At 39.7% G+C, this 288,358-nt stretch overlaps 16 protein-coding genes and 2 long non-coding RNA genes across 29 annotated transcripts; 9 read left to right on the forward strand and 9 right to left on the reverse strand.

Moving 5' to 3' along the window:
• Positions 1–7,505: 7,505 nt before the first annotated feature.
• LOC122981087 (bactericidal permeability-increasing protein-like) lies at positions 7,506–15,205 on the forward strand. Its single transcript, XM_044349610.1, has 16 exons — positions 7,506–8,020; positions 9,215–9,322; positions 9,411–9,525; positions 9,606–9,737; positions 9,820–9,975; positions 10,165–10,228; positions 11,437–11,497; positions 11,586–11,677; positions 11,798–11,974; positions 12,062–12,121; positions 12,212–12,379; positions 12,475–12,542; positions 12,644–12,686; positions 12,768–12,831; positions 14,100–14,176; positions 14,334–15,205. Exons 2-16 carry the CDS (start codon positions 9,220–9,222, stop codon positions 14,373–14,375), a joined length of 1,422 nt encoding a protein of 473 aa, XP_044205545.1. The 5' UTR covers positions 7,506–8,020; positions 9,215–9,219; the 3' UTR covers positions 14,376–15,205.
• cdk5rap1 (CDK5 regulatory subunit associated protein 1) lies at positions 14,990–19,114 on the reverse strand. Its single transcript, XM_044349609.1, has 13 exons — positions 18,625–19,114; positions 18,435–18,538; positions 18,315–18,349; positions 18,081–18,181; positions 17,790–18,000; positions 17,547–17,667; positions 17,027–17,257; positions 16,773–16,870; positions 16,600–16,655; positions 16,380–16,510; positions 16,068–16,217; positions 15,659–15,799; positions 14,990–15,400 (listed from the first exon to the last, which is right to left on the reverse strand). Exons 1-13 carry the CDS (start codon positions 18,908–18,910, stop codon positions 15,251–15,253), a joined length of 1,815 nt encoding a protein of 604 aa, XP_044205544.1. The 5' UTR covers positions 18,911–19,114; the 3' UTR covers positions 14,990–15,250.
• A 140-nt stretch (positions 19,115–19,254) lies between these two features.
• ghrh (growth hormone releasing hormone) lies at positions 19,255–23,330 on the forward strand. Of its 2 annotated transcripts, none has more exons than XM_044349612.1 (6): positions 19,255–20,789; positions 21,020–21,128; positions 21,785–21,889; positions 22,381–22,485; positions 22,617–22,742; positions 22,861–23,330. In XM_044349612.1, the coding sequence occupies exons 2-6, from the start codon at positions 21,049–21,051 to the stop codon at positions 22,871–22,873; spliced, it is 429 nt and encodes a 142-aa protein (XP_044205547.1). In that variant the 5' UTR covers positions 19,255–20,789; positions 21,020–21,048; the 3' UTR covers positions 22,874–23,330. The 2 variants fall into 2 exon arrangements, with proteins under 2 accessions (XP_044205547.1, XP_044205546.1); XM_044349611.1 differs by having other exon boundaries at positions 21,038–21,128.
• A 1,019-nt stretch (positions 23,331–24,349) lies between these two features.
• On the reverse strand, positions 24,350–32,784 carry rpn2 (ribophorin II). Of its 2 annotated transcripts, XM_044349306.1 has the most exons (18): positions 32,674–32,784; positions 32,151–32,341; positions 31,891–31,986; positions 31,405–31,580; positions 31,225–31,300; positions 30,955–31,089; positions 30,698–30,874; positions 30,489–30,607; positions 30,026–30,131; positions 29,775–29,866; positions 29,571–29,685; positions 29,154–29,348; positions 28,960–29,046; positions 28,768–28,863; positions 28,225–28,300; positions 26,233–26,362; positions 25,572–25,671; positions 24,350–25,068 (listed from the first exon to the last, which is right to left on the reverse strand). In XM_044349306.1, the coding sequence occupies exons 1-17, from the start codon at positions 32,684–32,686 to the stop codon at positions 25,620–25,622; spliced, it is 1,932 nt and encodes a 643-aa protein (XP_044205241.1). In that variant the 5' UTR covers positions 32,687–32,784; the 3' UTR covers positions 24,350–25,068; positions 25,572–25,619. The 2 variants fall into 2 exon arrangements, with proteins under 2 accessions (XP_044205241.1, XP_044205242.1); XM_044349307.1 differs by lacking the exon at positions 25,572–25,671.
• An 800-nt stretch (positions 32,785–33,584) lies between these two features.
• Positions 33,585–40,549, reverse strand: mybl2b (v-myb avian myeloblastosis viral oncogene homolog-like 2b). The gene is made up of 15 exons (XM_044349304.1): positions 40,230–40,549; positions 39,689–39,785; positions 39,493–39,564; positions 39,280–39,372; positions 38,931–39,151; positions 38,679–38,811; positions 38,534–38,593; positions 37,716–37,928; positions 36,673–36,945; positions 36,436–36,578; positions 36,250–36,349; positions 36,060–36,170; positions 34,844–34,957; positions 34,623–34,754; positions 33,585–34,515 (listed from the first exon to the last, which is right to left on the reverse strand). Exons 1-15 carry the CDS (start codon positions 40,532–40,534, stop codon positions 34,387–34,389), a joined length of 2,196 nt encoding a protein of 731 aa, XP_044205239.1. The 5' UTR covers positions 40,535–40,549; the 3' UTR covers positions 33,585–34,386.
• Positions 40,550–41,076: 527 nt separating this feature from the next.
• Positions 41,077–41,875, forward strand: LOC122981379. Its single transcript, XR_006403224.1, has 2 exons — positions 41,077–41,339; positions 41,435–41,875. It is a non-coding gene; the product is annotated as an uncharacterized LOC122981379 (long non-coding RNA).
• A 303-nt stretch (positions 41,876–42,178) lies between these two features.
• On the reverse strand, positions 42,179–45,666 carry ift52 (intraflagellar transport 52 homolog (Chlamydomonas)). Of its 2 annotated transcripts, none has more exons than XM_044350078.1 (14): positions 45,533–45,666; positions 45,044–45,212; positions 44,831–44,918; positions 44,482–44,611; positions 44,307–44,382; positions 44,055–44,126; positions 43,826–43,952; positions 43,638–43,721; positions 43,462–43,530; positions 43,212–43,366; positions 43,025–43,112; positions 42,789–42,897; positions 42,540–42,685; positions 42,179–42,460 (listed from the first exon to the last, which is right to left on the reverse strand). In XM_044350078.1, exons 2-14 carry the CDS (start codon positions 45,160–45,162, stop codon positions 42,416–42,418), a joined length of 1,308 nt encoding a protein of 435 aa, XP_044206013.1. In that variant the 5' UTR covers positions 45,163–45,212; positions 45,533–45,666; the 3' UTR covers positions 42,179–42,415. The 2 variants fall into 2 exon arrangements, with proteins under 2 accessions (XP_044206013.1, XP_044206014.1); XM_044350079.1 differs by having other exon boundaries at positions 45,609–45,654.
• Positions 45,667–45,775: 109 nt separating this feature from the next.
• Positions 45,776–48,137, forward strand: LOC122981380. Its single transcript, XR_006403225.1, has 5 exons — positions 45,776–46,308; positions 46,405–46,704; positions 46,856–46,913; positions 47,003–47,097; positions 47,209–48,137. It is a non-coding gene; the product is annotated as an uncharacterized LOC122981380 (long non-coding RNA).
• A 3,660-nt stretch (positions 48,138–51,797) lies between these two features.
• On the reverse strand, positions 51,798–56,628 carry acot8 (acyl-CoA thioesterase 8). Its single transcript, XM_044349223.1, has 6 exons — positions 56,274–56,628; positions 55,007–55,143; positions 54,445–54,670; positions 53,630–53,787; positions 52,671–52,862; positions 51,798–52,092 (listed from the first exon to the last, which is right to left on the reverse strand). Exons 1-6 carry the CDS (start codon positions 56,477–56,479, stop codon positions 51,974–51,976), a joined length of 1,038 nt encoding a protein of 345 aa, XP_044205158.1. The 5' UTR covers positions 56,480–56,628; the 3' UTR covers positions 51,798–51,973.
• A 5,295-nt stretch (positions 56,629–61,923) lies between these two features.
• Positions 61,924–121,453, forward strand: phactr3b (phosphatase and actin regulator 3b). Of its 4 annotated transcripts, XM_044348931.1 has the most exons (14): positions 82,701–83,028; positions 86,134–86,201; positions 86,492–86,650; positions 86,801–86,875; positions 87,006–87,146; positions 88,441–88,671; positions 88,751–88,958; positions 90,064–90,254; positions 92,185–92,338; positions 114,916–114,971; positions 116,864–116,925; positions 117,147–117,287; positions 117,653–117,729; positions 118,207–121,453. In XM_044348931.1, exons 3-14 carry the CDS (start codon positions 86,497–86,499, stop codon positions 118,220–118,222), a joined length of 1,506 nt encoding a protein of 501 aa, XP_044204866.1. In that variant the 5' UTR covers positions 82,701–83,028; positions 86,134–86,201; positions 86,492–86,496; the 3' UTR covers positions 118,223–121,453. The 4 variants fall into 4 exon arrangements, with proteins under 4 accessions (XP_044204864.1, XP_044204866.1, XP_044204865.1 ...); XM_044348929.1 differs by lacking the exons at positions 82,701–83,028; positions 86,134–86,201 and adding an exon at positions 61,924–62,719; XM_044348930.1 differs by lacking the exon at positions 86,134–86,201.
• A 478-nt stretch (positions 121,454–121,931) lies between these two features.
• On the reverse strand, positions 121,932–125,545 carry ppp1r3db (protein phosphatase 1, regulatory subunit 3Db). Its single transcript, XM_044348933.1, has 3 exons — positions 125,457–125,545; positions 125,212–125,300; positions 121,932–125,043 (listed from the first exon to the last, which is right to left on the reverse strand). The coding sequence occupies exon 3, from the start codon at positions 125,022–125,024 to the stop codon at positions 123,966–123,968; it is 1,059 nt and encodes a 352-aa protein (XP_044204868.1). The 5' UTR covers positions 125,025–125,043; positions 125,212–125,300; positions 125,457–125,545; the 3' UTR covers positions 121,932–123,965.
• A 5,613-nt stretch (positions 125,546–131,158) lies between these two features.
• LOC122980691 (solute carrier family 41 member 1-like) lies at positions 131,159–141,211 on the forward strand. 2 transcript variants are annotated; one of them, XM_044348955.1, is made up of 10 exons: positions 131,159–132,509; positions 133,547–133,654; positions 134,022–134,093; positions 135,395–135,539; positions 135,677–135,823; positions 136,337–136,481; positions 136,644–136,723; positions 139,247–139,381; positions 139,926–140,074; positions 140,208–141,211. In XM_044348955.1, exons 1-10 carry the CDS (start codon positions 132,315–132,317, stop codon positions 140,385–140,387), a joined length of 1,356 nt encoding a protein of 451 aa, XP_044204890.1. In that variant the 5' UTR covers positions 131,159–132,314; the 3' UTR covers positions 140,388–141,211. The 2 variants fall into 2 exon arrangements, with proteins under 2 accessions (XP_044204890.1, XP_044204891.1); XM_044348956.1 differs by lacking the exon at positions 131,159–132,509 and adding an exon at positions 132,721–132,742.
• Positions 141,212–141,316: 105 nt separating this feature from the next.
• LOC122980692 (carbohydrate sulfotransferase 11-like) lies at positions 141,317–163,620 on the reverse strand. Its single transcript, XM_044348957.1, has 3 exons — positions 162,857–163,620; positions 150,089–150,168; positions 141,317–142,846 (listed from the first exon to the last, which is right to left on the reverse strand). Exons 1-3 carry the CDS (start codon positions 162,948–162,950, stop codon positions 142,001–142,003), a joined length of 1,020 nt encoding a protein of 339 aa, XP_044204892.1. The 5' UTR covers positions 162,951–163,620; the 3' UTR covers positions 141,317–142,000.
• An 11,882-nt stretch (positions 163,621–175,502) lies between these two features.
• Positions 175,503–191,133, reverse strand: txnrd3 (thioredoxin reductase 3). 2 transcript variants are annotated; one of them, XM_044349029.1, is made up of 16 exons: positions 190,747–191,133; positions 190,014–190,074; positions 188,434–188,543; positions 186,906–187,013; positions 185,484–185,556; positions 185,172–185,354; positions 184,947–185,089; positions 184,454–184,569; positions 183,752–183,977; positions 183,335–183,427; positions 182,906–182,982; positions 181,603–181,759; positions 179,421–179,528; positions 178,446–178,541; positions 178,165–178,299; positions 175,503–176,776 (listed from the first exon to the last, which is right to left on the reverse strand). In XM_044349029.1, exons 1-16 carry the CDS (start codon positions 190,861–190,863, stop codon positions 176,714–176,716), a joined length of 1,866 nt encoding a protein of 621 aa, XP_044204964.1. In that variant the 5' UTR covers positions 190,864–191,133; the 3' UTR covers positions 175,503–176,713. The 2 variants fall into 2 exon arrangements, with proteins under 2 accessions (XP_044204964.1, XP_044204965.1); XM_044349030.1 differs by having other exon boundaries at positions 185,235–185,354; positions 190,747–191,127.
• Positions 191,134–193,526: 2,393 nt separating this feature from the next.
• On the forward strand, positions 193,527–205,277 carry bin2b (bridging integrator 2b). 3 transcript variants are annotated; one of them, XM_044350087.1, is made up of 13 exons: positions 193,527–193,631; positions 193,938–194,123; positions 196,208–196,288; positions 197,099–197,153; positions 197,611–197,705; positions 199,210–199,305; positions 199,500–199,607; positions 199,719–199,804; positions 200,581–200,656; positions 200,828–200,910; positions 202,033–202,708; positions 204,201–204,293; positions 204,789–205,277. In XM_044350087.1, exons 2-13 carry the CDS (start codon positions 194,031–194,033, stop codon positions 204,900–204,902), a joined length of 1,656 nt encoding a protein of 551 aa, XP_044206022.1. In that variant the 5' UTR covers positions 193,527–193,631; positions 193,938–194,030; the 3' UTR covers positions 204,903–205,277. The 3 variants fall into 3 exon arrangements, with proteins under 3 accessions (XP_044206022.1, XP_044206020.1, XP_044206021.1); XM_044350085.1 differs by lacking the exon at positions 193,527–193,631 and adding an exon at positions 193,643–193,787; XM_044350086.1 differs by lacking the exon at positions 193,527–193,631 and adding an exon at positions 193,643–193,787 and having other exon boundaries at positions 204,792–205,277.
• Positions 205,278–218,442: 13,165 nt separating this feature from the next.
• On the forward strand, positions 218,443–266,403 carry LOC122981018 (integrin alpha-5-like). The gene is made up of 30 exons (XM_044349502.1): positions 218,443–218,830; positions 226,426–226,550; positions 228,614–228,714; positions 229,854–229,977; positions 231,013–231,074; positions 231,264–231,309; positions 231,517–231,642; positions 234,342–234,386; positions 234,709–234,752; positions 234,975–235,031; positions 237,984–238,036; positions 239,515–239,723; positions 240,550–240,741; positions 240,826–240,871; positions 240,959–241,072; positions 241,964–242,019; positions 242,578–242,735; positions 245,606–245,743; positions 251,249–251,316; positions 255,809–255,959; positions 256,539–256,631; positions 257,175–257,254; positions 257,623–257,703; positions 257,814–257,919; positions 258,818–258,976; positions 259,100–259,207; positions 261,712–261,825; positions 262,761–262,862; positions 262,995–263,117; positions 264,227–266,403. Exons 1-30 carry the CDS (start codon positions 218,628–218,630, stop codon positions 264,308–264,310), a joined length of 3,168 nt encoding a protein of 1,055 aa, XP_044205437.1. The 5' UTR covers positions 218,443–218,627; the 3' UTR covers positions 264,311–266,403.
• A 175-nt stretch (positions 266,404–266,578) lies between these two features.
• On the forward strand, positions 266,579–270,160 carry fbxo2 (F-box protein 2). Of its 2 annotated transcripts, XM_044349793.1 has the most exons (6): positions 266,579–266,696; positions 267,822–267,887; positions 268,670–268,796; positions 269,034–269,126; positions 269,210–269,348; positions 269,605–270,160. In XM_044349793.1, exons 2-6 carry the CDS (start codon positions 267,851–267,853, stop codon positions 269,737–269,739), a joined length of 531 nt encoding a protein of 176 aa, XP_044205728.1. In that variant the 5' UTR covers positions 266,579–266,696; positions 267,822–267,850; the 3' UTR covers positions 269,740–270,160. The 2 variants fall into 2 exon arrangements, with proteins under 2 accessions (XP_044205728.1, XP_044205731.1); XM_044349796.1 differs by lacking the exon at positions 266,579–266,696 and having other exon boundaries at positions 268,675–268,796.
• Positions 270,161–270,692: 532 nt separating this feature from the next.
• LOC122981185 (small vasohibin binding protein) lies at positions 270,693–273,186 on the reverse strand. The gene is made up of 3 exons (XM_044349797.1): positions 273,037–273,186; positions 272,505–272,644; positions 270,693–272,372 (listed from the first exon to the last, which is right to left on the reverse strand). The coding sequence occupies exons 2-3, from the start codon at positions 272,616–272,618 to the stop codon at positions 272,286–272,288; spliced, it is 201 nt and encodes a 66-aa protein (XP_044205732.1). The 5' UTR covers positions 272,619–272,644; positions 273,037–273,186; the 3' UTR covers positions 270,693–272,285.
• Positions 273,187–288,358: the final 15,172 nt, after the last annotated feature.

The following is a 288,358-nucleotide window of genomic DNA, read 5'->3' on the forward strand; positions in this document are numbered from 1 at the left end:
GTCATGAGTGATTTTCACCTCATGAACTTCAGACGTCCACACATTGAAGATATGCTGCACATCAGTGATGCATCCTACATATTGATTTTCCCTTTCAGAGTATGAAAAGAAAAATAGGATAGACTCAATGATGGCAGAGTATTATTAGTATCATCACTGACTTTTGCAGGTTGAACTTCTTCAGCAGCCGTAGGAAGTACATCCTCTGCTGAGCCTTCTTGGTGAGGCTGTTGATGTTCTGCCCCCACTTGAGGTCCTGGGTGATGATGGTGCCCAGGAAGCAGAAGGATTCCACAGTGTCGACTGGGGAGTCACATAGGGTGATGGGGGCCGGTGGGGCTGTGTTTTTTCTGAAGTGCACAACCATCTCCATTGTCTTTGGAGTGCTGAGTTCCAAGTTGGAGGTACAGCTGTTGGTATAAAGGGAGAAGAGAAGTAGAGAAAGGATGCAACCTTGAGGGGAGCCAGCGCCCTTCAACACCTCCCCACTCCACCCCCAGAAAAGAAAAATGGTTATCATTTAAAACAGATTCTAAACTACCAACTGACCAAACTACATCCACTGATGATGATGATTTAACATTTTTCTTTTTTCTTTTTTCTATGAGTTCTGTAAGTCTGTACACTTCCACACAGTCCTGAGAGGTCTAATCAGCAGACATAAGTGAAACCTGTGTGGGTTTACATCTTCATTCAAATTGTTTTAGTCAAAGAGCAGGTTTGAATATAACAGACATAGCAACAGTTGCCTGGCAATTAGCCAACATTCAGCTCGCCCCTTAAACTTGAATACAGTAATTAAGCTAATTAATTTCACAAAAACTAAAAAGAATGACTCACTTTGACAGAAACACTTTTTTTGCACAACAGAGCACGAAGCATGTGTGATTGCTTCTTCTGTGAATTCTGGAGCAAGACCTTGAAGCATCCCCCTGCTGGTTGTAAATTAGCCTACATTTGCCTCCCAGGTTAACACAGCATCATATCACACACAGTCCCCACAAAGAATTAACTTCCTCTTGTGAAACATGAAAACATCGTCATAGTGCACTGTTAGTTATTTGTTTGTATCTGGCTGCACATTGGACCTGCCAGCAGCTCTATGAGAAGCAATTAAATTAGTAGAAGTAGTAGTTAGTATAATATGTAAACACAAAAGCAATTAACAGTGGATGCTGTCAAAATAGTATCAAAATCCCAGTCAGAGTGCAGTAGATTTCTATATAGAGAAACTCAACCTTTTGTGTATTAATAGCATGTGACAGTGCAACTGATTATCAGGATGGTTTTTCTTACACCCTTAGGCAAGGCAATGCAGGTTTATTTGTTTAGCACTTTTCAACAACAAAGCATTCAAAGTGCTCTACATAAAACATAAAAGGCATCAAGACAGAATGTAAAAGCAACATAAAGCAATATAAAAAGACATTCAATACAATTAAAAAACGTTAAAGTGGAAATAAAAATAAGTTAAAATAGAGTAAGACAGATAAAACAGGAGAGTAAAAGTTACAGTGCAGTGTAAGATATTAATCAAAAGCCTCAAATTTGATTTAATAAAGGCAGCAGCAAACAGAAAAGTCTTTAGCCTTGATTTAAAAGAACTGAGAGTTGTAGCAGACCTGCAGTTTTCTGGGAGTTTTTTCCAGATATGTGGAGCATAAAAACTGAAAGCTGCCTCTCCATGTTTAGTAGTTAGTAGTTTTGACTCTGGAGACAGAAAGCAGACCTGTCTCAGACGACCTGAGAGGTCTGGATGGTTCATAACGTAGCAGAAATGTATTTTGGCCCTAAACCATTCAGTGCTTTATAAACTAACAGCAGTATTTTTAAATCAATTGTTTAACAGACAGGCAGCCAGTGTAAAGATCTGAGAACTGGAGTGATATGATCCACTTTCTTGGTCTTAGTGAGGACTCGAGCAGCAGGGTTCTTAATCAACTGCAGCTGTCTGATCGATTTTTTAGGGAGCCCTGTGAAGACAACATTACAGTAGTTGAGTCCACTGAAGATAAATGCTTGGACACGTTTTCCCAAAATCCTGCTGAGACATAAGTCCTTTAATCCTTGATATATTCTTCAGGTGATAGTAGGCTGACTTTGTAATTATCTTAATGTGGCTGTTGAAATTCAGGTCTGAGACCATGACTACACCAAGATTTCTGGCTTGGTTTTTATCGATTGACGCTGAGTGCTGACTTTTAATTGTTCTTCCTTGGCTCCAAAAATAATTACCTCAGTTTTATATTTGTTTTATTGAAGAAAATTCTGGCACATCCATATCATTGATTTGTTCAATGCACTTACTCAGCACTTGTATGGGATTATAGTCCCTTGGTGATATAGTTAAATAAAATACATTTTTAAATTTGTGTGTTATCTGCATAATTATACATAATTTGTTGTTTTCCATAATCTGTGCCAGTGGAAGCATGTAGATGTTGAACAGAAGAGGCCCCAGAATGGAGCCTTGGGGAATGCCACACCATTTTTGTCACTCAGACCTATAGACACAAAGTAATCCCTGTCCTTTAAGTGGGATTCAGTTGAGTTTAGTACTGTGCCAGAAAGTCCCACCCAGTTTTCCAGTTGGTCTAATAATATGTTGAATGCAGCTCTGAGATCCAATAATAATAAGACTGAAATTCTGCCGCTGACTGTGTTTAAATGGATGATGACCCTTAGACTCCCCGGTACCCTGGACCTTACTTTAAGAACCACTATTGACAAATTATGAAAACCAATGTTCTCTCAGGTCATTAGAAGTTGTGGATAAAATGTTTTGTGTACTTAAGGCCACTAGATGTCACTAGATTTCATTAAGTCTTGGTAACAGCTACATCAAACTGTCTTTTAAGCCCCCTCACATCTCTTTTAAAACTTTCTCTTTAATGCTTTTCCATTGCCGTCACACAAAATGTGTTCATGATGACCTGATCACACTCACATGCATTCTCCAGTACAGCCACAGTCTGACCTGCTGAGTGGCTTTACTTGAGCAGTTGGGGGTTAGGGGCCTTGTTCTAGGGTACCTCAGTGGTGGTAATGAGGAAGTAGCAAGCACCGTTCTTTCACTTCCCCCCACTCAGATTTAGCCTGCCGGTCCAGGTATTCAACCAGCAACTTTCAGTCACAAGCCTGTTTTTCAATTTAGTGACTCCTCACAGAAAAAAATGGAATTTGAATTGAACTTGAATTGCAAGATGCCAAAATGAAATCAAATACTTATGACTCTAAAAGGTCATAAAACACATATTTCATTGCATTTCTCACAATGAAAGTCATGGGAAAATAGTAAGTCAGTGGATGTAACTTTTTAATATAATTCCATTTTAGACAGAATAAGTTCATAGGAGCATAATTTGTAGTATGAGTTGAAAGACTATCATGTGAACTCTAATGATATTCTATGTAGTATGGATGTCTCTAGCTTATACCCCAGTATACCTCCCAAAGATGGTTCAGAAACTTTGAGCTAAGTTTTGATTAAAGAAACTGAATAGCATCCCCCTACTAAGTTTTTGTTATCTTTAAGCAGGGAAGTATTGACAATTATTTGAAGTATACTATCTCCAACATCAGGGCTCAGCTATGGGCTAACTGGTGCCTTTGAATTATTATTTGTGGGGAAATGTTAGTTAAATTTTATTTACAATCGCAGGTTTAAAAGTTATTGGAGGTGTATAGATGATGTATTTTTTTATCTGGAGCAGTAATGCTAAAGATTTAAAATAATTCTATGCTTTCATAAATTCAAGAGAGGAATCCATCAAATTCATATTGTGTTGTAATCTGGACATATTTCTTTTTTGGATGTTTTTGGTGTAAAAAGTGGGAGCCTCTTTACATACTGAAGGATATAAAAAGGAAACTGATTACAATTTAGCAGTTATCATTCACCTGCATTAAAAAGAAGTCTACTGTATAATCAGTTACTGAGGATTAAACACATTTGTAATTCTGATGATTCTTTTGAGTCACATGTTAAAGATCTTTGTGATAGTTTTAAAGTGAGGGGATATGGAGATGCATTATTAACCAAGCCAAATTCAGCAATCTGATCTACTCAAACCTAGTTCTAGAGATACCTCCCTTCATGGTCTTGCATTGGTATCTACCTATAGTCAGTTAAACAAGCAATGAGTAAATATTGGCACATATTGGAAAGTGACCCAAATTGCAAGTACATTTCAAACTCCACCTAGATATTTTTGTAACAACTTACGGGATCTCCTGGTGAAGTCAGATTTGCCTAAGAGGCCCACTCACAATTATATACACTGTTATTCTATGATTAAAGGTAATCAATTCACCCATCTGAAGTCTGGTGTTGACATCAAGGTTAGGGGCAGAATCATATGTAACACTAAATATGTGGTTTACCTGTTAAAATGTCCATGTAATTTATATTATGTTGGAAAAACAAAAGGCGAGTTAAAAACCAAGAACTGTGAACATAATTGCTCCATTCGTAATCATGATGATAAATCATTAATCATTAATAGCCATAACCATAATTTGAGTGAACTACATTACATGGGCATTAAGACAGTGAATATGGCACGGGGAGGTGGTAACAGGGAAAGAATCCATCTTCAGAGGGAGGCGTGTTGGATACACGCCCTTGGTATCCTCATTCCCAATTGGTTGAATGAGGAGATTTAATTTGCTTGTTTTTTATGAATTGAACACAATTTGTGTTATCTTTTGTTTTGTTTTGTTTATATTTTTTATAAATAGTTTTGTGTTTAAGTGACCTACATCATGTGATTGTGGCTCCCCCTGCTGGGATAGACCTGTTGTGCCAGTTGTGGACATCTATTACCTCACCTGTGTCTGTTGATTGTGAAATTGCAGGAAGGGTGTCTTGCCTGAAACGTCTGTTTGGCAATTAAAAAGTCAGTTTTAACTACTTTAAGGATCCAGCACCCATGTTTCATGATATTATTGTGAGCTGAGTGTGATATATCTTATTTATTTGTTTTTATCTTTTTTATAAAAGAATATGGCAAATGATGAAAATTATCCTGAAAATGAATATGTTCTTATTTTAGTATTTTGAATTTTCAGTATTTTGAATTTGTTCCTCTCAATTATGGTTGACAGATAACTTCTAACATTTCCAAACGGGCCTGAGGATGCAGACACAATTTACATTAGTACTTTTTTATTTTGTGATTGGTACTTGATTAGAACATTCACTGAATGAAAAATTGTACAATGACATCACTCAGTCTCACTGCTTTGAAGCCATACAGGAGTCAGCTAGTAGCTGTAAACTACAACTACAATCTTTCTGTAAACTTCCTTCTGAAAGTTGAAGTGGTGTTGACTGAGCAGCAAAAATGAAAACTGCAAAGACAGCAAATGGTTTTATGGTTTCCCATAAAAAGTTGGTTCACTTGAATGAAAACAAAAAGGGTTATAGTATAAACTAAATAGTCTAACAGGATTATACTATCAACAAACATTTATAATCCTCCTTGCCCAAATCCAGCTCAGAGGTCATATATAATATCAGGCAGTCTTTCCATCCATAGACAGTCAGTCATTTCAGTTAGACTGTATCTCTGTAAAAGTCCGAGTCAGGGCCAATCTGTTGTATTTTGACCCTGAGCTACAAGTTTAAAGATGAAAATCAATAAATCTAGTCTGTGGGTCAACATGTCAGCTATTTACTCATTTATAGCTCTGACAATAAAACATTCCGATAATGCTCTATGAATGACAGAGTACACCATTTTTTACGACGAGTTACACGCCTGGACCAAACTGTGATGACATTTACATTTGCTTTCACACAAAAAGCATTCAATGACTACATCCTTCAAATTCCATGAGTACTTTGCTCACTCCAACACAAACAACCAACAAAACTCTGTGGATCTGAAACCCATTTTACAACATACTCACTTCAAAACACTTCAGTTTATGTTCAGAAACTAACACATGGACAGCAATCTGTCAAATCATAACCACACTGAAAAACATCTATATTCAACCAAAAACAAGACAAGCTGTCAGAAATAAAGCCTTTCCTGCTGCATTTCTATAACTCGTTCCTGTAGATACACTGTAGTATGTTCTATAGAGAGCTACTAATTTGACTGTATTTTGTAATGAAACAACATGTACACAATAAAAACTAGAGATCACAAAGTGATTTACTACTTCAAAGGCAGAAAAAGATCATTTCATCATTTTTTGCCTGTTGTTAGTGTTTTTATCTCAGTATGTTCTGATTGAACATGAGTTGTTGTGTTAGTGTCTGCTGGAAGGATTTGCTTTTGTGTGTAAAATGAACTGCTGTGCCCAGCAGTGTTTTTTTGGAAAAGTTGACTGTGTGAAGAGTTTTGAAGATGTGGACTCAGTATTGAAGTATGCATGTAACCAATTGTAAAAAAAAAAACAAAAAACACAGTAATATCCATGCTGTTTTTTATGTTTAATTTACAAAACAGAAGATCATTTACTGCACTACATGTAGCACATTCAAATCAAAATCAACTGATGGAAAAAAATATAAATATAATAATGACAACAAATGTACCCAAGAATCACTATGACATGAGTACACTCTGTTCTGTCCCTGTTGAGAGGAGGAGGGAGAGTGTAATCTTATTTTCCGTTACCACTTTTCTTTGTGTGTTGTAATGGCAAACACTGAAAGACAAAAATAATAAAGCTATAAAACACTGCATGGGCTCATTTTATTCTGCTACACAGTTAAATAGAAGTGGAATAGTCTGATAAACACACAAACCAATAGAATTACTCTTCAAGAAAGCTATGAAAGTTTTTGATTAAAAAAAATAAACTCATTCCATCATTATAACATTCTGGAAAAATATAATTTATTGAGCTTAGAGAACTTTTAAAAAATTAAATATACTTGTATTATGTATAAGGCTTTGCATGGGCTTGCCAAACCTCCTTTAAATGAATTCATTAAACAGAGGGCAGACAGCGGCAATAGCACCAGGGGCATGTGGACACACCACATTTGTACCGACGGTGCTGTCAGTAAAGGGAAGTAAATACTGGAATGGCCCACCACTTGCAATACGGGAGTGCCCCACATATCCCAAACTCATCTTAGACAATGGCTCAAGGCAAACCACAACTGTGTTCACCTTTAACCGGACAAGGTGTGCAATTTTATTTTGTCCTTTCTTACTTCTGTATTTATATATTTGAATATTTGTATTTGCATATTGTTATTTTTACTCTTTCTGTTTTTGTTACCTGCCTAGGGACTACAGATATAAATTAGCATTTTTGCTTTACATCCTGTATTTTATACTGATGTTCATTAATGTGCTCTGCCCCGATCAGACAAACAAACAAATAAATAAATAAATAATTTACTGCTTCTAGTTCCTCTCACATAATCATGTCTAATATCTAGCAGGGATGGTGTGTCCATATTGGACAAAAATATTTGTACATTTGTGGCTACAAACTGCACATTATTCCACTTTAATATAAGGAGAAGACGTCATCCGATTGCTGTTTTCTAATACCACAAAGTGAATTATAGCAGTACTGATACAAACATATCATTTAAAAGTTGGCATAGGGAATGAACTTTCATGCTTTCCTTAGTGCTAATCTTTTGAAACTGATCCAAGGAAGTAAAGACTTACTGGCACTACCACATACCACAGCACAGGACAAATATGCAAAGGCACGACCTTGTTCAAAACCATGTCATGCTTTTAAAACTTAAAGTCTCTTTTTCATGCAAACACTCAGATATGTAAGCCATTTTCTCCAACCCTGTTGGTCTTTTGTGATTTTGGAGGGACTATAGGAGAGCAGGCCAGCAAGGCATTAAGCAAATATGTATAAGAACATGTTTCTTCATTGTTGCTTTATCAGGGATAGTCCCCGTCACCATGTTCAGTTTCCTGATTGAGTAAGTGAATTATATACCATGTGCCTCCCTTCCTCTTGTACTCAGTCAGACTGACAGACACATCAGGAGAAACCATCTGACACTCACAAGCTTCTGCTTCAGGTAAGAGTAAGTTCTCAAAGTTCTATAATGATGCTCAAACATAAACCTCAAAATATGTATTGAATTGTAATATTTGAAAATGTTCTTTGCAAAAGGTGGACTGCAGGGATAAACTGTAACATGTCCCATTGACTCTGGTTAGTCTGGTGAGGAGGACTGTGCTTCTGTGTATGCAAGAGCTGACCTCAATAAAGCAGATATTTGTACAATGAAAGTGCAAAATATTTGATACATTTAGTCTTTTCATGAAGTGCTTTTACAGGGTTGATCCATGTGCAGGATATACCGGATTGTTGTTGAGAAGCCATTTAGATGTTCAAAATAGTGTTAAGAAAGATGTTACTAGTAAGTGTTTTGGAATTTGTATTTGGTGGTTGGTTTTACAGTGGTGAATTATGGGGTCTCTGTGGTAAGCAGCTCCTTTACGCTGTTTTACACCTAGAATTTGGATGTGAAAATAACACGCTTCTCCGCTCTACTGCACTTCTGCTCCTCATCAAAACATCCTTAAGAGTTTGCACGGTTAGTCACATGTCTCAGATTATGTCAGTTCAGTCTGTGTCCTATTTAGTCTGTTCTTAGATTCTTTCAGAGGTCACATCCAAAAAAAGCACAAGATAGAATTAGTTGGAACGACTGATGGAGCTCCTGATTGGCAGTGATAGTGAAATATTGCAACTGTGTCTTCAAATGCAATGTCTTGACATTGCATTTGAAGGAACAACGCAGTAAAGCATTTTCCATCTTTACTACATGAATTCAAATATCCATATTCAAATGGACAAAAACTGGGTGGACTGGGCCTTTAATCCCTGCCTAATTAAATAAAACTCTGGCTTGCCTGCTGACTTATCAGTGGTCATGTGATTTTATCTACAACACTGACAGTCAGCTCTTTCACAAGTCTGAACTGAAGCAGGAATCCCAAACTCAAGGACTTCACTGTGGCCCTTAAGGTGATCTTCAGTATTTCAAAACGGATTGATTAATTGGAACTGTTGACATTAATTACACAATTCAGACAACGGTTTGAGAGCAATCAACTGACAATAGAGGAAGCTTTTATTTATTGCCGTTTGTTCCTTGCACAACAGCAAACATGTCAAAAAAGCAGAAGATTTGCCTGATTCATGGTGTCACATTCATGAAAGAGAACAAACTGATGATGATCTTGTCCTTTTTATCTCCCAAAAGCCAAGATGTTGCTGTGCTATTGGCTGGCTCTGGTGGCTTTCATCCCTGCGACTTTAAGCGTCAATCCTGGAGTAAAGGTCAAACTCACAAAAAAAGGCCTTGAATATGGTAAGCTTTGCAGCAAATGTTTCCTCTTCCAGTTGAAAACACTGATCTCCCCAGAATTTCTTCATCAAACTTTCTTGCCTTTTGCTAGGGAGACAACTGGGGATGGTTTCCATCCAGCAGAAACTCAAAAGCATCAAAGTCCCAGATGTTTCAGGCAAAAAGAGAGTGTCTCCCATTGGCAAAGTCCGGTACAGCTTGTCAAAGTAAGGCACCCGTTTATTCACCTCTCTTGTAAAAAGTGTTTTTTTAGCAAATGCCTTTACAAGAATGTTGTTTCTTCCAGTATGCGCATAGTGAATGTGGGATTACCAAAGTCTTCAGTGGATCTAGTGCCAGGGACTGGTGTCAGACTGTCTATTGGTAACGCCTTCATCAGTCTGCATGGAAACTGGAGGGTCAAATACCTCAGAATAATGTGAGTGAGAAAAGATATTTCCCTTATACTTTCTTTTTTAAATATATTCTCTGCTGCAGCAGTGACTCCTCTCTCTTAACAGAAAGGACAGAGGCTCTTTTGATTTGAACGTGAATGGAGTCACTATCACCACAACTATTGCCATCAAGAGTGACGAGACGGGCCGACCTGCGGTCAGTAGTGTCAACTGCGCAGCTACTGTCGGCAGTGCAAGCGTCAAATTCCGCGGTGGAGCCAGGTGAAATAAACCCTGCTGTGCACTGCACTCATATATACTCATATGAGAAAATGGATTTAGGCAATATTGAATGTGACTTACCAGTTTTACTTGTCATGCTAGACATCCTGCATACAGTAAGAGAAAGTGTGTCCAAACTTTTGACTGGTACTGTACTTCCCTAATTCTTACGGTTACTGTTTGTTTCAGCTGGCTGTACAATCTCTTCAAAAGATTCGTTGACAAGGCGTTACGCAGTGCGATGCAAAAACAGGTGAGAGCCAGTTTTTGATGATCATATTCACACACTCTTATTTTCCTACATTTTAACCTAAATGGCTCTAAGACTGCTCACATGGTTTCAAATGAATAACTGTTTGAGGCGCAAAGAGGTAAAATTCTGAAATACTTCACAAAAAAGCAAAGATCAGAGAAAATGTGAAAAATTAATCCAGATTTGTGTATCGGAGCTTTGTTTTTTTTTTTCATTCCTGTCCCATTAATCATCTCAGGACCCCTCCGATTTATCTGATGAGCCTTTGGAGGGACCTGACCCCTAGGTTGGGAACCACTAGACTAAACTAGCTAACTGAGTACATGTAGTTGATGATACTTCTGTACTTTAACTTAAGTAGGATTTTAAATACAGGACTTTAACTTGTAATAGAGTTACTTTTACTTAAGTTAAGGAAGAAAGGAAGGCATCAAACACCATCTGCATGTTTATACCTTGATATATTTTCCAATTGACCACATGAAGCGCTAATTCTACATACAGTGTTAAACTGGCTCATCCAGTAGTGGCAATGAAATCAGCTTTATTTACGTATTTATTGCAGTTGGTCATTAATGAACCTTCAAACTACCTGGGTTCTGAAGAGTTCATTTTTGGTATAATGCATACTTCTGACAGACAGCTGCGATATTCCACATTAATCAGCGCTGCAAACTGCATTTTTCCAGTTTTTTCCCCACTGTGCAGAGTAACTGTTATCTCTAGTGTTATTGGATTGTTTCGATTGGTTGGTGAGCTGACTGGATCCTTATCAACTCGCCCACCATCTAAATATGCTTTTAGAAGTTCATTATCATTGTGCTTCTTTAAAATGCAGACACATGAGCCTAATTACCTGCAGCAGCTGAGGAAGTCCAGAAGAAGCCTCTGGACTTCCTCTTACATCTCTCAGACTTAGGAGCTACTTATAGCAGTAAAAAACTCAGAGTCAGTCAGTGTCTTTATTTACTCTTTGGTTGAAATAACATTAAATAAAGTCAGACATCATGGACAAAAAATAGTGGTAGCTGTGGACTTATTACTTTTAGGAAGTCGTTCCCCTGCCATTGGTTCACTGATAACAATTTGATTCTGAAATGTTTTACCCATTTGGACAGTTTGTTTTTGTCCTACTCAGTGATCATTGTCTAACACAGAGTTTCTTTTGCAGTATGGAAATTGAGTCTCTCTGTTGTTTATTGTTGCAGATGTGCCCTCTGGTGGCTTCTGCAGTGTCCGATTTGAACCCTCAATTGAAAACTCTCAATGGTAAAACACTGTGCTTGTGTAAAACATTTGGAGGTTTCATGAATGTTGAATATTGAATATTTATGAGTTACTTTCTATCTGACTACAGTTCTAGCCAAGGTGGACAAGCATGCAGAGATTGAATATTCCATGGTGTCATCGCCCACTCTTTCAAAATCTTCTATTGACTTGAGCTTGAAGGTAAAGAATTTGACTTTTATACATTTATAATATACAACATTTTAGGATCTGAAGGCTTCTTGTGATTATAAAGAAACAGATTGTCATAGTTTTTCTGTCTCTTCTTCTTCTTACCTTTAGGGTGAATTTTACAACATCGGGAAGCATCAGGAGCCTCCGTTCTCCCCTGCAGCCTTTTCCCTGCCGCCCCAGATCGACAACATGTTGTACATCGGCATGTCTGCCTTCACCACCAACTCTGCAGCCTTCGTCTACAACAGAGCTGGAGTCCTCAGTCTGTTCGTTACTGATGACATGGTGGGCGTTCATCCTCCTGACTCTTAATGTGTCTACTTTTACGATTTTGCGCTGATCCACAACCTTTCTCACCTTCTCTCACAACAGATCCCGCAAAGCTCTCCCATCCGACTCAATACCAGAACGTTCGGAGCCCTCATCCCACAGGTGACGGGACTACACACGTCGCACTAATTTTTATTACAAAACATACACCTCCAAGGCCATTTGTCAGCTGATATCTTGGTGCATTTTCAGATCGCCAAACGTTTCCCAGGTCTGATGATGAAGCTGCTGGTGAAGACGGTGAAAAGTCCCACCGTCACTTTTGAACCCAACAACATGACTGTTCAAGCCACTGGCACCGTGACGGCCTACGCTATCCAACGCAACACCACACTTTCCCCTCTCTTTGTCCTGAACTTGGTATGTTGGCATGGTTTTCAGAACAATGAAAATGCCTTTGAGTGGTTTAGAAAAACATTAAGAGGAAACTTTCTGATCATATTGTCTTTCTGCAGGAGACTAGTGTCAGCACCCGAGTGTTTGTCAGTGGAATGAGGGTGGCTGGAGCTGTTTCCCTCAACAAGTGAGTCACTAAAAAACATGGGAACAAAGAAAGAAAGAAAATGGGGACAAAAGGTCCTGTGAGGATGGTCATCACAGTCTAATTTTGCCTTATTTGTACAGGATGTCTCTGACCCTGGGGAAAAGTTATGTGGGAGACTTTCAGGTGAGAGCTGCACTCTAACACCAGTCACAGTATGTACCATCAGTAGCAAGTTAACAAACTAACCCTAACCCTAACCTACAGGTCAGATCCCTGGACAGCATCCTGCAATTGGTCCTGAAAGTGGTAGTGATACCCAGACTGAATGGTGAGTTCTCAAGGAAGTTTTTGTTAGCGGGCTGCTGCTTTCTCATCCTTTCTTATCCTTCAACAATGCAGTAACTAAGACAAGATGGAAAATGTTGTGGTTTGGCTCCAACACCAAACGTGATGAGTTCTCCCTTAAGTTAGGCAATCTAGCTGCACAGATCAAATCCCAAGTAAAGAATTTTGGCATCATTTTTAGACTGACTGAAGTTTCAAACCAAACATCAGCAGCATTACAAAACCATATTTTCCCTTTTAGGACACACTGACAAAATTAAACCCTTCCTGGTCTGTAATTATGCGGAAAAGCTCATTCATGTCATTTCAAGCAGAACAGACCAGTGGTTCACAACCTTTTTTGTCTCATGTACCACCACAGACCTACTGCACTATCAATTATAGAAAAAAATAGACATTGTTATAATATCTTTGTCCTACAAGACACAGTGATGCTGCAGTTGGTCAAGTTTGCATTCATACTGCTACCACTTGGAGTAGCAGAGTCTGGACGTTTAAACCACTTGTCCGTTACTTTTAGCAATTTCAGCTTCTCAGCTTGGTTTCTAACTAGTTTTCACTCATCTTCAATCACAACACATGCTGTTAGGATGTTAACATGGACTCAGATTGGTGGGAGGCAGGTCCTGCGCAATCAGCCATTGTAATTGAACTAGACTACTGTAATGCATTAACAGGCCTTCCTCAACACTCCGATGGACTTCAGTTTTTATGCAAAGCTTCCTTACTGTTTTATGTCACATCACTCTATAATAAAACTCTGCTAGTTTATTAGATGTTCTTACTCCCCAGTCAGAGGAGATTGGGAATGTGACTTTCTTTAAACACACCTCTGTGGATGTTTAATGTGTAAATATGGAACATCTTAACCTCGCACATTACAAAGACAAACTCAGAAGTTCTTTTTAAACAACTTTGTTTTATCAAAGTCATATTTATTTAACCTCCTTGCATATTGCTGAGTGTCTCTGTATGTTTCTATGCCTCCATAATTCTATTTTATTTTAGGTTTTCATTTTCATTGTAATAAAAAAAAGATTGCACAGTTTTTAAATTGACTGATCATCCTGTCAAGGTTTATTTTAATATTGTGTTATATTTACTATGTTATGATTAATCTTTTTTATGTATTGAATGAATTGTTATATAATTAAAATGTATTATAAAACCCCTGCTAATAATATCACTATAACGTTTGCCATGTTGATTTTCGTAACTAGATGATCTAAATTTATGAATTTTACTTCATAGTTCAACTTGCAAAGGGATACCCTCTTCCCGCAATTGGAAAGATGAAGCTTGTGAACACTAAGCTTCAGATCCTGAAGGTCAGAAACATTATATTTTCTACAGAACTGCATGTTTTTGAGCAAGCTGAATGTTTATACCTTGTGCTTGTTACAAACACAGTTGATATCTAATTGATCAACAGAACTCATCATCTCAAACCTGTTATTAAATGCTGCTGTTGTGTTTTATTTTTAGGACTACATGCTGATTGGGACAGATGTGCAGTTTTCAGGTTGAACAGCTTTTTTTGGGAACTCCATGGAGTCATTTCCGCACTGGGGCATGCAGCTATGGAGGCACAACCACAGCAAGAGCGCAACTACCTGCCACATTTCAAAAAGGAATTCAATGATGTACAAATATTAACTTCTCCTACAAGCTTGAGAAACGCAGTCCTCCAGTTTGCATTTGTGCTTTTTTATAGCTTTTTTTTTATATTGTTTCTCTTTTGTTAAATCAGTAAAATATGAATTCAGGTCATGTTATTTTCTCCATCTAAAATGTAGATGAGGGCAGTGAACTTTTCCAACAGGGTTACAGAAGTCCTGTCATAACAGGAGACGGTCTGCGGGACGGGACTTTGCTGTTGTCACCATAATCATCTTTTTCGAAATAACATGCTCCTTCCAAAGCAGATCACAGCACTTTCTGCTGCTGACTTGAGGCAAATTCTTTCTTAAAGTTTTCTGACTTTGTAGCTCGCAGAGTGATTCTAAAAATGTGCTGATCCACGACATTTTTACTGCAGTTTGGGCAATCCAATAAAAAATGCAATGACATCAATAAAGTATCACTGCTAACACCAAAATAAAACAGTTGTAGCATGTATGAAACGAACGGTATGGTTTAAATATGTTTCAGTATCTTAAGCAGTTTAATATGTACATACACATTACACATAGTGAGTACTGACTATATTAATAACACAATGCAGTTTTCATAGCTCATCTATCATCAGATATGAACTTGAGTCCAATGTGACTGTGTCTGAGATGCAAGAATCCCCGTATAAACAGTCTCCACATGTCTTCAAAGTCAGATGAGAAGAAGAGGTGTGCCAGATTTTTTTTTTAAAAATAAGAGTTTATTTCTTGTGGTGTCACCTGTGTCAATCAAGGGCATGTCTTCATCATGGTTGTGTCTGAGGCCACGTGTTCATCAAGTTGGTGGCTAGGTAGAGTCTCATAGTGCATCATGGTGCCTCTCAGGGAGCTGTGACTAAGGGCTTCACCTCTCAGGCTCTGGGAGTTAGCTGACAATATCTACACGAAAGACCAAGAAAACAGACATAATTTATAGAAGTAATTAATACCAGATATCAGATAATGCTTTCACACTCTTGACCGTGTTTAAAACAGAGCAGCCTTTGATCAAAACACAAAAAAACAAATAGAAAAGCCACTTTGAAATATCTTACTCAAAATGATATAGAGTGTAAGTATATTGTATGTAACCAATATCTGTGTTGTAAAATGTGTTGACTGTTTATAGCTGCGCTATCTGTATGAACCAAACCCCACCTTCACCAGCACATAGCCTCCAGCGCTGATGGGTGCAGTGTTAGACTCTGCAGGCTGAACAGCAACATCCTGTTTGGGGAAAATCACTTTCATGTTGCCATCAGTTCTACCACACAGGTCCTTGGCAGATCTTTTACTTTCCTGTGTGAAAATGGAAACCAGAAATGAACAGTTGTGCCTGGTACAGTAACCTGGTACAAAAGGTTCAGATGAAAAAGATCCAACACTGATTTAGGGGAAAATAACAAACTAGTGTTATGTCCTCTGCTCCTGTTTAGGGTGATAAAGTGAGGTATAATATCCATTTATCCATTTTCTAAACTACTTATCCCATGAAAAGTGACAGCAGGATGTTAACAATCCCGAATGTTGAACCCTGTGTGCTATGCATCATGCATGCAGTACTTACTCCCTCCACCAGGACAAGCTGTGTGCTGCCGATGAGAGCAGCGTTGACCCTGGCAGCTTCCTCTCTGAACACACTGATACACTCCTGCAGCCTCCGCTGCTTCACCTCTGCCGGCACGTCATCCTGTAGCCGATGGAAGGCTTGGGTTTTCTGAGCAGGACAACCAGATAAAAGCAGATGAAACAAAATTGTAAAACTAGATCACTTCTGGAAAAAACACTTTGGAAAATAACAGTATAGATTTAATTCTAAAATCTTGATAAGAGAGTATTTCTGTGGTGTAACACACATTAAAATTCCACAAGGACTCACCTTTCTCATACTGTAGGCGAAAAGGAATCCCACATTGTAGCCCACTTCCCTGATCAGAGACAGAGTCTGCTGGTGGTCTTCATCTGTCTCACCACAGAAGCCTGAGATGAAGTCACTGCTGAGACTCACCTCTGACACACAGACAGACACATCATTCCTGGTTAACACAGACCACACTACTTGAGTTTGGGGATAATTGTGGCAGTATTTAGATCCCTACCTGGGATAATTCTCTTAACGTTCTGCACAAGATCAAGGTAGGCCTCTCTTGTGTAGCTGTAAATCGTAAATGAAAATACACTTATTGAACACCAATTGACATTTTAAGAAACTGTTGCAAATAATCACAAACTGAATCACTTGACAGTTTAGAGAAGTCTTGTGGTTTCTTACCCACGGCGCATGGCTTCTAGGACCTGACTGCTACCACTCTGGGCTGGAAGGTGGACCTGCTTACAAATGTTCCCTCGCTCCGCAATTAGATGCAAAACCTGCAGATACAGATACACAAAAAGAGGCACTGCTTTGTTGTAAAATCACACTTGATAATTTTTTTGCAATATGTAATCAAACATCTATATTTGAGTAGGTGTATTCAGAAGCCATGTCCATAACCTGCCGTGTAAGAGTTAACGTGAATCATGTACCTCATCAGGAAAATCTTTGGGATGTGGGGAAGTGAATCTAATCCTCATATCAGGATCGATTTGTGACACTCTGTCCAGCAGGTCAGAGAAGCGCAGACCTCCCCGTTTGGTTCGGTAAACTGTCTTAAAGCCGCGGCTCAGCTTGGTCAGGTCAGCGCTGCAGAACTGTTCTTGTGACGTGTCTCTGTAGCTGTTCACGTTCTGACCCAGCAGTGTCACCTCCTTCACGCCCTGACAAGACACACACAACACACACACATTTGTCAAGGAGTCCGCACACTACTTACTTACTGATATAAATGTTCATTTTCAGTGAACTTAAACTAGCGATTAACCTCACTTTATTTTTGAGGGCAGAATCATCTAAGATTTCTGATATAGCCTTATGAATTTCAAGTAGCAGTTGTGTGTTCCCTAATTAGATAAATATTATTGTGTAATAGCCCTTTATAATAAAACCCTTCAGCTACAACAATGACCTAGCCTGCCTTCCACCTCAAGTATTACTACCATAACTTGCCTGGTCAGAGAGCATACGAACTTCCTCAAGAATGGAGCTGACAGGTCGACTCCTCTCTCTCCCTCGGGTGAAGGGAACAATGCAGTAACTGCACATGTTGTCACAGCCTCGCATGATGGACCTACCAGGGCGAAGGATGCAGAAAATGTGAAGAAAGTGCTGTAGAAAATGAGACTAACAGGAGGTGGTGTGGGGGGCAAATAACTCCTCCAAAAACCATAGTTGCTCAGTAAAACAACTTACACAAAAGCACTGTGTCCCTGAGGAGCATGGTGCACAGGCATGATGTCAGCGTAGGTCTCCTCTAGTGACAGCAGTACATTGCTTGCCTGTTGGCCTCCGTCAGCTACAGTCAAGAGGCGTGGAAGGTCACGGTAGGCGTCAGGACCGGCAAGAACATCTACAAGTTTCTCCCGCTCCAAAAGCTCCGTCTTCAGCCTCTCTGCCATACAACCTGGACAAACACAACCATTCATACATCTTTGTAGCGTCTGTAAGACAGTCCTGTGTGTGTGCAGTAGTGAACTTACTTACCTAAAATCCCAATTTTCATCGGTGTGTGGGTCTTTAAGCGCTTCTTCTTCATGGCTGTCAGTTGTTGTAATCTATTCCAAATAGTTTGTTCAGCTTTTTCTCTGTTAACAGAAGAGTTTATGTGTCTTTGTTAGTTCATTAGTGAGATGTGTTGTACAATAATACAAATGCAACTAAAAAAACAGAGAATGATATTTTGAGGACAATTCTTTGGAGTCTGCAATATTATTTTACCTTATGGAGCATGTTACCAGAAGGACAACATCCGCCTGCATTAATAAAGACATTTTAAGTTAACTGTGTTGACAGATGTGATATTTAAATGGTAAAATATAAATAAGAGCTCAGCTGTACCTCATTTAAGTGGACTGTGCGATGATATCCCTTCCTCTGAAGAATGGACCAGGCTATCTCTGTGTCGTTTACATTCATCTGACATCCATAGGTTTCAAAATACACTGGACCAAGACAAAACACCAGTTTAACTTTTATCCCAAACTATCCAAATTAACTTTGCTGATGGATTTCAGCCATGCAGACTAACCTTTCCTTGAATTCCCCATCTCCAAGTCCTCAGACAGATAACCGTGTTTGTCAGAGTATTCTCCGTCTGCAACATAAGTCTGCTTAACTGAAATTCCTTTGACGAAATCCTGAAAACTTGGACCAGAGGATATCTGAGTCTTGAATTTATCTAGCGTTGCCCTCTTCTCTCCTGAAGTTACACCAGTTTTTGCTAATTTACAGCAATATCTGGGCTGTAAACACCTGACAGGTATCAAGTGTTGGGGAGCAGAAAACAGAGGTTTTAAACTCCTGAGGTGGTCCATGTTTGGTTAGCTAGCTGCACTCATGTCAAGAGCAAACACTTGATAACTGTCGGATTTAGCGCTTATTAACCTCAGCAGCAATACACTGTGGTTAGCTGCTGCTAGCACTCTCTAGCTACCGTGTTGTTTGCTTTTCTTGCTGATTAAATTACTGTTTGAATGCTACTGTAACTACTCCGGGTAGCTTGTTGGTTAAATGTCATTCAAGCACTCATGTCATGTGCCCAAGATGTCTGAATGTCAAGAGGACAATCCTCTCTTTCCAAAGTTACGTCATAAAAACCCGGAATAAAAAAGACTTAACTGTCAAAAACTACAAAGTTGGTAGGTAATAATAAATAGTAATAGTAATGGCGTTGATTTCGGCTTCGATAGAAAGAAAAGGAGCTCTGTAGGAGATAATATAGCAGATAATTCAGCTATCATGAATATTCGTGCTTGACGTCAAACCCAGTTCAACTGCACGTGCATAAAACAAAAGAAAAAAACAACTTTTTTTCTTTTAATATTTTTGAGAAATATCTTTGCTAAATTTACTGAGACATTAAACAAACATTGTATGGTTAAGTTCTGATGGCCATGTCAGAAAAAAAGTTCAGTACGCAAGGACGGAAGTACTCGACAGAGAATCCTCTTGCTTCTCGACTGTCCGTTAGTCAAAAAAGCCCCCCAGTACGTCCAACTTTACGGTCCGTCTATTAAAAAAAAAAATTTCGACTTGAAACATGTGAATACATCTCATCCAGCCCTGAAGACTAACACTTACCGGTTAGAGATACAGATAACGCTTAGTTTTCTTGTTATGGTATAAACGGTGGGATTGGGTGCAACCATAAAATAAAAAATGGTTTAATTTCAGTAACTTCACCTCATAGAGGTTATCACAGTGACAGAACATTAGGCTAACGTCTGTTTTATCCTGAATGCTATTAACCACATTTATGGCACTGAGTGCATGTAGGGTGAACACAACATAACGCCCCCAAACAATGCAGTCTGTAGCCTGCTGCAATAATTAACTGCTAATGAAACATTGTTCATGTTTGTTAAGAATTTGTCAGAGAGTTGTGTATATTCAACTGTATTCTAATTTTTCAAGCCATAGTTTGTAGTCTCATTTCACCCAATGGACAATATCAGACATATATAAATATAATGCTTAATAATATTAGTTTGCGTTTGTTTTTCCTTTTTTCATTCCGTTGAGCACAATCTTGAATGTTGAAATGAGAGTCTAGTATGTCCTTGCATCCCATTTTTGGAAGAATTTGCATAATGGATGTATAAACAGGGTATGGTAATGCCTCTCATTATTTTTTATCTCCACATATATAATATTTTTTTCTGATTTATTTGCAACAAATTGCTTTTCCCCCATTATAATATACTATGTAGCATTGTGCAAATATTGTCTTTTTTTTCTTATATTCTGAATTTTGTGGCTGAGGATCCCCTCGAAAATGAGATGGTGCATCTCAAGGGGTCCATTCTCTAATTAAATTTTGAAATAAATATTGTAAACCTTGTACAACATACTGTACTCATACAGGTACTTTTTATAATGCCAATAGACCAAACCTGGAATTTAAATGTAAATATAAGGAAAAGAGAGAGGGAGACAAAAAGAGAGAGAGCATGCAGAGAGCTCATCTTAAGGAGAGAGAGAGAGAAAGAGAGAGAGAGAGTGATCATGTGTGAGGTGGGAGTGACTGGGAGCTACAGGTTGAGTATAAACTGACCATGGATACAGGGATAACAAACAGTAGTGTTCCAGCGCTGCGTCTGTCCAGTCTTCCCTGACAGTGAGAGATGATGAGAGTGAAAGGCACCGAATAAAGAGGAACTGCAGGGACGCTCAGAGTTCACACACAATATCTAGGTAACTCTGACAACACCGTGTACATGTATTGTGTATATGTGTCTACATTTAACACCTGTGCTTTGATCATTTGGAACATGTTCAGTGAAGTTTGGATATTTTCCATCGCCAGATACATCTCTGTCTGCTGCAACTTCAGACGCTTCTGCAGAGTGATGAGACTGGTTGGAGGGAAACTGTGGTTTCAGCATTTTTTTTAATGTAATTTCTACTCCTGTCATTTATTCTAGCTGTCCATTCTTCTCCAGGACTAGCTGTGATGATGGAGAAAGCTGCACTGCTGCTGTTTTGTTGCCTGGTCATGTCTTTATCAGGCTCCCCGCTATACCCATCCATTAGGTAAGTCCGGACAGATTTACTAAAAATGTTCATGTCTTGTTCATTTCCATTACTGATTTTCAGGAGTGTTAGTGAAGTTATTTAAATGGTTTATGATGGGTTCATTCAGCTGTTCAGATTTGTAGACACTCAGAATACTGAACAAAGTGATTTTTTCCATAGAGAACAGCTGAAATGGTTAGAGAGCCTTATCGGGTGAAATAGAATACATAAAGTTACAACATGTGTAACAAGATACAGAACGTAACACTTACCTGACAGACAATGATTTGCTCTGTCAGGGCTAAAAAAAAAACAGTCACATCCATGTTCGTAGCGTATGATGTTCCAAACCTTTCACTGCTTACTTTGCATGTCATAGCTGTGCCCTCTGCACTTGTTATGCTAAAAAGGGTCACAGTGTCTGGATTAGTCACCGTGTTATATTCATACAGCACCTTAATCACAGTGTCCAGCGCCAGTCATTTCACAAAGACTAGAGCATTTTGCAGTTAGATTGAGGATATTTACTTAATCTTAATCATTAAAACTCTGTGTTACAATGAAATCAGTTTCTGCTCCGGGTGAAAAATGGAATACATTTACATATTGGTATGGTTAAGTGTGCGGAGGTATTTGAATACAAAGTTTATTTAGTTTATTGGGATATTTCTCAGGTTTGGCCAGAGGGACACATCCATCCTGATGACATCTTCTCTAAAGAATCCAGCAGAGCAGCTGGAGGAAGACACGGGTCCTCATAGGGAGCGAGCAGAGTTACGGTCAGCATGTTACTATGCACTAAGTGACTGATGCTTAAAGGGTCACTTCACTCAAATTACACAAAAGACACATCTCATTTACGTCTAGTGGCACAGTATCTACTAATGCAGAGAGTTCTGGTTTTTGAGATTTTTGCCTCCAACCCAGAATCATGGAGGTGAGTGGAGTTTCATTTGTGGTGCTCACAGCTTTGAAAATATATATTTAAAAGTCCTTTCAGAAACATTTCTTTGATAGAAAATCAAAAAGCAAATAAAACTGAAACTGCAGGGTACTGCAAGAGGTAAGTGAGAAATCTTAATTTGGGTGAACTGACCCTTTAATCTGGACAATTGTGAATGGATTGAAGTGGAATGTGCACAAAAAGATAAATATCATATATGCATTTTTTTTTATCTCATTGAGCTGCTGTCCCTTCATCTGTTCAAGAATACTGTTGTATAATAACTAAACTGATATCAATTTGGTTTTGTCCACCGTCCAACTTTAGCTCAGCGCGCCACGCTGATGCCATCTTCACAAACAGTTACAGGAAAGTCCTGGGCCAAATCTCTGCCAGGAAGTTCCTCCAGACAATCATGGGCAAACGTCTTGGGTAGGTAGCACAGGAGGAATGATGTCACTCCAATTGTGTGTAAATCCAGCAGGGGCAACACTGAATGCTCTTAGTGTGCCCAGTGTAACACAATGAATCCTGAATGGCTGGTGTGTGTTTTTTCCCCACAGTGATGAAAGTGAGAGTTACATGAAGCGTCAGTCAGATATCTATGAAGGGACGTATAAAGAAGATGTGACATCCATCCAGAGCAATCAGAGATACAGAGGAGTGCACGGGAATGTCATGAGACCCAGGTAAATAAATACCTTAAAATCCAATGCAGCCTCAGAAAATCAGAGCTCCAATAAAAACATTCCTGAATCCTAATCTGACTTGTAGTATTTCACTAACCTGAGTCTTTATTCTTTACAGACTGCTGAGTTGAGAAGACAAACTGAAGGCAGCCAGTACTCCTCACCACTGCACTTTTCAAAACCATCACTGCTTGTTTTCTTATACCTCCTCCAACCTGTTCTTTACAGATGCAAATGATATTGTCATTTTTTAAAAATTCCCATTAAAGCTGTGAAGAAACCCAACAACCCAGTTCATGACTGTGGAAAAAAATGGTACTGAGGAACTTAAGGATGTGCAGTCTTTTGTTCACAGAAACACTATGTAACTTTTGTTTAAGTAGCCACTGAAATAGCAACATGGAATAATGGTATTAATGAAATCTTGATAAAAATATGAAATATCATTTTTTAAGAGTGGAGACTCAGGCTGGTCTATGCAGTGGTGGAAAGTAACAAAGTACAATGTATGAAAGATTGAAAATTCTGAGGTCATAGTATTTCCATCTTATTCTACTTTATACTTTTCCACATTCTAGAGGAAAATATTGAATTTTTCACCATTATATAGTTACTGTTTATTGGCAGATTAAGATTTTATATACAGAATTTACAGGGCCAGATGAAATTGATTAAATGAGCTGTGGATCCCCGATTCAGTTGCCTAAATACTGATCCAGCCTTGAAAACATATGGTCTTCTCATAAAACATGATGTATTGATATAGATTAAACTACAGCCAATAGTATGTAAAATATTTAAATTTTGCTCCAGATTAACTGCACATAATTTGGCAACAACATAAATAATGGCTGCATTCCATTTAGATTGTTGCACCAGCTGGCTCACTGACCTGGTTTAATGGGATGTTTACATGGACAGAAAGCATAATTAGTTTTATTAATTACAGCTGTTTCCTGCTATGATAATTCTAAATGTCTGCTGTGATAAAGGTGGTGTTGAAGGAAGACTGTGTAACTTTTAAAGAAACAAATGAATAGTTGAACTCATAAACTGTAAAACACACTTTTACTCAGCATAATATACTGAGTGGTTTTGAGACATACTTAGTCTGGTATGACCAGTAGCATATGGTGGCTAATGTTAGCAGATTTAGCTAGATTACTGCATTTAACATTATCCTGTGATTATCACATGTAGCCACAGTTCCATAGTCTTCAGTGACATCACATAATCCCCAGTGTAGCTCCACACAAGTTCAGGCCTAATCAGCCAGGAGAGGTGTGTGCAGACCCTTTAAAGTCTTAATACTCATACCAATATGTGCAAGTTATTGGTCTCTTTAATCCTTCTTGCCTCCCTAATGCGACTAAGAATGTATTTTTACACAGGACTGTTTTCTCTCCATTTCTAAATTGAAGTCTATGATGTATGATATTCTGTCTCTATTATCCCTCCACCACAGCTCAGCAAGGAAACATTTTTAGGGAAACATAATTGTGTACCAAAAAGATCATGATTTTATAACTTTTACTGGTAAACAATCTTCTAAAACTGCACTGTGTTCCTGTTTTTCTCTACATAAGAAAGACAAAAAAACCTCCAGATTCACCTTAATTTCTTTATTTCCTCTTCTTCATTACAAAAACAGCATATCCTCAAATTGCCCGTATTTTATTATTAACAAATTTTCAGGGGGACGCAAACTCAGTATCAAACGGGACACCATAGCTCCTCCTACACATCACATTCACAGGCAAACACACTGGCATAGTGAGTCAAGATGAATGGTTCAGTGCTACCGCCAATGGTTTATTTATTATCAGCCGAAACACGCTGAGCAACAACTTCTGTTACGAGGTGAAGGGCATTGAGTGACAACAAAGAGGAATGTACAAAAAAAAAAAAGAAAGAAAAAAAAAAAAAAAAAACCCAACACACAAATCAACCCAAATTCCATCAAGAAACCACAAATAAAAACCCTCGCTCACTTAGAAAACACTGGCATGTTGGACAATAAGAAAACAAAATCTCACAGGAAGATGAAGTGCAATGATCAGTAGCTTTACAGCCCTCAGTAGAACCATCTGTCAGTGAGCGTTTGTCCAGTCTCTCGGAGACGCCGTGATATCTTAAATTCTTCCTTTTGGCAATACAGACAAACTGCATGTATAAACTGTTGATTAGATTCTTGAACTGCCATGCCATTTTTTTTTTTTTTTTTAAAGTCCGATTTGATGAGTCGTTGAATGACTCCTTGGAAACAAAAAAAATGAGCTTCGTCAGTGTCTTCTTTCAATTTTCTTGCCCTTATTTTTTCTCAATTCTGTGGAAGAGACAAAAAAAAAAAGTGGACGTTAGTTATTTCAAAACACATTCCCCTTCACCAGCACACCACACTCTAGTATTAGTTAACACTTGATCAGTAACAAGTCATGTAAAGGGGGCTGATCATGCATTTTAATATGCGCCCTTCCACAACAAACGATGTCATTTGGCAAGAACACGCAGAAAAATTCCCATGAGGCGTGTCTAAGATCCAAACAATGCACATTTTGGTTCATGAACACCAAACATTTCACTCAAACGCAATGGTACAACCAGAACCATGGGTGTTAGACCACGATGGAGGGATTACCACAGTGCGGGCACGGCTATGGTTGTAATGATCATGGAGGGATGAGTGAGAGGCAAATCAGAGGGGGGGGGGAAAGGGAGGGGAGGGGGAGGGGGGCAAGTACATGTGAGTGAGCACCATCACACAGCCATGCACGCTGCCAGCCATTATGGAGATGCACTTGTGGATGCAATCTATGAGGATGCCCTTACTTCAGCCTGGAAGCACGACCGACTCATTTGTTACAAATGGGGGGGGCTTTATCGTAGGCTCCTATACTTTGCCAACCTACTACTTTGCTCTGCAGCAATCCTGAAAGAGGAGTAAAGAGACAGCGAGGTGTGGATAGATGGGAGGTTAAAAAAGGACACAGAGACTAGCAGGAAAGAAGAAAAACAAAGTCCTCACTGGAAAATATGACATTTGGGATCATCATTAATTGCAGTTTTCTACTCGCTCAAAAAGGGTTAAACGGGCTGTGGTAAGAGCAAGAAGAGTCATCAGTTATTCCGAAGTGAACAATTACAGAGTAATGTCTTGAGTCAGTGTCACAGGCGACAAATTGCTCACTCTGGCCCTCTGAGAGCTCTACATATTGATGGTGTGAAGAAATTGCCCACTCAGATCATCACTCTTGCGGATCTTGCTGGCAGGGTTGTCTCCTGGCAGAGAGCCTGGCATTCAAATCAGCCTCCGGGGACCAGCTGAGGAGCTCGATGTAGAATGGGCACTTTCCTCAGCTTTGGGGCTAAGAACTACCGAGAGGTCTCGAGGCACCAGAGCCCTCGTTGTCTGAAAGGGGCTCGTCTTTCTCTCTCTGGGGTTAAGGACTCTCTAGGAACTATTTGTGCCAGGCACCATCAGGACACGTACCTCTTCACTGCTTTCTGGGCCAGCATGCGGTTCCCGGCGAGGAAAGTGACGCCACCGATAATCGCCAGGTACTTCAGAGTCTGGAACATGTTCAGGTGGGTCCAGTAGACGTACATCAGGCCCAGCAAGGCTGAAAATGAAACAAACATTAATATCCAAACAATACAGCTGCTGGGTAATTACACAATAAGGGTCGCAGGTAACTATTATTTTCATTGTCGATTCATCTGTAGATTATTTACTGGATTCATCGATTAGTTGTTTGGTCCATAAAATGTCAGAAAACGGTGAAAAATGTCGATCACTGTTCCCTCAAATGTCTTGTTTTGTTTCCACCAACAGTCCACAACCCAAAAATATTCAGTTTACTGTCATAGAAGAATAAAGAAACCAGAAAATATTCACATCTGTGAAGCTGGAATCAGAGAATTTGGCTTTTTTTCTTCAAAAATGACTCAAAATGATTAATTGATTATCAAAATAGTTGGCAATTAATTTAATAGTTAGCAACTAATTGTTGTAGCTCTAAAGTCAATTTTGAACAGACTATGAAGATATACATGTTTAATAAAACATGATGTGTGTCAGTTGTTCCTCATGCTTTAAGGACAGGCTAAAGGTGCCGCAAGATACATTTATTTTTTTTTTTTAACGTTTCATTTTTATAAATTGTTTATCTTTATAAACGTCTCACCCCATATAAAAAATGAGGCGACATTTTCATGAAACATTACATTAATATAACATTTACAAACATATTAAAAAGGAAGAAACAGGCAAAAACTGATTGAAATCAACATATTAAAAACTCTTAAATATGCAGTTAAGCAACAGCCAAGACTGGTGACGGCTCACGGTTGCAGGTTGCCATAGTAACACAACACACACTCTGGCATGTGAGTTTTCCAGGTATACAGCAGATAGCGATGGCAACCATCGGAGCAAGCAAATGGATTAAACGGAGCTCAAGGACATGCTGACACGTCTCAGCGCTCAACGCTCCCGGATGAGAAAATCAGACTGTACGATGAAAACGACTCAGCTTACAGTTTTCTATGGAGCAGCGAGGCTAGCTGTCCCAGAATGCCTCATCTGCAGGAAAAACTTTCAAATATGGTAACGGTGCCAAATAAGAAAACACCCTCTTTAGCCAGCAAAGATATAAACAATAAATAAATAAACAATATCAATATCAATATAGAAAGTTCTCTGTTACATCTATTTTATATTCTAAGAGCTGATTTTCCTACATGTATTGGGAATAATGGAGACCAGTTTCTAGAGATATGCTTCCTCAACTCTGAATGATTTCTAATACGAGAACATTTTTCTAAACTATTAGTGTTAAATGATGATTCTTCTTAAAAATCTTTCAATTCAGCAGAGAAGAGTATTACTAACTGGTGTCACAGCTGCAAACTAGATGATGGAAATCACTCACACACACATACGAGGTCATAATTTACTTCTAGATATCATTCATATTGATGGTTTGGTCCTCAGCAGCCTCACAGATGAAATAGTGAATATGACGTGACCTTGGAATCATATTGATATTGTTTTTCAACATGTTGAAACTCTTAGTTGTATGGACTTCACCCTTTTTTTTTTAAATATGTATTAATTTTTCCATGTGAGTATTACAAATGAAATACGCTGCCTGCATTTGTGGAGTTTATTGTGCACATATGACGCCTGTGACATACACACAGCTGACTTCATGTTCTATAGATTGTAGAGGGAGGGGTCAGGCTGTTAGATCATCACTGGGTTGGGAGGACATTTCATATTGAGATTTGTATCTGTGGAATTTCATGAATAATGCATCACTAAAATGAATTATAATTATGCACGATGTCGCCCACGGTCATTAGTGCGATTCATTTATCATCTTGAACAAGAGCAGATGAGTAGTAGATGAAGAGGCTGTTAAAAAAAAAAAAAAACAATCACATCTGGGATAAACATTTGATTTCAAAGACGGAGACTAACCTGCATGTCCTAAATGGAAGAGAATAGTGCTGGGAGAGAAGCTGAAGTTGGAGATGTTGGCTCCGAGCTTAATCCACTACAGAGGAGAGGGGGGGGGGGGGGAATAAAAGACAATGTTATTTTCATCCCCTGCGAGAGCTGCCAACAAAAGGGCTGAAATATTGTTTACCACCTCACAAACAAAGAACTGATCAGAGTCCACTGCAACAATAATTATTACTCAGCACTGCAAATGCCAGGGAAAACAAACACACCATAGCTTTTATGATGTCAAATTAAAACAAGCATTATATTCATGGGTTGCTGGAGCCTCGTTCACTGTGTATGAAGGCTGCTGACTGAAGAGCTGAAGGGCTTTTCTGGGGAAAAAGCTGGAACATTGTGCAACAGTAGTAACAAAGCTGAGGGCTCTCTTACACAGGTTTTTAAATAATGCAGAACGCTTTGTTATTAGGTGTGTCTTAAGATGTTTTGCTGCTTAACTGATGGTAAAAATAAAGAGAACAAAACAGGAAACATTTCACACAAAATGTGCGTTATTACCAGAATGAGCAGAAGCAGGAAGGGGGACAGGATGAGTGCAGTGAAGGTGTTGGAAACCACTGTGGGAGGTTTCTTCTCTGGTTCTCTGAATAAGTGCTGTGGAGATAAGACAAGATTTATGCTGCTGAACTGACAGCTAGTGCATTGTCCTGCAGTGACTGTGATATAAATAAGGAACTACATGAGTATTACCTGGATCTCTGGTTTGGGAATGTAAAGAGTCTTGGGCTGAATGGTAGCTGGAGCCTCCTCGTCGACGAACTTCAGCACAACATCGGCCTTTCAAAAGAATACAACTCAACTTTAGAGCTCGATATCACTGGCTGCTCACTTGTTACATCAGTAAATAATCCTGATTATCACCACCAATCTGAACAGACACTCACCACATTCCACAAGATGGGATTCTCTAAGGTAGCATCGCCAACGATGAGGTGCAGGGAATAGGTACCGGAGATGGAGTCGAACTCGGATTTCCGCTCTGCTGTGTCCAACTCAAACTTGTACAGGTTTTTGCTGTCGGGTTCGGCCACGAACACGACCTCTTGGCCGGTTTTCTGATTGTGCAGCCTCACAAAAGTCTGAGACAGAGACAGAGAGGGTAAATTCATTTTAAACAAGGTTGAGAATTTTTATGCAAACTGGTCACAGCGGCTGGCTTGTTTTTACGATTCTGGCCGACTAGATTTATAACATTACGGTTAGACGGGCGCAAAAGTGATTATAAAAAGATGAAGTCAGCAGCAACAGACACGTTTTGCCCGCAAGCTGACGTGTGTTCATGCCAGACACTGATTACACACCTGGTGAGGGGTAAGTTCAACTCCAGTGTTGACGTCAACCAGCTGGAAGGACATGGCAAAGTTTTGGTGGCTGTCTGCTGTGAAGGGGCTCTTGGCTTTGGAAGGATAGTCCACCCTGGATCATTAGAAAACAACATTTAGTATTCTGCTGCAATGCAACTAGGGTTCAGTAAAAGGGTCTCTCTTATTAAACTTGTGTCTAACCTGGTGGTCTTTGTGCCGATGCTCTGGTCCTTATCCACCACAGAGAGGTCCATGTTAGTAACAGCCACCTCAGTGGACACCTTCACTTTCAGCTACAGGTGACCAGAGGAGGAACAAAAACACAAAGTCACAACAAGTCAGGACATAAGTGCTACATACAAATCCCTAACTACCATCACTGTGATGATGAAGCCAGTGAACTTCTTGTGAATACTTTAAATTATATGTGACCCATTCTACTTAAAACTCACCTCAACGTGATTAGCAACCAGTCGGCTATCTCCAGTTACTGCAACAGTGAACTGGTAATATCCGCTGGCTGGCTGGTTGGACATGAAGTTCAGTTCAAAGACGCCGCTGAAAAAGCAAGAAAAAACAAGAATTATACAACCTGTTCAAACCAAAACCAGACTACTCATTAGGAAACACTGCCTACACAACTCCTCACAATTGATTGACAAATTAATGAATGAATAGACACATCTTGTAAATAAACTGAATGTGTTTAGTTAAACATATTCTACACAGTCAGTGAAATAGATCAATGATTACACAAAGACATATTTGTGCGATTATATTACATATATAATAGGAAAGTTATGTAGGCTGAGCGATGAGGTAATGAATGGTCATTGTTCTTATATTTCCCTATGCTGTTCAGATCATTTTCAAGTTGTGGGTTAAGGCCAGCACTTATTTCTCTATGATACATACTCATTAAGTGTGAAAGGTGCTTGGCTGAGTATGACGCTCTTGGAGGCCACAGCGTACGCAGATTCCACCAGCACGTTGGCTGAGGCCAGAGGTTGAGACATGACATCAGTAACAAGGAGCTGTGAATCAGAGAGAGAGAGACAGTGTCAGTATGAATGAGGGGATCAAAAACACAGTAGAGCGGCTCAGCTGATATCCAACATCTGTACCTGCAGAGTTGGCTGGCTGTGGGACACTGTGGCCGGGCCCTGAGCGCTGACGATGACCGGCACGTGGAAGCGGTTGCTGGAGAGGGCGGCGGCGGCGCTCGCCACGCTGAATGCCTCAGCCAGAGAGTCCCAGGATTTCTTGCTGAAGATGGAGTTCACCAGCTGGATGACTTGGTCCTGTGGGGAGAATATATCTTAGACACACATGTAGAGAAATTCTACAAGCTAGAATACAACCTGACAGATGGGTACCGTACCTCCTTGAGGGGGGGCTCCATATCCACATGATCTGACAGGGAATAAGCAGCAGTCACAAACATGGCAGTCGCCTCGAGTCCCTCTTCAAACTGGAGGTAGATGCCACCAAGATCATCCAAACGAGCTGTCAGATCCTGAGAGGGAAAAAAGCAAACAATGTGAGAAAAAAATTAATCCATTGTGTCTTGCTCTGAGTTGGAAAGAAAACACAGACTTCATATGAAGAGAACAGTGACACAGCACCACCTAGTGGAAATGAAAGAGCTCACCTCAATTTCCTCCAATATTCCTCCAAGTTCTGCCTGCTGGGAGAGGCGTGCTGCAGTCAGCAGAGCTGAGGTGATACTGTCAAAAGAGAACATACATTTGTTGTAAATTAAATTGATGTACTGCAGGACCTCCCTCCCCTGCACAGAATGTTACTGCACCCCGAAACCAACCCAACTTACGCCATAACATTGTCCTCCTTGTTGATACGAGCTGTCAGGGCACCTACAACTTCCTTAGATGCCAGAGGAAGCCCCAAAGAGCCGAGAGCGCTCACAGCCCGCTGAATCTGAGTCATGGTCGAGTCTTCACTAACCGCTGCCAGAAGGATGTCACGGGTTTCATTGGACACGGGGATCTAAAAGTGGAAAAAAAAAATCTCATATTACCTGGTATTCAGGGGTTTGCATTATAGTACATTTTGTCATGTCAGTACAGTGTTAGTGCCAAACTAACCAACTTCTAATATTTCCTTACTATCATTGCAATCAAGTGTAAGATTGTTTAACATGACCAGGATGCATTAATGTGGTTTAATACTCAAATATTGTTATATTTATCAGAAATTGGTCTTCTGATTATTGTAATTTATACTCCTCCAAACAACATTTTTGAATATAAAGAATGAAAGCAGGGCAGATAACAAGAGCAACAGCGCGTGGTCATACCTCACATCCTGATATGGCTTGACTGGTCTCAGCAGCAAAGAAGAGTGAGTCAACACTGGTGGGGTCAAGCTGGGATTTCAGAAACTGGCATACTTCCTAAAAACAAATATATACTTTATTAATTTAAGGAACACTAGTGTAATAATAAAATATAATATACAGATGTAATTCACAGAGGTAATAGAATAATGATCAGGAAGTAAAATGTTCAGTCTTGTCGCAGCATAACCACGTATAACCGAGTCATTTTTTTTTTTTACCTTATGATCGGGAACAGTCGCTCCAAGCTTGGTCAGACCAACAACCGAATAGTATGCAGATTCCAGGTCAGTGAATTGCTGGCTAAGGAGGCTCTGCAGTCGGGCCACATCGGACAGGGAGAGGTAGTGAGCGGGTGTGAGCGCCTGAGCTCCAGAGAGAGCCAGGCTGAGGATGAACAACCCGAGCAGCCCTGCGGACATAACGTACAACGGAGACAAGATGAGCTGCTAGCTGGCTGAATCGTGTTTTTACCACAGTGGGTTGAAAACAACAAAATATATTTTTACACCACACTATCTCTTTCCTGATGATATAACGTTTTATTCATTCATCGAGTTTGCGCTGGCTCGTTCATTAGCTAGGAGGCAAGCTTGCTAACGTCAGTAGGAAGCAGCACACTGCATGAATTTCTTTCCCTAAATTCTACAACAGGGAACTCCCTAATAGCATATACGATGTATAACGCATAAAACACACAGAAAAATAACATTGTATTCACTGTTAATTGAGTAATTCACTTACTAGACCGGTCCATGTCTTGCAGTCTAATGCAGCGTCACCAAAACCGACGTTTGCTTCCGGTGTCTTCTTCTTCTTTGGTTTTACTGGCGGACTACAAGTATGCCGCCACCTACTGTAACGGAGTGTGGAACATCATGACTTTAAACAATAAACACTAACAAACAAACAAAACGAAACCAAATAACGAAAAAAAAAACGTTATAAACGAGATGTATTCTGGATAATAAACCTGTTTCGTTTAAATATTTTAATAAAGCCCTTTGAACCTGTAATTGTTTATCCCCTGTCCCTTGTTCCGGTGTGAGCTGTCATCAGACGTCATCAGAGGATTCATATCCGGCTGTGCATTCTGCATTTCAAAATGAAAGCACGACAGCAGTTATTTCCAAGGTAGCTGTGGTCATAGACACACATGTATATGTATGTAGATGTATATATGTTAATGGCTGTGGTAATCATGGATGTATATAAGATCTTATATCAACATAAGATCTTTTGATACATCCATGGTTGTAATGCACTAATACTGTACATGCAGGCCATGACATGGCCCTTAGTAATGATAAACAAATAATATATTTAATATCCTTTAACAGTGGTTCTTAAACTTTTTCACATCAAGGACCTCTAAACTGACACAAATTAGACCAGAAGGCTACACAACACCTTTCAGTACATTTTCTTCCTTGGCTAAAAAAATGAGCTTATTTATAACCAAAAAAGTAGGCTACAGACAGCGTGTTAATAATAAAACATAGGGTTCCATATAGTTATTTTCTAACTTATCTCCCTGTGCCGACTTATTTAAAAGTACTGAAAAAGCAGGTTAATGGAAAATCTGAAAAAAAAAGAAAGAAAATCTAGCCATAAAAAATTAGCTTTGTACCACAACAGCATGAATTAAATACATATTACACATACAATTCTTTTATTTAAATTCTTAGCAAAAACTTGTATGATGAAGTAAAAACATACAACACCAAATATTTACATACAGTGCCAATAACATGTTATGTACGCCCTTGCCATCAACTGTACACCACCCATTCCTGCAAGCATAACATTTCACCTGTCGGATGTCTACTGTACTCCTGTATGAGGCAGGTCCTCACCCTGCATATCATTACTGTACACACATGCTAAACAGATCATACAAGACAATGTTCACTCAACATTTTAACAACATGGATCCCTCATCCCTAAAGGCATTACTGATCAACTTGTCTGAATTAGTTATACAACTGATTTTTACATATGGAGGTGCAACCTGAGTGTTTGTGCTCTCCACAACTTTAAAATACTGTTTAATTACACAGACACATTATGCAATGTAAAACCATCTCTTTCACCGATAGCAAAAGTAGCCGTGATTTGTTTTCAATTTTACATTAATTGTTCTTTTCAAATATGTTTAAGTGACAATAATACAATGAAATGTAATTTATACTTTGTTTTTCAGGCCTCATGTGAGGACTTTGGAATGAGACTAAATCTAAAAGCACCTTTCTCTCTCAAATTGTCCCTGCTAAAGTTATTAACAGAGCTATACTGTTAAGGTTTTGATTTCTAATGACTTGTTCAAAAAACTGTATTAAATCTACAGGACATGTACTTTTCTTCACCACAAAGTACAACAGCAGAAAGTCAGGAAGAAACAACAACAGCAAGAAAATGTTCCGTGTGTAACATGTTGAAGTAAAGATGAGAGACATCTCAGGACAAAATCAGAGCTCTGTTGGGAGCGTGTGATTTTAGCGAGCGAAGGTAGCGTCTTGCTTTCTCTGTCATTATGAGCTGGTCTTTAGTTTGTCCACACACAACCGTCTCCCATTCTTTTGACATCTGAAGAGAAAAAACATCACAATAGAGTTAGGTCAAAGAAGAGCTATGTGAAATACTTCTCCATTGATGAGGATAATTGCTTTTAGGATTATAAAAGTGGAACTTACAGGAGTTGGGGGCACCGTGCTGGGAAATATGGCACTGTCACTAGGTCCCAAAAGGAAGCCCTGATCCAAAATATTTTCATGCCCCTTACTGTAAAATGACGAGGAGTTCAGAGAAACCATCACAGGTTCTTCCTGTGAGCAAAAAAAGAAGGAAAAAGAGCAGAGAATTATTATGTGTAAAAACTACAGACAGACTAACAGCACATTTATACACTCTTTACCTTGATGCTGTGTTTGGCTTCAGTCTTGGATTTGCGTTTGGATGTAGGCATCACCTGGCAATCCACGACATCTAGGGCCAATGACTTCCGCACTTTCTTCATAGGAGGGCGATGCTGGGAATAAAAACAACAAAAACCATCAGGATGTGAGTAAATAGGTTCAGAAAGATTGTCAGTCAAGTACAATTTCTGTCTGTCTGTGCTAGGGGTTCTAGAGTGGAAGCTAAAACATCAGCCAAAAGCATTGTTGAATGGTGGGAACAGTGGTAGACTTTAAAAATCTGGGTGGGGGAAGTGAATGAACAAGAGATTTCACACTCAGTTGCTCTCACGCAACTGCCTACTGACCAACAGAAGACTGTTGTTGTAATGCCTCGCTCCAAGGTGTGAAGTTGTGAGCGTGAAGTAGTGGGGAGCTCAAGTACTCAATGTTCCCAAGCAGTCTAACTTTCTGAGACACACCTTCTACTGACAACCTGCAGTATTAGTTTAGCAGACATATGCTCAAGTGGCAACAGGCACTTGATCACAAGCACAAACTATCATTTACACATCTAAGAACATTTTGCCTGCTCTTTTTTATATGCCAACACCATACACTAAAATTACACCGTGCTAAAAACATTAGCTTGTATCATTATAGAGCCTGAACCCTGACTTCACATCTGAGCTAGCTGCTGTAATGCTAGCTTTTGTAGTTCAGTACAATGTCTCATTCAGGGTTGCTTTCAGAGGTCAGAGTGTTGTTCCTGAGGTTTACTATCTATACTATATAAGATAAATCAGTATCTATTACAGTATTTGCTATCAGAATAAAATCCTTTGGGATTTATTTGTTAGCATTCAAAAAACTAGAGCTGCCAGTAAGTTTTCTCATGTTGACAGTGTGCAGGTTATACATTGCTGTAACTGTTTCTCCCTTATTGATGATATCCACCCGTAGTCTATTCTAATGTAATAAAAACGTAAGGGAAAAAAGAAGAGGTGCTATTTTACACAGCAAATGCTCTATGTTTAATATGTGTATATTGTTCTTCTTCCTTCCATGGTGTTAATTAAAGGCCACCAAAACAGAAATATTAAATAAAGAACTATTTTACTTTGCTGTTTACTTTGGCTCTCTATGATCTAGTATGTCTAAATGGTAAAGTATACCTTTAACGGGGGTTAAAGGAATAGTTATTAAGTATTATTAGTATTAAAGTTTCATAGTTACCATTGTTTTGCGTCTTTGCTCAGGTGGAGTTGTGCGTACAACAACCAAGTCAATCCCGGCTTCTCTCAGGATGACCTCGTTTATGTCATCTTCAAGGTTAGGAGTCTGAGGCTGTGACGACACATCAGGAGACACTGTTAATGCTGATGACTCATTGCTTTTTACTGACAGTCAAGAGACAGATACTCACCAGAGGTTGCAGAGGTCCATACTTCTCCATGGCATTTTTGAACGGCGTGGGAGTTCGTGGTGTCGTACAGAGCTCCGACTTGTGGTTGGGTGTGACGAATCTGCATGAAAACAAAATGTGAACAATGAGACTCAAAATGATACCGATTGTACGCTAACCATCGGATCTGAGTAAAGGACTACTTACGCTGAGTTTTCCTTCTGAGTGAGTGGGGTCTTGTCTCGCTGTAGAGGTGTTGTAACGATGGCTTTCTGGCTACACACCGGCGTGGACGTGAGGGACGGGTTCTCCAGGTCGTGACTGTCCTGCTTGGTCCACATGTTGAGGAACTGAAACAATGCTTGTTAGTTAAAGTTACTCCTTCATTATAACATTGTGAGCAGTGCCATAGTCAGTGCTACAGAATTCACTGAGAAGACTCACTTGAGATGGAGAAAAGGGCAAGATTTTGACAGGGGTGCTCTTGGGAGTCATTAAGGTATTGGCATCAGGAGACCAGGCGATGCGTCTCTGGCTCCGGCGGTTCAGTATGGAGGGCGGTGTGACCCCTCCAGGAGAGATGGGGATGAGTTCTCCCTTGCTACCTTTGCTTAACTCCTGCAAGGCGCTACCTTCCAGACGGAACTGGTGGCGTTCTGGGCTCGGGCTGTCTTCAGGCAGGTCGAAGGCTGCCAGGTTGCACCAGCCATCGATGTCCTGAGTACATAAGAAACACTTTATTTGTCAGTTATATATCCGGTGTGAAAAAATAAAATAATAATAACAATGATAATAGTAAATTGTTATATATCTGGTCACTTCTCGACAAAGGATCATAAAAGATCAACTAAAAATATACATATTATTGAAATCAATACTAACTAGTCACTAGAGGCTTATTATTCACAATAAGTCACAAGTATTACTCAAAAGTACAATAATGTATCAATATGAAAAACAGCACAAATGATTAATGAAAGCAAAAATATCTGCTGGTGACAAAAATGAGACTAAAGCCAAGTAAGTAGCCTCTGAAAACAAGAACTATGACAAAATGTAACAGTGTCCTCTGCTGCTAAAACTATCTCTTGTTCAGAGTGTAACGTTAACATTACTTTCAAACAACTATCTTGCCTGTTACTATCAGAAATAATGAGTAAATTCCAGGATTATTATCAGCAGTCAACAATCTAAATCTTCCTCTAGATGTTTGTTGAAGAAATATCGAAGGCTATCAGACATTGTAGCTTCTCCTCTCAAGGTAAATCAATACAGAAATGATGGGAAATGGACAGACATAAAGATGAATGAGGCAAAACAAAGATGAGACTACAATGTCACCTGACGAAATGTAAAGAGTCTTCTGTTGACTAAAACAAACAAAAATCAAATGACTAAAATTTGCCTAAAACTACATCAAAATAAGGTGGGGGTACCAGCTACTGGATACACTCTTGAATGTCTTGTTGGCTATTGGGGACACTTACCCCATCCACCATGTCCAGTACTTCCTTCAGTGCTGGACCAGTGGGGGAGAGAAAGCCGGAGCTGTCCACCACCCAGCTGGTACCGTTCATTTCTCCTGAGGTGTCTGCTTCAGTCTTGGGGCTTAAACTGTCCTTTGGAGAGGGGACAGACTGTGAAGGGCCTGGCTTGCTGGGGCTGGCTTTAACACAGGCTGAGACTGGTGTTTCCTGCAACTGGTGGAAAAAGAAGACATCGATAACCAACTGACATTGAAAACATCATTACTGTTGTGCAATACAGATAATCTTTCTGTGGACTTTATTTATAACAAATCAGTTGACAGAGATTAAAATACTATGCAGGAATTTCCTAAAAAACACTAACTAAGACTCAGACAAAAGCAATCTCTCTTAATCATCACTCATGGCCCACTAGAAGTGTGTGAGCTACACACACACACACACACACACACACACAGAGCAGAGACCACAGTGGATAGGATGAAGCTCTGCATTCACACCAAATCCAGCAATGCGGTACTTTCCCGCAGGGTTGTGTGGAGGTGTGTGAAACAATCAGAAAATGACGTTTTATTTATCTGATTCACAGCTTTGTTCAGGCCAGGGTCGCTCGCTCTCTTCATTTACTCTCTAGCTCGCTCAACCACCGCTGCTCTCTCTCTCTCACACACACCCGGGGAGGAGGAGCCAACTTTGAATGCTGTGTGTACAAACACCAACCAACAAATCCTGCATAGTATACCTTTAAAGTATTTAAAACCACCCTGTTTTTAAATCGTGATTATTATTTTTTTAAATCGATGTGATTGGTCACTTACTGAAGGTTGTGTTTTCTGCTCTGGGTCCTTGTCTGCACCATCTTGAGAGCAACTGGGCATCTGTGTCATGAGAAAAGAGAAATTTTATCATACAGTCAATAGTGTATCCATCTTAGAGGAGAACATCACGGGTAGGATAACCCACCTGCATATCTTTGTTTACACGGGCCAACAGCTCTTCCAGTTCATTTGGCTTAAAGACCTCCCCGGCATAGAAGCCCATCTCTAACTTGCGTTTGATGGTCGAATTCCAGTGATTCTTCACTGCATTATCCGTCCTGTGAATAAATATTATCACATGAATCTTTTGGAGGAGGCGAGGCTTTAATTACATACACACACAAAAACATGTTGACAATATCAAACTCATCCTATGAGTTGACCGTTGTGTATTTACCTCCCAGGGAGCAGCTTTGCAATCTCAGCCCATCGGTTTCCGAGCAGGCAGTGAGCCTTGTAGATGATGAGGTCTTCCTCGGCTGTCCATGACGACTTCTTCACATTGGGATTGAGGTGGTTGTGCCAGCGCTCTCTACACTGCTTCCCCAGCCTGCCCTTCAGATGTTTGGCTACCACAGCCCACTGTTTGTTGCCATAGAGATGTACAAGCTCTATAACCTGAGGAATGAGGAGGAAATTTAGCTTGCATGTGAAATACAACTTGTTTTCACTAATAACACTAGATATACTGTACTTAATGAGTCAAATTTCAAACCCTTTGCATCGCTAGCTAACGAGTCGCCTACCTTCTCATCTTCCTCTTTGGTCCAAGGACCTTTAACCAGTTCTGGATCCAGGACCTTAAACCAGCGGTGCTGACACTGATGTTCAGTGTGATTCTAAGCAAAACAAAACAATTGAAGAAACCTCAAAACACTGATGAGATTTCTGCTGTCAACAAATAACCAATGAGGCCCTTACAGTTTACTAAAAACAACAGAAAAGTTAATCAAACTTACTGGTATGAAGCTGGCAATATATTTCCAATCATTCTGCCCCACTTTTTGAACCAAAGCCTTGAGCTTGTCATCCTGTAAGCAAACAAATAAACATGTTTACATTCTGTCTCCCAGAGAGTAGTGATTCCTTTGACTGTGTCAGGAGGCATTCAGACCAGAGGACATGCAAATCACTGGGACAAGTCATGACAATCACCTCTTCTTGTGTCCATTTCACCTTCACTTTCCCACCGTCTCTCTGTTCTGCCACATCAGAGTCAGTGTCTTGATGCATGGCCTCCTCTCCATCCTCACTGAGAAACAAAACAGCACCAATAAAGCTGACAATGAATGCAGAAACTCTACTGGCCCGCCCTTGTAGTGTGCAGAGGACAACTGGATAATCAGGTTTAGCTGTATGGTTAGCTGCTATCTCATAGCCATACACTACTATGTGGCACAGTTAAGATGTTAGTACAGAGTTGGAGTAAATAAATGGTTGACGTGAATGAATGGAAAGAGTGTCTGAAGTGAAATCAAATACTGAACCCAGTTAATTGTGACTGTCCGGAAAAGGGCGGCACAGACGAGAAACCGTGAAGTTCTCAAAAGTTACAGGGTTAGGCCAAAATGTAAATGTAATGTACGTTATTCAACTGAATGTTTTAACTGTGTTCAGTGCTCACATTTAATCTGTTAGTGGTCAAAACAGTACTGCTAATGCTAGTTCATTCAGATAATAAATATCAGCATCTTACCCGCGCGGCCACCAGGACATTTCCCTCTGTTTCTGTTGTTTACGTTCAGACTGTGGTTTGTCCTGCCGTTGCTGCACGTCATATGCGCATATATTCGGTGTTATCTGGTTGTATTCCGCGTGTTTATTGTCTTTGTGAAGAGGTCCGCGGTGGTGGAGGCTCGCTGCTGCTGTGTTGAATGTTAAAAGTCGCAGCCTGTAGCCAGCTACAGCGGGACGGCCGGTCTGTCCGCGCTCCTGGATTTCTATCTCCCGCTCTTCCCCAGCGTACAAACCAGATAGTGACGTATGCGGCGCATTACACATGCGCACAGGGTCATGTAGCGAGATAAAACACTTCCGGCAGGACTTTCAAAGTAAAACGTTTAACGTAGGGCAACCTTCAAATACCAAATTTAGACCAAACTATTCAAACAGGCGTAAGCTTTCATGATATCCCCACTATCAAATAACTAACATACACCTATTCAATATAGTGACAAGCTAAATCCTGTACATTGTCTTGTATACCGCTCTAATTATTATATACATATGAGGGAAATGAAATATATGAGGAAAATGGAAACTAATTAAAGGCCACAAAAAAAACATAAACAGATGATTATAATGTTAACTTACACTATTTATTATTAGACTTCATCTTAATTATTTATAATTGTGAAAACGTAATTATTAAAAAACAATCATGTCCTCATTTTAAGCTTTCACTATTATATGAATGAATGGCGAATTAATCAATATCATGATTAATTAAAAAAACAAACGATAAACTAAACCATAATGAAAATTATTGTAAGTTGAAGGCTTAGGAAATAAAAATTAAAAAGTTCAAATAAATCAACAATAAAAACACCTTTTATTACAACTTCAATTTACATAAAAATAGAAAGAAAGAAAAAAACTACATGTAATTTCAACTAATATGTGTCTGCACCTGATTTCCCTCATAGCTGCAGAGCCTGTATGCTGCCCCACCTCCTCCTGACTGATGACTTGCTGGGCCTCCAGCTGGGTCAATTAACACGCAGCTTCAACAGTTTAAAACCCACCTGGAGTTCAGCTGGCACTCACTGGCTCACAGAAACAATGGAGAACATGTTTGTTGTTAAAGGTAAGAAAACAAGTTTTATTCTGAAGGTAAGTTCATTCATTAAAGCCTGATCTGCTGATGTGATTCAAAGTGCTATGTATCATTTTACTTCCTAGATATGAATAGCTTTGAGTGTTCCTCTCCATCAGAGCTTGACAAGAAGTTTTTTGGTGAACAGAGCTTGCTGTCTGCTTTGTCACTGGAACAACTGTCTACATCAAGAGCATCAAATGACACAGCAGCTGATGGATCTGACGCTAGGCTGTCCATCCTGGCGTCTCTCTGCAAGCCGTCGGACCCGCTTTCTCCCTCACAAGTGTCTTCGTTGAACAGCTTGAACCCTCAAGAGACTGACAGTCATCACTTGGTTGTGCCTTTACAGGGAATGTCCTCCACTCCCCACATCCTCCTTCCCAAGCAAAAGTCTGCTTGTTTTGACCAGTCGTACAGTGATCTCGCAGCCTCTCAAATATCCTGGGATGTGTCTTTGATTAAATCAGAGAGCCCCAAACCCTACATGGAGTTGAGCACTCAGGAGCCAATGTGGAGTCCAAAACTCAAACAGTCTACACAACATTCACCAGCTGAAGTTTCTCCCTGATGTGGTCAAGAATGCCCACCCTACAGGCACACTTGGCATGAAAGTTACACTATCTTGTCTGCCTCTGCACCCATCATGCATCAAGGATGAGTCAAAGAGAAATATTTAAAAGGTAAGATGCTTCATTCATTAGTGTTCTCTGGCAAAATCTGCAAACCATGTTTTAGAGTTAAATTTCTCTTGTCTTTTTACAGGATCCATGTGTGAGGATGCATGCAGTCAGCTCTTTGTCTTGAACAAAATGTTTTTAATATTTGAATATTTAAATAAAAGTGACTTTATTTGCTGGTATATTTACAGTTTTACATATTCTACACAATGGAATACAAAAGTATAAAGACTTAAAAATGTCAATTTACCATATACATTTCAGTCATCACAGTACCCTGTTGATACTATAGTCCAGAACAATGTAACAGTCCTTTTTTACTACAGAATATACTCACATCTGCTTAGTCATGGTACAGTATATTGAAAAGGTAGAGCTGAATAATAATCAGTGACCCGGAGTGAACTGTGCCTCAGTATCGATATCATGCTCCTGCAAGAGAGGAATTTGTTATTAGACAAGGCCTTAAATGCATAATAAACTTACTTGTAGGAGAGCTAAGTTCTCTCACCTGATTGAGTTTCTTGAACTCCACAACCTGGAAGAAAATGTGCTCCAAGATGTGCTTGGCATCCCTCTGATCTTTATCCAACTTGGGAGTCACCCCCAGAATTTCCCCACATTTCCGTACATAGAACTCAAGATCATCATCTGTACCTGGGAGCGGGAGCAGAAGCAGTTTAAAAAAATATATAAATTGTGCCTTATCAAGGGTCTAAACCTAACCACTTAATTTTGCTAAAAACAGTAGTGATCTTACATTTATTTGTGAGCTGAGCTAGGCGCACTTTCTCAGAGGAGAATGTTTCATCTAGATCAAACAGGTCCAGCATGGGTGGAGGCAAATCGCTTAAGGCAGGTGGAAAGACCTAAAAGACAGGAAAGCCCACACTTGTGGATTTAAATTCGTGGAGATAAAAGCAAAATGTTTGTTCCTATAACATTGCAGTTACATATGACTCTAGAAATGTATGTATGGAAAAACACTGGACTTACAGCAGGTTGGAGCTGAGGCAGAGGGGTCTCAAACTGTGGTGTGATCAGCTGAAGCGGCTCGTCTTTGACATTAAGCTGCTTGTAAGCACTGCAGAAAACATTACAACAAATAATTTTTTTTAGCTATGAAGAAAAACAAGAGCAGTGATGTGCAGATAATGTTCTCGGGTATATTTTGCATTCTCACCTGATGACTTGGGGTAAAGTATCGGTTGACAAATTGAACAAAGACATGTCAAAGAGAGAGGTGAAGTCCTTGGGGTTTTCATCACCCTCTTGTAAGCACACTCTGAGATGTTCTGACAGGCACCCTGTGTCTGGCAACATGGTGTAATCTGTGATCTAGGAGACAAAAAAAAAAAGGGACAAGATGGATGTCAGCTAATTTAAAAGACAATATCAATGATGCCATTCTCCTGTGAAGTAAACGTCCTCACCTCTGGGTCTTCTGCATCAATCTGATTCAACTGAATATTATCAGTCATGAGCCACTGGAGCACAACATCCTGGAATGAAAAAGTACGACGAGTGTTGAGCACAAATACTCCACTTCAAATTCCACAAGATAGCAGAGTATACTTTTTAAACATTTTTATATGTCAGCTGTACTCACCATGATTTTACTGTTCTCCTCTTTGTCTATGTATTGGTCACTGAACATGTGGCAGGAACCCAGAACTACCAGTTTTCCAGCCTCCTTAACAAGACATGAGACATCTTTCAACATCACCTCACAAGTATACATGCACAGGTATTGTTGCCTAAGAATAAGTATGAAAAAAACCATCTTGTGCCTCTGACCTTTCCTTGATAGAAAGCCAGGACAGGCCTGTTGAGGGGGAAGCAGACTGAGCCAGTTGAAAGAACAGCAACAGCAGGTTTCATCACACTCAGTGTGGCACCATATGGGTACACAAATGTGAGAGCCCTGCACAAATAAAGACAGAAAATTTTGCATTCAAAACCCCTCCAAAAACACTAAATGTAGCGGTCAATGTAGTAAATAGGAATATAAAACCAAATCATTTACTGTGCATTGTTTCCAACATTTTCATCTTCAGTTATTCCTGTGATCACTTTGCCAGCAGCGCGACTTATCTCTCTAAACAAAAAAGAGGCAGAACATGTTGGCTTTAATGTGCATCAGTGTGTAGGATAATTCATTTTAGAGTGGTAATCCAATACAACTACAGTTGAAATGAATAAATATTTATATATATACAACAAAACCATAAATAAATTATGTGTGAGAGAAATACAATAGATACTGTAACAAACCAACCGGTTTAATACACCATTGGACACAAGTGCCTCCTTTGGATGGAAGTACTTGTAGTACACATTCCTCACAACTGCATCTGTAGTGTTGATGGAGAACATATGATTCTTGAAAACTTCAATACACAACAATTGAATAAATGATGTGAAGTGTCATTTGCACAGATTTCACTACACACCATTGTTAACCATTATTCCAAACTCCTCCAGGAGAAAGTTGATATTGGTGTCATATTTCATTTCCCCTCCTTCACCGAGCATGACAAGCACATTTCCTCCACTGTCCAGGTAGTGCTTCAGTACCTCCAGCTGAAATCAAATGGGACAAAAGTGTGGAAACATGCTTGTGTGAGAACCAGAATGCAGAATTTAAAAGCAATAAAGCACATAGTGGCTGGCAAGCTTGCTATTTCTACCCCCTCCTATGCCAAGAACTGTTACATGGAAATAAACAGATCATAGTTTAAGCATACATACAATGCTATTAATGAATTTGGTGATGTAAAATGATAGCTTTTGATACACTACCTCTGATGCTGTGAACTTCTCCCTTGGGCCCGCAGTTATCCACAACTTGACACCCTTCAGCTTCTCCATAGACAGCTCATCCTTCATACTAGAAGAGGCAGCATTTATTTAGCATCTGAGGTATCTCTCAATATTGCTACGAAATTATGAAAAATATAGTAGTAGCTCTAGACAAAGCGCAGACAGGTCAGTGTTACACCACAAACACATTACCTTTGGATTTTCCATTGAGCCCGGAGTCTCTTCTGCATGGATTTGTATCCATTGTTCGTGGTAAACAGCTCTCTTTTTGAAGCATTGAAGACCACAGTGTTGTGCTGTTCCTTCTCCATACTTTATTAGGTTCACTCACTGCAGTTGGCTTTTAGAAGCATCCGTACACCTGCAAACAGGGTTTAACTCCTAGTTAACGTTAGATCCTATTTGATTAGCTATGAAGTGTCTTTTAGCACATTATTACTATTTTAGCTAGTTGTGAATTATTTTAGCATGGCAATTCACTGCTTGTAACTGAAATTCCAGTCTATACGTAGCCAGTATTAACTTGGAAACGTTGTACTAGTTGGTCACTTAAGTAACAAGTTAAGCATCCATCGTCGTACGTTAGAATCCTGTTAGCAAATATAGCTAAGGAGCTAGCTATAAGTTATTCAGAATGTAATGTTATTGTTAGCCGCGTAGCTAATAGCTGGGTGCCATTACCTCACGTTAGTGTCCGATGCTTGACATTAATGTTTCTGTTCTCTATTAACTGTTCGCCTATAACATAAATTCCCACCTGTGACACTACGTTATTATTGTACATTCACAGATCAGCGTTGCCAGGCTCACAGTGATGCATTATGGGGGAGAGTGGTGACCATGGTAACCGCATAGCAACCGAGTGACGCAGCAGTGGGGTAAAATATAAAATAACCCTAAACATAATATATCCATGGGGTAAACAAAATCCACTAGCAAGCTTTTTTCTGCTTTCAAGATAATCTCACCGTATTCATGGGAAAAATTTACCAAACACATTTCAACAGACTTGTAATGGCTAAATTATTAAATTTGGGAGTAAGCGCGATACAAATAAAAAAATGCTGCATGATTTGACAAAACAACAACAAAAACTTAACTCAAGGACCACCTCCTAGCTTTTTTTGAGAGATCTTTCAACCACATCTCACAGTCTCAACAGGTACACTGTTTGCTGACTGTAAGGTGTCTTCAAAAGTATTATTTTATGCCAATATACATCCACCAACTGTGTGTTTCTTGAAGAAAGTAGCTAGTCTATGGATTTAAACCCTGTCATGATCATTTGAAAGAGTGGTGTTATTGTTGGGGTTTCAAATTTAATATGTAAATGTCTGTTGTTGAAGATAAAATTGTTGTGTTGAAAGTCAAGCTTGTTGCATTTCGAGATGTACGGCAGCAACAAAATACCCTGGGGGTTCATTGAAAGGAGCGGAGGAATGTACAGATCCATCAGGGTATGTGAGAGTTTTTTTTTACTGGAACATTTTCAGATGTAGTTAAAACTCTGAATAACAAACTATATGAGCAATATTATCTTATTTTCTACACAGGTGTTGTTTGACACACCCATATATGAGCGGGGGTCAGCAAGTTGTCTGGCATACCGGCTCTTATAAGTGTCAGCTAAGACCCAATATAATGACCACACTAATATAAAATACTGGGTAAAACCTCATAAATTGTGTCTTGAACTTCAGCATGAAGACATGTGATCTCTTGTATGGTCTTTAGATTGCACTGGTGGCTGAACTGTTGAGACTTCAGCAGAGAAAACAGCTCCCATCTGCAGTGACTGCTGAAGACATGAGTGACCTGCTGGTGGAGGAGAGCAAGAGCACACTGAGAGTGAAGTGAGTTACTGACACAGGCACACACATGCACACATACACACAGTCCAGCAGTACACTTGACCTGAACTCTGCTCCTGTCTCACCAATCTGTCTCTAATGAGGAAGAGAGGAACAGTAATGATGAAGCTTGTGTTTTTCTTTCTGTTTGAAGGCTCTGGGAGTTTGAACTGGAGGATTTTGACTCTGATGTCAAGCCTTTTCTCAGACTGGTAAGACCAGAATCCTGGAAAGAATTCACAGTAGTAGTTTTGAGTTAAATACGTCAAATCTGATCATCATGTCTCATTCCTTATTTCAGGTGTTTGAGGTGAACACCAGCATGAAGATGTGAGATGTTGAGTTTGAAGCCAGAAGGCTCCTCAACTCTACACAGACCATCTCTCCTCAGTTTAAGTGTGTCTTATTTGACACAAATTTATTACCAGTTACAGTACAATGGTTGTGATGTCTCTGTGGTGTTCTGAAGTGTTTTTAAAACAAATGTTGAATGACTGTAACCTACAGACATCCCAAGATCATCAGCCAGGCTAATCAATACGCCAGCAGCCTGACAGAGCAGCAGCAATTGTCTCACAGCTCCAAACTGCTTGGCCTACAGGAGGTGGTGAAGGAGGTGGTCCCAAAAGTCGTACAGGGAAAAAACAAGGGACAACAATAACAAAAGTGGCAGGGGCAGGGTGACTTGTGCCTTTTTTAATGAGCTGGATGGAGTGCTGGGTGATCGTCCCGTGTTTTGCCCTGGTGAAGGGATGAGGAGGATGTGACATTTGGTTGTTTGAGCTGGACAGAGCAATCACATCTTAATCGGATCTCAGTGTGGACACTGGAGACACATATTAATACCTGGTGTAAATGTAATCAGGTTATATCATATCTTGATACAATCTGGATACGAAACGTATTTTAAGGTGTAAAGGGACTCAAACTTAAACCGGTGTTAACAAAAATGCCCTTTTAAATCCAAGTAACCAGAGTCCTTAACAAAAAGTGAAAATTAGGCCATAATCTACGACTCCCATTGAAGCCCTCTTTGGCCCAAGACATAATTGATTGTTTCTGTTTTCCATCCCTTTCAATTATGTTGCAAACAATTTAATGATCAAACCGCCTCGTGTACAAGGCTAACCTTCCAAAGTAATTATTAGAAGTTCTGTCCCCCCTGAAAATAGCTTTGTCAGAGCTGTGAAACTCTTTAATCCCTGGCATCTTCCAGGCCCCCTGTCCAGCTCTGGGCATGCTGAATCATTCAAATTCCCCATTCAGTGCCCCTTGTGGAGATGTACCAGTTAAAAGATCATGTTTCATTTGATTAGCTGTCCAAACACTTATCCTCATAAGCTTTGAATCTGTGGGAGTCCTGGAGTGATTTGGAGCAAAATACATATTTAATTCAATGGTTTTATGTAACAGGCAACAATAAAAGTTAGCTTAACTATTGGTTTTGATTCCATGTGTAATACGGGGGGAGGGGACCTCTGTTATCGTGTCTCTCTTTATTTTACAACCATCATGTGGCAAAATCCCTACTTCATACTCTGTTAAAGGACAATATCAAGTTTTGGGGGGTTTTAGTATTAGGACAAATATGTAAAATATGCTCTATGTAATTTATGGTAAATGAATGCAAAAACATTGCTAAAAGTCATTCATTTATCACTGTGCCTAAACACACATAAAACAGGGCTACTGAGGCAGGTTCAATTGAAAGATCTCTCCTTCAGTGTGGTGCAATGGCAAACTGAAACACCTACACACAACACTCAATATTCATGTGAATATGCTCCTGATCTGTCTGCCAAACTGTTGTTATGTACAAATGAGCATCATCTCTGACTGGCTCTGGTTTCCAGACGCCAGATTGCTGTATCACACAAACAGTCTTGTACTAGACAGATATATCAAGTGTAAGCATTGAAACACACTGAAATGTGACTCGAAGAGTAGGAGACAAAAACAGCTGAAATGTCAGTTTGGCGTGTTAGAACTGGAAGCAGTTGAATTGTCATCTAAAGCATAAGAGATGGAAGCAGTTGAAATGTCATTTGAGGGGTAAGATATGAATGAATATGCATATGAATAAGTGGTAAGAGAAGGTTACAGTGAGCAAGACCTGGAACGGCTGCGAGAAGTCCTACTTCTGCTGCAGCTGCGAGAGCGCTGCCTGCTGCGAGACCTGTGGGTTAAACATAACCTTAAATGTAAGAGCAAATGCACACACAATGTACACAAGTACGTAACATAAGGGTATGAACATTTCAGCCACATCTAGCTGGATCAGCTCCCAGAATAAGAGCAATGTTGCCAATGTTTGTCTTCTACCACACAAATCTTCCTTCCATTAACATCAGTGCCACCCAGCTTCTGCATAAAATCCTATGAAGAAACACATGATTAGTTGTATTCACATCTGTTGACTGATTTGACCAAGAATACTTTACTTTTTGCTGCTGCAGAACTCCTTGGTTGCTTCGGCTGTATGTTTAGGATCACTGTCATGTTGCACGTTGCAGGGCGACTAGTAGATATTTCATTTGGGAAACAATTCCTACACTGTTCACTTGTTTAAAACCACTGGAACGTGTTGGTTTGGAGTCTGTATGCTGATAAATCATGAAGGCAATACATCATCTCTCACATTACAGTCTTGCCAGCTGCACCTGCTGGACAGGTTCTCCACAGCAGGGCAGTGTTCAGTGTGTATAAATGGCCTGTACTTGTCCCTGCCAGAGCGATTCCTGCTGTAGCTGCTACCTTCAAAGAAGATAGGTAGATTCAAATTTAATTTAGAGACAAAGGATTTAAGAAAGAAGAGGACTCCGAACTAGCATTAACAACCTATGAAACCATTACAGGCTGGACCTCTTTATCTATAGGGTTTTTTTAGTGCCTTAACTTTATCTACAGACTGGTGACTACTGTCGAACTCTGTCAAGTTTTGGAGGGGATAAAGGAGTCTGTGATTAAAGATGGCAATTGTTTTCAGTCCAGATCCTCTACACATGGAACCCTGTTGCTTATCATTATAGCTATGCAGTAAGAGATCATTTAAATTGGGCATGTAAGGTGAATGTTCTTTAACACCTGGACAATCAGCAGCACTCTGTGCCCTGTGGACCAGGATTAAAAAACACTTAATTAGGGATTAGACAGCATGTCTTGCTTTAATTTGTGTGTATTAGCGTTTTTTTCCCCCATGTACAGCAACCATAGTAATTTCTGCAACTTTAGCCTTTAAGGAACTTTTAAAGATTTAACTTTGCTAAAATGTAGGAACCAGAAAACCAAGATATTGTTTTGTGTGCTTATGAGACAAAACCTGATGCCTCATTTTCTAGATTTACTGTACAATGTTTGATGTTTTATTATTAAATGAGATATTTTAGATGCAGAGAACTTGTGACTCTCCCTCTTAGAAAAGCTGATTCTCTAACTGTTCAAATGAAAATATGCTTCTTATTCTCCTTTAAAGCAGTATTACCAACATTGTTTCCTTAAATCTAGCTTTGCTTTAGATTTAAGTAATGTTAACTAATATATTCCAAATTGCTGAAAAGCCAGAGGACATCTCCCAATTTAGCAAAATTTGGATTTTGTCTTACTTTTCAGTCAGTGTTCCTTGTTTTGCACACTCTCCATTTGTAACTCATTAAGACAAAGATGACACCTACCAAAAACTCTTTGTTTTACTAAAGAGTACAGGAAGCCAAATCAATGGCTGAAACCGGTGTTGGCTTGGTCCTCTGTGACATGTCTTGCAACAGTAAAACTGTCAGTAAAACTGTTGCAAGACTGTTGACAACTGATGCTGTCATCATGGTTTCTGGTTATGTCAAACAATGGTCAAATGGCAAAAATCACGCACACATTGGGCCAATCAGGTCAGGCAGTCATCTTTACCGTCATTGAACTCCCGACTCTGCCCTCAGTGGACACTTCCAAATTTAAACATCAAGCACTTTGTTAATTTTGACTGAAAGCTTAATACATTGTGACCTCACGTTTGATCTTTTCTTTAATCAATGTTACTAATGGGATTAACACAAATCTTTTTCACAGTATAAAAGCTTTTTTTCTACCTGATGCCAGGCAGAACGTACTTGAATGTCAGATTCAGGCTAGTTGGTTGTGGACATTTTCCATCTTTACAATAATGATTCCCAAAAGGTAAACAATGGCAACAGATGTCCAATAACCACACTGTGAGGTAGGACATGTCACATGAGCACTGGTGTCACTCATTGGAACTTGGAAAAAAAAAAAAAACGTGAATTATCATATTCATCATATCTGATTCAGATGATTAACTTTGAGGGGAAAAAACTGAAGTTAGTTGAGCCCAGTGGAAATTATGCACTTTTCTTTTTTTTCTAAACTACTCTTTTACATGCCAGCCCTCCCCCGCAGCTGCAGTGGCAAAGAGTATAGCTATGGTTAATGTTGCAGGTAGATCTATCTGTACATTTTCATCCTGATCTGCTCCAAAAATTTAATATATTACTTATTTCATTCCCTCCTAGTGGATCAGGCTGTCCTGCTGTAAAATGGTTACAATTACTCCATTTTCTGCTTGTGGATCAGGCTGTTCCATTCTCTGGCTGTCCTGCTCTGTATTTCATTTGTCTGCTTTATTTCTTTTTAACAGGCAGCTCTGTACCTCACATTGAGAAAACCCCTTGTGACATGTCTTAGCAGTTGCATGTGCTAGACAGTCATACACATTTTATGCCATCTTTGTTTCTATTTTGTGGAACTCAAGACATTTACAATTCCATCTTACAGTGCATGGCTTTTTGGTCATGTCTTTTTGCTATTAGCCTACTACTGTCAATTTTGACATTGCATTTGTGTGATGGCTTTCTAAAAATAAAACAAACTTCATATTTTCTTATTTCACCATGATGGTAGGCGGCATGTTAAAACTGTGGCACTATAAAATGAGTTTTTGCAGTGTAATTGGTTTTATCATTATTAGATTTAAAAAATTATCATGAATGAAGTAGTTGTATGCAAAGTTTTTGAAACCATTTTGTGTAATAAGTGGCTATGAGGAACGTGTATGCACATCTCATCTAACAAATGACAAAACAAATGACAACATTTATTACCGCTGTATTATTTATTGTCAGGAAATAAATTAGAAGTTTGCATGTTCATAATAAAACAATCATGAACTCATGTTATATTACTATTTTTGTGTCTTAAAATTAAATATTATCTCTATGATTAGAGTATACACATGATACATCTTAGAAAGAGCTTAGGAATGTGCCTATAGTTTGCTGGGCTCTGGGACTGGTTTCACTCTCAGGACACCCTCCTGGGAACACGAGGCAGCCAGCACCCCGTCTCTTCTCCACAGTCGCCCTTGAACCAGTCCCCTACTGCTCCCTGTAAGACACAATAAACACAACATGTTAGGTTAAAACAGGATGCACCAAAGTGTCATTTGTGTCCAAGCTTTGAAATGGCTCACAGATGATAAGCCACAAAAGTAGTATAGAAAAACACAAAATATTCAGAAATATACAAAGATCTGTCAGTATGAAGCAAATAAAAGTCAAGAGGCACAAAAATATGTTTAAAAGTTAAAACCAATCGCACAAATACAGAGATTTGGGTAATCCAATTTGTAAATTGGAAAAAAGATTTTCATTGTCATTAATATTTCATGATTAATGCATTCACACTAACAATTGAAAATACTCAATATTCTTAAGGTTATTGTCTAGCAAATGATCAAAATTGTATGTTTAATCAAAATTCCAGATGAATCGCCTACATCAAAAATGACAATGAACAACAAACCACTGTGAAAGCATCTGTGGCTGAATTAATCAGCGAACAAAACATTATATAAATAACTGCATGTGCATACAGTATGCGTGACCCCCATTACTTTGTAAGTACTTTCTGTGACAGAGAGAACAATCGAAGTACAGCAGATGGGAAGTGAACGACATACTAACCTGCCCACGGGCTCTCACACTCATACAACATCCACTCATCACTGCGGAAAGTGCTGTGGAACCACATGGCGTGGTCCAGTGAGGCAGCGAACTGGGCTTTGTAGTTGGGAAAAGGCAGCAGTGCAGTGCCCAGAAACGCAAAGTCGGATACATAAGCCGCAACACAGCAATGCAGCTTCATGTTGCCTTCACCTACACAAACACACAAATAAAATGCATCAAATCTTGCTTATACATCTCATATTTTACTTGTGTTGACATTCTCATTTATTTTCATATTGCTATATTTTTATATATGCATGGCACTGAAACTGTTTGCTTACAACCTCCCAATTTGCTCTATTTCTATAGACTGTGTATATATATATATATATATATATATATATATATATATATTATTTGTATTTGTATCTGTATTTGTTGAGGCAGCAAAATTATTTGTATTCAAATGAAAGTGGAAAGAGGCTTAAAAATCCTGTTTTTGTTTTTATTACTCTTTTAATTTTAGAAAATTAAAGTGTTACAATAAGTGTTCATAAATAAACTCCCTTATGAAGGAGGTCCCCACACTGGGTCTTGAATTGGAGTCTCCCAGATCATAGAAGACTGCGCTGACTACTGACCTAAATATTTGTATGAAACAAATATTTGTAAAAAACCCATTATCTGTGCTTTGCCGAATAATGTATTTGTATTTGGACACACCCCTAATATATATATATATATATATATATCATAGTGTTATTTGCAGTATCTGAGTTTTAGCTGCAGCAGTGATACGGCACACTTTAACAATTTGAGCATACCGTTTCATTTGACATCAAGAAAGGGCAAAAAGGTTTTTATAAATCTTGTTATTCATTTTACAGGGATATCCTATGATCACACAGTGTAGCATCAAATGCTATTCAATGTAGTATGTGGACATATGTGCAGAAGTTTCATCAAATGTATTTTACCAATATATCCTCGCGCTCGCACCCAAAACAGCTTCTTCGGCTCAGTTGCAGCAGGCCTGTAAAGTTGTTCTGGGTTGACTGGCTTTATTTCAATGGGGACCTCATTAGCCAGCAGTTTGTTAAGGCCATGTTTTGCATTCTCCTCCACGTCTGGTTTACTGTAAAATAATGAAAAGGAATACAGATCATGAATTTCAAAATAGATATTTACTAAATCAAGTGACACCATTAAAACTTAAGAAATCTCTTATCTAGTAAACACTTAAGTAATGTGTAAATTGGTGTCTCTACATGGCTGTGCTGTAGTAGCTCAATGAAGATCTTAAATGACAAATACACAGTGTAGTAAACCGCACTCTGTATGTATGTTACAGTTATTGTACTTATTCTACATCTTTCCATTTATTTAACTACTTGTGTTTTTGCAATTTTTCCCATTTCTTTGGTAGAAAAAAGTTCCAGTGCACTGTTCAACTAGAACATTATTTCTGGAAAGAAACACTGTGAAGCAAACAAAATTCCATTCACCTCCATTGTATTGGGGTGATGGGAGAAAAGTAAAATGTGGATATCTAAAAAAAAAAAAAAAAACACCTGCAGATAAAACCAAAACTACCCAAGCATGATTTGAATCTCAGAGGCAACTGTGAAAATGTTATTTGTGTGATGGAGGTGAACTGACAAACAATATCAAAATCACTTTCAAATTCTGTAATGGTCCTTTCTTTTTGTGTTACCCCAATGTATTAACCTTTAATCTAACCCACTAAGTATACAAAGCACACAAATGCCTTGTTGTGTTAGTACTTTTGTACCTGAGATAAAGCTGGATAAGCTGTTCTACAGTGAGGAGGTCTTCAGGCTGAGGCACCACTGGCATGGTGAACTGGTGCTGCAGGGGACTTGGCTGCAGCATGTGGAAGGACGCTTGGCAGATCAGTATAGGTTTTCCATGCTGGATGGCCTTCACAGAGCGTACCGTGAAACTGCGACCATCTCTTGTGCGGTCCACCTGGTACAGCACTGGAACCTTAGGATCCCCTGAAAAATAATAAAAACAAAAGACAGCTGTGGGCAAACAGCAACTGGGACACTCTTTGGCCAATTATGGTAGATGATGGACTGTTTATAGTGTCTGTATTTGTGTATTCCTCTTTCAACTGAGATTTTTTTTTCGGTATTCATGATGCAGTTCACAAAAGCTGATAAAGCTAACTGTAAGAAAAACCACAAGGGTCACCATAACTGTAACTACTGTTTTTCTCTAGTTCCATTACTTCAAACAAAGATCATTACATTGCAATAACAATGAGTTTCATTTTTAATATTTGGGTTGCACTAGCTCTGGCCAACACTGGAAATCATGCTTCATCTTACCTGCTCGTACAAAGTAGCAGTGGAGAGAGTGTGCATAGAGATTATCGTCGACAGATTTGGCTGCAGCCACCAGGGCCTGGCCGACTATTTGACCCCCAAACAAACGCTGACTGCGGGGCACCCAGTGGTGAGTCCCTCTGGAGAAACATAGAGACACAACTGAAATACATGTAATGCAGTCTCACTAGATGATGCTCATGTAGCTTTGACAGTGAGGGTCAGCGTATTTGAGTTTATTGGATTCCCCTGCACCCAATTTAATGCTATCAAATACTGGAGCCATACAATGGAGTCTAGCTTTATGAAGTGAATATGGGAGTTGTTTTTTTTTTGAGACAGTAGTTAATGGCACTGATGTTATGACAGGTGTTTTTGATATTCTCTCACCATCATTTGTATAAGTGGCAGTGCACAAAAACTGAAGATTATAGGCTTCACAAATGTCCAGTGTAGCAGCTAATGCTAGCTTCAGCTGAACTTTGGAATGCAATTTTGCATACAAGGAAGGCTTTGGATTTTGTCCTGCATCTCTTACAGTGTAGTCACATTACGAGTTAATAGCTTCAAGGCCAGTTAAGACCAGTTGACAACCCCTCTCCACATTAGGATATGCTTTGGAACATATTTCAACTAAGGAATATAAGGAACTACTGTCGCTTCAGGGACCAGTGTGTAGATGTTGGGGCTTGTACAGCAGGATTTAGTGGTATCTAGCGGTGAGGCTGCATATTCCAACCAACTGAATTGGTTTTACAAAAATATGTGCAGATGCCAGTACTGTTAGTTGGTATAAAGTGGAAATAATCTAGTTCAGTGCCTGAAAATTGTATAGTTGTGTAAATGTTCTTACTTGCCACCACTGGTAATGGACAAAGCAACAGGACAGTGAATCATTTGGTGGACTTCATAGAAGAAATTTACCATTTTCTCCTTGCAAAAACTTGTGTGACAATATGCTAAAACAGTTTGTAGGTGCTGCCAATTTAACAATAGCTTTAATTTATGAGTCTGGCCTTATTTTATATAATTCAAGCACACATTTAAAGGCCTTATTCATTTCTATTAATTTTTAATTTTATTTTGTTGAACCAAAAATAGCAAGCTACCTAACTGACACAAATATTTCCAATAACATTTAACTTAGCCCTCGAAAAGCACCTGTGCAAAAAGATGAACAAAACATTTACAGCATCTGACCTGAGGGAATTAATTCATGAACTGTCACCATTATTAAGCCAAAGTAAAGTGATAGACTTCAGCCAGCTACCTGTACAAGTCTACGTCGAGCTTCTCCAGGTTTAAAACGCTGGTGACCAGGACGCTTCGGAGGTCCTGAGTGTACGTTGGTGCGGGGCTGTCCGAGCCTTCATCTTCAGGAGATTCCGGCGACACTGAACCGCCTGAATGATCATTTATATGTGTTGACTCACTAGCATCACGGCTAGCGTCCACTTCCCTTTCTGCCATGTTCATTTAGCAGCTTCCTCTGTAAACACATGAATACGTAGATACTACATCCGCTTTGTGGGAGTTGTTTCGGTTTAACCAGTGTTTGAATTGGTGACATCCGCGTACATGGGGCTGTGGTTGCGATGGTGATTTGAGGACGCTCGGGGACAGGAAACGGCGGAAGCGATATGAGAAAGTGGGTGACTGTGTCATGCCTGTTCAAAATACTGCAAACGTCGAGTAAAAATGCCATACTTTTTTGCTGCGTTTGGGTGTTGTAATGACAGAAATGCTGAAATTAGGGAACAAGGAATAATATTTCATAGACACTGACACTAACTCTAGTCTATCAAAACTAGATCGGTGTTGCACCTGTAAATAGCTGAAAGTGAAATTTAACAAACCAGATATGTCACTCTCTGTGTTATGGTAGGTAGTTCTAAAATATTTGCGTATGTCTTCGTTTTTATTTAATATTAACGGAAATGGGGTTGTACATTTGCCCAACCAACCAGTCAGTCCTCATCCTGTTTTTTTGTCTTGAAAAACCGAAACGTACAGTTTGAAACACTTCCAATAAACTATAAATCTCACCATAGCGTTGAAACAAACTCGGACAAGCAACAAATTTATGCTTTATCATAAGTGCTTTCAAACAGTACTCTTCGATTTTACAAGAGAAAATACTTTAAAGCCCAAATGAACTTTGAAATAGGTTTTTCTTGCCATAATCATTCCTCTTGTTCATACAGGCCATTATAAGTTCCCCTCATTTTTTTATTCCTTAGTTGGCTCTTTAGAGCATTATTAAGTCTGATTCTTAGAAGTGCTGAAAGTATAAATTTGGACCAAAATGAAAGTTAAAGTAAAAATCCTTCACTTTTACTCCTAAGGTGAGAAAGTGAATGAGGTGAATGAAATCTTATGCTTATTATATTGTGACGCTCACAGATTTGAAAAAATATATATCAGCAAAATGTCTTTCCAGAAACAGCATCCCCATATAGTCTGATAATCCACAGAACACACGATCAAAGGGTTTTCATACAGGAGCTATTTCTTTGGTAGAAAGTGGTTCCAGTTTTGGTTTGGTGTGCTAAAGATAAAGGGGTAAAAGGGAGAATGGGGCTTCCAGCTCTGTGTGTGGGTAGGGAACCATAGAAATGCATAATTCAAGTACACAAATATACTGAGCTGAAAGCCTTAGACTCCCACACGTGTTGTCAGTGCGTGCACTGCTCTTTACTGTGCTGGTGTGCCCCATGTTGCATACCAGCAAGAGCAAGGAACCCCATCTAAATGACGTGCAGGTGGCACAGAAGGTGGCTGGGTCCCTATCAGCTGATGTTCAAACAACAGCAGGTAGTTAGACAGATGCAATTGTAACACCACTATTGATAATGACCTTTACTGAAGTGTACTAGATGGTTATGGTTTTGCCTATGAAGTCTCTGGACTGGGCAGTTTAGGGTTAAGGTACTACATTTTATCACACAACTTTATTTCATTAAGTGAATACTCACACACAACCATGAGAAGTAAAGTAAAGTAAAGCAGTAGCAATAATGGATAGCTCATATGTACTATCAGACAACATACTCACAAATTCTTGTAAGCATTACAGCATTAATGCAGTCTACAGCATGCATCTCTGTGTGCATACAAATGCTCAGCTTAAAACAAAAATATGCATCAATTATGAAAACACTTCACATTTAATATTTCTACCCTCTTAAAAATATAACAGGTTTAGCAGAACGTATATCTAAAGCAGAAAAAAAACATATACATGTCTTTATCAGTAGTAACAGCATTGATCTCTATCCTTAACAAAACTGCAGCATATTCAGAACACCTTGCACAGGCTTCCACTGCATCACCGAATCAATTTCAAAAACTTTCTGCATGTCTATAAATCATTAATTGCTTACCCCGAAGATACATCTCCAACATTCTTTTAAGATGTAAAACCTCTACCTGTTAGGTCATCTGGAACAAATTTGCATCCTTTTCTGAAATAAGATGCATTTAGTTGCTGAGTCATTTCAGAGAAGCTGCTCCGTTGGGACTATAGGATGTAAAGCATGAATCATGCCTCAGAGCAATGAGGAAACGTGTTACAAGCTCAGGCACCAGTTCAGACTGTTGCCTTTTTAATCTCAGATGTTAGAGTTGGTTTTGTTTTACACCATTCAGTCATTTTGACAGGGATTTTCAGATGATTTTTTAGCATTAGTCACAGATTTTTAAATGGTTTTAGTCAGCGCATAGTTCATTAGTTGCTGGTAAAATTTTGCCTCATTCATCTATAGTCATGAACAAGTTTTTTCTCACATTTTCATTGTGTGTGAATACCTTTACACAATTCACTGTATTGTTTGCAAGATCGAAGTCAACACCTTGTCTTCATTTGTGGCATGTCCTCTTGGCGTGTCCTCACCTCAAAGCTCATCATTATAATTATGTTTAATATGATTCAAAATCTCAGCAGGAGAACATTTCACTGCCACCTCATCGATGTGTAATTTTCACAAGTATGAGATGCAGCAGATATTGTACCATAAGTCTTTACCCTGTAATGTCTGACTACAGGAAGGATAAAAAGGATAAATAAAATTAAACAGTTTATGCTATATTTAAGTTTTTAAAAATCTGTTTAAGCTTGTTTACACTTTAAAGAGTATATAGCCATGCAAACAGCTCTGTGAGGCTACTTTGGCAGGGTGGTGCCAGCGTGCTAACATGCTAAGCATGACAATGCTAACATGCTGATGTTTAGCAGATATATTGTTTACCATGTTCACCATCTTAGTTTAGTGTGTTAGCATGCTAACTCAAGCGCATTAGCAAAAAACAAAGTACAGCTGAAGCTAATGGAAATGTCTTTAGACATAAACCAAATTTTGCACCTGAAGGTTAACGGATTATGAAAATTGTTGTTTTTTTTTAATTTTTTTTTACATGTATTTATTTCACTTCATCCAGAGGAGAATGTCTGTACCAAATGTCATAGCAATCCATCCAACAGTTGTAGAGATAATTACAAAAACCCCCCACACATATGTCAATGTATTTACAACATAGAGGTTGTAAATATTGTTTGTTAGCCTGACATTTATTTGAATCAACCACAGCGAAACAGGGAAGCCACTACAGTTAGTGAGTGAAGTACTGAGTTTAGACTTGATTTTAAGGGTTGAAAATGCAAAACACAGTGTGAAATTTGGCTTTACCAATTTTGAACCAATTTTATTCATTCAAAATGGGTGCAACTAACAAACTGACAAGATAAGCAACATTTCCCAATAACATAGAGAACATTTTCAACCACAGTAAATGTGACCAAATGTTTCATATTACCCTGCTAAACAGATGGATTAATGATATGTCCAAAGTCCCCCCTCCACTCAAAAATGTGTTTGACTTGTTGTTACCTTACTTGAATGTTTGAGCTTCACTGTGCACAATGATGTATGTGCAGAGTTTGACACCAGAGGTCTGTTTAAATCTCACTTTAATATGTGCACATCTGAGAACAGTGGCGAATCAAGAAAATATTTCATGGGGTGGCAAGAAGTTTTGGGAGTGTGTTGGTTCAGGGTCCCCAAATAAAAATACATAGCCTACTACTTCTGCAGGTAAATGACCACACAAGATAATAACTAAAAAACTGTTATTGTGAAATGGTAATTTGATATGAACAGAGAACAAACATACAATGGGTCCAGTATTGGGTCATGTGTCTCTCCGTCTTCATCTCTCTCCCCATCAGTTTCTCTTCCTCTCTGTTCATTCTGCTCTTCATCTCTAACATTCTCTATCTCCCTCTTCTGTTTTTCCCATTTCCTGATCCCCTCCCTGCGTTCGTGTGCACAGAATCATTATACTGTATTTGATAATTAAATTAAAAAGAATCGATCTTCTAGCCGGGTGGGAACTATTTAAAATGCATTTAAACCCCACAAAACCTCCAAGAATGAAGTGTTGAACTCAACATTCCCTAAACATTAGTGATTTAAATGTAACATAAACCATTTGTTTAACACGGCAACGACACAACTGCAGTTCTTTCATATTGATTGAGATCAAGACTCAGTAAAGTGCACAGGCTGTTTTGTAAAACTTTTTCAAAGCAAGAGCATGGCTACCATTTTAGAACACGCTACATCTACATACCAAGCATCATTGTGCCCCCTGATCTGCAGCTTCCTCCTCCTCCCAATATATGCCCATTGGACTGAGGTCAGCAGCACTGGCCTGTAGTTTTCTTCTCTAGCTCTGACAAAGCAGTTCTAGTCAACTTTCAAGCACGACCACCTGTCTCACATCTGAAAAAGGTAAGTGACTGATGATGACAGTGATGATAATTCAAGTGTGTCTTAAAACAACAGTCAGGTGTCCATATGAGCAGTGAAAGAGGCTCACTGTAATCATTCCTCCTGTTCATACTGGCTATTAAAAGATCCCCTTTAAATGTGCTTTCAATGTAAGTGATGGGGGCCAAAATCCACAATGTGTCCACACAGTCATTTTGTGCAAAAATGCATTTAAAAGTTCATCTGAAGCTTATATGAGGCTTCAGCATTTGATTATTATTGATTATTACTAAAATTATAAATTATAAATTCCAAAATCGTGGATATAAGTTGGGAAAAGTTCCCACTGGCAGAATTGGCATTTCTTCATAATTGTTTGGGTCATATACCAAATCATAATATACCAGCAGACCGGCACATGTGCACTTCATGGCAACATCTAGAGAACAATGCTGCTCCGCTACAGTTTCACACACACACACACACACACACACACACCAGTGTACAGTAACCAACACAAACACGCTCTCTCTCTCTCTCTCGCTCTCTCTCTCTCTCTAACCGACCCCACCCCTCCATCACGGGCACACTGTCATTCTGTGGGACACACACTGAGCACATCTTGAGCACACACATAATGAACAGCGCAGCTGGCTACGGGAGCTGGTTTAAAAAACGCAATGTTTCAATGGATCACGTTCAACGAACCGTATCGTACGGTTCGTTTGTGCTATGAACGTGATCCGACCTAACAAACCGGACCGAGACCACCTCTTCAACAAGGTCTCGGTCTGGTTGTTTTGGTCTTGCAACCGAGTGCGAAAACGAACTGCACCAAGGGGAGAAATGAACCAACCAAACTAAACGACGCAGTAAAACCAAATAATTGATCTAAAACGCGCCGTACATGCAGAGTCGAGTGATTTGTTGTTAAAATATTATGTTGTGTCGTAATGAGCTATCTCTGTTGTTCTGTAGAAAATATGCTTTGTGATACGTTTGAGAGATGATATTTTACAATATTTTACAAGCCTATGAACACACAATAGGCCTACTAAACAAGTGTGGTGTGAGGGGTCCTTTAGAGGCTCTCTGGTATCTGCACTGAGTGAAATTAAAGTTTCGCTTATTCATTTATAATGTGCATACACTTAAGTAGCTTAATTGATGAATCCCACTTTCACTGTGTTGTGTGTTGATAATTGCCAGCGGTATAAGTTGCACTTTTAAACAAGCTCCATCATATCTGATACATGCCTACATGCTTTATTCAGTAGCCTACACATCTCACAGCTCAGTGGGAAAAAGTCAGAAAGTCCTCAGATTTACCAAACGGCCATGAATCCAACGCTGCCTTCGCGGGCTGCAGGGCATTACACCTAAAAGTTGTCCTCTCATATGAGCCCCGTAAAACCCGTTGAACGGTGCCAGCTTACAGCCTTGTTTGGTCTAAGTTGGTGTGGTATGACGATGATGCGTTAACGGTGGGTGTCTTAATAAGAACTTTTGGAACATTATCTTTGTCTGCTACACAGACATCATACATAGGCAGCTCCTCTCTAATACCGGGTCATTTTAGTTTTATTTATTTAACCCCCCCCCCCAAAAAAAACGTGAAGTGAAGGCGAATTTATATTTTAAAACGGGGCTTTACGAGCAGCACTCGAATGCGGCATGATGCTACGCGCGTAATGGATTTCCCCAGCACCGCTCCTGCAGGAGCTGCAGCAGCAGCAGCAGTCCAGCCACATTAAGTCTGCTCCACCACTTGATGCCGCCGGTGACCTTGGCAGACGGTGGTTACGTCTCTCAGTCTTGCATTGTGCTTTTCTATTCACCATGGCGTCATCGGACGGGCTGGATGAGGACTGCGTGTTGCAGCGGGGAAGATCTCAGAGTGACCCGAGCAGCATCACCGAGGTCCGCTTGGGTGAAGCGCACAGAGCAGGTAAGGAGGAGAGGGGGGCCTGTAAGGCATGTTAGACATCTGTCATCTGCTTATTAGTTTGTGCTCTTGGCAGGTGGTTGGATAGGAAACACATCGCGGTGTCGGGGCTCGCCTGCAGCGCGTCGATCTGATCAGCGGTGATCCCGTTGAATTTGTATGCAACAAACGAAGGTTGTGTTGTAAACGTGCGTCATTTACTACATGTACTCACTGCATTGCTGTGTTGTCGGCCTTATATGTGAAACTGCTTTAATAATAATGTCATTTACATAATGAATCTGGAAAATATGTGTCATGTAACACAGCAGATGTTGTCCAACTGGTGTCATGACTGTAATGACTCGTTTTCCAGTGGTGTATTCATTATAGCATAATAATGGCATGCAGTGATTTGCCGATTTTTAGTCATTTGCATACCCATATGCTTAATAGCCATACTGGCAGCGGTATACAGTATTACCTCCTGTTTTCCCCATCAAGCTGTCACCCACTCATTGCCCAGTTCATTCCTCTCCGTGTCATCAAGCTGTGACTGGCAACCCAAAACAAAACTGTTATCAATTACTTGCAGATGATGCAATCAGTGCAAAGAAAATCACCACACCAAAACTGCAAGTCCTCTTTGTATTTTTTACGATCCAATCTTTGTATGTATGAGTTGAGTTTTTTGCAGCATGGGAAGATGGAGTGTAAAACTTGCCATCACACATGGACTGCAGTATGTTGAGCTGAAGCTGATGAGAGTGCTGGTTGTGTATTTGGCTGTTTCCATGGTGATCCAAATGGCAGAAGGCAGCACTTGGCTCTCCAACTGTGAGCCGACATGGTGTTTGTCTGCTCCACTAACTGGTCGTGTTTTTTGTGTGCATGTGTGTGTGTGTGTTCAATACACTCGGTGATGTACAGCATTCAAAGTGAAATGCCACTTAAACTGTGAATCGTGTTTATATGTGAGATGGGATTCACATTTCCACCGGACAGGCGTTCACTGTTCAATTGCTCCCAAGCAGCGCTCGTAAAATATACTGCTTTGAAAGGTATTGAACGGTGGATCGATATGAAAACATGATAAATCACTCATTTTGACTTGCGGGCCCTTGACGTAACTGTCTGCCAGCCATCATCACCCACGCACTGTAGGTTCAACTGGTTTCACAACAGAGTGGCAGCAGAAAAAGTGATGAGTTGAACAGAGAAGGTGATACTGTAGAACTGTTGGGGCTCAGTTACTGAAACATAGTCTGATGTGTGTGGGGGTTACATTACAATATATGAGACAGTATTCCTCTTCATATTAAAGCACATGTGCTGTACTACACTTTCATTTTCTCTTGTGTGTGATGTTACAGTCTGTTTGAACATCAGGCCGTTTCACAGGGACATCTATCTTTAGATATAAGGGCCACAGTAATACTGCGGAGAGGATCTTCAAGTTCTCTTGCCAACGGCGGATATTGTTGTATCTATGCCCTCAGTTTCGCATCCAGTACTTGTCACGTTGTCATGGTTGTTATGGTTACATAACAGCGTTGGTGTGTGTGTAACTCTTGAGACAGCACAGGCTGGATTGCCCTGTGATATACCATTCATTACCATCTTAAATGAAACGTCAAATTCACCCAGATCCCCCTAGAGCGGCATAGCAGACTTCATCCGGAGCTGACATTTCCTGTGCAGCGTCAGGCAGGCAGGGCTTGGGCAATGCAGCAGTGAAAACCTGCCTGTCCTCCCTCACCCCTCCACCCCTCCACCCCCTCTGCTCAGTGCTAACCCTTTCGTAGCCCTGGCACCCCTACTGCGGCTTTGATGCTGCCACTTGAAGAACCATCTCCATTAAAGGGGAGAAAAGGGGGGGGGGGGGGGTGACGGATCTCTGATGGTGGCATTATCATGGCACCCAGCTGGGCAATGTCAAAGTGAATCAGCTATACAATAGACTGGACTTCGTATACAAATGACTTCTTTTTCCGTTGTGATGCTTTAATGATGAAGTAGGAAAAAATGAAGTAATTCTGGGTACAACCAAAACAGAAGAATCACTTTGTGCTGAGAGTGAGTGTTCACTTAATGCTTTCAAATCAGATTCTCATGCTGCTCATTTTGATGCCATATAAAGCACACAGAGCACTGAGGACATGAATTCATGTTTCGCAGAACTCACCACCTGAGTGCCTGGTTGATAATACTGTGCTCTGCCACCTAATATATAGAGACAGCAGACTGAGCACAAAACACTGTGCTATGGATAAGACTTATATCAGATTCTTTCATTTGGAGCCAGTCATAAGCAGCCGCTTTGCTCAGCATATACAGGTTACATCATTAGCTCGGCTGGAGATGATGCAGAAGAATAAGCGCAGCCAAAACATTGTAGCCCAAAGGTGGAACTCGTGCTGCATTTAAATTTTGGCATATGCAGTAGCCAGCAAACGGGATATTCATTACTTTCATCAGGAGAAAGACGGCACGGGGGCAATGTGACACTTATCGGCCCTGCACACAGAACTTGAAGAAAGAAAGAAAGAAAGAAAGAAAGAAAGAATGACTCCAATTTTTCCAACATTCACAGTCTGCTGGCAGTGAAGACAAGTGTGATTTTGAAAAACGCACCACAAAATGGGTGTATCCATATTAGTTTGTGCACATAGTGCCCAGTTGTTTCATCACGCAATAACTATATGATAATTATACAATATTTAACCATTTAATGGGTTTGGCTTTCAGGTCACTCACAGCTATAATCTACTGTACATCTAATATTTAATATGTCATTTTCAGCAAAGTATAATCTTGGATAAATTAACTTAAAGTAGCACTAATCAATGTTTTTATATTAACAATTGAAAAATGACTATGTGTAATGTGAAAGGGCTGGATTGGTTAGCGAAGAACCAAGAATTTTCACAAAAACTCTGTAGTTCCCCTCAGCTCTATGGAGCATTTTAGCATCATTCAGCTCATTGTTTTGGTTTTTTTACGGCCTGCAGCGTTACTGTTTTAATTCACTGTTCTCTTCAGTGCTGTTTCCAACCACAGCGAGTAGCCGCAACAAACAGCAAACGGACAAAGTTAGTGACTAGCTAGTGACATATATTTTTCTCAGGAGTTGTTGGAGACCAAAATAGGGCTAAAAGGAGAGAGAACGTTGGAATACAATTTGCTGGGTAAACAGAAACTTGAAGTGAATGCTAATGTTGGTTTATGTTACAGCTTGTTGCATTTCCCTTAAGTGGCCGTCAATTAATGCAGGTAAAGGATAATATCAGTTTATTACAACAGGTTGTGATAAGATTGTACTCACCAAGCTAATTGCTAACGGAATGTGGTGACATAGCTAAAAAGAAGTTGAACAGGCGAAGATTTGCATTAAGACAATCTGACAGGTTGTAAACAAAGCCCCATGTTAGATGAACTTATTTGGAAGACAAAGTGAACGGTAAAACTCACTTTCGGTTTCATGTCCAAATAAAGTGGTTAAGATAAACTTGCTAACCTGTTGGCTTGTTTACAGCCGGTATAATCGTCTGACTGTTCGTGTTTTTTGCCCCCGTCAGACTTAGTTGCAGTGATGTCACCATGTTCCAGATCTCAGCAATTAACCAGGTGAATACCAAAGTCTCAACAACAGAAATGATGGTCAAAACAAAACAAAACAAAAAAAACCCAGCGTGAAATATTCAACATGAATAGCACACAAAATGGTTTTGTTTCTTAATTAGCATATTTATCAAATGTACTTTAGCAACAAGAAAGACTCTACAGTAAAGTTGTGAGGCTGACTGACATCCTGATGATGTTGGAGTGCTTCAGTTCAGGCTAAAGTTTGAACACCGCATCAAACTGCGGGTATCTTTTTTGATCTACATATATAGAAATGATTGAGGTGCACTGTCAGTCCCTAGTGTTGCCTCTAGCCTGCAGGAGTCTCTTCTCTTGCTACTCTCATCTCCATTTTTGAGCTGGTGCTGTTGTACTAATCTGACATGCTGCTCAAACATCAAAGGCTTTCTCCCTGGACTCCTCTGCCATCCTCCAACCGCTCCCACCCCCCGCCATCCCCGCCCCACCCGCACCTCTCAGCTACTGATAGGCCTCGGTTTAGTCCTCACATTCGGTCAGAGGAGGTGGAGGGGGCCTGATGAAGAGATTAGGATTCCTTTCATTTGAATCAGAGTTCCCCATGTTTTATTTATCAGAAAGCTTATACATTCAGCAGATTGAATAGAGAGAATGGCAAACCTGGCACCTGGCAGCTCACTCCTACATACATGTTCAGCTCAGCATCGCAGACATGAGTCATTTCACAGCAACTGCAGTTTTAGATGGGATGGGATGAAAGGTGTTCATAGCTGGTAATAGAAAAGCAATAAAGCAACGTCACTTCTATTGTACACAGTTGTCTCTATGGAAATGTCAGCTGTAAAGCATTTGGCTATGTGCCATGTCACAAAGTTTTGTCTCCATAGACTTGGAGCTCACTAAAGATGTATTCTAGTGTCTAATTTTTGTCACTAATACACAAATTTCGCACCCTCACAATGTCTGTTAAAGCACCATGACAGCATTGGCAAGGCTCAGGGTCTTGACATTTTAACCTGGGACATCACCAAAGTACAGATAAGAGCCCATCTGCAGACCTCTATTTTTATGTTTAATTTAACTGAAGAAGGGTTACAGTTTTGAAACTAACAAGACTAAGGCTGTTTTCTCATATGAACTATGCACAATGTCCAGAGAATCAGGTTTGGACATTGTCCGGAGTTGCCCTTCCACACATGTAGCACAGACTGTCCGTGTAAGATGTGCTCTGACCTACTGGAAATACTCTGTTTGGTTTAGCCGAGGGGCGGCACCTGAGTAGAGTGAGCAGGAGGCAGGACATGATGCAAAAAAGTACACTGCGGAAATCACAGTGTTTTGTTTACAGCAAAGATGGTGGACGAGGCTGCTGACTCATCTGTAGTGCTGACTGTTTTTGCGTTGATATTAATACTACATGTATTTGGACATATACAGGCAAGCTCTTTATATTCTTCTGGTTTCGCACCAGTCACATGATAGAAACGCCATCAACACGCCTAGTCGCACGCTGTGAATTCCCCAGACAATGACCTGCTCCATTCACACATGGGCTCAATTGGACATTACACAGACTTTGTACAAGGGAGTTGACAGGGTAAAGTCTGTTTAATGTCTGGTCCAACTAATTCGGACATTTGCATTCTCACATACAGCTCTTCCAGGTAATGTCTAGATAAGTTCAGGGTTGCAGTGCATGTATGAAAGGGACTTAAGGGTCTAGGCTACAGCCTTGCTAACAGCCTTGCTAACAGCCTTGTGAAGCTGTTCTTTGGGACAGTGGTGCTTTGAGCTAAATGCTAATTTTATCATGCTAACATGCTCACAATGACAATGATAACAATGTTAACCATCTTAGTTTAATGTGTTAGCGTGCTAATATTTGCTAATTAGCACAAAACACAGTTGGGTCTCATGGGACTGTCATTAGTTTTTCAGGTATTTGGTCATAAATGATGAATGAAATTTTCACTTGATGGTGGCGCTGGACAAAAAGTCAAGAGAGCACTAGAATTGTTATAATTCATCCTGAGGTTTACATGGCAATGGAAATGCATCTAATACGTGTAAGGTTTTTCAGTCTGGACCAAAGTAGTGGACTGATGGACAGACTGACATTGCAATCCATAAAGCCACACCATTAGCATGACTAAAAATATACTCTAAGTGAACCAACCTGTAAGAAAGCCATAACGAAAGCTGAATGTTCAGTATCACTGGTAAAACATAACTTTATCGTCAGTGTTTTATGAAGTTGTATCTAACATTATCATTTAAACATTAGCGAGGTGTGAAAAGAACAGAGTAGAATCCAACTTAATGCTAACATTTGACGAAAGTTAGCTAATGTGCTGTTAGAGATTAGCTTGTTGTATACGATGATATTGTGTTTGTCTACAAGTATTGGTATAATAAACTTCTTATCCTGAGTGGGAAGTTAGAAATTACTGGAAAATATGTTTTTTAATTTTTGTATTTTATGTACTGTATAAATATTTGAAGGCAGTGAGTTTAGGGACATATGATTCAATTGACGTTTGATGTGGTTATATAATAGGACTAACACAAATATTAGCTTCTCCAAAAAGCTAACATCTAAACATAACCTATGTAATTTAGCATCTGGTTTCCTCAACACCTAACACACTACAAGAACTTATATTTAGCTAGTTTTTTACTTGACAAACTGCATTATGTTAACACAACTTAAAATCCCAAGTGGAGAAACTCTGTAAACTGCTTATGAAAGTGACAGACTTCATGCTTGGGGACCCCTACTCTCTGCCCGTTGGCATGCAGACCTGGGGTCCCAAAATGTCAGGTTTGCAGTTAGACCAAACAGAGATGAGACTGGAGAATACCAAGAATACCAAGCAGAGATGAGACTGGAGAATTGTTAAAAGGCATCTTAAACACCTGAGTCTCTCTCTCTCACACGCACGCGCACACACACACACACACACACACACGCACATACAGCAGCAGAGATCCAAAATGCTGCTAAGTGGGGTTAAGAGCAGTTTAAAGGTGATACAGTTGGTGAAACTGCCACCAGAGGGCTCGACATGGCAGATGCCAAGATGTTGCATAAATGAGCAGTCACTGTCAGGAGAGTCCAGTACTGCAGTCACCTGACCTCTCACAAAGAATAGAGACAAATGGTTTGTCCAAGGTCATGCCGCATATAAAGTGGGAATGGACAGACACCCAGGATTACTCAGCACTACACTATACTGCAAGGTTTAAGATGAATTGGAATTAGACTTGAGTGAGACAAGGATGAACACTGTGCAAGCAGCATTAGAATAAGCTTTGAAATCATTTGAAATTCAATCAAGACTAGGTTAAAACAAAACACTTACATAGAAAACCAAAACATAAACATAAAAACCGAAATATTTTTAGAGCTGATGCAACTCCTTAGATTTTTTTGGGATCTCATGTCTATTTCAAAAGTGGAACATTTGAAAGCAGTAATGAAGGATTAAGCATGGACAGCATGGTAGTGATTAATGTGGAGCATTGCAGAAGTGATGTGACTCTAATCTAAGGCTATAAATGAAAATGTGACTTTGCTGAGACAGTAATAGGTTGTTCCATCAGTGAGTTTTACCCTTGAGTCTTTGGTGCAGCATTGATTCTTTTTTATTAGCTGGCCAAGACTCAGTGGTACGGTGGCTAATTCAGAAGCACCTCATTTTTTTTGTGCCAACTCATCTCTCATGGCATTATGCACTATACAGAGATGTCCCCAGGCCCCACTGACTTCAGGGTCCCCTGAGAGCTGCGCAGCAGGCAGCACAAAACATGACGTCACTGTCCTCCAATGTATTGAAAGGACACAAACACCACTATGTAGGACACTTTCATACTGTAGATACGTACATGGTCGTAGCAAGGATTCAGAAATACTGAGGAGTTCAAATTCTACCAGCAGAAATCCATTGACCAAAAATGTTTAACCACTCCCAACCAAACCAAAAATTTTGAGTACTTTTAAAAAATCACAAAATTCTGTTTTATTTATTAATGTAACTGTTTAATTATATTTTCTAGCCTTCTCTACACTACCATGTATGTAATCCTGGTGCAGAATACTAAACTTTTATTTTAATTTATTTAATTTTGTGCCTAAAAACAATAATGGTTTATGAGTTGATTTATAGTTTATGTCGTTGTTGTTATATTTCAGTCTGGACTAAAGTGGAGAACCAACCGACATTGCCATCCATAGAGCCACAACGATAGCACAGCTAAAAATATCAGAAGTTGCCCTAAAAAATGTAATAAAACAATATTAATTGTTATTATATGTAATTGCAGCCCTGTGTATAAACTAGGCTGTTTTGATTATGAGCAGCAAGAAGAAGGGCTGTGGACTATTGCTTAGTTGCTTATGTATGTATCCAACAGATAAGGAGCAACATTAGCATTCATTTGGAGTCATGTTTTTGGCTACCTGACAAATGTAAGTCCGATATTCACGCTCCTTTTAGCTCTGTTTTTGGTCTCCACCACCTTCCTGAGGGCAACATCTGGCTCTGCATAGTACTTTGCTATGTTCATCAGCTAGTTGTCTGTGTGCTGTTTGGTGCGGTATAGGTAGTGTACTGTGGGTTTTTGGAGCTTTTTCACTAAAAATAACTGCCTTCTGCAGTGGGTTGGTCATAGCAGTGAGAGGGAGCCAAAAAGGTAAACTTGTGAGCCATAAAAACCAAAACAACAAGCTGAAAGATGCTAACGCCTGGAACACACTGGATGCGTGAGCAGCGCATGTGCATTGCGGAACCTCTTGCTTTTCATTTCGGTGCCCATGTTAACAGATTAGAACAGCGTCTCACGCGCATCTAGAGATTCGAGGTCTCGCCTATTTTCTCCGTGTGACACACGCGGTTCTCAGCAGAAATAGACAGGGAACACGATGGAAAGATAGGGCTGCCAGTGGCAGAAGCGCCGCTGCAAACACGCTTCCTGTGTGGACGCTACAAGCGTGTGAGATGCAGCAGTTAAGCGACGCACACGCACTGCTGAGATTCACACATCCAGTGTGTCCCAGGCGTAAGATGCCCCGGAGAATTAAGGCAGTGTTCAAACCAACATTAGCTTTGCATGGAAAAAACAGCCCTCTCAGTCATTTGAATAGGGGACATTGTAAATCCAGTTGAACAGGGCCCAACTTTTGCTGCAACGCAATGTACGTCTTCCAGAAAAGCGCTGCATTGGCACATCCCAAACATGCAAGCACACATTCCTGCTGGATTACTTTGTAATGAGAACAGAATATTTGACTGTTAATGTCATGATCGTAGCGACGAAAGATAAAACATTTGCCACCGTGATAACTTTCCAGAGTTGTAAAATTCTGTTTGTGAGTATTGCAAACAGTTGTGTTTGTGTTGTGGTCAGTGTTTTGGCGTCCATGCTCAAGCCGCTAGCCTGCTATTAACTGTAGGTTCAGTGGGTGTCTTGTGGTGACTGATGGTAGGCTAAACGTTATTTCTGAAGGACTATGAGTAAACAGTTTGAGTCAAGCATAGAGGCTATATTATGTGTAGCTTGGAAATAGTGATATGGGGCACTGACTTTGATGAATTTACTCTTTAGACCACAAATGAGACAAGAATTAGCACAACACACCAACACACTCGCTCTCTTCTCTACCATCTCCCCCGCTGGGGATAAATTAACAGAAACCAGCTTTAGGTTGTTTTAGAGGAGAGGTGGCTGTCTGGGAGCTCAGGGATCCTGTTTTGCCCTTTTCTGTCTTCCTTGTCAAATCTCTTTTCCCGGCATTACTGCTGCCGCTGCACCAAGGAGCCACACTGCCACACGCTGGCCACAGTGCACCGCAGGACAGACAGACTTGTTGCTGAGGTCTGCTGTTTGAAACGCAGTTTCAGGATGTTTTAAAGGATTGCACCATCCACCAGCACCAGCCGCTCTCCCCTCAGCTCCCAGCACTGATTCTTTTTTATTTTTGGACAGTGCAAACCTCCAAAACGTCCTGAAACTGCATTTCAAATGGCGGACCTCGGCAACATGTCTATCCGTTCTGTGGTGCACTTTGGCCAGCGTGCGACGGTGCAGCTCCTCAGTGCAGCCGTTCTAACAAGGAAGAAATAAAAATTCAGTGCCACATATCACTATTTTCCAAGCTACACAAAATACAGCTCCTGTGCTTGACTCAAACTGTTAACTCATAGTCCTTCAGAATTAACGTTTCCCATTACTCAACACCAGACACCCACTGAACATACAGTTAATAGCAGGCTAGTGGCGTGAGCATGGACACTTGGCCAATCCTAGCACTTCAAAAGCAGTGAGATCCATAATAACACTTCATTGTCTCACCGGTACCTTAAACAACACGCCCCCACTAACACTTCCCCTCGCATTGTTCTAATGCAGGTCTGATTTTGAGCTGAACACAGCCTAAGAGGAACTGCAGAGTTGGGTGATAATTGTCACTATGAGCAACTCCTTTCACATTCCACACAGCCATGTGATCCATTTTTAAGATGTCATACATTTTTTTAAGCTTGAAGTGACTTGGCCATCTGCATGAATCAGGAGTGACTTGTCTTATATCATGGGATGTAATTAACATCAGGGGAATAACGTAATAATGTGCTAATTCTGTTTCAAGGCGGGTTTTCCCTTTCAGAGAACAAGATGAATATAGATAGATACTCTTTAGCTACCTTCACACTGCAAGCCTTGGTGCTCGATTCGGATTTATTTCTCAAATCCGATTTCTGAAATGTGGCCAATATCAGATTCCAGTGTGAACTGGTCACGGACCTGAACTGACCCGCATCCACAACAGAGCAATAACAAAGACGTCACATGCAGCACACTGTCATACAGAAGTAAACATGGAGGCCACACAAGTCAGAGTTTACGGTTTCATTTATAAGTCGATGTGCGGTGGAAACCAGCGAATTCATGAGCAGATGATTAAGATGACAAGGAGGATGAAGCTTTTTGTGGAGCGACGGCTGCTACTTTTGTACGGAGGTGTGTGTGGATGCGGAGTCAGTGCCAGTAGAGGTGGGATCACGACATGAATGGCTTCACAGATATAGATTTCATTGAAAAATTTCAGGATGTCAAGGGCTACTTTCCACTACATCTGTCAGCACCTCTCCACAAGACTCTCGTGGCAAGACACTCAGTTCAGGCGAGTGATGTAAAAGTCGTATGAATTCCGATATTCCGACTGTTCAGACTGAGGTTGCATTGCAAAAAATCCCACCTGTATCTGATTCAGGACCACATCTGAAAGTGGCACAAATCAGAATTGAAAAGATCAGATTCCATGTAATTTGTGCCGTTCCCACGGTTATGAAAAAATCAGATCTAAGTACATATGAGCAAAAAAAAAAATCAGATTTGGACCATTTGACTGCAGTCTGAACGGCAGGCAAAAGTGCAGTCTGAACATAGCCATTGTCTCCATGTACAGACTCGATTGAACAGTAGCACAAACAGGAATGGTGAAACTGTGCTACCCCCTCCCCCACCACACACACAAACACACACACACACACCGTCTCCCCTCCCCCCAACAACTAAACAACAAGGATGTCACACATACAGAAGGACTTAAAAAATACTGCTCTGGTGTGTTCAAGTTCAGTACAGGCAAAATTAAAAACAGAGTGGTGGTGAAGCCGTGCCCAATGAGATGAATGGCTTGTGGCTTGTGTGTACAGCTCTGCATGCTATCCACAACCAACTTACTGTTTTCATTCCCAACAGAGCTTTTATGCTCCATTGTGCTTTCTATGCCCATGATTTGTACTATAGCAATACTGCCTGTGTGCATTTAAATGGATGTTGTTGTGCATGTTTACCTCTTTGTTTTGTACCCTTGTTGGATTTAATATGGTGGAATTGCAGTCACATGTTTGTAGTAACAGTGCCTGCTCCTGAGGGTGGATGTGCACATGCCATAATATGCTTTATTTTAAGAAGGAAAAACTGTTAACTATGCGTGTCGAGACAGGAAGCAGAGGCTGAGATCTACCCAGCGACTGGGCTAGGCATGTTGGGGGAAGCTACTTGACTTAAGCTGTCAGCCATTTACACATAATGTATCTTTTATGAATGTTTCATGTGCTGACCTAATTCCTTTCAGAGCCGAGTAAAAGCAATATGTTGCACATGAGAACACACCAGTGCATCCAGCTGATCCATCAGACATCCTCATCCCACAACAAGGGGATAGGAAGGGCCGGACAAATGGAAACAGAGCTGTGATATGATCACTTGGACGCCCTGGGAAGGCAAGAACAGAGGCTCTATAGACCACCCCGGTAGAGTTATTTTGAGTCATTTGTTTTTTACAAAATCTACACCGCATCCCACAGAGATGGGGAATAGAAAAGGCCCAGCGAGGGCTTTATCACAAAAAGAGATACTTTCCTCTCTGTGGCAGATGTAATTAAAGCAAATGCTTAAGCCCAGAGCATTTGACAGACTTGAATCTCTCAGCAGTGTAAAAAGAAGGAGGCGGAGGAGGAGAATGGGTGGGGGCAGCAGCTGCAAAAATTAGTCTGCTGAAACTGGGTGCTGGATTTGAACATGTGTATCTCCCTTCAGAATTAAGACTTAAAAAATAAAAACAAAAGCTACTAATCAGCACCAAACTGCTGTCCTGATATGACTCATGCCTACAACAAGAAAAACACGCAATTGCAAAAATCATCTAAAATCATGCCTGCTCAAAAAGAACAATAAACCCCCCACACACACGCACTGTGTATAGACTGGCAGTGAAACAAACATGTGCCATTTATCTGTTACAAATAATGGCTGTAAATAGACAATTTTTGGCTGGACCACAACGGCAGAGCCAGCCCAACACACGGGAATGTCTGTCCGTCGCTGACTGACTCACAGTGTGATGACCGTTGGATGGCCGGCTAAGTGTTGGGGTTTTCCCATTGGCAATTGCTTTTTCAAAATAAATTGACGTGAACAGTTTTCTGTTACGTCCTAAGGGGGTGTTTACAGCGGTTCCACTGACTGCAGCTCATTCCAAATTTATCGCACTCAAAGAGCGTCCTGCAGCTCAGCCAGCAGATGCCCCACCTCAATCTGCACCTGGACTCCCACGCCATGATTGCAAGACTCTCGGAGGAGCATGCGGAGGTGGAGCGGCTGACCCGGCGCATGAGGTCTGCGGCCTCGGTGCTGGCAGGGAGCGTCATGTCGCTCCTCAGGATAAAGTCAGCTTCAGCTTCGAGCTGAGGTAGTTACTGCTTGGGTTGGACGGGTGGATCAACAAAACATGTGACTTTGACATGGGAAACATCGGTTTCTTTTAACCATGACTGCAGTATTGCAGTCTTTCCCTATCCTTAACTAAGTAGTTCTTATTTTAACTACAACCAGGATTGTTTGCTAATTGTAACTTTTGTTTTTTAACCTAAGCCACAGTCTTTTCCTAAACTTAAAGGAATAGTTCAAAATATGGGGGAATACACTTATTCACTTTCTTGCTGAGAGCTGATGAATAGATCAATACCACTCTCAGGTTGGTACACTAGTAATTTTATGGGGGTTTATATGTTTTACTATCTCCTGGTTGGGCTCCGTTAGCTCACCAGACAACCTAAGCTAAGCTAAAAGTCTAAAAAGTTTAGTGTACCAGTGCAGGAGTTATATCAATCTTTTCATCTAATGGCAGGAAAGTGAAAGTATATTTCCTCATGTTACCAAGTAGTTTTTATTCCTACACCTAAAAAAAACCTTGACAATAGCAGTGGCAGATTAAGAAAAATGCTGATAGTAATTATTTTTGTAAAACCTGGGGTGTGCTTGATATGAAGTAGTCCACTTTGGAGGGGAAAAGTGTTCCAAATGGCAATTGTGGAAGACAGGGTGAAAAGCCAGCTGTAATAGAAAAGGAAGAGACATGATAATTGTTGAAATGGGGATAAAAGTGTATACTTTTGGACAGTCCTTGAATGCAATTATGGTGTTGCATTGGTTTGTGTGGAGAATGAAAAAAAGAGAGCGTGAAAGAGAAATCACACCTCCTTTCTCACCTCAGGACACCTGGCCAGTCACTGTTTGAAGTGGTGTTCTTGTTGAATTGTCAGTTACAAATTAAGTTACAAAAACTGTTGAACACAGCCTGCTTCAATTCCAACGTTGTAAAGCTGTAGAGGTAGAGGGTTTCCAATTCTGTTTGACAATCCAACAAGCACTTTAATGGTTATATGTAATAGGTTTTAAGGCAATGAAAAAGGATACATTTTGTTGTGTAGTTTGGAGGACTCATTGTAAAAGGGATCAGGTTGGTCACCAACAATTTTGATTATCTATGAATTGTTAAAGTCTTTTGTTAGGCAAAAATGCCAAACATTTGCCTGTTCCGGCTACTCAGGTGTGAAATTGCTGCTTGTATCTGTTTTATAAGGTTTAAATTGAATGTCTTTGGGTTTAAATTGCGATTGCCATTTCACTATTCACTACACCTTTTATAGATTAAAGAAGAAAACAATAAGTCAAAAAAAAAAAAAAAATCTGCAGATACTGAAGCTAATTGATCATTTCAGCCCTGAAACAAATCCTTTTTGCTAAGCTCAGTCAGCACCAAGGCCGACCTGAGAAACCTGGCCTCCTCCCAACCTTGAAACATCCCCTTCAGTGGAATCCCAGAGACTATTTAGTTTGCAGCTCACACACTCCACGCAGTCAAGGCTGTGTCTTCCCCACTGCTACAGTCTTCTATCTGTCACTGTGACACCGCATTGGCTCGTAGACTGCGCAGGCTGTAGCTGTACCTGATGAATGATTCAGCAGATTTAAAGGGGAGCAGTACTGGAGTTGAGCAGCAGCAAGGTTTTATGAACGTAAAATTAATGTTTTATATTTTGAAGTGTCGGCATTGGCACATTGAAAGCCTGTTTAGGTGATAAATGTCAGACAAGCATTTTATGGAAACAGTCAGTCTCCCACTTGCTGTCTGTGTAGTGGCTCTGAGTCTGACTTGACATCCTGGGCAATAGTCTGTGGATCGAAGCTTTAATGTTCATTTGAATGTAACCCACAGGGCTGCACATATTAAAATATGATGACAGCTTGATTTCAACTAATATCTACATGACTGTTGTGCATTTTTATTATACAACACAACAGACATTCAACCTATCCATCCATACGTGATGATTTTACATTTGCTGTGTCATGACATTATACCAACATGGAAAACTGAAACCACAGGCAGTAAAGCTAAAAGGATCACAACATGATTATGTCAGCAATGGACAAACATTTTATTTTATTTCTTATTTTATTTAACCAGGAATCTCATTGTCTCCACTAGCCAGGAGTCTCATTGAGATTAAAATTCTCTTTTACAAGAGCGTCCTGGCAAAGACAAGCAGCAGCATAATTAACAGGGTTGCAGACATAAAAAAACATAACAATTTATGATGAAAATGAAGAATAAATTACAGAATCATAAAAAAATACTCATCAGCATTCGTTGCAAGTCATCAACCTCAGGGATCAAACGGGGGCAATATGAGTCAGTCAAAACATCTGCAGCCAGATGTGCGTGGCTTCAAGTCATTTAGAATTACCAGTGAAACCAGCTCCTGAAGATTCGGGTAATTTTGCAATTGATTCCAAGCAGAGGAAGCAGTATACTTAAACATGCAGGTATGACACGCAAGTAAATGAATTCAGAACTGAACAAACAATTAAATAACTTGATGAATCAGAGGATATTTCTTACGAACAGGCGGAACTTTATACAACAACAATCAGTGTGTCCTAATCTTCAAATGTTACTTTAAGCTTCTGTGGTATTTTTCAAAAGGATATGTGGTCACTAAACACAGACATTATACAATGTGTGTGCCAGATGATATTTTGAAATTTAGATGCTCAGTGTCTAGTGAACTACAATTACAAGGAACGTTTTCTTTGGTTCTTGGTGGATGTTACATCAGCTGTATGAACGTTTCAAGTATCTCATCTTTCTTATATTTAATGCATGGTACTGAAATTTAAACCATCACTACAGAACTACCAGTTGTAATCATTGACTGTATATAAATATGGACGACGTGTCTCCACTTCCTACCGCTATGCAAAAGTGAAGCCAAAATACATCCTTTCCGGGAGCAGCCATCTTGCTTGTGTGACGTCATTTGGGGCCAGAGTCTGTGCAGTGGAGTCAAGCGGCCCCCTCAGCTGTCCCGCCGCCTGACGGAGGTTTGAGAGTGGCTGTCATAGCTGTCAATCATAACATCACGCCCCCTTAATATATTGTCAAATAACTAATTAAAAACTTATCAGAAAAATGAGCGCTTGAACAAACATCAACGTGATAAGAACTAACAAAAATGACAGAAACCATCTTTGGGAAAAATGTATATACTTTGATTTTTTAGTTTGGCTCATGTCCTATCCGCTAACATGGAGGGGGCGGGACTTATGACCTATACTGATGTCAGCCACCAGGGGGCGATCGAGATGTTTTGGCTTCACTTATGGGGAGCTGTCACATAGTCCATCTTTATATACAGTAAATGGTTTAATGGTTTAAGGAATTGCGGACTAATATCTCAGATCATTAATATTGTTTTACTGTCAGGCTTTCAATAACTGTCCTCTGATTCAGTTACACAGAAGCTCTTCCATCACTGAGAATGTGACCACTTTGCAGTTGAGGGTTGCAATTAATTGTAAAGTGCTTTACTGCAAATTGTTCCACAAATGGACACTCCATAACTGCAGGTTTGAACTGCTATTCTGCTGATGTAGAGCATGTTTCTCCATTTTCTATCATCTCCCCTGTGACTACACAACACTTATATCCCCCCTTTCCCTCCCCCACAAACACATGCGCACACACATGCAAAAAGCCATACACTCACATGCTGTCACTATCCATCAGTTACAGTATATCACCAGTGAAGGTGTAAAATATGACCTCATATTAAACAGATTTTATAGATTTTTGTAAAGGTTTCCCATTGACTTCATTTGAAGCCCACTCCGGTGCAATTCCCTTGTCAGCTCAGCCAATAGAAACACTGATGCAGTGTTTGGAGATGGGGAATTCATTATTCTTGTTTCATTGCTCTCATACACTTTTATAGTTTGTGACTTCTCTGCGCAATATTTATGTATTACCAACATCTGAACTGTGACATCACATCTTTTTTTTAGAACTGAGTTTGGTTCAGTTTTGTTGAACAGAAGGCAATATGAATATAGTTTTAGAGCTCAACTGACACAGCCAAAGAACACAGTTTTTATTGCTAAGTGACTGAGGCCCAGTAAAGAGTTACTTTACTTTACAGTAACACTCTCATTGCAAAAGCATGATTTATTCAGATGATGTTATCTGAATTAGCTAGTTAGCCCTCATGAATTTCCAGTTTCAAACTATTTGTACAAGACTACAGTTAGCAATGAATGACAGGAAAACAAAATCATGCCACTTCTCTCACAGTTGACTCTGAGTTGCCACACACAGGTGCAATTAAAAACATGAATAGACACTTTTCACGACACACATTTTTGAAAGCAGGAAAAGCACAGGTGAAATTAGTAACATTAACGATGGCAGCGTTTCATTTAGGTGAGTCAGTTCCAGCGCTCTGGTATTGTGCACACTCACTCACTGACATGGCTTACTGGGGCAGTTAATGGAATGGAGTCCTTGTTAATGTTATTATTTACACCTGTGCTTTTCCTGCTTTGATAAGTCAAAATGTCTGCTGTAAAAAAGGGTCTATTATGGCTGCATTTCATTTAGGTGTGTTCAGGTGCAGACACTTTAACTTGTCATGTATCCTGTCATGTACTTGTCATGCATTCAGGCAATGTTGGCAGAATGAGAAGAACAGGAAAGCCTCCCGTTATTCCGACTTGGGAGCATTAACACATTATTCCAAGATGTTTATACCCACTGCGCTGCTTGCCTTTTAGTCACACCATTGAAATTGCTTAGGCTTCTGTTGTGTTATTTAGTTTTTAGCAGTTCTTTAACAAGTGAAACTTGTTATTACAGCTAGGAGGCTGGTGTGAACAGTTTTTCCCAATTGGCTGCACGCAATCAGAGTCTTAACGATGTGACACGAACATGTGTACATGTGTATATGTACAGGTGTAACTAATAACAATGACAAAACGCATAAAACCAGGCTCAGGAACTCACACACCATAGTGGGAGGCAGCCACCATTAGCATTATTAATTACACCTGTGTTTTTCCTGCTATGACAAGAAATGTTTGCTAATAAAATGGTCTATTTAGTTAATGCAAAAAAACTGTCTCTTTGGCTCCACTCATTGAAGCCTTTGATGAATATTTCCGCTCTGTTTATATTATATGAAAACTGCATCACTGCACTCGCTCCAGATTCCTTCATCTTCCACTTGGCAAGCCTGAGGTCATTTGTCAGTTTTTTTTTTATGAACTGATTATAATTTGTGTGCACTACCTTTTGGCACGCCTTCCGTCCTCGACCATATTAAATGAAATCTTGTAAATATTGAATGAGATTCATGTTCACTGAGCATCCTACATCTTTGTTTATATTGTTTGCTTACTGCTTGGGTGTCCCAGAGGAGAAATCCAGCCATTGACTTTTATCATCTCTGATGCAGCTCAGCCCTTCCTACTGTTAATGTTCAAGTGGTCCTCTAGAAAATCGATCTGTAACCGCAAATGCTTTGTTTACACACAAGTGATGTCTGAATAATTAATAATTAGTTTCCCGTGTGGATGGAGTGTATGCAAATAGAGGAAAAATATATTTAATTTTTTTGTTTTTGCTGCTGGAAAAACCAACAATATTGTATGTAATAAAAACTGAAATCCTATTCCTGTATTATTGCAAGGGGATTATGTGCCTGCATTATTAAATAGGGAGTTTGCAATTACCTGAGTGTATAAGTGTATTTCTTCTTCTATCACTTGTGATATTTTCAGTGGTATAATTTTCTGACCCAAAGTAGCTGCCTGATTTGTTCCTGTTATTTTTTTTAGCCATGTTAGCAGCATGGCTTTATGGATGGCAATGATGTGAAACTTGTCTGATACTTTGATTATGTCAAAATAAGCTAAAATGCTATGCTGTCCTATTTTTATTTAGTTTTTTTCCTACGCATCTGATATTATTTATTATTTAGTACCCAGTAGACTGCCCCACGCATAAAATAATACATTCACATACAGTAGACTAAAGGATACAGAGATATGCTTTGAAGTTGGCTTTAAAATAACAAATATGTAGTTTTAAGATAACTTTCATCCATATTAAAAGACTTGAAAACAAGCTTCTTGTCTACATTAAAGTCCTGCATTCAACATCCTACTTAAATAAAAGTACTGTTAGCAAAGTTTTATCAGCAAAATTACTGATAAGTGTAAGTGTCAAAAGTAAAAGTACTGTAATGTTGGTGCTAGTTTGTTTGATAGTTTAATCCAGTGGTTCTCAACCTAGGGGACCCTCCAGTTGGCCAGTTGGATCGAGTGATGATTAATGTGAGAAGAATGAAGAGAACACAAAGTTCTGCTACATAAATATGAATTCATTTTTTGGACTTCTTTATAAACTTTGTTTTTTTTGTGAAACGCTGGATGAATTGACCACAAACAGTTGTTTAAATGAAACCATGTGAGAAGTTTAGAGGGGAAATGGCTGACAACTCTGACAACATCTGAAATGTGACAAGAAGCCAACCAGACACAGATTTTTTGGGTTGGGAACCGCTGGTTTAAACTTTAACAATGTATTGTATTTTATAAGCTTATCATATGTTTTTTATGTAAAATCTTGATCTGAAAAGTAAGTAGAACTGCCAGATACATGCAGTGGAGTAGAAAGTACATTATTTCCATCTGAAATGTAGTGGAGTGGATATAAAGTAACATGAAAGGGAAATGAAACTCAAAATTGTACTTGAGTAAATGTACTGAGTTACTTTCTACCACTGGTATATTCAGCTGTCTACCAAAACTAAAACTAAAACTAAAGCTAAAGCTAAAACTAAAACTAAAGCTAAAGCTAAAACTAAAACTAAAACTAAACTAAAGCAGTCTAATACAACATGCTACCAGTACTGGAGGTGTTGATTCAACTTTATGTTCACTACCACGCACCATTAAATTCTACTGTGTTAACCTACTTGAGGTGTTTCTCATATTTTGTCCACCAGTGTGGGTAGACTCAATACTGGAAACACCTTTCAGTATTCAGGTGAACTTAATAAACTGACAACTCTTTACATATATACAAAAACATTACAGCGATAACTTGCATTGCAGAAGATATTTTAGCTGTCCTCTGTGTGTATGCACTGGACCAGCTGTTAACCCGTGTGTGTGTGTGTGTGTGTGTGTGTAACATTGTATCCCACAGTAGTAGAGGATGAGTGAGTGTGTGCCAGTTTAGTTGCCCTCCTCCTCCCGTCCAGAGGGGCGGGGTCCACATGGTAGCAGCTGCAGATGTAACCCGGTCGCTCATACTTTGTTTGTGCTGACTTCAACCCCTCCGGTCGCCGGAAAAACTAGCTTTTTACACCGTTTGAAACCAGGTATTGTAACACAGAGCACATTCAGTCGTCCGTTTATTTCTTAAAGTACATCACGGCTAGGAAACCATCAGTCTTCGGTCAGTGTGAGCCCGCCGGCTCTTACTATGATGTGAACAGCGAGTGTGGGAGAAGGACGGACAGTTGTGTATCCTGTAATATGTAAGTGTCATAATTTGCTTTACGCTCAATATTACACTGACTTATGGGCAAACTTATGGGAAACATCCCATGTATGTACTCCAAAAATAATATTCGTGTAATCTACGTGTATGGACTTGTAGTTATGGCAGTCAGTGGCGCTATTCCACCTATGATATGACTATAATATTATTATGATATTCCCATAGTGAGTGTACTTCATTTATCTTAAAAGTGTGATATCACTGTGATAAAGCTATAATATTCCTTTATGAGACTTTTAATAAATCATAGTTGTTATATAATGTGCTTAAAACATGAAGAGTTATTATAGTTCTTCTTCATTTTAGTATCTGGTTTGTATTTCACTCTAAAAACACTCAGGAGCACTAAACTCATGACAGTAGGTTATGTGAGTGATGAGGATGTTGTGACACTTCCAGCAGGTGCTCTGTGTTTAGCATCTTCAGCAGGCTCATTATCTGCAGTAGCAAACATTTACTTCAGGCTAATGCAAGCTTTAAAGTATCATTATTTATGACAATTTTATTTATGCGGCACAAAAGGACAAAAAATTTTTTTTCTTTTCCTGCATTTGCAGAAAGACGTGTTATTTTTCACCACCTACTTTATAACCACTTATATGAATATTTCAACATAACTTGCAAATTAAAAATACAGAGGCTGCCTGACTTACATTATGCATCATTACACGCTGGGCCGCGATTGGCTGCAGCTCTCCGTCTTTCTGTGTGGCAACAGCCTTCCCATCCACCCAGCAACTCCCTATTCCTCATGCCGTGGTGATTCTCTGCCTCCGAGGGCCTTTTCTGCAGCATCCAGCGTGGTAACCATGGCAACGGCAGCCTGACCCTGGGTGTGCTGCGACAGTTACTACACGCTTGACCTGAATTCTTCGCCACATCCCAGTCGGGCAGACATGACTTGGGCCGCTGACCTGCTTCTCATTGTCAGCGGTCAAGCAGTTGTGGGTGTCAGTGAGAGCCGAGGCGCCAAATACGCCGCTTGTTCATGGATCAATAAACTCTGTTGTGATTGGCCTTGTCTTGGTAGCGGAGTCTGTATGTTTGTAATGTTATCTCTTGTGCAGCAGTCACAGGTCCGTGGTGGGTGAAAATAATCTGAAGCATCTGTAGGCAGATGAAACAGCTGGAACAGAGTTTCTAGCTTGCATAACTCTGTGAACAGCCTGTGTGAACATTTTGATGTCGAGCAGTTGCTGACATGATGATGGCTTGTATCTGTGCTGGAAATCTGTGTAAATATAGCACCCAATTGAAAGTTTAGATGACATCCCTTGCTGCTAGCTGCATCATTTTGTCGGTTTTTCTGACATCAGTTGGATTTTGACCTTATTTTAATGTCACATTGTGAACATGTTGCACTTTTTCTTGGGTTTCTGTTAAAGTTGGCGGCACCATCGCATCACTGCCAGGCTTATGGTCTGCACCTGTGGAATATTTCCATATAAATCACAATACATTTCATTTTGTCATGTTATGTAACTGGTACTAGTGAGGAAGTGTATGTAATTCATTTCTTAAGGGATAAATGAACAGATGTTGTGGATTTAGACGCCACTGACAGAAAATGAAAGCGTTCATGGAGCGATCCCTGCACAGCCCATGGCTCAGCTGTAGGCTCCCTGAGGTGTCAGCTTGTTGTCGGAGCCAGACTGTGTTGGAGTGCCTATTTCTGTCCTTTCTCCAAGGAACTCTCTCTCTCTCTCTCTCTCTCTCTCTCTCTCTCTTTCTTTCTTTCTCAGTCAGCTCAGTCAGCCTCTGTGGTTTTCTGCCTATCTGTCCGTCACTGTGATCGCTTCTCTACAGCTTCGCCTGCAGACTTAACAGTGCTTCAAGAAGTCAGAGTGACAGCTAAGAGGGATAGCCATTGATTAACAGTCTTTGTCTATGGAGAGGAATCACAGCTTCTGCTCACAGTTGGTTGATTCATCAAGTAGTCGATCAATAAAAAAATGTATCGCAACTACAATTGATTAATCGCTCAAGTCATTTTTAGAGCAAACATTGAAAACAATTTCTAGTGCCAGCACCTGAAATGTGAAGAATTTTAGAATTTATTTGTCCTGTATGTTAGTAAACTGACTATCTTTGTGTTTTAGACTGTTGGTCGGACAAAACAAGTCATGTCAAGATGTCGCATTTGGCTCTGGGCATTTGTCACTATTCTGTGACATTTTATTGACAAAACAGTTTAAGATAATCCACAGATGAATCTCTAATGAAAATAATGGCTAACACTTACTGTAATTCATAGTTGAAGGTACATAAAGGGCTGTAACTAATGATTATCTTTATCATTGATTAATCTGTTGCATGTCCTTCGGATTAATCAATCGATTGTTTGGTCTACAAAATAATGAAAAGAGTTGTAGGTTATATCATCCAATTGCTTGTTGGTCTGACCAACAATCTAAAACCCAAAGCATATTCAATTTACTCTGTCAGGAAAGAGAAAAAAAGAGAACACCAAGTGGTGGAACCAAAGAATGTTTGACATGTACCCTTGCCTTTATAAAGGACTTTATTGCTTAATTGGTTAATTTTTCAAGAAAAAATGTCAGAAAATGAATTAGTTAAAGTCTACAATCTAAAATGTGACTGTTAGTTGGACATAAGAAGCAATTTAGGTATGCCAGCTTGGGCTCTGGGAAGATTAATTGATAAATTGAGAAAATCATCTGGATAAATACTGAAAAACAAAAGTTAGTTGCAGCCCCAAATGAATGGACTTATTGTTTCAGCACTACAACAACACACACAGAACATAGAGTCTTATACTAAGGAGTGATTAGATTACTATAATAGGTATTATGTGTGTGTGTTAATGATTCAAAACACATTTTAAACATATATTATTATATTACAGCAGGGTGTTCAGAAGCAGCACGTAAGATTTGAACAATTCTGTCACTACTGTATGATGTCAAATTGTGCAGCAGATTCCTGTGTACCTCGACAAGATGTGCACAGCCGAAAATAGTGTAAAATCAGCAGGGATTGCAGGCTGCAGATGTCTGCATTGACCTTACAACAGGCAGTTGTACTGACGCTGATTTTATTTATCCTCTGTGTGTCTTTCAAGATGTCTTTTAAAAGCCTTTCATTGTCTGCATGTTTGGGGCCAGGAAGGTCTGGCTGCCCTGGAACCATGTGAGTCACAAACAAACAAAGCAATTCTCTGTCTTCTCCCCACCGCTCGCTTCTTCTCAGAAATTAGACTGGAATCAATACAGCATTTACAGCCAGTGACCCACATTCACTGCTCTCACATGACGGGGTGTCAGTAGTATTCAGCCAATTGTGTTAGAAGTGATTTTAAGAAATTCCCTCAGTCCTCAGCATGCTGGAGCACTGATTGATGTCACTAATGCCTGTGTTCAGGATGGATTTTGTTGTCTGCGGCCTATTTTAAAGCAGCTCTGTCTGTGTTTGTGTTACAGATGTGATGGACCAGCAGAGGACGCTGCATTCGGGTTGCGTGGTCTCAGGGGTCCGTACGCCTCCCGTCAGACGCAACAGCAAGCTGGCCAGCCTGGGACGCATCTTCAAGCCCTGGAAATGGAGGAAAAAGAAAAACGAGAAGCTGAAGCCCTCGGCAAGTGAGTGTGACGTAGAGACTCGTGCTTCCATCAATTCATGAGCGGTGTGGGAGTCTCTCAGGGAACAGAAAATAGACCTATGCTGTTACACATATTTTCATTTTCCATGTTATCACTGGACCTTTTTCCATAAATGTTTGTGTTGTTTAGCGGTGGAGAAGAAGGCAGCTGTACGACAGAAGAGAGATGACCTCGTCAGGAGGAGCCCTGGGGAAACGGAAACAGGTGCAAAATGAGAGATGAAAACACACACACACACGACTCCAGGCTGATTACAGTTCACTTGTTTAGCCACATGATGCCCAAATGCTATGGTGACTCATTCCTGTCCTCTTCCACTGTGCACTGTATGCAGAGTCAGATCTTGCTTGTGGGGGTAACAGTGAAGATCCAGACACCCCGACACACTCAGACGGTGAGGACAGAGATGAGGAGCCCATGGCACCTCTGGCCAGCACCACTGAAGACCTGGGCAGTGATTTAGAAGCCTCGACAGGTAGAATACAGCACTGTGGCTTGCTAGAAAATGTAGGAGTACACAAAACATGTTAGATTTAAGGGTTAAAGCTGCAATATGCAATAACATATTTTAACTGTAGAAAAAGGTAACTGGGTAAACTTAAAGCCGCACTTATCAATATTTTATATATAAACAATAGGTCAAATGACCATGTGTAATGTGAAAGGGGTCACTCATTGTGACCCACAGAGAATCATGACTAAACTCTGTAGCTCCCCTCAGCTCTGCAGGGCATTTTAGCAACTTTTAGCTCATTGCTTTAGTTTTACAGCCAGCAACTTAACAGCTTTGGTTCAGTCTCATCAACCTCATTTCCAGCCATAAAAGGCAGCAGTTTTTAATGAAAAACCTCTAAAAACCCACTGTACACTACCTGCCCATCACCAATGGCAGACAGACAAAGTTAGCAACTAGCTGGCGAACATAGTGGAGCATTTAGCAGCTGACACGACTCCAAATGAATGCTGATGTTGCTCCATGTCTGCTGGATGTGTAAATAGGCTAGCATGTTAGCCATCTTAACTTTATTTGGAGACAATATTTCAATGTTGTATTTACAGCTCGTTGCGCTGCCCCAAAATGACCAAAAAAAATCAATGAATGCAGATTTAACTACCTGAAAGTAATTCAGACTGTGTTCAAAATCATTCACTATGCACTTTAAAGTGTTTGCCATTTTGTAGTGTTGTCCAAACATTCATCCATCTATTATCTATAACCCCTTATCCTGTTCAGTTTCATGATGGCTGGTCTTATCCTACCAACCTACCATTAACACATTCACACCTAAACTACATGTCTTTGGACTGTGAGAGGAAACCCAAGCAGACATGTGGAGAACATGCAAACTCTGCACAGAAATAGCTGATAGATTCAATACAACAGTGCTCACAACTGCACCACTGTGCAGCTAAACGTCTTGTAAGAATTAGTGCAGTGAAAAGTGAATGAAAAAAATCATTTTGGACACAACCTTGTCAGGAAACTGGAAACTTATTTTTTTTCTCTGGTGGTGGCAGAGTAAATGAAGAAGTGTTAGGTTCAGTTTTTACTTTTTTTTAATCAAATTTAGACTGATCAAATGATTGATTTTAAATAATAAAATGGGTGATAAATGGCTGAACTTCTACATGAAAATCTTTCCTGGTGCAGTTTTATTGGCATCAGCTGCAGTTTGTAACAACATGTCTCTGATAGTCCACCAGGTGGAGACAGAGACCTCAGAAACAAACCGAACCTTTGCATTACCATTGCTGTTGCTGCATTTCAGCACAAGATGTGACTGAAGATTCAAAGGCAGCGGGAGATCCCAATCAGAGTGAAGATGGAGAAGACGACCACACCTCACTGAGCGACCCCAGTGACGAGCAGTCGATGGGGAAGGTGGAGGCCGTTGAAGGGAAACAGGAAGTGGCAGTGGTCCAGCCTCAGAGACGGGCTAGCACCCCCCCTCCACCCAACCTGCCTGTCAAACTGCTCACCAGACTGGGCAGCCTTGAAGGTGAGTTTAGCAGGATAAAAGTGATGGTGAGCCTCACTGGTTTGTAGAAGTGTTTCACTTTCATAATTTCCCTTCCCAGGTGCTCCTCCAGTGCCAGTGAAAAAGTCCCCAGCCACCTTACCCAGGAACTTCACACTTCCCAAAGACCCTCATGGCTCTCTGTTGAGAGGCAGGATCTCCACACCTACTGGGTCCCCCCACCTTGGGGCACTACACCCTCAGCTGCCCCCTAGCTGCATCATTGAGGAACTGCACCGCGCCCTGGCCACCAAACACAGACAGGACAGGTCAGACTTGAAATGTTTAGTAATAATGAGTTATTACATTTGCAGGAGATTTTTTTTTACAAACTGGAAAAAAAATAGCACTTCCTTTAATAAATGATTTGGTTTTATCCCTGTTAGACTATTTCCTGTTTGCAGAATATAATCATCAATTCCCAAGAGCTACAAGTGTGCATATTACACACTAAATATGGACAATATGGACCATAAACAGCATATACCCTTCAAACAGCAGCACACACCCAAAATAACACTGCTGACTAGGGCTGCAAATAACATTTTTTTTCATTATCCATTAATCTGTTGATTATTTTTTGGATGAATTATTTTATAAAATATATCTAAATTGTTTTTCTATCAATTGACAAATGAAGAGTTGTTTCAGCTCTACTGCTGACATTTTCTACCTTGTCAGTTAATGTTTTTGTTGTCCAAGACACTGTATAATATTTTCTTAGTCTGTGAATATTCTGAATATACAAGTTTGACAGATCTATTAGAATACATGTAATTTACATTTGTTCAACCCCATCTGTAATTTGCATCTGTATACTAAAATCAATGTAATTACTGTATGTGCCAGAGAACACCTGACATACTAATGATATTTTAGCCATTTTGTCACCATTGTAATCCTACAGATTGTATTCACTTGTTTGTACAGTAAGAAGTGGATTTGCTGACTTTTTTAGAGCTTTTGTAAACTTGCAACAGCAAAGCCAGTGGATTTAGAAGTGCTAACAAACTAAAGAGATAAATATACAGCAAGTAGTTATTTGGTCTTTTTTTTTTGCTGGATTCTGGAAACTGCAGAGAACATGAGCAGACACCAGCTGATGGGCCTTAACTTTTGTAGTATAATGCTAACACTCAGCAAAGATGAATGAAAGTCAGTCGGTTGTTAGTTCAAAAAACCTCACAGAGATTTACATTTTAGACAGCTCTAAACCATCTCTTTACTTACAGCAAGTAAATTAAGATTCAGCATCTTGAAATCATGTCTAAGTTCTTTGAGGCAGTTGTGCTGACCTGAAGGCTGTATTAAACAGGAAAAAAGTCTTTACTTAAGCTGTAATTAACAGTCTGGTCTTGTGATGTGTGACCTCAGTTTCCAGGCAAAGGAGGCGCGCTCATCTCCAAAACGTCGACTGGATGGCCGCCTGTCCCGCACATCCAGCACAGAGAGGGAACCTGCCGGCGAGCCGGAGAGCAAGAAGGAGTCTGATGAGAACAAGGAGAACTGGCGTCTGGACGAATATCTGAGCGACCAGGACAGCTGGAACGAGTCTGTGATCTCTGGTAGGTCTGCTGACAGCGGACATGTGGCTCAAAATTTGTGTTACTATTATCTGCCTCTTAATGTACAAAGCCAACAAAATCTGGGCACCCTGTCAGTGGATAATGAAGCAGCATAATCTCTGCTGTTTGTTTACAGTGAGAGCATGACAGGGAGATTTACAGCTATGACAGATAGCTGACTTACGGGTGTTAAGTTTCAACGGCCCGTCAACATCTGCTGCAGTGGCCTAATTCTTGGCTATTCATGTGGGTCAGTGGTGCTCAGCAGCCTGCGGTTAACATGTCTGTGACTCTGGGGGGGAAAAATGTGAAAAGAGTAGAACGGGGAATTATGACGGACATGACAGATGTGCACGCCACCAGCACAAGGATGACGTGATACAAATATCTGCTGACTGCAGAGACAGTCGTGAAAAAGTGTGGCGAGATGCAGCAGAATGAAACTAATAGATATCCAACATGTTTACATTCTGTTATGGAGATTTATCTTATGAATTTACAGGAATCTATTTCACATTTGAGCATAAATCAATGTTGGTTTTATTTTCAAATTTTTACATTTACAAAATACTTATCAGTTGTGCTAACAAGGCTAATTTACTGTAGCTCCCACTGTCAGGTGTTTTTATTTCTCTTATTAGTTGCTAGCTAAGCCTGCATCACAAATTGCCTCATGTGATAGTAAAGAAAACTTCCAAAAACTGGTCATGTTGATCAAATGAAAGGGGCTGTATGACATCCCTCAGTTTCATTGACAGTTGGAGACACTAATGTGCTGTAATGCAGCACTTTGCCACTAAAGGAGGAGAAGAGTGTCTGTGCTTTAGAGTGTCTGTGTAAGAAAGGAACTAGTGACACTGAATGAGCTGCAGTGTCCTGTGGCTAAGACAGGAGACACAGTGCAGACAATACTGTTACTTCACCTTTTGAAGCTCTGTAGCAGTATGTCACACAGAAAGCTACTGACATCAGAAATTATATGTTGGCTAGCCTGTAGGAAAGTTTGAAACAAAGTGGAAGAAGATTCTATTCTCTGAGTCTCCAATTTACCATCAAACTAAACATCCTCATCATGAAGCATGGCGGTAGCAGCCTTTGAAGGCCTTTGGTGAAGGTGGAGGGCACCAGGAATGCAGCAAAAACAAAGACATCCTGGGGTGAAACTTGCTGCAGTCTGCAAAAGAACTGCAGTTTGGGAGAAGATTTACAGTATTTTCCAGCCAACTAACCCCAAACACGAATACAAAGCTACAAAGGAATGGCTTAAAAACTTCATTGTTAATGTCCTGGAATGGCCAAATCAAAGTCCAGACCTCAATCCAATCCCGAATCTGTGGCTGAACTTGAAAATTGTCGTTTACTGCATGGTCCTTATGCAACTTGACCGAGCTTGAAGAGTTTTGCAAAGAAGAATGAGGGAAAATTGCAGACTTACTGTATCCACGTAGACTCAGGGCTGTAACTGCTGCCAGATGTGCTGCTACTAAATATTAACTTCAGTAAAATATATTCATTGTTGTGTGTTCTATATTTGTGCAATTTATATCTTTGTTCTGAGTATGTTCTGTTGAACGGTATCAAAAAATCGACTCAATTCATCCAGTGTTATTCAAAATTGTACAATAAATATAAAACATGAGAAGGTTGAAGGAGGGTGAACTTTTATATTTATACACAAATAACATTAAACCCATTATATAAAGATAGAAAATTATGTACATATTTGAACATTTTGAAATAAGTATGTAGGTATGTATTTAATTAAAAAGGTGTTATTTAACACAGTTGTATGTCAGGTCTTATGAGAAAGCTGAAAAGCACACTGTGTGGTGATTAGAATCAGTTCAGCGGGCTTAGCTGGAAAACTATGTCTGGCAGCTTGAAAGCCACTGTGTCGTTATTGACCTTAATTTGTGCCCAACAACAACAGGGACCCTCCCACGCCGAATGAGAAAGGAGCTGCTGGCTGTGAAGCTTCGGAACAGACCCAGCAAACAGGAGCTGGAGGACCGCAACATCTTCCCCGTCCGCAGCGACCAGGAGCGGCAGGAAATCCGCCAGCAGATAGAGATGAAGCTGGCCAAGTGAGTCGCTCTGTGTGGACCCAGATCAACCCGCCATCAGCTCCCCCCATCAGCCCCCCCCTCACCCTCCTCTACCCCATGTATGTCTGTTTCATCACTCAACATCACTGTTGTCTGCTTGTCTGTTTTCCCTTCCACCGTCCACTAACAAATGCTGTCCCAAAACATATCACAAAAGCTTGTATTCTTTTATTCTCACTGTGACTCGGACAGAAGGGTAAACCCACCTAAGCTCAGTTTATCTGCCATTTAATTCCGTTTAGCAGCAAAGAGACTTATGGGGAGTTACATGTTGGAGATATGTCTTGCGCTTTTGTGCAGGGGCTCTGGCTATAGTGTTGGTTTCCAGATACAGTCAGTTAGCACCAGACCTGGCAACCTGACTGTGACAACAAGACTCCTGGAAGTCACCGTGCCAGCTGTTGTTCGCCAAGAAATAAACAGTTCCAGCAGGAAACTCCCCCTAAAACCTCAAATGGTCATTTTTATATTTCTGAGATACAACATGGTAATTTGTGAGCTCTAGAGGCATTGGTAGCCTGCATATTTTTCACTTTGGACAGAGCCAGGCCTGCTGTTTTCCCATTTTTCCAGGCTTTATGCTAAGCTAGGCTAACCACTGATTTTAGCTCTGTACTTAAAGCGGCTATAATCAATGTTTTTATAATAACAATGTATCAAATGACACAGTGTAATGTTAGAGGCATTATTCATAGTGATGACCCTACAGAGAATTATCAGCGACTTTGCAGCTCGGCTTTACGGAGCTTCATAGCGAGTTTCAGCTTATTGTTTAGCTGTCCGGCTGCAATTTTACTGTTTTGATTCACTCTTGTTTTTGGCCGGAGCAGGCAGCTGTTTTCAGAGAAAAAACTCTTAAAAGCCACTGTACACTGCCTGCTCAGCACCAAACAGCAAACAGACACAGTTAGCTGTAGACTAGCTGGTGAACATAGTGCAGCATTTAGCAGCTAAATGGTCAGATATTTCCCTCAGAAGATGGTAGAGAGCAAAAACAGAGGTGAAAAAGAATGGATATTGGACTTGCATTCATCAGATGGACAGAAACACGACTCCAAATGAATGATAATGTTGCTCCCTAACTGCTGGATGTGTAAATAAGCAACAGTTTGCCAACAAGTTGCCATATTAACTTAAAAGGTAATGACTGTTTCCGCTGTGGCCAAAAAATCAGTCATTGCCTGTGATTGATAGATTGATATTGATCTTCTCATCTCACACTTGGAAAACTGTAAACACTATGAAGTCGATGTGGCAAACGTGTTAGCAAACAGTTGCCTGTTTACACATCCAGAAGACATGGAGCAACATTAGCATTCATTTGGAGTCATGTTTCTTTCCACCCAGCAAATTTAAGTCCAATATTCACTCTCTTTTTAGCTCTAGTTTGCTTTCCATCATCTCCTAAAGGAAACATCTGGCTCTTTAACTGCTAAATGCTCCAATATGTTCACCAGCAAGTTGCTAACTTTGTCCGTCTGCTGTTTGATGCTCGGAACTATTTTGCTGAAAACAGCTGCCCGCTGTGGCTGGAAACAGGGTTGATGAGAATAGTAACACTGAGCCAAACAGTACGGTACAGGTTTCAAAAACTAAAACAATGGTTTTAAAAGTCCCATCTATGTAGAACGGATATCATTTTAATACATATGCTACCAATTCACATCATAAAGATTCATGTTTGCCTAAAGAAAATCATATAAAGCCTCTTCTGGGTCATGGGTAAAGGCGTTCACTACCACATAATCCGGGCACAGTTGCCTCACATGGTGTTGCCAGGTTATTAGCTACACCTTGCTAAATCCAGTTCAATCCATTACAACAGCACTGCAATTAATCCTGCCTTTGTAAAGTTGATCCATTTATATTGACTTGGAGAGGTGTTGATGGTCATTCTGGAGGCTATATTCTATGGTGCTGTTGAAATGTATTGCATTTTATCGATGCAGGCTAAATATTAGCACACCGTTAAATCACAGTACAGTGCAGTAAGCATTTAGCATGATAAGAAGAAGGGAAAAAGCATTTCTTTACTCCTATCAGTGCATCTCTGTCTCACAGTGCTTCATGTCATCTATAAACCCTTCATGCATGATACATATGATGCTTCCCCTCTTTGTATCTCTCAAACTCAAATTGTGATACATGTTGTTTAAGTTTCGGTCATGTAATTCGCAGTTCATTGCAGAAAATTTTATCATGAATCAGTTTGGCGTTAATAGTCACAACAAATGATTTGTAAATTGTTGTTCCTCTGCTTTCCTTGGATGTGGCTTTTCTGGGTCAAGCGGTCTGATTTTTAGAGTGTGGAACAGGATTTTCTGAAAGGCAGAGGAGGAATGCAACACCGAAAATAATCATATTTGTCGTGTTATGTAACAGGCAATATGCTGTTATTATGGTGACTTTAATAGGATTAACAATCAAATCAGGTTGTTTTTTTAGTGAACAATACAGTGGCAGGGTGTGCTTGGAGGCTTATGTTCAGAGTGGGAGGAGGAGAGTTCAGTCCTCTTAAAATGTAGTCACAACACCAAATGTATTGTTTGGACATACAGTAACTTTATACTAAAGCAAGATGGCTGCCTTCCTCAATAAAACTGATGGGCGTTAGGTGTGGTGCAGGACAGTAAATCAGCAGCTCTCTGCAGCAGTGAATGACCGTTCAACTGTTTTGGACTCTCAGAGAGTTGAAGCTGCTTTGTACTATAGCTGTTAGCACTTTCCCCTCTGTAGACTATTAACACATTTAGTTGTTTTTCATACATTTGCTAAAATGGGCAGCTGTGATAACAGGCTGTTAGCGAGATGTTCACACTTTACTATGTGCTGAATGCAGCTGAGTGCTTTAATTTGCGGTAGACTTGCTTTCTGTTGCCAATTTTGGTGAAACAGAAGTATTCTTCTCAGTGACAAACAAATCTCAAACTTCTAATTAGCGTTTTCAAACGCATTATTACCTTAAACGACTCGCAGCTCAAAATAGCTGGTAGGCCTTTGACTGAATTCAACTTGATTAAGACTCTGGACAAACAGAAATCATCACGTGTGCATCTGGTAACGTTGTTTATGTGTCACTTTTTTAAAGCTGCTCTAATCCACATTTTTGCATCAACGATGGGTAAAATGGGTAATGTGAAATGGGTTGCTTGTAGTGATTAAGACACAGAGAATCCTCACCCAACTCTGCAGTTCCCATTAGCTTTACAGATCATTTTAGCATCTTTCAGCTCATTGTTTTGGTTTTATGGTCGGCAATTTTGCTGTTTTGGTTCACTCTCACCGCTCTCATCAGCATCTGCAGACAGCTGTTTTCAGTGACAAGGCTCTAAAACCTCACTACCTATCCAGCACCAGGTGGTAGACAGACAAAGTTAGTGGTAAGTTGGGGGATATTGATGCATTTATCAGATATTTTCCTCAGGAGTTGGTGGAGACCAAAATAGAGATAAAAGGTGAGTGATATTGGCCAGACACGTATCTCCAAATTTGCTTGCAATTGTTGCTCTGTGTCTGCCACTGTTTGCTAACAAGGTTGCCATGTCAACTTTGAGGTGATAATATATCAGAGTTGTGTTTACATCTGGTTGCACTACCCCCCAAGTAGCCAAAAAATCAATTGCTATAGATTTACGTTGACTGTAGATGGAAAAATACTGGTTAACAATACTTACATGCAGCCTTGTAGGTATGAAAGTGTAAAACCAGTTTAAAAGAAACTTCCCATCTGCTGCTGCCATTGTGTTTGGTAAGTGTAGTCAAGATTTGTTTAGGGGGAAATCACTCTTGTAAGTCAAATAAATGGAGCAGGAGTTGTGTTGTCCTCTAATCTGCCTTTTTGGAGGAACATCAGGTGCATTCAGTTCCCTGTAAAATGCTTGCTTCAGGATGTTGTCTTCCCTCAATTTGAGGAGGAATTCACAAAGTGCACAGATGAAAGATAACTTGGCAGTAATAATATCCTCCCTTGTGCCTTTGTTTTTCTTCCCTTCTGACAAGGTTATAAAATGCTTTCTTCCAGCATGGAATGCAAGTTAAAGTGTAACTATTTTGCTTTAATATCTGTCCGTTTATAGTGCTGCACAGTGGACAGGTTGTGATTAAAAAAGAAAGTCATAAAGTATTTTTTTAATAGTCTTAATTAGATACAGATAACAAATCATCAGACTTGTTGTAATGGTATATAGGTAATATGGAGTGCATCTTGTGAAAACAAAACGGAACACTAAATTATTTTGAATATATAATGTTTTACTGACATTACCAAATCTCCACTGTCCACAAACAATAGATGTCCACTTTTCAGAGATCCATGCTTTCATTCAGTTAAACATTCATTTTGAGGACCGTTAAGTTTGAGCTTCATTTGGTCTGTAGTTCTTTTTCTCTGCTCAGGGACAGAAGGGCTCACTATAAATGTCATCACTAGAGGGCTCACTGAACAGAAATCACAGGGATGACAATGTACTGATGTTTACAATAGAGCCTGCCTGTAAACCACATGCAACCACTGACAATGAATAGGAGACCTTGTAGCACATACCCATGTGATTTTTTTTCCCACAGAGAGTGCCTTAGAGTGGTGCAGAGTTGTCAGACTCATCACTGTTAAATCAAAGTCATTGAATTGTAAGAAGTCAAACAAGCTCAAGTCAGTCTGCCTTTCATCATCCATGGAGCAGCTCCAGAAAGTGACGTAACATCACAGAGGATTTCTTTCATTTGATTGTTCATGCTCACAGATATTGAAAATTTTGGAATAAACAATAAAGTGTTATTTGGGATACATACAGTGATGGAAGAAGTACTCACATCCTTTGCTATAAGCCCTGTATATATAAGTATAAGCCCTGCTTTCAATTACTGGATACAGTTTGGAAGTTTAGCCCAGTGGTTCTCAATTATTGTCTTATCTCTGTTGTTTTTTAACATTGGAGAATTTCTCCTCTTTGGGCCTCAAACAATTATTTAAAGATTACCATTTGAGAAGGTTAGAGGGGGAATGTCTCTTTGGTGGCTCATATATGTTTTTTTTTTGTTGTTGTTGTTTTTGCAAGGGGTCCTAAGCAAGCAGGTAGCTCCAGGTCTGAAAAGTGAAGCCAATGCAGAAATGCCTTAAACCTGCATTCTTTCTAATGGCCATCAGGGGGCGACTCCACCAGCTGCAAAAAGAAGTCGAATTGTATGGAAGTCTGTGATTTAATACCTCAGTTTCCTAATGAGTTTATGGTCTACAGCATGATGTTCATTTTGCAAATTATGGTCCCATTTAGAGTAAAATAGATGATAAAGCAGGGTATGCTTTAGGGCGTGGCTACATTGTGATTGACAAGTCGCTACCATGGTTACAACATTGGTTAGGTAATGTAACCATGGTCTATACTCTATAGGCTTAGCCGTCACTATTTCAGTGTGTTTTCAGTTCATGACAGTTATTTGTAACATTTTGGTCACCTAAAAAAGTCTTGCTCAGTGTTTGGTTGTAGTAAAAGACCCTCTAAGAAGTCAGATGTTCAGTTTTTCCCGTAAGCACATTTTGTTTTGATCTTTTTAAGCCTGTTTTTCGTTAGTGAAAATTTGCATTAGGATTAGCATTGTTACAGTATTATTATCGCTACAGACTGTAAATGCACCATGCTAACCAAACTAGCAGCTAGCGTTAGGGTCAGCTCCACCCTCTCGTCCAAATATGGTCACTTCTCATCACCTCTAGCTCCAAAAATCCAAGACGGCAGTGGTCAAAATGCAAACTCAAGGTTTCAAAAAGGGAGTCCACAAACCAATGGATGACATCACAGTGTTTTGTTACAGTCTATGGTCCTAAACCAAAAATTATTATTATGTTTAATATTAATGGAAAAATTAACCAGTATAGCTGTCAAATAAATGTTCCGGAGTAAAAAGTTGAATTTTTCCCTCTCAAATGTGGTGGAGTAGAAGTATAAAATAGCAGAAAATGGAAATAGTCAAGTAAAGTACTTTTCTTTAGTTATTCCACAATTTCATTTCTTTGTTCCATTTTTAAGTCATTTCAAGTCACAGAATATAAAAATAAAATTATTAATTGATACATGTAAAGTTGTTTTTCTTTACTTTAAAATTTTATATATCATGTAAATGTGATTTTAATTTAATTTTAATTTTGTTTGTTTTTTATTCATTTATTAAGTGATTCATTTGTTAATTCCAATGCCACGCCCCAGGCTCTATAGCATCTTCTTTTTGGATGCATACTGGATTTTTTGCCATTTCTTGTTTAAAATTGTTCAGAATAAGAATATATACCATTTATATTAGTTATAATAGCAGAAGTAAGAACAGTTTGTATTTATCTGAAATAGTATTATACATATAATGTAATAGTCATTACATTATTTCTGCAGCAGAAAGGTCACCATTGGAGTCAGCGAACTGCAGGGAGATTGGATCCCTGGGTGTCCTGGGTGTGGTTTCATTACATTTCCAGTACCATCACAGGTCACAGCAGCTAATTAGAGAGATGAAGACTTTGAGCTGAGAAAGCGAGAGAGAGAGAGATGGTTTCCGTTCCTGTCCGACCACACTGAGAGGGAAACGGGGCAGCAAGTGTTTGATGAGGCCTAATTAATTTACAGCTAAGCCTTTTGCTCTCCGCTTTGTAATTTAACTGTGAGAGATGAGTAAGGCAGGGTAACATTCAGACAGGCTAAATAATACTGCCTGTGAGTTTCTTTGAGCCTGGCATCACGCTTCTCCATGTGCCTTTTTCCTGCATCCTTGCCCAAGGCATTTCACAGCTGCGTGTCAATCTGGAAAGCCGGAGTAGCTGTGTGTGTGCGTGTGATATATGTGATGTTATCATAAACCGAGTCTGTTCCAAACACGCTTTTCTCCATGTGAGCTTCTTCATGTGCACATGGACAAATTCTAGCAAGTAATTGCAGAATAGCAAGAGGCATGACGCATCATGAACTTAATTACTGAACTTACCAGAGAGGATTTCAGAGCACTTTGGCCTGTAGTCTGAAAGGGACATTAAAGTGAGACAAAGCTACACCCTGAACACAACAAACTGCTTATGTAAAGTCAACTGGTTATTCTTGCATAATGAAAACAGGAAATGATCAATTATATGTCATAAGGGGGAATGGTGACAGTGGGATGCTGGGACATGGACAGTGTGTACACAGTGTTGTTTGAGGACAGAGGTCACAGCAGCAGATTTGCTGTGAGCCACATTCCCTGCTGGTCATACAGTTCACTCACTTTGTTACATTACTGTAGTGATTAATTTACTGAGGCATCAATGTCAAACTGCACTTAAATAAAGAGAGATTAACTGAAAATGATTAACAATATTTATTGTGACAGCAACAGAGAAAGACATTGGGACAAATGGTATTCTGTACTTTTTATTGTCAACAAATCCCATAAAATGACCAAAACCAAAACTGAACTGATCCTACTAACAACTGTAGTCTGTTTATCCAAAGCTTGATATATCTTATTCCTCTGTGTTGTTATCAAAAGCTTCATTGTTATCAAAAAATGATTTAAAACCACATCAATGAGCCACATTGTTGCGCTGGGTGACATGTTCATTCATCAATTCATTACATAATTTCGAGTCTGTCCCACATACACCACCGTGCTGCTTTAAATACTCACTAGAATGTGTATTAATCTGTGGCTGAAAGTAGCTCTCAACAAATGCACTCTGTACTCCTGTTTGAGTAGCATTCACTAAAAACGACAGTGCCCAGCTGTTTTAGGACAATACTGAGCCTTTTTTAAAAAATCAACAATGTATACAGTACTGTGCAAAAGTTCTGTACATATTGTTACTTTAAATGTTTGCATTACCATCAGGGAGGCGTCTGATCAGTAACAAATGTATACTGCAGCATAAGAAAAATATAGAATGACGCCAGCTTTATCCTTTAAGAGCAGCATCTAACAACCGATCGGTTCATGAAACATGCAGAAAGATGATTGGCCAAATGATAGAACACAGTGGCAAAGAATTCAAAAGCCAGCTGGAGATTTTTCATTTTCTGTCCTAAACACCGATGTCCAGATGTATAAACAAAACAACATGCATATGCAATGTCACACATATAAACCGGTATTTCTTAAAAAACGTGTATCTGTGTTAAGAATGTGCACACCTCACACATAATTCAGAGGTGTGCATGGTTTTCTAGAGCAATCAGAGAGTGAGAAATAGGGTGAGAGGCAAGATCTAAATAATTACACATTGTTTGTTCAGGTTTTAATCTCATTTCCCTGATTAGCAATTTTTAAAACAGCAAAGGCACAAACATAATTAGCTACATGTTTAATTATGTTTGTGTGATCAAGTTATCGTTTTAATTGACACCAGAGGCATCATGTAATTTATTTGTGTTAATGTTGTTTATAGTGAAGCACTTTGTAAGGACTAGTTAGATAACAGCACTGATGCAGTAAATCATTAATGATCATTCTGATGTTTAATAATGATCAATGAGATATTACTGCCACTGATGGTTTACAGGTACATGTAGGAATAGAAATCAGGTTTGTGCATGTGTGCCCAGTTCCTCAGTGGTATGAGATTTATAAAACAGAACCATGCGTACGCACCACTTTGTAATTGGGATGGAGAGAATAGCTATGCATTTTTTCTGCCTTTGTTAGAGTGATAGTCCAGAATCTACACAGAGTTTTATACATCTGGTCTCTTGTGTTCATGAAAAAAGACACGCAGAAAGTGATTTTTTTTTTATGTTACCAGCAAAAAAAAAGACTATAAACTGCATAGTTAGCATGAGCAGCTATAGCCATCATGGGTGAAAAAGTATGAAAAGAAATACACATTTGTAGAAAAATCCAAGAAAAAGACTTTTCTCTAATGGAGTCACAGTTTTAGAAGTGGGGGGAAGTGCAATGCAACAAAAATCAGAGCAATCAGCACTTAGCACATAAAATAAAGCTAACAAAATGCTATTTATAGCTGCAGTCGGGAATGTTTTTTTAATGTTAAACACTCATCAGCTTCAATAAGACACTAGAAAGTTAGCTTAAAACACAGATTCAGATAGTTGAATCAGTATATGATTCTGTGCAGCAGGTGCCCCATGCAAACACTAAAAACTTTGTGTGGATGTCACCATGGAGTCGGGTCCTGGGCCAGACGCTGTGTTTGCAGCCTGGTGCCGCAGCACTGAGCTCTGACTGTGACTGACAGCAGGACTGGCCGGCCTACAAGACTCATCCACATCAACTGAGTCAGAGCTGTGGACAGCTGAGGCATGCCATTGTCCGGGGTGATGGCTCCATGTGCTCGCCTGCCAGTGTCTCTGTCCTGCTGACCACATGGTCTGCCAGAGGACATGACGAGCCCCTCCTGGCAGCTCGCACAGCAACAACAAAAGCCGAAGGGACCCTCTCCCATGAACACTCTCTAAACATCCATCCTGCACCAGTGATTGTGTACACATTGAATGAATCATAATGAATCTGTCGCACTGAATGAGTCGAGCTGAATTGAACAGAACAGTGTTTGTGGAGGTGGCTTGCACGCCGTGTCCTGTCTGAAGCACTCATGGCAGTGTTTGAGTACTGTGAAGGGCCTTGGGCGGCACAGCTGTTTGTACAACATCAGGAACAGAACAGCCGTTACTGCGGACAGAGAACAATCAGTAATTCTCACCTTGATGCTTGTGCAGAGCAGCAGCTGACATGCCAGGCAACGTGATGCTGAGGCTTTCACCCGAGATACCCTGTGCAGACTCAGCATCGGCTGAAAACGAGGCGATACATTTTGCTTTCACGCGACAGTGAACAGGTAGAATTTTTAAAGCCACCTTAAATGATTCTGATGGAATAAGTTTTTGTTTGTAGTCTGTGTTTCTTTCCTCTCAATTTATCTCCCCGAATCAGATTCATGGGTCGATCGTAGCAGAATGCGTTGCTGTTTGCCACTGTGTCTTTTTTGAAACTTCCACTCTGGGGTGCCAGCAGTGGAAAATTTTAAAACCTACGCATAGGAGCTTTAAAGGATAGGTTCACAATTTTTCAAGTCAGGTGCCCATATGAACAGCGAAAGAGGTTTTCCTCGCTGTAATCATTCCTCCTGTTCATACTGGCTATTAAAAGATCCCCTTAAAATGTGCTTTCAATGTAAGTGATGGAGGCCAAAATCCACTGTTTGTATTTTTTTCACTGTGCAAAAATGCATTTAAAAGTTGATGTGAAGCTTATATGAGGCTTCAGCAGTCTGAGTTAGTCATATCAAGTGGATATCTGACACATTTACAGTCTTTTTAGTATCAAATTCCCTCTTTGTGTTTCCTCAGACAGTGTTTCCCTGTTGAGCTGCTGTGGAAGTATAGTAACAAAAAGAGGGACTTAAAAGACAGTAATAACTTAAGATTCAGATGAACTTTTAAATACATTTTTTGCTCAGGAGGACTGTGGATTTTGGCCCCCATCACTTACATTGTAAGTGCATCATGAAAGGATGTTCTAATGGCAAGTATGAACAGGAGGAATGATTATGGCAAGAAAAACCTGTTTCAATGTTCATTAGGGCTCCTGACTGATGTTTTAAGACAGACTTGAAAAATTGTGAACCTGTCCTTTAAAAGAAAAATAAATGGGACAATGTTGAATTTGTTACATTTAAATAGTAAAGCAGAGTGTTGGAACACGACTGGGACATAGATTTTAATGTGAACACAGTTGATGCATTTTTTATGTACTTCTTTTTCTCTTGCTTTTATGTTGTTTTCAGACGGTATGGTGCAGGATAAAGACTGAAAAGAAAGATGTAACAATGCATCATTTGCCACATACAGGCATATATTGTACATAGTATATAGTGATGCAAACTGACCTGAGATGAACCTCACTATTCACTTTCTCCTTAGCATCTGGTTATTGAAGGGATGCATTATCCTTATAATTTGCAGGAGATCTTGTAAAGAGCCTCACTAAGGGTACGTACATTTCTGCATTACTGCATTGCACTGCAGTTCTGTGATTTCTCTGGAACACAAACGCTGTGTTCTTAAAGTCCATTCAACACAAAAGTACAAAAAGAAACATGGACCTTATATTATAAGTAGAATCAGAGAGTACCTTGTAAGTCAAACTGCAGAGTAAATGATCATTTTAAATACCATACTCTAGTAGTTTTGCTATTTTTGTTAAAATGCTAAAATGCATTAAAGATAAGTCTTTACTGGTATATCTAATCCTCATGAAAACTCACTGTGCACTGCTTTTCATTTGTGCAGTGATGCAACACGTCCACTGATATATACTGAAGAGGATGTGGCATGTTGCATTGATTTACATTACTTTAGCGTGGCACTCTGCAGCAGAATGCAGAGCAGTGGGCTGGCCTGAGATAACAGAAGGGAACCCTCTGCTTCTAAATATAGCTCTCTCTCTGGCGAAATACTGCTGCAGCAAACATAATCAATGTCCTATCTACGTCACAGCTCAGCTTGCCTTCCCCCCTCCCTGTTCCTGGGTGATGGAGAGATTGCCTTTCCTCTCCCCCCTTCCCCTCTGATTGAACCGTCCCCACTCGCCCGCGGGGCTCTTCTAGAGAGCTGGCCACAGTTTACTGCAACGATCCACATCTCCATCCCTGTCCTCTGTTATGTTTTAAAAAGCTTTAATGCAGGCATATTCTGCTGGTGGCCTCATCTGAGGACATCATTATATAAATATGACACCGTAAAGACCTTCCTTTATAACACTGCTGAGATTTTGCTGCAGTCTGCCTGATCCTCTGTGAAGCTGTGAGAAGGTAGTGATCATGCATCTGATGACTTGGTAAAAATCCCTGAAGCGTCAGTGCCTCGAACTCCCAGTAGAAATGTGTGGCTGCTATTGTAGAGGGGCAGCTTTTTTGATCTATTGTTTGTCATCTTCTACTTGCCGTATGATGGCCCTGTGTGGGTGACCATGCAGGAAAGGCTGCAAAGGGAGTGAGGGATGAGAGGAGTTGGAGCTGGCAGCATTGAAATAAAAGAGGGTTTAGTTATAGTGATATTTCTTGGCGGCAGAGCTGCACTGCAGGCAGAAATGATCTTACTCTGTGAATTAAACTTTTTTGAACTGAAACCCCCTGACAAAAGCAGGGTGATAAGGCAAAATGTAACAAATAATATGCACCTATAGCATATTTGCTGCTAATTGAAACACTGACTACATCCGAGACACTGAATCAGCCCATTTTAAGCCATTGGGGAGATTCTTCTAATGTCAATACAACCATAACAGTAATCTTACTGGCAGTCTCTCACTACGTTTTCAACTATCATCCAGACTAGCCACATAAATGTTACACAAAACTTTTGCAATGTCAGCCAATATACAATAGGAAGCAAAATTTTCTAACAAATGATAAAATTGATGTGAAGATTCATGACAGGATGCACAGGTGAGAAGAGGAGTGAGCTTCCCTCACACTCACGATGGTCATTAGTTGAGGGTGCAGCAGTAAAATACTTTTAATGCAGTGTTTGAGAAAACAGAGTACACTTTTCTTCCATCATATTATTACTCTTTAACTCACAGCATTTCTCTCTCTCTCTGCTCTTTGCTTTCTGCTTCCTACCACGTATCAGGTGACAAATATCGCATTAGCATTGTAGCTGTAACAGAAAAGTTTCTGTCATGTCTTAAAGGGGACATATTCTGCAAATTTTGAGGTCTATATTTATATTCTGGGATATCTATGTATGATTTACAATTCAAAAAACTCCTTATTTATCATATACTGGCCCTTTATGCAGCCCCACAGTTCAGCCTCTGTCTGAAACAGGCCATTTTAGCTCCTGTCTCTTTCAGGCCCCCTCCTGATGAGCCTACTCTGTTCTGATTGGCCAAATCTTGGAAGCTGCTCCTCAGCAGACTTCCAGCTACATCTGTGCATGTTTGGGCCAGTATCTGATCCGAAATATGCAAATGGACAACACCAACAACCTGTGGAATTGAAGTAACATTTCAAACAAAGCGTTCAGAGCAGGCTAAAGCCCTGATTTTTGACTTGTAAGAAGCATTTTTACAAATGCTCACCTCAAGTTTTGTAATTTTGGCCATGTAGAATACAGACATCTGACATCATAACAGTATAAAAATAACACAAAATCAAAAAAGCACAATATGTTCCCTTTAATAAAGCTGTAAGGAATTTTTATGCAATGGACATCTACATCTGAGTGAAGAAAAGCCATCACTTAGACAGATGACTTAAGCAATGGATTCTATGTCTGAAAAGGTTTTATTTGACAATTAAGTGTAGCTGTCAACTATAAGCTCTTAATCATGACAACCACTTATAGAACAAGATGCTAAATAAACAGGTATGAGCTATGTAATCCCTGTCAGGCTGCTACCTTCATGGTGCAGACACACTGGATCCGTTGATGGATGTCAAGTGGATGGATCTTATTCTTTTTATCTGGAGAGTGGGAGATCCAGCCGCACAGTGCATGATGGATACGGCATAGCAGGTTGACGGACCAACCATATCTAAATTTGCATAATCACGACTCCACCTCAACTTTATGCAAATGAGGTCCGTCCAGTGCAATGTGGCCAGCTCGTGAAATTCAGGTCAAATTATCAAACTAGCCCATGCTGATAAAATATGAATCAAGATTCTGTTACTGCATTTCCTATTTTACGCCTCAAATGCTGAGACAGTTTGTGACACGGCTGCCATGTTGAAAACGGCGGAGCAAAACCAAGCACCGCCTTTACTCGCTGTACGTCACCCACCACATCACCACCAGCTGGAACGTTCAGTGTCGCTCCATTCACTGTATTCTTTGTGTCTGCACCATTACAGCTGGATTACAGCTACAAAGACAAAGACAGCGTACAAGATAAGCAAGAGTGCCTGAGGTTGTACACACATATAGTGTATATTGGAGTCCAAAGGTTGAAGGACAAAAGCCACAGTTTCACACATATAATTGCACACTGCAGTGTTGGTGGTTTCATTTGTGAAAGAGGTTTAACCAGATTAGCTTGTCTGACCTTCCGAGTTCAGTCTAGACATATAGAATAAAGGTATCAGGTAAACTGTTTACTGTAGCTGAATGATGTAACAAGATTATGACAACCATGTTTATGAATTCATGAATTAGAAGCATATCATTGATATGTTTTTACTTAATTTTTTACTGCACATTCTCTGCAATTCGAATTTGCTGTTAGCTAATTTTGCACAGCAAGAAACCTCTTCAGCCATGCTCATTAAGGTGTAACTCCCAAACAAGATTATTTCTGCTACCAGGTTTTCTTAGTGCAATATCTGTGTAACAGAAACCCAGCATGTCAGCATTCATTTTGGGCTATTACATGGCAGAAAGTGACAGGAGCGATGGTAAAGGAAGAGAAAGGCAGAGGAAGGAAGACACGCAGCACTGATGATGATGATGATGACAGGAGCTTATTCAGTATTTGCCTCAGTCTGTGGAGCCATGGAGGAACCAATAATTGGATATTTGTGGCACATAGACCCATTTCTGCTGACACCTCAAGTCACCGTGTGAATCTGGATGGAGCAGCTAACCGCAGCTGCTGTCCAGGACTGCTATAAATAACCCAGTATTGCATTGGCCATGCAGCAGCTGACTGCAAGACAGCATTATTAGCATTTAGAAATCCCAATCCCACAGAATTGGGAGTCACTCTGAACTCTGAGCAAGTAGAAAAATTAGTGGAAAATATTTTTGTGTCGCAACAGATATCCATTTTTTTGGCCAATGCATGCTCCACAAAATCCTAAAACAAACACAAGTGTCAACTGAGAGGAGGATAAGGCTGTATTGATCATTTCACTTCAAAAGAACTGTCTCCTTAGGCATGATCTTTAATCTCTTTTTCATTCACTCTCCTTTAAAATGATATTACTGTGAACTGCATTCAACACAATAGCAGTTTCCAAGCAACCAAGGCTGTCAGATGGTGGTTGGCTGCTCTTCCATGTGGAGCTGCAGAGAATATTTTCAGTTTCATAATCCTTTTCAAAAGAGATGAAATATTAATGCATGCTCTTCTTGGGCTTCCCTCCCTTTTTTCTCTCTCCTGCGGGCAAGAAAACTCAGCTAGGCAAGAGATCCCTTTCACAAAATCCAGAAATGTCTGAATGCTCAGCTTTCACAACAATGAAGAGCACTGTTATGTTAGTTACAGTTAAGACTTTTCAAAGCTTACTTGGAGCACAAAACTGTATTAATTACAAGGGATGCACAGTGTAATTGATGCAAAAACCAGCTTAGACCAGCAGTCCAAACTGCGCCACCTATGAGCAAGAAAAGTAATTTAAGCATCTGAAGGAAAGTTATAGCTGCTGTCATTTTGACCCTTTCCCCACCTGCAGACAGAACGACACAGTGTTTTTCTTTTATATAACTGCTATGTTCACATTTTTGTGTGTAAGTGTGTGTTTGACTTACAAAATGAAAGGGTTTTGTTAACTGAAGTGTATTTGCTGCAGGAGAGTTCAGAGAGTTTCATTGAGTGTACTCTGACATCCTACTTTCTAAAGAAGGAAGCTATTCCTACCCACGGAAGTACATTACTGCCACCATGACAAAATTAATTTGCTCAGAAAGAAAATGGCCTTGTTTTAACAAAGTCGATTTCATATTATAATAGTATCATTTCCATGTTATTGACTTTTTGTGTTACTGTTATGCACCAAATTATTCTGTTTTAACAAGAAAAAATTCTTGTAATAACAACAAATGACATTATCTTGTTATTGCATAGGCCAACACAAAGTAATAAATGACAATTAGGTTGACAAAGTTTTTCTTTGTCACTGAATATTTGAACTATATATTTGGCTTTTATAAAACTATTTTTGTATGGTTGATCATTTCCCCTTAAAAGCACCTTAAAAATCTTTACTTTAAGCGTCAGGCAAAAATATTGATATAAATTATAAATGGATCCCTATAATAAAACAGTCATCAAAATATTTCTGTTTGATTATTCAGTTTGTCACAGTGATTATAATTTTATTTTATTTTATTTTTGTTTTGATTATTATTCATTCATCTGTATTTATGATTTAATTCTATCTAGTAAGTGTTTTGTATGTAGATTTTGTAGATCATGTAAAACCTCAAACAGACAAAACAAAACAGCAGCTATAAAAGAAAAACTGTAGCTGTAACACTCATTTCCTGAAGGTGGTGCAACTGTTAAAATAGCAGCTATTAGTTTCTTTACCTGCAGGTTGCAACATTAACATGTCTACATCTGCAAGTCTGAACTGCTGCTGCTCACCAAAGTGGCTCTTGTGATGTCCGACTACCTCGGAAATCAAATGTTTTTATATTTATTCCGAACGGTTTCACTCAAAGGCGGAGTGAAAAGCTGACCGCCACAGAGAGGGGAGGGCGACGGGGGAGTTTATCACTATTTTCAGGCAGTCTCTCCTGGACAGCAGACATAGAGTTGCACTCGTTTGTTCACATGAAAAGCGTCATAAATAGCCGTCATGAAAGAAAAAAGGAGAGCTCGAGAGAGGAGTTCAACCCTGCTTAGTTGACCAATCACTGCGATAAGTGGGTGTGAATGTTGGCTCACTGGTGTCAGAAAGTCACGGAAATGGCCCTGCACAGCCCTCCCCCCACTAATCTGCCATTAGAAAGGTGTGGTGGGGGGTTCTGAAGATATCTGACAATACGACAGGCACATCTTAAGGAGTATACCAGCCCCTTTACCTTTCCTATAGGTGGCACAGTTCAGCTGGTGTAGAACTGATCAGAGAATGACTGAACGGCTCCATCATATAGAAAATCTGCAGCCTGTTAAAAGTGGTTTAGTGTGTCTTTAATCATTTAATCATCTTAAATCATTTTTGTTGTGTATGTGTGAAAAGAATATTTTGCAGCAACACAACTGATTATCACCCTTGGTTGTTGGTTACAAATATCAAGCCCATTGCTTTTTCTAACTAATTCTCCAAATAAAGAGCAGTGTTACATTTTGCTCAGTGTATGTATGTTGGCGACTCTCTGACTTCGCCACTTCATTTCTCTACATGAGAACACGTCTACAGTCAGCTGAGGGTTGAAAGAATGAAGACAGTGTGTAGTTTTTGCCTCTGCGGTTTCACACGAGGAACGTTTCTCTCAGGATGTGCCTGTCCGCTTTCTATTTGTGCCTTTACAGCGAGCAGCATCACAGCCGGGCATCAATCCAATTACAGGACATGGAGTTGGCAGATATTGTAAAGCAGTTGGAGAGACGTAAGCACCGGATGACACAGCCTGCACATATATGGCATGAGGCGAAAACCTCAAATTATATGTTGTCACCACAATAGACCATCCCTGTCCCACATGCAGTAATTTACATTATACAATGGCTTTTTTTTCTAGGGATCTCGCTGCACGTACCCTCTAATTGAAATGTCAAAAGTCTCAAAGTCTCTGCACCCACTCAGTGAGCGCTGTTGTTTTTCTCTCCATACCGAACCTTCTCCTCGTGCCAAATTAGGGTTAGATCACCGGTGATCAGAGACGTGACCCGTGACATCTGTGGCTAATTTTGTTGCTTGCCACCCGCTGCTACATTTCTTAGGCTATAAATAAACAGATACAGTAGAGGGTGGAGGTTGGGCCAGTCTGGCCATTGTCCATCTCCTGCATTGATTCTGGCTTCCCAGTTGACTGTAAGAGGGTTCATTATGCAAACAGAATCAGAAATTGATTTTTAAATAGCTTAGATCTGCTATGTTGACTAATGGATGTTGTTTTAGGTAATCAATATTTACCCTGTTACTTCAGGACAGTTGTGATACTTTGATAGGATAATAAGACACTCAACTCAGACTCACATGTTTGAGTATTTGTAGTTATTACTTTAAAATGCTGCATGTATTGGGCATGTAGCTCCACTTACAGTGGACTTACTTGTCCGCTTTTTTGAAAGCTTATGCGTGGTAACCTATAGCGTTTGAGGCGGGACGATGCTATTTGAAGTTGCCTCCTCCACACTGTGCTCCCAGCAGGTTGTTCGAGAGCTAGACATGATCCTCTGCTTGATCTGTGGACCCGTGCTAAAGGGCAAAGCCTCGGAGACAAACAAACGGCTAGATAAAGAATTGATTCTTGGTTTCATGTCTGAGTCTTTGAATGCGTCCCATTCATCTATCATCAATAGCACAGCAGGCCTTTGAGGAGAGGGAGTTATAAAAGGTAGTTTCAAAGCGCTCAGCGATTTACTGAGCATTTCTGTAACCGTTGAGATTTATTAGTGCACGATAGGTGCAGTGGAGTGTCAAGGTGATGCCGGAAATTTCTGGCCAAGCACTGTTTTCCTCAAAGCCACGGTCTTATATATTATATCCATGACCTTATAACAGTGGAAGACATCCAGGTCAACACTTAGAGACAACCAAGTGCTGACATCGAAGTTACATAAACGTTAAGGTTCTGGTAGGCTACGGTTAAAGAGGTTTCCCTTAATTATTCCTGGCAACTACCCGGCAACTGCCCCCTGCACACCCCTGTGCCCAAGGCCGTCCTGGGCTCACTCAGTCTCCACATCCGACCGTGGCGCTCCTGTCCTCGGGCTCTGTCACTGAAGGGAAGGAGCGAGGGATTAGGATACACCTCAGTGGGCAGTAGCAGGCCACCGCCCAGCCCATGGCGCCTGACTCATCCCGTTCTCCTCCACTTTTCATGGGCTGACATTCCCATCAGCCCTTGCTCTTACAGGCAGCTCATTTCTTTGACATGCTGGTGAGCTCTCCAACAAACGAGCAACTTTAAACTCTGATCAAGCACAGTGGGTGAGTACTTGTGAAGCGCAAATCGCTGCAGGAGGCTGTGACTAAAGGCCCATTAGGATTGTTTGGTAAAATAGAAACAGTCTGACTCATTCCTGCTTCTATAGCAGTGTTTTTAGATTTTTGCCCTAAATCCACAACAAGTCTTCTAATATAAAGTATATGTGATACATCTTTTTGTGTTAAAGTGTACAGCTGTACAGACTTGATTCACTCTGAAGTGAGGCAAATGCTATTGACCCGAATGTTTTGTGCTACAGACCACACATCCTACCATGGCTCTGCTCCATTTACTGTAGCACATCGAGTCCCCTCAGCTTTCAATATTGCCATGTCTGTGGTCCTGTTTTATAAGCCCTCAGTGGTCCCAGTCACAGCTGAAGTCATCACAGGACAGCAGGCTTATTTTAGATCTGCACCTAAGGTGCCATCCACCGTGTCATTATTGTCAGGGCTGTGGACAAACTGTTGTGGCTTATAAAAGGTTTTCCATCATTTTATCTTTGACGTACTCTGACTTTATTTGATTTGAAGTCAAATACAAATGAGGTTATTATATATATATGTTAGCAAAATGATGTCTCCATCAGCAGAACAGTTACAAACCACTGTTAATTGGTAAGACTTTTGGAAGAAAGCTAGCTCAGTGTTACTAGCATACCTTTTGTTCTGGTTAGTTCTGTTAGTTTGCGAGCGAGCAATATTTTTATAACCATATCCCAGTTGGGTTTGTATCAGGTGTATGTTTGCCGCCAGTTTCTTGCTATTCTGCTGATCAACAGTTGGTGGCGGTAACGAGCCAAGAGATGTATCAAAGCACCAACAAAGGCAGTGACGAATAAGACTGCAAGTTAGCAAATAATGCGGGTCTTAAAGTATTAAAAAAATCAACTCCTGCAAATGTCTTTTGAGGAAGGAGATGCACTCAACATGTTGGTTAGACATCAAGGATACTTACCGTATTTTTTGGTGAGAAACATTGAATGTAAACAGAACCTTTGTTTGTTTACAAGAAATGTCCACAGGGCACCTTTAATGTTTGTAGCTTTTATTAACCATAGCCATAACCTTTACTTAAACTCAACCACATTTTTCCTGAACTTTAACCATACCGTAGTTTCCATGTGCAGATATTGTAGGAGGTGAGAATTTTAAAAACGTGGGCATTGGTCGTAAAAAAAAAAAGTTTTGCAGAGTCATCTACTATTGCCAGTCTTGTCAGGTGATAGGACTGTATCATATACTGTAAAAATGGTAGCCCTAATTAAAATAGTTCTAATTAAACATAGAAAATAATCATAACATTCTAAAGTGTGTCTGAATTGTTTTGTGGTGTGAAAGATGATACTTAATCTTAAAACTTATGCAAACTTATTGTAAAGTTTAGATGCCTTGATGGCAGAATCCCACTCAGGTTTATTCTAACCAGACTTGTGAAGAGCATTTGCAGGGGACAGTAAGTGCTTCAGGGATCATTTTGACAATTTAAAGATGATGCCAGCTTGCCCTGCTGCGTGACTCAACAATGGTCTGTCCACCTCAATAATTTGGAGGTTGGGGGTTGTCCTGCTCCGAAGAAGACACAGTGTTCCCAGTAAATGTAATGTCCATTACTCGGTCAGCACTTTATGCTACTGAGCTGGTCAGAACAACATCTGATCTAATGTTCTGATCTAGTCTGCTGTACATTGTCCCTGCTGCTGACGTGAATCATACTTTCAGCCCCTAACGGTTAGAGTGCGACTACGTGGTGGTCTGATCATTTTCTAGCTCATTATTAAAGTGGATTTTATGAGCTCTTCACCTTTTTCTCAAGTGAGTCGTGATGAATTATCTTTGTTTAACCTCATTTATTCAGGGAGGGGTTTTCTATGCACACATGCGGTGTTCAGCAACACTTCACATCACATTAATGCATCTGAACGTGGTTACATCAGGGAGCTGCTTGTAAAGCTGCAATTTGTTTTTCCTTTGGCGCTCTGGACAGCTTTAATAAGTTGACAAGTGCCTCGCTTAAGGGCTTAACATTCTTCTACTACTGAGATTTTTCAAGTTGGTCCAGGGACCAGGAAACCTAACTTTAAAAAAAAAAAAGATTAAGCACAATATAATATCCTATAATGCAACAGAAGGCTGACTTTTGGGAATCTGGTGCTTTCTTGACAGCTGTGTGGCAAATTTAGTGGCAGTGAGTCTGGATGGGGGAGGAGTGGAGATTTATCTTGGAAAGTCATGTGTGGAATCCTAAAATTTGGGTGATGTGGAATGCTGAGGAGTGACACAGGCTAAATCTGGTTTTGCCAAACCATCCTGTTAAACACTAACACATAAATACTAGTTTAGAGGACTGAGTATCAGCGACAGTGTCCCCTGTTTGTTTTCAGCTCATGTGTCCGCATGACATTTATACCATCATGTTACATATAACAAGTTACAGTGAGTTGATAAGTCAGAAAGTTTGATCAGTCTCAAAAATGCCAAATATTTGCTGGCTCAAGGTTCTCAAATGTGAATGTGTTTGATTAATCAATTAATTGTCTATAAAAACGTCAGCAAATAGTGAAAAGTGCCCCATCAAATTCTCAGAATGATGCCTTCAGATGTCTGAATAACAATCCAAACCCCAAAGATATTCAGCTTCCTGTAATGTATGACGAAGAAAGCATGAAATCATCTCATTTGAGAATCTGCAGCCAGGATGTTTTTAGCATTTTTCTTCTTCAAAAAATGATAAATTATAAAAAAAAAATATTGGATTTTGAGGCTTTGGAATGTTGACCAGACAAAATAAGCAATGTGAAGACATCAGCTTCTGGGAAATTGTGATTTTTTCTCTCTCAGTATTTTCAGACATTTATAGACTGAATTGAGAAACTGACAGATCATGAACATAATCAGTAGTCGCAGCCCTAGTTTACTGTACAGAAGAGCTATTAAATATTTAGGCCATAGCTGTGCTGCTGTTGCTCTGCTATTATCTGATGCTTTACATCTGTTGCTCAGTGATGCGGACATTATGTTTGTTTTCTCAGAAACCCTCCAGTTTACCACAGCATTATGAATTGTGCTATAAAGATTGATAATGGAAGGAAAAATTGAGTTAGATGGGTTTATCCCGCCTACAAGCCTGCCCACTCTTGTGCTTTCTCCTACCACAGTGTGTGTGTGTGTGTGTGTGTGTGTGTGTGTGTGTGTGTGTGTGTGTGTGTGTGTGTGCGCGCGCGCGCGCGTGTGCGTGTGTGCGTGCATAGGGAATCTCCTCCTCAGTCCCACCCCTTCACATTAGTGTAGTGCATGTGGTAAAAGGAGGCAGGCTGTGCAGCAGCTCTCATTCTCAGCTCAGAGCTCAGCATCCTCCACACCGCCGCTCCGCCGGGACTCCAGCCAACGCTGCTCTCTTAACTTTCCATCCCGGCATCACCGGAACATTCAATCCAAGCTGTTTTCCGGGGAAAGTCTCCCCTCTTTCTTTACTGAACTGGCTTTGACGCGCGATATAAAACGCGCATCCTGACTTCTTTCCCGATGTGGAGCCTTAATTGTTACAAAACAAGCCGCTCTTTGGACTCGAGGTGGGACGCGGTGTTTGCTTTGTGGATGTGCGGATCTTGGCGCTCTGCACACCGGCTCAAGCATCCAAAGTGCTAGTAGAGGTGTTGGACTGAAAAGACTTTGTGCCAAAAGGGGGGGTTGAAGAGAGAAAACCCCGGCAGCGCAGGATCACAATGGTCCAGAACGTAATTTTAGTGTTTTTCCGCAGGAGACTGAGCCAGAGGCCGGCGGTGGAGGAGCTGGAGAGCCGGAACATCCTGAAGCGTGAGTATCTTCACCAGCATGTTTATCTCTGAGGAAAATCTAAAGACAATCTACAGTCTGTGTCATCTAACAGTTAGATAAACATCACTACAGGCTGATCTGTGGCTTTCCTTTGAGAAATCTGTGAAAAATTTGACATATTTCGTAATAATTCATATAATATTCCTGTCAGGCGTTTTCTGAGTTTGTATTGATTTTATAGTTTGTTTGTTTCTAAAGTATATCTTTAATATCTGTGTAGTGACTTCAGACTATTGTGATGGGGGCTAAGTGGGTATTTCAAAATGTTCACACTACTTTGATTACTAGTAAGCCTTTAAAAAAATATATGATTATTATGCTGTTTTGTAAGTAGCCTACTTTTTACTTAAATTAGGCCTATTAGTCTATTAATCAATTAATGGTTGAAAAAAATAGCAACTGTTTTAATTATTTTAATAATCAGTTCAGAGTTTGAGTCATTTTTCAAGCAAAAACTTCAAACATTCTCTCATTCCTTCTCATATGTGAGGATTTTCAGTTTTATATCATTGCAAACTGAATATCTTTGGGCTCGAGACTGTTTATCAGACTAAAAAAGTCATTTGAAGACGTCACTCTGGGCTCGGGAACATTGTGATGGACATTCTTCTCATATTTTATAGACCAAATGAATTGAGAAAATAATTAGAGGATCAATCAATAATAAAAAAAAATCGATAATCAATAGTCGATGCTATATTCTATTAAACATGTTTGCAAGAAAATTCAAATATAGACATCATTGGTCAAATGACTTTTTTTGTTCAAGAAATGATGACCTAAAATCCCCCAAACCATAATATGATATATATGTATTTATATGTATTTATTTATTTACTCACTCAGTCATATTAGGTGCTAAATTGATTACAATCCTATTAGTATCACTTTTAACACTCTTGTATCTCTTTACTCATATTTGAATCCTTACTTTAGTTCATTGTTCAGGCAGTGCCACAGTTTTATCCAGATGAATAGTTCTTGCAGGGAGAAGGCGTCAGACTGTTGCACTTTAAACAATGTAAACTGGTCTGGCTGTCCTGGAAATACCGAACAATTATGAAACGTCTACGTGAGGAATGAAGTCTCACATTTGTCCTGAACTGTGTCTCCCAGTGGAGACGGACCACCTGTGATCCTCTGAGCAGCTGTCTGTTTCATCACAGGCCCCCGTCTCTCCCTGCACAAGAACATGTGTTCACACTAAACACAGGACACTGAACCTGATCCTCAACACATCATTGAAAAAAATATCCATAACCACACATTCAAGTCTCACTAAAAGCCTTTAGTGAAAATGCAAAAAAAAAATAATGAATAAAAATCACGTGTTCCTGTTGCGCTGCGTTCATCCAGAGAGTGAAATGCACTCAGACGGCGACAGGTGCCAGCTTCCTTTTAAGCTGCCGAACTAGTTCAACAGCTCAAATATTTTTTTTTGGGGGGGGGAATGAAGAGAGAGATTAAAAATAAATGAAGTGACATCTAGTGATCTCTCTGCTGCATCTAATAAAGATAAATCCTATTAGTGCTCTAATCTGCTCCTGTCCCACTCCCTAACTCAACGCTGATCCAGAGTCAGTCCACGAGTCCTGTGTTACTCAGACCGGCTCACTTAGGAGTATTGATTGTGAGGAGGATCAGACATATTAGCTCTGTTAATCACACACTCCATCTACTGTCCAGTCCCATGATCAAAGCAGTGAGAGTGTATTTACTTGACATGTGGTACGGTGACTGAGCATCTCCCAAAAGTGAAACATTTCTGATTCAAGTCATTTCCATTTGATCTCCATCAACACGGGAAATATAACTGATGCTGTTCACTTGCATTTTGTTATAATACTTTGTCTTTTTTTTTGTGTCCGCAGAAAGAAATGACCAGACCGAACAGGAGGAGAGGAGGGAAATCAAACAGCGGCTCAACAGAAAGGTAGGTGGCTGCAATTTCCCTAAAATTTCATCAATTTAATCCCATATTTGGGCAGAACACAAGCTCTCACAGGGGACTGTCAACCAGTCAAAACAGAACCTTAATACCTTAACCCGCTGTTGTTTTTCACATTTAGTTTCTACCAGCGTTTCTACTTTGCTGAATGAATGCATGGATGAGCTGAATGAGAGATACCACTGACGGTTATGTTTATTTTCCAGCTGAACCAGAGGCCGACAGTGGACGAGCTGCGGGACAGAAAGATCCTCATCCGTTTCAGTGACTATGTGGAAGTGGCCAAAGCTCAGGACTATGACAGGAGAGCTGACAAGCCCTGGACCAGACTGTCAGCTGCTGACAAGGTAGCTAAAAAACCACCTCTCTGGTGGTTTTAGAACAGCATCCTGATCAGCTACACTGATTTTTAAAATATCATACTAGTATAAGGATTTGAGTCAGTATCCATATCCTGGCATCTGTTGTGAAATGGTAACGTTTCTAATATAACCTCCTTGTCGCTTGTATGCTGTGATTGTGTTTAAAGATTGGTTAATATTTCCTTTTCATTAAACCCAGTTAAGCTTTCATAATCCGCACATAAACAACAGATGTTTTTCCATTTTCATAACATCACGATTTGAGCTGCAGCACCTGAGCGGCTGCATCTATGTATGATGGGCTGCACCTGGGCTTACACTTGCTTGATGTTGCTTTTGTTCCCCCGCAGGCAGCGATACGGAAGGAGCTAAACGAGTTCAAAAGTAATGAGATGGAAGTTCATTCTTCGAGCAAGCATCTGACAAGGTCAGCGTGATCCCGCGTTATTATGTTTGCTCTTTTTGTCGGCTTTGTTCATCAGGAGATGATGTGTCTAAGAGGGTCAGTGTGACATTGTGCAAAGACTCAAAGGTGCATTATCCGACGGGTTTCACATCAGTGAGTACACACCCTGCAGCGTAGGGACAAATTTAGCTGCATTCAAACCCCTCTTGAGATGAGAAAGTTGCATCCTTTTTTTCCACCACCTCTCCACTGTAATGAATGTCTGCACATATTTAGCTTATGTTTCGCTTGTGTCAAGGCAGTAGCTGTCTGGAGCTAAAAAAAAAAAAATCCTTGAATTAGCGGGGGTTGTGCTTACGCAAGACCCAATTTTTGAAGAGAGACCATTGGCTGCTTTTAAGAGCACTGTCCACTGGGCTAATAATAGAACTCTTGATTGATGAATGAGAATATTTTAGCTCACGTTCACACTTTCCCCTCTTTTTTTCCCCTCCGCAGGTTCCACCGGCCTTAGCAAGGTTTCTTCTGTGAAGAGTTGCTGATATTTGGTTCTGTCAGTGAAGACCTTGCACGGAGTCTTCCAGCGCCCTGGCCCACAGTCAGTGGGTGTCCTGATATTTGGGTCCAGCGAACCTTAGAGGCTATGTCTCTAGAGATGGAGCTGCGAGTGGACGGGGACGCATGCAGCAAGCTCCACTTCTGCTCAGAGGAACATCTCCTTAACCCTCACTTCACCTTGTCAGAGGAGCAGGAAGAATCAAGGTCATATATTCGCCATAGACAAGCAAAGACTTTTTATTGTTTTTTTTTTTGTTTTTTTTTGTAAACAGACTCTTTTGAAAGATGCCCTTTTTTCGATGCCACAGGGAGGAAACGTGCATGTGACCGAGTCAACCAGTCCCACTCCAGTATCAGTAGTCACATCCCTGTGCTGTGTCTGAGTCTCACTGATTCAGTTGATGATGCGTTTCATATCAACAGTGTAAATGTTCTTGAACAGGAACCTTGTCTGTGTATGAGACAAAAATCCCTTTGTAAGCACTATTTATTGTCTGCACAATACAGGTTTTCAATTTGTAAGAAACTTTTGTTTGTCTTGTGTGCAGTGATATTTTCGTGCCTTTTTCAAATCATATATGAATATCACGCCATAATGTGTGGAATTTAAAAATGTGATTTGGAAATTAGGGTGATAATTGCCGACTGGGTTGTAATCCCATTTGTGTGCTTTAGTAAGCAGCTAATGAAACTGTAGTGAAGTTCACCTTGTTATGTCAAATCAAGCTGCGATTAGCTGCTTTTCATTATGCCGTGTATTATTCTCTGGCATCATTTGTAGAGCATTAAGCAGGTTAGAGAGCCTAAATTCCCTCATGAAAACAAGTTCACCTGACTGCATTTGTCCAGTTTGAAGTGTGTTGCTGATATAATAACTTTTATGTCATGTCACACTGGCAGGGTAACAACAATGAGAGAAACAAGCCATTGTGTCTGGCTTACTGAGATTTGGCGTCACATTTCTCCCTGAACTCCTGATTATTCCCAGACAAAGACATTATAACAATAGGTGATGTAGGTGCACGCAAGGTCACTGAAAAGCCTCTTTCAGAAGGTAGAAGCCTCTTACCTGATATTAATTTTTTTTTTTTAAATAAAAGCAACCCTTGTATGGGAACGCCTCTGTCAGGCATGTTCAGATTGGACGGTGCAGTTTTTAGCTTCATTTCTGACATCAACATGCATGTTATCTGAGTCACAGCCTCCATCCTGGCACTGGTGGAGGAACAGATGGCAGCTCCAGTTTAAATCATACTGTACTCCAGGACCACTCGCTGTCTGGAGTAATGAAATGAGCGGCTACCGCAGCTGATAATGGCCAGTCCGACCCAGAACAGGCCTGGGAACCTGTGGATCTGCGTGGGAGGAAGGGATGCTCTCATGGGTGTGAGGGGGGATAGCCTGACTTCCGGGTCTCCCTCAGAAGGTCGAACACACTTGCTGACCGTGCTCTGCAGTTTTTAGCCAACTGTGAGCGTGATGAATTTCTGGTTTAAAAATAGGCTTTGGATTATAAATCACATCATATTTTGGACCATTTCCTTTTTTGTCTGTCAGTCATTTAGCTGCATTGCATAAGAGCAGAACACAATGTCAGTGTTACTGAACAACACTGAGCACCCAGAGGCTGCTGTTTTGATCTACACATTAGCTTTTATATTAACAAATTGTTGCCTCTCCAAATAAACATTCATATGAGAAAATCAGTGATACGCTTGAGACTCACAATGAACAAATAGAACAAGTGACATGGTTCTTTTATTCCAAAACACACAGGTCATAATGGTGTTTTAATGATGTAACTCATAATCACTGGAAGCCATAATGATGCCTCAATTTTTACATTTCAATCCCAGCCAGTCCCCTCAGCAAACGTCACGACTGAACATCATTGTTGGCTCCTAATATGGAGGCTTCTTATATAACTACCGGCAACAAGCGCAAGATGACAGCCCCAAATAAAGGCACGGTGCTGTTAGGCTGCATGGATGTATGCCCCAACAAAACCGGCCTGACCTCCAAAACTCTTAGTGTAGAATGTCCATGCTAGCAAGCACCATGTAAGAGTGGAGAAACCCAGGCAGGACTAAAGGGGAGATGTTTGTTTGTATTTCTGGTGCAACTGTAAAAGGTTTATAAGAAACATTTCAAGTGTAGACGAGATGCCACAGCCTCAGCACTAAGATTGTTTTTGCTGTACTGTGGCTGTGCTGCAGTTTGAATTTAACTGCTGAGAAATGCCTTATTTACTGTGCATCATAATAACTCAGAGCCCAGAACATATTTCTTTAGGAAAAGCAACTGTAGAAAGTTGTATCTTATTACTAACAAATTGATTGACTACAGATTAAGTTTTGCAGAATGCTCTTAGGTATGAGTGATGGGAAGATGTGATGAGGACAAACTAGCCAACAACTCAAGCATTAAACCACACACAGTAGTCTTTTATTTTACAGATGACACTGTCTCTTTTAGAGTCCCATCATTACATGAGTCATACGCTCTAGTAGTGAAGGAGGAAAAGGAAGAGAAAATGTTAAATAAAAAATGTTTATATTGCTTGGAGGTCAAATAGCGGTGCATTTAGAAATAAAAAAAAAAGTGAAACCAAAAGGCTCTTAAGGTGCTTCAAATGAACATGTATGGAAGTTAAATAGTGCCCTGTGGCCCAAATTTGGCTCTCTAACAAAAATATTTTTCCTTTTATAGATTACATCAAATCTTGTACATGAGTCTTCATAAACCTGAAGTCAATAACAATGCAAACAGAAGGCTCATGTAAATCCCAATAAATATGACCTTGTAACATCTTATAAACTTATGAGATGATTAACACAGGTACATAACATGATTTGGCCTGTCTGACCAGAACAGATTTGTGTCAATGACAGCACTTTGCTTCAATCATAAATGAAGCAGCCCACTGTTTAATGTGTATGGACAAGATAATGCATTTTTAGTCTCATGTACAGTATGTTCATGTTTAAGAGGCTCTTTTTGCCAAATGAGTATCAAACATAAGCTGAGTGACTTTGTTAGCTGTCACCACTGGAAATTATGATATATTCATTCAGGTACAAACCTAAAGCTATTTTATAAATCAGTTTTATTCTTGAATGAATTAAAAGAAATAAATTATCAAAATATATTAAAAACATATTGGGACGTGATTTAACCTCCCAGTAAACAGTGCAGAAAAAATACTGGCCCATGGTTGAACCTATCTGTGGATCCCTGATGTAGGATCTTAGCTTTGAGCAATGGTGTCATCTAGTGCCTCTTTACTGTAACATCTGACTGACTGCCCCAAATTTACACATAAAATAATAAGCATACCTGGAGCAACAACTGATATAGCTGCTATCTCAAGAATAAGGTGTCAGTCACTCATGTAAATGCACATTTTTAACAAATCAAGTAATCCAAATAACGACAAAATTCCCCAGTAGTTTTTTTTTTCACCCCATAAATGTAAATTATATTTACATTGATACTATTTACATTGGAGTTTAACTTCAAAATTAAAATCTACACATATTTGTAAAATACGGGCCTGTGTACTTGAATCACAGACTGTGCCTTTAACGAATCCCTTGCTCATTTTAGTTTTCTCTGATTGATGGGTGATTTATAAAAAGCTTGATATGCTCTCTAACTTTTTTGGGGGGAGGTGAGGACGGTGTTCAAATAGCTGCTATCAGGTTTAAAGCATGCCATACAGCTGCAGTGACTAACGCAGATGGAAGAATGCCTCCTATGAGCCACACATCGCAGCCTGCCAGGCAGGTCTGGAATTTGGGCTCTTGTATCAGTGGAAACTTTTTGGTGAAAGGTCAATACTGACTAAGGGATCTAAGGGAGCCAGTCACAGTGCAACAGATGAGCTAACTCTGCTCCCTGTAATCCTGCTCCAATAACAAAACATGCTCCTGGAAGAATGGGGTCAAGCCCTGTTAGTCATAGTGGAAAGTAAACACTGACAACAAACAGCTGCTCAGTCTGCTGACAGATCATTAAGTCCTCTAACTTGTATGAAATCAACAATGTGTCACCTTTGTATATAACAGCAGATATGAGTTTGTCTCACTCAGATTATCACTCATTGAATTGGGTCACCAGACTGTTGAATTGCAAAGTGAACAAATTCCTTTGTAGGTCTGTACAGAGGTGGCAGGAATTTAATTTAAATACAAGCCCAGCAAGAACACAGGAATCCGTCCATGAATTAAACCAAGCAGGAATATTTTAAAGGGGCACTCCACCAATTTCACACATGAAGTTCAGTTACCTGTTCTGAAGTGATGTCATCAAGGTCAAATTGGCTCAGGCTTCAGACTTCAAATTTTCTGGAGGTGTGGGGTTTGAAAGAGGTGGGGGGGAATTTAATGAAAATCTCTCTTGAGTTGCGTCATGGGAAATATAGGTTCTTGTGTTTTTGAACATTGACTCATACAAGAGACTAAAAGTCGGGATATCTCGGCCTCTGCTTTGTTGATTTTGGCCATTCTTTTGTTCCCCCATCTTTGTGGAAGTGCAGTACTAAACTGATGGTGAATCCCTGTAAGGGTGAACCACAAATGTGTGGTGAAGCTAACCAGATGTTGGTGTTTCACTGTGCCCATACTGGTTTATTATATTAAACTACAATACATTAGAATCTGTTGTGTGATGAAGAATAGCATTAGCTTTGTTAGCTTTACAAAAATCATTTGTGTATTTTCTTGCAGATGCATTTTGCAGCACTAGGAACCCCCCATGTCCTTAAAAAAAACCCTCATTTGATGACTTTTACAATTGGAATATTTCAAATGTCACCATGTCCTTTTATAACTCTCTATAACTCTTCCCCTTCACATATTTGATGCAAAACAATGTTGTTAAATGATCAAATCACTCCTAAAGAAACAGCACTCATTAACTGCATTTACCCTTTTGAACTAAAGTCTTGGCCTCCTTTAATGTTTCCCAAATCTTTGGCTGCTCTAGTATTTCTAGAATTTCCTGAATAGAGCATCTTCTAATCAGGGGTGCAGGAAGTATTTAGATCCTTTACTTAAGTTAATGTAACAATACTACACTATAATTCTTCATTTCAGGTAAAAGTCCTGCATTCAAAAGGTTACTTACATAAAAGTGCCAAAGTATTATCAGCAAAATGTAACAATCAAAAGTAAAAGTACAATATGTAGCAGGTGAGTGTAATTTTGTTGTACATTATACTATTTGATTATTACTGATGCATTAGCTTTCACAGCAAACAGAATTAAGCAGCATTTGAATAGCTAGTTGAGGTGGAGCTAATTTGAACCACTAATATAATTTTGTGTATAACAATTCTTCATTTATAAACTGATAATTTGTTTTGCATGTAAAATTTGAATCCAAAAAGTAACAAGTAACTGTGGCTATCAGATAAATCTAGTAAAGAAAAATTATTATTTTATTATTATAATTATTATTACATACAATTTACTTTTGTGAATGTATTGGAATAGAAGTAAAAAGTAGCATAAAATGGAAACATTTAATTGTACTTAAGTATAGTACTTGAGTTAATCTACTTTGTGAAGAATTCCATCATCATTATCCATCATTCTTAATATAAGTTAAGCAAAACATTGGTAATAGTTACTGCACAACATGTTGCTTGTTGCCATCCATGTCGATGTGTAGGTGTTATAGCTCCCTCATGTGGCCACTCAGGTAAAATGCAGCATGCTATCTTCACACTCCCTTGGCACAGTCACCTTGTAGCTGTGGCATGACAGTTTGTAATTGCGCCCATTATTGTTGTCCCAATAATTAGATCCATTTACAGAAAAGCAGATGGCAAATTCCAAAACGGCTCCTGGCTGCAAAATAAAAGGTGGCACAGGCAGACGAAATCGGAAGATATCTGTTTCTGGATCATCGCATTCTTCACGGGACCCACTTGATGCCCAGAATGCTGTTGTATCTGATTGTGTTCTCCAGTTGGTGAAAGAGTAATGCACTGTGACCTCTTTCTCAAAAGCTAAATTTAGTACTTGTATAGTCCCTGTTATCCCCAGCTCAGAACACAGGACCTGCTCGAGGCACACACTCTGGGTGCGCAGACGCTTCAGGAAGTCTGGCTGAGCTCCCATATTTTCAGGAAAGCAAGGTTTGAAGTAAGGCAGGGAAAGCTCCAATGACTTGCCGAAGGCCAGTTCAGAGCTCATCATTAGTCTGAACATGACATGTTGGGGTATCAGGGGGTGCTCTTTAACTTTGAAGACCTTCACTTCTTCTAAATCAAGCCCCAGTGAGTCCACAAAGCGAACCTGCACGCTCCTGATGTCTTTCTCCTTCTCTGCAGTTGAAGGAAGAGACTTAGTTCGTCTTCTCATGATCGTCTTAGTTGGAGGCTCGCTGACCATGGTTTGCTTCAATTCGGGTTGCTTTGCAGGGGGAAGTCTCGGACTTGGAGGGCGGATCTGGACTGGGGCTTTGGCAGTTTGAGGCTTGGGATCATAAACGTCCCGAAGACGGATGGTGGTGGTCTTAGTGGCCATGGTTTGCTTCAAATCGGGTTGCTTTACAGGGGGAGGTCTCGGACCTGGAGGGCGGATCCGGACTGGGGCTTTGGCAGTTTGAGGCTTGGGATCATACATATCCCGAAGACGGATTGTGGTGGTCTTAGTGGCAGGTACACTGCTGGAGCCTCTGATGAACTGAAGCTGGGTCCCACTCTTCTCACCAGGACCTTTGTGCTGCCAATTCTCATAAGCCCCATCCATGTTTGTCAAATAAACACACCTTGAAAAACAAACCAACGAATGCATAACCTGATTGTTCAGTTTTTCACACTGCACATGCAAATATCCTGTTTCAAACTCTATTTTTTATGACAAATCATGCATCATGCTTAGAAATCTAAAACTGCAAATGTTGCTGCATGCTAAACATGTTCAAGAAGGATCAAACCTTTACAGCAGTGACTTCTTGTGTTGTTGTTCAGCTGGTTTCTTGCATCGACCTTGTTCGCTGTCTGGAAAACTTTGATATGAACCCCACTGCAACCAGATGACAGACAAGAGTCTGCTTCTGTCAGCAAATGCCTGTATGACCCCACCGGAAGCCAAACTCAACATCTTGTGCAGAAAATAATGCAGCAACTGCCACACAGCAACAGCAGCTACTCTAGTTCAAAGACAGCAATGCAACCTTACTATGAAGTCATCAGTGACTGCAACAACAATTAGATCTGGAGGACAAACTGTAATCTATGGCTCCCACCCTTTGAGCTCAGCCCTTGACATATAACATGAGACCTTAACTGGGCTGAGAGGAGTAGAGTGAATATTTATAGCAGGTAGTGGTGGGCTGTTCTCTGAGAATGCCTGCAGTGGCTTCTTTATAGTTACTGGCATGAATTACCAGCTGTTTACAGGGTTAAAGTGGGGGGGAAAATACTGTCACCGTAGACGAACTGTTTGCAGAGTGCCCAGAAACTTAGAAAACCCTTGTATGTTATGCAATCCAATAACTGTGATTAATCATACCTGTGTGAAATGTAGAATTTGTTAATGTTGCTGACATTGTGATACTGTATGGTAATGCTTGAGGGTCTATGTGTTGTTTTGTATTGTTTTGCATTATATTGTGGGAATATTAAATTGTAAAATGTAGCCTTTTGTCTCCTTAGTGACAGCTTGACACAGCCTTGAGATAGATACATCTTAAGCTGCATAAATTAATATTTTTTATAGGCTATTAACATTGAGGACTACTTGCAATGTGGAAGATTTATTATTTCATTATTTCAGGTAGGCCTAACTCATAATTTGAATTTATTAAACCAAACATGCTGACTTAGTGTCTCAAACTTTAGTATCTCATAAGATTGACTTGGCATAGAATAATTTTTGACTTGGTAACCTCTCATCTCATTACTTGACCTATTATATCTTAATTCTGAATTAGTATCTCGAAACTCTGAATCTGGCCCAGCATGAGTATTTATTTATTTATTTTTTTCCTTTTCCTGGCAGGATTGATCCTCCATACCTCACTGTTCATTAGCGGCCCAGCACCAACCGTGGATGGCACCAAACGGAAAAGTTAGCGACCTAGATTCGTTTTTAGACCGAGATTCTTCTTTTGAAATGATCAGTTTTGTTGCATTTTCATTAATTAGCTCAGGGCTCAGTCGTCAGCTACAAAAGGTGATATGAAATAACCAGGGTGCGATTCAACGCCCACCCGGTTTATATCTGCTGAGTTATTTTTATCTCCGGTGGGGATAAGAAATTTATTCCCCTCACAGTGATTTATGCTGCTTCACCCATAGACCAAATATGTAAGATAAAAATAGGTCAATTAAAAATCTAAATAAAGCATTGCAACGTGAGAGCAGTCATTAGTGCAAACAACAACAAAAACATAAATTAACTTCCATTGTCAGCACCCGCGTGATAATAGAGATGACACCGCGTCAAGGCTACGTGATGGCGCAGTAAATGGGGTAAATTGTATTTAAATCTCTTTTTATATAGCCTTGTGTTGTTTTTACATTCTATCTGGATGCCTTTCATGTTTTATGTAGAGCACTTTGGATTGCCTTGTTGAAATGTGATATACAAATATTCCGTGCTCGCAGATTTGCAGAGATGTCGGTAAAAGAGGGGCGACACCCCGCGGATGACCCCTGCACAGGAAAGTGTAAACAGAAGTCAGAAGTCCATCACCAAAGCAGACTGGTCTCTTAGTCTGACAAGTAGGAATATATCCTACTGTATCTAATTTATTTTTTATGATGACAGCACGTCGTGCTATTGCATGTTGTGATTATTTTCTATTCAATATTGAGCATAGAGCTGAATTAAACAGTGACTTGCAAGAATGACATTATGTGTTTCGGCACATCTGGCCGAGTTGCGCCATTCACAGTACTGAAAGATTACACACACACACACACACACACACACACACACACACACACATCTTTTCACATATGCAAACAACACATGTGGTTGAATAATCATTAATCAGGTCACAGGTGCAGGTGTTAAAGACAACTGTCCTCAACTTTTAAATGTGATATAAAGCTTTATGGTTGGGTGTGGTGGTCAATGGCCTAGTAGGGACACTACTCTAAAATCATTCTCTAAAACAGCTCTGGCCTTGCAGTATTTTTTTTTGGTTTAAATTCTTATTTGAACAGCAAATAGATATCTTGAACCGTAGCCTTCACACTGAACATAACACACCTGACTATTGAGAAACATGGAATGGAATGAGAACAGTATTTATGCTACTTACAATTGGGTTTTTGTTTAATTGTAGCTCATTAATTTTGTGTTTCTATGGTGTAAAAGTGGTGTTTTAGAGGACTTTAAGCGCTGTAGGACAGAGCCCACAAGGAGAGATGGAAGAAGACAGAGCCTCTGAGAGAGGATAGAAGTCAGAAATTGAGTGACAAGAGAAGAAAAAGGTGGAGATGATGAAGAAATGTGTGTGACAGAGACAAGAGAGAGAGAGTGCTGAAGAGGGAGAGGAAAAGACAGATGGATGAACAAGAGTCTGCTCCAATTCCAGCTGGACATGAGCGGTATATTTTCTTTCTGTTTTATATCAGTTTCTCCAAGAACATACCAGGTAACGAGTAAAATGACTAAGTTATTGGATATTACATGTCGGGTTGACCTTACATGTCTGACATGGAGGAACAGTTTCAAGCTACTAGGAATTAGTCACAATTAAACAAAAGAATCTTAAACTGTCACCAATAATCAGCTGCATAACAGAGATAAGGACAGTGGTCACTGACATCAACCAGGACAGGGTGACAGATTGAAAGACAAACAGTATTGGGCTCTTTCAGTTGGCAGCAATTTGGTTTGTGTGAGCACAGAAAGCTGGCAGCTGAGCACACTGGACATGAATCTGAGCAGCAGCAGCAGTAGTAGTAGTAGTCCTGACAATATGGAGGAGGAGAAACTTCACATTTCCTCCAGAGAGTCATCCAGGCTGATCTACCTCCAGGTGCTGCCTTCCTACCTGCTGGCCGGGCTGGGCATGGTGACTGCCGGCATGCTGCTGGACCAAGTGCAGGTCAGTCACACCTATACAACTTTGAGAAAATGCCATTATAATTTCTCAGAGCCCAAGCTCTTCAAATGAGAGTGGCAATGATTGGTAAACTACTCAATAAATCGATTGGCAGATTAATCTGCAACTTTTTTAAATAACTGATTAATCATGTCAAGTGTTTTTCAAGCAAAAATTCTCTGATTCCATCGTCTCAAATGTTAGAATTAGCAGATTTTCTCTATTTTATATGATTGTAAACTGTATATTGTTGAGTTTTTGGGGTTGAAAATGTCACTTTTTGTCTCAAGGAAACTGATGAGCATTTCTCTATTATTTGTTCAATTATACTCAATCAATCAAAAATAATTATTAGCTGCAGCCCAACTTCAAATTCCTCACTTTATCTTACTAACAGCCCAAAACCTAAACTTATTCAACTGAATTGCCTGTATGACAAAGAAACACATCAAATCCTCACACATGGAGAAGCTCAATGTTTGGCATTTCTGCTTGAAAAATGACTGAAGCGATGAACTGAGCCAACTGATTTTCTGTTAATTGACTAATCAATAAATCAACAAATTGTTTCAGCTGTAATCTACACTAAAGGCAAAAACCTGGACATCTTTGAACTATTTCACTACAGTAGTCTTACATGTGTCTGGTATCTGAAGCAATCACTAAAGTGTTTTCTAAGGTTTTTTCGTAAGAGGCTAAGTAGGAAACCACTTATACGTAATAACAAGAATACGATCGATTAATTCTCCCATCAAGTGCCAGGAAGGCTGGTAAAGTCCAACAAGGTAACCACATCTATCTCCACGTGCCTTCATCTCTCTGACTTGATATTTGTCTATTTCTCTCTGAGGTGGGAAGACTGAACTGTGTGGGTTTGGAGGTCACAGTGACCTAGTGGGTCTATAAAGTGACCTTGCTCCATGGGAACAAATAAACTGGTCTTGGCAGTAATGTACAGCTTCACATTCATTTACGAGGGAATGTAAGCAGTGGTGGAAGAAGTACTCAGATTCTTTACATCAGTAAAAGTAACAGTGCCACAATGTAAAAATATTATATTACAAGTGAAAGTCCTGAATTTGAAATCCTACTTAAGTAAAAGTGTATTATTATCAGCTACATTTAAAGTATTGAAAGAATTTTATTTTTTTTTCCAGAAAATCAGCCCTTGTGACTGATATATTAAATACATTTAATAAAGTAGATTATTAATACTGAAGCATCAGTGTTAGAGCAGCATGTTACTGTTGTAGCTGCTGGAGGTGGAGCTAGTTTCAACTACTTTATATACAGTTAGTTGAGTCCAGTGGTGCTGGGAGGGGTTGTGAGATGATTAATGGGAGAGGAAAGAAGAAAAGTTCTGATACACAAATATGAATTCACTTTGGACTCTTCTCTAGTCTTTGCTTTGTTAAATATTTCAGAAAAAAAGTTTAGGAACTACTGGTTTCATCTTTTACAATGCAGTGTAATTTAAAATTTTACAATATGTTATTTCATGTAAAAATTTATTCTGAAAAGTTACTAATAAGTAAAGCTGCCAAGTAAATGTAATTGACTAAAAAGTACAATATTTCCCTTTAAAATGTAGTGGAGTAGAAATGTCAAGTATCATGAATTTGTACCTGAAAACTGTACTTACAGTTCTTGAGTAAATGTACTTAGTTACTTTCCACCACTGAACTGCAGTACAGTGTGCTACTATGCAGAAATTGGGAAACAAAGCCATAAACAAAGTAAGGAGACATGTTGGCAGAATGTGTAGTTGTGAATTTACCTAAATCTCAAATTTACTATTAGAGCTTTTTCTGGTGAAAAATGAGTCACACATTCGGACAGAAGGCAATTCCCACTTCCTTGTTTATGTCTAATTCACTGCTGCCGTGAATCATCACTGACATTGAGATGTGTTGACAGAAGTTGTAGCTGGCTAGCTGCTACCGTATTTGGCAGCATTAAATGAGAAGTAATGACAGCTTCAGGAGTTAGAGAGAGTTGCCTCACTTGTGCGTACTGTTGACTGTGATGGCCTGTGTTCATATTCTGCCTGGAAACTCTGTGGCATCTCGTCCCCTCTCATTCTCTGTTGTTTTTTACTGTTAGTTTTTCCTAAAATATGACAAAGAGTGAGCTTTGAGAAGAGGAGAGACAACTCTCTGCTCATTCTACAGATGCTTGCAGCAGGTGCTTCACAACCCAAATTACAGCCAGGAGTCAGAAGGGGGAGCTGCAGAGAGCACAGCACCCATTCCAAGGCATGTCCCAAGGACACTTTTCAGCTGAGTCATTGTCATAGTGTGTGTGTTTGTGTGTGTGTGCGTGCTTATGTTCCTCCCATGTATTTACATAGATTACATATAGTGTGAACAAAGGAGCAAGGGAGACCAAAAACCAGAACAAAGTCAGAACTTTTCTTATTTCTTTCTATCACACCAAACAGCAGTCTAGGTGTACATAGATGCTATTGGCTTTTATCTGTGTGCCAGACCATGGCAAATATGTATGTAACATGGAGCAGCTGATGTAAGAAAGACAGAAAGAGAAAATCAGACAAATGAGTGATGTAATGAACTCTGAGAGACTGAAAAAGTCCAGGGGGACAGTTAGCGGCAGTCTGTGTTTCATCCAATCATGGATGATAAACTGTGTCCTTTCCAGGCAGCAGCAGCACCACGTGTCAGTGACAGGTACAGCACCTGCTGCTGCTCAGTGTGCGTCACACACTTATAGTGAGGACATCGAAGAGCAGGGGAAGGAGGAGCTATCAAAGAGGCGAGGAGGTGGGGGGGGGAGGGAGGGATGTGGGGGGCAGAACTGCAGCATCCTCTGAACTGATCTAAAAAGAAACCAGGAGCAAGAGAAAAACTGAGGAGTCCTGATAGAATCTGGTCACCTTGCTTATACACAGACATCACCCAGCAGCAGCATCACCATCCCCCCCCCATCCTCACACACACCCACACACAAACATTGTCCGTCTTGTCCCTCCCTTCATCACAGAGCACCGTCACGACTCATCTATCCGTCTGGAATCAGAGGGAAGCCCTGGCAGCGGCACGACAATCGCCGTCTCTCTTCAGACAAGCCTTCGACGTCATACCGTCCACCTGCGTCCCTTCACACATCCTCGCAGCCTGGACGGACATCCAGGCGTACCCCCCCTGATCAAAATGAGGAAGGGGCTCCAGAGCGGTCAAGTTCACGCAGGGCATCAGCACAGCGAGGAGAAAGAGAAGGAGGTGTGGAGCGAGACGGAGGAGAAGGAGAAGGAGCGGCAGCACAGGAGGGCTGAGAAGAAGCTGCTGGCCTTCTGGATGTCCTTGTCCCACAGGACCTGGACCCTCTTTAGGCCCCGAGAGAGACCGGCCTTCCAGCGCTCTGCCTCAGCCGCCCGGCTGCTCAAGAGTGAGGCATGAGGAGGGAAAGAGTGTGTGTGTGTGTGGCTGCAGTGAGTGCGTGTGTGTCATGTAGGTCTGTCAGTAGCAGAGTGTCAGAAGAGGCCTCACAGACCTGCTGTCAATTGGACCTGTGTGTGTGTGTGTGTGTGTATGTGTATGTGTGTGTGTGTCTAATACATGTGTGTCCTCCATTCAAGTGGCTGAAAGCAGCTGGTTCCATTCCTCTGTCTAGCTCACCATTTGCAAAAGTACTCGTGGCTGTCCTGCCAGTGTGACAGATGAAGGGCAAAACTAATTTTTTGGTCAAACTAATTTAAGAATAACTGATTCCAGAAACTGCACAAACATCACCTGTGACTTTTGAGAGTTGAGCAAGGAGAGGACAACTTGGTAACAGTTGACAAAGGAAACATTTTTCTCTCGCTGGCTAGTGTTCCCCTCAGCAGAAATGGATCATGGCATTGACTGATTAAACACAAAGCCTGGAGGCTGATTTTTGCGGCACAGACGAGCAGTCACTCCCTAACGACACGTACGCCAGAGGCTTTCCGGACAGAAATGGGTTAACAGGGATCAGTCATGGTGGTGACCCATCTGGCGCTGGAATTGTGTTTCCAAGGGAAGAAGCTGAGGGGCTTCACTTGTAAACTGACCCGTTCGGCCCACGGCTTCCTGCCAGAGAGCTCATGGATCATCGCAGCCCAGGTGCTGCTGCCGTACCTGGTGTCCGGCCTGGGCATGGTGGCAGCCGGGATAGTCATGGATATAGTGCAAGTATGGAAAAAGTGCAGCAAAGTGTGTGTGTGTGTGATTATACAATAGTACTAATATTAGTTTGTTACATTAGTGGGTTTTTTTTATTAACACTAAATGCTGGACAGGTATATTTGATTGTAAACACCTACTATGAATATGACAGGCGAAGCTTGGTCATGTTTCTGACTTGTCATTATCATCGCTGTTTTCCGTAGGTTCATTGTTTCATGTATCCTTGAGCTACAGTAGTGGTGAGTTGCTGGAAGGCTGAGGGAGTCAGATGATGAAGGATGAATGTGAATATATCATCTAATAGTTGTGAAAGATCTTTGCAAATAGTACAAAAATCAAAGAGAAATGCAAAAAATGCAGTTTAAAAAAATGCAGTTTAAAAAAATGAGAGAAGACCTTGGCAAAATAGCAAATTACTCCCTTTTCTTTTTTACAATTAGGCAATCTTTCAAGTAACCTTTAGCTAGAAACTATGATACAGAAGAATTACATGTGTGATAATATTTGGCCTTCTCACAGCGAGGCAGATTCAGTATCAAAACAGTATCAAAAGAAGCAAATAGAGCAGAGCTACCTAATAGTTCTCTCTCCCTGTTGTAAATATCCCAGCAGCAGCACGACATGAGTTGCAGTCTGAATTATGCAGCAGGTCAGCTAGCCACGAGTTGAAACCTAAAAAGCCAACAGATCAGGTTTCACGGGAGATACATGGAAACACGGTCACTTAACAAATCCTTCAGCACTCACTGGTCAAACAATTCACTGCATATGAGGGAGTAGATGTAGCCATTGGAAGTGTGTTTTTATGCAATAAATAAATAGTGGAATGAAAGTGTTTTAATCCCCTTGAGATCATGCAGCGTGCTGGCAAATGTTTCAATGTTTCAGCATTTAAATCAACAGTTACTCAGCACTGAAAATAAGAATTTTACAGTTTTTTCTTTTATTTCCTTGAGGGAAAAGTTGTACTTTACAATACTAGAATAACGTCCAGTTGGCTGGGAACAGACTGTACTTTAAGAGGCCACTGTGGTGTTTTTCAGCACTGGGAGGTGTTCAAGGAGATCTCAGAGGTGTTTATCTTGGTGCCAGCCCTGGTGGGGCTGAAGGGGAATCTGGAGATGACACTGGCATCCAGACTGTCAACAGCAGTGAGTGGAAACACACTCACGGACATGCAGAGCACACACATGCACGCAGACCACATGACGACAGTTATTTTAAATGTATGCGACTGTAGAACTCTTAATATAGAATATATTTTTCACCAGATCTTAGTAAGTTTGTGACATGTCTTTAAAAATATGAGGCTCTTATTCTGTTTTTCAGTTTTCTAACATCAGTGAATCAAAGGTCCACATGAAAAAATGAACTATGCAGCAGGGATTAGACTACACTTCTAAAACATTAAATTTCCACTCTTAACACATGAAAAAAAGATATTTTGAACAACTTTAAAGATATTCTAAATACCACTATTTGAGAAATATGATTACATAAGCTCGTTTGTGTCCACAGGCCAACACAGGGCAGATGGATGAGCTGCAGCAGCAGTGGAGGATGGTGTGCTGTAATCTGGCTCTCATTCAGGTGACACACCGCTCCACCACACACACTCCATCCTATTAATAACACACTCCATCATTTTGGTCTCTCTCTGCTGGCTTCAAGACAATCTGTTAAACTCAAGAAGCTTTGCTGAGATAAGATCGTCCTCTCTTTCAGAACACTTCACTTCTCAGCTTGTTAAATACACAGAGAAAATAATAAATGGTCTAATTAAGAGTTAAAATATACACGTAGCAGGGTACATATAGTATATTCCGTGTTTTACTTTTAAGACATTTCACCAATATCTTTTTCAAATCAGCTGTATTTGTCATTTTTTGATCTAAGACCTTATATGATCTAAAAATGTCTTAGAGTGGTAAAGACACAGAGAAAAGTGAAAGAAAAAGCATCTGCTCTCATATGTTGTCATAACTCAAATGAAGACAAGAGCTTTATCAGTATATTGGATTATTTTGTGCTGTTGTAAATATATTTCAAGACAACATAACCAAGACCTGACAATGCAGTTTGATACACAAAATGTCAAAGTTTAGTTTAAAGAGCAAGACGAAAAGAAATTCCACATGTAAATAATTGGCTTTTTGTCCATTCTGAAATGAGCAGTACAGTACAGTAGGTGATTAATATGTGCATTCATGTGTGTGTGTGTGTGTGTGTGTGTGTGTGTGTGTGTGTGTGTGTATCCATGCACGGGAATGTAATGTGTTAATAAGTCCAAGGTGAAAAAGTATAACTGAACGGGCAGATTCACTTCTGTGAAGAGAAGGAGAATTCTAAGATAAAAACATAATAAATTGCCTCAATCTAATCTGTCTGCAGTACTTGTAAAAGCACAGCAGTGCGCAGTAAGTCATATAATGGGGAGGCAGTCTTGTGAATCATTTTAATTTTGCAAAAGAAAGACTGCGAGTGAGCGGAGGTAAGATTAGATCAGGTACAGTATTTTACTGCTCTCCTGGTGAGATTCTTTCTGATAACTTTTATTGTTCATTTCTTTCACTTTGGCAGAATTTAAATGAGGAGAGAGATAATTCTTCCTGTATCTAGTAGGTTTTTATATTGTATAGGCACAGGCCTGCTGGATGATGACCTCTGGGATCTGCATGTATGGTCACTCCAGTCAAATCTGACCATTTCTAGAACAGCAGTTGAACTGGTTGTGTCTTGCACTACATTTTTTCCTGCTTTTCTATTTTCACTCTTCTCTTGTCCTCTCTGAGACAGACAGACAGAAAGAAGAACAAACAGATGGATTGGCAGACAGATAATAATATATATACTATGGATTCATGTCTCTCTGCTTTGTCCTTCATGTCCAGGTCCAGGCCACAGTCGTGGGCTTCCTGGCAGCAGTTGCAGCAGTGGGTCTCGGGGTTCTAACCAGGGGGAGAGTTGATGTTATCCAGGCTTTAATCCTGTGTGCCAGCAGCGTCACCACTGCTTTCATCGCTGCGTTGTCTCTAGGTCAGACAAAAGACTGCTGCACAGAGCGAACGCAGAGTAGAGTAGATGCACACAATACAACATAGAAGACAGTAGAGTTTATTAAATGAGTGTGTTTTTTAACTTCTATATCAAGTTGTCATCTTGTGCTTTGGCAGGCTTGGTGATGGTGGCAGTGATCATTGGTTCCAGGAAAGTTGGCATCAACCCAGATAACGTAGCCACGCCCATCGCCGCCAGCCTCGGAGACCTCATCACTCTGTCTTTGCTCGCTGGGGTCAGCAGCTTCTTCTTCTGTTACAGAGGTCAGAGGTTCGGTACACAGTATGTCTACACATGTGACATGTCAGGACTTATTGATCAAAGAGGGTAAACCTGATTCAAGTCAGTTTAAGGCAGATTAGAGTTGAGATTATGAAGATTTCAACAAATTGTGGATGAAACAGCTTTGCAAACGGCCCATAAAACAAAAAATAATGATTAAATTGTTGGAAAAAGACGATTTGACTGAGTATTGACTGTTACATTGTATAATTTCCTGTTAGAATGAAATGGTCAAGTATGTTGATTTTTTTGTATACTGACTACAAAGAAAAAATAGTATATAGTACTGTAAACAATAAGTATCAAGTATGGAATTGGATACAGCCAGAAGAGGGCAGCAATGTTCAGCCTTTCATTTTTGCTGCAATACAACGCTGGATGCATCTTTCAAGCTTTTACTTTGTTTTCTTGCTGTTGCTTTTCTTCTATTTCTCTTCACCAATTCAATAATTGTATTGTATGACAGATGTATTCTGTTTTATGTTGTTCTCCAGACTTGTGGTATTTGCCTCCTGTGGTGTGTGGCTTCTTCCTGCTTCTTATCCCAGTGTGGGTGATTATTGCCCGTCGATCTCAATCTATCAGAGAGGTCCTAAAGTCAGGCTGGCAACCGGTCATCTTGGCCATGTCCATCAGCAGGTCAGCCAACTTTTCATGTTTCTCTTCCTGAAGGTCACTTCACAACACTGTACGCTTTTTTTCCTTTGATCACTAATGGTTTCAAGTCACACAACATGTTTCTTTCATTGCAATAAATCAAAGCTTTTTTTCCTCACTCTTGTACTGCTGTCTTCTTCCCAGTATTGGTGGTCTGATTCTGGATAAGACAGTGAGCAACCCAAACTTTGAAGGCATGGCTGTGTTCACTCCAGTCATCAACGGTGAGTAGATGAGAAAATAATCTCAGCCATCAGATTTACCAGTAACACTTCACTTTAACCTCCTCATTTAGCATCTATAGGCACTAACACTTGATTACATGTTAATTACACACTTTAATGTAAATAGAAGCAGATAAAAGGACATCTTGAAGTATTTATTTTATTTATATTTTTGTCAACAAATGGAACGTTTCCTATGAAGAATCCATAACTGGTGTATAAACAGTCAGTGAATGCTTGATAACACAATATAATATCTCATATGATCATATGATCACACACATGAATCACTTCTATGTTCAGAGGCAGCTTTCAGACTGTTCATAAATGTGTTCAAAATTCATGAAGACATGTTGAGCATGAAGGTTCATTCTTGACCTTCAAAACAGTAGTTTGACAAAAAAGCACTCAAGATCCACTTACTAGATTTCTCCCAGGGCTTTCAGCTGCATCTCATGGCCTTCATCAGCAGATTAAATGGAAGTCCCCTTATTTAGCATTTATAAGCAGTGTACAAACATGTAATAAATGGTTATAACATTGTTATAACAATGTAGTTATAAGCAGACATCAGCGCATATTTAAGTGTTTATTAACTCACAATATTTGTCAACAAAGACATATTTTATATTATTACAACTGTCATTCGTTATCTGTTTATATACCATGTTTATATCTTCATATTTATATAAAATATTAAGAGCATATGTTCATACACCAGTTACAGATGCTTCACTGGGGGAATTATAGTTGTGACAAATAAATTAATGAACAAATATTATATTTGCTACTAATTACATTATATTGCTTTATTGTGTGTTATAAACCACTTAACTGCATATAAATGCTAAATAAGGTGGTAAAAATAAAGTGTTAGTTCCATTGTATGGGTAAAAATGCCCCAAAAAGAGGCTCTTCAGATGCAAAAAAAAAAAAAAAGAAAAAAAAAGAATATATTACATGTCCAAAAGGTGATAAAATGTAAAAATAGGAAAGAAAAGTGAACTGAAAAAGGAGTCTTCAGTCTGTAATTTACCCAACTGTTCTCATGATGACAGAAAACATGGAGCTCTTTAGCTGTTTGAGGGAAACCTTTCATATTTCCCTACTTAAATGAAACCTTCCAGCTAAAACTTGCTGGTGCCTTGTTTTCAAAGAGTGAAACTAAATCTTATGCAGTTAGGAACAACATTAAATTAAACTGAAATGGTTTAAGTATTCAGTTGACACTTTGTTGGACAGGATTCTCATTTTCGAGGCCTGGAGCTCAGATACATGTAACCTTAAACAGATGTTATTTTAAACATATCTCTTTAATTGTGTTGAAACAATTATTGGCATTCCTTCCACATGCCCTAAGCACAGAGCCAAAGAAATGAAGGCTGACATGTTTTCCTGAATGAGTAAGCAGAGCTTGGATTTGAGGTTATTGTGTTTCCACACTCCTAATCTTTGAAGAGTCACATTAAAGCTTCATTATTAGCTTTAATATTTACAATAAAAAACCCCTCTGTCAGCTGATGTCATGTGGAAATTGTTGGAACATGCAGATGCCCAGCAGCTAATCCTCATTATTTATAAATCCTGGTGTCTCCACAGCCTTACAGTGAAGCAGCGGTATGGTTAAAAGGGAGAGTTTGACTTTTAGAATGGCTCTAAATTTGATTAATCATTCATGAGGTATTAAAGTGAGCAGCCTCCTCTCTGTCAAAGAAACCTCAGAGAGGCATAAAGTTGCCAGATCCTCACTGACAGAAGCTTGTTGCCCACAAAGCGGCATACTAAGTAGGGAGGAATTAACAATGGTCTTTACATAAAGCACAAGCCTGCTCAGAATGCCAACTATGCATTCACTGGTTCCCGTTTCCGCAGCATCTCTGCCAGCCTCAGTGCTACCAAAAACCCCTCCTGCATGTAATGCCATCCCAGGACAGGAAGTGCATTTGCATTCCAATTCAACGCTCTCCCCTCCTGCCCTGTTGACCAGAAACACTCCTCCTGTTTTGTCCAAATGATCCATGTGCTGCAAAGCTCTGCAAGCCAGGAGCTTTTATTGTGCTCCCAATGAAATCAGCCTGAAGGGAGAGCAGTGAGAATGCCTTTTCCAAACAGAAGGACAAGTAAGTCCCCTGGGACGCTGTGAGTCACGAATACCTGATGAATAGATTCCAAGCAAAGTACATTTCTTCAAGTGTTTTTACACTCGTATTGTATAGTGACTGCTCAGCCTCCTGAATGGCTGCTTTGGACTGTCAAATATGATGGGAGAACAAGTCTAAACAACTGATGATGGTGATGAAGTTTGCCCAATATGAGAGAAATCAGAACGGTATTAAAACATGATGTAAAGGCAAACAATTACACTCTAAAAGACATAAATGAAAAGCATGTTTTGTCACTTATTCTGCCTAGAAAAACAAAACCAGCCTCCACGCTTTCATCATCTTATTAACAGTTTATTATGGAATGAATCAATGCTCCACACTGCTAATATTGATGTCAATAATCTCCTTGTCTATGTAGGTGTAGGGGGAAATCTGGTGGCCATCCAAGCCAGCAGGATGTCTACTTACCTCCACTACTGGAGCACTCCTGGAGCTCTGCCATTTAAAATGAGCATGAACTGTCCTGGACCCTGTGCTACCTTCTGCTCCTCAGGTCAGATACAGAAAAAAAAAACATGATTTAAAGGTGCAATGTGTAGTCTTTTATCAAGAATGTTCAATCAATAAATCACTAACAAGTCAAATATGTGACATTTGGTTGGATTTGGAGAGGAATGTGATGGATTTTTTTCACAGCACAAAAAGGACAAAATGGATTTGAAGCTGTATGAAGCTGAGTAATCACATGATGGCGGATGTGGACAAATTGTTCCCAACATTGTTACGCCACTCTGTTAACATTAGGAGGAAATATCATGAAACAGTTTTGGTTGTAACAGGAAGAAACAAAGTTAATGGGAAATGTGGTTAAGTTAATAATACCACCAGCTTGAGATAAGTTCTATCAATCATCTCCAACACAATTTTGTTTGTTTATAGTTATTCACTTAAACGATCATAAATAAATCCCAGGACAGAAACTCAAACACATCAATCACTTCCTGTCTGTTTAATAAACATGAGAACACATTAGTTTTAACAGACGCTAGACACACTGGTAAACAAAGTTTGTTTCTTTCCTTTCTGCATTTATCCAGATGTGAACTCCAAATCAGCCAGGGTCCTTGTCATCCTCGTCGTCCCGGGTCACCTCCTGTTCCTGTACACCATCCACCTCCTGCAGGGAGGCCACACCACCATGACACCCACCTTCATCATCTGCTACCTGTCTGCAGCTCTGCTTCAGGTCAGATGACCTCATTCTCATTCTACCTGAAAATAAAACTGTACTCTTACTATACAAATTTAGTCTTCTACACATTTTCTGCCAGTCTGGAATGCATTCATTTGAAGCTTATCTTAGTGTTGTCATTATCCAGGTGTTGATTCTGCTCTACATGGCCAGCCTGATGGTGCGGTGGCTGTGGCGAAGGGGACTGGACCCAGATAACTTCTCCATCCCTTACCTCACAGCTCTGGGTGACCTGTTAGGGACTGCCTTCTTGGCTCTGAGCTTCAGGCTGATTCTGGCAATCAATTCCACCCGGACTGGAGTTTGACGCAGACTCCCTGAATGTACTGCTGTCTATATGCAAGCGGCTGAAAGCTTGTGGGATAAAAGAATGCCGAAACAGAAGGGAGAGAAAACAAGGTGAAGAAAGTTTGGACTGTAATTGCACTTTGTTCTCCCTATTTGCCAGCTCACTGTGGACGATAGTCGTGCACTGTTCCCTGAAGTTTCATCTGCCTCAATATAAACACCACCCAGCTTGGCTCTGTAGAAACATCCATCTAAACTGGATGCAAAAAGTGTGAATACCGTAGAACAACATCTGTACACCTATTGTCGGCTCTTAAATGATTGTATAAAGGCAATAACAATATATCATTGAGTGCAAATGTATATTCACATATATCAGATGCTGCACTGTCTGGATGAATGTTAGATTTGATCGTGTTTATTTTATGTAGATTTGTGCCTTTAAACCGTGATAAGCCTTCAGTTCTATGTGTTCCTATGAAGGGTTAAAACTGTTTGGTGTTGCCAAATTTCTACTGGATGATATTTTACTTGTGCCACTGAATCTAGTCTGTTGTACCAAACTGTCTCAATGTTAGTATGTGTTCCAGGTATGAACAGATGTCTCTTTATGCTATTTTTGTGTACAAAATGATTTAGTATGCATCTCTCTGTAAGAGGCCTTCTCACTTGTTTGATATGCACTTTTAGAAAGATGCTCGTCTTTACTGATCTGTTTCTCGAAATAGCATACAAAGATGGTGAGAATCCTATTTTCACAGCGACATCAAGCTTGACAGGACTTTGTACTGTAGTGCTATCATGATTTGTCATTTAAATAAAGGACTGATGTGTAAGTCATGATTGCTGTTGTGAAGGAAATCTGTCCAGGAGCGTGCAAAGAATCAGGATTGTTGCCTTCAAAACTACTAGATATTAAAAACTCCAATATTCAAAACCAATAACAAATTCTTGCTGAAATGCATTTATTCGGAAATTGTGAGAGGAACTATATCTATTTTGGTTTGTCTGACTTTGCAGAGTCAGAAATAACACAATAAATAAAAGACAATATCATAGTTACATAACAGTCTCTTCCTACAGTACAAAAATAAAACACAGTCACAGTTACAAAAGTTGTCGTTGTCCTCCGGGGTCAAAATGAGGCCCGCGATCAAAGGCACATACTGTACATTTGGAGACATTCACTGTCCAAATGCAATGTTAATACTTTCGTTGTGCTACTGTAGCTTCCTCCGGATGTAGAGATTAAATTTGTCGTGCAAATTAAATTGAAACAGACAAAAATAAAATGAAACCAGGAGTTAAATGGGATTTCACATATTCAAAACAGTGACCGACTGGTTGACTGTTTACAGTAAAATATAATCTGCCTCCTTTGGGCAACAACATTCATCTTGTGATGAGATGATCCTCTCCACAGAAGTTCTTCAGCCTGATGTCGTGTCTGTAAAAATAATGAATGTATTTTAGAGTTCTAATCAGAATACATCTTTCGGTCCTTTTTTTCTTTTAAAAACAGTATTTGTGGTGTCTGTAATAAGGCCTACAGAAAGAGAAACATCTCTCTGTATTGTTACAGAGTCCAGGCTCCAGTTCAAGTTGAGTCCATGGATGAGTGACGTTCCAGCCTCATCTAAACTTGAGGTACGCTGGCACTGAGTAGTTAAAGAGCAGGAAGTCCATGCGGTAGAGATTGTACAGCTTCTTCTGGTAGAAGGGGCTGATGTTGTGGAAGAACTGGGCTGCCATGTCTCCTGTGGTTCTGGTGCTCTTGGATGAGGTGGGGAAGCTGACCTGGTCCTCCACCCCGGCCAGCTGCAGCACGTAGCGGGAGTCCTGCTCCAGCGTCTCGTACTTCCCTACCACGTCGTAGTGGATGAGGCAGGGGTGGCACAGCGAGTGCACCCGCTCCCAGTGCTCGTTGAAGGGCTCCTCTCGCTGGGTGGCTGGGTCTACAAGGTAATACACAAACTCCTCAAAGGAGACGTCGTTGCCTCTCTCCAGAGCTTCCGGTTGCGGGTCCGGCCTGTGCCGCCGCACGATCTTTGTGCCGTATCGTTTATGGAAAGCCGTGTTGTAGCTCCGTGTGAACTTGTTGCGGTACGCGGATACAAGCCGTTCGAAGGGCTCACGTACAAAGATGAACTTCAGGTAGGAGCGTAGGCGCTGGTTGATCTGGGAGGTGGAGTACTCTGACAGGGTGCGGAGGTTTCCTGGGACATGGGCCTCGTTGGCCGGTATCTCCAGTGGGTCTCGGTGGGACCCGGCGCCGCCCGTCAGAACCATGAGCACTCGCTTCCAGTTGGTGCAGGCCACTTTGGGCACGTAGCAGTACAGCAAGCCGTGCTGGTCGTCCACGATGACGTGTTTCAGGTCCTCGGGGATGAGGACTCTGCGTTTGCGGGTGTAGGAGCGGCAGGCTTCTTCTAACAACTCCCGCCGGCCCTGATGGACCACCTGCACTGCTGACTCAACCTACAGGAGAAAACAAAAGAAGAATTAAAACAAAGGAACTATTCATAAGTAATAAAACCAGAAGCTCTCACTAACGCTTAACTTTTAAAGGATCATTCAACTTTATACAACATTGATCTTACTTTCATAGTTTTGGCTATTATTCATATCAGCTGAGATAATATTGTACTTTACAAGTTAACTGCTGTGATCTGGGAATGTGACAAAAAACACCAGCAGTCAGACAAACAGGTTCTAAACAAATCCTCAGGTAAACCAAGCTTAGAGACAAAGAGACAAAGTACAGTGTAATTATTACCCAACATCCATCACAGTTTACAGACTGACCTACTTCTTCTATTATTGGCCTTTTGGGTTGGCTTTGGCTTTTACCTCCAAATGGAAGTGTTGACTTGATTGATTGGAGTTAGTTAATTAAGACAAAAATTAACTGCAACTATTTTGCTGATAGATTAATAGTTATTGCCAGCATTTTAAATGTGAAGACTTTGTGTTTTATTTCATTGTAATTGAATATGTTGGAGTTTTGCACTGGGAAATTGCAATGAGCATTTTTCACTATTTTCTGATGTTTAATAGACCAAATAATAATCTTCTGATTATATTAAAATAATCATTAGTTGAAGCTCTAGTTGAAGTCCTGCCCACTGTCCACTAAATATATTGGATTAGACAACAGTTTGACATTTTTGTATCCAAATAAATAATCTGGTCAAACTGTTGGCTTGTTTACAACCTGTGGGATTGACTGCTTGTGTTTCTTGCCCCATCAGACTTTAATGTAGTGATGTGGCCGTGTTACTAGATCTAAGCAGCTTAAAGAAATGATGGCCAAACCCACGAGAATAAAACCTAAAATGTAATGAACTGGAATTATCCTTAAATTATTCTCCAGTTGATTATTTATAGTGTGAGACTATGAGGAAAATGCTATTAAAATATAACAACGCACAACAATAAAACTATTGATGTGAGTGAACCTGAGACACTTTTTAGTGAACTCAGCATTAACATGAAGACCCTTCAGTTTATTCACAACCAAAGACAGTTCAACACTTCAACTACAGCGGTGATCTCAGTGAGACACTGGCGGTTGTAGTCCGGACACAAATATGAGCACGACTACAGACCTTATAAAGCGTTTATGACATGTCAACATTTATATTTGTAGTAAATACAACCTAGGAGGCCAGAATGAGAAAAGTTAAACAGAATATGTAACATTACAGTTAGCCAAGTGGAGCAGATGCCCTGCAAGCGCTGTATAACCAATACTGAGTCCTCTGAGAGTGAGAAGGTATATTTACAAATACTACTCCTCTGGAGGTCTTAATCACGCTCCATCCCCTACCGTCTGCATACTGCCTTAATAAAATTTCGGGTCATCCAGTTCAGCTTGGCCTCCTTGTGGCACAAACGCCTTATTTACTTCTTTCATTTACTCAGCTTGGCTCACCACTGCAGCGGTCGGAGCCCTAAGACTCTCAGTTTGACAGTATGTGTGGCGCTCTGTGTTTACTGGCAGACACCGGAGCATCAAGGACGGGCCAAAGACTGTAGAGCCAAACACAGACCCTCCTCTCCGCAGAATTTTGTGTACTGTACATATACAACACTTTCTTTCCATCTCAGACTTGAATCTCTTCATGTGAACCATATGCATGATTCAGTACTGTCTGTGAGGACATTAAGATAAGCCACCATGATGCACCACAAGACAAAAATGTCATAAAGAGATTACCAAAGTCTTTGCAGTGTGTTGGGTAAATATGCACACGACAAATGTTGCAAAAAAACTGCATTTTTTATTTTTACGTAGACCAGATTTAACTAGACTGTTTTATACTATGATTTGAAATTAGATTAATAAATTAAGATGGTGTTTTAGGGCACAAAGGTGGTTCACATGAGGCAACGTACTTTTCAAGTCAGGTATATGCTTTCTCAGTTCTTACAGAAAAGTTTTAAAGCTGCACTAGTCAATATTTTATATTAACAAAGAGTCAAATGAGTATGTGTAATGTGAAGAGGATCATTCATAGTGATGGACCGCACAGAGAATTATCACCCACCGCCAAAGAATTTTAGCCTCTTTTAGCTCAGAGGCAGATATTTTCCTCAGGAGTTGGTGGAGACCAAAACAGAGCTAAAAGGAGAGTCAGTATTGGCAACATCTGTAAAGTGGCCAGAAACATGACTCCAAATAAATGCTAATGTTGCTCCATGTCTGCTGGTTGAGTAAATAGGGAATTGTTTGCGTATGCATTCAATATATCAGCATTATAAGGTGATAATTGTTGTTGTGTTTACAGCTTGATCTGCTGCCCCCAAGTGACCAAAATCAAGTAATGCAGCTTTAATTTTAATACCAGTTTAGCAGCTGAGGTGAGATTATCTGGTTGGAGTACTGAGAGTTGTTTTAATGTATAATGTTAATGTAATTTTTAATGTATGTTTTTTCTAAATCTGTGACTGTGTATGATCTTCTTCCTGTAGGCGAGATGTTCGGGCTACAGACCATAGTTTCCTCTAGACTAACAGACTAGCTAATTTGTTTTATCTAAAAATATTTTGGGCTTCCAGAAACAATAACTGGGGATCTTGAAGAAGTAAACACTATGACTGTTTCTTCATTATAACATAATACTGTTTATCAGTCTAATCCAAACTACCGATCACTGGTCAAAAGATTAAACCAATGGTTTCCAGATTTTGTCAAGTGTCAGTCTGCAAATCTCCCATTTGCATCACTTTTTCCCCTAATTAACTGCTGCACATCAGAAGAATACAATATGCACGAGTAACAGAACACAGAAGCGTTCCTACACTGCAATTACATATGTAAATGAATAAATTGATCTCATTAATCCTGTTCATTGCCAGTTTTCGGCTTAGTGGCTTCCTCCCGTTGGGGGAAGCATTTAAGTAGAAGGAAACAAAGAAAATATCACAAGCAATTAAAAGTTAATGATGTCTGCTGGAGTTGGTTTGTTTTCTGGCATGTCCACCTCCCTTCTCCTCCTCACAGGGAGATTTAACTAGAAACAGCTGTTACAGGATTGCTTTTACAGCATTGTGTCTCCAAGTACAACTCCAACCTTCACATAGATGAATATGTATGGATTCATCAGGAGATAAAGTAACACACCCAGGGGTGTTTATCAGAGAAAATCCCCTTTACAGTCACGCTATTGCATTTGTTACTAATGTCAGAAATTCAGGGTGGAAAGAATATAGTGCAAAGGCACGACTGCTGGACAGTTGTGCACATCTTATTACTCACTATTCACTGATTTGTCCTTGAGTGTTCAGTTATTACATTTCCTGACAGGTAGGAGTAATGTTAAATCCATGGAGGACAGCTGTCCATCATCAACACTCAAACACAAAGTGTTAACATGTAACACTCTTCATCTAAAAGCCGATCAGATGCTACAAAGTGATCTAATGAGGATTTCTGGCTTGATTTTTAATAAGAATTGATTAAAACATACATAAAACACACAAAAAAAAAACCCAACTCAAGATGTGTTGATGTGTTAAGATGTCTTTGGAGCATTTACACGTGTAATTTCCTGCAGTAATTGAAATAGTTTGGATTGAGGTGTCTCATCAGATTCATACTCATAATATATACAGGACTGCAACTAACGATTATTTTCATTATTGATTAATGTGTTGATTATTTTCAAGATTAATTGAATAGTTGTTTGGTCTATAAAATGTCAGAAAATGGAGAATGTCAATCACTGTTTCCCAAAGCATCCTCAGCATGTCTTGTTTTGTCTAAACCAGCAGACACAAACCAAAGATATTCACTTTATTTTCACAGAAACCAGAAAACATTCACATTTGAGAAGCTGGAAACAGAATTTTGGCTTTTTTTCTTAAATAATGGCTAAAATGATTTATTATCAAAACAGTTGTCAACTAATAGGTTAATCAACTAATCGCTGCAGCTCTATTGTTTTACAGTTCTTTAAATAGTTTGGGTCGAGATTGTCTGATAAATAAAAATCGTCTCCGTAATCACAATTCCTCTCTTGCTCAATCAAACGCAGCTCTAAAGTCACTGATCTGTGGAGTGTCTGCGTTCTGACACTGCCAGCACAAATCCATGAATCCTCCTTAATAAATGTCAGCAGTGTAATTCAACAAAGATGTCTGACCCTTTTTTTCTGCTGGAGAAAAACATCAAAGCAGCTGTGGTTGACGTGAAGAAGATCAGGGTTGATGTGCGATCAGTCGCTGACTTACTAAGGAGAGATTTCTGTGAGGTGCAACTGAGATGGATTTTTGATTTAAGATACAGACGGCAGACATTTCATTTATTATTTATCTCTCATACCTGCTTGTTCCTACTCAGGTTCACTTGGCGGAGTGGAACATATCCAACACAGCGACATTTTGAGGGCCAGCGGCTCAATTAAGAAAAATCCCCATCACACCAATTCACTAAACCCGGGGATTTAGTGAGGATTTGGATTTCTCTACATGTTTCTCCACGGGGCTGTAGTAAGAGAAATACTCTGCATTTAAAGCCTTTTGGAGTGTGGCGTCTTTTTTTTTTTTTTTTTTTAAATCTTTTCAAAACTAAAAACACAAAAGCAAAAAAGTGTGAATAATGGATTATACAGTGTGTTTGAAAAGATGTCTGCAACCTGTTGTCTCAAAAATGACAAAGAATTCCAAGTGATAAATCTGCCTCTGTTATCATTGTAAACCGCATATGTGTGGCGCAAGAATGGAAAGTCTGACAGGCGTAGCAACAGTAACTAAGGGATGGAACAGTCGATTGCACTGTCCATTGTGCTCATCCAGTTGTTGGCTCTGAAATAAACACACACAGACACGAAAATACATGCAAAGACACTTTTGTGTACTTGGATAGAAAACTGATCATATGTGTGTTATGTAGCACCTTCACTTACATTTTTTACATTAAATATCCACATAATCTAGGAAACAGGCTACAACGTAGGTTATATTTAACCCCAAATCCCTTTTGTACTTCCTTAACACATGCTTACTTACAACTAAAGCTGCAAAGATTAGTCGATTAATCGATTAGTTGTTACCTATTAAATTAACTGCCAACTATTTTTATTATCAATTAGTTGTTTGAAGTCATTTTTAAGAAAAAAAAAGATCTGATTCTCAAATGTGGATATTTTCTGGTTCCTTTAGTTCTCTATGACAGTAAACTGAATATCTTTAGGTTGTGGACTGTTGGTGGGGACGAAACAAGACATTTGAAGACGTCATCTTGGCCTTTGGGAAACAGTGATTGACATGTTTGATCATTTCTGACATTTTATACACCAAACAACTAATCAATTAACCGAATAAATAACTGACAGATCAATTGATAATGAAAATAATGGTCAGTCTCAGCCCTACTTGGAACTTTATCATAAATATATTTGCAGTCAAAGTGTCAGATCTGTTTGCTGGACATGTAATCATTATGCTTCACTTTTCACCTAGAGGAGGAACTTTCTTACAATAAAAATCACCAGATTAACAGCAGCAGCACTAACACGAGTAATAATGATAGTAGTTATGTATTTATCTGGTCCAGAGGGACACTTCAGCCTTGAACAGCAACAGCTACACTGGATGTGCTCACACTCGCTACTTTTGTCTTGAGCTGCATTTGTACTGCAGGGGAACATAACAGGAGCACAGAAGGAACATGCAAACTCATCACAGAAAAGACCAGAGCTGAGATTTAAACCCAGAACACTCACACTGTGAAGTGAAAATATTCCCAGCGTGAAACCCCTCAGACACAGCATTTGGATAATAACAGTAATCTACACTGGGACTAGACGTCCACTAACCAATGATGGTTAATAGCTGTGTAATTGGTCACCAGCTGACAATGAAGAAACTGTTTCCATTTGTTCCAGTTTTCCTCCAGCCATGAAGTTATAGACTTTAATGATGTATGTAATTACTAAACGTTCAAACAGCTCAGAGTAACAAGTCACATGTTGCAGACAGTGTCCAACAGGTAAGTTGGAAAAAACAATGACGCAGTTGACCATGAATGCAACGCGGGACAAACCAAATAATGTGAACCTCATGGAAAAAGGTTGTAAACTTCATTAACTCTGAAGTAATTTTGAAACAATTCACAATTTCTGCCACCACAGGAAACGCCAGAAACTGAGGTTTATAACAGATAACAGATCTGAAAGACAGGATCTGAAGCCTCTATTTGTTATTATGAAGTAATTGTCTAAGATCACCCCTTTATCACAAAAACAAGAAAAAAACATGTGTTTCAATTTGTGAGATGTACAAATGGTAACATTATCGAGCCAAGTGAGCTCAGCTGGAAGGCCGAAACCACATCAGGAATCACTTTTGTTTGTGTCACACAGATAACATATTAAGCAAGCCGTAACAGTCCAGATGAATATGATCTATGTATGATTACAATTTCTCTCTTTTCAGGTGATGCTGAGTACAACCTGCATTTTTTTGTCAATACTGCCAATTAAAGCTAAATATCATGCTGTTGTAAACACCAGTGACTGGAATACACTGACAGTGTATTACATATCCTCTCTAAACTCTAAATCCAACTTATTTCATATTTCTGCAGCTTTCTTTAGCAGTAGCATGATATATTTGCACATAATCTTACACATTTTACCCACACTGTTCCAGTATTATTTTAGCCTTTTACTGTCGTTCATCATTTGTTGTGTCTTCTCCTATATCACTACTGACAGAGGAATTCTCCCCATTGAAAAACCTCATCATATAATAGTCCAGTCTCGTGCCATTCTGAAATAGAATAAAACTTTTGAATTATGGTCACTTCTAGAAAATTTCCGCTGGAGATCTAAATTGTACTTGGGCTATCTGCCTAGATTATACAATGCTGGAAAATCATAAAATCAGAGAATCAAACCTCTACTTATCGCTAAACACTGGGCCAAGCTTATTGTGGTTAATGTTGTCTGCCAGGTATTGTTCTGGCTTCTCCTCACACTGTCCTTCAAGCTTCACTGGTAGCAACACACAGGATCAGAAACTGTCCATCCATCATTGCCTTTGCCAGACATGAAATCATAAATGACGATGACTGCAGTCTAAAATAGGTGCATGTTTTGCAAAAACAAAATAAATGAATGAGCCTGAATAAAGACTTAATCAGTGTGTGGAGAAAGGCTTCAGACTTGGTCTTCATAAGAAGCAATACTGCAGCCTGGTCAAGGGGGGGCTGACCTGGTCACCATCATAAAGCGTCTGTAGAGGACTCCTCCTTGACTTCTGCCCGCTGCTTCTTTCACCAACTGGCTCCGAGGCTGAGGAAACAAAACACATGTGTCATGAAATATGACTGGAAGAGCTTTTTTATGGGGCACTGAAAAAAGGAAAAACTATGTTGAGTTAAAGCAACTGTAACTATGGCACTTATATTCAAGTTAACAAAGCAGTCCACAAAAAAATATCAAGCAAAGCATAGTACCTCTGTGCTTTGACAAGTTTCTACAGATGTTTTGTCACTTTTTTTTCCACTGAATGCAGTGAAATCAAACTGACATGAATCCAAGCTGACCTGTTCTTCTGTAGAAAAATGAAAGTACAAACTTTTTACACCCACCTACTTTTCAAGTCTACAGGTTGTAAAAATATACAACATACTTTAACACTAGAAAAGAGATGTTAAACAAGAGAAATATAGAAAGCAAAGTGGAGAAATGCTGTGAGACAAAAATAATTCTGCATGGGAACACAAATGTGAATTTTATTGGTTTGTTATTGCTGCAGCTTAATCTGCTCCGCTGCTCTTGTAATGGTACATAAAAAGGCTCTGGCAGTCCAAAACATACAATTTTCTATATTTAAAAAGTGACTTTTGTCAGACTGTGTGGGCTGAAGGGAGGCAGAAACAGTCCCAGACGAGGTCTGGTTATATTGAGAAGCCTTGCTGAGTACAAGCTTGAGCTATTGTTTTACAAGGATGAGCTTTCACCCCGGCATCACATTACACAGCTTCACAGGGTCAGAGTCACAGTACACAGTTTCACTACCTGAAGCCACAATCATTTAGTGAATCTGTGGCCCCTTGTAGAGGAGATGTGGCACTGCAGCTTTGTAATGGAATGCAGTAGCAACTTTACTGCAACTTAAAGCTACTGAAATCTGGTTCACCTTAAATGTAAATGAAACTAAATGTGACGATGACCTCTCTGAATGGTGTTGTAGACTGTGACTGACCACTGGAAAAAAATCTTAATGGTAAAAATCTTGTTTGAAAAGAAATTTCTTGTGCATTATTTTATATTAAAGGAATAGTTTGATTTTTTTCGGAACTACACTTGTCTGTCCATTATATATGGAGCTACAGCTGGGAGACAAAGGTAACTAAATCCACCTAACAGCACCTCTAAAGCTCACTAATCAACAGGTTATATCTTGTTTGTTTAATCCATTCAAAATCTGATGTGTAAAAATGTGACAATTTCTAGATTTGTATGACAAGAGTATTGCTTGGCTGGGTGCAGTGACTTCCAGGAGTCTTTATGCTAAGCTAATCCAACCGTCTCCAGGCTGTGGCTTCATATTTAAACAGACAGATATGAGAGCTGTACCAATCCTCTGATGCAACTCTGAGTAAAAAAAGCAAAATGAACTTTTCCTAAAAAAAAAAAAAAAAAAAAAAAAAAAAAAAAAAAAAAAAAAATCACATCTTTGTGAGACAGGAAGGGTTTTATTTGTTGCTTCTCAGATTTTCCTCTTCGACATTCTGTAGTTACATTTGAAGTCAGCGTAGCCAGCCAGAGTTGAGCACCGGACTCACATTAACAGTCCATTAACTAGGCTCTGACTCACTGACACACTTTGGAACAATGGGAGTCTTTCAAAAATTGCCAAGGCGCTGTGAACATCTCCACAGGAGCTCAGTTTATTTGATTTTTAGAAGGATTCCTCATCCTTGGACACGTCACATTGTGTGGCTGCCAGCCACAGGTGTGCGATGTCAAATCAATACACAGGAAGCTGCGTTGTAAAGAGAGGAGCAGCAGTGGGATGTGTACCATGTGTTACATGTGTTGTAGCTTTGTGGATACAGCTGCTTTATACATTTAGATAACACCTCAAACCTAAACACTACTGCATATGTCATTTTTTCAGTTTTTATCATTCAGGTGTCTTCGCGTACAGGTTAGCTTGAATCATTAGTCAAGATTTTTTTTTTTTAAACCAACTTTTTACAGTTGTTTGCTTATTGTAATGAGACTGATGACACAGCCAACGTGTTAATTATTCCCACAAATCTTGTCTACAGGTTCCATATTTGCCTGGATTTAAAAATTTAAAAAAAAAAGAAGAATTTTACAAGATGTCCTCATTGAAACGTGAAGTGCTGAGCAATGACCCAGTAAAAATAAAACGCTAATTTAACTAAATTGCCTTCTTCCATGGTCAACGGGCAAAAAAACAAAGCCTCCAGGTTGATTGATGTCCCTTCATTAAATACCTCACACTGTTGAAACTTTGCTTGTTCTGCTCCGTGTGTTTAATACACATGGAAGAGAGGCAGTACACCAAGTACCAATCATCATGTTATACTGGCACACTCAGCTGGCTTCATACGTCAACATGTGGCTTTTATCACAGAAGAAGGCAACGTTTCAACCGCACAGGACAACAGAGACTTTACTGAAGATGAGATCAACATGTATTGCCAACGAATAAACAACGAGATGATAACAGTTTTCTCGCCAACTGTGAAAATGGTTTTCACTGGAATAAACATCTGCAAACAGAACCCTGTCATTTCCAGCGTTTGGTGATTAATCCTACATGTTAATGTTTAACTGGGATTTAAAGGGAGATGTAGCAGCTGTTGATGAGAACTGTAAAAAAAAAAAAAAAAAAAAAACACAGGCTCAAAGACAAATGGATGTGGACATAAATAAACTTCTTGAAGTTTTATTGAATTTTGTGATCACTTATTATAATAGGAGAGGGATTTCTGTTGATCTGCGCGCTGGACATTGCACAAATCTGGTAATCCTAATATAAGTAGCCAAGTCTGCATGAAAATACTTAATTTCATCTTCAATCAAAAAGTGGGACTGAAACCCAGCAGATACTTCCATCTCTGAACTCTTCATAAATCCTTCTGTCTGACAGGATTAAGTCCAGTAACCGCCAAAGACAGGTGACAAAGACAATGTGCTGAGTTAAAGACATTTGTTTCAACTGCTCAGTTCATAGATCTTCAGACTGTCTATCAGCAGTGTCATCAGTCAAACTAATGCAGAGGAGCCATTCATTTAAGTAAATTTATAATACTTTCAAACTGCTTTATTTCATGATCCATATTTTCTCTATATTTTATGTTTGTTAAGCTTCAGAATTGCTTGGACAATATTTGTCATCTGTATGCAACTACATTTACATGTACAGTTTAACTGATGCTAATTAGCATTCATTCGTGAGACCGATTACATGATTACAGTGGCTACAGCAGACCAACGGACAGGCAGTAAATTCTCAGGGAGACTCAGAGGTTTTTACTATGACGCAAGTTCAACATACCCAGGATATCTTTTCATTATCTGGTTTCAGTGTGACTAACATCAGCTGTCCAGATAACCAGTAATACGAAGCTGGTTATCAACCAGTTCAGTCCACTCTGGGTTTTCCAGCTACAAGCTTGTTCATGTGAAAGTGGTGGGGTTGTTAATCACGAGCGACGTCATCAGAATCATAAATGAAGTACTGAATATGATATGAGATGAAACGGTGATACTTGCAGAAAACCTGTTTTAGGGACGACAAAAAGTCATATTCAATGAAGTGAAATGTAAACGAGCCTGTAATCATACAATAGAAGATGTAGAAACACTAGAAACAATATACTTACATATTAAAAGTAGGATAAGATTTAAAATACATCCAGGTATTATTATATATGACTTAACAATAGATTGAGTATTTTTTGCTATTCAGATGGATGATGAAGAAACCGTTCTGAATATGTCACAGAAATCAACTTAAATGTAATGTCAGACTGTTTCTGCTACCAAAGCAAGAGTGGAAAAGTAGTTAACCACTGATGAGGTCTATCTGACAGAAATGTTGCATTTATAATCATTTGAGCCGAGTGTGGATTTCTTTTTCTAATAAAAGACAATCTTTTATTTTTATTTCCACTTATCATCAAACAGTTGTCTGATGTTATTCTGAGCTGCGGTGATGGAATCAGAGAGTAAAATCATCCACATAAAATCAACTTTGCACAGTTAAAATGCAGCTAAAATCATCATTATGCTTTTAATGTTGTTAACAATCTCTTTGTTTGTTAGAAGCTCTGTTTTAAAACCAGAGTGGAAATAAAAAGTCCGGAACAATAAAATCTTTCTACTGACCTATAAAAATATACATCGCTCTTTTTTACTCATCACTTTATTGTAAACTCAGGACTTTTGTCCATGTGTTTTTTTCCAGTGATCTCATTGGTCAGTGGTTGCAGTGCTGACAGGTTGTGATCCAATCCTCTGAAGTTAACCTGCTCTGGAGCAGGTTAGCTGTTCAGCATGAGTTGCCATGGCGATGTAGCCCAGTAAGAAGTGAACCACCGTTGTAACCCTGAAAACCCAAAGTTAGACCTGAAGTTACCTCGCTAACCCCAAATCCTGCGTCTTAGTGCAGGCCTCAGGTGAGTAACCATGTCTGTCTGTCTGTGTTTGTTTGTTTGTTTGTTTGTGTGTGTGTGTGTGTGTGTGTGTGTTTGCACCTCTTTCCACACTATGGTGTGATCGGACCGGTCATGGGTGCCAAGCAGCTTATGAGCTGTAAACCCAGTGACACACTCATGGTGGAGCCAGCCAGCGACACATGTACAGAGCTCAGTGTGTAGCAAAGAGCAAACTGTGAGGAAGAATTGAATGCATGACGGATACAAAGCAGATCTCAAAAGTGAAATTTTATACTGAATTATCAGTGTTAAAAGGACCATAACTCTGGTTTGTATAAAATTACCCACCAGCTACAGCTCACACTGTGGGCAACTCAAAATCACTGCTAACTGCTTTCCACAGAGTGCCACACATTTTCAGATTGATGCCCCCTTCCAGACATACTGTAATACACACACACTTCTAACTGGTTCGAGACAGGTAATCCATCCATTTAGTGAACGACTCGGTGGCACCTTCAAGGAAATTCCAACAACTGAGTTTGCTGGACTGAAATCTGCTTTATGTAAGAAACAACATAAACCACATTATCCTTTTTGGAATGTCCATGTTTGCTCATTGCTTTTATTACAGGCTTTCTGACAACACAGACTAGTCGACTCTCAATCCTCAAATTTTGGCGTTTCCTGAAGTCAAATGAGGAGTTATTCTCTTAAACTGTTCCTGTTTACACCACTCCCTTACCCATGCAGATAAATTCTCTCTCTCTCTCCCTCTCCTCAAACTCCTTACTGACGTAGTTACACTTGGGAGGAGTAACGATTACATTCACTTTTTCAACATCTGGCTACAATGTGATTTCGATCATTCTCAAATGCCTCTTGGATGCATTTTCATTTGGCTTTTTGAGATCAAATATGCCCAAGATGCATGAAGTGACTAATTTTCAAACTAATAGTTTGTTTTCTCTGGTCTGAATCAGTGAATGAGTTGTTAAAATGATTTTGTTTTTGGCTTGGTTTGGCTTCTTTTCATACAGAAGCACATGGGAGTGAGGTTGTAAACACAGGAGGAAGTTGCTGAAGAAGGTCCAATCTCCCCAAATATCAAGAAGGCAGTTGCTAGTCTCAGACCTTGATCGCTAGCTGCTAGCAACTGTTGATTTCATTTCCACATTCTGGGATGCAAAGTGCACCTGGCTGGCTACAAGAGTTGTTCAGCTCAAACTTGCAGAGTACAACATGTAGGTGGGTCAGATTGGGGTTGGATCATGTTCCCGCCACAAACAAATCTCTCCAGAATCTGTTTGTGACCAGACTGAGACCACTTCCTCAAAGGGTCTTGGTGCGGTTGTGTATGATTGCTGTGTTCATATCTGCCCAAAAAAATTTCACCAAGGGGGAAACCAACCAGAGACTAATTCAACTGGACCAAACGATGCAGGATCACCACTGTGAATAATTGTCATTCAGTGTGACATAACAGTGTCTGAGTTGCACTGGAGTTAAGGCAAATTCTTGCAACAGATGCATCATCGTCCTCTCTCTTAGTGGATTCACGTCTGCCAAGATGCAAAATGATGTCTTATTGCTGGAATGAACAGAATCAGAGCTGCTGCTTCCGAATAAAAGTTTTGTCCTCTGCTGTGAGCTACTGAGGAGAGGGGAGCATTCATCTACAGTACACTGATTTATCTGACCTGTTCTCCAAACACATTACACTTCCTTATGAAAACTACCAATGACTCAGGAACACATTTACTACATGACCACTCCCTAAGACATCTTTCTTTTTTCAGTCAGCAGAAGGTAACGTCTGAAATAATTTAGGAACTGGCAAATACCTGGCAGACTGTGAGTGTTTCAGCAACAAGCTGAGATGGGCTGAAAGAGTGCATTGTGTGTCATCACTCCCCTGCTAATGCAGCATCACATCAGTGGGCAAGGACATTTAGAATCAACCTTTTTTTTTTTTTATCTGTATTTAAAAACAGATGCAAAAGTTTTTGAATTGTTGAAGCTGAACAGCTGGATATCAGCATGCAGAGAGTGGGATCCTATGCATTTCCAAACACTGTCTCAGCTGTTAGTTGAAATTCTTCCACCGACTGAAGAGATTCACTGACTCCACCTGAAGACCATTTAAAGGGAAGCAGAAGTCCTGTTGGTTTAACCCTGTCTAGACCCAAAACTGCAGGGCCTTCTCTCCTGCATTCCTCCCCGCTCATACAGAACCCAGGGCTTAGGCAATGCAAAATATAGAAAGGCCAATGTGTGCTCCTCCTGTCTAGGCCATAAACGGAGCTCTGTGTTTAGGTCCCACTGGGAAAACTGGGGCCCCCCTCACCCCCTCCTTGGCCTCTCCTGCCAAAGATCAGCTTTACTGAGAGACACACTGTACAAGGGAAAGTCTGATCCTTTTAGGCCACAAATGTGTGTGTTTAAAGGGTGTTAGTGCAAATGCAGAGGCATGTGGCTGGTGTAGTTTATTGAGTCTTAGAAGAATGTATGCAGATGTGAGATATGAATCATTCTGATCCTGTTAAGAGACGCAGGGCAACAAGGGTCTGATGTACATTTGTGGGGTGAAACAGCTGGCTCACTGAAAGGTTAATTTTAGTATCCAGTTGCATGTTCCAGCACTACTGCATTTAAAAGTTGGAAGTGCAAATATTCGTTTGCAAACTAACAGGGTGATGATGAAAAAAATATATATCAGGAAATAAAATGCTGTGCACTGATGTATTCGGCATTAGGTTTCCAGATGTTCTGCTCTTCTGGATCCTCTCCAATGTTTAAATCATTAACTAGAGTTGATTGCCTGCCACACTCTGCTGCAAGTCCTTCATATTTTACACTGTCACGTGTGTGTCATGTGTTTCAGTCAGGGAATACTGTTCCATTTTTGTAACTTTCCATGTTTGTTCACTGAACAGCTACGGAGTCACAGGAGTGCCATAAAAAAAAATAAATCTGTTAAAGGATAAGAAAATAAATGTGGAAATATAGAGACAAACAGGGAAAAGCAAAAGCAATAGGGAAAGTATTTGGTCATAAACCAAAGTACTGGACAAATTGAAATTTTGACTTGACAATGGCGGTAGATGAAAAGTAAGGGGATCACCAAAATTGAATTCATCCTGAAGGGAACATAAATGTCCGTTCCAAATTTCATGGCAATCCATCCAATAATTGTTGAGACTTTTCACTCTGAAACGTTAAAAACATAAACTTCATGGTGACGTTACAGGAGAAGTCAGGTGATCACATAAGTCATCAGGAGTCATAACATAGAATCCATGAATATCTGTACTAACTTTTGTACCGATCCATGCAATAGTTGTCAAGACATTTCACACAAAACTAAAAGTCCCAAACTCACGATGGTGCTAGAAGAAAAATCAGGAGAACATTTAAGTCAGTAGGCTTCATCCTCTGGGCACCATGCATGTCTGTAGAAAATATAATTTCAGTGCATTCAATGGTTGTCAAGATATTTCAGCCAGAAGCGTTGACCTTGCCATCACCATCTCTGGAGTCACTACCAGCCTGTTTGCCACTAGCATGCAAACAGGCTCCAGTAAAAACAAAAGGATTCTATAGAGTGGAGGTCTTATTGAGCAATATCATCAGAAAAAGAACAAACTTCCCAATCTAATCACTCTGGGATTTCTGCTCTAAAGCAGATGGCCTTAATGAAATAAATGCTTGCTGGGCAATCAGCTCCTGCAGCTCTGAATATACAGCTGGCTGAAGGAGAACGAGTTGGAACAGCAGGGTCACCCTGAGCTGTCGTCAGAGAGCCTTGGATTGCCAAGGATCTGACAGCAGTTTGGAGGCACAACTGATTTCAGCTGGCAACTTCACGATATCATATATCAGGATATCAATATTGGGTCACGGACTGTTCCTTTGTGGATGATTTGTTCTGGATTTTGGATAATTGTCACATCCATAAGCCTTTATGACAGTTTTAGGGACAGGCACTACTAATGTGCTGACTCTTTCCAACCTCAAGACTTCCAATGCCATGTCCAAAGAAACCCTGGAGCTAATTTGTTTAGTGCACTGCAGGTGTTCCTATGAAGCTGGAGTGCTGAACAGTTAATTTTTATGACTCATGGCCTTAAGTCAAGCCCAGACAAGGAAGGTATGAGGTGGAGTACAGGGATAATGACAACTGCCCCAAGGCCCAAACCACAGTCTGAGGTTCTGCTTGTAATTAAATAGCTAGAAGTAGGTACCTGATAGCCATCAACTCACATCTGTATCTGTAAATGTTACCGGCGACATATAAATCAGTGAGTTTTATGTCCACCGGGATGTGCGGGACAATATCCTGACAGTGCTATAAAATATAACATACCACATTCCAGACCATTCTGCACCGCAAAGCCTTCTTCATCTTCAGTCCAGGGACCAGATGCATAAAACTCTGTGTAGATTCATGATTAAAACTGTGCATATGAACAAAGCCAGATATATGCATATGTATTCTTTCTGCGCACGTGCACAAGCCTCATTTCCACTCTCACAATTAGCTAAAAATGGATGAAGAAATATCCTGAACCAACCGTTTTCATATCAGTTTGCAACCTGCTCCACCAGTCTGTACACCTGTCAATGAAACCAACAGGAAAGAAGTATCGCTTCACTGATTGTGTTGCACCGGTGAGGTTCTCCAACAGTAGAACAGCTGTCATTACACGTGCAGCTCTTTATCGCGTCCATATCATTAATTCATCACATGGACTGTAAACCATCGTTGGCAGTGATATCTCAAATTGTAATGAATGATAAGTTTGTAGTGCTCATATCTAAACTGACTTTACGAGGTGTGACACAACTGAGGATAAAATAAAAAGCTATTAACAGCAAATTAAAATGTTGACTCCTATGTAAATTAAAAGACTGATCATATTAATCACATAAAAGTAATTAATCAATGTTACGTCTATAAATGTTCTTCTTTTGTTCTGGTGTCTGTGTTTATCTCTTTGGAGTAACCACAGCTACCCATGTAGTAAAGACACCACACACTGCAATAAAAGCCTATCATGACAAGTCATTTCTTCCAGGACAGAGTCAAAAAAAACATGTTGTTCTCAAAAAAAGTGATAAATCTGCCAGAGCTGAGACAATTCTGCTGATATCCAGCTCAAACTGACCTCCTTCGAGATTTTTAAAACTCAGGTTTGCCGACATCACAACTGCTATTTCTGTCCACTTGGTCTATGACTGTGCAGCATACACAACATTTGCTGTGAAGCCACTGCATCTATGTAATTATCCTAAATTTAGCGCTGTGAAACCTGTGTCAAAAAGCGTACAAATCAAAAACAAGACAATTTCACATTGTAACCCTCACTTGGGAGAGCATTCCTTTCTTATGTGGTTGCTCTCTTGTAGCTTTATATAGTCTTTGTAAAAACAATATGACCTTTACCCCAGATGGAGCAAAAGAGGGAAGATGAAAGTGTTCTAAATGCAAATAAGACAGACTGGCTGCATATCTGAAACCAATTTAAATTAATTTAAACCTGACAGGCAAGTTTAATGGCTGAAACATGAGATACATTCCAGGTATGTTAAAGCTACTTGACACCAAAATACCAAAGGCAACCTCTTAGACCTTCACATGCTTTTTTAGAGTGCTTATATTCATTTTAAACTGTTACATTTCTTAGTGCTGTGTGTATAAAGCCTCAGAAATAAACATTACAACAATCTAATTTAACCCATGAGCAGAATATGGGCAATATATCACCATGTGAAATAGGGCCAGCGGCAGACTCTGACTTGTTGCCACTGCTGCTGATTTTAACATTAATAACAACCTCCCAGGGTGACATGTTAAGCCATGTTTACATTGTGCAAGACTGAACATTCTCATGAGAGATATTCTGGTGTTGGCCTGGGATGATTTGGCACCAATCTTACCACTGGTGGATATACTATTTACAATAATTTTCCCTACATTTTAGTCTTTGACAGTTGTTCAGAGTTTAGAGAGGCAGGAAACCAGGGGCGAGCAAGGTAATGTAGTAAAGGTCTGTGGCCAGAATCAAACCACAGACACTGCAGTTATGCGGTATGTGTCTTAACCAATAGGCTACCAGGGCAACCCTATACTTTTTAATCCTCCAGGTACACATAAGGTAACTACCAGGTGTTAAAAATGCCACTTATCTATACAGATGTGAGTAAAAAAAAACAGGTAAATCACAAACCTTACAGCTGGGAGGCACTGGATCTCGCATATAAAACACTGACATTTTGGACCTGTATAAATTAGGGTTTGAAGGAATCGCATGAGTGGACTTGCCATCTTCAAAGCTGACCTTTGAGGAAACTGAGAACCAGAAATTCCCAAATGGAGAAAGCTACAATAATAGCTGTGTTTCTCCAGCTAATTTCATTAAACCAATCAGCTCCATGAAAGACATGCAGCACGGTCTGCAGTCAGTCATAACAAACAAGTGGATGGTACAAATATGTTAACTTCAGTTAACTGTGTTAACTGCTAGCTTATTGTCCACTTAGCGAACAAGCTAGCTACTGCAGCTTACTAATTGGTAGTTGGCTAACTGGAGGTTAGCAAGCTGCAAGTAGCCACTTCAGAACCAGCAAGTTGTCACTCAGTCACCAGACTTCCAGCACCGACTAGTTCATGAGGACACATGAATGAATGTTGCCGTGTCCCTTCCTGGTTTGACCAACACTCAGAGTGGGTTCATTTTGGTAGCTACATAATAGCCCTCTGTCACGGCAGACATTTTGACTTGTCATAGCAGGAAAAGCACAGGTGCAATTAATGACATTAACAATGTTTCTGTTAAAGTGTCCATCTTAGTGAAACTGACACTTCGAAAGGAATGCAGCCATCGTTAATGTCATTTATTACACCTGCTATGATAAGTCAAAATATCTTTATTTAACATGATAAATGGACAAATGTTGACAACAGCAGACCAATTAAACTGAGGTCTAAAAACATCAACTTTTACTTAGTTTCTCCCTCAGAATCACAGAGAAAGAGATGTATGAAAGGACTATTTCAAACAGAGGACAACAATTCAGGGAAAAAGGCATCAAACAAGCTACTGTAAATGAAACATCAAAGACACTCCTGGAATGCATCAAACATAAACTGGTGAGCAGTGTACAATAATCTATAGGATACAAGGTGTTTTCTTTAACTTTGAATGCAAGAGATTCAAATAGCCCCGAACATTTACTTTAGCAGTGTAACAGCACATTGCAACCAAATATTTTTCAGGAGTCTGATAATATGGATTCCTCCTGGTCTCCACATGAGGCACGTCTTTCATAGAGACAGTCTTTGCCACATGTCACACATCACAAACATACAGAACTAACTAACTCTCTCTTAAAAACCCAGATGCTCTTACAGTATGGGCTATATAAGCTTTTTTGGCTCATGATATAGCTGGACGTGTCTGAATGAGGCCATTGTATGTGGCAGAGAGGGGACCTGGAAGAGGTGGAAACAGATCTCAGCGAGGGCCAAACCCCGCTACCAGCCAGCTGCAGCCTCTCCCAGCCTTCCTCCACGTAGCAGAGGAAACACTCCACTAACCAGTTTGGTAATTAAATTGTTCCTCAACACAGACCTGTGGTTGACAGGGTTATATACAGACACAGGGTGGGAGTGTAGAGAGACAGACATGACGGTTGGGAGGGAGGACTTACTGTTGGCTCAGTATGAAAAGAATCAATAACACACAGAAATCTTTTTAATATGCTGTGAATTCAGATCAAAACAACTTTCTACATCCATGCACTTAAAACTGCCGCAGGTGATGAATGTGTTTGATTATTAAAAGACGCATGGACATAACATGAGCAAAGCTTATATAAACAGAATGGGACCAGCTGGCCTGCTGAAGTGTATACTATCAACATCAAACCAACAGGCCATATACGGACAACCTATACATTAGATATGCTTTCATTTTGATTTATGCACAATACATAAAATACACATATACTTTCCAAAATATGCTTTAAATGAATGCATGTGTGTATGAACATATGTCCACTATTATACTAGAAAAACTACATTATGTTTTATGGGACTTCAGTTTTCACATCCTTGTGTGTCTTAATAGTCAGTTTATATAACAGCTGTTGTACTTCTATAGATATCAATAGGATTTAATAAAGTTCAAGATAACCGTTTTTGCTGGAACATTATATTGTGAAACAGATAATAAAAATAAATAATGTACTGATCATCTTAAAATATTAATTGAATTTTTCATATTTTTTCTTTCTTTCTTTCTTTTTTTTTTTTTTTTTTTGAAATTTCTGCTCACCTGGCCTCAGGTTGCTGTTGAAGTAGAAGATGACCATGATGAAGCATCCCAGACTCAAGGCAAAAACCATCCGAATGACTTTGGGTTTCCTCATCCTGAGTCTGTGGAAAGGACCGAGCAGCCGAGCCGAGTCCTGCCGGCGTTCATGCGACCAGAGGCCGCTTCTACTTCTGACGGCGCCGCGGTGTCTAAGCTACTTTATCACGGATAGGAGCATCGATCCGGCTCGTTGACCTCTGCTGCTCCTTATCTTCCTGTGGTACATCCTCACATGTCCAGTCTGGAAGGCGCGGCGGTGAAGATGGAAAGGGCAGAAACGACAAACGAGAGACGAGCGGCAGACCCCGGTGGTCCGCCGTGTCTTAACGTTACCGTAACGTTACTGTGTGTAGGTTCAGAGAAAGTGGAACAGGCGGCATTACTGTCGGCGCAGTCCGAGCAGAGGCCGGTGTGTTTGAGGAAGAGGGGGTTTATATGCCCGCACGGCGTCTTTCCAAACGTTTAACCCCTCTCTCTCCAAACGTCCGCAGCGCCTCAGCAAGCCGCCGTCCAGCTGTGACTAGGAGAGTTCCGGTTAGACATTTCAAAGTGCCACTCTCATAAGAGCTTCAGGATAGTACTCTTTTCATCAGGATAACTATTTTTATTTCCAATGTTCAGAACAGAAAGATCAGTTTGTACTTTGGGCAACCAAAAATGGTTTCAAATGGTTTTGTTGTCTGTGCAGCTCTCATTGTTTTATAATAGTTTTATTGGGCCTCAGTTGTTGAATCATGTTGGTTCAGAATAAATATACAGATCAGAACCATGTCTGAATGTATTCCTTAAATTGATCCCATCAGACCAGACACTTTCTGCAAAGCTGCATTCTTAATCATTCAACCTGTGTTTTTCATCAGGTAATGATAAGATACGATCTTATGTGAAATAAGTTTGACTAAAATGACAAAAAATGATTGCTTCCTGCTAGATTAAACTGACTGAAATATTCATTATAATCTGATGGTTTAAAAAGACTAAAATGTGAACAGTTTTCATTGACTACAACTACACTAAAATAGTTCAGACTAAAATGCCCAGATTTTTAGCCAACTAAAACTTGGCTGAATAAAAACAGGATGAGGTTGACTAAATATGATAAATCTAACAAGGACACTTGACAGAAATGTCAGTGTCAGACCAAATCAGTGCAGAAGAAACTCGAATTTTATCAAGTATTCTCATTTTAAAAGAACAAAACAAAACAAAACAAAACAGACCCTCTGTAGATACACCAATTTGTTCAACGACAAGGGTTTGTTTACTTTTCATTTATTTTATTCAGTATAATTTTTTACCCTTTTTTAAAAAAAAATCCTTGTTTTATATACAACATATACAACAGTGCACCAAACACTATGTAAGAATGGAAATATTCATTTGAAAAGTTTCAGTTGGTTCTCCATGTCAAGCCATTCCCTGCTTTTATTTTGAAGCCAAAATGTACACATATCCGTCCTGTCTCCGGTTGTCTTCACATAGCTTTTAGTGCCGCAAACATCCACGTGTGTACAAAAATGTGTCAAACTGATGGATTAGTCTGTAATAGGACATCTGCTGTTGATTTCACCTCTCATCCTCTCAGCATCTTCTCATCAGTCACCGCTAAATCAATGCCTCAGATGATATGTTTTGTAGCTCTAATGATATATTTGTCATTAAGCCTAGGGGGGACTTCTAACTCATCAGTGGTTATGCAATGTCACCCCACCACACTCAACTGGAACACAAACAAAAGATAAAGGTCACAATAAACTCACTACTCAACACCATACAAGCACAAAGTATACCGAAATAAAACAATTACTTTTATCTCTATTTTTTGTCTGTTCATTACAATAATTTTACCACAGTTTAATCCACATAATCTGTATAATATACTGTACATCTTAATATATGTGCCCAAAACATCATTTTACAAAGATAATACAGTCATTGTTGTGGATAATGATATAAAATATTAAACGATATATTGTGTAGTATGGAATGAATTTGTGCTGCAGGCATTCTTGTTGATTTCCTCTAACAAATAAAGTAATAAATCTCATGACACATTAAAGATGACTTCTGGAACAATTCATTGAAACATTTTGCCTGCAGTGCTTAATCTTCCATACGTCTAACCCCAGTCCCTCTGTGAAGCCATGCTGGGTCTCTGCTATAAGCTGCATTCCTGCATTACACAGGATATTCTGCTCATTCACTCTTGTCAGGGTAAAGGAAGGAGAAGAGCTACTGCTGGATGTGGGATGAGCCTGATGGATCAAATTTCAACCAAACCATAATCTCTTGATCCACTTTGGCTCTTAGGCTCTTGCACAATGTATCCAGCGTCAGTAATGATGTGACTAGGATAAAAAAAAAAAAAAAAAAAAAAAAAGTACTCAAATCAAATACAGAAATGCTTTTGACACACATCCTATCTCCTGGAGACATCATGGGGAGTGTAACCTCCACAGGACAGAGCACATGACTGCAGTTTAATCCGACATGTGATAGGACTGCTCCCATCCTGAACCTTCAGGTCCAGAGGGTATGAACCAGTTGGTGTCCTGTCGCTCCATCCAACCCAGGAAAGGAACCCAGGTTCAGCTAATTAGAGCAGGGAGGACTTCCTGCAGGGCTACTTTTGACCTTTGACCTTCCCTGCATTCCTTGTGTCCATCTTCCCAAAGCATCATGGATCAGATCCCTGGGAGAAGTCAGGATTGGTTAGGAGCCACGCGACTGATCAAACCCCTGGCCTGATGGCAGGACAGTGTGAAGCCTGTCAGTGTTTACTCTCTGTGAAAGGAATGATGGGTAACCGTCGGTGGGTTGGGACTGGCTGGAGATCTTGCACACATTCCCCCTGCAGCTGACCAATCACACAAGAGGTGAAAAGGGGAGTCAGTATGTGGTCAAAGGTTACAGCAGCTGGCTTGGCACAGAGCGTTGCCAGTTTGAATCTTGTCTGTGAGGAAAATGCGAGTAACTTTCCTGAAAAGCTACTGTTAGTGAGCTCTTTAGCAAGACATTATGCTCCCGATTCATCTCTAACTGCTTGTCAGGAGAGGACTGATGGAAAAGAGCACAGAGCTCTGTGGACTTTCTGCTGTTCGATAAATTAGGTTATAAAATCTTTTGGAACATTGACTTGCTTTAAAAAATGATCTGGAGCTTCTGGCTACTGCAGTAGTTTTCTCAACTGAACCCAGCATGAAATGTGGCAGCAGAAACAAACGAATGATGACTAGAACGTGAGGATATTATTGCTAACATGTAGCCAAATTCATAAAATCATCAAATAATACAACAGCATTTGAAGCAAACTGTAAAACAGTTGTAAAAAGTCATCTGTGGCTCTGGACTGAGCTTTCTTTCTCTCCCTTTTTTTTTTTTTTTCAAATTGCGGAATAGAAATAGAACAACTGTGTAAACATACAGGTAAACAAGAGACTCAGTAAAACCGTAAGACTCAATAATAACAATAAGAAAAGACTGAGGCACACATATGAGCCACAAATTCAAATAAAACAATTGATTAGATGCAGTCTTATATTTACTCTTTGTGCTCTTTGCTTGTGTTGACAGACTTTTGCTGTTTGAACAGAGAAATGAAGTATCCAAGTGTTTGATGTTGTGCGTCAGAAGAAACTGAAGCTAAAGGAGGATGTGGAGTTGACTTTGGCAAACAAATAAAGATTGAGATCCTCCCAGTTTCTCCACAGGTATAAAACAGATGAATGAGGAGTTTCTTCACACTTCAAATGAAGAAGCACCTCAACCCTGTTAAATTTATGCTGGTGCTGGTAGCCTCGGACCTCTTAACTGCTTGAACGAGAAGGACCGCACACAGACTCGCTGATTCATCAACGTCTTCTTTATTCAAACAAGCAACACCGCAGTTTACTCCCTCACCAGGGGCCAAACAGGAAGAATGGGTTGAAAACCACTTTTTCTTTTTACATTTTCAAACAGCACACACAACATCTTGCAGGATAATTACATCATTCAGTAATTAAGCCATCTTGTGATTAAATCAAAACAAATCAAACCAGCCAAGAGAAGAAACAAGAAGTCTAATGTCAGTATAACTTCCGAGAAACTGCATGAAAGCAAAGGTTTCACATTTCCCACAAAAAAAAATACAAGAACAATATCTGTAAATGTAGCAAGAAACAATTGACTTGGTGTATATGTTTAAAGTGGGTTTGTTGGAGATGTGGAGAATGCAGATTTCTTCAGGCTGAAAATAACCCTGATGATGTCATGAGGAGACCACATGTATATATGTAACAAAGCTGTGGAGACAGAAAGCCTGCAGTACAAATGGGAAGTGTATGCTACTTTATACTTCAGCTTTATTAGTGTGAATGCTGATAAGGCGTTGTTCCTCTAAACTATTTATTTTTCTGCATGTTTTTTTGCTTGACTACAGCTTCTACATACTTTCAGATACAGAAACCATTCACAGATCAAAATGTTCAGCTCTTTAAGGACATTTATGTTGTGACTTTTCTTTTTTCTACCTTTTCTACTTTTTAAAACATTTTTTTAACAGTTTTAAAAAAAACATAAGTCAATGAATGGAATGTTCAAAATTTGGATATTTGAACATTCCGAAAAAGCCATTTTCAACTCTTATCTACTGATTCATACTCTTCATCACTACCCTTCTCTTCATCATTTCAAAATAAAAGCCCCATAGTGTAACTGTATCTTACATACCAGATGGTAAAAGGGTGGGTCACAGACAAGGCTGGAATTTCAAAATAAGTAATTAATTTCACATTTCTACATTTTCAATAATGTTCCTCTTCATCATTACACTCCTCTTCATCAGAACACCCCTCTTCATCACCACCCTCCACTTCATCACTACCCTTCTCTTCATAATTTCAAAATAAAAGCCCCATGGTACAACTGTATCTTACATACCAGATGGTAAAAGGGTGGGTCACAGACAAGGCTGGAATTTCAAAATAAGTAATTAATTTCACATTTCTACATTTTCAGTAATGTTTTGCAGCTCGCAGCTCTTCAGGCCTTTTCTGTTCCAAAGTGTTCAGCAGTTCAGTTCATCTGTGTGATATTAATACAAAGCATTTCTTCTTTGAGCCTTTTCAGACTATTTATTTCAACTTCCAGCTGTGGCAGTATTAACGTTTAGCTTCCAGCTTTTCTAGCACTGTATTTCAACTCTTAGCTTCTTTAGGTAATGCAGTTCAGCTTCCAGATCTGCCCCTTTTATATTTTTCAATTTCCAGGTTTTTCAGCAGTACAGGGCAATGCGTTTCAGCTTTTTCAACAAAATCCATTTCAGATTTCTGTATTTTCAGCAATGCTTTGTGATTTATTTCAGCTGTCAGCATTCACACTCATTTTCTGCAGGAAATGCAATTTTCTAGTAATATTTGAGTGGCAAGTATTTTACCATTCACTACACTCCAGTTATGTACCTGACAGCTATAATTACTTCACAGGTTAAGATTTTAAACACAAAAATAATATAAAAATATAACACTCAAAGAGCCCATTTTTTTTGCATAATGGATACTTTTACTTGTGATGACTGAGTTCATTTTGTTGATGCTTCTGAATTTTTACTAAAGTAAAATTTTGAATTTTTGAATTTACTTGGACTTGTAAGGAAAGCATCTGAGTAATCTTTCCATCACTGAATCTAAGCAAATATTTGACTTTCTTAATGAGTTAATGTTTCTACTCTAATGGATTCTTGTGCCGTCAAAAATTCAAATTAACTACCACATTGAATCCTTGAACTTTTCTTTATCTGTGCTCCTTGATAAGGCAGGAAACTGAGCTGTTTACATTCCAGTTTAATACTGTTTACTGGAAAGCAGGCAGGACAGTAAAGTATCATTGACCTGTTGTAGTTACTTTTAGACTTTTACTCTTTCTTTTAACTGTTGTCTTTGTGAATGATACCACAAAATGCCATTTAGGTGTTAGATTGTCATTCTCTATGGGGGGAAATAACAGGACAGCAGAGAACATCACTTAACAGTTTCCCAACATTTGGTTGTTCTGTCTCATCTGTCCAGCAGCTTGATGTCATGTATGTGAAATAAGATAGAGAGAGCAGAGGTACATTCCCTCTGTGTATCTGTCACAAGTCCAAAACTCAACTCCCTGCTGCAGGGAGCTGCGCTGAACGCCCTGCTCTCCTGCTGCATAACCTGCCCTGAAGATTCATGACGAACATTTTCTGCAGCAGTGGAGGAGGAGCAGGAGGTACGCACTGGTTTATAGGGAATATCATCTACTATAGGAGCAGACTGCAGGGATGCTTATCAATACAAAGGAAAAAAAGATATTTAGATATTAATGATTTTGCTTTGATCACATGCAATGTGTGGGTGAATGAATCAAATAAACTGAAATCATTTGAACTCAGTGTGATGCAAAACACAATGATAGTTATGAGCAGAGCATTTTTCTGTGACATGTTATAGTTTGAGGTAGATTGTAACACAATATACAGCCATCAAACACTATTATCATGTTTACTGGGCCAGAACAGGATGCAGACATTTGTGAGACTGTGCTGCCCTCTAAAGGCCAATGACTGTAAGCAACATGTGAGTGAATGAAAGGCCCAAAATAACATCAACAGCATGATGTCATATCTGTCCCTGTAGATTCAAACAAAACTGTAACTTCCTCATATTTTAACCAAGATAGATTATATCAAAGAGGGCTGTTGTTCAGCTACTTGTAGAGGCTGACGAATATTAAAATACAGTAGGCTAAACTAAAGATGCATTGATCAGTTAAACATCTGTACTCTTTTTACTGAGGCTTTATTATAAACATCTATCTTATCACACTTTTTAAAAACATATTCAACCTGCAGAAACCACAGCTTGCGAGTGCTGACCAGGACCAGGAGCAGAGAACACATCACACCTGTTTTAAAGTCCTTACACGGGTTGCCTGTCAGTTTCTGTATTGATTTTTAAAATTCTTTTACTTGTTTTTAAAGATCTTGATGATCTTCCACCAGCCTGTATGTCTCACATGCTTACAATGAACCAGTACGGTCATTCAGGTCCTCTGGCACCAGTCTGTTAGTTGTTTCAAACTGCAGGACTAAAACCTTTGGTGAGGCAGCTTTTAGCTTTTATGCTCCGAGCTGCTGGAACAGTCTGATGAGGATCTGACAACAGCTGGAAGTGTAAACCCACAGACTACCTCTTTATCCTGACTTTTTATTAAGAAGGATTTATACACATTTACTTTATTCACTTATTTTAATGTATTCATGTTGTAAAATTTTATTTTATCTTATTCTTTACCCATGTTATTGATTTTATTTGTCTTTGTTTTATAATCTATTTTATCTAGTTATTTAATGTAATTTTTATTTATTTATGTAATTTTATTATTATTATTATTATAATTTTTAAATCTTTTTTGTTTTATCACATTTTCATCATTTTTATTTCTCATGTGCATTAGTCTTAGATTGTTTTACTGTTGTTCTTATTATTGGCTTTTTAGTCATCTGTGGAGCATTTTGAATTGCACTAACCTGTATGAAAGGTACTATACAAATAAAGTTTGATTGATTGATTGATTGATCACTGGAAAAATTCATTCATTTCAAAAAGTTGTACAGCTGGACACAAGATGTCTCCTACTTCACTGTCAAGTCAGTTCTTAGTGTTTGAGTACTGGAGGCTTCAAGTTTCCACATCACGCTTGTGTAAGGTGAATACTGGACCACCATTGGCTCCAAACTTGATGTCACAAATCCTGCTGGTAGGTACACGCCTTCAACTCAAATTTAAGGTGAACGCAGACAAACTTTCCTCCTTGAGCAGATGAATGTGAAACTCAAACATCCAGGTGAAAGAACAAGAAGTAAAACACATTTGTGAGTGAAGGGGGACTTTAAAAAATGAAAGCACAAAAAAGTAATGAAATCAGTCTGATGGAGCCAATCATGTCCTCCAACCTCCTCATATATGATAGAAGTTACTGGCTGTTTATACACTTAAATTATTCATTGAATCTTTCATGAATGTCGATGAATTTTTTATTTAAATATTTCCATGAACATTGCTGCCAGTGAACAGTGAAGTATGTTGTCTTACCACCTTGACTTTGGCTGTCAGTGCAGACTTTTCTTTTCCTATTATGATCTAAATGGAGAATCAAAAGGTTAAAACATTTTAAAAGCTTTTTCGGATTCACCCACACTTTTGTGATTCTTACAGGAAATAAGAGAAGCATTTTCAGGTAAAGACACTAATGACTGCATGACTCAGTCTCAGGTGAAGGTAGTTAACATTGCTATCAATAAGTAACCATATTGAGTAGCATGTCATTACATTCAAACCTATATTCTGACCCTCTGACTGACTTCAACAAGGTTAATCATTTCCAGCAAGCACAACGCAAAGGAAAATGCAAGTCATTTTATATGTCGACAGCTGTAATAAATGTGAGATTTGATTACGTAAGCGTGGGTTTCACCATTGTCTTGTGCTGGCTGGTGGCGATAAGGGGTGTGTTGAAACCAGCAAGTCATAGTGAAACAGGGATGACTCTTGACTTCTTAGTGATTACACAGAATAGTGTCCGGTTTGAATTTCCTTCTGCCAACCTCCAGTTTTTCAAGGAAACTTTATCCTGAACTACATCCTCCACAAAGCTGCAGCAAGAATCAAAGGAAAACTGCCCGTTCTTTCAAATGAGAGACACAAAAGACAAAAGTCTGAGATTATGTGAGCCATAATGGAGGAAAGCAAAGAGATTTAAATTACATGGCAGAGGAAGAGGACAGACTGAAGTCCAATGTGGTTTGTTCTCACTCTAGTTCCAATATTAGTTGTTTCAAATGTCACTTCCTTATTGGAGGGTGGTTAAGTAAAAAGATTTTTGCAACAGTCACAGGTTAGATCTTGCAAGATGTTCTCGGAAATACAATGAAAAATGACTGAACTGGACCACGAAGGGAAGAAACTGAGGACTACTCTCTTGTCGTCTCTTGACTATTGTTGGATGTGTTTTGGTCTAATATTTTGGATCAGATCTCGAACATGTATTATGGGATGTTTTGAGGACACTTTCCCTCTCATGTACTGTACAAACAACACTGATGGTGTGCAAAGTATTAGCTTGAAAGCAACAGCTCTGACAACAACAGCAACAATCCCAACTCAAATTCAACTCATTTACTAGCTTTTTCCAGAGCTTGTAACCTCATCACACAGTCTTCATCAGCTGATGTACTTTGCTCAGTTGTCATGGCGATAGATCTGTTGACATGTGAGCTCAGCAGTTGTTACGATTTGATCTACAGCACTCTGCGGACTAGTCTGTGTTGGGTTTAAAACTATGCACCGAGGTTCATTCTCGACCTCGGAGACAGTAGCTTGTCTGAACAATCCCAACTCAAGATCCTCTTATTAGCTTTACACTGTATCAATATTTATTCGTTAGTATTAATATAACTATTTCCAATGTCATGATTGAACTACACACTGTGTTTTAATAACTTGATATCAGATTACATGGGAAAATCACTCCCACAGTATCTTCAGCTGAGTAGAATTTGTGGACTAACTTTTGTCTTCTTGATGTTTTGTGTTCAAGGAATGATTTTTACAATATCATTGTAAAGATGCCTTTGTTTTGTTTATTATCACATGTAAAGGATGGCAAAGGATGGTGTTGCTTGGTGACTGTTTTTTTTTTAAATCAAGTATTGTATAAACCGTAATGCAACACAAGACAAAATCAGTAACTCGGTGAAGGACAGATAACATCACAAGAGTTAACATAACAGAAGCAACTAATAAAACATACCAATAAACATAAAGAAGCACAAATAAATACAGCATAAATACGACAAAAATGGAGCAGGACATTTGCACAATAACAACAGCAGGATCATGCACTGTTTTTCCTTCTTTGAATAAAATGAAACCAAACCTCATAGAAATTCTATTGATAATTATAATAATTCATTATTATTTGCGACCAGAGGTTGTACAGATGGTTGATGTGAAACCCAGGCTCTGTCTGACTCTCCTACTGGCCAAAAACAACCCTTGACACACCAATAAAACCTGAAAGTGCAAGTCCAGATGGTTGTTTGGATTTATGTATCTGTCTCCTAATAAACACAGCTGGAAAGATTCTGGCCGCAGTTTATGCAACAACTCTGATACTCTGATTACTTTTTTTCCAACAAGAGAACATTCCCACATTAAATGAAGGAAAGTATCTGCTTCATTTATACTCTTCCAACATTAATTACATACAGGAGCGCCATTTTAATTTAACTGGCGTATAATAACACCTGTGTGTAAATTTACCCACCGTGCAACAGACACCATTTCGCTATAATTGCACAAACAGCTGGAGTGAGTATAAACTCACAGGTAAATTAAGATTCATTTGTTCTCATTTTCACTTAATATAATATTCAAGCAGCTCCTCCTTCCTCTGTTTGACTATACACTAAAATCCTGTGATTAAAACCTGTATACAGTAAAAGAAACATGGCTGCATTTTATTCCAATATCCAGTACTGAGGTTAGAAAGCCTTGTCGTGTGACAGTAAGATCACATCTGTCTTTTGTTCTTTTTGGTTAAACCAGAGTGGAAAAAATAACTGATCAGCACAATTGTTTTGGTTTATTAAGGGGAACCAATCCACAAACTGTGGCATATATCACAATTAAGTCACGTGGACTCACATGTAGAAATTTGGGTGGTTTTACAGACATGAAATAAATGATGTGGATTCTCAGACAGGATGAGTCACGAATCTGTTTTTAAAAGACCAACCTGATGAGATGGCAAACTGAGATACTGATACTCCACTCCTTCTTCATTCCTTTGGATGTATGAGGAAGTGTGTATAAAGTGAGTAAGCTAAGCGTTACACACAACAGGAGCCGACGTCAACTTTGAACCCCTCCGCAGCCTCTCACACATATAAACAGGCTCTTGTTTTTCTGTGTTACTGGAATAACAAACACCAGTGAATCAATTGGCTCATATCACTGATAAGATTATCCTCAATAAAAAGGGTATCAGCCAAATAAAACTCATCAAAGCTTGAGTTGTCATGGCAGCCCGTGCAGGTGACAGCGCTTTCAGATGCGAGCCGGTGAAGCCAACAAAGGCTTCACACCAGCCCAGAGGCTATTGATCAACACCGCCACATGTGGAGGCTGAATAGTCCCACAGAAACACAGACAGCCGAAGGAAATGAAGCTATTATTTCTGCACTGCTCTCTGATGTGGATGATGTGAATAGGCTGCCCACTTCAACGGGATGATTTTGATCCACTGTACCTGATTGAGCGACATTCAAAATACCCCCCCCCCCCCCCCACACCCCCGCCCTCGTCTTGTCGTGACATGAGTGGCAGCTGGTGAGGATGAGGGCCGCTGGGAGCTCTGGACCCTGAAACAACACGGGGACCAGGGCCAAAGCAGGTGAAAATTAGGATCTTAAATGGGTCAAAGCTTTCAGAGCTTTAGAGGTTTCCTACATCAGTTAGAAGTCACCACTTGACATGTTTTTGAAATGTATAATAATGATAAAAGATAGAAGATCTGTTCCAATACACACACTAGCTTTACAACATGGAAGAGCTAATGACATGATGGATTTAGTGTGAATACAATTAAATGTTCACACATCATCGTGATTCACATTCACCACATTTATATCAACTATAACAAGTGAAATCATTTTACTGGTTGAGCTGTGGACTTATGTTGCTAAACAAAACAGAAATGACAAGTTGAACTGATAATAAATGTACTATGTAAATGTATTATTTGATTAAAATGCAAACATTTCACATGCTGTCCACAGATTATCACTTCATATTGTTCATATATCCTTCTTTCACTAATTTAATTCTTTATGAATAATATCTGAAATAGTTCATGATATTGTCAATGCAACTATAGAGGAAATAACTCATAATATGCTACTTATGATACATAATGTTGGCTACAATGAAACGATGTGCTGATGACTGCTGTCACAGCCATGACACAGCACCTTTGGAGGCCTGCTATTGGCTTAAAGGAGGACATTGTGAGTAGACATGATTGTAGTTCTTACTTTCCAACATGGAGGAAAATACACAGAAAAACCACTTCTAGACTTTACTTTTAGGGTTTTTATACAAACCCTCTAAATCCTGCTTTTTATAAGAATCTAAAGTCAGAACATAAAGTTTAAACCCTTGTAAAGGTTAGTAATTATAAATCTATTTTTTATAATTACAACCATTGATAATGACTCCTCATTAAAGTAAACTGTTCCTGTGATACACATTTACAGTTGATAGTTTCATTTCACTATCAGCGAGGCTAAAAATACCAGATGTTAAAGTAAAAATGTTATCGGTTCTCTAAATTCAAAACCCATAGTTATCTTTGAAATTGTACATTAATCAAAAGGGAAGAGCAATGCTAACAACTTGGCTAAAACTAGCCATAAATACTCTGCACAATGCTACCCTAAAAAACAACAACAAAAACAAATACACTGATGCTGACAATAACAGGCTTATAAATTTATAGTGACAGCTTGAAATACAAAAAAAGAAAATGCTGACAAAACTGAGGGTGAATCCATCCTTTATTAAATCTTATGAGAGAAGTAATCTACAGTGGTTTGACACCAACAAACAAGTCATTTATACAGATGACCAATGTCACACTGACAGCAGCCAGAATACTGTCCTCTAGTAGACTGAATATATCTTTTACATACACATAAAGCAGAGGCAAACAGCAAGATGCAACCAACAGGCATTAAATTAATTGAGTAAAAACTTGAGAAAATGTTTTTTTTTTTTTTTTGAACACATGACATTCAGTACAATTCCGGTTGTATTTTCCATTGGATTCAATCTTTAATGTGATGCAGCACGCCGAAGGTTTGAAAAGTGTAGGTCTGCCGGCTCTTGATCCCTCTGCAGCCCAGACTTGTATAGAAAAAACACTTTGCTAGTGAAGTGTGTTCTCTGTAAGGCGGTAAACCCTGGTGCCTCCACACACACACACGCGCACACACACACACACACACGCACGCACGCACACAACAAATATTGACAGCAACATGTACAGTATATACCTCAAATTCATCTTAAAATCCTGGTAGGTGGAATGTGTGGAATGATAGAGCTCAACAGAAGAGACATGATGACACTTAATCTATTACACACTCACACCAGTTTAAATAATTTCCATCACAAGCTGGATCAGAGTTCAGAGCTGAACATCCATCCATTCAAACCTTGGTTTCAATCTGTCTTATTGAAGTCAATTTCAGTCTCTATAATTGTATGTATATCAGGGGTGAGTTGGGGGTTGGACGAAGGGTTCGGGCAACCATCAGGTGCTTCTGCAGAGGGACATCGATCCTAGCCCACCTCAATATTTAGGGTTACGGGCCAGGACGTCACAAACAGCCCCGACACACACACACACATACTCAGCGGTACAGTGTGTGTGTGCTGGTGCTCCTCTGAGAAGGACACGCTGGTGGAGCCCAGTAGGAATATCAGCAGAGTAACCCCGCTGTTCAGCAGGCTGCCCTCGTATCAGACTACCTCAGCCAGAGCCGGACGCTCCGGCTTCCTTCGGTCACCTCCTAGTTCCCAGTGAGCCGCTGGCCGCCGTGTTAGGTTTGTCCTGAGAAACAACTGCCCTGTAAACTGAGGCGGCTGGAGGTGAAGGTGAGCTTGAGGTTGACTGGGAACTAAGATGAGAGGTGTTGGTAGGCGAGTTTAATACGAGAGCAGCCCGCTAAACGAGCAGGGTTTAACCTCAGCAGCCGGCCTGGGTGATGTCTCCACCGGAGCTCTTGGTTACATCCAAAGTGGTGAAGACCTGAGAGGATGGGGAGACACACGAGTCAGGCAGCATATCTAACATTCAGTAAGACTATCTGAACACTAAACAAAAAACAAAACTCAAACTTGTTGTGGTTTCCTGTTTATAACTATAAATGTCCTGGGCCTCGTTTCCTGATAACCATCCATCTCTGAGGTTAATATCATTTCTACACACGTTTCCTGAAGCAGTGCTTAAGTGCATGCAGTTGAGAGCTTCTTAATATCGGCTCTTTGTGGTGCTGAAGGTGACATTGAATACATTTTAAATTAACTTTGCATATATAACTGTCTGGAAGCTGGGCTTTATATTGAAAATACACACATCACAAAGCCTATATGTTGTTAACTACACAAATAAATGTTTTAAAATTCAATTTGAAGGCATTTCTAAAGAGCATCTTCAGTCACGATGCTTTTGGGAAACACCTCTTAAGCTTAAGAAGGTTCGTCAGATGGATTTATGATCATCTTAGCCTGATGATGCTTTTAGGAAACGAGGATCGGTTTAATAAAAGACCAGAATATTAAGCTGGAACGGACACGACATGGTTGCATTAACCATGTCCTGCCTTCATTTAAGATGAAGACATGTGGGCTAAATTTTGTTCCAAAATGGAAATACAAACAATGTAAAAACATCAAACAAGATGCACTTGAGCAGCTTAATGTGCTGCAATTATCACCATAATACATTAACATAATGAATGAGCAATGCTGGGACTTTAGCTAATTAATGCAAATAATACATCATGGACAGCAGAAATAAAATTTAAATATTAATTCAGCTGAAGCTCTGCAAACAACTAAAAATAATTAAACAAAAAAAAAAATCTTCCACCACATGATAAAGAAGGTAAAAGCCTGTAAAAACAGACATGTTAATACTTTAAGCCGGTGCCTGCGGCTGCACAGGTTTTATGTGGTCTGATTAAATCTGTGTCTGGCACAGCCAGATCATTCACACTGAATTAGAGAGAAAAACTAGGCAAATGAGGGAGCAGGAAATATTTCTGCAAGAGTGCAAATGTTCATGACCTTGGAAAAACTACTCCATGAGCAGAGTTTTTCATCTCATTGTTTTTGAACTCAAATCTTTAAAAGCAGCCGTCTACCAGAGGCATGAGGCTGTAATGACCTGACAGCATATCTACACACACACACACACACACACACACAGCTTTCTGTTACAGTTCAATACGTCTGTTCAGTTTAACAGGATTTTGATAAACATATTTCATTATACTGGGAGATGTTTAATAATCTACATTTGACTGTAAGCAAGAATTTGATAAATGACTGCAGACCACTAAGGGATGCGAGGCAAAAAAAATACATAAAATAAAGATTAAATTTGGTCATATAACATCCGACTTGTCTTCTTACCTCAGCACAGGTCGGGTGGATGCCGATGGTGCCGTCCAGCTGCTCCTTGGTGGCACCGCATTTCATGGCGGTACCGAAGCCCTGCGTCACCTCTCCAGCGTTTGGACCCAGGTAGTGGAAACCGATGACTCGGTCCTACAGTGTGACGGCATCAAACAACAACACAAACACTGTCAATCCTGGGACGTGCAGAGTTAGGCTTGTTGGATGCTGCAGGCTCAGTGAGCTGAGTCACTGCTGCTGGAAATGAGACAGCTGAATAAAAACAGTGATGGTCTTACATTGTCCAGTTTGTTGCAGATGAGCTTGGAGTAGCACCTGTTGTTGTCCCTGCCGGGCACAGTGAACTCCAGAGGCCAGAACAGACTGTGGTACACCTGAACATAGAGAACACTTATATTACAGCGTGAACAGGAACAGACCGCATTTTATAAACAACATTATCGGTTCAACATCAGCCCCATTCAATGACACAAATTTGCTCAGGAAATTAAAACTAAAGAGGAAGTCAGGTACTCTGTCTGCAGTCAAAGTCTGTCTGTGTTGCTGAGGAGCTCATATCACTGTGCCATTGTGTAATAATACACCATGTATTTGCTGGATGGCAGCCTGAGCAGCCTGCATGCACAAACAAATGGAAGTGTGCATCACTACATTATTTAGAGTCAACATTCAGGCTGCAGTAATGTGAAAGAAACTGCAGACAAAACTAATCCAGGTTCTTTAATTGATCAAACACCATGTCTACACAAGAGGCCTTCAGGCACAGTATAGAGTGTAGGTCACCCAACACACAATCACTGCAGTTATGTGATTAAAACTGATTCAAATAGAGTCGCAGTGTAAAAGTAGACTTGTGGTTGTGGTTACGTGCATATAGAGTGAGTTGTTATGTGGCCTAATTAAAATAGAAGTGTATCTGTGCATATACACTTTCTGTGTAGATGCATCATGATGCAACACATCTCAGCTTGCGTGGGTCACAAAATTCAAAAACCAAGTGACTCAACTATGTACAGGTTTTTGAGAAATGTACACAATGTAAAATTAAGGAGAAATACTGAAAATAATTGTGTTTGTTGGTATTTTATTCATCTTTCCATCGATTTTGGAAACCCCGATGGCTAATAAAACTTATTGTCTGGAGTTCCTCTTTAATCCAGACGGTCACAAAGTTCAGAGTCAGGTGAACCAGATATATCGTAAATTATTTATATGACTGTGTGTGTGTGTGTGTGTGTGTGAGAGAGAGATACCTCGATGTTCTCCTGCCCGTAGAGCTCAATGGCTCTGTCCTCTGACAGGCCGCAGGAGCCGTACTCCAGTGGGGTGAAGACTGTGGTGGGAACGTTGATGTAGTCGCACTGCACAAACACAGACAGTTCAAGTTTGTTAGGGCAAATACTGCAGACTGCTGTAACATGTCACACAACACTCCACTGATAACTGAAGAGTGGCAGTTTTTACATTAAGTAAGGAGGGTTTCAGCAGGTGCTGAATGTTTTAATAAACTATAGTATAGTGTAGTATATATAGTGTGTGTGTGTGTGTGTGTGTCGGGGCTGTTTGTGACGTCCTGTGGAGAGATGTTCTGTCGTTCTTCACAGATGATTCTTTTCAGCTGCTGCTACCTTCCTCTTAGAATACTCTAACGGTGTTCTGTTGGATTCGGGTCAGGGAACATACTTGGCCAGGTCATACTTTTCACTTTTTCCTTCTTTAAAAACTCTTGTGTGATTTTTGCAGTGTGTTTGGGATCATTGTCATGTTGGAAAATTCCTCTCCTGCCAACCTTCATTCAGTATTTGGGTAGACAAACTTGACATTTATAGGTGGCACTATAAATGTCATCTCTCCTACACCTTCTGCATGAAGCCCTGTATCAGCACACTCCCACCTCCATGTTTCACTGTTGGCACTGTGCAGTCACTGCGAGTCCTGGCCAGGTCCACACCAAACATGCTGGACCTCATCTGATCCAAACTAATTTATTTTGGTTCCATCTGACCAAAGAATGTACTGCCAGTATTCATCAGGCTACTTTTCATGTTCTTTGGCAAAGTTTAATTGTGCCATTTTGTGAGCAATGGTTTTCTTTTTGGATGTCTTCTGTAGAGGCTGACTTCATGCAACGTCCTTCACACTGTCTGAGCAGTCACTGAAACACCAATTTCCACAGATCATCATTGTGCCAAGTCAGATGCACTTAAGTAAGGCTGTAGTCTCCTTGTTGATTGGTTGGTTGATATGCTCTTGTCCGACCAAATTCTCATTGGTTGAATAATTGCTGTTACTTTCATTAGGACAAAAGTGCTACATCAATAGCCTTCCAGGATTAATCCATGACGTGGCAGGAGGGACAGACTAAAAAATTACCTGTGAAAAACAGGGGTGTATTCAAAACACCCCTGTTGTTTTCACAACTTTGAACTCTCCCAACCTAATGGAGACTGCCAGATATAACTGTAGGTCTAACTGTACTCAACTTTTACTGAATGCAATGAACGTTTACTGAATCAGCTACAATTATAACAATGAGAACCCCTGCCAGGCCAAAAAAAAAAAAAAAAAAGATTTAAAGCCAAAAATAAAGCCAAGTATCCATTCAGTATGAAATCAATAATATGTAAGAGTCTGTCCCCTCTCGATTAAAAGCTCTGTTTTCGCTGTCTACTTTTCTTATTTTAGAGCACGCCATTTGAAATAACTTTCTGTGACTCGCTTATTTTTCCGACTGAGAGTCTCTCATCTCTCCCCTGTGTGCTTATCGGAATTTGTTGGGATGAGTAGCATCATGTGAAATGATTTACAACACATGCAATTGGTCTGAGTTTGCTGGGCTGCTGAACAAGTACTGTAAAAGGTTAGAGCAGCTGTGCCAGTTAAAATAGAAATGCTTTGTCAAAATATCATAATTCTTAATACTTCATTGGTTATAATGAGCTCGCACTCGACACTGCACTTCCTTGGGTCCTCAGCAATACACCCGCCGAGTGTGAAGTAGATCGGATGAACGGTTCTACAGATATGTGAAGGACATACATACAGACAGATAGACTCCTTGCTTTATAGTTAGATGGGTCCTCCTGTGCCTCCTAACCACTGCTGCAACTGTGTTTTAGCTTCTGTTCAGCAGCCTACTGATAATCTTGTACCCCCACCCATCTTTATCAAGCCTCACAATCTGGTTTCTACTTCTTCAGGCGTTACTTTGAGGCCTGTATTTTCAATGTGGTCTATCTAACCTGTTTTTAATTATAAATAAGATCAAATACCCTACACTTCACCCTGAAATATTACAATTATAGTAAGATGATACAATTTTGAATAATTTAACAGGAATACTTTGTTCTATACTATACTCCAGCAGCTCTGATGGTGCTATGTTTCCTCCTTGTTGAAATGTTAATCTAACATGCTAACCAGATGGCTATGTACCTTGAGTGTTGAGCCCGTGTAAAGGCGTCGTGCCAGCAGCTTGCCAGCCTGGATGGCTACAGGAGTCAGCTCCCATTTGCCCTCCAGAATGTCTCCAATGGCGTAGATGTGGGGCACATTGGTCTGCTCTTCATCGTTGACTGGAATTTTTCCATTCCTGGAAGGTGGTAAGGAGAGGTCAGCCAGTAAGAACAAACCATACTATATTTCATTTTTGGGGCTTTTTTCTTAAAGCAATTAATTTTTGTTTTATGTTCTGGAAGGCCTGTGTTGATACACTCAATATTAATTCAACAACTTATTCTAAATATTTTAACCTCTATGATTTGAATTTTGCCATGCAAATGTAAAATACTCAGAACAAAAAGGGACTACAGGTCAACTTGGTATTTAAAGAGCAGCAGCACAACAACCCTATAAACACAGCAGAGCACGGTCTATTCGTCACAAGGTAGAACTCAAATGAAGTGGGTCTAAGTTCATGTTGGGGCAGAATGGAGAAACGCAGCTGTAACTGTATTTATATTCTACACTGTACAGCAGCAGAACAAGCAAACCTGCTGATGGCCCCTGAACCTTGTGGCCCTCTGGCTGTGTGTCGGCTTCATCTAAATACTACTATGGTCATAAGACCGGGGCATATGACTCAAAGCGCTCTTTTAAGCTCGCCTCATGCTGTCTTAATCTCTGCTGGCCTCAATGGCTGAACCACTCAGTCATTCACAAAATAGTGGAAAGACGACATCTCAAAGGAATGGCATGATTGTAGTATTGGAGTGAATGAAAACATACAAGATCTTTTTCTTCTTTTCTGGATTTGAATTCAGTACTGCAACTAGTTTTCTAACTTAAGCCGTATAATTTTAAACAGGCATAAAAAAAAAAAGGGACAGGAGGAAATATACTGATGAGGCACATCGATCCAAATTGAGTTGAATCAAATCAGCGTAGACAATGGAGCATAATGACACCAGGATGAAAAGCTCTTAAATGTAGACAATTTACATTCGGCTATTAAAAAAACCTGCTGATACCCTGTTCACAGGCTCTCTCATCTTACTAACAAGACAGCCCCCCCCGCCCCCCCACCCCTCACCCCAACGCTCTCTCCCCCTACTAAATCCCCCAACGCACTCACACTCCACCCCTGCAGAGAGCCATGGGACGGCGATAACTGCTGAATCACCATGACTGTACCGCCAGTCTTAAAGGCACAGGCCGCCACATGTGATGGAACAGACGTATGTAGAGAGAGAAGGGGAGGAAAAAAAAAAAAAAAATCACAATGACATAATAAACTTACTTGGTGTTGACTTTGACCCCTGTCTTGTCCAGGCCAATCTTGTCTGTGCATGCGTCTCGGCCCACCGCTATCAACACCTGAGGGATAAAGAAACGGCCTGTTTAGTTTGAAGGAAGGCCTCAGTCCTCAGGTGGTTCCTGCTGGTGTTACATATTTTCACAAGAATGGCTAAATCTCGGCTTACAAGTTGAATAAACTAGAAGAAATAACCAAGGTGCTGAAACACCAAAATCAAATCTGATGGTTGAGATCAAAATTAAATGTACAGATGTAGAACGAGCAGATCTAAATTTGGCCACTTATCTGTTAAAATAATAAAAATAGACCCGGTACGAGACATCACACATAACTTCCATAGTATTCTAAATCAGTAACACCAGTAAAAGATAGAAGAGTTAAGGGGTTAGGGGTGATGTGATCAGTACGTACAGTGTTGTACTCTCCCTCCAGGATCTCATCAGTTTCTGTAGACTTGGCTGTCACCTTCAGCTTGCCAGGAGTGCCTGCTTCCAGCTCCTCTATCTGACACACACAGACGCAGCAGACAGAGTAAGAGGACCGGAAAAAAAAAAAAAATCTTTGTGCTTCTGTCAGACGTCCAAGGAGAGATAAAACTTATGATGCAAGATTGTACGATAATAAATCTGGTGCTGCGAAATTACACACAGATCAAAGTCTAATGGCTTTATGTTGCCTTTACAAACATTCTAAAGCAAAATGAAACCGTTACAAATTAAAATTCTTAAAAATGGTAAAATTAAGATAAAAACATGCTGCTTAAGTTTAGCTCATGACCAGCCACAGTATAGTTTCTACGGTGTGTCAGGCAGTCTAGTCAACACTAACCTTTACAGGGATGAATTTGCGGAGGAACTTGACCCCGTGCTCCTCCATGTGCTCCCCGGCACGGTTGGCCATGTCCTGGTCGAACCCCCTCAGCAGAATGGAACGGACCATGACGGTGACGTCGAGACCCAGGCCGGCCAGGAAGCCCCCGCACTCCAGAGCCACGTAAGACGCCCCGATCACCAGGGTCTTTCCCGGGCAGTAAGACAGCGAGAAGAGGTCGTCGCTGGTGGACAAAGGCAGACGGACACAGAAGAGGTCAAACGGAGAGGGGTTAAACATGAAGCTGTAGTGCCATTCAGCTAACAACAACTTAACGGTTCATTTGCTTCTAAATAAAATGCGACAAGCAGAGAATTCCTGGTTAAAAATAATGATAACAAGACATTCTGCTGCTTACATCTTATGTCACACAACAACTTGAGGATTTGTGGGACTACGTCAGCAGCACGAGACCATTTGTAGGTTTCCAAAACAGCAGCGTAATTACAACAAACACCTGAGGATAACCTTCCATAACATTTAGACAGCTGTGAGATTAATGGATGCCCCCCCCTGAGGGAAAGCCAGCTGTGGAGTACAAGTGTCCGGACCATTAAAGAGTGTGTTTGTGTTTTCAGAGATCACATTCGGCCCAAACAAACTATAGCAGGTCTGACCGCGCAGCCTGTCGTTAGATAGGACGTGACTCTGTGCTCTCACCTGGTGATGCAGTACTCCTTGTCTCCAGGGATGCCCAGGTAGCGCGGCCTCTCGCCTGTGGCTAAGACGAACTTAGCCGCTGTGTAAAATGTCTCCTTCCCTCGTTTGTTTGTTGCCTGTCATAAAATACGGCAATGAGTCAATGATAACGAGCAGGATGTTTTGAAACAGCCACTATTTGTTTTGTGTGTGCAGCTAAGGATGTATTCATAAGAAGGAAAGCCAACAACAACTCTGAGAGACAGAGAAAATAAGAGGGTAAATGTTTAGTAGAGCCAATTCAAGACAAACAAAACAAAAAATAGGTTGCCACAACAGGCTAGACACTATTTCACAACCCATACAGATTAGTGGTGGGTTCTGGAACGGTCCGAGTGAGGGTTGAAACCGCTATGGTGTGTCAAAATAAAAGGTTGCATGTTCTGTCAAGTCGACTAAAACTGAAACCGAAGCAGCAGGTTTCTTTTTGTCACAAGTATCTAACTGCAGTTACCTTGATTTTGTGTGGTTCAATGAACTCTGCATAGGCGTTGACATAGTTGACATTCTTGTCTCTCAGCGCGACCCTGTAGCCCCAGTTCAACGAGCCGATGTAGTTGTTCACCGCTGTCTTCATCGTCTCCCAGTTGTGTTTCACTGGAGGACAGACGGATACCCATCAGTGGAATCAGTGGAATGATAACAAATCGGTTTCTGAAAAGGCTTGCCTCTGATTTACCGCGGCAAGCTGGTGCGATGTCTCCCCTTCGAGACCTCCTGGGTCGTTGCTCTGAGCCCTCACCTGTCTCCTCGAACTCCCAGCCGAACTTGCGGGCGTCCTGCAGGGCCGTGCCCAGGAGGGCCGTCTGGTGCATCAGCTTTTTGGGAATGCAGCCGACGTTCACGCATGTTCCGCCCAGACCTGATCGCCACCCACAGCAGAACACACCGACAACACGTGGAAACGGTCAGTTACCAGAGGAAATGAGATTTAAATAAGTACTGCATCACTTGTATCTAAACTGGTTATCTTGAGGTGGAAGGATCTTACCCCAGCTGGTTCCTTTTGGTGTTGGAACAACAAAGTCCAGAACCATGACCTTCTTCCCCAACATAGCGGCTTCCTATTGTCAACAGAGTCATGTTACTGCAACACCTCATGTTTCTGCAATCTGTGTGCCAGTAGAAGCAGCTTGTGCCTCAAAAACAACAGTTACTGAATACAGCGTTACAACAGTAGCTTCACTCTGACAAAATGTCAACCACAAAATTAGAGAACAGAGCAACAGCTGCTAGAGATGTGGAAAGAGTGTGTTTGAAAGAGGACATCTGGGCACGTTTCAGATTTTATGAACTTACTGGGAAGCATGAACTGGGCAAGACGAGCGCTGTGTGTAAACCTGCCTCACAAATACTTTGGATATACAATGAAGTTGAGGAACATTAGCTGTCTTCACCCTAAGCTAACGTCTGCAACCAGAAAGAATACAGCGAGCCCAGCTAATCAGCCAAGGATCGAGGAGGCGCTGTCAACTCTGCAGCTCTTGAGAGGGAACAGAATCCTCTGGTCTGCGGCAGCTTTCGTAGATATGGATCTGTGGCCTTATTCGGTCGTAATTTGCTTCCCGCTGCTCGGGGCTCCAGACTAACCTTTTCACCACTGTCCTGGAACCGTCCCAAAGTGAATGTAAACCCTCCCAAAAATCAAAATGCTTTTTTTCTTTACTTTGTAAAGCGAGACAGAGTTTGCCTGGAGCTTCCCAAAATCACTAAATCTGTCCCTGTTGATTTATGAGTGTTTCCTTCAACGATTTGAAAGATCAGAGATGCTACTTTACGACACATCTGCTATTAATGAATGTTAATTTTTACGACCCTGTCGGCACCCGCATCACTACTGTCCATGTAGCTATGTTTGACAAGTGTTAAGGCTTAGATTACGACAAAAGAAGACCACTTCAGCTGTGTTACTGTGATAACACACCTCATAAATTTAGTATGTTTTTTTTTTGCATTATTGTATGTTTAGTGATAAACTTTTACCCCTTTTGTTTACAACCATGTAATCTCCCGTTTTTTGTCATGGCTCACGAGCCGGGGTCATGTCAACTACTAAACAGTTGCAGAGTCATCTTTGTGAGGTTTACCACAATCAGGAAGTGACTTGTCTCAGAACTTACAGCACACTTGTAATGCACTGCAGAGGGATTTATGTTTTGTTTTAGTAATGTTTATGTACTGAGGTGGGTCACACAGATAGCGGTAGTGAAAAGCTGTTTTATATTAAACCTGCACTGCTTGTATCAACTGATGAAAAAGTAGCCACGTGCAGTAATATAGAATACTGAGGATGTGATACATTGAGAATCATTGTGCATTTGAATCATTCATCAACAAGTGAAGACTCACACCTCTAACAGCTGATAAAGTTTCAGCCTGTGACACTGAAATTTACTAAAGTTCATTCTGTCACCTTTGAGCAGGCCAGACCTCCGGATCCTCCTCCGATGACAATGAGGTCGTAGTCGTAGGCTTCGTTTTCTCCGCCCAGTAGCTGCTGCAGGCTGCCGTCTTTATGGGCCTGACAGAGACATGAACACAAAGTTGCATCAGTGCAGTACTAACTGTATGGAAGCAGATCATGTAGCTATAATATGCATAGCCTGTTTCAAATCTTCAGTAGAGCTTTCATAACAGCTGTTAGTGTTCACAAGTGTCCGAGTACGAGCCTGATATTCACGCTGCATGTCGATTGATACAAATCCATCATTTCTCCTGACGTAGTTTCTAGTTAGCCGTGCTTTGTCGGTTCAGGCTTTGATTTGGCTCACTAGTCTCTAGTGACTGATGTATCCAGTCATTGTGTCACATGCAGTCAACAATGAGTCTGCATTAGCCAGCGGACAGTTGGAATAAAGTCAAGAAAGTTTGCAGAAAATGGCTTTTGATACTGAGAATACATGGTGGGAGCACTTTAAAACCTGACCAGCACTGAGCTGATTTAGCAAAGATTTCACTCCATTTCAATTAGGCAAAGAAAAAAGGGCAAATAGCACTAATGCTGACTGAGAACGACAGCTCCAGGAGGCATGTGCACAAATTACCACGAGTGCCAACAGCATCGTGAACAATACAACAAGGACAGCAACTAAGAATTATTTTAATCATCATCATCATCTGCTGATTACTTTGTTTAAATCGATTAGTTTTGTCCATAAACGTCAGAAAATAAAGAAAAACGTCCTGTCACAGTTCTGCATAGCTCAAGGTGACAGCTTGTTTGTCCAACCAACAGCCCAAATACTAAAAAAAAAACATTCAATTTTCTAATCGACCGACTTGTTGATTAATTGACTGATTGTTTCAGCTCTGCAGTAAACACATATTTCACACAGCTTGTGGTGGTTGAATCCAGATGGAAAGGGTATTGTACTGATGAAATTCACAGCGTCTACACAATCTGCTGCTGTCTGATTATCAAGCTGATAAAAAAAGTCTGTGTCATACCTACCGTGTCATAGGTTTGCCTGCTCATGTTGCTACATACCAAGCGGCACAGACCCTCCCTCAAACAAACCGACTCTCCTTCCTTGTATCAGACGCCCTCAGAGAGCATTATCATTGTTAGCCGTTTTGTCATGTTTCTAACATATTTACTCAGACGGAACATGCACGGCTCACCGCCATGACTTCACGGCACACCTAAACCATTTTGTTTACACCCCTTGGTTTTCCTCCAGTGTCGCTGAGACAAAGGTCTATTGAGTATTCTATTGTTCTGTTGTTAAGAGGGAAGAACACGCTTTACACTTCGTCATTTTTATGCAAATAAAGAAAAACTAGTGGGTTGAGGTTCAAATATCACTTGAACCAAACGGGCTTGTCTGGACAAGGCGTTTGTTTGAGCTGTTAAGGATACATGCAACATTCACAGTGATGTAGAATACAACCAAAGAACAAAACCCATTTAAAAACATGGAGTCACGACATTAGCTCCTTACCTGCATGGTTTTGTCGCAGCCGCCGAGGTGCGTCTTGTTGATGAAGACGTTGGGAACGGTTTTCTGCCCCGTCATCTCCAGCAGCATTTCCTGGTAGTTGGTTCCATCCTCTGAACAGAAGGGTTAACATAGTGCAAGTTAGAAGAGTTGTCGAGTATAAACGAGTCTTTCACTACATCTACTTTTCATATGGTAATGTATCTGTTTTTCATCTTTACCACAAGGCCCACCTTTCTGAAAATACACAAATAATATGCAAAAAATTATGTGCACATTGAGTTCAGACGGAAAGAAAAACTGTAAACAGGATCTTTATGTCCTCTTATGATTTTAAAAAGATACAAGCAAATCAATTTTCCACTGCCAGGGTGTAGTCTAGACTAGCATCTGTCGTAAAGATTCAACTGTAATGTTGGAACAGTTGGTGACCACCGGTAGTGCCAGGAAACCTGTTGATGCCAGCTGTTTTCCTCTAGAGCCTAGGCAGCAAGACTTTGTATTACTAAATTTGAATGTTGTGAGCTAAAACCTTAATGTGCCTTGAAGTGCTTCCCCACACCTAAAGCACCGTGAATCTACCTGGAGCTAATGGTCTAATATGTAAGTGCTACATACTAATGAGGAATTTTCTTAGGTGATGTTCTGTAGGATTTTTTTTTTTTTTTTAAATTCTGATTGATCGTATTATTCATGGTAATTATATTTCTAAGTCATTAACAGATTAATCATTAAAATTCCTGCATTCTACCCTCAACATAACAGCTGAGACTGTGACAAAAATAAGTAGGCAAAAGCGAGCAGAGAGGTTGGAGTTTACTGAGATATGGCATGAGGCCAAGATATCTACAGTGAGTGACTCAGCATGTTTTGTGCTGCCGCAAAGGAAGAGCACAGCCCAGTCTGGAGTAACACAACATCCCTACTATAATGCTTTTCAAATGTTGGCAAAAGCTGTGTGGATTCAAACTCAACCATGAAAAATTAAACCACATGAAATTAAATTAATAGTACAAGATGGGATGAAGAGAAGTTGATAAACTGCTAGATGAAAAAAAAAAATTTTTTCCATGAAATGACAAAGCTAAAACTACATGAAACAGACACAGAATTACAACACATACACCTTACTGTACATATCAGAGGCAAAGTGTGCAGGTTAAACTCCATTCAACTACAACTTGTAAACAATTACAATAGACATGAAATGATTAGCATTCGCCCAGAAAGATGTAAACACATTTCACACTGCTATTCATCTGACATCATCCTCTGTTTCTCCATTATCCCTGAGCATGTTCCAATTTTATCTTCACTCAGTTGCAGCAACAAGTGCAACAACATTATTTGTTCAGATCAAGAACAATCACATCCACAGAAGGCAGAGATGTTTGTTTTTGTTGGCTTACTTCCCTGATTCGCCTGTAAGATATACAAAACTGTGTAAGAGACTTTTTTGTAACTCTACTTAATGGTAAAATCTCTCACTGAATATTGCAACACATTTCGTGAGTCATAACTAAATAAGCCATGGCATGTAGCATTTCATCCCTACAACAAACGGAACAAAACATCTCTTTTACCTAGAAGATCCAACTCCACCACGTTACACTCGACCTTCAGCTCTTTGAACAGGTCTTTCACCTACAAAAGACAGAAGAGACATGTGAAAAATACATACATATTACTAAGTTACATAACATAACATGATACACTCTTTTCCTATCCACAAAGATTCACGTATTATTGATTTATCGGCACGGATACATGCTTCACAGAACACTGATATAGTCTACGTTCGTCATTTAGATGAGTCACCAGACATTGCTTTGATTCAATAAGTTTCAGGTTAATTGTTAGCTAAGCCCTCAATGTGTATGCTGGTGGAAGTCTGAGGAAATTTAGATACAATATATCAAGTTATAAAAGTGGGAACTTCTAAGAAACAAGTCCTGATTAGTTGAGGTCTAATTAGTTAAGTTACCTACCTACAAATTATGCAACTTTTCTTAGCGGAGCGACCACATTTAGATAACCGGCTAACACGCTGGTGACTTAACACTTGATATGGATCTCTACCAAATATCGATCTAATGTAAATTCTGTGAAATGGTTTGATTTTCATTGTTTTTGGCCGATTTTATAAGACACTTTACATTCAGCCTCCAACGAACCGATGTTGCTGGCTGCATTACCGCAGCGCCGACAAGCCAGTAATTAGACCGAGCCCATGCAACGTTACTTCGCGGGAGAAGCTGGAAGTTTCCGACTCGCCTTAGCAAACGTCTCCCCCGTTCGACAAAACAAGTACCTTACCTTTACACAAAACGGACAGTAGCTTTTACTGAACACGATCACTTGATTGGAGTCAATAAGCTGCTGTATCCGGGACTTGAGTTCATTCTTGCCGGTGTCATTTTCGATGGGAGGCATTTTCGAGCAGTTTCCGCCTAAGCCTGCGCAGGGCAAAGCTTAGCTAGACGGCTGACTGGTGAATATGGAGAAAAAGAAACTAAATAAAACCGCCCCAACTCTCTCTCAGTAAATGTACAACTGTCTCTGTAACCCGTGGTCCTTTCTCTACGAGGAAATACGACACGACAGAGAGACCGCAGCTCTGACCTCGGCTCCTCTCCCTCTCCTGTCAGTAGCTCGTCTACCAACCGCGCCAAACGTCTTTCAGCGTTTCTAGCCTCGATAATTTGTGGTGCACTAGATTTGAGTCACCATGTACACCGCATATTCCAGTGCACATCATTGACAGCAGGAATAACTCCGCCCACACGGTCGGTCTGGTGCTTCAAAACGCACCCACCTACAAAAACGTCACAGAGTCGCCTATTTACATGCCGTAAAAGCAGAAGAACTATTATTACCCAGAATATTCTCATGAAAATTAAAGTATTTTCGAATTAAACGCGTGTTTCACATAAAATGTAAAGACCCTATACTAATTGGGGCTATGATAAGAGAAGCGAGGGGGCCTACAGGCGCGTCTGGAAGACAGCTAACTTAAGAAAGATGTGAAACGAAGAATAACATGGATGTATTAAGGTTTAATATTGTAAATAAAGAATGTAAAGTCGATTGTGGATAGTGTAGTAGCCCTGGGCACTTCAGAGTTATCCGCTACGTGTCTGCGTGTTGGTCGTTGAATGATTAGAGCACATAGTCTGGTGTCGAGCCCCATCTGCTGGTGAAAGTATGACAAGTAACAGGTGCACTAAGCAGACAGGGTTAACAGCCTGTGGGCCTAGTGTGATCGAGACATATAGCTGATAAGTACTGATACATTACAAGAGGACCCAGACTACTAAGTTATCACCTGAATGAGCTTTAGCGATGGGAAAAGTTTTGAATCATAATGACTTTGCAATATTTTAACCTCAAATCAATGAGTCAGTGTATTGTTGCACAATATTTTCTGTTCATAGTGTCACTTTAAATAGTCGAATGAGTTGTTTAGTAAAAGGGTTTCTTCAGGGATTTAGTAATACACTTGCATAAATGTGGGGGACTCAACAAGAGAATAGTCAAAATCAAAGCAGCAGGCTGAGATATTCTGACGTAATTGTCTCTTACAGGGGTCAAGCACTGAAAACACTGAATCCTACACTTCCCATAATGCAACATACTGCATATTTTGTTTGACCTTCCCTGCCGTGTAAAATGCTCATGTCTGTCAAAGTCTACGCATCCATTCTGTAACACAGACTTTCTGTTTGAAATCTGAAGTTTCAGACATGAACTGAGGTGACCCTGATGACATGATCAGGATTATATTTCAGACTTTAGAAAGCTCCCTTCAGAGCCACACAGCCTGAATAGTACTCTTTGTGACAAGTAAACTGATACATGTGTAAAATTAATTGAGTGCCCCTTTAAGAGATCTCAGTGACATTTGATCTAATATTTTTCTCTTGGCTCTGTTTGTTCTTTAAATAATTAAAGTCTGGAAAATAAACAGATAAAGACACACACACCTAGACACCTGTGAGTTATTGTACTGTATTGTACAGTAATAATGCAGGGCCATAGCCAGGAGTTTAGAAGTACTGAGGTCATGAGTTCATGAGAAGTGCCACCCCCACCCCCCTGGGAAAATTGTGAATGACCACCAAAAGTTTCAGTATATTTTTTTATAATTGAAATTTCTTTACATTACATTTTCCATTAAATTATTTTGCGTCAACTGTTCAGTCAGAAATATTAAATTCAACCCTGTAATAATAATAGTATATATGTCCTCTTCAGGTCTTTAAAACTCCCAAATTCCCAGAAACAGTATGGAGGAGATGACATCAGTGTCCTTAAAGGGAGCTATGGCCCTGATTAACCCTTTCATGCACAGTGGACAGCTATTAAAAAGCCGTTTTCTTAGATGTGCATGGGTTTTGATGGTATAGTTGCACATCAGCCACTACAGTGGACTCTAGTGTGTCATCCCATGTTTAAAAAAAATGAAGTTCAAATATTTTTTTTTCATGCCTAAAGGGGAATAAAAACACTTAGGAGAAAAATCCTGACTGAGGTTATCATAATTCATGCATGAAAGGGTTAATGCCACTGACATCAATAGATAGACGTATATAAGAATACATTTTGTATTCTTTTTTCAATTAACTTAAAAAAAAATGTATTTATTTTAACATATCTACATTCTTCTGCACCAAAATAATGAGCGACTTCTCCCACTCCTATTTGCATTAACAAATAGCCTAAATGCAAATATATATAGCTATATTGGAGTGGGACATACGTGTTAGTCATATTAATATAAACAAACATGTTAGTCATAGGCCTATTGTGAGGAGCAGATGTGTCAACCGAGGCCAACTCAGCAAACAGCGTTACTCAGCTCACCAGCCAGCTGATGAGACTATGTGATAACAATATTGGTGGTAAAAAAAAAAAAATAAATAAAAAATCGTACCCTACAGATATGAACAATACGAATAGGCTGCTATTGAGGAAGTGTATATTTCATCATGTAGATACTTTTCAGCAGAAAGAAAGGCAATGGCGGTTAAACACACCCCTGTGCAGTCCCCTAACTTTTGAATCCAAAATCCCCCAGGAGTTTTAGAGGCACGTTTGAAAGCAGCATTTCAGCCACCGCCGCTAATCCACGGCTCACCTTCTACGTCACTGAGTCAGACACGCATCATCAGAGAAACGCAATCTACACACATAGTTTTCAGGTGAGTGTTGTTAGGTGACTTCCACCTTCGCAGGGTGGCAGATGGGAGCGGGGTGCAGTTTTGCAACAGTGTAGGCTACACGATGTTTGCACGACAGATGAGTACACGTTCCGAGAACTCCTCTAACAAGTCTGAACAAGAGTAGACCTGCTGATGGTGATGATGATGATGGTGGTGATGATGATGATGTGAAGGGCTGTATTCCCCGCTGGGTTGAACACTGCTTGTTTAAGTGTTTGTGGGTGTGTGGGTCCCTGTGTCTCACTATCTGTGTTGTTGCTCCACCTCCATCGCCTTGAATTGAAGTTAGAGTTCAGCCCCGGTGAGGCAGTTTCTCAAGAGGAAGCGGACGGGCGGCGGATTGCGCTCAGTGAGGAGACGATACACAGAAAATTGACGATGGCAGAGAATAAAATGGGCCCGAACATCCAGGCCGGAGCCGGATTCTTCGCCAAACGGGTCCAGAAGTCCTTGAATCGAGCTCAGGAGAAGGTGAGCAGGGAAACCAAGTTTATAAAGTTACATTGGGTCCATCTAACTTCTTAACTGTTCACTAGAGGCATTGTTATCAGTTTGGTAAGCAATAAGACAGATAATTCTAGCTGGCTTTGTCAACCAGTTTTAAATCCTTTGGTGATATTGACTCATTACTAGTCCAGCTGTAATGGCAACCAGTCTCTTCCTCAGAACTACTTCAGTAACGTTTTCTTTGGAACACCACACATGTCAGAAGGGAGTGTAGCTTGTATTATTACATGTGGCTTCCATGTAGAGACAAGCAACGTCATAAAGAGTGTGTCAGAGGAAAAATAGTGTAATTTTTTTATCTTAATATTTACCTTAGTTGAAATTGGCACGTGAGAGCATGCACAAGCATGGCTGTCTTTCTAAGGAAATATGTTGTAATCACTACTGCCTTCCCATTCTGCCTCATTTATATAACAGTACCGTTATATAGATCTCTACCAAGTTCTAACTCATGATGAAATGCTGCCATTGAGGTGAGGGGATAAAATTAAACATACATATAACGTATGATACTGGCCATAAGAGAAAGGGCAAATGTTCTACACAGGCTGTTCAATGTTTAAGAATTTAAGCCAAAGGTCTGTTTTATGTTTTTAATTGTCCACATTTGAATGATTGCCCTTTGGCTGTTTTCCTGATTGCATTAATAAAACAATATCTTGGACTTTCCCTGTTGCAGCACTCATGGTGTTGTTCAGTTCTGCACAGCTGTGTACGGACACACCAGCTACCACTTCCTGACTGTGCACTTCCTCTCACTTGCTGAGCCTTTCTATCTCAGTTTGTGGTGGACTTGTTTGATTTTGCTGTCTCACCTCTAAAACAGCACCTACAATGTCTATCTGGAGTTTGTATACTCTGAAGCTGCAAGACCAAAGGCTATTTTGGTGATTCAGGGATCTTTTTAAAAGCATGGAAAATGAGAGGATATAATAATAATGAGAGTCTTTGTTGCAGATTTAAAGTTAAAGGTCGTGTTCTATGTGTCATTCAGTCTTTCAAACAGCTGCATGCAACAGACTGTGAAGGACATTGTAATGGTTAATCACTTGAAATTCAGTTTAGGTGAGGCATGGGAGTGTGGTACATGGTGCATTAGTCTGTTATGATTAAGAGTGCTAGACCAATAAGTCACCTGGTCCAATATATGCTGATGCATCCTGTCATTAGCTGATTGCAGATATATCAGTATTTGCGTAAGTGTTGACCAATAAGTAATAAGAAGTTGCAGTATAGAAATGCCAGAGATATGTGTGAGGTAATTTAGAAACAGTGTTTGTCCACCAGAGAGCACTGACAAGTTTATTTTATGTGCTTTTTAATACAAAATGTGGTCACAATTCTTTAAAAGTTGATTTAAAGGGTCCCAAAAATATTTGTGTTCATGTAAAAAAAAAAAAAAAAAAAAAAAAAAAAAACAGGATGTATCATTATCAAATTTTTAAAACTTTAGAGCATTGCTATCAGTATCAGCCTCAAAAATCCAGTATTGGTCAGACTATAATCATTAAAGGGGAACTCCACTAATTTTTCATATCAGTGTGTTTCCAGGTGTTGAGGAGTAGCACTACTGCATATGTGAAAAAAGTAGTCTAAATCCTTTTGTGCCTCCAGAGGGAGCTGTGTGAAATCTGATAAATTGCGTCAAGTGATGTCACTTGAGTCAGAGTCAGTTGGGGCTGAAGGCTACAAGTTTGAATATGAAAAAAATCAGAAAGGTTACCAGACCTCTGTAGCCCGCTCCTCATCTCTACTTGAGGTTAGCGGCTTGAGGTTACGTTAGTCGCTACCAGCATAAAGCACTTTATCTGTACAGTTGAGTGAATCGAGTCAAGTTGCATTCTAGGTAATGTAGGCGCCAGGTTTTGACAAGCAAGAAGAATGCATGGAATAAAAAAAAATAAAAATCTTTGGTTCTACTGCATCAATTTTGATCGTGAGTCCAACAGTGTTATAGGAGTGCAATGCTAAATTGATGGAGTACTCTTTCAATGCTAGAAACCTATGATCTAATGAACTCTTACTCTTTCTATGTTGTCCTGTCTCAGGTCCTTCAGAAACTGGGCAAAACCATGGAGACCAAGGACGAACAGTTTGAGCAATGTTCCCAGAGCCTCAACAAACAACAGGTACACCAACACATTACTTTTTTAACATGAGAATGTCTCTCTACCCCTTTGCTATGCAAGACTCTGCAAAGTCTTTGCTTTAATCCACTTTTATAGTTAAATAACTGATTTTATCGCCCTCACCAAGGATCTAAAGATCTCTAGTTAAATGTAGCACTAAGTCTTAAAAAGGACAGTATTGTGTTTTGGCTGTGATGGCACTGAGACACCAACCCACAAGTTCAGACAAGCAGCTTGGCCTTGAAAACAGGAAATAGTTGAAATACGATGCAATTATCTCTAAGTGTCTTATCTATTCTACAGACATACTGATAACCCTTGATACTAAAAGAAATGACATATCCATTTTAAAGGGATTTTCACATGTTTATGAACTTATAACCTGACCCAGTCTTGGTCTTTGGAAGGATTCTAGTTGCTCAATGCTCTCCCTGTGTTAAGTTCAGCAACTGCAATACATATCGGAGGGAAACTGACAGAGGAGCAACAGGAAGGAAGCTGACGCGCTGCTTTCACTTCACCACTACCATCACCACATCAAATGTTGTGATTGCTGTTCAATTTCAACTCCACATTGTGGTCAGATTGTATAATTTTGTTGTTTATTTGCAGCTTGGAAATAGATGCAGAAAAAGGATATATTGTAAACAAAATGCATGTGCAGTCCAAAAGAAGCACACATTGATTTCATCATCTTGAGGAAATGATGAGGCACAAATGGCTCAGATCACACCACACTCTCACTGTCACTGAATTTAACTTCTTGGTATTTGACTTATTTTCTGCCCTGTATTTTCCTTATGCACACAGATGGATGGAAGCAGGTTGCTTAAAGATGTCAAAGCCTACTACGCAGCAGTGAAAGGTAGGTTTGGAAAGCATATACAGACACACAACGCAGTGTTAGCAGAATGCCACTCATTGCCCAGGAGAGTTCGTGAATAATAGGGAAGTGACTTTCCTCTATTCTTGGATCCTGTGTCAACTTTTGCAATACTGTCTGCGTTGCCATGTTGTACAAGAACAAATAAAATCCTACAGTGAAAACAGCAGACGCAGCATCATGTATATGATTCATGTGCGAGGAACCGTTGCTTTTCTAGTGTTGTCAGCTGTTGCTCCTGCATTGTGAGCTCCAGTCAGGAAGCCAGTGTTGTTCTGACCTTCTCGTTGTGGGTGTAGCAACAGAGCCGCAAACCTTAAAAACAATACCACTGCAGTGCTGTATGCTGCTGATTCTAGATGATAAGTTGATCTTTCAGGGGTTATGATTACATTACATTTTTTCTTGTCCTCCTACAATTTCCTGTTCCTTTCCACAGCCGTGCACGAGACATCCAAGCGGCTGTCCCAGACATTGCGAGACATCTACGAACCAGACTGGAACGGAATGGAAGACCTTGCTGTCATTATAGAAGTATGTTCATGATGTGTTGTTTGCTTGAACAGATACCTGAGGGTTGGACCCCCAAAGCCAGATCAGTTGATAAAATCTAGTTCATTGTGGTTAGTCAGGCTTATTGTCAGGAAATTTGGGAAGCTTGATCCCAGTTACTACGGAACCTTCTGTTTCCAGAGTAGAGTGGTCCACATTTTGCTCTCGTTAGGTACATACAAAGTTAAAACAGTATTAATCAGTTGTGTTTTGGCCACTTGGGGATGAAACTCCACAACAAATGGTACATCACAAGCAAGTCTGACATATAATGGCCTTATAAAGTTGATATGGTTAACATGCTAGCAAAAAGTTGCCCATTTACACATCCAGCAGACACGGAGCAACATTAACATTTATCTGGAGTCACTGTCATTCACTTCATGCACTGTCACTTTCAGCTCTGGGTTGGTCTGCTCCTTCATACTTCACTATTTTCACCAGCTACTTACTGACTGTCTGCTATTTGATGGTAGGCGGGTAGTGTACAGTGGGTTAATCATAGTTTTTATGCTGAACCTAACAACTGCCTGCTGCTGCTGGAAATTTGGCTGAAGACAGAACTTAGACTGAACCTAAACAGTAAAGTTGTGGCCTGTAAAACCAAAACAATGAGCTGAAAGAAGCTAAAGTGGTTTGTAGAGCTGAGGGAAACTGCAGAGTTGGGTAATAATTCAATGTGGGTTTGTCACTGTGAGCAAGCTCTTTCACATTACACGTAGTCATTTTAACATTGTTCAAATAACACTATAGATCAGTGCAGCTTTAGATACAAAAAAGTCACATTATCACATTATACTGGAGACAGATTGTTTTCATTGTCATTGATTTCATTGTCTACAAAATTTCATCACTATATTATTATTTAGCTCAAGCTTGCCAAATTGCAAAAAAATGTTGTGGGAGCTTGTTTTTGTATTTATTAGCTCACTTGGGGGGTTATTATTATTATTATGCACATCCCAGCAAACAGTTCAAAGCAAACACACAGATCCTACCCAGATGTTCCAGATTAAATGGTACAGTACTGTCATATATTTGAAGTTTGACAAATTTGTGAGAAATATATTAGACATTTCTCTTTTTCAAAATATCAATTTGTTTTGACCTAATGTCCTCCCTTTGATAATACTTAAACTGAATTACAGTTTCAGCATAATTTAACAGCTTATTAGGTTACAGCAAGGACAAGTAAAAGATGGAATAAAAGAGTGACATGTTTTTGAATAAAAACAAAATTAGACAAATAATAAATTGTCATAAAATATTAATATTTCTAACTGGCTTTCTTATTATGAACAGTATTTCCTCCATTACACTAGTGTTGATGAAAATAGTGGTTGAGGTACTCATTTAAGTTGCCTTCAAAAACAGGATCAAAAAAGCAGGATCATAACCCATCTCCTTCATAGGTCAGTTGCTGTATATTGTTAGTTTAAGTCAGTCAAGCTTTTTATAATGATGTGATACCAACTGTGTCTCTCAGAGTGAAGACTTACTGTGGAACGACTATGAAGAGAAAATGAGTGACCAGATTGTCCGCACCATGGAGAACTATACAAGCCAGTTCCCTGAGGTCAAGGTAAGCTGATGCTTTTTAACTAGAATCAGTTCCTGCACACAGATACTACAATGGCTTTTTGGGTCTCTCAGACAACACCAGTCTGATTTTTGATGGCACATGAAAGGATGATCCATCCTCTTAATGATTGGAACTGCCTGCATGAATGGTGGCAGGACATATGCTTAATGAAAAAAATGTCATCTGTTTCTCAGGAACGAGTATCTAAACGCGGTCGTAAGCTGGTGGACTACGATTCAGCACGTCACCACCTGGAGGCACTACAGAGTGCTAAGAAAAAAGATGAAGCCAAAATAACTAAGGTAACATAGTATTACAGAGCACAGAGAGTGGTAGAGCACAGCTGATAAGAAAGTGGTTCATCTGTAAGTTTTTTTTAAAACTAACTTCTGCTTTCAAATGCTGTGTAACAGGCAGAGGAAGAGTTCAACAAAGCCCAGAATGTCTTTGAAGAAATAAATAACGAGCTGAGAGAGGAGCTGCCTGTCCTTTATCAAAGGTATGGTTGACCATAGCAAATGAACGCAGTCTTAGATAAAACTTAGAGGAATCTTTCAGTGGAATTTGGGATAATGAGAGGATGAAAGGTGAATTATCTTTTTGTATAGATAAAAGGTGAGAATTAAAGTGGAAATGCTGGAAATTTGAAGAGACACTTGAAAAGCCAAACCTCAGATCTGTGTCGACCGATGGGGAGACTGTTATACTCCTCAAATTAATACATGAAACAAACAGATTCCATATTTCCATCATATTTTCCACATCATTTTTTGATTGTTTGAGGTCTGACGGGCACTCTTTCAGTTATGTCATCTCATTGTGCCCTGTTTCTCTGCAATGAGTCAATGATAGTCGACTTGAGTATTAAAGCCACCAACTGTTTACCTTTTATGAGCCCATCTCCTAATATTTGCATAACAGTAGTGGATGGAAACGTGCATTAATTTGTATTTTCTATTGCCAATTTTCTGAAAATTTGGTTCAAATTTGTGCTACATTTGGATGGCGTTCACTTGCCAAATAAGACTGAATCTGAGAACACACAGACACACACTCTTTGGTATGAAATGTCATATTTAGTTTCTGAGACGTGTTTGCATACAACTTTTCTGTTATGTCATCTTGGTTGAATATCTGCTTCAGGAGATCTTAAATGTCATTTTAATTAAGAACTGATCTGATCATAGAGAGCTAAAAAAAAACAGAGTACGTGACTTGTAACTTATTCAAGAAGGTCGTGTGGATGAACTGAAAGAGTTTTCTTTGTCTCTGTAGCCGGATAGGCTGCTATGTGACGGTGTTCCAAAACATATCAAACCTGAGAGATGTCTTCTATAAGGAAATGAGCGTGGTAAGATACGACACAGATCCTTTCATGTGCTCACTCTCATACTAGTAATGTGAAGTATTTATTGGTGTGAAAAATGCCAAGAAAACTTGTAGAACTGGATCTTTAAATGAGATGTAAGATATGGTATTTGTGTTGCGAGTTAGTGTGTTTATGTTGCACTTTGAATTGCAGCTGAACCATGAGCTGTACAATGTGATGAAGAAACTGGAGACTCAACACTCAGGGAAAGCTTTCATCATCAAGGGTCTGAACAGGTAAGGCTCCATGTTGCACATGTTTTCTCATCTGTGGTTATGGTGCTCCCAACAGGACCTTGTCTAGTTTAGGTAATATTTGTACTTAAGCCTATAACATACACAAGTTCTTCTTTTAACCCTCCTATTGTGCTTGGGTCAAATTTGAACCGTTTTCAAGTTTAGATGTGTGAAAGTGTGAAACTTTAAATTTTTTCTGATCAAAACAAGGCTTCATTACATTCTCTACAATGGCCTACTGAATACAATAAAACACATTTTGATCCTTTTTCTTTATTTTTTCAATGCCTATATTTAAAAAAAAAAAAAAAAAAAAAAAAAAAAAAAAGTTACATCTGTTGTGTTATGGGTCAAATTTGACCCAGTAGTAATTATGGGTTGTTTATGCAGGTAAATACATATTAAATGTTGACAAACCACCATGAATAACAAAAATAATAGTAGGTTTCATGCAAAGAAAGCGTCTTGACTTGAATTCAATTATAGAGTGACATGCAGCCCCCCCCCCCCCCCCAAACACACTTACACTTACACCCACTTACACACACATTTCCTGTTCCACCATCTGTATAGCAGTATATATAGGCTGTGGTTTTCTCACACTATATTTCTGATGTCTCACCACACACCTGGCACAGCGCGCACACACACACCCACACACCATGCCGGGGATGACACTTGTGTGCTTGACCAAAATAAAGTGTTGTCTTCGGAAATTAGACTTTTCTCCTTTTTTCATTGGCAAGTATATGTGGTCAATTTTGACCCATAACACAACCAATGTAACAATAATTGCTTATTTTAATGTATAAGAAAATATAAACAAGTTATTGTGGGAATTATTTTGTTTATCAGATCCTCTCATGGTCTTATAATATAGCTGCCTGTTCTGTTCACCATAAGCAATAAATTAGAAAAATTGTGCCTATTTTAAACTAAAAATGATTAGTTATGGATGAATAATATGTCACTTAGCAGATCAAACACGCTTGTTAATGAATTCAAACATGGGTCAAATTTGACCCGCAAACACTAAGGGTGAAAACCGTTTTCAAACACAATAGAAGGGTTAAGGTTACTTTGTGAGTCCAAAATTAACTACTGTACTTCAACTTCTCACAGCGCAACAAGCAAGTCAAAGAAGAGAAAGTCCCTTGTCATCTCCAATCCCATCCCCTGTAATACAGCTTTCCCAGCTGACCACGTCTCCATCCATTCCTCCACTGAAAATGGAAAAGACAATGTGCCCTCTTCTCCTGGTCAAAGAACACAGAGCATCTCTGAAGAAACCAGTTCACCAGAAGAAAGTGGTGTCTCATCCAAAGATGTGAACTCTTCAGACTCCGATCTCAGCTCCAGCGGGATCAACACACCCAAGAGGCAGTCGGTGTGTGACAATGAGAACAGTGACAGCACAGTGAGTGAAAATCCAGAGGAGGCAGTGGCGGCGGCGGCGGCAGCTGATGCAGAGCTTGCTACAAACCAGTCAGATGACTCTGGTGTGGGCGTCCCAAAGCCGGAGGCTGCAAGTCAGGAAGTGTTCGGTCCCCCTGATTCTGCAGATAGCGAAGCCCCTCAAAGTCCTGAGCAGGACAACATGAGTGATCCTCCATCAGAGGATGCCAAGCCCAAACCTGGACCAGTTCCCGCCCCTCGCCTATCCTTCCGCTCCACAGATGAAGGCCCTCTCCTCCCTGCTGAGGAGCAGGAGGAGACAGAAGCAGCATCTGGCAACCAGGAGACAGCAGAGTCGGGAGAGGACTCCGATTCCCAGAATCCACCTGGCTTTCTATACAAGGTACACAACTATGCTTTAGGAAATTGTTTAACATTTTGAGAAATGTGTTTATTATAGTTTGCTAAGCATTCATAGAGGGGGTATGGATGTTCAGTTCTGCTAGGTACCAGCATATGAGTTGTTGAAAGAGAATGAGTGTGCCAATAAACTAGCAAAAAGAGCATTGTAAAAGTAATAACAGTACCAGTTTTGGAATAGGAGAAGGAAAAGCAGTGATTAAGAAGAAAGGAACAGAGATATGGTAGAAAAGGTAGGAGGAAGACCAGAAAGGAAAGGGGTATCACAAAATACAAAAGTCGGTCATAACAAAGAACTATAAAGAAAGGAACAGAAGGGAAGAAATCATAACAAGGCTCAGATTGGATCACAGGAGGATTAAATGGCACTTTAGTTGTACAGTGAAAAGTGTGGGAACTGTGGAGGTAAAGAAAACACTGAACATATTATATTGCATTGTACCTTGTATGAAGCAGAAAGAGAAAGGTTACATGATAAAGCCTGAGAGGCGGGATGGGAGTGAGATCTGATGGGGATACTGGAAAAGCTGGATTAACTTGGCTTGTGTCCTCCTGCTTCTAGTTTATGATAAGCTAGGAAAAACATGTTACAGTTCCTGCTCCCTGACACACAAACATGAGATTCATATTGACTTTTTCATCTCGCCCTCTAAAAGACAGCAAGTGTGTTTCCCAAAGTGTTTAATTATTCCTTCAAAGTGAGACTATGTAACTTTTGATGAACAGTGACTACTAATGATGATATGATACAGAATGATGGTAAATGCTAAAACATAGCGGAACAGTAGGACAAGTAGAGAACACAGTCATAAAATCAACAATCTGACCTAGTACTGTCAGTTACACACAAATATCTAGTTAATTTTGGTAACGTGTGCTAAAATTAGCCACCATAAGCCACTGGTCATACCAGACCAAGTAAGGCTATAACAGCAAAACCCCCGAGTGTATTTAATTGGGAGAGTGTATTTTACTGCTTTTGAATTCAACTTTTCATTTATTTCTTCATTCAAAAGTGACTTAGACTAGCATGGGTTTGAGTTAATTTGTATAGCCCTCTTTCATATGCAGTTCAAATTATTTACAGGATAATATTAACTTTAAATTGACTGAAGGATATATGCTTGTATATTTTAATGTTTTATCTTATATGGAATTCAGTTCTCCTAAAGATTTATATTGCAGTAGAGTGAAAAATTTGCTCAAGTAGCATTTACAACACAGTGTAGTACATGGTCTGTTAAAATGTTAAATGTAGTCCACAGACCACTCTGTGAAGTGTTTTCAATGAAACTACTTTCTAATGAAGAAATAGTCACTATGAAAACTGTGGACAGTGTGCTCTGTGTTTTTTTTTGGGGGGGGGGGGGTTTGAAAAAAAAAGTTAATATTTTGTTTGAACCAAGCCTTTTAAATAGTGTGAAATATCATCCCTAGTATTAGTTGATATTGATGTGAGCTATGTTTAACACCAGGGGGTGGCGCTAGAGTCCCATGCAGCGTCTGAAGACGGCCTGCTCCAGTTTGAACAGGGAGACATCATCCTGGTGCTTGCTGACACTCATGAGGTTTGTGTGTGTACTTGTATATCTGTCTTCCTGTGACACTTGAGATAGAAGAATACATCTTTCCCGTAAAGTCTGCTCTCTTTTTCACTTCTCTACGCCCCAAATAAGTTGTTTAGGCCAGTATATTATGGGAATGTTTTTTCTGTGTGATTAATTTCTGTGTATTTTGTATCTTGGGGATATACTTTCCATCTCATTTCTGCTTTCATTTTTTTTGTTGAGTAATTAATTTCTAGTTTTTCCTGTGGATAGCCAGCCAAATAGATGTCCCACTGTGATATTTCCACTGCAAATAAATTGTCTCGACAGCAGGAAATGTTTCAAATGTCAAAATCAAAATATCACCGCTAAACATCAGATTTCAGTGTCGGTGTCCTAGAACGCAGGAAATCACAACAAAAGAAAATTGTGATACTCGTTCACAAAATATCTGATCTGAGGGTGGATTTACTTCCTTAAAATCTTACATGTGTTTTTAATGTTTGTGTCTCGCAGCAGGAAGGCATGGTGAAGGGAATCAGGGAGGAGAGCTGGAACCAGCACAGGGATCTAGAAAATCACTCTGGGATCTTCTCGGAAAAACTCATCCAGCCTGTTGAGGCAGAGTGAGGCAATCGTCACTCCTCAGTCTGTAATACTTTCTTCTTCCATCGAGCAATTTGTGACTCACACATACACACACACACACACACCCACCCACGCATAGAGGGAGTGAACCCATATGTTTTGGGTGCAGAAGCTGTACAAACAGATGAGCAAAAGTCCCACGTGGTTATTCACATGCTATGATGTTGCAACTTGTGGAACAAAAATGATGGAGCTTTAGAACATTTTGTGAGATATGTTTGGCTTACATTTTTACAGTATTTTGATCTTAATGCATATCCAAAGTCTTTCTTGAAACACTGTGAAACAAAAAAATCTTTTTATATTGACGCTGTTATCTTATGTAAAATTTCCTAATAAAGTCTGAGTGAAAGATAAGATGATGTTCTGGTATGAAATCCTGGCATGCGCTTGTGTTTGGAGGATGGTTACTTGCATACACATATTAGATAAAAATGTAGTTAAAAGTAAACAGTTAGAGGAATAGTTCAACATTTTGGGAAATACACCAAGTGACTTTATTGCTGTGAGTTAGATGAGAAGATTGATACCACTCATGTTTGTCTGTTAAATATGAAGCTGTAGCCAGTTAGCTTATAAAGACTGGAAACAAGGGAAACAGCTAGCCTGGCTTTGTCCAAAGGTAACAAAATCCATCTACCAGCACCTCTAAAGCTCACTTAAGATGTTACAGCTTGTTTGTTTAATTGTTACAAAAACCAAAACAAGAGTAAAAGATGACAAGTTGTTCTTTTACTGGGAGTTGTGGCTGGACTATTTCTTAGCTGAGCATATTGACCTCCTGGAGTCCAGCCATTTCCCCTCGTTTCCTGTTTTTATGCTAAGCTAAGCTAATTGGCTGCTAGCTGTAACTTCATATTTAATAGACAAACATGAATGTAATCGATCCTCTCATCTAACTCTCAGCAGGAACGCGAATAATCACATTTTACCTATCTATTTTTAAGAGAAAATCTTGCCTAGCATCAACAAAACTGATGTTATACTTTGGCATGCAGAGTTCAAGGCTCTTTTTTTACTCAAATTTCATAACAAGGGTCCTAATCTTGCCACTTGTTCAGGGAATGTCCAATGTAGAACACAAAATTGGATTTGCATATTGTAAATAAAGGAAATTGTTTCTGCAAGCTGGCAGATAAACAGCCTGAGCTTGAGAAACAACTACAGTGATTCAACAGAATGGAATGTGAAAATATTGTCAAGACCTGGAAGTTGAGATACGTGGATTGATTGACTGTGAGAAGTTTATGGAAGAGAGGTCTATCCTGTATAATAAACCTACTCAGCCACCGGGGCTCACTTCCCTTAGTATGGCAGTTCTATTGTGTGGAAATGAGAAACTAAAGTGTATTGGAGTTTGTGCATATCATCAGGATATACACAGACATAGACAGATATATACAGCTTGTTAAGGAGGCAACAAAATTATAAAAGGATACAAGTAACTTCATCAACAAGGTGGTCCTGTAACACGGGTGTTTCATGGATTTTCAGACAGATTGCTGTGATTTGCTGGTTGGGTTTAGGCTTGGGTTTGGTGTGGTTATGTTAGGGTCAAACAGCTGCGTCTGTCAGTGTGACCCCCCCCCCTCCAGCGCCATCATTTAGCTGCATGTACCCTAAATACTGACACAAGGCAGTATCACACATTTAGTCTGAAAAATAAGACTAAGAGGAGACAATTACCACTCCTATGGTGCTTTACATCACTGCACTCTTGAGTGAATGCTTATTGCAAACGGCATACAGTGCTGATTAGCATCATGTGATATGATTGAGAACTTCAGACAAACAATTAATAGATAAAAGAAATAGATACTTATTAGCTGCTGTTTCCAAGGTCAAGAATGAACTTTGAGCCTCAGATATTTCAACACAGATTGAATTATTCTTATTCACTCATGGATGCAACTGCATAGGAAATTTGAAGGAAGCAATGTGAAAATGACTTTGTACTAATATAACTTTGATGTTTCTGTTCCAGATGAGAATATACATGACTGTCAATATCTCTGTTATTGGAGTAAACCTCATTCTGCACCATTCCTGCTAAATGAAGTCACCACAGTGACACAGGGATTTAGTGTAATACTGGCTTGACTTGGATTAGAATCCTCTTCACTCCTCATTCCTAGAGGAAGACCATGAGATTAGTTTAAGTCGCAAAGTTAGAGTTTTGGTTTTTTTTAATGAAATATCTGGATATGAAGTGGTTTACATCTTACATATCCTCTGATTTACAGACACTGTTATTGCCAATAAAGCAGAGAGTTATTTTCCCTTTGCTGGAACATTTCGCTAAACATAATACTAAGTTATTTGCCATAATAAATAACACTTTTAACTTACGGAAAGGCTTTTCAGGCGGGTGTGGGCATGGTTGCCGGTTGATAACAGTGATTAAGGCTTTTAAATTTCCTTGTTAGTTCTTATCGAATACAGAATAATGAAGTATTTATGTTGCATTTCCTTTCTGGGCATACTCAGTTCTCAGTTTCCTTAACAAAAAAACAGTCTGCTCCTGGCTTCATTCTCTCTTTCTGTGTATTCTGTCAAGTGAAAATTTGCTGTGTGACTGAGGGAGTGACAGGGAAACCTGTCATAGCTGTAGACACTTTTCATTGGACTATTTTTCAAGCAACCAGTGGGAATACACACTGAAAGATCAACCACACACAAGTCTCCTGCTTTAGATAGAAATCCAGTAACTTTGATTCTGTTATTTATAGAGTGGCTCCATCACTGAGAGGTTAATATTGAAAGGTGATATTCACAGTGGAAGACTCTGGGCTCCACTCCAATATGAATATAATGCATTGTTACTTGTCTTTTTCTCAATGAAGGGCCTTTATTTGTGTGAGAACCTCTCTCCGAGGCCTGTTTCTTCTCTGCTGACCTCGTGCTGCTCTGCTTGTTTGCGGTGTGAGTTTTCCTCGTGGCTCCTCTGGGGAATAGGCGTGTAGGTTACACAGGGCTAACTGCTGTATTAGCTCAGGTCCATTAAGAAGTAGTGTTGTGTTGACAAGGCAGATGATAGATAAACTAGGATAAGGTTTCACAGGGGAGCTATGGAGTTTTAACCACTGCTCAGTCACATTCCTCATCCCGCAATTCATTCTGGATGACGCTGATAAAAATGAGATGCTAGATGATGCAGAGAACCAATCAGAACTTTTACTGCTATGTATGCAAATGCATACACTTCAGATCATGCACTTGCACTGAGACAGCAGAGAGATTGCAGAGACACTAGGACAAACAGTTTATGTGAAAAACCATGAAAGTTACTCTCTGAAAAAATTTTAATATTTATTTCTTCCTGTAACAATATTCTGTTTCCTCTTACCCCCTATTCAGGAAGATTAGAGGACAGAGAAAGGTCAGAGGTCATGCTGAGCTACACAAAAACATCCTTGGAGCTGGCCGTGAGTCAGCGTGTTACTCAGTGACACAGGACACAGGAGTTTAAACTCATGTCCTTCAGTTGAAGAACAGTCTTCCAACCCACAATAAAGGCAATGATAAAGGCAATGACCGAAATACTGTTAGCTCTCACACTGCTGCGTTGTATTTTTCTAATAATGAAGAATATCTTAACTGATGATCTTAAAACCTGCATTAATCTATTTTTCTGGCCACGCGGGCAGTGCAACAGGATATAAACACAGCATATTACCACTATACAAAGTTGTTATGGAAAACTTGTCAGTTGCTTATTTATGCATCCAGCAGACACAGAACTACATTAATATTCATTTGGAGTCGTGTTTGAGGAATGTAAGTCCAATATTCACCCTCCTTTTAGCTCTGTTTTGGTCTCCACCAACCTCTGGGCTAAATATTTGTTCTTTAGCTGCTAAATGCTTTATGTTCACCAGCTAGTTGCTAACTGTGTCTGTCTGCTGTTTGGTGCTGGACGGGCTGCACAGTGGGTTTATCAGAGCCTGCAGCCAATAGCTGCCTGCTGCTGCTGAAATGGGGTTGGGTGAGAACAGTGAAAGGGAACCAAAACAGTTAAGTTAAAACCAAAACAATGAGCTGAAAGACACTATGATGCCACATAAGGGAGCTGCAGAGGATGGTGGTAATTCTATTTCAGTTTGTCAGTACAAGAAGCACTTTTTACTTTACACATAGTAATTTGATCCATTGTTATTACAGAAATATTGATTATTGCTGCTTTAAAGTCCATCATTTATGCTTGTTTGTTCATCCACGTGGCTATCACTGCTCATGCTATCTACCCAACTAAACTGGAAGCACTTGTCCAGAAGGACCTACTGTACCCCACATATAGCCTACCAGAGTTTAGAACTAGAAATAGAAAAGTCTTTATGAATTCGATATATTGTTGGTTGATATACTTTATGACAGACTATTACTTTAGTACATCAGTTTTGTATTTGCTCCCTGAACATGTCAACTTTAAATTAGCTAAAAACGTACTTCGGTCAAGTGTCCTTTAAGACGTATCATCACACATTGATTCTTGATTACAGCAAAGGAAATATAGTTCCATTAAGTCATATCAGGGTGCCTGATCTTCCAGAGGTGGGTTATGACAGGCTTGTTAAATACCTAGTTGTTGACTTTCGCAAATACAAAAACCCCCCAAAACTCCCATGTTAGCAGCCATGTTGTTGTTTTAATTGTGGTTATTCTGTGGTTTCCTGTGGGTGTTGGCAGCCTTGTGTTTGTGTGTATGTGTGTGGCGGGAAGAGTGCATGCAGAGACCGAATACAGACACTCCTAGTAAGTGTGTGTTATGTCTCTTATCACCTTACTCTGACATAATGCAGACTGTGTGTGGGGGTCGGGGGATAATTTTGGCTGTGAAAAGACATAAATAAAATCCCCCCATACGGCTGTCGAGTTGACCAATGGAAAATGAAACCCCTTAAACTTTACAAGCATCCACATAGCAAAATAATTGCAGAAACGCTGAAATAGGTGTTCCAGCTTGCTTCTTTTCTCAGGCTTTTCCAATTTGCCTGCAGATATAACTAGCACAGCAGGTCTTTGAGCTTTTGCAGTTTCAGCGCGCTCCTTGTAGTTTGCTTTTTTTCCACAGTCCTGAGCCAAATCTGTAAAGGTCTCATGTGTTCACTTCTTCCCTCTTTCCTTCTTTGAAAAAAAAGTAAAACAACACATTCATCACTGAGGTAAGGAGTCCATGCATCAGACTGTAATATTTACTTTGAGTCTGATTGATCTTTCTTTAATGTGATAACTGTCTTTAGTTTTACGGTTAGTGTTCACACTCAAGTAAAGACAGAAAGCCAAAAATGCACAGACTCCATGCTTAGCTCCACTGTCATTCATACCAGTAAAAGCTCAAGCTTCCTCTGAGGTGAGTCTCCATTTCCAATTTCCTACCGAAATAAAAACCTGATGCTTGATTTGGACCAGGGAAAATATTTGCATCTGATAAGTAAATTTAAACACACAGCCGGGGTTTTGAAGTCATAAGGAAACAGTGCTTAGATGGTGTACAGTATATTGCTGCAGTTTGTGGTTACTTTGGTTGTTGGGCGTTACAGGCACAGGATGTTGCAATACTGAAAATTACCCAGAAAAAACAAGTGAATTTTTGTTATTAGGTTTTTGAGATCAGAGGAACATTAAATTTTTTTCTTGATTTAAAGCTGCATTATGTGTTCATTTATTTATTGTTGGCCACTTGGAGACAGTTGAACAAGCTGTTACATTGACATATTATTTAAAAAGTTGTTGTGGCGTGTGTTAATGTGTTAGGATGCAGTTGCATATTTTGCCACCTGATGAAGGTAAGTTCAGGTTCAGTATAATACTCTGTTTTGGTCTCCACTAACTTGAAAGAGAAAATATCTTAGCGATTAGTTTCTAAATGCTCAATAAATTAGCTAGTTGCTAACTTTGCTGTTGGGCAGGTAGTTTAAAGTTATCAGAACTTTTTGCTTAAAACAGCTGCCTGACGCTGCTGGATGTTGATGAGAGTGGTGAGAGTGAACCAAAACAGTAAAGTTATTTAAACCATTGTTCTTATGAAAAATATTGATTAGAGCAGCTTTAAATTGCATAAAATCACTGTTTTACAATGTTCTTTTTTTAGTATAATGAGCATGTGTTTCTTATCCTCTATGCTACATGGGTTTAATTACTTTTTACTAGTTTGCTAGAAGAAAGCTAGTAGGTTCAATTTGCGTTTTCCTTTCAGGAACCAATTCATGGATGTCAGAGTTTACCACAAGTACTTGAATGCAGCTTCACAAAAGTAGTAGGCTGCTCTTTTTCATGTTTCACCATGCAGTAAATCACAAAACCATAACAAAATATCTATTTCTCAATTTTAAACATAGCTACATTTTCAAAATGTACAAAAATGTGGCTGTCAGGACGAAAGTCAGTGCTTCAGAACTGTTTATTCGGGTACATGATTTGTAGTGAAGTAAAGTGTAAAGTAAAGCAAAATGTCTTAGAACCAATTAACAATGCAGTGTTCATTTTTCCAGTGTTTAACATCATCATTGATAATTGACCATGAGTCAACTATCAAATCGCTTTAAGCAGCAGAAGGAATTCTACAAGGAGCTTTAACTCCAGCAACAAGTCATTAATCCAATTTATAGTTGATGGGACTAACAAAAGACTTGATGGAGTAATAAAAGATATCCAGGAGGTGAAAACAAGCCTGCAATTCACGTAGAGCTTTGTTGATGATCTAAAAACAGTGGAAAAAGACACAGAAAAGAAACTATGTGCCATGGAAGTAGAGATCAACAAGTCGTGGGAGGAACTTGATGGGATTATGTCTAAACTTGACTACATGGAAAATCAATAGAAGAGGAATAACTTACTTGTGGACAGCATTGCTGATGAGCAGGGATAGAGCTGGGAAACTTCTGAAAAGAAGATCAAAGCCATGCAGGAGAAAAACCTGGGCCTGAAAAGTGAGTGCATGGAAACTGAACGCACTCACAGAGTTGGCCAATTCCCACAACATGGCAGACCCAGATCGACTGTCGTTAAATTTCTTTGTTTCAAAGACAGACAATCTATCCCCTCTGCTGCAAAAAGGCTAAAAGTTGATTCAAGTCAATTTTATTTATAATGCCAAATCACAAGAAAATCTCAGAGCACTTTTCCCATAGAGCAGCTCTAGACCGTGTTCTTTAATTAAAAGGAACTAACATCTTAATTGATGAAGAGTTCTCAGACATTGTGAAAAAAATGTCCTAAGCTCTGAGCTGCCAAAGAAAGAAGCGACAAAGCCAGCCTGAGGTATGACAAACTGGTTATTCGGCCCAGGGGTCCAACTCTGGCTTACTGAATGGACCTACTTTGCTTTTAATTCGGGTGGACAGTGTTTTTAATATGACTGTATGAACAATGTCTCTGGGTTTATCTAAGAAAGGTTTAAGGATCGCACAGTAACATCTGTAGTCTGAAGCATTAAGTTCAAGATCTCTCTACACTACTTAACAACAATAATGTAAAGGTAATGACAATTTCAGAAACACATTTGGATATCTCATTTAACCACTCTGAAGTAGCCATGTCTGGTTTTAGTATTTTCAGACATAACAGAAATAAGCATGGGGGAGGTGTTGCCATATAGGTACAAAACTGCATCCCAGTTAAGGTCCGATATGATCTGATGAATCCTGTTATAGAAGCCCGTTGGTTTCAAATTCACCTACCTCACATAAAACCAGTACTAATCGGTTGTTGTTATAGACCCCAAAGCTCTACTACACTGATGACATATGTACTATGCTTCATAAAGCTACAGATGCAGATAGAGAGACATACTTTCTGGGAGACCTAAACTTTGACTGGCTTTCCTCGGCCTGTGCTCTGAAACAGAGAATACTAGTAGCAATGAATGTATACAATTTGAATCAGATGATGCATGTGCCCACCAGAATGAGCTCTAACATGTCTGGAGTCATATCTGTCACAGACTGTTGCTGACAAGCATGCACCAACAAAAACATTCACTGTGAGAAGTATGTTGGCCCCGTGGCTGGATGAGGAATTGAAAACATGCATGGCTCACCAGGATGAAATTAAACATGCTGCAATAAAATCGTGGGACTATATCAAATGGAATAAATACTGTGACCTCAGAAACAAAGTCACAAAAATGAATAGACTGAAAAAAAAATCTCACTATCAAAACAAGATTTATGAACGAAAGTATGATGGGAAGAAATTATGGAATATTTTAAATGGTATATTAGACAGGCCATAAGTACAGAACCCTTCCTTTATTGAATCAGATGGTATATTTATTACAAAACCCCTAGAAATTGCCATCTATTTTAATTATTATTTATTAATAAAGTCAACAGTCTAAGACAAAATATGAATAACTCTGATGATGAACTATCTGTAGAACTAATTAAAGAATTTATCATGAAAAAGAAAGATTGCAAGTTCAACTTCAAACAAGTACAACTGGAGGACGTAAAAAAAACTTCTAATCAGTAAAAAACAATCAGACAACAGTCTGGACTGGATAATATTGATGGTAAATTAATAAGAATGATAGCTGATTACATTACTGAACTGGTAAGTCACATTTTTAATCATAGCCTGAAAGTGTTTTCCCTCAGGCATGGAAAGTTGCCAAAGTCAAGACAAGTTAGTATTCTTCCTGTTCTTAGCAAACTTATGGAAAGACTAGTCTTCTCTCAAATTTTGAATTATTTCTCTGTCAACAGCCTTGATTCTGAGTTTCAGCATGCATACAAAGATGGCCACTCAACATGTATGGCCTTAACACAAATGGCAGATGATTGGCTGAGTCAAATAGATAATAAAAATATTATTGGTTCTGTCTTGCTTGGCTTCAGTGCTACTTTCGATGTTATTGACCATAAACTAATTTGGAAAAAAATATCGGCTTATGGCTTCAGTATAAATGCTGTCAACTGGATGAAAGGGTACCCGTCTAACAGAATGCAGTATGTGTACTGTAATAGTAGCTTTTCTCCCATTGAAGTACACAGGAAAGTTAGAGTGTGGGGTTCCCCAAGGTAGCTGCCTTGGTCCTCTCCTATTCTCAATTTTTACCAATGACCTACCCCTGGTTTTAAATAAGACAATTCTACATTGTATAAGTCCACCAATAGTCAAAGTGAACTAAAGGAAGTTCTGCAAAGTGATCTTGAATGTGTGTCAAACTGGGTGGAAAATAATAAGCTTGTGCTAAGTGTATTTAAAACAAAGTGTATTATCTTCGGTTCAAATCATGTAGCCTAGTAGGAAGGGGGGGGGGGTTCCCATGCACCCCACTGATATATTTTTCTAACTTAGTTTTTTGTAATCCTCAAGGTGTCTAGTAAACAAAATTTCATGTTCCCAACTCGAAATATTGTCCCATGGGTCCGTTTGGAGGCCATCTTTCTTGGATTTCTTGGATTTCTGTCGGAAATTGAAAATTGACATAACTTTTGAACAAGACATCATACAGACACATGACCCCATTTTTCTATATAATTTTGGCATGAGAAAATGATTGAGATGGTTATTGTAGTGATTTTACCAAGTTTGGTATATTAAAACTCGAAAAATAAGAAAGAAGTCTGTATAATTTACACTCAAAATCTTGCAAAATGACTGTCTACATGTATACCAAACTATATGGTCCACACAAATTCTGGAGTCAACTAAAATTGACAGTGAATAGGGAAAAATTAACAAAATATGAGTTAAATAATTCAAAATAACAAGGAAAATGTTCCAATACTTTTTTAATCTTTCATGACAGAACAAGCTACAGAAGTGGTAAGCAATGCTATGTTTTCATCATGCTGCTGTATATTTGTTCATCATCATTAAGAAGCTCATCATAAAAAAAGTATTTAAATATGTTTTCTGAACTAAAATGTGAAATAAAATAAGAAATAGCTTAGTGTTCAGTCAAGAGAGAGCGTGTGTGTGGCTGCGCCAACACTGGTCTGTAGCACACACAGGGATGAGCAGGAGGACAATCGCTGCGTAGAACCAGAACTGGAGCAACCCATGTTCCATCCAGGGACAGTTTCACCAAGAGCAGGCAAAGAGTGGGAGATTTTCTGCTGAAAACAAGCACCAAGACCGGGGGAGACATGAGAGCAGCTGCTTGCTAACAGTTACAGCAGAGAGCAGGAGGGAGGACAGATGTCTTACTCTGCTACTCTGTACTGCAACTCTGCTACTGCTGTGGACTCACGGAGTAGACACTTTAGTTTATAAGTGTATTTTCAGTCATCTGACTAAGTATTGATAACATTACAATCAACAATCCTTCCTCCCGCACATGGTCATATTTTGATTCAGAGTGTACATAGTATGTATTGAGGAGTGAGTTGTATCTCACCCTCTCAATGAAAAGTTTAGCTTTAGAGCAGGTCCATGAAGTTAAGCTTTTGGGTGTCACCCTGTATGAAGAGCTTCCCTGGTTGGGTCATGCTGATAAGACTGTAGCCGAAATGGGGAGATTAGTGTCAGTCATCAGGGGGTGTGCTTATTTCCTGGTTGATCACACAGGTTTTGTCACATTTGACTATTGCTTGGTAGGTTGGTCAAGTGCGACTAAAAAAAAATGTGCACAAGCTTCAACTTGTGCAGAACAAAGCTGCATGTCTAGCTCTCCACTGTTCATCCAGGGCGAGTGTCGAGGGCATGCATGATACTCTCTCCTGACTGAAAGTTGAGGATAGTCTCCTAGTTTTCCTTTGTAATATCTGTACTTTGTCTGAGCCTAAAAGCGTACACTCTAAGATTTCATATATCAATAACAGACACGGTCATACTACCAGAAAGGTAATACAGGGTCATGTAGTAGTACCTACACTTAGAACCTGTGCTATGCAGAGAACATTTTCTACAGAGCTACGTCTTACTGGAATATGCTACCATGTTCCTTGCAAAACATGTTTTAAAAGCACTTTAAAAAAAGTGTGTCAACTGTTGTCTGGTGTTTGACTTAATGTCTTTTGGTCTTGTTGTTTTCCAGTGAGGACCTTCATAGTGATCTTGTTTTGTTTTGTTTGAATCTGTTTTGTTTGTTTCAATTTTGGGCCTGATTGCTTTCTGTCCTGGTGGAAACAGTGTTTTGCTTTGTTTTGTTCTATTTTATTTTGTTTTCTCTGTTATTGTTTTTTATTAGTATTATTATCATTGTTGTTGTTATTGGAGTGATTTTCTTTTCCAGTGGAGAGTGTTCTGTGAGGGTATGAGGTGATCTGGGGGATGCTTGGTTGGTTGAGGGGAATCTGGGTTTGGGGTGAGAGGTATGATGGTTGTGTTGTCCAGCTGTTTCTTGTGTGTAGTGTGTTGATGTTGTGTTTTTTATCTATTGACCCCAGGAAGAACAGTTACTACCCCTGTAGCAAATAATGGGGATCCCAATAAACAAATAAACAAATAATTTTACCTAATAGTCTTCTGAGTTACTGTATTTGCTCTAATAAGCTCTCTTACATTATGTAAATGTGACATTACATCTGCTTATCTTAGAAAAACTGGTGGTGTACTAAGAACTTTTAATGTTGTGACATGTTATGTTGCAGTTCACACTTCATGCCCATAGAGGTCAATAAAGGTCATACATTGCTTGATGTCCTACTCATCAGAATGCAATCCCAGGCACCAGCTTGCTCTGGACTGGTGGGGATTGATGGAGGCAGGACACAGCCTGGGGAGAAGTACTGCCACGGAGGCTGAACTGAGGGAACACAAGTCTTGTAATGAGGAAATTTACTGGTGTTAAATTGATAGGTTAGATTTTACAGTGACAGGTAATAACTGATATTATAATAACTTCTGTTCTACGTATAATAACCTGTCAAAATGTGAGGATGTGTCCTTTGAAATCAGTTGAAAGTGTTTACCTATTAATCAAATAAACTGCTGAGTAAAGTAAGATCCAGCACGTTATTACACCGATTGTTACTTTATGAGAGGAGCCGACTGTTAAATTATCAGTTGCTACAAGGCAGAGTGTGCAGCCTCTGTGCCATGTGAAACTGTGTTTTTACAGAGAGAAAACTTTCTTTGTCCAAGTTCTGTTGCCTTTGGCAGGTAACACATCATGACTCACAGTTCTTCAAATCTGGGGCCTCTTTTCCTATAGGCTACACACACACACACACACACACACACACACACACACACGCATACACAGATGTTGACAAGGAGACCTACAAATAATCACGTACAATACGCTTGCCTGCTTGTCAGTTTGCCATGATAGCAAGTTTAGTTCCAACAGAGTGTTGAGAGACAGACTTGAAGATGGATGTCTGTGGGTTTTCCGTTTTTAGTCACAGTGATTTCTGCCTTGACGTGTTGAGTATGATAGAACAAAAGCAGGACTTTCTGACGTTAAGCAATGCACCAAGGTAGTTTGAGTTTACGAACTTTGGCAGTTTCTGTCAGGATACCTTCAGTTTGCTGAAGTTTTATTGCTGCCATTGGTGAGGAGACAGAGATGGAAGACGGTATTTTGTGTGTGCGTGTTTTTCAATTTTGTCTCCATCTTTGCAGGCTGGTGTAGGCTGCTGAGATCTGACATCTCTGCAAAAAGTTTTATAGGGTCACAGTATTTGCTTAACAGCTGTCAAAATGCGTGACCATATCTTAATATTAATACATCAAAATACAGAATCCTGTGTGACAGAGAATTAAAACATTAGCAGTGGCATCATGGCTGAAAATCCCGATCAAGTCACAGACTTTGGTGCAACACCCACGTGCACAATATCAGAGCACTGGAACGGGACCACTCATTACTTCATTCATGTAGGTATTATTAATTACAACTGTGCTATAAAATGTGTGCAATGAAAACACACACACACACACACACACACACACACACACACACACACACACACACACACACACACACACACACACACACACACACACACATATAAAATAAAATAACCTCCCCAGTCTCTTGTTTTGAGTCAGTGTTAGACACCACAAAGTTTTAGCTTAAAAAGGTCACAAATTTAGTTGCACAAAACAATGTGCATATGACATTCAAAACTGCAAAGTATACACATGTTAATAATAATCAAACAATACAAACCACACCATATTTTAGTTTAGGTAAATAACCCCAGTAATATAGCAAAAATAACACTAACACTGGGTGAAAACTGGGCACTGGTGAACCCAGTGTTGGTGCCATGTTGACCAAAATTGAGAGGAAGAAGCTGGATAAATTCTCTCCTCAGTATGCATTTCATTATATATTCTATGGTACTCAAAAGTTTACAGACCTTCCTATTAATATAGCACATTATGTAATACTCCTATTACAATTTACAATATGTCTATTGTACTCAGTGATGACTTTATATTGACTATATCATATTCCTTTGTAATTTTTGGCAATTTGGTTATGATATTCGTGATTCTGTGTCTCGTCATGTTTTACAGAATTACAAGTCTTTTTTTCTGTAGAGACTGTCTGGTCATATTTAAAGCTCCACCCCAAATGAGGTTGCAATGATTCCTCCCCCCTCCTTCTCCTTCTCTCTCTCTCTCTGTATTGCCTTTCTTCACTTTTCACCATTCACTCTCAGGATAAGCACACTGGATCTGAAGGAAACTATTCAAGACACCAATTTATGATTACGACCCAAACTGTCCTACATAAGGAACAGCACGGATGATGCGTTTTGCGCTGCAGCCATTCAATGAAAGAAGAGACGCACAAAAAAAGAGATGGGCACCGTTCCTGGACTTCCACTTACCCGGTCATGGGGAAAATGTTGTCATCACACCGTGCTGGTTGTACCTGTAGTGGTGGCGGTTCTGCTCCAGCTTTGCGCTGCTTTTAACTTGGACACGGAGAAACGCGTCGTTTTCACCGGACCACAGGGGAGTTATTTCGGCTATTCTGTGGAGTTCTTCAATAACTCATCCAGGTAAAGTCTTCATGCATCTTCACGAAGCTTGATGTTATTATTCACTTTGGCATTTTCCAAGTCAGTGGGAGAAAGTTAACAGCATTCTCTACAGTTCAAAATGACTTAATAATACTCTTTGTGACTGAGTGGGACTACAATCTTGCCCATTATGGAATCACTATATTTCTATAATCTCACAGGGTGTTTAGACTACTTTGCACAGTGAGCTTTACATGTTTCCTCTCTTATGGTAGCCCTGTGATATTTTATCACTCCCTAGGATTACAACATTTCTACAATTTTGTAGTTGTGTCTACTCTCTTAAAGAGTCAGTTCTGCAGACATAGCCTACTTAATATTTTTATATTGCGCAATAGGCTACTCGTAGAATATCCCTATAAAAACATGTATTTGTATGTTGTCAATATTCAGTTTAAAGTGATCTTGCCATGGTAGTTGATCATTCATATGATCTTATCATCATTTATTGAACATCCTATAGTTAATAGTGGTCTTTTTCATATATTCCATAATGATACAGTGGTGGAAATGCTTGGATATGTTAACTTATTAATAATAATAAGTTATATCAAATAAAACATATACATCTTCACTCTCTCTCTCCCTCTCTCCACACACACACACACACAGATACACACACACACACACACTGAATTCCAGCCGAAGTATGATTGGAAACAGACATACACGTCTGTGTGTGTGTATGTTTGAGTGTGTGTGTGTGTGTGTGTGTGTGTGTGTGTGTGTGTGTGTGTGTGTGTGCAAAGTAAGAAATATACTAATCTTGTGAATATATGCTACGGCGACAGAGGGGCTTTCTGCTGGTTTTCTGTTGACAAATGAGGAACTGCTGAGTGAGATAAAGTCAAAGATCAAACATGTTCTTTGACTTCCTTTACGGACACTTGTACCGTTAACCTGTGCTGACTCACTGATGAACGTCTCCTCTTGGCTCTAGTGTGGAACACACACATGCATAGATAATCCAAAAGTACCAATATAACAAATATAATACAAAAGATGTGAAGTAAATGAATCATGGTTGGTGGCTTCATTGTTAGTTGCATACAAACAGTGTCTAAACACAATGTAACACCAGGAATAAAAACAACTAAAATTTGATGATGTGTAGGTCAGTACAGTGATATAATAGTTTACAGGGCTGATTATAGTTAAGATAAAGTCAGTCTCTTACAGATTGTTTCTAAATGTAGGCTGCTGTGATACAAAACTGTCTTGACTTTCAGTTTTCCACTCTGAAACACAAAACTTAGAGAAAACCCCTGTTACTATGTAATTTATGAAAAAAGAAATAAAATGTGAATTGATGAGCTGTAAAATACACCCTTACTCAGTTTAATTTGCTAATGGCTTACTTGATCTGATATGAAGCTTATTGTAGTCAGTGAGCTAGCGTTAGCAGTTTTTGGGTAGACAATATGAAATTGTGTCACTTAAATTTTTGTGACAGTTCACCGACTTTTTGACTCTTCTCTATTAGTGCTGCTGTTGCATATGTGCATTACACACAATAATCTCACTTTAAACTGAACAAACTGCCAGTAAGCTAACTAGCCAGCAGGCTCAATTAGCAAACAACCAACATGATGGCTATCAGTTAGCATAAATCAGATGTAGACACACCAAGTATGCATGAATAAAATTTTGGAGTACTTAATATTTATAACTTAGTATTTTGAGTATTTACGTTTAAATTCCACAGAATGTCAAATGAAAATGAAACATTTTATTCCACTTATCAGCTGTGGTTACTTTGCAGATTGTGAGAGATAAAAGCAAGAGATAAGATCATAAAATATGATGCTTTGCAAGCAGGCTAATGTGCTGACATGAAAAATTGAACACTGTGGAAAGCACTGTTATACAGAATGAGTTATTTTGTGTATTTAGTTACATGGTATTCATATGAAGACCTTTTTCAGCACTTCAAAACATTGACCAGAAACTACAGTACAGTTCTGTTAACCAACTGAAATTCTTTAAATTCTATAAAACAATATAATTGATCACTCTCAACATATTTACTTCTATCATGACAGCCAAATACATTTTGGTTTGTTCACCCAAAACGCCCTCCAGCTGTTCACAGCCGCTTTTCCTCTAGAAGATGTTACATCATCGGATAAGCTCTCTATACATGATAATAGGAATCTTGTACATATCAGCTGTTAAGCTTTTTTTATCTGCTCTATGATAACCTGATGGCGAGCAGCTTGTAGCAACCGATATTCGGTTTCATATATCCCTGTTAAAGTTATGTACACAGCTGTTCCTGTAAAAGGTTAAACTGTTGTAAGTCCCAGTTACACCTTATCGACTGTCTGTGTCTCATTTTCCCTCATTTAGCCTACATCCTCGAGGGTTCACACTTGGAAAGTGATGTTGGTTTAATGAATGCAGATATTTTCCTGTGAGGAAATTGGCTAAGATTCTCTCAGTTTTCTTAACTAAGCCTCTGGCAGTTAGAGGACATGTTGTGGAGTAATTACAGAGATGTTGATTTAGACCAATTTGTAAAGACCAAGCCCCCTTTCATCCCTCTGGTGCTTTGGCTTACACTGAACAATTTTGTTCCTGACCTAATTCACGTATTTTAATTGCTCACAATTGTCGTTGAACATGTTCTTTCTTTCTTTGCTCTTGTTTCGTGGCGGGTAAACAACGCAGCAGGAAAGGGATGCTTTCCTAAATGAGGGACATGTTTTCATTCTGCTGATGGGGTTGTTTCTGCTGGTTGTCATGCTTTCTGACAATTACTAGACTGTTTGGCTGTAGGGAACCTTATTAAGAGTTGCGCCTGTTACCATGCCATCTCTGTCTCAGCACACATGTCCAGTTTGAGTGACTAAGTCTGGTCTAGCAGGCAGGCATCAAGTGTGCTGGTAGAGCTTGTGCCTCCTCATACATATCAGGTGCTGTGGTAAATAAATATCATCCATTTATTTAAGCCTACTATGCTTTCTGTTAGTACAGTGTAAGTTTTTTGGTTGTAATCAGAGACACTTTGGAATGACAGATTTGTGGCACAGTGCTGCACTGGGCAACTTTGTATGCTATCAGTAATGAGGGATTTTCCAAAACTTTTTCAGTTCTGTTTGACCAATTTTGAAATAATCAAAACTGAGCAAGAAATGAGAGATGTTGGAAAAGTTCAGCACATTTACTTGGCTGGAAATATGGGACTAGATGATTATTTGGAGGGAAAAGGACATTTTCTGTTGATTTTAACTGTCAGTGCTACATGCTTTGTTTAACTTTGACCAAAAGTGGACTGAGGGCTGTAATACTCAAGCTGTGTCCCAATTCCATACAACATACTAATTGTATAAAGTATGTATTAGATACTACTTACGTACACAATGTCAATTACACTTTATAATAAAAAAATCGAAAGATGTATTACTTTTTGTTTGTTTTCCAAGATCTTCCTCACACTGTCTGTAAATGTTTTTTTTATATTATAGCTTTGAGTAGCATTTCATGAGCAGAGAGGTGATATCACAATTTCATCTGTATAATAAATCTGAGTACATTTGAGTACAACACTACAGAATGTATTCACTTCAAGACAGCTATGTTGTTATTCAAGCCTATTACTCTCTCTCCTCTCTATTTCTCACAGAGGTTCAGTCACGATCTCGTGGTTGAGACAGCAGGAAAGAAAACACACTAATTGAGTTTTATGTCCGATAATTCTGGCCACCCACACATGAATGAGTTTAATTAATGTATTTACATGTTAACCAAATAAAGCAGATATTTGTGTTGGGGATCTGGCTCGTATAAGCATCATATCTTGTTTATTATAACAACCCAGATAAAATCTTGAGAAACTTGAAGGGGCTTAACTGGGATACAGATACTCTGTTGGTTTGCATGCACATATATTGTGTTCATAACTGAATATACAGGAAGATCATATTACTAAATATCTATGGTTCCCAACCTTTTTGGCCTGGAAAGAAGTCTACATGTGACCCCTTGTCATATGTTTAATGTGACAATCTTAGAGGCTCAAAGGGTAAAACTATTCAGTGTTACGGACTTATAGAGAAAGTCTGAAAAAATAAACATAATTTTGTGTGGAAGAAATGTTTTTGTTTCTTTTCTATCCTGTTAATCATTGTTTGCGATCCCCTTGCAGTTTGTGCACCCCAGGTTGGGAACCACCGTTTATTGGTGAGCAGGTTATGATGCATGATGAACAGTTAAACTGAGTAAGACCTATTATTAGCATATGACCTGTTTCAGAATAATGTGGCCATGTAAGTGCAATCACTGGGGCTCATAAATCCTTTAGTAAAAATTACATGTTGCATCTTTGACCTCGCCATGCCTCCAAGCTACTTCCCTGTTTGCAGATGTTCATAGTGAACATGAGTTAAAGGAAAGGAATCTTGGTTTCATGTCTCCACAAACACATCCATCATCCCACTGATACACATCATATTGTTAATGAGGCTAGTGTTTGGGTGATTAGAGTGCTTTTAATTGTCTCAGGGAGCATGTTTCAACTCCACACGTGCAGAGATCACAAGGGGTAGTGGTGGGTTAAAAGTTGTACCTTTGAAAGAAAAGGCCATTGAAAGCCCGCGCCCTGGTCGGCTGAGTGGCTGTGGAGTGAGTGGTTTATAAGGAAAGCTAATCCAGCCATGTAAATATTCCTCTTGTGCTCTCCAGACATTACTGGGGATGGGGGAGTGTACAGAGTCTGTCTGATCTCTGCTAATGTCATCAGTCACCAATGTCTTAAGTTGTGCCATTCGCTCGGGGCCAGGCCTTTTAAGCATGGCTGTCTGAAAACCTTGAAAGCTCAGCTGGTTTGTAATACACATGTACATTTGCATGTGCATGTATTATTCATTCACACACACAGCCATGCTAACACATGCAGAGATAGTGTTTGGTTGTAGCATCTGTTTTGCTGTATCTCCTTCATATACTTTTGCCAGTAAATCATTTTCAGACTGTCATCTAGCAAAAACATGCAGAAATATCTCCAGATACTTCTTGTTTAATCTCCCACTCTTCATGTCCTTACACATTTTCTTTTAAAACGTTATTAGGAGATAAAATGCTTAAAACCACCCTCACCTACTTAACTAGCAGCATGGAAATAGCAGTTTCATTGCGCACATTTTGTACAAGTTTGTAAACTTGTAGTCAGAGGTGGAAAGTTACTAAGTACATTTACTCAAGTACTATGCTTAAGTACAACTTTGAGGTACTTGTAGTGTACTTAAGTATTTCCATGTGATGCTACTTTATACTTCCACTCCACTACATTTCAGAGGGAAATATTGTACTTTCTACTCCACTACATTTATTTGACAGCTTTAGTTACTTTTCAGATGAAGATTTGACACAATGGATAATATAACAAGTTTTTAAAATACAACACATTGTTAAAGATGAAACCAGTGGTTTCCAACAATTTTGGCTTTTGACGTCTTACAAAAAGCAGTGTGTAGTCAGGGTCACATTTCACATGTCTATGAGTTGTTAACAGCTCCACCAAATAGTGATTTTTCCCTCTAAACTTCTCACATGCTTTCATTTCAATAAATGTTCAAATGATCCAATATTTCACAAAAAAAAGACAAACAAAAAAAATTCTTCCATCCTCTCCCATTAATCATCTCACGACCCCTCAGATTTACCTGGTGACCCTTTGGAGGGGCCCGACCCCTAGGTTGGGAACCACTGGACTAAACTAGCTAACTATATATAAAGTAGTTGAAACTAGCTCCACCTCCAGCAGCTACAACAGTAACATGCTGCTCTAACACTGATGCTTCACTATTAATAATCTAATGATGTCATATATAATAATATATCAGTCAGAGGGAACAAACCACTACTTTTACTGCTGATAATACTTATGTACTTTTACCTAAGTATGGTTTTTCATGCAGGGCTTTTACTTGTAATGGAGTATTTTTACATTACTGTATTGGTACTTTTACTTAAGTAAAGGACCTGAATGTTCCTTCCACCACTGATTGATGTGCAGTTACACAACTACATTTCCCATCAAACATCCTCTCTTCATTGAAGGCGAAGACCAACATTATTGCATCTTTGTTTTGATGACTATGTAAACTAAACAAACCAAAACCATCACCAAAAAAGCAGTTCAGACGGATGATTGTCATTCATTAAGCTAAAATAAGTTACAGTTGCTCTCTGGCATCAACATGTTACCACCACTCATCCTTCTTACAGGCCAACTATGACTTGTAATCATCCAGTCAGCTCTCGTAGTAGTTTCAGTATAGCAACTGTGTGGCAAGCTAAATTTAAAGCTGCTCTATTCAATATTTTACATTAACAATGGATTAAATAACTACACACAGTGTGAAAGAGGTTGAAAGTTAAAACCTGTAGAAAATTATCACCCGACTCTGCAGTTTCTCTCAGCTCTATGGGCTTTTTTTTGCATCTTGCTGTTTGGATTTTGACTTGCAGCTTAACTCTTGTGACTCACTCTCACTGCGCTCATTAATCTCATTTCCAGCTGCAGCAGGAAGCTCTGTAAAATCCACTTTATGCTACCTGCCCAACACCAAACAGCAGAAAACATACATGTTTAGTTCTATTAAAAAATGTTAGCTTACTCACGGTGTAACAACTACAAACTGTAACCCTATACGGAGCACACAAAATGATTCTGCTTCTGTTGGACTCATTACACAAGACAAGACACTGAGACATTGAGGAAGTTGACACCAGTAGGGCTTTGTTAATGACAAACAATGCTTTACTTGGCATCAAGTCAAAACTACACAGTGTTTTGGGCTTCTACAAAAGGCTCCTTTGGCTACACTGGTTGTTAATTCAAACAGTAACAGAGGATAGATGATTGCAGTGCTGACTTAGACCCCACGCTGAGCTTGCAGAGCTTTGACTAAACTTGATGTAATATTATGTAAAGTTGCATTTGTTGATCATAGATAAATGTTAAACCTTCCGTGCAGCAACACTAGAAGTACAGTGTTTTTCCTGTATCTTACGTCTGACAGACCTCAATGACCGACCGCTAGTGATAATGATAGGGATCACTAGAAATACGATTGCTGAGGGAATAGCTGCAAACTGCTCTTTAAATGTTCTTTAAATACCGTTACAAAACAGTTGTACTCTACCTTACATGCCCTAATAAACAGGAGCATGGGTCAATAAGGGAGAAGTCAGCCTTGGTACTGCTTCTCGAAACTTGTTCATGGTAGTGCCTGGTGTTACTTTTTCTACAAACTAACATTGTTTGGTTTTTTCTCTTCCATTATTTCAGCTTTGATTAACAAATCCAAGGTATATCTAGGGAAAACTTACAGATTTCTACCTTTCAACACCCACCCCTTCCCTCCTTTTAAAAAAATCATATTCTTCACATATTTCATACTTATTTTATGAGCAATGTGTGCGCCAAAACTTTAATGTAACACAACCTGAATGCATTTGACTTAAGATCAAAACAACTGTCTCTTGGTATAATTTCTGACTTTTCCTGGACATGGTTCTTCACCGCAATGTAAGACTTTGTTTTTTCTTTCTGTCTTTCTGCTGTCTAGTATCAGCATTTTGATCGGCGCTCCAAAAGCCAACACCAGCCAGCCCGACATCACAGAAGGAGGAGCTGTGTACTTGTGCCCCTGGAGCCAAACTAACTGCAGTATTATCAACTTTGACAAGCAAGGTAGGGTGCCTTGTTAAAACTAAATTGACGATCAGCCTCTTTGTAACCATATCGAGAAAAATAAATGTGATGATTGAAAATTCATGCTCAATATTCTAAATCCAAGGGAGATAATTTTCCCTACATCATAATCACAGCAGTAGCTGGTAATTCACATTGTTCCAGGATGTAAAAATGCCACTTTCCTTAACGGCACTGTGAAACAGTTGAGACAGGGCTGTGCAGTAAACTCTCAGCTGCGTCTAACCAGCCATAAAAGTGGCTGAGAGAAGCTATAGGTAGCATCCTGAGTTAGACGCCACTGTGCTTGACCCTGAGGTCAGGAGAGCGGCTCGCTGCCTTCTCAAAGCTCCTAATCCAACAGTTCTCTGTTTTGATTGAAACCAGCCTTTGATGTCTCTCCTGTGTTTTAATGGTCGCTGAAGTTTCCCTCTGCTCCACCCCTCGGTAAAGTCTCCATTTTGGGGCATGAGCTGTGTTTGCAGTGCTTTGATTTCCTGCTGGACTCGGGCCCAGTGTTGTGAGCACTCTTTAATTAGGGCAGAGTCATTACGGGGACAAGGACCCCAGAGGATCTGGGCTGCCCCAAGCTCTGCCAGAAAAATAATCGCCTCAATCAGAAAAACGGGAAGTGATAAGGAACAGCGTTTGAGGATCACAGGGTCTAAGTTATCGTACACTTTCAAATGCTGATATGGAGTGGTGGTTTACATAGATTCGGAGCTGTGACTATGAAAACTCTGCCTACATAAATACACACATACAAACTGTTTACAAACACAAACTGCCTCTGTAGACAGCCTCCGAAACGTGATATGTCTCAGTAAGAGGCAAGGAAAACCACACATATGTTAACACACACACACACACACACACACACACACACACACACACATGCTCGTGCTTTTACATTCAGTAGTCTTGCATTTCCCATTACAGGCCTCAGGATTCATGGTGTGTTTGAGGACACAGCCCAGACTCCATTAACCAAACAGGCATCCTGAGTTGCAGCCAGAAGAGTTTCATGTCACCGCTCTGCTACAGACAGCAGGCACATACTGTATATCAGAAAATATACCACAGTAAAGCTTACATAGTTACAGGCACATTGTAGCATGATTTAAAATTGTTAGTGCTTAAACAGGGACACACTTTCTCATTTGGGCAAATTGAGGGTGTCAGGTTTTGTTAAATGACTTTTCAAGGATGCTGAATGGCAAAAATGTTGGATGATTACTTTTTGTGTTCACTGTAGGTGTGACAAAAAATCCTGCATGTAAAATAAATTAGGCTCTGACAGCAACTTTCAACATCACAAACTTTTATTTAGTACTTGGATAAGGATGTGAGCACTTTTTCCAGGTCAGAAACTTGTTTTTACAGTGTTCCATAGGACATAAAGGCAACTTGGCTCACCTACCTGGCTCAAGAGTTCATTTTGTGGACCAGGAATAGCAATTCCAGTAGAAATATTGCTGTCTTGTTTTTCTCAATTAATTATTAGACCAGCCTAAAGTGGAAAGCAAAAGTCCTGGAGGTGTAATGCTGCTGAAGTTGCAAAAGTAACCTTTCGCAATTTGGCAAGCAACCACACACCCACATATACACACACACTCCTAGCACTCCACCACCCCCACCTTCATCACTGCCTTAGCACTGCCAGGGCCTCTTCTCAAAACAAACCTTGACAATGAAGTACAGCCGTTTGGGTTACAGTAACAACGAGGTCCAAGTCCCTTTGAGCTGTTTGATGTGTGCCATAGCATGGAGGATGGATTAAGACTGCAGACCCCGGGAACAAGGCCATAAAATATCCATGTAAAAAGCCAAGAACATGTGGGGAGCGCTCTCAAATGAAGCCCTGACTGCACAAAAATCAAACACCGATGACAGGAGGATCTTTGACAAAGTTAAAATAGAAACTCCTGACATAACGGAAGTTTCTTCCACGTCCCAGTTTCTGACTAAAGTGTAGCAACTATAAATTATTCAGTCATAGAGGAGCTGCATATATCTCTGTGTAAATGTGCTTTTATGTATTTTTCTCTTCTATCTTCTTCTAGGTGATCGATATTTTTTTATAAATGAAGTGAACACTCAGGTTGAGTTCAAGTCCCATCAATGGTTTGGAGCTACTGTGCGTTCCCATGGTAACAGTGTCCTGGTAAGAATGGTTCTATGATGTTTGGTCTTTTTTACTTACATTTAGTTGTATGATTACATGCTATGCCAACATTTGTTGGTGTGATGCTTATGTTTTAGTTTTTCACACTAGCTAGAGTTTTTCAATATGGGGTTTTGGGAATTCTTGTGGGATGGCTTGATGTACTGTACAGACCAGGTTGCAGAACATTTCTAAGACTGCTTCCTCTGTGCACTGAAAATGCAATACAGTCTCTAACCATGGGTTTGGTACTAAAAACATTGTTACTGTCCAGAAAAGGTTGAATAGCCTGTGTTAAACTTTACATTATCTTTGTCTCTTGGGCAACTTCTGGCAAACACAGTCAGAGAGCACTGAATGCTAACAACGACCCTGAGAAAGCTCTTCAATTTGAATATAATGGCTACAATCAAACAGCAAAAAGTTATAGGTTCCAGGACCACTTGATGATTCATGTAGAAGACATGGTAATACAGGAACAGCATTGTTCTTGTATTGCAGGGTAGTTGGTGCTGGTACTGTAACCTAGCCTCAGATACTGACACAGTTTGAGGGTTACCATTTATTGTATGCATTTTCAAACAATATGTCTCACTTTTACAAGGATAAAGGTTACAAAATGAGCACTAACTGATTAGTATGGCAAATGACATGGCAGGATGAAATGACATCAGATGCATTTCCCCAAAGTGTTGAGTGAGTTACAGCACACCGCTGTTGCCTAGAAGTCGGCTAATGGATAGTAAACATTTGAGACTGGCGCCCATGAGATGGATATACTGTACCATTCATGAGCAGGGCAACCTGTAATTCCAAAGTGTAGTTGGCTAATGTTATGCTACCCCTTGGCCATGGAAGAAGGTTTCCTACTGTAGATATTAAGATTTTTTTTCCAGGCATGCTAGTGTTAGCAGCTTACTTCAGAGCACACATTGCTTCATCTATAACTTGCAGTTTTTCTTGTGTTTTTGGTTTAACTGATACACAGTACTGTTCTTACTCGTTCCCCATTAGACCACTATGATTGCACAATCATTATTCAAGGGAGGAGTTCAGTGAAGGGTCAGTTTAATGCTTCTGAGCTCAAAAACATGATCATTGACTCATTTGTCATTGAGCTGTTTCTCTGTGCTTTCCAGGCCTGTGCTCCCAGGTATTACTGGAGGACCGAACACGACACACCCTTCGCCGATGTTACAGGAACCTGCTACCTCTCTGACGATGGTCTCAAAACATTTGTGGAGTACGCTCCCTGCCGAACTGGTGAGTTACTGCAATAATAGCCATTCTCCAGGGGATTTGTTTACCGTTGTTAATTATTTACAGCTAACATAAAATGTTAGCTGTAAATAACCACAGACATGTTTTAAAACATAAAATACTAAGTTTCTCCACAAAAAAAGTTCAACTAGCTACTTAGAATTTCTTAAAATTACATTTCCTCCTTCTCCTTTATTGAAAAACTCCAGAATCTATGAAAATGCAAATGTTGTTCATTTCAAAAGTTTAACAGCTGGATACAAGATGTCTCCTACTTCACTGTAAAGTCCATTGTCAGTGTTTGTGCACTGGAGGCTTTCAAGTTTCCATGTCACACTTGTGTAAGTTGAATGCTGGACCATGGTTGGCTACAAACATGTTGTGATGTCACAAATCCTGCTCATGGGTACACGCCCTGAACTCAGTGACACAGAGGAAGTTCCCACCTTCAGCAGATAAATGTGAACACGACCTTCCTTCCCACATTTTTGGGTGGAGAGGGACTTTAAGAAGAGTACTGTCTACAATTTAGGCCAGCTTTTTAAACTCGTTAACATAACCTGATATTTACAAGTGTTACCAGGTGAAGCTTAAGCTATGTATTTGAATAGCTGAGAAGCTATGGTGAAGTCATGTCATATTTATTCATAAAGCACATTTATAAACAACAGTTGACCAAAGTGCTTTACAAGCAGAATAGCAAAAACCATAAAACAACACAATAAATACACAAAGACTAGTTACCACAAGCTATAGAAAGTGGATCACATAATGTTGTTGGAACCCCCTGTAAATCAAAGAAATTACTGTTGCAAAACATTTGCTCACCCCAAGGCTTTATCTTTTCTGTGTTTCCTTCTATTGTTTTCAAAGTGATGGTCTTGAATTCAGTTTTGGGTCACTGTACAAGTGAAATGTGATGAAAATTACACGAGAGAATTCTGCCCTAAACAGAACTGAATGTTTCATCTCTAAGAAAAGTTTGAAGTTTCTTTGAAGTTTAAGTGTTTCCCATATTTTGGTGCTTTTCCGCTGCAGAAAGACATGGACCTGCTGGACAGGGCTATTGTCAGGGGGGATTTAGTGCTGACTTCACCAAGGTAAGAGAAATATTTGCTGGAGTTTTTGCTGGTTTTCTGCATAACCACATAGTCACAGTTTCTCTGTTTTGGCTGATGTAAGCAGTGGAGATTACACTGTGAACATCAGACTTGCAGAGTTTGTTGAAACTCATGATGGAACTGGTGACACACAGATTCCTTAGTTCTGGCTACTGTTGTGTGTTGCAGAGTGGACGAGTTGTGCTTGGAGGACCAGGCAGCTTTTACTGGCAAGGTGAGCTCACAAGAATGTGGAACAGCATTGGATTTTTATGAGATATCTTCAAATGGATTTTCCCTCTGAGAGAGAAAGATCAAATCAATCCATCATCTTTGTCAGTGGATGAACTACAGTGTAACCACTCAGGAGCCAGAGTTCAAAAGTCACATGTCCTATTTTAACCTCTGACCCTTAACCCTTTGTTACCCATCCATCCTATAGGTCAGCTGATTTCAGCCACCACGGAGGAGATTGTGAAGGCCTACTACCCCTCTTACTTTCTGCTGTCAGTTGCCGGGCAGATTCAGACACGACAGGTGCACGGGAGCTATGACGACAGTTACCTGGGTGAGGAAGCACACTTAGATAATAGAATTATTAAAATTTGATGTATTATTATGACTACGTGCATGTACTACTACTAACCCTAACACTACTGCTACTAATATGACAAATACTACGTATACTACTACTGATACTACTGTTGCCACTATTATCAGACTGCTACAGCAACGTTTACTGTTTCTATACATTTTTATACCAGAAGCAGGGCCTCTTGATCCAAGATGGATAATTTTTCTGACAGTCTGTTGAACAATTTGGTCCAGAGTCACAAACAGCATGCCATGAAATTTGATATTGATATTCACGTTCCTCAGAGGATATTATCTGATGCTTTTAGCCACCCTAACCATTTCTCTGGCACCACAACAAGGTCAACATTTTAACCAGGAGTAAGTCGCGGTTAAGGAAAAAATAAATACCTTGAAAACTGACTGGATTTTCATTAAATTTGATATGAATCTCTATCTCTCCAGGGGGCTAGAATGATTTTGGTAACCTCCTGACATTACTTCTAGTTCCACCAGCAGGCAAAAATCTGCACTTGGATGGCAGAAATATAAAAATCTAATTAACACACTTTCCCTAAACTACCACCCTTCCATTTTCCACTAACACCACCATCATGTCAAATTGTCAACTTTGTACTGTACACAGAAAACTGAAAAATAACAGTTGGATTGCAGTTAATTTGCTGTCTATATTCACTGTCTTTTGACCTTTACTCTGGGTGCATACAGGCCAAAATATCATCTTACACATGACTCATGACATGACTCACAACATGCCATAATCTTTTAGGCAGATTTCCAATGAAGAGGCTGACTTCAATCATTCTCTCCAAGGGATAAAAACTGATGATTACAACCTGATGGCCTTTCCTCTAGTGCAACTTTTTGCATTTTTGCCCCACTGTTAGTAGCAAAATCAACAGTATTTCATATATTTCTTACAAACTTTCATATTGTGGGGCTTAAAGAACTTTTGCTTCTAGGATCTGCAAGCAGAGGCTTAAAGGCAACACAAACTGGCAGCATATGATTTCCATCAAAATACCCAAACTAGGGCTAAGATTGTATGGATTTTTTCTTACCATGGTGAAAAAGCAACGGTTTTGCAGCGATGACGGTAATGAGCTCAATACCACAGTAGGCATCACATGACCGTGGTATTGTGTTAATGCTGTTCTCATCAGAGCCTTAACCCAAACCTATTGTTTTCTGTTTGCTTGCACATAGTCGCCACAGTGCTATATTGTGTGCTATCGTCAGTTCAAGTATAAAACGTGATGCAGTGCTATGTGACGTAGCTATTTTTGTTTTCACTGCTAACCACCAATAGTACTACTTCTGCTACTGTAGCAGCAACTATTTCATGAATTTAGATTTTTATTATTTTTATAATTAGTTTTTCTTTTCTTCTTTTCTTATTATAGAATTTATGTCAGTTATTTTCTATTACTGTAATTTAATTATAATAATATAATATTATTATTATCCTATTATATATTAGTAGGTGTTGTAGTCATATTAGTTTTCTCCAACTAAACACAATGGGCCTCATGCAAGAAACACTTGTAGATATAGATTTGTTCTTAAGATGCACGTATGAATGATTTAAGAACATTTTTGGCATTCATAAAGTTTCTTGTACTTAAAATTTTCTCTTAGGTATGAACTAAATATACGAGTGGTCCAGAGCTGTCATACGTGTCATGAATGGGTCATCTCTGCCTTTCTTCACAGGAGACAAACACTTGTTTCATTTACAATTATAATGTCCTAATCTGAATTAATTTGGAGTTTAAATATGATACAGAAATTAAGAAAATAAAGATATAACTAAAACAAACTTAATGCAAAATAAATATTCTGTTTACCATATTATCATTACCATAGCTGCTGATTTACGAAAAGGTTTTTTAGATTTTACGATTTTTATTGGCATATTTTGGCACAGAAACTCCTACATTTCAGTAGTTGCGTCTCTCACTCCAACAGCTGCCTCATGTCTCTCTACAGCTCTCTGCCCAGTATCATGTCGTGTTGCAACTGTCACATGACCACCTCTCATATTAGTCATGGATGTTTTTAGGCATCAAACTTCATGTCAAAGCATTTCCTCTTTATTTCTGTCACAGTACAGGACTGATCTGATAACATATTGTTGGCCGCTGGATTCATATTGTCTTACTGTTTTGGGTCCTCTTCTACTTACACTCCTAAAGTTGATATGTTTGACTTGAAGCAGTGCTGTGTTTTTACTCTTTGGAAACTTTTTTGTGAATGAAACTTTTCCACAAACAAAGGGAAACATGGAGCCTTATTTTTAATTTTAGGGGCATGGATTATGCTAATGATCAGATCTTGTGAATGTGCACCTCCTTATGAACAGATGACATTCAACAGGCTGAAACGAGCGATTTACGACAAGTTCGGGCAGTTAAGAGAGTTTGTTGAATCTGACTTGGAACACTCGTATGAGCAAACCTCACAGGAAAAAAATAAGAGAGTTTTAGGACAAAAGTATGAAAATGTTCTTGCATGAGGCCCATTTTATGTAAGATGATGATGAATTAAAATACACCAGTGCTACGACTAATATCATTACTACTAATAATAATACTATATTTTTTGAAGTAATTAAATAGAATTATTACTCTCAAACCCAACTGTATCTCTACTCTCCATGTGTCTTTCCTGCAGGTTACTCTGTGGCTGGCGGCGAGTTCAGTGGGGATGATGATGAAGGTGAGGGTCATATTTACAGTGCAGAGTTCCCAAAACACATGGCTGAGTACAGAGTTTGTTGACCCCTGCCCCAGCTCTGTCTAACCGCTCAGTCTCAACACACATGATTGTGGATGGTCTGCTGTGTTTTGATGTAAAGGGATTATTAAATCTTTTAGGGAGCAAGAACATTTAGAAACACAGAGAATTAAAAAAAATACATATATATATATATATATATATATATATATATATATATATATATATCAGTGTTTCAGTTTCAGTTCTTAGTTCTTAGTCTTGTTTTGAAATGACCCCTCCTAACCTTTTGCCCCTGTTGCAGATTTCATCACAGGAGTCCCAAAAGGCCTCATGCTGTATGGTTTAGTAAGGACTCCCCACATTTTCATTTTACACCATTTTACAGTGAAAATAGTGTACAAAGCATAAAAGTAAAGGAATTTACTGTACATGCGGTATACAAAGACCTGCAGTATTAATGGATAAAACTGAATACATTTTAGTTGAATAATCTAATATCATTATGCACTTTTTGGATTATGAACCATATTTTATAATCTATAATGACTTTTGTCTGTCTCAATATAGGTGTCCATATTAAATGGAAGGGATCTGAAGTCTATGCTCAACTTGACAGGGGAGCAGGTATGTGCACATCTGGCTGGAGATTTTCTGTACTTTTCATATGTGGGTACACATTTAAAGTGGCATGTGTAAAGGAGGGTTGAAGATGAAGGAATTCGCCCTGTGGAGAGGCCTATACCAGGGTCAGAGGTCGAGCTTACAGTATGCACAGCTCATGGTTTCCAAAAGCTGTAAATCAAACCCTGAAACAGCAGGCCAGGATAGTGTTAATGTTGTCACTGTACTGACTCAGTATGTGCATTTTAAAGGGGAAGAGTGGCAGCGTTGGTCAGTGAGACACTAGCTGGGCTTATAGTCATATTGCTTAAAATATAACCCACGGATGAATTATTTTTAAAACGGAATGTCACAAACTTTTGGAAAATTTCCTATGAGCAAATAAATGACTCATCTGCTGTGCATTTTAAGGTGTGACGTGTCTCCCACTAACCACCAATTTAACTTCCTGTGCGAATTTAAGTGCTAAATAAAGTGCAACAGATTAGATTCGCAGTATGGTTAACAGCTACATCATGGGGAAATTTATTTGTCTGTTACTTTCTTGTGTGCTTTCACAAGGCTTCATTGTGTACATATTGCAAAATGTAAGAGCATGTGATCAAGTTCGCATGAGAAAGCATGTGTCTGAGTGTGTGTGGCTGTGTCTGTGTGTCGTCAGTATGGGAGGTCATCAGCGACTGCTCAGAGGTGTCAGTGTCAGGGTGGAGGACGCTGAGTAAACTGTTAAATCATAGTGAGAATGATCTGAGGTGAACTCCTGGCTAATAGACTCTTTGCTCTCTGTGGGTGAATGCTGGTCCCTGTGTGGTTGCTCGGACTGTGGAGTCAAAGTCAGCTGCAAAAACACACCAGAGGCAAGACGCTCTGATGATCTGGTGAATGAAACCTCAAATTTTGTCATTTGTTATGCCAGTAAACAAAGAGAGATGTGAAGTTGCAGATAACCACAAAATTTTCTCTGTTTAGCTATGTTCCACTGGTTTAACAACCCATGAGGTGGCCTAGTTGCACTAGAGTTGGGCAATATGATGATATATATCCCATGAGACGATGGGACTGTGTTTATCATGAGAGATTTTGCCACACTAAATACCATGATAGCTTTTCCTATAATATCTCTGGTGGTATCAGACCATTGTGGGCAAGGCAGCAAATCAATGAGCTGTACAACTGCTCTGGTTCTATTGGATTTGATAACTTTTGCATTAATGTCATGAAGTAGTATGTTTAAGCTATTTAATCAACTGGATAAGCCAAAGACATTTCCAGTTATTCCAATTATTTTATCTATGCATTGTTTCTCAATAACAAATGTTGGATGCCAGTCCATTTCCTGGTATTATAGAATAATACAGTGCATTCATTCCTTGTATATTTATTCCAAAATAGTGGACTCTCACTAGTATATAGTGTATATTTTACATTATATAGTATGAAATTTGGACACAATGACATATTATGTATTTACATATTATATGTAAATGGACAAATTTGTACCATGGACTGTTTAATTTGTGCCTGGGTCAAATTGCAATAGTGACTGCCAGCAGTGACAAAATTTCAAACTGAGAAATGTGGAATTTTACTGCTTTGGTATTGCCTTTTATAATATTACAGTGGTTTCTGTTAGCATAGTTAGCTAAATTTAAAGCTTCAGTAGTTTATTTTTAGCCACTCTCAGCAGCAGAACAAGCTGTAAACACAAAATTGACATATTTTCACCTTTGATATGGCACACATGTTACATTATTTTTCTGTTGAAGTTGTATTTCTGTCCACCTTACAAATGTAAGGCTAATATTCACTCTCCTTTAGCTCTGTTTTGGTCACCAACTATTGAAGGAAATAACTGGCTAAGAAGTTTGATTTTCTTTACCAGCTAGCTTTTAGTAGCTAACTTAAGCTGCTAGATGCTCCATTGTGTTCATTAGCTCGTAGCTAACTTTGTCTGTCTGTTGTTTGGTACTGTACAGGTAGCGTGCAGTGGGTTAGTCAGGAATTTTTTGCTAGGTATGTCCTGTGAACAATTGTCAGTATGACAAATATTAGTATTTGTGGTAGTTGTAGTGTTAGTAATAGGGCAGCTTTAATAGAAAAAAGGGAAAAAAAAGCTAATAAATATAAAAGGACTTCAGTGTAAACATCAAGCCAACAATGGATACAGATGCTCTCATGCAAAGTGTGACAGATTATTCCTTTTGTCCTTCAGATAAAACTACTTTACTACTACTAGTGACATCTGCATATAAGAGCATAAAAGAAATTAGAAAGTTCATCTGTGGTCAACTCTCTTAACTTGCTGATTTCACCTCACTTCACCATGACTTAGCTGAACATTTGTGGTGGCTCGGCTCTACGGGAAGTGTTGATCATGTTTCTTAGAGTATGAATGTATGGCAAAGCAGTGCTCCTTGGATATCACTGTGGATATGAATATGAACTTTGTACTGAGCCTCAGCTTGATTTATGTTGATAAAGTTTTTTTGCATGTGGGATGCAGGAAGTCAATCCTCTTATATTCAGGCTTGTTTTTCACAAGGGTCTCTAAACACACTTCCATGTAGCCACGCTACAAATCACTTTGAAGGGAGAGTCACCCAAGGATGTAACATGACCCTAATTTATCATACATGGTATGAAATTAAACCGGAAAAACCTGAGCCCCATGAGCATTTTCTTGGAGTGAGATTTAAAGGAGTTCAAATCCCCGATCCCTAGACCCCCTACCTCTCCTTGAGCTTACAGAAGCCCTAACACTGAGCTCCATGAAAAGGGAGAAGAAGAGACCCCAGGGGATTGTGGGATTGAGAGATTGAAGACGAAAGCTTCTGGGGGCGGTGGTGGAGGGTACAAAAGAGAGGACACGGAGAAAGAAAATGAAAGAAAAGAAAGGGATCTATGCACCGTGGTGTGATTACAGGCTAACCGGGTCTTGTTTGTAATGTGTTCCAGATGGGGTCCTACTTTGGCTATGCAGTGGCAGCCACGGACATCAACAATGATGGGTGAGTGAATGGAGTGATGGTGACACAGATGATGGTAAAAAAAAAGGGGAAAGGGTGACAGAGTGGGTGGAATGAGAGAAAAGTGATATAAATATAAGCTCAAATAAGAGACTAAAAATGAAAGGTGAGGTCACTGAAAATGAGGTCAACAGTGTGAATTTCTCATGCTCTTTCATGACAATTTAACTGACTGTCGATAGTTCCTCTCTGTGTTAAGTTCCCTAGCAAATTTCACTTCCTCACCTTGGAAGAGTCACAACCTCAGCTCCATGAGAACCACTATTGTAAGAGTTTCGGTTTAAACGCATTAGCTATTCAAGTGAAGCCCTGTTTGCTTATCCTTTTAAAACTGTAGTTAGTTTGGTATATGTATTGCAGCCATTTAAATATGTATTTGATTTGAAAATGCTTGCTGGTAGTTGTAATGTATATGTTGTTATTGAGTCCTTTTAAATTGCTATTGATTTAGTATCAGTGTTTCATCTTTCAACAGAATAGTCATAACAGTAATAATTACTCAGCTGCCCTTGTTCCTTTCCCCTGTTTCAACCAAGACATGTGATTCAGTGTAAACCTGTTAAACCCCACTGACTTATGGCTGGGCAAAAATACTAAATATATGTGGCTGAATTAAAGGATGGGTTCACAATCTTTCAATTCTGTCTTAAAACAATAGTCAGGTGCCCAAGTGAACATTGAAACAGTTTTTGCTCGCTGTAATCTTTCCTCCTGTTAATTAAAAAGAGATCTCTTCCTTATGAGCTTTCAACACAAGTGATGGGGGACAAAATCCACAGTCCTCGATCTGTGCAAAAATGTGTTCAAATGTTTATCTGACATTAATATAGACACCCTCTTCATTTGTTTAGCTCTACGTCTATTAACTCTGTGTCTATTGAAGCCTCCTATTAGCATCAGATGAAGTCTGGAATACATTTTTGCACAACACAATGGCTGCTGATTTTGTCTCCCATCACTTCCATTGGAAGTATGTTTGGAAGGGATGTCGTAATGGCCAATAATAACAGGAGGAGTGATTACAGCAATGAAAAAATGTCCATATGCACACCTGACTGCTGTTTTTAAGACAGACCTGAAAATTTGTGAACCTGTCCTTTAAGGGGGAACTTGTATAAAATGATACCCAAGAAATCCTTTTGATGAGTCTTGGGTTTGGATCTTTCACTAGGTGTAAACATCATATAGCTTCCATGAAGAGCTTGAACAAACTGATACAGATATACTATGATACTGCTGTACAGCGTGGAATAATACTGTTTTTTCAACCTTAAAGCTACTGAAGTGCAAATACTAAAAGTGGAAACCGCAATGCTAAAGAAGACACTTTGGCCCTTTAATCACAGTTAACTATCTCTTGTCGTGTATCTATATTTACACGTCAACTCTTCCTCCTCTTTATCTACTTCCTCTGTCTTCATCTCCATTTTTTCATCTCTTGCTTTTGCCTGCCTCCCCAGTCTGGATGATCTGGTGGTGGGTGCTCCAATGTTTATGCGTCGAGGGTCCAATGGGCGTCTGGAGGAGCTGGGTAAGGTGTATGTGTACCTCCAGAAGGGCCCTCTGCTGCTGGAGCCCAGCCAGTCCCACCTCCTTGGTCGGCAGGCATTCAGCCGGTTTGGCAGCTCGCTGGCTCCCTTGGGTGACCTCAACCAGGATGGATTCAATGGTAGGTGTGATAGATACAGTACAGTGTGTGGCTGAAACTAATAGAGTTAAATGTTGCATAGCAATAGCTGTGATTTTTATATTGCATCTTTCATCTTTTATCCAGTTAATTAAACATTTTTGTGGAACAACTTTATGACACAAAAATAATGATTCCAAGCAGGGTATTTTATATGTCATAAAACATACGTCTTGAAGGGGTCTTTAAGCCTATTTAAGGATAAATAAAAGGGTAAAATTATAGAAAATGGTGAAAATTGCCTTCACAGTTTCTGAGAACCCATCTTGAAAGCTGAAACTGAAACTAAGGAACGTTTTGCATTTTATTTATTTTATCTTACTTGATGATCAAACTTGTTTTTGATTTTATTTTCTGTCAATCGACTAATTGATTTAATGTTTCAGCGCTAGTTCAGATGCTATTCCAAGGGTGAAAGAGAACTTGGCAACACTAACTGACTTACTGGAAGAGTCCGCATTTTATTCAATCATGATTCAGCCAAAGTCTAATAAAGTAAATCACCATAAAACAAAGCAAATCACCAAAAAATAAAACCAGTAACTATCACAACTTGTTTATTGGCCCTCAAACACACTGCTAGTTCTACCTACCCTACTATAACATTGCTATAGATACAATAAATCAATAAATATATTGGAATTTAAGCATATTGTGCTGCACTCACTGTAAGCTGCTCTGCATGTAAGCTTCAGCTACATATCTAGAATGTTGATATTCATTCAGACGTTCATATATGGGTGTTATATATCGATTATGAGAAAATATGAGATTCTTCACACAGTGTGTTGTTGCTCTTTACAATCAGACATGGCTATCGGCTGTCCTTACGGAGGAGACGACCAGCAGGGACTGGTTCTCATTTATAACGGTCATGCTGGAGGACTAAAGGACACGCCCACTCAGACTCTCGCTGGCCAATGGGCTTCCAGCTCTTTCCCAGCCAGTTTTGGCTTTGCTCTCCGAGGCAACAGAGATCTGGATCAAAACGGCTACCCAGGTACTGCAGGAAACTGTGTACCTCCAGATCTCTATTTGCTCTTTATTCCTCATCTTCATTTAACACCTCTTCCCCTTCTTGCAGATCTGATTGTTGGTGCTTTTGGGGCTGACAAAGCCGTGCTATACAGGTATGTTTAAACACTTAGCAGTGTAATGATAGAAATATAGATAATATTTCTTCTTCTTATCCTTTCATGCTCTGTGTGTTCACTCAGAGCTCGGCCAATAGTGAGTGCAAGCGCCTCTCTCACAGTGCAGCCAACCATGTTCAACCAGGAAGAGAAGACTTGTGAGCTGTCCACTGGGAATGAAACCATTGCTGTGTCCTGGTATGGATGCCCATTTTTTTCCCCTAAAAAGTTCAGCCCAGCTAATATATTAATAGGAAGATTATACACGGTTTGATTTCATTTGGTTGGTTTCATTCTAGCGGAAATATCTCTAATGGTTTAACAAAAAGCTTAAGAGTGGTTAAAGAGCTCTCTGACAATAACAGAACATGGAAAGTCTTGCAAATGTTATGTAACGCACATCTTAGTTCAATTTCCAAAGTTTACCCCATGAGAATGTCAAATGACTTCATGTTTGCCAGTGTCCTGTCCAAGCTGCTCTGAACTACATGTTCGGTATTCTTAGATCAGAGGGAAAAAAAGGGGGAAATATACCCAGCTTTTAATCTCAATGAAGCTCTTTCCACAAGTTTTAACCATCGTATTAAAACATTTTTAGACTGCTGTTAGAGGCATTCGCCAAACTGGCTGGTGTTTTAGTATCTGCCCGATTGGGTGATAGAAGTGAGTCTTGTTTTCATGTTTATTGCTGTTTTAGTTGCCTTGGAGACAAAAAGAGGAAATGGCAGAAAGGTGGAGTAGCTCCATAGAAAACGAAAAGATGAAGAGAGTGTCGAGTGCAGTTATGAAAAAAAAAGTTGGAAAAGGTTTGAAAGTTTCTTGAAATGGATGAGATATTGTTTGGCATTGGAAAGACTCCGAACACAGCATGAGGCGTAGCCTCCCTTTACGTGAGCGTTTATACGACCACACATGTATTTAAATGTGTTTGTCGACTGATATTCTAAAGCATTTGATACTTTGAATAAAAAAAAGACACATGGAAGTCTCACAAACCAGTGAAAAGACTCCAGAGATCTCTGTAAGCTCAGTGAGCATGCATGTTAAGTCTTTTTTTCTCCCATATTTTTGTCTGTCTCTAACCTCCAGTGTAAGCATCGGTTTCTGCCTGCTGGCTAATGGGAAGCACCTCCCCTCTCATCTAGGTGAGGCACACACACACACACACACATATATATATACACACACACACACACACACATACACAGATGGTCCCTATTACCTTGCTTTCTTTGTGTGGCCACAAGTATGCTGGACCTCACTGTGGTCAATTTGGCAGTTAAGATCAAGATAAAAGAACAATCATGTAAATACAGGATAACTTGGTGGGCTCTGGCAGTTTAGAAAAGTGTGTGTGTGTTTATTTTAAGTGCGTGGGTGTGTATTGTCTGTGTTCTCTGCATAGTTGTCGTCATGTGGGCCACAGCAATGCCCTCTGTGTGTTTCTGTATACTGTACAGCACATAAAGGCGCTTTACCATAATAATGTTTACCAGTGTATATGTGTGTGTTTGCATGTGGTGAGGCATGCATATAGTATGTCTGTGCAGATATGTGTGTTTGTGTGTGCACATACATTAACATGCATTTTTGTGTTTCATATAGGCATATAGATACAAACGATGGGAATATTCACTTTTTTCTTGCCTTGTGTGTGTGTGTGTGTGTGTGTGTGTGTGTCTTTATATGTGTGTATTTTAAAGGCTTTGTAGTGGAGGTTCAGTTAGACAGTGTGAAGCAGAACCAGAAAGAGTCCATCAGGAGGACTCTGTTCCTGGACAGCCAGCAGCCCAGTCTGGTGAAGAACTTCAGCCTCGCCAACGGAGAACGCTCGTGCCATGAAACCAAGATCTATCTCCGGGTCAGTCACACTAATTGTTTTTACTCATCAGCATCAAGCAGATTGGATGTAAATTTTTGAAATGTTGCCACTGATTAAATACCATATAAGCACATTTCTATCAGATAGATTGAAAAAGATAAATATTCTCCAACAATTAAACAAGATGCTAATGGCTCTGTGAGGCTGTACTTATTACTTTGAGCTAAATGCTAACGTTAGCATATTAACATGCTCACACGGACAATGCTAACATACTGATGGTTATCAGTTATACCATTGTCACCAATTAGCTGTAAACACAAAGCACTGAGTAACATACTGGGGAATGTCATAAGTATTTGATAAATTAAAATAGATAAAAAATATTGAGCTATATGAAAGTTAAGGGATCAACATCACTATAAATCATCCTAAAGAGAAGTTAGGGTGGCTAAAACCCCCTTTAGTGAAAAACTGAAAGAGTTAAGATTGTTGTATTTGAGGTAAATCATTTTGTTATTATATTTTATAGATGAATGTACCTATAGATAATAACACTGTACTCACCACCATCATTGTAGAGATTGTGAAGAAGAGCTCTCCTCTGGAAAGCACTGCAGGGCCAATGAAATACAAACAGCAAACTGCTTTGCTCAGCAACAAAAAATCTTGGAAGTTCATTCTCGACCTCTGGGAACAGTGTGTAATCTAAATAATCTTGGCTCAAAGGTCCACCTACTAGCTTTTTGGAGCTTTCAACCATATCTCTCTCTGGTCATTGACTTTGACAGTCAGTCCTGTGGGCCTTTCTGGTCTGGTGTTCACAGACAATTGATGTTGTCTACAAGACTTCTCATTTTGTTTGACTTTTCAGCCGCACTTCCAACATCAAGCATTGCATATCATGTTGAAAGTTCAGTTTGAGCCCAATAGCTCTGTAATAACTATAAATGTTCAGTTTTGTTTAGACCACCAAGTAACAGCTTTTGATAACTGTGTTAAAGGTACCCTGTGGAGATTTTGACTCCTACTAGTGCTATGGAGCCATGTTTTGATTAGTGGGCCCTCAATTTTTTTGGTATCTTGTGCACAAGCACGCACATGTACAATGGCTGCTGGTGTAGGTAACACACCAAGGAATGTAGCAATGAGCCATGAAAGGCAGAGAAGAAGAAGACTGGCAGCTAGCAAACATTGATTTAAACAATGAAGGCTTCAAAATAGCCACAAAGTCAGTTTTGCAAATGTTTTACGAGGAAGAAAATACAGTTAGGGGTCAAGGGTACAAACAATGGGTTCTGGTGAGAAACAGTGAATGTAAACATAACTTTGCTGTTTACAAAAAAATAAAACAGAACAAAAAAAAAAAAAACCTTGACTGTGCACTTTTAAAGTTGAACTGTTTAAAAGCTTGTATCTGCTTGTATCTTGTATCTGCTTGGACTCCATCATACAGCTGTATTCACTCGTGTCACTTTACTGTAGAAACAGTTTACATGAATGGGCCAAAATATGAGAATAAATCCCAGGTTGTAAATAAACTGATTTTTTCCTTCCTACAAAGACAGGTCATTTACAAACTCAAAAATATTGTGCAATAAGAACTGACTATTCTTCAGATCATCTTAGATCTATGCCTTTTATATCATCAACACATTTTCTGGTTCTTTATCCTGGCCTTCAGGAGTCAGAGCCCTGCTGGTTTTCATCCGAGCCATCTAATCAGAGAGTGTTTTGCACCTGCATCACCAGGTGAAGGCAATTAACTAGTTTGTAGGACGGAGGTTAAAGTCATTTCCTAATCGACAGGGTTTGAAGTTGCCGTTTGAAGTACTATTTTGGGAGGTACATATAACTGAACACAGAAGTAAAATACTACAGCACCAATCTTCTCATCACTCAGTGGTGACCTGATCAAAGAGTATGCCTGACAAAAACACTTAAGTCATATGTGTAGATGTTCACTGTAAGGACATAATGATCAGAGCCCTTTGCTCTTTGACAGGATAAGAGATGGTTTGACTTGAAACTGCCAACCATCCACTCGCCTGTCAGTCAACACTTATCTGTTTGCACACCATTTTTTATTCTTTAAAGGGGCCACATTATCATGGCGGGTCAAATGGAATTCGTGTCACTTCTTTAGAAATTTAAAACAGGCTGAATCTTACATTTAGGCCACTATTGTTGTAACATCTGCTTTTGATTTTACACAGCGTGACTTGTACATTTACTTGGAATAGAGCTTTGCACAAATCTGCTATAAAAAGCTAGACATTTCTACCCTTGTGGCTAATTGCTAACCATTTCAGATATTCTGCCTCTCATCTTAAGAACTGACAAATCAGCACATTAAGCCATTAAGTTTTGTTTTTTCCAACTTTCTATGGATTTATTTTTGTCTTTGTGTAGCACATCTTAAATTGTCCTTACCTCACATGTATGGTATTCTGTTTTTCAGAGACTTATTATTTTGTCAGTTCACCAAAGTACCAGGAACCCAAATGACAAGATAGATGACACATAAAAATGTACAAATCTTAAGTCATAATCACACAGCTGTAAAGGTTGTAAAAAAATATATATTACAGTCTATTTACATGTAAAGTGATTTTTCTCCAACTTGTTTTTGTGCCTTTTTTTTGAAAATATGCCACTGTAAATCAATGAAAATATTAATAATTCGTAATGTCAAATATTCTTTCAAAAAATGTTTCAACGTGTTTTCTCAGCTTGTCTCTACATGATATATAAATAAAGTTATGTCACTATAAATAGAACATACTCAGTAACAGATGGGCGACAGAGCGTGAATACACCAGATGAATGTTTATTGGTCCCTGTAGACGACAGTGGGTTTGTGTCATTCACTTCCTCTTCAGTTACTCATGCATCTCTGTCTGTTGCAGGGTGAAGAGGAGTTTCGGGATAAACTCTCTCCCATTTACATCAGCCTGAACTTTAGTCTGGATCCTCAAGCCCCAGCGGATCAACATGGTCTCAGACCTATCCTGAATTATCAGACAGAACAGCTTATAGAACAGAAGGTATGTACATAAACTCATATGAAGTCATATTTACCTCATATTATCATAGCAGAGAAAAGGTCACACAGTAGTCTACATCGTAAACTGCTCTCAGTTACAACCTGTATCTGGGTGTTTCTGTAGTCAGCTTAGAAAAAAACAATTAAAAGGTTTTTGCCAAAAGCAAACCTCAAGGTTAGCTGGTCAATATCAACTGTCAATGAAAGGAAATTATGGCAGTCCAAATGCAGTCTTTATGCAATTTTCCTGAGGCGCAAGCCTATGTTTTGTGTATCTGTGTCTGTTTGGTCATTTCCAGGCACCAAAGAAGTGTATTGCGCTGACATGGGAGGAGAGGCGCAGCTCAGGCTGTGTTTATGCAGATGATGCAGTGCAATTTTGGGGGTCATTTTGGCATGAAATTGCATTTGCGATAAAACCTGCTCAGAGCACCTCTTATCACACACGCAGACGCAGGGCAATTTTCGTGGCTTCAGCTGGCAGAGGCACACAGACGTCTCCAAAATCACAGAACTCCTTTCATTTATGTTAAGTTTTGCCCCTTTCAGTTTGCTACATGTTCTTTCGTCTACTGCAGATTGACATGAGCATCAAAACACAAGTTTGTTTTTAAGGAAGATTCTTACCAATAATATCATCCTCGTGAACATAATCTAGTGACCCGGAGTTCAGAAATATGCTCTGTTGGATGAGTTTCCCACAACAACTTGTAGAATGTCGGATCTTTTCCATGTTTGCTGTGCATCAGTTAACATGTGGATGACACAGCAGAGGAAACTTCGTTAATTATTGAAATCTTCAGGATCAGTCAGGATACACAAAATAAGTGGCAGCACACATGAGAACACACCAGCTTTATTTTCATTTTACCATTGTCAGCATATGTGGATTGATGTATGTTAATATTTGGGGTGTCCTGAATGTTTATTTTGGAACTTGTGGTGCTTCACAGCCTCTCTCCCCTGTTTCACCAGTTGCTGCGTTTAAAGGGGATGAGAGGAGCTCATGTGATCAGTCATTACTGAGGCCCGTCTCGACTCCACCTGCACATAATGCCTTCCTCCCACTAATAATGTATTCAGTCTCTCCTCCACTTTGTGCCTGGCCAAGCCCAGAGTGTGCCAACGCTGATTGTTGAGAAAATTGCAAAAGTGTGTTGGTCACACCCACATGCCAGGAATTAAGACTTGGATCTGTACCTGCACCCTATCTGAGGATAATAGGGCCCTATGTGTTTCCCGGCCAAAATTCTGCGTTCAAAATTTCATGTGTTTCAAATTTTCTTTAGATTTATATTTCGTTTGATTACAATGCAAGAAATCACGGAATGGAATGCATGATTTAACCCAACGAGTAATGAGCACTTTCACATCCAGCAGTGAAGGTCAGACAAAAATGTAAAGTTTTTTCCCCAAAAAACTGTCCAATTCCAAGTTTTGAGACTGAAAAACTTTCACATTAAATGGGATAATTTCATCTGTTGATAGATGGCCTCAATCAACCTAAAGTGAATGAGTTCAGTATGAATCAGCCAGTGGATTCATGTATTTAATTTACAGTGTTTTGCTGCTTGAACATGATGTTGGAAAAGCCCTTTTCAGAAACATCAGGGTTGACAAATCTTCCCCAAATTTCCAACCTGGATATCCATGGGGAACTATGCCATTTAATTTCTCCTTGGAAGGAGGATATGAAGTGTATCTGTGTTGAGCTGTAAAGTGTATCTATATATTGCATTACCACACTAAACATCTAGACCAAACCACTTATACAGCCACACGCCTTGCATTTTATGACCTAAACAGATGGTCACCACAACGATTTCCAGCAGAGAGAGAGCAGAACACATGGCCTGATGAATATTTTCACAATACTTTACCGACACACGTTCACCCTTGAAAACCACAGCACATCTCCTGCTGTTTACATTTTGCACGCAGGAAATTTATTTGAATGGCAAAGACGGAGGTTACAGGCTGCCATCTTAAAATTGAAATCAAATGTAAGACCCCTTTATAGTGCTGAACCCCATATGGTTAGAGGTTGAGGGTCAGAGCTGATGGAGCAAGAGCTGATTACTGCACTCTGGTCTCCATTGGTAGTTTTCTTTTTTTGTTTCCTAGAGTTGGAGGGTTTATGGAGGACTGGCGAGTCATGGCTTTGCAAAAACACAGAGGGAGGACTGACAGCTCTGTTTGGGTGGGGCGGCGCTTGGCCCTCAGACATCTGGTTGTGGTTTGTTTATGTATGTTGCCAGTGCTCTCCTCCACCAGGCAAGAACCATAGCCTGAAAGTGTGCACATGTTTATGTGAGTGATATAAGGGGATGTGTGTATATCATGTGCTTGTAACTGGCTGTTTTTAACAGAATACACCCGACTTTTTTCAGCCTAAAAACCTTTAATGCAACACCATGAATCAAACCTGTTGTCGCTCTCTCTTCTCCTCATATGAAATCCTCATATGAAAGGAACTGACAGACTTTTGATCCACTGCTCAGTGAGCTTAAGTGATGAGAACACAGATGCAAAAATCATCTATGATCCCAGTAGAGTGTGGGCCCTGATGCTTCATGCTAACACTTTAGTTTCCACTAGATGCTAGCATGGTTAGCCTGCCTTACTGTGAATTCACACCATTTCAGTGTCAGTCCATGTCCATTATAGCAATGTAGATAATCAGCACTGACTGGCTGGTAGGGTTTGCACTCTTATGTAACTGTATGTTACAAGATATGAAAAATTAGTGTATAATCGCCTGAAAATAAGAATCATTGTGTTTTGTGTTACCTTAGAGTGAGGTCTTCATATCTACATAGGGAGCAGGTCCTCTACCACAGAGCCCGCCATGTTGCACCGCCATGTTTCTACAGTAGCCCAGAACGGACAAACCAAACAAAATGCTGGCTCTAGAGAGGGCCTGTCTTGTTTTTCAACCTCACGGCTAGATGCTACTAAATCCTACACACTGCACCTTTAAAATCCTGCCATCTACCTCTTCTCCTTCATTAAAAAATATCCAGAATGTACAAATATGCAAATGTATTTCACTGTAAAGTCCATTCTCAGTGTTTGTGCACCAAAGTCTTCAAGTTTCCACATCACATTTATGTAAGTTCCATATTGGACCAGGGTTAGCTCCAAACTAGTTGTGATGTCACAAGTCATGCTCAGAGGCCGACCACTTAAAATCAGATTTTCACTGACCGCAGAGAAACTTTCCATTTTCAGCAGATGAATGTGAAAACAGCCAGACAACAGTCAAACTCTGCACATACATCATTCTGCTCAGTGAAGCTCAAACATCCAACTGTAGGAACAAGAAGAAAAACATACTTTTGAATGGATGGAGACTTTAAGCAATAGCCAGTCAATGTATGTGCATTCTATAATTACCTCTCTATATGGTAGTCCACCATAGTTCACTTGTATTCCTGGCAGAGCATTTTTGATTCCCCAAGTGGCTGACCCTTTTTTTTTAAAAAAAAAAAAAAGAAGAAGAAGAAAAAGAATGCATGGAATAAAAAAGACATGTCTGGTTCAGTTGCATCAAATTTTAATCTTTTTTATTAAGGATTTTTCTTACTTGTCAAGACTTGGCACCTATATTACCCACAACGCAACTCGATCAACGACAGTTCATTTGGAGATTCTGGTGTGATATTCTGGTGACATCATTCGAGGCAATTTATCAGATTTCACACTTCTCCCTCTGGAACAACAAATTAAATTCAACTCTCACATAATTATGCACTAGTACTTTCCAACACCTGGAAACAGACTTTGATGTGTAAAAAACATTTTATTATTGCTATAATACTTAATTTAGATTCTTAATTTGTTAGTGCTCCACAGTCACTGAACATGGTCTTAGCATGAAGCACAGCCAAGGATCCACCACATGTACTTTTAATGTCTGTGTTTTCATTGCTTCACATCTTTAAGTCGGACAACATGCCAACAGCATGGTCTATTCCTTTAAAAGCTGGAGGGAAACATGGGTCACATAGATCAAACCGACGGGAAGATGAAGAGATGAAAGTCAAAAAGAGATGAAAAGTGTTAAGATGGAGGGGAAGATAAGCTGGGACTCATCACTTGATCTTAGTAAGTCTATTACAGAGCGTGTGCACTTCATGTCTGTTTGCTGTTAAATGACCAATAGCTGTGCATCCTGAGTGAATGTAAAACCAGAAACTTGAATGAAGGATCTCCACTGAGACATTGTTAACCATTGCCAGGCTGATTCTTTGCACTCTGTAGTCCTCCGTAGCATTCTTTTGGAATCTAATGTGTCCCATATGTTGGAGAGATGAGGGTACGGCAACAATGACAGTACGGCTCAGTGAGCTACATAGGAGGAAAATGAATGGTGGAGACAGAAGAAGAGAGAAGAGAGAATAAGGGAAAAAAAGCTCAAGGGACATGCTGGAAAAGACAATACATCAAATCAAATCACATCTATCTGTTACTGTGGTTTTTAACCAGTCATCTGTCACGTAAGACTGAAGAGTAGAATGAGCCCTATCCTCTTTAAAATTGGGGGTTTTTACTCCTTTTGATCGAGGCTTTTCCTCAAAAATGTAATACTTGTTTAAATGGAATTAATCCTTACATTCTCTTAAACTTTCCCTTTCTTGTTTCCCACATTTAAAGCACATATTACGTTTATCCTGCAAACATGAAAGAATTCTTCTTTCACACAACTTTTTGGCATCTGGTTGTTGCAAATATTGTTACAGTGTTGTGACTATATTGAGGGTAGTATAGTCTCTATTTTCTCATCCTTCCATTAAATTGTGAATCTAGTGTATGACAGTGGTGGACAGTGGGTGCCATCCAGCTTTGGATGACATAATAGTCAACTTCCTTTCAATCTCAGCTCAGCCTATTGTTTATGTACAACTAAAATATGGTAAGAAATGCATTCCCACTTCTCTTCAGGGTACTTCCAGATCAAAATGGTAACAGCTTTTTTAGCTCAGTGGTCCGCCAACAAGCTGCTAAAAAGGTTCGACTCAAAAGGAGCATCCTGGCTACTGTTGATACCCTTATGTTTTTCACTCTCTGTTACACTGTAACCAATCAACCAACCAACCAGTCAATGTTTTTTCCAAAGAAATTCATTCCGTATTAAAATGGAGTCTTCCAATATGCCTACTAACCATAGACCAGAAAAAATATATGGACGTGGTCACCATGACATCACCCATTGGTTTGTGGACTGCCATTTTGAAGCTTCGAATTCAGTGATTTGACCGTTTCCATCTTGGATTCACCATCTTTGATTTTTGGAAGAAGTGATCATATGGGTGGACAAGTCTTGTTTTCCCCCCTATTCCGGCGCCAGTGGTGTATGACTTCTGTAAACATCCACTTCCTCAAAAGCTTTTCTCTCTCCGTACCTTTGGACTCTGTTCCCTGAATACCTCTCTCTTTTTCACCCATCATATCCAACCCTCACTCCTCCCTCTTCCTCCATTTATCCTTATACTGTCTTTTCCAGGCCCAGATTCAGCTCGATTGTGGAGAGGACAACATCTGCGTCCCTGACCTGAAGTTGGCTGTTCATGGGTGAGAAGAAATCACCTTTCGATTACTTTACCTGATTGAAAAACACAACTTAAACCTTTTGACCATGCAATGCTAATCTGCCACAGTTTTTCCTCTCTGTGACCAATATAACACAACATATTGTAGTTTCAACCTATACTAAGGAAAGCTCTTACATTTGCCATGTGGAACACAGAGTGTCTGGTGGGTCTTTCCTCTGGTACACATGAAGTGATGCATTATATGTTTCTGGTTAGTGTGGACTGAACAGAAGAAGAAGAACTGCATAGTTAGCATGAGCTGCAATTGCTGTCTTGGCTGAACAGACAAAGTAAACAACACTACTTACAGGAACCGCACACAAAAAAGCTGCTGCAGCACAGACCACACTGGCCACAGCAGTATTAACTGAGGTTCTTTGCCATTTTCCCCTTATAAAGTTGTTTTGGCTAACGAGTTACCAAACAGTTGCTTATTCACGCATCCTGCTGACATAGAGCAACCTTAGCATTCATTTGTTGTGTTTTTGACCATCGGATTAATGGAAGTCCAAATCTGACTCTCCTTTTAGCTCTATTTTCTATTCTGCTGCTGCTTGTTGCTAGAAGCAAAGTTAATGAGAGCGGTGAGAGTGAACCAAAACAGTTAGGTTGCATGCTGTAATACCAAAACAATCATTTAATCCATTGATAATATAAAAGTATCGATTACTGCAGCTTTAACTACACTTGAAAGTGATCGGAACCAAACAACGCAGAATAAATATAATCATATAAATGAACCGCAAATGTAGACGTGATACCTTATGGAATTTTAAACAGTGATATTTTCAGATTCGTGATGAATGACGTGTCATGATATTAAAACAATACAGATAAGGTGGAGTGAAAACAAACATCAGATTCAGTGTTTTTTTGGACAGCTCTGAATGCATGATCACATTTATATCATGGCCACTTACCAAAAAATAAAAGAAGGCTGAATGTAAATTTTCAAACATGTTTTTTTAGAGTCAGTTCAATGGATCTTGTGGAGTTTTTGATCACTGTTAGAACTATGAAGCAATGTTTTTTAGGGCTGCAACTAACAATTATTTTAATTATCAATTAATCTGTTGATTATTTTCTCGATTAATCGATTAGTTGTTTCCATAAAATGTCAGAAAATGGCAAAATGTATCACTGTATCTCAGAGCCCAAGGTGGTGTCTTCAAATGTCTTGTTTTGTCCACAACACAAAGATATTCAATTTACTGTCAAAGAAGACTGAAGAAACCAGAAAAAAAATCTCATTTGAAAAGCTGGAACCAGAGAATTTGGACATTCTTTTCTTTAAAAAAAAAAAGACTCGAAACGATTAACTGATAATCAAGATAGTTGGACAACACTGTACATATTCCTGCTTGATGGTTTCAAGTTATTCCACTGATTGAAAGTTGGTGGTTGTGATGCAGAAAAAAAAGCCAGTAATACTCCAGCAAGTGCAGGGAAGAAGAAAAAGCAAGTAAGCAAATATGGTTGAAAACAATGGGCTTCAATATATTCCAACAATGGTTTTTTCAAATGTTTTATGAGGTAGAAAACACATTCAACATGTATTCAAGGCTTTAAGGATACACACGGTGCAGTGAGAGACACTGAACGTAAACATAATTGTCTCTGTTTACAAGAAATCTCCACAGTGTACCTTTAAACTCATGGTCGCTCAGTCACAGTCAGTGCCTAAATGTAAAGTGTTGAGTGTGGAGTACCTGTAAAAAGCAAGAACAGAACAATCGAAGACACGAAGCTTTGGAACGATACACAAGGAAAGTTTTAGATGCGGAAAATAAACATGATGCGTGTTCTGTGAGAACATTTCAGACACAATGATGGGAAGCTCTTTGAAGTTCGTAACATGCCTGCACTGGAATACAGACCTAGCAGAAGGATTCCTGACTCTTGGCACACTCACATATTAGTGTTAATTAATCATGTGTCTTTATTTGTGAATAGACATCAGCCAGATATTTGGCGATGTTTCAGTCCATTCACAAAGCGAACACAGACACATGCTCAGACTTTCTCCTCCTAGCCAGCTCTGTTTTGAGGAGTGTTTTGCATTACATGGCCATGTGATTTCTCTTAGCTGCAGAAATACAATCAGTGCTAAAAGTTTCCCATGAAAACTCAAAGATCTGCTTTTGTAGTTGCCAGGGGACCAAAACTCCAATGATTCAGCACTTTCACTAAACTGAATTTCCCTTCACTGACATACTATAAGACACAGCATTTTTTCTCGCTCGCCAAGAGTTCGCAAACAGTGGGATGTTTAACATTCACAGCGCAGTGGTCTGTCACTGGTGTTAGACTTGTTTTCTCTGCCTTCATTTATTTTTTTGAGCTTCATTATCCGCTGTTGTATTTTCCCAACAAACGAACTAAACTAAACAACTAAATCTCATTGTAGTCAACATCTCAACTATACGCTGCAGACTTCTGTCCATTCTCAGCATCTGCTGAGTGTTGGTGTTAGGGTATCAGTGTTGCTTCCTCTGCATTCACTAAACTTGCCTGGGCCTAATTAAAATCATCTGGTGGATGTCTTACCTAGCGAGGGGTCACTGCGTCCAGACCCTCTGAAGACGGGGGGAGGGGAGGAGGAAACATGAAATGAAAGAGGAACCCCAAATTTGACCCTCAACCAGACTCCTTTCTCGTCTTTCTGCTCAATAGAAACATGAATTTACTAGCACGAAGCTGTTGGGGGAGGGTTGGAGGGCGTCGAGAGGATTTATCACTACACTGAAAGTGTGTTTGCACACAGGGGCGTCACTGTGAACATACAGAATAAGGTGGGGGTCAGTTTCCTGAGACAAATCACAGTGATCAGATTTGGGTCATTTCCCAGGTCGGTCATGGACAGATATGCAGGAGAAAATGGCCTTTGGGGACTTTCTAAAACACAGATGCATTGTCTGGAAAGACTTCAGGTCCCTGCTTTTCATTACATTTTACAATAGCTTCTTAGGCATTTTTGTCATGCGCTGCACCAAGTGAGTGAAAAAGAACGCAGCAGCAGAGACAGCACGAACTGTGCCAGCGTATGAAGGCTGTAAAAGAAAGCTGCTGTTTTCAGTCATTTTAATTGTAGTTGATAAATGTGCTTTTCAAGACTGACAAAAAATAATGGCTGTGTAATATATACTCACTTAAAAAATACATCAGTCATCATCAATACATTAAGGCGCATTAACATTATACGTTTTTCTAATCTTTTCTTAATCTCCTATTTACATGTGCGTTGAAATTAGAGTGTAGGAGTTTGAAATTTCTGACTTTGGGGACCCCTAGTGGTAGTGTTAACTCCACATTCCAACAGATATGACAGGGGCTTAAAGCAACACAGAATATACCACCATCACTGCAACAACTGCATTGTCTCCTTTTTTTCCACAAAGAAAACCTTGCTATCAGAAGATGTTGGAAGATGTTATAATTACATAAAAATATAAACATAAAAGCTTTAAGATGTTGATAAGATTGCAGCAGCTACACAATTGTTCAGGAAGGAAGTTGTTATCTATGCCATGAAAACTTGCCATTAAAAATGTATCCGAAGGTCTTTGCTCAAGTAACCATTCAAATAAGGAATGGAAGTAAGTAAAAATGCAATCTTGCAAAGCACAAAATAGTCACTGTGTATGTTAGGAGTGTTGATCAAGTTATTGAACTATATAGATTTAGATATCTGGTTTCAAAACTTACTTTCACACTTGCTGTGTTTGGAACAAACCCCCCACTCTGGAATTCACGACATGTCTACAACTGAGTGGTGTTTTCAGTAGCTTTAAAGCTGCACTTATCAGTATTCATATTAGCAATAGATCAAATGACTATGTGCAACATAGCTTTGCTTGTAGTGATGAACTCACAGAAAATAATCACCCAAGTTCTCAGCTCAGTGGAGGATTTGTGAGTCTTTCATCTCATTATTTTGGTTTTAAGGAACTCACCTTCGCTGTTTTGGTTCAGTCTCACCGCTCTTATCAACCCCACTTCCAGCAGCAGCAGGCAGCTTTTTTCAGGAAGAAAATCTCTAAAAAACCTCCTCTAGTCTATGTCCCCAGCAGAAGTGCTACTTGTGATTGACATAGTCAAGCCAAAACATTAAAACATAGTACTAGTGAGGATGGTAATATACTAACTCTTTACTGGATTAAGTTGCTTAATCCTCACAAATATGACAATCTGGCTCAAGATTCATTTTATTTATCTATAAAAATGAATTCTTGAAGTTTTATTACTTATCCATGTGGTTTAAAAAAAATGGAATTAAAAATACTGCAAAATTTCTAGTTGTTACATGTCACAGTCCAGTTTGGGTTCTGTAGTTATCTTTCAGCTACAGTATATACAAAAAAACTGAAAGGCCGTTTTAATAGATGTCAACAACCTTTAAAGTGTGGATCAGTTGTGGCTGTAAAACATTCAAGAAGAAGAGTAGTGATGACGTTTTGCTTTTCCTCTTCCAGTGACAGAACGGAGGTTTACCTGGGTGATGAAAACTCCTTGAGCCTGACCTTCAACGCCAGGAACGAGGGAGAGGGAGGGGCGTACGAGGCCGAGCTCTATGTGGTGCTTCCCCCGGAGGCCGACTACAGCGGGATAGCACGCAACAATGTGGTGAGGAGGACCAGGACATTTTGATGTGTGTTTTATTATTGAGTTGAAGATCATGTGAATCTTTGCATGGTCACAAATCACATCATCACAGTGCCTGATACTGAATACCAGCAATTATTATTTTATTCCTTTATTAATTCTGCAACCTAAGTACAAATAACAGATCTTTGGCTTTCATAACAATACACTGCATGTTTGCTTTTCACTTGATTTTTGTTTTATTTTCCAACAAAGTAGCAGTTGAATGCAGTGCTGTGCAGCAACTGATGTGGAAAACCCACATTGTGTGTGTTCCCACGAACATCTGAGCAGAATAAAAACACAAAAAAATAAGGAGGAATCATCTAGTGGCAGAAAACACATCATATAATCCTTGTTATAAAAGCTGTCTGGGCACCAAAAATGTTTTGTTATATCCTGCATAAAAAAGATCATAAATATTTTACTTTATGTGAGTTCAGTTCAGTAAAACTACAAAATACAGACTAACTTCTGTCATTGATGCAGGTAATTAGTGACTAGTAATCGTAATACCTAAGAGGTGAAGACAGTGTTTTGATGTTTTTGTGTCTTTTCCAGAGCTTGACTCAGCTGACGTGCAGCTATGAGGCAGAAAACCAGACCCGCTATCTTTTGTGTGATCTTGGAAACCCCATGAAGCCGGGTACCAGTGTAAGAGCCAACAAAGCCCACATGTTGTCTTTGGCCTTTTTTCAGTTTTTGTGCTTCAGTACAATTAAGTCAAGTCAAATTGTTCTTGCATTGCATTATTCATACACAAGCAAACTCAAATAGTTTCTACATTTACCTGGTAAAACATAGGAAACAGGCATCAAACTTTGATGTGGAAAGAGGATTATCTGTTTCCAAAAGTAGAGGGATATCTAAGAGCAGAGTAAGAGTCCAGGTTCCGTTTGACTGTTTATTGTCTCGTCATAATGAGATTTTTTTTTTCCTTCTGGTGCTTTTAAGAGCAAAAACTGCTTTTCAACCTTTTATCACCACTAATAAAATCAGTTGGACTTCAATACTCATATACATGGCAGAGACCGTTTTAGATCTGCTAAAAGCTATAAAGGCAAAATAGAAAAGTAATGGCTGCCTGGTAAAGAACTGAAAGAGCAAATTACAGAACAAAATCAAATGTAAGACAGCCCTTTCGTTTCTCAAGTTCTTTTGATTAATTGTGTGCATTTTCTGTGGGTCATTTCCTAGTTATGGGCTGGCCTCCGGTTCACTGTGCCAAGACTGAAGGATACTCACAAAACTGTACAGTTTGAGCTCCAAATACGAAGGTAGGTCTCTCTTTAGAGCCAAGTACTGTATTGTGAGGTAGACTCGTGTGTGATACCTGCTAACCCTTAAATGTTTGAACATCTCTTGATGTTCCCACACTGTGCAGTTATATTTTGAATTTAGTTCAAGTTTGATGCAGACAGATTTTTTAAAAAATTTATTTTGGTTTTTAAATGTCTTAAAATCCAATTTCAGATCACATTTAAAAAGTTAACATTAACATCTGTGATATTTTTAAGTATCTATGTTAATTCTTTCGGTTAAGACAAATTTCATTTTTAAAGGTAGTTTTACATGGTTTTGACGAGTGATAAATGAATGTTTCTGAAACATCAAACTTTTCGTCTTTGTGTTGTGTATTTTGTAGTAAAAATGCAAATAACTCAGAGAGTGAAGTGGTGTTGTATGAGCTGGAAGTGGCTGCCATGGCTGATGTCATTCTGCAGGGGTGAGGCTTCAATACTAACTCAACCACTACATCATTACAATATATAAACATTCTTATCAAAGTGTTTCCTGCCGAGGTTAACTGCTGAAGTTTGCGTTTGTCTCTTGCAGTGTTTCTCGGCCAGACAAAGTCATCTTTCCCCCTCCCAACTGGACTGCTAGTCAGACTCTGATGGAAGAGCAGGACGTCGGCCCAGAGCTTCAGCAGGTCTATGAGGTAAGCTGTGATTTATTACAAACTCTCTCTATGTGCTTTGAGATGTGGTAGTTTTATGCATTTTTTTGACATTGACAAAATAGAGATGGCAATATTTGTCTGTCAGTCCACCACTCTGGTCCAAACTAAAATATTGCTACAACTATGGAATGGATTGCCTTGTACTTTGGTACAGACATTCATGATTCCCAGATAATCCTACTGACTTTGGTGATTTCCTGACTTTTCCTCCAGTGCCACCAGCAGGTTAACATTTTTGACTTTAGTGAAATATCTCAACATCTACATGATAGACTGGCACAAAATTTGGTACAGACATTCATAGTTCCCAGATGATGAATCCTAATGACTGGTGATCTCCTGACTTTTCATCTGGCACCACCATCAGGTCAAAATGTATCCAATATATTGGTTTATGACCAAATGCCTGTATACGAATAACATTCCTGTCAGCCTCAGCTGTACTTGTCTAGTGCTAATTAGCGATGTTAGCATGCTAACAGGCTAAATTAAGGTGGTGAAGATGGTAAACATACCTGCTTAACATCATTATGTCATCGTTAGCATGTTAGCATGCCAATGTTAGTATTTAGCTCAAAGCACTGCTGTGCCTAAATCAGAGCCACAAGCATGACAGTAGACTCTTTGTCTTGTTAAAATTCTAACAGCTGTCCCATATCTGTTGTTTTCAGTGATAATATAATGTTGTAATTGAAAAGGTGGTTGGACTAAAATTTCATTCAGTGATTATTAAGCAAACACAAATCCATTATAGTGTAAAAAAATTCGTCTTCATATGAACTGCATCAGGTGGGCAATGCAGCTGTCCTTCATGAAGGTTTCTCAAGCAGCTGTTTGCAGAAACACCATCTAAGTTCTAACTATCTCTCTCTTTCAGTTGGTGAATAACGGTCCAAGTGTGGTCAGCCAGTCCACATTAGAGGTGAGATGTCCTCTGAGGGCTCATGACCATGAGCTGCTCTATCCTGTGGAAATGATCACTGAGGGGCCGCTCAGCTGCTCCTCCAAACACACCTTTAATGCACTAAAGCTCAAGGTGAGGACACACACACACAAACATCTGGGTTAACATTGCAAGGCTTTTACCATCAGTCTATTCTTGGCCATGAACATCTGATTGTGTTTGTTCATGACCCTGACAATGTTTTTATGCATGCAGCTCCAGCCTCCAGCAACAGAGAATCCCACGTCACTGAAATCCAGCACTGAACACCACATCCAGAGGAGGGAGGTGAACAGAGATCCTCTGGCTGAACAAGGAAACCTGGTGAGATGACGTGGAATGGAAAGGAAATCCAGTTATAAGGAATTTTTAGGGAAAGCAAAGACAAATAGAAGAGAATATTTATTCTCTGCCAAGCTTTTGTAGTGCTGCTCAATAAACCTTCAATAAACCTTGAGTCTAAACTTCCCCAGAACTAACTGCCTAACCTTCACTCTGATTTAAAACGAGAGATTTATACATCCAGAAATGGTTGTTTAGCCTCACTTAACATAAAGACAGGGAGCAGGGTGAAGTCAAAAACTGCCTTATTTTTATATCAGTTTTCTCATCCGATGGCAAACTTTGCCAATTTAGAAGTGTGAACTGACAAAATTTACTGTTCTTTTTTAACTTCTTGAGAACATTAGTTTCTCATCAGGATAGAACCGTTGACTCCATCTGTCCCAGTAAGACGGCAGGAGGTGTTTGCTTTTCTCCTTCTCTTTCCTCCTTGAGTCAGCATGTGGATGGAATCACTGTGACGCGAGTCTGTAGAGCTGTTAACTCTAAACGCACCACAACAGAAGCTCTTAAATAAAATCAATGACTCTTGTGTTGGTTATTCAACTCAATGGGTTTTCATTAGTGTGCGGCTCTTATTGTACTGAAGTGTACTGTAACTCCTGAGAGGGCTTTGCACATTTATGTAATACATTTAAACCATAATAGTCCGGTTAGATTGTTGGAAGAGGTAGCTCTGGCCTCTGTACTGAGGACGATTTTGATTATAATGAGATTATTTCTTTCAACAGAGGAAATGGGAATAAATATACTGAGCTCTGGTCAACATCTCCTGCTGCTTGCTGTAATTGTTTGCGAGATAAAGTTAATTTGGTTTGTGATTCACTGGGTTGTTTCGTATGACTTGCGTCACTGACTGTAATGTTTGACAGCTCATCTTTTATTCAAATGAACCTTTAAATTGGAAAATCCAACCACATGTTGAAGATGTTTCATCGATGCTCCACTGTTTGAATGTTGAATGTTATTATGACAATTACTAAATCACTGCTAAGCTAAGGGAGTTTATTTTTTAAAGATGCTTAAGTATTTATAGAGTTTTGGATAGTATGCAGCTCCCTTCTGAAGACATTTACACACATTTTTTATAGAAATAAGCATCTGTAACAAAAGAGCAACTGTGTAAAGGATGTTCATTTATATGAAACTGTTTAATGTGTCACAATAGTGATACTTATCGGGACTGAAAAAACGAGATGATACTTCAGATACCTTCAGATACTTCATTTCCATCAGAAAGTCCAAGGAATACTGCACATGTCAATGGCTGGATTAACCTACTCCTCACACTCTCTGTGCAGTGTGCTGTAATACTACCTGGCCTCAATTTGCTATGAGATTATTTGATTAAACCCAAATTAATTTGGGGATATACAACATAAAGAGCAAAATTTAAACTAAAAAGTATACTTAATTGCACGTATTTTAAAGGTGCAGTGTGTAGAATTTAGTGGCAGCTAGCAAAACAGACTTGGCAGAAATGGAATATAATATTCGTAAGTATGTGTTAATTAGTGAATAATCACCTGAAAATAAGAATTGTTGTGTTTTTGTTACCTTAGAATGAGCCCTTTATATCTACATAGCTAGTGGGTTCTCTTCCACGCAGCCCGCCATGTTGCATCGTCATGTTTCTACAGTAGCCCAGAACAGACAAACCAAACACTGGCTCTAGAGAGTGCCTTTCATGTTTTTCGTAAGTTTCGTTGCCAGCGGGGAGAGGAGGGGTGAAGGCGAGGGGTTGCAATCTGCAACCTTACCTCTAGATGCCACTGAATCCTACACACTGGTCCTTTAAGTATACTTACTATAGTTTCATGTCCTCTCATAATTAATAGTATTAACAGTTGTATTTTGAGATAACATGAAGTTGTAATTAAGTGCGGTTAAGTATATATATTTGTACTGTTGCTGCACTAGACTACATTTTATACTTCTAGGAAGCCTGTAGCGTTTGAGGCTCTGGGGCAGTTCCCTGCTTTGCCCAGCTGGTAATCCAGTCTTGTGCATGTCACAGTGCTACCAAAACCATTTGACTGACTGGTGATGTCTGGAAGATGCTGTACAGAAAACAGCATAGGAACTAATACTGAACTATCACACCAGTGAGCAAGTCTGTATTTATTCTGCTTTTTAAAAAGGTCTCTAGGGTTAGGGATATGGATGTATGTCACAGAATAGGAGACGTTCCATTGCATATAGGATATATTGCTTCCTATTTACTGCTGGGTACATCACTGTGACAGTGATGTCCTTAATGGAGAACTTCTCTACAGACTAGACTGGGTCATTTGTATTGAAGGGATACAAGTCTTTAAAATAAAGGGAGAATACATGTAAAATTCTTAAAATTCTTTGAAAAGATGCAAGACGCTGAAACACATCATACTGGACTACTAGGCCACTGCAGTCTGTACACTCGTTAGAAAAAAATATATATATTGTTGAATGCTACATTGACTGTATTTGACTCTGTCCCATCACAGACCTGCTCTGCAGTGGAGTGTTGGCAGCTGCAGTGTAATGTTGGGCTGCTGGAGAAAGGAGCCAGTGCGATCCTGACTGTTCGCTCCAGACTCTGGGCTGAAACCTTCATTGAGGTGAGACTATATGTTGCTCTGCTCTGCAGTGCTTGTTTGTACTGTTGATTATATACTGTTAGTACAGAGAAATTCCAGGAAAACCCAGATGATGCAAGAAAACCAACATAACATTAGAGAATTTATACTGCCTTTCGTTGTAGATCACTAAACAACAATTACAGATGGTCTGTCCCAGCCACAGACTGTATATAAAGAGATCCCAATGCCACACAAAATGCTTTTTCAATACAGTATATACTACATGATGTACTCATTTTATAGCATACTTTTATTTTAGCAGAGATTAATGTACTTCATGATTATACACCAACAAATGATTCATCATGTGAATTGAAGGCTGTCAGTCTAACTCTATCTCAGGAAAGTGTCTGTTGATTAAACTTAGTAAGGAGAAAGCAAAATGTTTCTCCTTTTTCCCACTTTTATGCTTCTATACTTTTTTTCCCTTTGTGCATTGCATTGTGGAGCATTCGTGTCCATCAATTTTGCATGCATACTGATACTTTTGTTTTCCATTATTTACACACATCCTTGTTAACATTAGTATGTTTTATGGAATTGGGACACTTCTGGGTTGAATCAGTACATGGCATTACCCATATACTGTATCGGTTAACATTGGCATTCAATTAAAAAATTACTCTATGTCTTGGTCAGTTAGTGTTACTTATTTTTGACAGGATGAATGGATACAATGTAGTTGGAGAGATGACTATCTTTTGTAGAACTGATCAGTGTCCAAAGTCTAAGTGTTGCTTCAAGGGATTTAGAATTTGGGGAAAATCAGTGTTTAGCTATAACTTTGGGGGATAAACAAAAAAAAAACCCCAATCCCTAAAAATACTGACTTTTGCCACAAAATATGCAGCCTTCAAATATCAGACCCTTATTAAAATATCTGTTTTTTCCAACTGTGTTCTGCCTGTCCACAGAGGCCCTATAAGCAGTTTGTTCTGGAGTGCTCTGTTCAGTACAAGGTGGACAAGATGCCTTATTCTATTCCTCCCAAATCCAAGCCATCGGGATCCAAAAAGGTAACTACATGGGATTGTTTTATTGGATTTTCCTAAAAATTCAGGAGCTTGTAAACTAGCTTATTTCCATATGAAAGTCAGTGCAACATGGTACAAATCTGCACATGGATATTATGGTTTCCTGTTGTTCAGGTGGTGACGGCTGTGATGTGGAACAAGCCGGACAATCTGTTCCATGTTCCTGTGTGGATCATTATCCTGGCTGTTCTAGCTGGACTTCTATTACTCTCCCTGCTCATATATCTACTGTACAAGGTAACAAGCTTATAAATAACCCTACTTATACCTTCACCACAGAAAGTAACAAATCAAATATCAGGACACCTCAAGAACTGCAACTTGTGTGTGTATCAATAACACTTAAATTGTTCACTACCATTAAATGTGTTAGTATTTTTCTATGGGGGGAGATCTAGACTTAGCTGAAGAAGTGAGAAAATGTCCTTCTTAGGGAAGAAAGATCATTTCAGCTTACAGAAAGAAGCTATTAGTTTTCTTTGAGTGTGTTTGACTAAACTACTAGTGTGTTTGTTTTGGTAAGGCGAATTTAGCAAGAGATGTGCTCACAGAATAAACAGAAATCTTACTGAAAGTGTGAGTGTGAGTGTGACATATTGCATTAAAGCTGCACTAATCCAATTTTTTCCCCCCGCAATCTATTAAATGACAATGTAAAATGTCAAAGATGTTGCTCACAGTTAAAAAAACACAGAGAATTTTATCATCTGATTCAGCTTTTCTCCTCAACACTCAGCTTGAGTGTTTTAGTATTTTCAGCTGCTTGTTTTGGTTTTACAGTTTAGTTCAGTCTCACAGGTCTCATCAACCCTGCTTCCAGCATGATAAACTGACTGTACATTACCTGTCCAGTTCCAAACAGCAGACTGACAAGAGAGCAACAACTGAAAAAAAAGAAAGAAAAAAGAGCTGCTTTACTGTCTTAGCCTTTACACTTTTAGCATTTAAAAAAGTTCAATATGAAGGCAACAGACTTCTAATTTTTATGTTACAAAGGACTTTTTGGGTGTGGAAGTCTCAGCATACATAGGGTGGGGTGTGTCCATGCATGTGTGTATTTGTCATATTAGTATGACTAGTATGACTCGCTCCACTGAAATCATCTTCTTATGTCAGAACTCAGCCATGCTCTGATAGGTCAATATCAGAATAGACTTTTTTTCTAATGTACAACTTTGTGCAAAACAACAAATCATACAATTTGTACCCTAAACAAGAAACCTCAATGAGTCTAAAAGCCATGAAAGAGATAGGGAATATTCATTTATAGATATCTCCCTCCTTCAAGTCTAGACTTAGTCAGATTGATTTGTATCTGATCTTCCTCTCTCCATGTTTCCCTCCAGATGGGCTTCTTTAAAAGGTCAGATCCGTATGGTACAACCATGGAGAAGGCCCTGCTCAAACCCCAGGCGTCCTCTGAAGCCTAGCTCCAACACAGAGCCTCCCCTGCAGCTGTTCCACAGAACTGGAATTATCGTCACATTCCTAAATAACAAAACTTGCTCATCATAAGCAGGCAACCCATTTATGAAGGGACAAATATGGGTGCTGCATCACTGGAATACATCATATCTGATGCTGCACTAAAATGCCAAAGCAGGAAAAACTACGAGGGCCATGCAGTTGAATATGCACTGCTGTTTTGGACATTAATTTATACAATCAGAGCAGGATTTATGAAGCTTCTGCAGAAAAAGCAACAAGGACTTGATTCATTGAAGCTCATCCCTGTGGAAAAATGTTTCTTTGGAAAATAGTCCTCGGTGTGTTGAACAGGAAAAGATTAAGATTTAACAGCCTGTATCAGTCCAGGAAAACAAACGCACCTCCAACAAAAGGCACTAATGCGACGGTATTCCTTATTCTTAAAAGGTGTATATTAAGCCATGTTTGCAATCCCAGTGTTTGATATTTCTTGAGGTTTCCTGCTTTTGTATGTTCTATACACCAGTTGTTATTTATGGCACAGTGTTTTCCTATTGATTGTTGAATGTTGTACTGTACTGTCTGCAGGACAATCCTGATCAAACTGCAATGTTTAACTTGAATTATTCCTCTCCCATATTGGGAGGTATTTTGTGTATGATGTCATGTATGTAATGTATTCATTGTGTTATGACCCATTGGTGTTGTGGCCCAGAATAAAGCCTAATTTTGTATACTCACCCAAAATGTCGATGTGCCAGCTATGAGCAAACAAAACCCCTTGGTATTGACATGAGATACTGTATGTGGGCAATAGACCAGTGCACTGTTCAATGAAAAACTGACCAGTACATCACAAAGACCCAGCTACCACAAGATCAACAAGTCAGCATCCAGATTTAGAGTCTTTTGAGTTGATTCAGTTTTTCACAGTACGTAAAGAAACAAAGTGGAAAGAACACTTCACATTTTGAGAATTTTTATTTATATGACTTAACAGCTCAATCTAAAAAAATGCAGTTTTCCATTGAGCCACAGGCATTCAGTGGTCTATTACCTCCCTCTGCAGGTGACATCTGTTACTACCACTATACAGGGCCTGTCCTCTGATGCCTTCAGGTGCCATCACAAATATTAGAGGTTTCCAGTTTCCACATCACACTTGTGTAAACTGCATATTTGACCACAGTTGGCCTCCAAACTAGTTGTGATGTCACAAAATCATTCTCATATGGACACAGAAACTTTCTTCATCAAATGAATGCAAAAAACAGTCTTCTAGTGTCAAGTGAAGTAACAATAACCAAAACCGTTTTGAATAAAGGGGGACTTAAAGTGATTTCTCCTCTTAATGACCCATCCTGGACTTTCATGACAAAAATCAATTATTATAGAAGTGATTGGTTGAGACTTTAACCCTAACCCTTAATTATATCTTATACCAGTGTGGTACGGCCTTCTACACCTTGTAGAGAGAAATATATATAAAAGATACTGTATAAAGAATGAGTAAAATGAATCATCTTTGAACTATTAAATAAGTCATTTTGCAACTTTGTTTGTTTTGCTAATATTGTCATTAATTATTAACTTACCTTTGATAAGTAATTCCTTTAGTGCATTCTGGGTCTGCCTCAGGGTCTCAAGGTTAGAGGTTCCCAGGAGACCTCTACAGAGAGGTGTTGAGATATTTCATGACTGAAATTCCTCAACTGGCTCCGTTCAACATGAAGGAGCAGCAGTAAAGTGTGAAGTCACCTGGAATCTCACCAGGAAGGCATGATGGACCACATCAACCGCGGACAAAAAGCTTAAAAAGGTTCCACTCATTTCTATACTATACAAAGCTTTCAGGGATTTTAATCTGCATTGTCCCACTCATGTGTGACTCCAATCAGCATAGAGATCCTCACTGACTGCTGAATGATTAAATGAATGTATTAATATGTATTATATTTAGGTAGAGGCCCTTCATCCGTCGCCCATCAGGCCCTCTAGGTTCTGTCTTCTCCCTGTGCATTTTACTTTATCTTTCGTTTTTGTGTTCTTTTTGTTAATGTGTGCAAAATAAACTCGGACCTTTTATTAAGAGGAATACTGGCTGTTGTTTGTGTTTGCTTTGATTGATATTTGTGCTGAGTGTGTGCATGTGTGGTTTTGCTGAGTTCTGCTGGTTGGATGCTCCCTCCCAACCTGCAGATTGGGTGTTTTGTGTCTCCTCCTCTCCCTCTCTCTCTCCCTCTCTCTTTCTCTCACTGTATGTGTGTGTGTGTGTGTGTGGCTATAAAAACCACACTGTCACGAGGGCGCTACCCTGCAGAGGAGCTCAAGTGTCGGTCAGAGAAAGAGACAGACGAATCAGAGGACTGCACTTGTCTTCCCCTGGCTGTGAGTAACATATACTCTGTCTTAGGTATTTAGAAAGAGCTGAGTGTGTTGTTCACAGTGGAGCATGGCATTAATGTGCTTGTACTGTGTCTTTTATGCCCATGACTTTGAGTTTGCAGCATCAGATGACTCAGCTGTTTTTATTTGGAGGCTCAGCGAGCAGTGAAATGCAGAATGAATATGCAACCAAAGAGGGTTTCATGCCTGCAGAGCTCTAGACTAAAGCCTTGTCTGTTCTCTGTGCTTCAGATAAAGTAGACCTTCAATGGGCTTGTCTTTAAGAAGGAGACAAAACTGCTGTTTCCATCTGCTACATGGAAACAGGCCCAAGAAATTGTCTTGGGTTTCTTATCTAGTAAATAACTGTGTACTCCAGACGTGAGTAAGTAATAGTAATTAGTAAAGTAGAAAAAACATTCCGATATTCACTCCGATGCACTCCCTATATTTGATCATTTAAAAAAATAAATAAAAATGATAAAAATCAATTTTTGTGAAATAAAACCATTCAGGCCCCTTAGGCCACTAGTTTCTATATCAACACATGAAACCCCAGGTTGTTTTTCTGCTGACTGATGTCTTCTGTCTATCTGATGACTGGCTGATCCTCTGTGATACCGCCTATTCAGGATTTAAAGAGAGTGGCTTTTGCTCCATCTGTTGTGCTGTGAGTCAGCACACAGGGTATTAGTGTTTGGGTTTGGAATCTGTGTAGATGACCCGGCTCGGTTTGGGACTCTGGGTTCTCCCTCATATAGCCTCTTCTTATTTTTAACCTTTTCAACTCTGCTGGACCCAAAGCTGCACATATAAGTAGCTATTCATCTGTGTGCAACACTGTGGCCAAATTCACTGCAATTTAATTAAATTCTACTAAGGATCTCAAATGTTTCAGCTGCTCTAAAGCAGTCAATTATTTGCCTTTACTGTAAGATCATCCTTGTATGTGTGTATGTGTTTAAGACATTAATATATGAGGATATGGCAGCATGCTCCTAGAGAGGATGTAGATGCAGTTTGGAGTGAACCAATGCCTGATTCCTGGGGGTGGATGTGATTCGGACATCCTGATAGAAACTGCAGCGGAGATGATTATTGATCTAAGTTGCTATTTCTCCTGTGCAGGTCCTGCCTTCCCTGTAGAAGCTGTAATCATGACCAGAAACCTGCTGAAGAATCCCAGTGGGGAAGGTTAGATGTCATTTTCTTCATCTCAGTATCTGCAACTATGTAACTAAATGTTTTATTCCATGAAGTAGGTGAAATGTACAGAGGGACTACTTTATGGTCATGAGTAAGTTTTGAAGCACCTATCATATATTTTTTTGCAACAGTTTCTGCACACAAAGCCAGATTTGTGCTCATTCTTAAAAGAATACTTCAACATTTTGGGAATTACACTCATTCACTTTCTTTCCAAGAGTTGGATGAGAAAATAGATACCACTTTTATATCTTTATGGTAAATATGAGGCTGCTATCAGAAGCCGGTTAGCTTAGCTTAGCATAGCACAAAGACTGGAAACGGGGAAACAGCTAGCCTGGCTCTGTCCAAAGATAACAACATCTGCCTTCCAGCACCTTCAAAGCTCACTAATTAACAGTCTGCTATCTGTACCCTATATTTAACAGACAGATATGACATATATCAACCTTCTTATTAAACTCACAAGAAAGTGTTGCTTATGCATCTTACGCTCACTGACAAAATAATCTTAACACAAGGTCCACTCACTATCTTTCTCCATAGCTTTCAACCACATCTCACGGTCTTCATTAGCAGATGGAGTTGCTCAGTTGTTGATCCATTTGTGACCCAACCCAGTGTGCAGGTTGGGTCACGTATGTATGTATGTATGACTTGAACATAACTAATCCTGCTCATGGAATTGAACTTGACTCAGTAAAAGTGTACAAGGTAGAAAAAACACAATACTGCCGTTGGCAGCTTGAGACTGTGCATTTCCCTCCCAGAGCAGCTGGAATTCTGGGAGCTGACAGAGAATGGTGGGAGCCAGTGGAAGGTGGAGGACATGCCAGGAGATTGTGGCCACGACTTCTGCATTGACGGAGTGGCCAAATACTTTGTAACCTCCTTTGAGTGAGTGCTTATTACTGTGTGTGTAGTTATGCAACTAATGTTATTTAAACGCTAAATAATCAGCTACTCTCTGTATCTGCTGGCCTTCTATAGACTTCTGTACATTTTTTATAAGCTATTGAGATTTAATTTTTCCATATGTCAGCATATATCTTAACTTCTTGTCCATTTAATACCTAATTTATTTCATTTTCATGTCAAAGTGAGTATCTTGTTTCTGAAAAATGTGTGTCCTAGGCTGTGTCTGAAGAGACAGGTGATCGACTTGTTAGAAGAGGGTTACTCTAATGAACAGCTGGATGCTCAGCCCACCATCACAGTGGAAGACTGGTAAGACAAAGGTGGACCGACATGCATGCACCTTCTGTAAGTGACTAGTGTCTGTAACTGAATACTGTGTGGCTCATCTGCAGGTACTGTGGGAGGACGGACTGTGGCTGCACCTACCAAATGACCGTGTGTCTGCTGGATGAGAATCACGAAGTCATACAGGAGTTCAAACCCGAGCCAGTGACCCTCGACCCTGACTCTGACGACTGCTCGTGGAAACAGGTACACAAAGAGGGCAAGTTGAATGCTCTTAGCATTCAGAGGCTCATCTGGGAGCACAGGGACATGCATGACAGGCAGTGATTCCACATCAAACTAACTAAGGTCACAGTGGTCCCAATTTATTACTCCACCCTTTGTTGTCAATGGTAAGGACATATTTTCCTTTAAGACTTAAGGACATTCTACTACACAGAGAGTCCACACACCTGACTGTACAGATCATCACTGTTGTTTTCTCTCTCTGTTTGAAATCTAGATCAGCCATACATTTATTGAATATGGCCCTGGAATGCGCTTCATCTCCTTTGAGCACGGAGGACAAGACACCAAGTTCTGGGATGGCTGGTTTGGAGTGCGGGTCACTGGGAGCTCTGTTACTGTCGAGGTCTGAATGAGAGGAATACTGAAAGGTGAAAGAGGAGGGGGAGGAGAGTCATATAAGGGCTCCAGAGTGACAGAGTGGAGTGTAGGTTTGGAGGATTCAAGAGGACCAGTTTTACCTTATGCAGCTAGCTTGCACCTCTGTAAATCATGCATATCGCAATTCATGCTGTGGAAACATATTGCTGCTATGAAGACTGTAGTTACAAATCTGTGAACCACCACCGCAACACACTACCATGGTGGCACCTTTTAGATCTTAAAACTTCCTGCTTGCAACAATCATAAGCATGACTGCAACACAGTCACCTATTAACTACTACCTCTGCACAGTGAAAATAAATTGTTTGGAGGGTGGGAGTGGGTGTAAGCAATCAAGTGGTTTATCGTTCAAATGGGATTAAAAATGATGATGAAATAAAGTGTCAACTTCATATTTTTTTGTCAAGTTGAACTTTCATTTAAAGATCAAATCGAATTAACTTAAGATTGTTGAATTGTTACAACTTTGACATAATTCGGTGATTGTGGTAGATTACTGTTAGGATGGAGTGTATAAAGTCTGGGTCTGTGATGGTTCATACTATGCAGATTAGGATTAGAGTCATACATCAGGCAAATGTTAACCTTAGCAGTAAATATCGATTAAGTATTCATGAATTACTCGTGCTGTCTTGTTGCTCTTTTACTGTGTATTTCATTCACTGCGGTATGAGATATAAGATCATAGAATTCAATTATTTTCTCTTTTAACCTAAAAAACCCATTGTAATCTAATCTAACCTAAAACTTTGTGCAAATCCCACAGCAGACAGGATTTATGAACATCTAAACTGACCACAGACCAGTTTCTTTCCAGAGAGCAGGAGTTACAAAGGAAGTTAAGATTAGACATGTAGCCACAACCATGACTTTATCTACTGTTTTACATTAGTATATTGACATGGACAATACACAGAAAAACACATTTAAAAAAACACTTTTATTTTCATTAAATCAAAGAAGTTGTTTAGAGTGACTATGACAATAAATTGCAATATTAATTCATGTACAGGCCAGTTGGTGTACAATGCATACATTGTCATTCACGACACAGTGTTCAAAGGGAGCACCATTAGCACTGGCACGTTAAGGGCACTGTCTATTTTATAGCTACATTAAGCAATGTGAATGACTCGCTGAAAACAAACTCTTGTCCTGTTGTTCCAATTTAGAATCGATGGCTCTGGCTGTCATTTGTAGTCTTCCAATAGTAGCTGAGGTTTCTAGCACTGCATCATTTACAGAACCAACCAAGGCTTTGAACACACCTTCCCATTCCCTTGAAAGTGTGTCCAAACTTTTGACTGGTACTGTAGATCAACAAAAATGTGACCTTAGCAATGCAACCACACACTGCAGCCTCAGTGGCAAAGATTTTCATCTCTTCTGGTGGTAAATGATAAAAACCGAACTGTCTTGACATGAATAAATGTTTTGTAGTTGGAAGTCAGCAGCACACTGGATGTTTCTCCAAGGAGCTTACAATGTATTTCTGACTTCAGATAACTACACCAGGGCAGGCAGCAGTCAGCTTGCTTGTTTAAGCCTAATTGCACATTAGAAGTTTCTTTGTGTAGAGTCTTAAAACAAGTCAACTGAATGCTACCTGCCCAGCGCAAAACGACAGATTAACATTGCAGATGCAGAGAGGTGAGCATCTATCAAGCCTTTCTCAGGAGTTTCTTAACCAATATTGGATCCATGGAAATGGGTGAGAATGAGGACTCCAATGGGATGCCCATGTTCTTTTGTGTTGCAAGTGTAAGTGATGCTAGCCAATGTGATGAACAGACTTCTACATGAAGAATAGTTGATTTGAGTTTATTTTGGAGTCACTTTCTGACAGCTAATGGTCAAAAATAACTTAATGCAGCTTTATTTCCATCTACAGTGAGAAGCGGCATATCCCGATGGTTATAAAAATGTGCCTCTAACTGGCAGGTCTCTGACCAGCTCAGCTGTTTACACCAGTGCCTGTGAGTGAGTTTATACAGCTCGTATCTGTTTTTGACCTGGGCATCTTCAAAATCTCAACACAAATTTGAATTTTGTCAGTACTGTACACAGAGCATGCAAGCTCAGTTTAACCATTACATAAATGTAACACGAAGCTGATATTCAAGGAAATGTCAGTGACCTGATGTGTTTGTAGGAAATATGCAACTCTGCTTCTTGTTCTCAATGTTTAGAAACATTTTCCCCACAATGCTTTTAGGTAACAACGGTGTAGCTTATAAAAAAAATACTCTCTGGCATATTCAAGCATGTTACAGAATCTGAAGGTCAGTAAATCATCAGGAGCAAAGATTGTCTGATTCAATATTAGAAAACAATGACCTTCTGTGTATTTTTTAAGGTCTTCTCAGGAAGTGTGACAGCACCACAAATCTACACAACTATACTGTTTGTGTGTGTAAGTGTGTGGTTTGTTTCATGTTGGTAATAGTGTGCGTGTATGTGCTGTTTTCGGAGGAAGACAGGTCCAGGTCCACATGATAGAGGACAGCAGAACTCTCACTCTCCTTGTGACTGCATCTGTTTACAAAAGGCCTCAAACTGCTGCTGCTCCAACTCGGTCATCACCTTGTTCAAAGCATAGATCTGTAGAACAGAGAACAGAAAAGAAGAGGTGTGACATAAAACACAAAACATTTGGCGCACTGCTAGAATGAATTCACTCGGAGACTAGGTTAGTATATGTGTGCCAGGTTTAAAAACAGTGCTGTTAGTCACCTCTGCTCTCTGCCGCTGTTTGAGCTCTTGCTGTGCAGACTTCTGCTTGGCTCTGTCTCCTCTGGTCGGGGTGGAGTTCAGCTTCGGCTTATCTTTACGGCAGGCGGGCTCCATGGTGACAGTCTTCAGCTCAGTCAGCCCTATAGGTTGTTTAAGATAAGTCACTTGACAGTTTTTACACACGTTCACTTCCTGTAAAGTCAAGGAGTTTGTTATCTGTAAAAATACAAACCACCCAAAACAACTACGAGATTTCCCATTCTCACAACGCATTGGACCGAAAGTAACGTTAGTGACGCGCGATTTGTTGTAGCAATGATGTTTATAAACGGTTTACCTTGCTAGAAAACACCTATTTGCAGTCAGTTAAGTGCTAGACGACTATTGTTAATCCCAGGTAAACGTTAGTGACGAGGCTCACATATTTGCCCAGTTACCTGTTAGCATCTGTCGTTTAGCTTAGCTACTCTTTATAAAGTCCAACCACCAATAGTAAATTACTTTAATCCAGATAATGGCGCACTTAACTTACCTGTGAAATATAACGGCCGGTTACTAGTATATTCACGTTAAGTTGAACAGAAAATTGTTGCTAGCTACTAGCTGGTCAAACAGCTGTTTCCCAATGTGTCACCAATAAATAAATCCGAGTTGAGCAGTGAAGCGTTTGTACAAAGGTTCCGGCGGTGGCATTAGTTCCGTTTTATGGCGGTTAACTGCGCATTACCGCCACCCAGTGTTATGAAGTGACTAATTCACCCTTTCTGTTGTCTTCAAAATAATCTGGGCTAATAATGGACTACAATTTTTAGTTTTATTAGTTTCATAATTGAACTAATTTTAACATCTAATGTACTCAAGTAACATTATCTCCAGCTCTTCACACTTCATACAGTGCACTAAAACATTAATAAAACATCCCTTCTTGTCCACATTATCCATACTTTACATCTATCGGGACAGAGTTACCGTCATACAAATCTTTGAAGAAGCTTTTCTGAAAAGCACTTTATGAATAAAATGTATTATTATGATTTAGTTTTCTAGGTTCAATAAGAAAGGCTATATCAAACTTCTAGTTTTTCTCATATTTTTTCACCACGTATCAAAAATTGTGCTGTACTTACTACAAAGGGCATTGATTAACCTAATAATTAGCCTACAATCAAGTACGAATTAAGTAGGAATAAATCTCAAATGTAGATATCTCCAAACCTTGTCAATTCAAACCACAAGTTGCATGGCTAAATATTAGGTTTAAGTCATAAAAGGTGTGTTTTTGTGAATTGTATGAACTGAACAAGGTTTGACATTCCATGTACAGCACTGTACTTTAGGCACTAAAAGTAAAGTGAGGATGCTTACAAAAGTAATGCTAAAAACTGTTTTTATCTATCAATTCACTTTATACAAAGTGCAGCAAAGAGAAAAAACCTAAGTCAAATCAATATTTGGTGTTAGCAGCTTTGCTTTTAAAACAGCAGCAGTTCTCCTCAGTACACTTGCACAGACTTTTTCACACTACTTGGCAAGTCGGTTGTTCCTGCATCTTGGAGAAGTTGCCACAGCTCTTCTGTGGATTTCGGCATCTCAGTTGCTTCTGTCTCTTCATGTAATCCCAGACTTACTTCATGATGTTGAGATCAGGACTCTGTTTTTCTTCTAGTTCTTTATGACTCTGGCTGTATGTTTGAGATCGTTGTCACGATGCAGAATGAATTTGGGATGGATCAGACACCTCCCTGATGGTATTGCAATATAGATGAGAATCTTAACATTACTTAAAGTGCCGAAAACTTTTGCACAGTACTGTAAATAATCAGCAACGCTTTCAATATTTGTTCTTTTTGTAATGTAGCAACAGGTAATGCTCACATGCTAAATGTGCTCAATTTAAATTCATTGGCAGGATAAACACTGATGAAAAAAAGCATAGATATAATCTCTGCTGTTTGTTTGTGACCACCATGGAGGGTGGCACTCTGAGGTTTCCCAACATAAGCAGCAGCAGCGAGAGAGAGTGCCTGCCAAACAACAAAATTCAGCAAAAAATAATTTAACCAATTTAGGTAATGGGTATACCTGTTTTACAAGCTCCACCATTACCACATCTGGTCTCTGCTTTACAGCTCATCTGCTCTCCAACCAGGTCTCACCACAAGATGTCACCCTTGTCTAACAGTCCTAATATACTCTTTAAAGTACGGGAGTTTGCATTAACACAGATGTGCTTTTGACATCATTCCACATTAACCTGATGTGTGTATCTGACAAAGATGGTACGTTTGGATAAGTTAGAAATTCGTCTGGAGAGACTCTAATGAACTGGTCCTGTTGAAGTCTTTAGTATCACTAAAGCCTGATCCCCTTACACCTGCTCATCAGGCAAAAAGTGATCTTTTAAATAACCAACCTGTTTTCTAAGTGTTTTCTTTCTATTTTCACCTTTGATTTAGGTGTTAAGTGATAGGCCTAAGCGTTACACACACACATACACACACATCTTGTACAGACTCCCCTCAAGGCACATCTTTAGTGTATAAATCAGCTGGGTGAGGAGTGAGTCTGACACCAGCTGAGGGGTGGTCCAGAACACATTTATCATCACAGAAACAAAAACAGTCATTATGAACGGACAGAGTAACTACACGTATGAAGTGAGGAGATCGTGCTCTCAGACAAAACCACCTGACAACACTGGTAGTCTCTGGTGTTGTTGTGAACTTGAGTCTGAATGTGTGCATGTGTGCCCTCTGGCAGTGCTACGCCACAGAGATTTATCGCGCAGCATACCAATGGTTTACCTGGATTTATCCTCCGACTACAGGAGAGCGCTCTCCCTCGGAATAATATCCTGCCAAGAACAACTTCTGCGGAACGCTGCAGACAACAGCCAGACCTGTTGCTCCATATGCGCAGCAACATAAAGGAAAAACACACTTATATAAAGCTTGGCAATCATCAGCAGGGGTTAAATGTGTGCTGTGCAGGATGCAGGTGATCCCTCAACTTACATTTCATTGCTTTTTGGTGAAAAATGTAAAAACTCACATTCCCAGGAATTTAAGCAATAATCTGGATTATTTCTGCCTGTTTTGCTGCTTTGTGTCAGCAGTTGATACAACACACTAGTTATTTAGCCTTGACCAAGCTTAACCGAGTTTATGAAATCTTTAAAATTTGCTGTCATAAACCTCAGAGTTGGAAAAGTTGGGGAAAAAATTCTTAGGATGTGATGTGTTTCATGTTGCCAAGTTCATCTGAAGTAAACAGTAGACAAACTGGGCAGTTAGCAAGTCATCATGGCTCTCAGCAACACATCCCACCCAAAGAAAACCAAGGAGAAAGACGTCACAGTGCTGACCACAATGTTTGATTGACAGGCAATTTCTTGGAGGAGCAAAACAGAAACACCACAGTAATGACTGCACCAAACAAAAAATCACAGAAAAGGTGCAACGAGCGTCTACATAGCGTCGTTATTAGCCTGTTGAGGGACGGTGATTTTAGATTAGCTTGCATGGAGATTAGATATTGGCTTAATTTGAGGTTCTCTTTTCTTTAGAACAGTTATCTAGTGTAAGAAGTGGTTCACTGATATTAAGCAAACAGCAGGGACAGTCAAGCTCGCTGATATCTATCAATGACAACCAACAGTGATTTGGCTTTAGTAAGTAGAAACCGAATTTCTCCTCCACATTTCTGTGTGTTTCTCTGCATCATTGCAATTCCTGTGACAAGCAGTCACTGATGACATAATGCTTGTCGATCAGGAACGCATCGTGTCCTGAGCGTCGCACCTCTGGACCTGCAGACTCACTGAACATTACTTTCTTCACTCGACTTCTTTGGCTACCTGGCTAGTTTTCCTTGTTTGCTTTGAGAGTTTTGGCCTTTGCTTCATAGGCTTCAAAATCATTGCTTGCCTTGCCTTATTAATTGACATGCCTCATATTGCGCAGCTTTGGGGGTTCCATGATGACTTTGATTTCATTCAATGTATCTTGAATAGCTTTGTAGCCAAATCTCAGAGCCTTCGTTGCGTCAACTCTTGCAGACCACCCTGTGGCAGAAAGGCTCTTTAGTGTTGGACCTTGTCTGCACTTTGTGAGGTGGGCTGTTAAAATCTCCCACCACCGTGTCGAAGCTGAGAAAAAGTTGGGTAGACTTTGAATGAAGCCAAAAAAAATTAAACTGCCTCTAGGCAACATTCTGCTGCACATGCACCAACTAAATTAAGAGAACATGCAGAACATGGTATGAAGTCACATCGAGAGTTTTCATTTCTTATTCTAGCCTGAAGTCCAGAATATATTAGCTGCTATAGTACTGGCATTGTCAGAGCTTTGCCCACGACAGTCCATCAAATCAACATCCAATTCTTTTAACACAGATTTGAGCTTTGTCTCCATGTGTTCTGCACTATGACCATGTAGTGGTATGTATTCTAAAAACCTCTCAACAGGCTCCCCACTCTTCCTCTGGACATAATGAAATATCAAAGTAAGCTGATCAACATGTGTGACATCAGGTGTTGAGTCCACAATGATGGAGAAAGACTTGCCATCTTTAACTTCTTCTACAATGGTGCGCAGGACCTTTTCAGCCATCAACTGAATGAACTCGTCGCAAATGGTAGACGACAGGTAACTGGTATTTCCCCTGCCCTTGTTTCCATATTTGGATAGATGTTCTGATAGTAATGGATCAAAGTAACAAATTAACTCCAAACGGCCAAAAAAATTCCCATTGTGGGGGCATTCCCAGTAGCTCATTATCGGCACAGAAGGGCAATCCTTGGGAAGAAAGAAACTGGATAATCGCCCCTACACATTTTAAAATGTTTTGCCAGCATGCTCTCTCAGATTCCACTTGCTGTTCTAAATTTGAATCTATTTGTGCATTTTTATTTCCAAATGATGACAGACTGAGCACAACATTACTATGGTCCATACAATTTTCATGTTCATGTAAGCGACTGGAACCATTTTTCCAGTCATTAAATCTGGTGGTAATGCAGTGTGTCTTTTACTGAACAACTTGCAGCAACAACAGAATACAGAGCCAGTAGACGGCGAATATACTAAGCATTCTCTTGACAGGATTTCTCCATTTAGTTTTTTCCTACAGAAATGTTCCTTAGTTAAGCTTCGGTTAATGTCTCCATATTTTCTCAGTGATGCAGAAAAATCCCCAATATTTTGACAGGGTTTGTTTGATGCAAAGTAGTCATGCATTATGCTGTCAATTTTGTTCCACTTTGCAGGGTCAGATGAATAGCTTGCTATCACCCTGTCTGGGTCCAGAGGTTCTGTGAAAGAAACGTTTGGCTCACATTCTCTGGCCTGTTCCAATTCCATAGTCTTGTCCTGTGATGTTGATGCAGATGTTGTTATTAATGTGTTGTCTTCATTCGTTGTCCATCCTTGTTGCTTGTGGTGGTATTTTTGTGTCATTCTAGAGGTATCATCTCCGGTATCTGTCAAAGATGCGACCCGCTGCTGCTCTACTGCTAATGTAACACTGGGGCTGAAACCACCTACCTCTGCCGCCGAGTCTTCGGGTGCAGAGGGTCTTGCAGCCGGTAATTGAGGCTGGCTTGTGGGCTTTGAAATTGCAGGACCCCAGAGAAACTTGTGTAAAGCCTATCTCTGTCATTTTCTTTCTTCCTCTTCATTTTTCTTTTTTTTTTTGCACTTTGCTGCACCTGAAAGCACACCGAAAAGCTGCTAGCCTATACAATATACAAGCATGATCTCCACTGAACTGGAAATACTGCACATTGGCACTAATGATATGTATGTTTAAAAAATAAATGAATAAGTAAATATATAAACATTGACATAAAGTTTTAAATCAGATTTTTATATTTTTAAACTATTTTAAAATATATGTTAAAAATGACTACTAATATCTAATGTAGGCAGGTAATGTTCTTTACCCCTCTGTCAGGGCCCCCTAGTGGCAATGAGGCCCTAGGCATGTACCTAGAATGCCTGTGCATTCAGAATATTGCTAAAAGTCTACAGGGCACAGAAAAACTGTGTGTGTGCACAACTACATCAGGTAAGCAAGGTCAAAGGTGAACCAGGATGTCAATCTGTAAGCAGAAATAAATGTTTACAACGGACAGTTTGAATTTACTGTTCGCCTTTGTTTGCTCTTCCAAAAATGATGCGGGGTTTGTTTAAAGCCTGTCTGATTATATGTCTGCTTGTTGTCTTGCCCCATCAGACTTATTCATCATCACTTTTTAGTAACGCTGGACTGTTCCCAGCAAGTAACTTTGTGAGTACAATGACATCATCACCGATAGGAATGATGGCCTCTACAACACTAACTAAGCTCCAAAAATATAATTATTCTGTAATTTGACTGACATGTTTGTCTACAAACATTCTTAAATTTATACACATTTTCCCAAGCTTTACTTAAGAGTGAGTGCACACGCATGCTTTTAAGCGCTTCTTCACATCAGTTACAAGTCAATATTTAACTGTCTGCACGCCATACTATATATTAAAAATGCACACATCACAAAGCATACATGTTTTATACTTTGGATTTCTCAGTATGAAAACAAAGCTTTATGTTATAATTCATGTTACTGGATGCAAGTCAAAACCTAAACCTGAAATGACCCAGTGGCATTTCATATGAGTTTCAAAAATATGCACGTCATCTGTCATCATTTCTGCATTAGACCCTCTGTATGTAAGCATGTGGCAAACATACACACCATAAATAAAAAGGAAAGAGAAGATATGGAACCTGAAAATATACCATCAGGAAAGTGTAATTTCAGCCAGAATAGATGAATGTATCAGGGGAAAAGAGGGAGAGGATAATGATGACGACAGAAACTGGCAGCCCAATCGTGTAAATCAATTGAGTTGATTTGTGTGTAAGTGTGTTAGTTCAGTTTTATTCTTTCATTTTCTAATTTACACATCACTCATTTTATATCAATCATTACTTAACAAAGAACATTAATGTTCATGATAAAAATATAGATTTAAAAATAACAAAAACAACAAAAGCTTAAATAAAACATTAAGTTCTTGGTTCCTGAATGGATGTTACAATTATCTCAGCCTTATGATGTTTTTGGGAAATAGGGTCCTGGTTTGAGCCTTTGCTGCACCACTTCATCAGTACTGACAACTCCCCCCCCCCCCCCCACAGTCCCACCCACTGAGGAGCAGTCAGGTTCACGATTCTTCATGAAAGAACTAAACATGCAAAGTCAGAAAAAGATCTTTCACAAACTCATAGAAAGCTTCATTATTTTAACTGATAACCAAGAAAGTACTTGAGAGGTTTTGTCCTGTAAATGGAAACTTATTACCATCTGATGTTGGATCTTACAGCAGGGGGAAAGAGTGGTAGAGAGAGATGAGAAGGTTAAGAAGTAAAGGAAGAGTGGATGGAGAGATGGTTAAAGTTTTATAGAGTGGCAGAGAGGGCTGGCGAGGGGAGGGATGAGGTGTGGAGAGACGGGCCAAGGAGACGGCAGCGGCACAAGTGTGTGTTAGGAGCCTTGTTCTTCTAAATTAAACTCTCTCTCCAGGGGGAAGCGCTGCTCTGACTGCTCTTTCACACCAGCGGCCCTGAACACACAAACTCACCACAACCTCCTAACCCTGCTCGCCAGTCCACCGCCAAAAAACACACACACACATACACAGCACTCACACACACACACTCACGTAAGCACACTGTGTACAAATCCCCATAGACATGTACATATGCATACACACACAGTCTTTCAGGACTAAAAATAAACGACCACGGTGAATGTGCCTAAAATAACTGGATACACATGCACAAACATATGCTTACTGTACACGCATGCAAACACACTCAGACACGAACATGCGAACATACTACGTTGCTCTCTTCACACCTGAACCCCAATAGACCTGCAGCCGCCAAAACAAACAGTGAGCAGCAAGCAAGAAAAAAAAGAAGAAGAAGAAAAAAAGATATGGACAGGATATGACCTGACAAGCAGGGGTCAGTGTGAATGATGCAGCACACACACACACACACATTTGAGGTTCCTGTTTTGAAGGTGGGAGAGGTTTTCAGATTTCATGCCTTCTTAACACCGCTCTGCTTCACTACAGGTAGCTGCCTGCTACAGCTGCTGATCCAGAGAGATCAGTGCCTTGCTCAAGGGCACCTCCATAGTAGTGACTTAAAGGTTAGGTTCACAATTTTTCAAGTGTGTCTTAAAACAACAGTAAGGTGTCCACATGAACAGTGAAAGAGGTTTTTCTCACTGTAATCATTCCTCCTGTTTATACTGGCTATTAAAAGATCCCCTTCAAACAGACACAATTCACAGTCCTCCTCTTGTGCAAAAATGCATTTAAAAGTTGATGTGGAGCTTATATGAGGCTTCAGCAGTTTGAGTTAGTCATATCAAGTGGATATCCACCACATTTACAGTCTTTTAAGCATCAAATTCCCTCTTTGTGTTTCCTGACAGTGTTTCCTTGTTGAGCTGCGGTGGAAGTATAGTAACAAAAAGAGGGACTTTGGCACTAAAAAGACTGTAATGTTGAAAGATATCTAGTTTGGAAGCACAGAAGGAGGACTGTGGATTTTGGCCCCCATCACTTACTTTGTAAATGCATTATGAAGGGATCTTATAATGGTCTGTATTTTATTTGTGTTTATTTACACACGTAAGACTGCATAAAATCCAGATAATAAAGAGTAAAAGATGTGACAGGAGGGGTCAAGAAGCCACAGGCTTATACTGCAGACCTCCCCTCAACTAAAGGAGAAAAACAAACAGCAAAAAAGGAAAAAACAAAACAAAACATAAACTAAGCTAACATAATTTAGGAAAATACAACAAGAAGTAAATGACAACAAGAAGCACACAAAATGAACAGAAGAAATCAGTAGACAATCCAATAAAAACAAAGAAATACATGAGAAACAATACAGGGAAAAATGAACAGGAGGAGTGATTCTGGCAAGAAAAAACTATTTCAATGTTGATTTGGGCACCTGATTGTTGTTTTAAGAAAGACTAGAAAAATTATGAACCCGTCCTTTAATGTACCTTAATGGTTTTCATTGGGTAATTGGGCAAAGAGAGTTAAAGAAAGAGAATGTTAATGATGTGGTTTTGCCTGGGTCCAGACCTTTGAATCCGCCCACACGCACAAGTCGAGTTGACTGATTCTGTTGGTAACGAGTTGACAGTTCTGTCTGATATCAGGAGAGATGTGGTCGCTTCCTGAGAACAAACATCCCGCCAAGTATTTAATGGATGGTGCCTGCAGAGCTGTTTCGGGGGAAGTCCATGCCAAGTCACAAGACTCAAGCCAGATCCTTGAGGCCAAGTCCAAATTGAGTCACAAGAGTCAAATCTTAAGTACTTGAGGTCAGCTCCAAGTCAAGTCCTTGAACCTAGTCCAAGTCAAGTCCCAGGTCTGTCAGAGCAAGTCTCAAGTCAAATCTCAAGTCCTTAGGGCCAAGTCCAAGTCAAATCAAGCCACTGAGGTCAAGTCCAAGTCCTCAAAGACTTGACTTGAGTCTCAAGTGGGATTTTACTAGATCAAAACTTTCTTCCAGGTCACAAGTCAAGTCCAGTCTTTGGTGATTCAACTCTAAATTAGATCTCACATCAGTCAACGCCATGTCTAGTCTCAAGTCCTCATTTTTGTGACTTAAGTCCAAGTTTCAACCCTCAACCCTACAGCTCTGTTGATATGCCAAGTCATGTTCCACAGTGTGATATTATGATCATGGTGAGATGCTTTGGAAACAAAATCAGACAGACATTAACATTAGATTCTAATTACCAGTTACACAAAATGACAACAGAAAAACACAAGAACAACCACAGAAGTAGAACTAATGATTGTAGTGAGACATTTTGGCTCAGGTCAGTAAGTGGGCATGGAGATGGTGATAACTTAGAGGCTTTTGTTAATGTTTTAGCTTTTCCTGTGGAAAAACAACGGTCAAATTGGAGTGGGTGCAGAACCCTTCTCCATCTTAGAAGTACTAGAGACTCCCTGCAAACACTCAGGGAGACGGAGGGACTTTAGACCTTAATCTCCTGTCTCCTCTTCTAGTCTCTCAGTCACACATAACACACTCACTCTGGGTTGTATTTGTGTTGAACATGCTCTCATCTACATATATACACATTGCTATATATGAATTGGTCTCTCCTTTGACAATTGTACCAGGCTACTGAGTGACATATGATGTATGTTACCTAACAGTGCAGGTGAAGACTTCTTGTCCTACTGTCACTGTAACAAGACAAATTCCTGTTCCAGTGTCCATCACAGACGATGAAGTCCCCAAGACTTTTTGGAATATTAGAAAAGTATTTCTTTGCAGACATTTTCTCTAGGGCAATGATTTTCATTATTGATCAATCTATTAATTATTTTTCGATTAATAATTTAACCTATAAAACATGAAGGAAGGTCAGTTGTGAACTGATCATCATATTGCAGCTAGAATAACGAGCTGATGCAGAGCAGCTGTGCTGGCAGGTGACTGAGTGAGGTGATTCACAGCAGAGGAAAAAATCTCTGCCCTGGCACGGCGGTCATGCTGGTCAGCAGGTTTTGCCCTGAGGTATGGGGGCAGGAAGTAAAAAGGAAGCATGTTCTTGTGTGTTTATGTATGTCATGTATGTTAATGGGGTGGACAAAATCTTGGGAAGATGTTTCAATATAATGCAGTCCAGTACACCACCACTACCCACTATGACCTCAATAATAAACATAAAGTAGAATTATCACCTTTCTCACAATGTCAACAAAAACTGAAAACGTTCTAAGCTTCGTAAAAGTAGAGTTTATGGCAGAGCTGCTGTATTGGATTACATTAGATTGCACAGGTGTTCCTAATGAAGTCCTTGGTGAGTGTTGAGTCATGGTCTTTACACATGAGCCTCCACCTGGAGGAGGAGGTGTGTTGTTTTTCCTCTATTCCTACCACATGTAAGCTAGAAAGCCAGTCACCAGTCACATCACATGCAGTAACTCTTTCTCCCTTCCAGTGAACAACAAGTAAAAAGAGCACGATCACTTGACAAGATAAATACATAAATAAAGCACACATTGAACACTTAGTCCCACTAAAATTACATAGCAATGAGAGTACCAAAAAGTATCAATACTGACAAGCAGTGCTAGTGCTTGATAAAATCCCATCCTTAGTTTATAATGGCATGTTTTCTGGCTTGAATAAAATTATTATGTACCTGTATGGCAACCAGGAAATTCCATCATCATCACAAGGTCTCTGCTTAGCCTGGATGCATAGTGAACAACAAACCTATCAGCCCCCCATAGATCTATTCATTAACCTTTAAATGTGAAATCTGTGTTTTAAAAAGGATGCAAGGTAGTGTGTTTATGGGGGTAAGTTAGTACCTATTCATTGTGGCGTGTTCTCTGCATTTCTTTTCACTCGCTCCTTTCACAGTCAATGCATCTCTAGACAAACCTGTTCAGTATAACTGCCCCGTGTTTCCTGCACGCAGTTACAAATGTACTTCTAATTGCCATCACTCACCTCGTACCCCCCACACCCTTCTCCTATCACCCTCCCCCTTCACTCTCACACTTGCACCTCGGCAGTGAATAGAGGGGTGAGAGTCCGGGACGGGAAGGAGTGCGGAGGAGTGAGAGGGGTGAGGCTGATGAAGGTGATGGTCGTGCTATAGGAGGACAGAAGGGAACAGTGTATCCTTTAAGTCCGTGTGAGAGAGACAGCGGGGTCAGTGTGTTTGGCCTGGCCGGGTCTCCTCCATCTCTCTCTTTCTCTCGCTCACTCTCTCTCTCTCTCACTTTCACGCTCTCTGTCCCAGGAGCTGCTTCTCATTAAGCCTGTTTGTTTTGGCTGACACACAGTGGCACTTAGCAGCAACACACTCACCCACACGTGTGCGCGTGGACACAAGCATCGCACACGCACGCACGCACGCACGCATGCACACACGCACGCATGCACACATACACACACACGCACAGAGTTGAGTTTGTTTTGGCAGTGACCAAGTGCCACTTAGAAGAGCCTCTAAACGCTAGTGATCAGCCAAACACACCACTGTGTTTACTTTTGCCGAGCGTGGACACACACCCCCCTCGGCCGTACACACGTCTAACCAAGCTGGATATGTGGTAAATATGAGTATGTACAGCAGTAATTCATATTTTACCTATTTTCACCCCCAGCAGTTGTAAAATTGACTTTAAAGTCATAATTCATTATAATATTAAGATTATTTAGTCATTTTGACTTCTTTGAGACAGCAACCACACATTCTTTGAACAGTACATTTATTGTGTGTCATAAACCTTTTATTGCTGCACAATTATCTGTTGGAATATATAAATCTTTTCTCTATTCAAACCATGTTACCTACTGTCTGCACAATTTCAAATCGACTTTTACCTACAACTAAGATTGTTTAGTATAGAAAAATTTCACAAAATATTGAAAAATACCCATCTCAAGTTCCCAGAGTCCGGTGACATCTTGAAATTGCTTGTTTTGTCTGACCAACAGACTGAAACCCAAAGACTATTCAACTTAGAATCATAGGAAACCCCTAACATGATTGGCTTTTTTGCTTGATAAAGGACCGATTATCCAAATCATTGTCATTAACTTTTCTGTCAAATGACTGATAACTAATCTTTACAGCATTTTATTCTTTCTAACTTTATTTAGTTCTTTAAATTCAATGACCAAAGTGCTTTACAGTCTACTATAGTAAAAATTAATGAGTCTATGAGTGTTGTGGGTAGGTAGTAAAGAAGTAAGTCTTGTGCTATAATCTGTAGGCATAAAACAACAATGGCAGCTTAATTAACAAACATTTTCAACAACCTGTTACCCAAAATCAACTATACTAAGAAAATAGCTCCACATTAGAACACTAAGCTCTTCATAAACCACACTCAGTGACTAAAAAGTGCTGATCAAATGGTGAAAGCCTGTATACACCTGTCATTTTCATGCTTATTATAATTTCATGCAGAATTCATTATTTTGATTGCAACTCATCTATGTAGAAGATGCTGATGTATTCATTTGTAGATAAGGCTGATTCATATGCATGAGGCAGGACTGCACTCAGCATGGCAAAGTCAGGATGCAAGGGAGGGAATTTTTATCCCACAGTCTGATATCAGAGGATGTTAACATGTTTTCCCACAAGGTGTTCTCATAAATGGCACCTAAACCTCCTTCCCAAGTGGAGGCTGATCACACAACCCCTCACAATGTCCAAATTCACTTCACACTGAGCCTAAAAGCGACATGGATAAAAACAAAAAGGGACACCTCCACTGCTCACAAGGGTTAGGCTTATAATTAGGTTTAGGGTTAATAGAGGTCACCACAGCAAACCAGAGGGCCACTTAGTTTCCATGAACTTGCAACTGTTGAAGACGGGTGTATGTGCTTTTGCAGAGAATCTCAAGTGGACCTCTTTGTGCCGCACCTTGATTTGCATTAATGAGTTAGTACGGTGCTACTGAAGCACAGAATTACACATACTGCCTGAAAGTTGTGCAGCTATCCACATGTGTATGATTGAATGCATTGAGACTACAAAAACACAGAACTTTTGAAGAAAGATTGTGGAAGCAGTGTGATCTTGCCTTTTCTTTGTATCTTGAGTGTGACCATTCAGAACAGGCATAAACACTTCTGCCTTTAGACATGGTTGAGTTGGAGAACACGTACATGCATACCTCATGTGTTTCAAGCATACTGGACCCCAAAATCAACCTAATTTTGCTTGAGAGAAATCATTTATTTGTGTTTTTAATTTTTTAAATAGCAGCCACTCCAACATCTGTACATGAGACATGTGTCCTATTAATGTTTTATGCAACTGCTCACTGTAAGCTTCTCTGGATAAAAGTGTAAGCTTATTAACAAAACTGTAAATTTGCAAATCTCCTTAGCCAATGATGACTGAGCATTATACTGCATATATTTGTGTTATATTTAACCCATATTCCACACTCTCTCCCAGGAGGAAGATGGAGAGAATGCTGGAATTATACACACACACACACACACACACACACACACACACACACAGTGCCAGTGTTTCTTGTGTTTATGTTCTGCTGAACACTGACACCCGTTTAGTTTAGATAGAATCGATAATACCCCTTAAAGAGCCTGTCACAGCGAGGCTGCTCTCGCCCACAGCGGGCCAAGCCAGAGGAAAACATATGCCACACAGCCATTACACTCCACAACACACACTCACACCACTGTACACACGCTGAACACACAGCGCAGGAAACAAACGCAGCGTTCTCTTCTCTCACCGAGTGTAATTTGGACCCCAACCCTCCCAATTTTCTGTCTGGGACAGGCTTTGGAGAGCAGCGAGCTTACAGCCCTGTTAGGCTTAGGTTTCCCTGCCTGTTTCCCTACACACACCAGAAATGTGATAAACAATACACGCATTCTTAGGATCTGGCACATGCACACACATAGACAGATACGTGCACATGCCAATACACATGCCGTAAGACACATACAGACAGATCTGGCTGTGTCCTCTAGTAGTTATAAAAACTATTGTGTGCAGGTTAAAACCCCTTGGTCTCTCTCTCTCTCTCTCTCTCTCTCTCTCTCTCTCTCTTACACATACACACACACACACACACACACACACACACGCAGCAGGACTGTGAACACACACTTAATTCAGCGAGCATTGGAGCAGAGTGTTTCCCAACAGGGTCCAGGCACACTGCAGCCCTGCGGTCAAAATGTTACAGAATGATGTTGGATTACAACCAACAGTCACTCTTTTCTTTGGAAAAATGGGAAACCCTTATGCAACATTAAAGCCTGTAAAAAAAGACACTATTGACAAAAAATGTACCATATTGCAAGTCAGGGATATACAGTAGGAACATTCACAACTTGTCATTAATATGAATCGTGAAACAATATCGACTGTGTGAAAAAGAGGATAATACCAACGTTTGAACTATCTCTGCACAGTTTACTTCAGGACCTTTTAAATAAATAAATAAAAAAACTGGTTGGCTTTATGAGACCAAAACAGTTAATTACAAATAGGCTTAAAAGATAAGTTCACAACCTTTCAAGTCTTTCTTAAAACAATAGTCTGGTGCCTATATAAACATTAAAACAGGTTATGCTTGCTGTAATCATTCCCCTTGTCCATGCTGACCTTTCAATGTAAGTGACAGGGGACAAAATCCAGAGTCCTTGCTCTGTGCAAAAATATATTCAAAAGTTTACTGCTTCAGCAGTCTGAGTTAGTTAAGTCAAGTGGATATCTTCTAAAGTTAAAGTCTTTCTAGTACAAAATTCCCTCTTTTTGTTTCCCTGTTGAGTGGCAATGAAAGGATATTTATACTGAATAGGTTTTAACTTTGGAAGATTGGTTGAGCTACTTTGGACGGCTGAAGCCTCAGATTAACTTTTAAATACATTTTTACACAAACCCAGGAATCTGAATTTTGTCCCACATCACCTCCATCCAAAGCACATTAAGAACTAATCTTTTAATGACCAGTATGAACAGGAGGACTGATTACAGCACTCAGAACTCTTTCAGTGTTCATTTGAGCACCTGACTGTTGTTTTAAGACAGACTTGGGTTTGTCCTTGTCCTTGTCTTATTTTTTCTGACTTATTGACTCACTAGTCACCTCATATGTGGTCCTGAGGTGCAGAGTGAGAAGAGTTATTTCAGGTGTGAATGAAGCTAATAAAACTCTGGTGTGGACTACATCTTCCAAGCAGACTCTGGTGTGGTCTGTTTGTGGTCTGACAGCAAATAGACCAACTACGGTATT

The sequence above is a fragment of the Thunnus albacares genome, chromosome 4 (genome assembly GCF_914725855.1).
Source record: "Thunnus albacares chromosome 4, fThuAlb1.1, whole genome shotgun sequence".
Lineage (NCBI taxonomy): Eukaryota > Metazoa > Chordata > Actinopteri > Scombriformes > Scombridae > Thunnus > Thunnus albacares.

Coding starts and splice junctions, on each gene's coding strand:
- cdk5rap1 (XM_044349609.1), bottom strand. CDS start 18,910: ATGGACCACCTCAGGAGTTTAAAACCTCTGTTTTCTGCTCCCCAACAC. Junction 18,182..18,314: donor CTGGTAACATGCTCCATAAG/GTAAAATAATAT, acceptor TTCTGTTAACAG/AGAAAAAGCTGAACAAACTA. Junction 16,871..17,026: donor CCAAAGATTTTCCTGATGAG/GTACATGATTCA, acceptor CTGTATCTGCAG/GTTTTGCATCTAATTGCGGA.
- mybl2b (XM_044349304.1), bottom strand. CDS start 40,534: ATGTGTAATGCGCCGCATACGTCACTATCTGGTTTGTACGCTGGGGAA. Junction 37,929..38,533: donor AGCAGAAAACACAACCTTCA/GTAAGTGACCAA, acceptor TTTTTCCACCAG/TTGCAGGAAACACCAGTCTC. Junction 34,958..36,059: donor AGCAAAGACGCAAAACAATG/GTAACTATGAAA, acceptor TTTTATTCCCAG/CATCGCCCTCCTATGAAGAA.
- fbxo2 (XM_044349793.1), top strand. CDS start 267,851: ATGACCAGAAACCTGCTGAAGAATCCCAGTGGGGAAG. Junction 268,797..269,033: donor TACTTTGTAACCTCCTTTGA/GTGAGTGCTTAT, acceptor TGTGTGTCCTAG/GCTGTGTCTGAAGAGACAGG. Junction 269,349..269,604: donor ACGACTGCTCGTGGAAACAG/GTACACAAAGAG, acceptor TTTGAAATCTAG/ATCAGCCATACATTTATTGA.
- acot8 (XM_044349223.1), bottom strand. CDS start 56,479: ATGAACATGGCAGAAAGGGAAGTGGACGCTAGCCGTGATGCTAGTGAG. Junction 54,671..55,006: donor CTGCTACTTTGTACGAGCAG/GTAAGATGAAGC, acceptor ATTATTTTTCAG/GGGATCCTAAGGTTCCAGTG. Junction 52,093..52,670: donor GTGTGAGAGCCCGTGGGCAG/GTTAGTATGTCG, acceptor TGTGTCTTACAG/GGAGCAGTAGGGGACTGGTT.
- LOC122981018 (XM_044349502.1), top strand. CDS start 218,628: ATGGGCACCGTTCCTGGACTTCCACTTACCCGGTCATGGGGAAAATGT. Junction 240,742..240,825: donor GGATCAAAACGGCTACCCAG/GTACTGCAGGAA, acceptor CCCTTCTTGCAG/ATCTGATTGTTGGTGCTTTT. Junction 262,863..262,994: donor AGCCATCGGGATCCAAAAAG/GTAACTACATGG, acceptor CCTGTTGTTCAG/GTGGTGACGGCTGTGATGTG.
- ift52 (XM_044350078.1), bottom strand. CDS start 45,162: ATGGAGAAGGAACAGCACAACACTGTGGTCTTCAATGCTTCAAAAAGA. Junction 44,383..44,481: donor TGGAATAATGGTTAACAATG/GTGTGTAGTGAA, acceptor TCAACACTACAG/ATGCAGTTGTGAGGAATGTG. Junction 43,722..43,825: donor TGGCTTTCTATCAAGGAAAG/GTCAGAGGCACA, acceptor TGTCTTGTTAAG/GAGGCTGGAAAACTGGTAGT.
- txnrd3 (XM_044349029.1), bottom strand. CDS start 190,863: ATGCCTCCCATCGAAAATGACACCGGCAAGAATGAACTCAAGTCCCGG. Junction 187,014..188,433: donor GCTGCGACAAAACCATGCAG/GTAAGGAGCTAA, acceptor TGTCTCTGTCAG/GCCCATAAAGACGGCAGCCT. Junction 179,529..181,602: donor ACACGGGCTCAACACTCAAG/GTACATAGCCAT, acceptor GTGTTTGTGCAG/TGCGACTACATCAACGTTCC.
- rpn2 (XM_044349306.1), bottom strand. Junction 31,090..31,224: donor GAATATTGGAGGAAATTGAG/GTGAGCTCTTTC, acceptor TTTCCCTCTCAG/GATCTGACAGCTCGTTTGGA. Junction 26,363..28,224: donor CTTCCATTTAGGACATGCAG/GTTAGTCTCCGT, acceptor TTTCATTTTCAG/CCTTGCTGGGCCTGATGTAC.
- LOC122980691 (XM_044348955.1), top strand. CDS start 132,315: ATGGTGGTGACCCATCTGGCGCTGGAATTGTGTTTCCAAGGGAAGAAG. Junction 133,655..134,021: donor CATCCAGACTGTCAACAGCA/GTGAGTGGAAAC, acceptor TTGTGTCCACAG/GCCAACACAGGGCAGATGGA. Junction 135,824..136,336: donor CTTCTTCTTCTGTTACAGAG/GTCAGAGGTTCG, acceptor GTTGTTCTCCAG/ACTTGTGGTATTTGCCTCCT.
- LOC122980692 (XM_044348957.1), bottom strand. CDS start 162,950: ATGAGGAAACCCAAAGTCATTCGGATGGTTTTTGCCTTGAGTCTGGGA. Junction 150,169..162,856: donor CAACAGCAACCTGAGGCCAG/GTGAGCAGAAAT, acceptor TTGTTTCCTCAG/CCTCGGAGCCAGTTGGTGAA. Junction 142,847..150,088: donor CGCTTTATGATGGTGACCAG/GTCAGCCCCCCC, acceptor TTTCTCCTGTAG/GTTGAGTCAGCAGTGCAGGT.
- bin2b (XM_044350085.1), top strand. Junction 196,289..197,098: donor AGAGCCTCAACAAACAACAG/GTACACCAACAC, acceptor TTATGCACACAG/ATGGATGGAAGCAGGTTGCT. Junction 197,154..197,610: donor CTACTACGCAGCAGTGAAAG/GTAGGTTTGGAA, acceptor TCCTTTCCACAG/CCGTGCACGAGACATCCAAG.
- LOC122981087 (XM_044349610.1), top strand. CDS start 9,220: ATGTTGCTGTGCTATTGGCTGGCTCTGGTGGCTTTCATCCCTGCGACT. Junction 9,976..10,164: donor AAATTCCGCGGTGGAGCCAG/GTGAAATAAACC, acceptor TGTTTGTTTCAG/CTGGCTGTACAATCTCTTCA. Junction 11,678..11,797: donor CTATTGACTTGAGCTTGAAG/GTAAAGAATTTG, acceptor TCTTACCTTTAG/GGTGAATTTTACAACATCGG.
- ghrh (XM_044349612.1), top strand. CDS start 21,049: ATGATGGAGAAAGCTGCACTGCTGCTGTTTTGTTGCCTGGTCATGTCT. Junction 21,890..22,380: donor AGGGAGCGAGCAGAGTTACG/GTCAGCATGTTA, acceptor GTCCAACTTTAG/CTCAGCGCGCCACGCTGATG. Junction 22,486..22,616: donor ATCATGGGCAAACGTCTTGG/GTAGGTAGCACA, acceptor TTTTCCCCACAG/TGATGAAAGTGAGAGTTACA.
- phactr3b (XM_044348929.1), top strand. CDS start 62,611: ATGGCGTCATCGGACGGGCTGGATGAGGACTGCGTGTTGCAGCGGGGA. Junction 92,339..114,915: donor ATAGAGATGAAGCTGGCCAA/GTGAGTCGCTCT, acceptor GTTTTTCCGCAG/GAGACTGAGCCAGAGGCCGG. Junction 117,288..117,652: donor GACTGTCAGCTGCTGACAAG/GTAGCTAAAAAA, acceptor GTTCCCCCGCAG/GCAGCGATACGGAAGGAGCT.
- ppp1r3db (XM_044348933.1), bottom strand. CDS start 125,024: ATGGATGGGGCTTATGAGAATTGGCAGCACAAAGGTCCTGGTGAGAAG.
- LOC122981185 (XM_044349797.1), bottom strand. CDS start 272,618: ATGGAGCCCGCCTGCCGTAAAGATAAGCCGAAGCTGAACTCCACCCCG. Junction 272,373..272,504: donor AACAGCGGCAGAGAGCAGAG/GTGACTAACAGC, acceptor TCTGTTCTACAG/ATCTATGCTTTGAACAAGGT.